The sequence below is a fragment of the Melanostigma gelatinosum genome, assembly GCF_949748355.1.
Source record: "Melanostigma gelatinosum genome assembly, chromosome: 12".
In the NCBI taxonomy this organism is placed as follows: Eukaryota; Metazoa; Chordata; class Actinopteri; order Perciformes; family Zoarcidae; genus Melanostigma; species Melanostigma gelatinosum.
The window spans coordinates 6,085,607-6,373,964 of NC_136645.1; the positions used below are offsets into that span (position 1 = coordinate 6,085,607).

The following is a 288,358-nucleotide window of genomic DNA, read 5'->3' on the forward strand; positions in this document are numbered from 1 at the left end:
ACATTTAATGGATTTCTGTTGGCCATATTTAAAATGACATGATCAAAACTATTGCATTGCAAATATTTGGGTGTATCCTGTGGTGACGATGAGTATTTATACCAAATTTCATTGCAATCTGGCCAGTACCAGTATTTACTGAGTGTTCTTGTCATGCAAAGATCGAGTTTGACACAATGTCCAGGGCGACCAAAATCATGATCATGCCCTTATGTATCATCATGCAATAATTTGAATGGTAATCTGATCAGTAGTTGTAGAGATATCTTGCTTCCAACCTCGCAATAATAACATATATTCATAGAAACAACACCTTTTACATAGACCATCAAACATTACTCCTGCCTTTCAAGATTGACGAAATAATTGAAAGGTCTGACCTCTATCTTGGCAGCAGCGGTCACTCTGACCGTCCTCTATGTCTCTGTTTGTCTCCATCCTGTAGTGCTGCTATATGGGAAATCAATGCCTGACTGTCAAATCTCCAGTTCAAAGGATTAAGACCCCCTGTGGCCGAGTCAACGCCTAATTCATTACAGGGCAACGAGGATGTGTGTGTCCCAATCCTCTGCATCCTCTAAATTCTGATGCACCCTTTAACTCAGAGAGAATAAATAAAGACATAGAAATACATGATAGAAATACATGATAGCAATGTAATTCTCCTTTCTCCCGACTCAAACACCAAGCTGTGCTTTCTCTAGATTGTTTAACCCGTCATGAGCCACAGCAGAGTCAGAGGTTCTCAGGATGAGCCTCAATGACAGCTCTGGATTCCAGGTTTGGGACCGAAAAGTAATCAGTCGAGTAATTGCAGTCGAGGCCTCGAAGCCTTGAATCTCTCCATCAGCCCTCTGGCCTGAGAGGCTTTTTAGATCAACAACGCTGCAAGGAGCCAATATTTAGGAAAGCAGGGGTCAGAGTTGCAATTAAACTAATTTTAGTCACACGTTGATTTTGTTTCCGGCACGGGCTGCTTCATTGATGCTGCAAAGGTTATTCCCCCTGCTGAAATCTTCTTTTTGTGTTTTAAACATATGAGTTGTACTCTTTAGTTTCTGCTAACTGAACCTTTTGACTGTTTAAATCACAGAATTTGGTTTTACCATAACCGTTGTTCTTCTTTTATGCCATGAAACACGACCCACAATAGTATTACAAAGACACTCAGTGGAAAAAAAAAGCCTTCAATGTGTCCTTATGTCAATGGATATATATTTGATGTTCTTGATGAATCATTGAATCTTACCTAAAGTTGATTGATAATGCTGTTCATTGTGCTTGTATCATACATTCTTAGACATATATCCACTCATCTATGAATCATCATTCTTATCCAGACACTGTGTCTACACACACACACAAACACACACTCAATGGGCGTTTTCTAATCTACATCCAATCATTAGACTGTTCCTGGAAGGTTAATTTATTATGGGAGCTTCATACAGACAAAGCTAATCTGCCTGTCTGTGTATGGAAAGCTGATGTTCTTTATATAGAGGATTCGCGGTGACATACTACCTGATGTACAATTACAGGAACATAATGGCCCCTGGGCAAATACATTTCAACCACAAGAGAAAGAAGTTCATGATAGTTCGAAGTTAGTTATGCAAGAGGAATTCTGCTCTACATTGTTCTGAGGGAGTGGAACCTAATATGATGTGGAACTTTGCCATGTGCAAAATGTAATTACCACGGTTGTGACAAAGGAAACCATGCGTTGCCAATTCAAGTCGCTAGCTGTCTAAACGGTGATTCCCTCAAGCTCATGCATGTCCATATCAGTGGATCCAATTACTGTCTTTTCAGTGACACACAGGATAAAGACAAGACTTACCACAACAGGAAAGGACGTATGCAGGCAATGTCCAACATCACTGTTCATGGAAATTTGGAAACAAATGCAATTCTGCAAGAAAATTTGGAAAAACAAAAACATGTGTCAGATGATGTTTACAATGATATAGTCTGCCTTTAAAGACGCAGCCACGTTGCCTTGCCTTGGCAAAGAAAATTACAACAAGGAACAAAAAAAATCACATGGTTCATCAGTTTGAAGACCAATTGCTGTGGTTTGCAAATTTTTCCAAAAATGTTATCACTGACATTCACAAACAATGGAAGATGGTCTAGTATGAACTTATTTAGTGTTCTTTAGTTTGTCAGGGTTGTTGATCAATCACCTCTGTACACAGCTTGGTCGAAATAAATTGAAAGATCACAGAGCGCTCTGTGAGATAATGATGGTTTAATAATGAATCGATATACAGACAATCCACAGATTGATTTCTATGTTGGTCGACTGACATTTACACGAGGAGATTCTCTGAAAAGCAAACCTTCTTCAAGACAAAGCAAACGCAGCATCCTCCACTAAGCCGTTTATGATCCTTGAAGCACAGACCGGTCCATTACGCACTAATAGCCCATGGCTCTGCTTGGTATTAATGAGATCTCAATGTGTCCCGGAGCCATGGGAACAAGAACATACCAGTAGAGGCCTTGGTAATAATGGGAACGTGTGCTTCTGTTTTTCAGTGGGAAAATAAACTCTGCAATAAACTCGAGTGTGTGCATGTGAGAAAGTAATCCAGAGTGTGTTAGAGATGCTGTTAACACTCATCTGTTGCCATATCAACTACATCATCCCCACTGTTAGTGAGCTGGCTCAGTGACTGACTGGAGGGCTGTCTGGCTGGTCAGCTGTAACTTCTGGACAAGAAGCAAGGTCACTGATGTACTGACAGTCAAACAAACTCACATGGAGTCCATTTTTTAGAAGCATTTGGAGAGTTGGAGGAGCTCTTTGACAATGTGAATACAATATAGACTCAAGCGGGCAGTGGTTGATCAAATCAATGAAAATAGAGCCACAAATTCTTGAAAATTGAACTCAAATGATCTAAATCTACACAATTTAAATTATGTTGTACAATTATGTATGTATTATGAATTATCATCATGGTTGATCAGTGTGTTTATAAATGCTCTTCCAAGCTGAAAGGTGATCTTTATGAGACAATCCTGACATCTAGTGGTAGGGATTACAATATTGATAAACAATATATGCTTATTTGAGGCTTACAAGCTGCTGCTACCTCTTCTCTTACACTAGTCTACTTCCAGAGATGTCTACATTAGATGGGTAATTGAGTTATATTGCCTTTAAGTGTACCAGTTACTGACATTACATCCCTGAAAAGGATGTTTAAGAAATTAAACACATGACACTGTAAGTTTTTGCATGTGTGACATTCTGAAGTCAAAGACTTGAATTGAAGCTGAAAAACGTCAAATTTAGCATCAAATCCAGTGTTCAAAGGGGTCAAGAACAAACAAACATGCTCATGTAACATTATTCAAAGTCATGACATTTTTCCACGACCGCTTCAATAATGTAACGGCGCTAGTCACGTGATTCATGACAACTTTGCTCGTTACTGTTCATGATAAAAAGACAATACTTAATCCATAATTTGTTCAACAAGCATGAAAATGTAAACAAAAGTGAAACCTGCTACTATGTTCACACAAGCACAGACATCATGAGTTTATACAGTGACATTGTTTTTGTAAACATTACTGTTGCTGCTCTAGAAACAACAAATAGTTATATCTAAATCATGAAGAACTTCTAATCCTGTTCTCCTGGTCGAAAATAGCAGTTCTGTCTCTCTGTTTGTACTGATTTCTACCAATATCTACGCATTCAAATGTCCCGCTAAGTACTTCCTGGAATTACCGGAAGTATATGTGAATCACGTGACGATCAACGTTTTGACCTTCCGTTGACGCGACTCCCTCTTCATACGGCTCTGCATTTTGACGTTACCCACGCACCTTGATCCGTCCAATCAGGAGATGCGTCTCTACAACGTACTTCCGCACACGTGACTTAACTAACATGGAAGCCCCCATGCGCGCATCAGAACTGTAAAGGCACTGACTGTCACCCCGATACCTTTCTTTGTTTTGTTTTCGTGTTTCTGCAGATATGAGGTATTTACTCCAACTCGGGCACTCGTTTGCACGTCTTCACGTCCGTTTATGTCATCAGAGTGTTTACAGCAACCACGCAAATCCACGAGGACTGGTAGTGGACCTTGGGGAGAAGTAAGTTGACTTTCCCGGCTTCCTGTCTCTTCCAGTAACCGTTAACAAATAGGGCGTGTTGTATTTTATTTGTATTTATTTACTTCTAGCTAATTGTCGCCCTCTGTCAAAGTGTATTCATTGCTTATGGATCCTCCCTTTCTCTCATGTAGCTCTTAACCAGACCTAGAACAGACTACTGGGATGTATTGGGAACCAGAACACAGGGTCACACGATGCCACCTTACTGTATGTAACAGTTAAGACATGGTTTTAGTCTGTACGACATTTTTGATGTGTTGTGGTCTTTTTTCCCGCAGGAAACTTGAGATCTCTTCAGGGAGGTTTGCTAGATTTGCTGATGGATCTGCTGTGGTACAGGTACAAAACAATGTCAACAGTTGCATCAAACAGGTGTCTGGATTGTCAGTTGCTTGACATCCTTTCTGATCCACATTCTTCATACTATGTTTCATTTTCCTTTACACCTCATTGTTGTGGTTTTACCATTTCTTCTACTGTCTAGTATTTATATTTACGCCATCAAGTGTCTGTCCGTCGTCTGGTGCTGTGTGTTTCACATTCATAAGACCAGTGTACAAATAACTCATAGATTAACCCCAAAAAACACGACTCACCTTTTGTTTGAGATAGTTTGGTTGAACACAAATGTATTTAGGAATATGCCCCCTGTACATGAGCGCCTATAGAAACCGGTCGACAAGTCAGTCACACATGCAGTCCTTCACTGCTTAATGTAGTGAAGAAGAACTCAGTGTGTTGTCGGGCTAAAACCGGCCAGTTCCAGATGTTTGGTGCTATATGTCATTTCTTTTTATATGTATTTTTTGGTAACCGCTTTCTCTTTTTGAAGCTGGGCGATACCTCTGTGATGGTGACCGCTGTGAGCAAAACCAAACCATCTCTGTCTCAGTTCATGCCTCTTGTGGTACGTTCTCTAACATTACAGTAAAATTCCCACCATGTCTTTGTTATTAGACCGTGATTGTGTCGTTTTTTTGTGCTTGTTACATCTGTATGTGTAATCTAAATGGGTTTGGTTGAAGAAGCATTAAGTAGTTAGAACGTGTTGTCCAGCCAGGCTCCCATCAGTTTCCTGTGACTCTGTTCACCAGAAGTAGAAACGTGAAAGATGATATTTGTGAATGAACGTCCACTCTGACTGACAGGTGGACTACAGACAGAAAGCAGCTGCTGCGGGTCGAATCCCCACAAACTATTTGAGGCGAGAGATGGGCACCACTGACAACGAGATCCTCACCAGCAGACTCATAGGTGAGTTGATACGAATGTGTCTTTTGATGTGTACTGTAAGCCTTTAATGTAGCAGGTCTGTGTGCCGATGTTGTAACTGTGACTCATACTTTCTTCATATTTCTGTTGCTCAGACCGGGCGATCAGACCGCTGTTCCCTCATGGCTACTTTTACGACACTCAGGTCAGTTCAGGGTTTTTTTCACCCTTATGTGGTAATAGTTTCACTCTCTTTTTGAAGTAAGGTGATATTAATGTGTATGTGTGTGTACGTTCATGTCTCCTGAAGGTCCTTTGTAACCTGCTGGCAGTTGATGGCGTCAATGATCCAGATGTGCTGGCCCTTAACGCAGGTGAGTTGAATCTCAGCCGTCCATGTTTTCCACAGAGCAATCGTGTTTTAGATCCTTAGCTTAAACAATATTTTCTTTTGTCAAAGCGTCTGCTGCTCTGTCCCTGTCTGACATCCCCTGGCATGGACCCATAGGTGAGGAACACACAACAGATTTAGCCCTTTTCACATATTTAGATTTATTGACCTCTTTAATGCCTGTTTTCACTCGTCTCTTCAACTTCAGTTCCTGGAATGTTGTTGTACATGATATTAAATCTAGCTTGTGCGTCTTTTGTTCAGGTGCTGTGCGTGTGGGCATGGTCGATGGAGAGCTGCTGATCAACCCCACCAGGAAAGAGATGACGTCCAGCACTCTTAACCTCATCGTGGCCGGAGCTCCCAGCAGTCAAGTGGGTAAGATTGGCGAACGCTGTAAAAGTCAAAGAGGAAGAAGTCCTCGTCTAGACCTCTATTTATAAGGTGGGAGGTACTACCATAAGTGTAGTGAACCACCGCTTGGTGCCTCTTGTGGAGAAGAGGGCAATAACCCTGCACTTTGTAACGCCGAGCATTCTGCTAAAAGGGAACTCAATGAAACAGCTGACGGTAGTTTAGGCTTCACAACCTCTTTATTTACTGCTCTGGGTCAATAGGATCCTGGTAGTTGGTCCCCTGCCTGCAATAATCCATTCTAACCTTTTAATGTCCAGAGACTAATATATATCCGTTTATATATTTAGTTCCCTGAGGTGTCGATCTCATCGCCACAGATATGCAGCTCTGTGTCACAGGTTATTAAACACCCTTTCAACTCTTTGTCTGATGCGACTCTCTGTCTGCCAGTGATGATCGAGGCGTCGGCTGAGAACGTGCTGCAGCAGGACTTTTGCCACGCGGTGAAGGTGGGAGTCAAACACACCCAGCAGATCATACTGGCCATCCAGCAGCTGGCGCGAGAACAGAAGATCACCAAGCGCACGTTCAAGGCCTTCTCAGCCCCGACTGACATGGTGGAATATGTTCGGCAGTAAGACCAGTGATGACACTCAATATCATTTACAAAATGAGACAAAACAAAATTCAGGAGTTTTTTCCTTTTCTTCCTCGCAGGTCATCTTCCAAGAAGATCTATGCTGTCTTCACTGATTACACTCATGATAAGGTGAAGTCTCACATCCAGATGTTGTGTCAGTTTTCTGTTTCTTTAACTGATTTAAAGCAGCTGATGTTTCTCTTCTCTGTGATGTGACAATGTTTGTGTACCTCTCGATTAGTAAGAGTAATAATCTCATCGTCATCTTGATTTAGATTTCAAGAGATGAAGCAATCAACAAAGTCCGACGAGAATCCGAAGAGGACCTAAAAGGTAGATCATCTTCAGTGTTTGTGTTGCATGGAAAGACTTTCAAGTAGGCTGTTTTTCAAGCATTGTTGCAACCCCCTTCACACAATAGCTTCATAACGTTTTCTGTGTACTTAACCTGTCTGCTGAAAAATGCCATTTTATGTCCTCCATGTGTAGAAAGGTTCCCTCAGGCTGACCCCTATGAAGTCATTGAATCCTTCAACACTGTGAGCAAAGACGTCTTCCGCAATTTAGTGCTGAATGAGTACAAGAGGTGAGCCCTGCCCGCTGTGACATTACTGTATAATCTCATGACGCAGGATGTGCCTTTGTAACTGTTTTCTTTCTTTGACGTGTTGTAGGTGTGATGGGAGGGAGCTGACTGCTTTAAGGGACATTTCCTGCGATGTGGACCTCTTTAAACCGCTGCATGGCTCAGCTCTGTTCCAGAGAGGACAAACACAGGTAGCTACGGAGCAAATGAAGCTCGATTTTAAGATGCATTTTGTTGGAAGAAGAATACCATTCTTAGAGGACTGTTATTTGTGTTTTCTACAACTGAAAGATGAAATGCTGTGTTTGATAATGAATGCAGTAGCTGGAGGAGGGGGACCAAAAGCCGCTCTAGTCTTTTAACAAAGAACGCTCAGTCCTCTTCCTTTTTTATAGGTGCTTAGCAGTGTCACGTTTGATTCCCTGGAATCCAGTGTCAAGGCAGATATTATCACCACAGCCTTGAGGTAAAGTTATGACTCGTGTAACCACACACATTCATACTGTTGACATTACCAGGACAGTTCAGATACAGTTGGCTCTTACTTCTTTTATTATCTGTCTGTACCTGAATGTCAGTGCACACAGGGCTTCATCAGTGTGGCAGACTAAACTACCTACACAGACTAACACACACCATTAAACCTATAAAGTCGACACAAGACAATGCAACCATTCATTTTCTTTCTGCAGCGGCATCAAATCCAAAAATTTCATGCTTCATTATGAGGTGAGTCATATCCTGTTTTCATTTTTAAAGTCACTATGATTATTAGATGTGTGATTCACACCCCTGATCATGTTTTGCATATTTAACAATATATGCAAATAAGAAATGTTCATATCAAAATGAAATCATCTTTTCTTCCTGTAAAAAAACTCAATATGAAGTGTGCTTACTTGAGCGAGCACCGCCCAATGACTGCGTAAAAGTAGAGGCGCTAAAGACGCTCTAACTTCCGTTTCATTGGGACTTTAAAATCATTGCCTTTTAATTTCAGTTCCCTCCATATGCAACCAATGAGACTGGGAAGATGGGAGGCATCAACAGGAGGGAGCTCGGACACGGTTTGTGTTAAAGTTTCTTCTACTTGTATTCAGGGTCTGCTGACCACTCACTCCCATCAAGAGTCATCTGGACATCGACGTGTTTTTGGATGTGTTTGTTTATGTGTATGTATTTGTTCATGGTCAGGGTCCCTGGCTGAGAAAGCGCTGAGACCAGTCATTCCTAAAGACTTCCCTTTCACTATCCGGGTCACTGCTGAGGTGCTGGAGTCAAACGGTGAGTTTGGTGACACAGTTTCTAAAGAGTAGAAGCACCACAGGAAATGTGTTCACTGTGTGGCAGGATGTCTGAGACAGGATCCTCTTCATCTTCTCTCAGGTTCTTCCTCGATGGCTTCAGCATGTGCAGGCAGCCTCGCTCTAATGGACGCGGGTACTGCATGGAAAAACCATAAAAGTCGACAAAACATATTAATATATTTTTTTAGAATAGACCGATTCTTATCATGCTCCTCCAAACACATTAAAGATGGATAACCAGGATAGGGTCGCTAGGTTAGGTTCTGGTTCAGTGTTTTTATTCACGTATAGTAAAGTGCTTCTTTGTGATAACATGTCGAGATCTGTGTCTCCCAGGTGTTCCCATCTCTTCTGCTGTGGCAGGTGTAGCCGTTGGCCTCATCTCCAAGGCCAACCCGGAGAAACCTGCTGAGATGCAAGACTACAGACTACTCACTGATATCCTGGTACGTACAACGTGTGATTAACCATTCATAAAAGGAAGAAAGAGTTTAGGACATATCCCTTAAAACTGAATTATATCGTAGATGGTGGATATGAGCTGATTGTTGTTTCCTCACCAGGGAATAGAGGACTACCTTGGAGACATGGACTTCAAATTGGCAGGAACAAACAAGGGCATCACTGCGTTACAGGTACTGTGTCTGATAACTCAAGATGCTGAAAACGAAATATATTCACCTGAAAAGATATCAGTTTTTCATAGAAATATTTCACCTGCTTCATTTTTAGTGCTGTGTAAATATAATATGATGCTGTGTGAAACATTAAATAAGAGAGCAATGAAGATTTAGAGCTTTAATTTAGGATTTGCACGTCTTAACTACATAAAGTTTATTATAACTAACATACTAGGGGGTTACTTGTCCTAATCGGGGGTCTAAGGACAGATTGTAAAGCCCCTTGAGGCACATTTTGTGAATTGTGATATTGGGCTGAATAAATATAACTGACTTGACTTGTTGAGCTCTTAATGCTACTTTAGCTTTTGTCCTCTGGTTCATATGTTACACTCGTTTATTTGACCTCCAGGCTGACGTGAAGATCCCAGGTTTGCCTCTGAAGGTGGTCATGGAGGCCATCCAGCAGGCCACGGGTGAGCGGTGAAACTGAACATTTAACAGAAAGAAATACGTGTGAACATGTTTTTTGGTGGCTTGATGGACTTTGTTTCAATATTATTATGTTCCAGTGGCCAAGAAGGAGATCTTGGGCATCATGAACAAATGTACAGCAAAGCCCAGAGAGACGAGGAAAGAGAATGGACCTGTTGTTGGTAAGCTTTGAGTTTAAATGTACGTTGAGTATGTACACGCATGGACTAGTAACTGTGTTAGACTCGTTGAGTTAGATAAGTAGGGATGACAGCTGGAGGTTAGACACAATGAAGACAGGAGGCCAAATCAAGCTGCCGAGTATCGGTTCATAATTTAACATGAATACTGGGCTTCTACAGGAATGCACATTTTACTGTGGAAAGGGAACTGATGTGTGTGAGTTTTATTCTGTCTTCAGAAAATGTCCGGGTGCCTGTTTCCAGACGAGCTCGCTTCGTCGGTCCAGGCGGCTACAATCTTCGCAGGTTACAAGCTCAAACGGGTAACGAGTCATTTAAAATTCACATATGACTGAATCAGAAAACCAACCAGGATCATGATATCTTTGTGAATGAAGTACAGACAATACAGACTGTACATACATTTTTTTTTTTTCTTCTTCTTGAGGTGTGACAATAAGTCAGCTGGACGAGGAGACTTTCTCTGTGTTCGCTCCAACACCAGGAGCCATGAATGAAGCCCAAGACTTCATCAGTGAGATCTGCAAAGATGATGTGAGTCTCCACGGCTTTTTGGAGCCTTTTACGCACTGCACATTGTAGAAAAACTTCAGTTAAACCCACAACAAAAAGCACTTTCATGTATCACCATATCACAGTGGTCTGAACATGAGGCTGTTTGCACGTGCGTGTAAATTCAGGGCTCCACACGCGTGTATGTGCATAAACAAACGTGTCTTTGTGTTGCAGCAAGAGCAGCAGCTGGAGTTTGGTGCTATCTACACTGCCACCATTATTGAGATAAGGTAAAGCAATATATTGTTGACTGTAAAACAGTATTTACATGTTTAAACATGTTTACCTAGTAGAATTGTATTTATTATCAATGGATATATCAAACCATCTGAAGCCTTTTCCTGCTCTGCTTCAGGGACATTGGTGTGATGGTGAAGCTTTATCCCAACATGAGTGCTGTCCTGCTGCACAACTCACAGCTGGACCACAAACGGGTCAGTGGGTTTGTTTGCCTGCGTGTCTGTGATTGAGAATGAAATCATCACTTAAAGGTAATTTCTTTGTAATTTCCCTCTTTTAGATCAAACATCCAAGTGCTTTGGGTTTAGATGTGGGACAGCAGATACAGGTACGTGTCTCTAACTACAGGCTGTGTTGTCAGAAGTAGCCTCCTGTGTTCACGTTCTGGGCTCATTGTCTCTTGACTGGACTTCACAGGTCAAGTACTTTGGACGGGACCCAACAGACGGCAGGATGAGAATTTCGCGGAAGGTGCTCCAGTCTCCTGCTGCGACCGTTGTCAAGACGCTGAGTGAGAAACAGAGCATCTCCATGGGTCAAAGCGACGGCCACGCGGCCAGCGGCGATTTGTGACACACCAACACAACGACTTCTGGCTTTGCCAACACAGTGGATTTAAACTGAGTAGATTTTTTGCGACAAGACGTTTCTGTTGAGAAATCGACCAAACCAAGAGCAACAGTACATAAAGAGGTGTCCCCTGCTGCCGTGGGTACGGATGTGATTAAACGGCACTGGAATAAACCGTCGCTCATCGAGTGCAGCGTCCTGCTGTCATCGGTGGATACGCACCGACTGAAAAGAACACTGCGCGGGAGACTCATTTTAAAGTTTTATTTTGAAGTGTACTCGTTTTACGGTGTCTTGTTTTCGGATCGGCCCCCTCAGTTATCATTGACAGCATCGAGCAGTAAGAGGCTTTTCTTTCAGCACTTCCTCCAATGTCATCTAGCAGCTTTCACCGTGCAATGTATCAATGGTTTCCTTATTCACACGTGCGATAATACTGCTCTTGTGGTATTGTGAGATTTCCATATTTGGTGTCCGCTGTGGCAGTGAGTCATCTAAGCTGCCAGGATCAGGACATGGACGAAGAACACGGTGTACAGTTATATTCTATTTTTTAAATATTCTCCTGAGTTTGCAGTATATGTGAGTCATCTGCAAACAATTACTGGTTGCTTTGTAATGTTAAAATTCACAACCATTCACAAGTATAGTATGCACACATAAAGGAACCAGACTTCTATGTCGCACAATATTCAGATGCCAACAAAGAAATAGACTTAAGTGCCACAAATTGTCAAAAATAATCTGATGTTTGCATTTCACACACCCACGTGATGTACCCTGAGTCTTAAGAGAATTATGAAATGCCCATTTTCCCAAATTCGCTCTTGCGCTAAGCATATGTTGTAAACTGAAAGAAGTATTCTGAATAATTCACAAAACAGTCACTATCAGTTGTATAATATATCTTTGGGTAGGGGAAGAACAGTACCTACTGCAGCACGGAGGATTCTTTTTTTCTTTTCTTTTTTTTTTTATAGGTTGGAGCACACTTGGGATGCTCAAAATAAACTGAGATTGTATTGAAATCATTTGTGTGTCTGTTTGGTTTACTAGTCTGGCTGAATGTTAAGCTTTCTGGTCCCAGATGTTTGGAAATGAATTAACTCGTAAATTCACTCTCAAAAATGTCTGTGAATAATTTTAGCCATTTAAAATAAGATAATCCTTTATTAGACCCGCAGTGGGCAAATGTACAGGATTACAGCAGCATAGTGGATAGTGCAAACAAGCGCCATAGTAAAAAAAACAAGATCAAAACAAGTATTATAAATAAGTAATAAAACCGTAAAGAATATTAAATAAGTAAAATAATCCACAATAACTAAAATTGTGTACATACAGACAGAATAATTGTGGTATTGCACGGTGTATTATTTGTAGCTTTCTGTGGCATCTGTCTACCTTACATAGTCATCTGCTGCTGCTATGACTTTTCTTGCCTGTAGGGGGCGCGTTAGACTCCTCGCGCTGCGGTTTCGCCATTGGATGACGTCGCTCGGAGGAGGAGACCCCGCGGCAGTTAGCGCTTGATTGACGTCGAAGAAGAAAAAGAACACAAGATCGGATTACAAGATGGCGGTCTGTGGACGTTAGCAAAGAAGGCCGTTAAGAGTTGTTGTGTTCTCTCTTGTGAATTTTACCGGTTGATAACAGGGCCCTCCTGTCGAGCTGTTTCACCTCGTGAACGTAATGTGTTTATGAATCGGCTACCGATACATTCCACGGCTATTGTTAAACTTTACTGTAGACGTGCATGTTTTTATATAACATGCGGGTGGAAACAAAGTTAACAGGTCGAGGCTAGGAAACCACCAGACGTGGTGTGAGGTGATTAGCTTGTTAGCTAGCCTGCTAGCTCCGGCTCGGTTAACCATGTCGGACACTCGGCGGCGGGTGAAAGTGTACACGCTGAATGAAGACCGGCAGTGGGACGATCGGGGCACCGGACACGTCTCGTCTACGTTTGTTGAACGTCTGAAGGGAATATCGTTATTAGTTCGAGCAGAATCAGACGGTGAGTTCACAGTTAGCACAGCCGCATTGATGCTACAGTTAGCTTAGCGTTAGCACGCGAACTTATGGTTGTTCGGACAGAATACAATTGGCCACTATGTGTACTTTGGTTATCTTATTGGGAATTGTTTCTTTGAGTTAGCTCTTTGAAGCCGGTGTTTCCTACCCGTCAGAACAACCAGTAGTATAATTGCCTTTAGATAAAATGCTAACATTTACTGAATAGCTGGTGCTAGCAAGCTCGTTGGTATAGCAGGCGATCTCAGTAGCATGGGGGGCCTTCAAAGTATTGTCTTAAATGTACAAACTTCTTATTACTCGGGTTAGTAAACCACTGTCCACGCAAAGATCATCCCAAAAAATGAACAGTGAAAAGGCTGATTTAGCGATATTAATCCCAGCTGTTAGTTGTAACGTAGTATTTGTGCAACATTGTTTTCTTCATCGTTTCACATTGTCTACTTACATGCTCTCTTTACGTTCTCTCTAACCTTTACGTTAGCTATGTGGCCACTTTGTTGTGAGCATTGCCTCTATAGCTCGGAGATGAAAAAGTTACCCAAGTCTTTGTGTTTTTAGGATCTCTACTATTGGAGTCGAAGATAAGCCCGAATACTGCATATCAGAAACAACAGGTAAGAATAGATAACCTGAGCCCGGATCCGCTACAGAAGACATGCCCGTGCAAACCTCCAGTATTTCCTAAATTAGAGTGGGAAAATGTAATCATTTCAACATTGAGGCCTATTGCTTGACAAGTGCTGCTACACAGATGCAGTGCAGACAATGGTAATGCAATGTCTGGTCCAAGTGTAAACCTCTTCACAATACCAGTGAACTTTGTTTTTCACCATTTTAACAATCGGCACAACAAGATACATTTGTAACACACATGCCACCTGGTTTGAGATAATAGATCTGACTGTAGGCAAAGTAACCACTATTCATTTTTAAAGGACATCAAAGGCTTGAAAGAGCTTGTGTGTGTTGGTAATATGTGACGTCGTACTCTTCTTGAGGCTTGTTTTGATAATGCTGTGTGTGTGTGTGTGTGTGTGTGTGTGTGTGTGTGTGTGTGTGTGTGTGTGTGTGTGTGTGTGTGTGTGTGTGTGTGTGTGTGTGTGTGTGTGTGTGTGTGTGTGTGTGTGTGTGTGTGAGAGAGAGAGCGCATGCAACTGTGTTTGAGTGTGTCCTGTAAATACGATAAGCATTTCTTTGTATACAGTTTGAAGTGTCTATTTCCTCCTACCAGGACACACTGATTGTCTGGTCGGAAGCAGATAATTATGACCTTGCCCTAAGTTTCCAGGAAAAGGCGGGCTGCGATGAGATATGGGAGAAGATTTGCCAGGTAAAGTAAATCCAGTTTTGTGAATTTTTTGTTTACTGGAGGGTACACAAACAGCAGTGGTGCTGGTTTGCTGAGTTCTATTGACACTACCGCAAGAGGCAGTACATTAATACTTCTAGTTTAATTCCTGACTTCATATCTACCAACTATTTATTTCCCAGGTTCAAGGCAAGGACCCGGCCCTGGACATCACCCAGGACCCCATCGATGAGTCGGAAGAGGAGCGCTTCGAGGAGATTCCGGAGACGAGCCACCTGGTGGAGCTCCCTCCTTGTGAGCTAAGCCGACTGGAGGAGATCGCTGATCTGGTTACCTCTGTCCTGTCTTCGCCCATCCGGAGGGAAAAACTGGCCCTGGCCCTTATGAGCGAGGGCTACATCAAGAAACTCCTGGGTCTCTTCAGAGTATGCGAGGACCTGGACAACAGGGAAGGCCTACATCACCTCTATGAGATTGTCCGTGGCGTCTTGTTCCTCAACAAAGCGGCCCTCTTTGAGGTGATGTTCTCTGATGACTATATCATGGATGTGGTGGGCTGCCTCGAGTATGACCCAGCGCTGGTTCAGCCTAAACGGCACCGGGAATTCTTGACCAAGACGGCTAAGTTTAAGGAGGTGATCCCTATCACGGACTCTGAGCTGCGGCAGAAGATCCACCAAACCTACCGGGTGCAGTACATCCAGGACATCATCCTGCCCACGCCATCTGTTTTTGAGGAGAACTTCCTGTCCACACTCACCTCCTTCATCTTCTTCAACAAGGTGGAGATTGTCAGTATGTTGCAGGTAAGGGTCCAAACCAGGTAACATGTATTTTTCTTGAAGGCACATTTATCAACAAGCCGTTGTCTTTTCTGTACCAGCTTTCCATTTGCTGTCGAACAGCTTACAGGTGAACATTTCTGGATCTGCAGTATTTTCCTAAATCTATAATCAGTTGCCAGTGACTGAAAATTGTGTAAGCGACAAAAGCTCATGCGTGTGTGCATCGAGTTTTGTCTTGTGACAGTTGAACTATTAAAATATACAATAATAAAAATATTTTTGAAAGGTGTTTGAAAGATCTATTGTACTGCTTGTAAGTGGATTTCTTTATGCGGGTCAGGTGATAATTGATGATAATTTGTACCACACAATCCTATTCATGATACAAACAGTAACGTACAGTCCAACCATTTCATATTCACGTTTTCTACATCCTATGATTGTATTTTAGGGCTCATGATGGCTGAAGCGGCTGTCTTTAAGAATCATGGGTTCCCTCAGTGTTTTTGATTCTAGTTGATGCTAAAGTTGAATAAAAAGTGTCCAGGATTAAGTTGTGTATTCCCCTTTCTGTTTATTTTTGGATTTTACGCCTTTTATTTCTTCAGTAGCTTGATTTCTTAACCCTTTTTTTTTTCCGTGTGCCAAAGGAGGACGAGAAGTTCCTAACGGAGGTCTTCGCACAGCTCACAGACGAAGCCACAGAAGACAGTAAAAGGAGAGAGCTTGTGAGTCAAACAGTTGTTACATCTCCAGGCTAGATGTTGTGATACTGTGTTTTTGTGTGGAAATGATTCATTCTGCGCTGCTAATTCTTTTGCACGGGTTAAATATTTACTGCCCGGTTTTCCGCACTGCTTTTGATGTCAATTACCTCTGTCCATTGGCTATAACCGCTTTGGCAACATTATTCATTCAACAGTGCAGACTGTCACTGAGAGGGAACTAGGAAATAATTGATTCTGTTCATGCAGTTGTCCTTTATTCTTTTGAAACGCTTTGTGTCTCTGTGTTTGAGACTAAAAATAAATTCTCTCACTGCTCTACACATGAAACAATGCTTGGGAAAAGTATTTTTGTCACTGACCTTTAACCGTTTGCTTTTAATCTGTCTGATCAAACGTTGCATCTTTTTTTTTCTGTAAATTTCAGGTGAACTTTGTCAAGGAATTCTGTGCTTTTTCACAAACGTTGCAGCCACAAAACAGGGACGCTTTTTTCAAAACTCTGGCAAATCTCGGCATTTTACCTGCACTTGAAATAGTCATGGTATGTTCTGCCCGTTACATGAATTTGTTGTTAATAAAACAGTTCCTCGGTTTATCACACACCATTTTTGTCTTTTGCTTACGAATAATCCAACTGGGGAAACATTTTATTGTGTAGAATTCTCTTTGTTCTGGTCTTCAACTCCTATTTTCCTCCTGTGCAGGGAATGGACGACCTGCAGGTGAGGGCAGCAGCTACGGACATCTTCTCTTACCTGGTGGAATTCAGCCCCTCCATGGTCAGAGAGTTCGTCATGCAGGAACCGCAGCAGACAGACGACGTAAGCCCAGTTTCATGTAGCACAGCGTTGATGTACTGTCCCCAAGTTGATTGATATTTGTATGAAATATTGTATTTAAATGATGTACAAATATACCGTTTACAGTATTTCTCTCATACATTATTTATAGCTCTGCTGCAGCAATTTTACATACAATTTATGTGCAAAAATACTTGCACATGGCAAAAAAAGCCCGACTGTGCACGTGAAGCCTTACAAGCCCTTAGAGCAGCAGACAAGAGGCAAAGAAAAAACTATGCTTTGTCTGCATTTGATCTACTAGTTCGATTAAACCCTCTTTTGTTTTTCTTCCACTTGTTCGCATAGAAGTGGAGCCTGTATAATTCACGGAATCCATAATCTTTCTTTATAATAAATTATCTTCTAGTAGTGTACGGGTTGCATACTGTATCGTGCTAAATCTTCGTTGAATTTCTCTTTTAATCCTTCGACGCCATCAGACCGACTGCATCATTTTAACTGTGTCTTCTACTGTGTGTTTTTCTTTTGTTTGCAGGATGTTCTGCTGATAAATGTTGTGATCAAGCAGATGATCTGTGACTCTGACCCAGAGTTAGGAGGAGCTGTGCAGCTGATGGGTCTGCTCAGGACGCTCATCGACCCCGAGAACATGTTAGCTTCCACCAATGTAAGCAGACCCAACACACACACACACAACGGTTTTAATGGTGGCGTGCAGTATAACCACGTATTGATGGCCAGGGTCATATTTTACATCATATTTCCCATAATCGCTTTGCCCCCAGACACACTGGTACATTTCAAACCCCTGTTGGTTTGGTCCAACATTAAAACATCAACAGCTTTCATGAAGTCTTGTTATTTTACAGAAAACCGAGAAGACAGAGTTTCTGAGTTTCTTCTACAAGTACTGCATGCATGTCCTGACTGCTCCTCTGCTGGCCAACACGGCACATGACAAAAACTCAAAAGGTGAGCTGGGGACAGAGACCTCACATAAACCAGAGTGTTTCAGACTGCAAGGTAAACGGAGAAGTTGACTGATTTATTCTGTGTCACGGCCTTTCAGATCTGCAGGAGGGATCAGCTAAGATCAACGCCGTCTGTCCAGGTGAGTGTTACTCAACGTCAACCATCAGCCCGTCAAAAACCTTGACTGGGGATTGTCGGTATTGGCACATAGTTACAGTAACATTTGAATTCTGTTTTAGTCTCTCTTTACTTCCACCTCCACCCACCACAAAGGGATACAATTACCATGTACTTCTTCATAATGGCTTAAATGATGAAGTCGCTGTAATGTTGAAGTACTTTCCCAATATAATTGCATCGTCTACAGCTTAATGTGAATTTGTGGAAATGTTGCGTTGCTCATTTGCTTTGTTTTTGTTTATTTTGTGTAGACAACTTCCAGACAGCTCAGCTGCTGGCACTGATCCTGGAGCTCCTGACCTTCTGTGTGGAGCATCACACGTATCACATCAAGACCTACATTATGAACAAAGACCTGCTCAGGAGAGTGTTGGTGCTCATGAACTCAAAGCACACCTTCCTGGCTCTCTGTAAGTTCACATGCCATTTCTTTCCTTCTCAGTTGTCCAACTTTATGAATCAACTTCTAAGTGTACAGTCGTGGGTTAACCGCATCTGAGCTGTGGGTCTGCTTTATACATCTCACACTATTGAACCTTGTCTGTTTTTGTCCAAGGTGCCCTGCGTTTCATGCGCAGGATCATTGGTCTGAAGGACGAGTACTACAACCGCTACATCATCAAAGGGAACTTGTTTGAGCCCGTCATTAACGCCCTGCTGGACAACGGCACCCGATACAACCTCCTCAACTCAGCCATCATAGAGCTCTTTGAGTTCATCAAAGTGGTGTGTAGACGCACAACACATGCACCTTAATGAGATGTGTTGGGTGCGTGAACGTAGCACTCAAAAGTGTGTTGGTTGTGATGTTCCACCATTTGTCTTCTCTCTCCAGGAGGACGTTAAGTCTCTCATAGCTCACATTGTGGATAACTTCTACAAAGCACTTGAATCCATCCAGTACGTCCAGACGTTCAAGGGCCTGAAAGGCCGGTACGAGCAGGAGAAAGACCGGCAGAGTCAGAGACTCAGCAGGTCAGAGGGCTGATGGGACATAAAGGTCAGCAGTGGTTGTCTTAGAGTTACGAAGACATGAAGGAAGCTAATTCTGATCACCTTTGTCTCTAGATATCGCAGAGATGCACGGTCGATGGACGAGGATGAGGAGTTGTGGTTCAATGACGACGACGACGACGATGACGACGGAGAGGCCGTGGAGAAGAGCCGAATGGAGGATGACTTCTCTGACAGCTACGGCAAGTACATGGAAGCCAAAAAAGGTGAGCTGCTCCGGTGTTGCTGCACGTACAGCTTCCCCTCCAGAATGCAAACAGTTTGCAGCACTTTTCAAGTTTGATATTTACAATCTGTGTCACTGCAGGAGCTGCCAACGGAGCGAATGGTGCCAACAATAACGGGAAAGCTGCCGTGATCCCACCTGCCTCACCAGCCCTCACTCCAAACAACAGTTCAACTTCCTCCGTCAAAACAGTTGCACTTCCTGCCACACCAGTAGTGAAGGTAATGATAAGCTGTTACACTCAGAAGGACATCATCTTTGCCTTGCTTGTTGCTTCCTATGTGGCCATTTTTCTCACTGCGTTGCGCCTCTTCCTGTTTCTCCTCCTAGACGGCTCTGGTCGGTTTGGTGGACTACCCCGATGATGAGGACGAAGAGGAAGAAGAAGAGGAGGAGGTAGAGCAATCTCCGAGGAAGCGGCCCCGCCTGAGCTCTTAAGGCTAATTATCCTCTGTTTGGTCGTAGTGGACGGACACTGAGTCCCTCCCATTCCTCCCTCCTCTGGTCGTCTCATTGGTCCGCGGCCTGCCTGTGCCACCTGTCAGTCTCGCTGAGGAGGCGGGAGAAGACAAGCTCCCACCTCACCCAGTCCCTCCCGATCTCTGCTGCTCTTTTCTCCCTCAGTGGAAGGAGACGGAGAAAGAGACAAATCAGTCTGTTCCTTCAGCCTGTTGATTTTACCTCCTTTTTTTATAACGGCCTCATCTAGAAGATCCCAAAATCCCCCTTTCTTCCTCCTGAGGGGGAAACACATGGAGTCTTTGCAAACTCACCCCTCGTCTTCCACTCTCCTGCTCTCCCGGCTCTGACCTCCCGAAACAACTTCCTCCTCCTACGTACCGACCAGAGAGGCTTCGGTGGACGTAGCGTTGCCAAGGCAGTTCCCCGACTGCTCTGATGCTATAGCAACAGCAGCAAGGAAGCTGCGGTACGACAGCCCCACCCCCCCCCCCCCCACAGGAACCCTCGCGTGTCCTCATTTGAACTCTCCCTCCCATCCTTCTCAACCCCAAACCAATGAGCTCCAGAGACAGAGGAAACCAGAACACAACCAGCCGCTCAGTCAGGCTAGCAGTGCAGCCATAGTTATAGGAAGCTTGACTGGCTGCAGCAGCGAGGGCCACCCTGTCACAGAACTGATCACGTTTGTCGGGGGGGGAGGTAGAGGGGATCTAGGCGACATAGAAGAATTAAATGAAATGTCGAAGAGACGAGGGAGATCACAAATGTACCAGGACGAAAAAAAACTCAGCAGAGGCTTAGATCCAGAGGAGCAGGACTCAAACCTACAGAAGCCATGGCGCCAATATGGCCAAGGCGCGCACACACACACGGCATCTCACACACAGGACTGCGTATGCCAGAAATCCTGTAGTTCATGACTTTGTTAAAAAGTACTGTACAGATGTTTTTTTTTTTTAATCATTTTTCCCTGATCTGATTTTCAAAGGGGAGAGAGGATACCTACCTACCTGTGTATTTTTGTTGTTGTTGCACAAAAGGTGGGGGTCCCTGTTCACCCTTTCAGTCCAGTTCATTTGAGTCAATGTAAAATGCTGGTTTTAAAAAATAACGTATTAAAACTGCAGTAAAGTCATTTTTGCAGCCAACATTTCGAGGATGTCTGGAGTTTTGTATTTTAGTGGCCTCCATATGATGCACACCCTTTTGTTTTAAGTAGATTTAGGGCACACTCTTGTTTTCAGAAGGTTTGAGACTCCGCCCCCTTCAGACTAGACTAGGTTCAGAGTTACCCCCACGTGTGAGCGCTGTAACGCTGCTAGTGGTGAAACACCAAGGCGCCAGAATGTTAAACGCCTGTTGAAGCATAAAAACAACTCTCCAGATCAAAAATACGTTGAAGGAATATCTTTCTTTTACATTTTTTCTCAAAGTTTAGTTCATATTCTATGATTGGATGAGCTGTTTATTCTCCCTAGTTATGAAAAGATGATTTAACCCCAGAGTTGATGCAGTTTTTCGAGTCAAATTGTTGCTTAAGTTGAGTATTTCTGACAACACACCGGTTTGATGATGGCAGAGGAGACGGTTTGTTGTTGGGTTGAAACATTTCTCATGTTGTAGCGTCGCACCACAAGCACAGAGGCCGAAGGGAATCGGAACTCACAGACGTCTGTCCAGAACCTCTGAGTCATGAGCCGCTGCGTAGGAGCACGTGTAAAAATATTATTGCCAATAATGTGCTTTTCAGGAGTTCAGTCGTACACGAGCAGCGGATTGTCTGTCGGCGTCACCCAACAATTTCACTGGTTTTGCCCTCGCTCTCTCCCCTTGATGAATTTGTACCAAGTGCATTTACTACCACTATCCATTCTTAACATTTGTATGAATTTATTTGATACGTTTTGAAATTAAATGTGACCCTGACATTGAACTTGTAAATCTGGCTTTTGTTTTCATAATTTACTGATTTGGCAACAAGAGCAACAAAATAATCTAATTGTTTCTGAATTATTCCTTTTGAGTCCAGATGGCTGTATTTGATCAAAACGCACCAAAAGCAAGTTTAGATATTACTGAGTGGAATACAATTTGTACACATTTTACAGCAAAGACTCGACATGTTTTTGTACCAGGAAAGTGATTCATGTTGAATGAAAATGTTCTAAATACAAACGAGAACACTTGGTGATGAATCCCTCTCTGCGTAACACCAAAGCACTCGATCCAGACTAAACCAGAGGATCGGTCTGAGACCAGGTACCTAAAAGATGGCTGTAGATTTTACACACACACACACACAGTCTGAGGTCGAGCTTGTTTCTATAAAATGATTTATTAAACAGCGTACGTGAAATACTGCGTTCCTTGTAGAAAGCTGCCGTGGCCCCTTCACGATCACACGTGTGTTCATCTTTGATGAGGATGAGCTGCTACAGTGTGATCAGCTTCATGGTGGACCAGCTGACGCTCACGACAAGACTCGCTAATGTTACCCTCACCTGAACGTAGAACTCTTCCACCAGCATTAATAACTGATATGTCGAGTTACTCTTTCACCACGTGTGACTTTTTCTGTTTTCTACAGAGAAACGAGCACAGATGTGTTCAAAATCACTCCTTTAGTCACTGGTTTACTGTGATGAGCAGAGGAACTAGTCATGAATCAGTGCAGTGTTGCATAATAAACATCGATACTATCAAAAGTGAAGCGCTGCATTATCAGATCTTTATCAAGTAGTGTACATGCAGCGAACACAGTTTTCATTCCAATGTGGGATTGTTTTTTTTGAGGCCACTATATAGTCCATACATTCTGCATTTAGAATTTGGACGCAGACTAAATGACGGTACAGTAAATGTAGTGCTAGCAGTGGCAAATACGGAGCGCTTTGGACACAGGTGTGTCTCGTGATGTGAAGTAAAAGCCATCTGGGTTCCCCACTCCACTCTAGTAACACTGGCTGCATATTGCCTGGCTGGTCTTTGTGTTTTCTGCACCTTCTCAGTCAGACATGCCCGAATACTTGTGTGTGTGTGCTCATACGAGTGGAGACTGTCACATACTGGTACATCCACAAAAATAAACGCAGATGTACCTTCTTCCCGTGAAGATGGCGATGAAAATAACTCTTTTACGATCTGTGTTACCCAAAGTGAATGATCTGGCTGAAGGAGGCAGTGTGAAGGAAGCCGTGCGTGATTAACGGAGTAAACGGGGGATATCATTTGGAATATTGCAGTTATTTCTTGATCACTTCCTCTTTCAGCTTGTCAGCCAGATGTTTTCTCTTCTGTAGCTTCTTCTTCTCCTCAACAGATATCTCCTGCAAGAAGAATCGGACAGAAATAATAATCACCGCCAGTGGCTTAAGACAAAGTGTTGAGGGAATGAAAAAGCAGTGGGGAATACCACCAGGTATACACGATTAGCTATAGAACTAAACAAAAGCAGCTGCTATTGGAAATATGGCAATGCGACACATTGTCAATGTTGTTTATAAAGCTTTATAGCTCTAAAGAGGATGTGCTGATGATTTAAAATGCTAGCTTTCAGTTCAAAACCATACAAGTAGCTGGTCAGTGGGTGTGATTTCCCGATCCAGCATGTAAATGAGACCTTCTCTTTAGTAAAAGACTGCGGTCTGTTCCTTTTCTGTTCTCGGGGGGGGGGGGGGGGTTGTGACAGAGCACGACAGAGACAGTTGATGGATCACCTTCTGTTTGGTGGAGTTAGCGGAGTGTTGTGCTGGAGGAGCAGGAGGAAGAGGAGGAGGAGGAGGGGTACAGGCCCCATTCCTCTGGGACCGCCCCACCGCCTCCTGACAAGCCAGGTCAGGTCAGAAACAGGCAGAAAGAAACGAAGATCAACAAGCCGACAAATGAGTCGACGGGATGGTTGTGAAGGAAAAGAAAGAAAAACCAGGAGGAAAAACGTGGGTTAAAGAAAAGCAGGTGAAATTAAGAATGTAGTTTTGGGTGTAAAAGATGAATTTTTTTTTACCAAACTGAAAAGAATGTAAAAAGTCTAAATGATAAAACCCTGTCACAACTTCTTACCGTGATTACCGAGAGACACAACGCACAGCCAGCGTTACCCTGAAATGATCTGTAGTCTGTATTTACAACTTCTCCAAATAACTCTAATAGGACAATATGAGGAAATAAATACTAAACATCATCAGCCATGTTGTGCTGTCAGACCTTTTTGTGAAGGGAGAGGTTTAAAGGGGGACACAGGAAGAGGCGGGACTTACTGGGACGGCGGTGATGGTCTCCTCCGGCGGGGTCACCTGCTTGGTTTTCTGCTGCTCTTTTTTCAGCGCGTACAGTTTGTCTCGCTGTTGACGCAGATATGCCGCCCTCTCCTGGAGCTGCTCCTGCTGAGACGCTGTTAACTCCTGCAGGGAAGAGGAGAAGGAGGTGAAACGGGAGGAGAACCGGTACAACACAAACACGATGAAGGTTTGTGCCCATTTAACTGTTTTCCAACTATTTTAAATTGCTAAAAATGAAGGAATTTGGGATATTGAGGCACTAAAGAGCAAAAGATAAACAACAAACAGGTATGTTTATCAAAGTTATAAGTTAAATCATTCTAGTGCCATTTTACATTGAGTTGTACTGGATACGTTTGTTATGCACTGAAGTGATCTCAGCTGTTAAAACTCCCAGATTCTTGTACTCTCCAGATTAAAGCTACTCAGAGGAACTTCCATTTTGTGCTGGGCGCTTCCTGTAGACCAAAGCAGTTCTCGACCTCTAATTTGACTGCAAAAGAACTGTGCTTACAGAAGCAAGAGGACAGACTCACAGTATATGGCTTGGAGAAGCCAGCCTCCCTGTGCGCCTCCTCCAGACACGCCTCGGCTGCAGCCTGGCTGACGGGGGCTTCACCAGACTTTACTGGAGCTCTCACTGCTGGAAGGACTCTGGACTCCACACCATTACTGCCACAATCTGCACACACACACACACACATGTTGAAATCAGTTTGATAACTCGCAGCGTTCTCAGGTTGGTTGTGAAAGGAAAAGAAAAGCAGTGAACCAGCTCAATGAGTTTTAATAAGACAAAGAGAAGAGCAGTTCAGAGTTGGTGGAGAAGAGTTTGAAGCTCTTCTGAAATACCTGGTGTGGGTTTAGACGTGGAGCTGCGCTTAGCTGCACTTTTCCTAGCTCCTCCCACTGGGGCATCCGTCTTGCTCTCTTCTTTGGTGACACATTTGCCGTTGACCTGGAGGAAAGGACACGCACGCATTAAAGGGAAAGTCATGTTTCCTCTTACCTGTAGTGAGTTGCAAAGCTTTGGAGATATCATCCGTGGGATGCTCTAAGCTCCAAAAAATACACTTGAAATAAACTCAACAGCAAAGTCTCTTTCCAGAAATCCTGACCCAGTTACTCGTGATAATCTGAAGACTTGATGTGAGCAGTTAACTTTTGTTAAATGTCGTTTTTTTCTCCAAAACTCGAAACCAAAACCATCTAGATCGATAAATAGCGCGACAGGTAAAAGGAAACATATGTATTTTTGATTTGGGGATGAACTGTCCCTTTAACATGTTGGACAGATGACACAAACGCTACATCAAAATCAGCCCACTATTGCGACGTGCTAATGCTGCTACAACCACATGTAGTCCTCAGATTGTAGACTTGTAGGCACTAGTGTGTGTTACTGTAAACATTGGTGGATTCTGGAAAAAAAAACACAAGCCACATTTTCCAATTGACCTGATTCTCTTTCTCTTATTTTGGTAGTACCTCATCAAACTGGTCAGGGAACGATCCCGACCGGTGAAAGACTCAGGATGTGCATTAACATGGGCTCTAAATATCTACAATGTTCAATGGTGTGTAAAGTGCAAGAAGCACTTCCCCAGTCTCCCTGCAGTCAGTAAATATTTGAATCTATTGATACTACGCAAGCGACCTCATTAAAACTACAAAGCTTCTACATGACCGAACTACTACGCATGCTGTGAAACAGAAGACTACTACCTGGCCTCGGGATGCACTGATACTTTTGAATATTATGCCAATACTTGTGTACCATGCAGTACATTTCGGTATCAGAATATTCAAAACCCAATTCACATACATTGAGTTTTACTTGTAAAATGGTATTAATGCATCCTTAGACGGGCCAGTAAACTGTGTTGTATTTATTATCAGGTCATTGATTAAAATGGTTCCGTTACCAGATGAAATTCAGTGGCAGTGTTTCCGTTCACGAGTGGGACGTGGTGACCATTAGTGCGGCTGCTGTCACCATTCCCCTCAGCTGTGGTCTGAGCAGGGAATGAATTGGAGACAGTGTCACGTTATATAAAAGGCGAGATCGGGCTTTAAGGGGGAAAAAAAAGTATGTTGGCAGTAACCATTAAGCATTGGTAGTATCAGGTACTGCACAACGTACAGTCCAACAACGGCAACACAGAGACGCTGCTGGTCTTACAGGTCTTGCCGGTCTTACTTGGCTCATGGTGCTCTTGATGCCTTACCTTGGCAGCGCTGCTTTGTTGGCTGGGAGCAGTGGAGGTATTCTGGGCTTCACTGTTTTCTGCTATTGGCTTATCAGAGCAGCTGCTGGAAGTGGAGCCAACCTCTTCGCCTAAAAGCAGCCTCCTGGACATTTCCTCATCATACTCCTCTTTTGACTGTCTGAGGGAAAAAAAAGAAATATTACATTTGAATTTGTCTGATTTTTCTCTGTGCATAAATTAGCCCAAGCAGAAGTAATTGCTTTTTGTCTGAACTGGTCCTGATACAGAGCATTCAAGAGCCCCCGTGGACTGTTTTAAGAGTCTGTTTAGCAGCCCAGGTGTGGTACGAGTGAGGCTAATCTACAGCTAAGCAGCTTCTATTGTACATTTAACCTTTGGCAGGTGGAACAAATGGACTAGAAGCTAGAATAAGTCAGCAACGTCACGTGATAACCACAATATGCCCTCCCTTGCTGCCAGGCATCACCAGCGTGCCACACAGATCCTTCAATTCGGTTTATTTAACAACTTCATTTGAATTAGAGGAGACTTCAGCAAAGCGTTTGCCACTACGTGTGCAGATAGAGAGAGATGTAACAGAGCAAGAAAAGGACAGTCGACAAAACCGTTCAAGATCAGCAAGATCTTTTTAAGATTGAAAACGATATTGCAGAATTTGTCTGAAATAGTTTGTTTAACAAAACTGAATGAATGACAGTGGAGTTGAAGTCATTCCAGCTGTGACTGTGTGTCGTCAGAAACCCTGTGAGGATTTTATAGCATCCAAAAAGGACTGATGGCTGAGATACTGACAGCACAGCAAAACAGTTGGAATGTCAATCAAGTCTAAAACTGCAACCGTCTTATTTAAATGGTGCTGTAAACCACAATATAGTGAGCATGAGTTCAAGTCAGTCCGCCAGCTGTGAGGCTGCTGTACAGCTGTGAGGCTGCTGTACAGCAGTGAGGCTGCTGTACAGCTGTGAGGCTGCTGTACAGCTGTGCTCTGACACAGTTTACAGCACCTGAGAAAAGCCTTTCTATAAACCATGTTGTGTATTTTGTGGAAATAGAGGAAAAAACTCAGATCGAATTACACGATGGCTGAATTAATTCATTGGTAAAAAACAATTAAATTAATACAGATCTACTGACCTCAACTGTTAGACGTTTTACAGAATAGGTTCATTTACATATTTCAGCCTAAAAATACAAAACCAAAATGTTCTATTGAGTTTGGTAGGTTGTTGCATGTGCACAGGGTTGTGTGTGTGTGTGTGTGTGTGTGTGTGTGTGTGTGTGTGTGTGTGTGTGTGTGTGTGTGTGTGTGTGAGGGAGAGAAAGATAGCAAGAGAGTGACACAGAGAGCAGAAGAGAGAGAGAGGTGACTTACTTGAGAACTTCCTGCAGGATTTTCATCTCTTGATCCTGCAGCTCTGTCATCACGTCCACACCATCAGTCAGACACTCTGGGAGGGCTCCTACACACAGAGCAGGCGTATCACTTGCAGCTATGTCAGAAGTGTTTTCCTGTTTGTTTGTGTGTGTGTGTGTTATGGTCCAGCCTACCGTTCCTTTCTTTAATGACTCTGAGGGCTTGAAGCTGCAGCTCCATGTTCTTCTGGACCATCAGGGAGCGAAATATCTGGAAGTCATCTGTAGCCAGAACTGTCTGGAACACCGACTGAACGACAAAAACAGCAACCACATATAAGACCATGAAAAGTCACTGTGCCCACAAGGTACCAGGTAGAGAGACGCAGCTGTGGCTGATATACTCAACACACTCAATCTGGAAGTAAAGATCAATTTAGTCAAATGTTCAAACTTGTCCAGAAGAACCTTGTTGCATAGCTACACTGTTTTGTCAACATTACCGAGGTCTAAGAATATTTCACAGAACAGAAACGAAGGTATTGATCGAGATATCAGGGTTCCTATGAGGATGTTCCTGCTCTGTTAGTCCTCGGTGGTTCAGGACAGGATGTACAGTACGTCCAGCGTGTACACTCAACTCCAAGTCCCGACACAAATGAAGCTGTTTGCAAACAGAGTGCTACTTATGCCTTATCTGTGACATTAGCTTCCTACCTGTATTCAAAGGTCTGCCCCCCCCCATCTCGGCTAATGCTTGGACAATCTTCCTGACCAACCAAGATCAGTGTTCTTCGCTCAAGTGGGTCATCAGGTTTTCAGTCCATGCTCAGCATCTCTCTGCAGTCTTTCCCGTCTTCCTTTGTCAGTCTCTCTTAGTGTTTCAGCCTGAAGCCCAGACCTACAGTACACCCTGTGTCTCTGAGTAACTTAATCACAGAGAAGATACAGTCCGCTACAGTAGGTAAGTCTAAAGAGGAAGGACACTGCAACACAATACAAAGTAACTGAGTTATGCTGCGAAACCGTCTCAGATAAAAGTAATCGAATAAAGGAACTTATTATCATCAGTCAGTGATTCTGAGTCTGGGCCTTGTTTTTACTTTTCTAGCATTTTCTATCAACTAATTAAGGTAAATTGTGTTCTGCTGATTTTACTATCCAGGACACAAAGGGGAAGCAAGCAATCTCTCATATAAAAGAGCCTAAAACAGCAAGAAAAACGCAACACTACACAAAATAAGGCCTTCGTACTACTGTTTGTGTGACTGCATGATCCTGTTTGAAGATACAACTCTACTGTTAATCTTTCTTCGAGGAGAGTTTGACCTGCTCTGTATTTATCTCAGTGGTAATTAATGAGATCCATGTCTGCTGAGGACTGCGAGGAAATCCGTATCCGTGTCCCTGCCAATCGGACACGTCCACTTTACACCTGATGATCAGTGCAAAGGAGAATCCAACGACAGGCTGGAACATTTGAAACTGTCACTAATATTATAGAGTTAACAGGCGCCGTGGGAGTAAACATTTGAACACATGTTAAAAGGGCACAAACAGGAGTGTGCCAAGTCAAGTTTTTGGTACAGTTATGAAAACATGAGAGATTCCTGATGGACCAGGATACAGGCAAAGAATTAATAAAAGAATTGCTTGGAACTGACAGATCTAAATATGTCACAAATAGGCCCGTCCACGTGCAAAGAAAATCGAATGCAACAAACACTCTTACTAATTGATTTCTTGTTCATTGATTTAATCAACTCATTAACTGAGTTTCTCCACAAACAATCACAATTTTGCTGATTCATCAACACATCTGCCTTGAAGGAGGAGACTAGCTCTGTTTGGCACCATCTACAAAAGCAGCATAACTGGGGTTATGTAAGCAAATCCTATCCGAGATCCTCCAATCCAGGTTAACTTGCAGGCCGGCAGTGGTGTGCCAGCAGGGAGCTCACAGTACCTGCAGTGTTCTGGACTTGGCAAACGGAGAGGTGCATGCTTCCAGAAACTGCTGCTCGTCCATGCCAACCTCCTGCATGTAATTCCCCAGCAGCTTCTCCACCTACCAAAAGCAAAGCAGCTTACATCAGTCCAGTTTGATGAGTCACGAATGTAAAAGACACTAATGAGTAATGTGTATGGGACAGTTGGACCAAATACTATACTCACCAACTTCTTATACTGCTGGTGGATCTCTGTGTATGACAACTTGTTTTCATCTTCGTCATCAAAAACTAAGAAAAGGCCAAAATAATACCACATGTAATTCAACATGGATACTGTGGCCCATAGGAGGCATGTGACAACACGTGTGTGTTTTGTAGCTTAAATTACACACATTAAGGTAATATACGTGACCCTTTTGGTAGCCGAGGTCTGTAAGTTACCTTTACTGACTTATGACTTGCTACATTGTGTCGACTTGCTAGCGTTATCTGTGTCCTTTGTGGCTTCACATCGAGGACAATGTTGTGATAAACTTGCAAAAAAGGACGCGTATTACGGTAAAAAAAAAAGCGAGCAAAAACAACGCAGTCGCAAGTTAGCGTTAGCTTAGCCACTGCGCTAACGGTGCACCGCTTCCAGAAGAAGCTTTACTGTGAATAGACATACAGATAAACGTGTTTTTACCTGTGCATTTGTTCTCCATGAAGTCCGTGACGGGAATGACCCATTCGGGACTCCCCAGGTAGCCAACGATGCTCTCTACGACCCACTCGCTGTCATCCTCAGCCATGTTGGCTGCTGCTGAGTAACAACAACACCAGCACCACCACCAGCAGCACCGCTACACCACGAATATAACGTTACACCACCCAAACCGATGGACAAAGACATCTAGTTGATTGTCTCCATTTCATCGTCACAGTGGCGGGTTTCTTTCCTCCTGTCTTGACGGGACGGGACGGTCTCCGGGGAGAGAAAAAAGCGCACTCATGAATTTGCAAGCCCAGGATGGTGACGCCTAATCGGTTGCTAAAGTAACCGTTACGTCATTCTGACGCTGTACGAGCTCATGCTCGAGCCCGGACGAGTAGCGGCCACGGTAAGTATTCAGAAAGTACTAACACCATACTGGACAAATACTAAATGTACTTCAACGTAATACTTAGAATTATGGATTTTGCATTGAAAATGTTAAAATATAAAAGTATGTCAGCATAATTAAGAAAATGCACCAAAATGTATTAAAAGTAAGTTCTCATGCAGAAAAATGGCCCTTGTGACTGTTATACTGTTATATACTGTATTATATAATTAGATTAGTAGGTTAGGACTCATGAATTACTGTGTTAGCTAGCTGTAGTAGATTTTACTATTTTGTATAGCACTAAAACTATACATTTTTCAATTTTTACGACAGAATTTTCATTAATTTTATTTAGTAATTGATTCATTGGTTTGTTAAAAAAAATCACAATTACCCAAAGCCCAAGAGAACTAATTCAAAACGTACTTGTTTCAATATTGGTCCTCAACTTGTTTTGTCCAATTTCAAAACCTCAATATGATAAATAATGATTCAAATTGTTAAAATAATCTAAATCAAAAGCAGCAAATAATCCAAAAGCAGCTGGAGTTGCATTTTTGCATGAAAAAAAACTATGCATCATATTTTATAAACTCTCCACATGTTTCATGCATTGTCTTGATTTGTAAAGTAACTAACAAATAAAGCTTTTGAATAATTGCACTAAAAAATTTAAAGTACAATATTTACCTCTGAACTGTAGTGGAGTAGAGGTATAAAATATAAAAAAATCTGTATGTTCCTGTAGTAGCCTGAGTGTGCTGAGCCAGACGCCTGTCCATTCAGGATACGTGAGGCATCTGTGCAGTGATGTACTAAGCATTTACTTCTGAGGTAAGCCATGCTGCTTTAATTAACAGCCTTTGTGTTAAGGAAACACAAGTCACTTATACTTATGCTGAAACACAAACACACACGCACACACACACTCACACACACACACCTACACACACACACACACACACACACACACACACACACACACAGAGACACTAAACAGCGAAGAGTATTTTTTTTTATTAAGAGTAAAAACATAGCGCTCATATAATTCAGTCGTGTGCATTAACAAGTTTATTCAATAAATATACATTCCTTCTGTGTTTTTTAAAGGTATATACGCTTTCATTAATATCTCTAGAAAGGCTCATAGCTACTGTGCACACTTCATAAAGGCAGGGCATGCAAGCAGCAGTCATGCCGAAACAATTCAATAGAATAAAGGTAGGCAACATTGAAACGTTTTACATTGAATGGTGCTTCAGTCTGTTCAACTTTGAGCTACAGCAAACCTGTCGACCCTTCTGACTTCAAGCAAACAGAATCTTTCACTGTGACAATTGCTCAATTCTCTTAAATCTCACTGGATGGACGGACAGACGGTAATTCAGAAACATTCCTATGTTGTTTTTGCTTGGATTTAATAATTTGCATGTAGCAGATTGTAAACCGTTGCTGATTAAAAGTGTAGTCCTGGTCCCTGCTAACTGGCAAACAGTAAACAAGTAATACACACAAAGACTTGGGTACAATCATAGACAATAACAGCAGCGTAAAGTACTGAGACTCCAGTACAGCTCACATTACAAGCAATACAGTGTGTCGACGTAGTGCTTCGCAAGAAAATATGTAGACTTTTGTGTTTGCTGCATATAAGTGTGTCATGAGATTTTTGGAGAGAAAGCAGCATTGGAAAGTTGTTTTTTGTTTGATGCATATTACAATGAGTCATAATTATTGATTTATATATGAACTATTCTATTCTGAGTACAATATGTGTTCTCCTAAAGAACGATCTTCTGATCACCCCATATCAAGAAATATTAGCTATCAACATCATTTCAGTTCAGACGTAAGCAGGAAAATCAGTTGCATTTCCATGTCGCTGCCTTTTATACATATTATACATTTTATAAGAATTGGCATACAAACAGCAGTTCCGAACAATGTATTTTAAAAATGCCTTTATATAATTGAGACGACATGTCCTCTCGCAAGACTCTAGAATCCTCTAGATGGCAGCATTCATCCGTCATGGCCAGATTACAATTGTCAAGTGGTGTGTTTTGTTTCATTTTCCACTGGCATCAGTGGGTCAGCTACATGCGTCCTGTCTGTGCACATGTTGTGATGCACGTGTGTGACCAACACTGGGTCTATGTGGTGGCTTTAACCTGTAGCAATAAAAGAGCAGGCACAAATACTGTATGCAGAATACTGGCGATATCCACCAAAAATGATGCGAAATAAACGATTATTTCTGGTTACAGCTAAACGTCCTGTGGATTCGGACTTCAGTTTCCTTGCAGAATTAAAACATGCAATTGTTCTTCCTGCTAAGTGAATTCAGACCAAACCCTCATTACACCTGTGCTCCTCCTACATTAAAGCACTGACCATAACACCTGCATATTGTCCATGGATACATGGCTTTGGAAGTAAAAACAATGTTCCTACGTTACAAACTCACAAGCATTGTTGCAAAAACGCTCACGGAAAAGAGTGTGTAAAGGTCTTAAACTGACATGAAATCATTCAGAAATGCAAATGAAAGTCGCCACAAGCTTTCAGTCAAAAGTGAATACGTTGTTCTATACTAACAATCATGTATTTGTATCTCCACCTCCACACGGTAAAGGTAATATATGTTCAGGAACAGGCAAGACATTACAGGCAACAACGTCCTTGAGGTTAAACTGCAGCAACTGAAACTGTCAAGCTCTGTTAAAAATGCATTGTATTGATTTGGCTGACAGCAGAGACCCTCTGGTCCCTGTTTGTTCAATAAGTCACAAGAGTGCATTTGAAAGACTACTGTAGATATCTATTGCATTCGTCTCATTTTCCTTGGGTTTGTATATTAGAACTGGATTTATTTTCTATAAGGGCCGTACCAGATCAATAGCCCCTCTTCCTCCAGGGAAACATACTTGTAGTTATTCAATGGCGGCTGCCGATTGAAAAACTCCATGCCACGGTGCATTTGGTGTCATGTAATAAAAACGTCATCTGTTGTAATAAACGCAACAGATGACGCAGAATAGGTGCGTCATCTAATTCAATTATGACCTCCATGAAACAGAACATCTTGATGTACACATGGCGCTGTGGGGCGATAAATGACGCATCATGTCCTGGATTTTGTAACCGCTGTCTGTGTCTGTGTCGTTCAGTGCTTCTGGTGTTGAGATTCAGACGTGGTGGACATGATTTAATCAATCCTTTTAGAGCCCCAGCTCCTCAACTGTGGGTCACCAGTCAAAATGAGTTATGGGGTTATATCCATTACAGGACCGATGGTTATGCTTGTCAGCTTTTAGTGTGACAACAATAAAAACCTAATGTGTACACATAAGGTTGTCTTGTTCTTTAATGCCATTTGACATTGGAATAAATGAACAGTTTATATAACTGATAGTTTTGGATTGATTTGGTCTACATGAGGCCAAAGTATCCACAACCAATCGGAGTGCAGTGAGTGTCGTGATTCTTCCAGGCATTTTCCCCCCTTTTAAAGGGTGATAAAAGATGACTGCCACACAACAGCTAAAGTGACATATCATAATTAGGCAGTCGATCCTTTTCTTAAGAGATCTCAACAATGAGCAAAAAGTTATTACATAAGTAGAATGCTTCTAAGTTATTATTACAGTGTATTAATCAGTGTTTCTTTAATTCTTTAAAAGAAATCCATCAAAAGTGCGAGACTGCAGGTGAGTTTACGTTCCTTCCTGAGTTCCTCCGTGAACACGATCAAGTCCTTCAAACCACATGCTACTTAACTCTTCAAAGTTTTTGTTGTCTTCAAAATGGCAACAATAGAATGCTACAAAGACCCAGTGTATTAAGTCCATTGTTACTGGAAGTTCTCATCATCATGCTTCATGGTCACAGGGACCCGTTGAAGATCTCTCTGCTGCCGCTGCTTTCAGCCGGCTGACTGGGTGGATCCATTCGATTTTCACGGTAATTACTTTTGACTTGTACCTGTCTGCTGTCAGGGTGACTCATTTTGACTTGTCCCCTCTCTTGGTAACTGTCTACACTTGGCCCCAGTCCACTGGCCTTTCCTTGGTGACCAATATTGCTTGTTCTGTCGTCATGGTGCTTAGTTTGAACTGGCGTCTGTCCATCATCTTTGTGGTTGTGTCTCATTGGTGCTGGTCCGTTATCGTGCTGGCCCGCTCTGATGGGCACTGGTCCACTGTTGATCTGGTGCTTGTTGCAGACGGGGATGTTATTGGCCTGCAGTAATTGGGTGTAAGGTGAAAACCAGTCCCTCTCGAATGTAGCTCTTAGCTGCTCCACCACCGTAGAGTTCCTCTCCTCGAAGCCCTCGGGCTGACTGATCACCAGGCCTGCTCCTGCATTAAAGGTAAACTCATGCCCCACCCAGTCCAGGTTACCTGTCAGGTCACAGAGAAAGAAACAAAGAAGTGACCACACCACTTAAGAAACCAAGCTGTGCCAACATGAGCGAATCATATTTTTGGATATCAGCGGATAAATACACTGAATCAAAGACTATTCCCTTTTGTAAAGCGCCGGGTTTTCAACTTCTTGAAAATATACATTTTTATAGAAATCTCTGACCATTTTGAGAAATACTTTGCTTTCTTTCTGAGAGTTAGACGTTGAGAAGATGATGAGAAGATAGATTCCTCTTTAGTGTCTGTGTGTTAAAGCAAAGAGCTGGAGCCAGAGGGTGATCAGCTTAGCTTAGCATAAAGACCAGCTAGCCTGGCTCGTTCCAAACTTCAAAAATAAGGATATCAGTAACAGTAAAGCTCACTATAATTAATGACAGTGTAAATCTACATGTGCACTAATGTAAAAGCAACACTTTGTAGTTGAGATCTGCATGAGGTGAGACATGTAGGACACAGTCATGAAGTCTAGTCGATGAGCTCACCTAAATAAATGGCTCGATCCGTCACCATGAACCTGTTGTGGTTTATTCCCTGGAGACTGCCGTCCCTCTGCACTCTGGGGTTGAAGAACTTCTACACACACACACAGACACACACACACACACAGACACAGACCCACACACACACGATCACAGTCAGTGGTGCATCGAGCATCGATAAAGCGTATCTGTAGATTTAAAAATAGTACGCAGTGGCTTTGTACTTACAGCTTCCAGTGAGCAGTTGGCCTGCTCCATGCACAGACTCCTCAGGGACCAGAGGAAGTTGAAAGTAAGTGGATGAGTCTTTTCCCAGCAACTTATCAGCAAACGGACCCGGACCTTCCTCAGGATCAGAGCCTCCCGGATAAGACCGTCGATACGGGACCAGTACCTTGGCATGGATACAAACACAGAGTTTAATCACTTGAACCAAAGCATCCAAGCTTTTGATTAAAAAGAAAAGCCTATCCAAAGATATTCGAAGGGAAACAACTCCAAAAGCGGCACAGTGGCTCTAACCTGTGAGCGCTGCGGTTGAAGAGGGGCAGGTAATCGATGATGGAGATATATATGAAATGGCGGGCCTCCTGGATGACCCTGGAAATGGCTTCAAGATCATTCGTACGATGTTTGGGGATCAAATCATCCGGGGAGGTCTGTCAGAGGAAAAGACAGTAAGCGCTTGTCGTGTACAAATTTTTTAAATTTCATCCTGACAGTCACACGTGAGGACGAAGGTTGCAAAGAAGTCAGCCTCGTTATGGGTTGGCATATCAACCTCATCCTTGACGTATCAATCAGGTCAAAACACAGGTCTTTCCTGAGCGAATCAACAAAACAAGCGAATGCTATAGCTGTCACTCACAGAGACGTAGGCCTGAGCCTTTGTGCTGTTGAGAGTGAGCTCCAGTGGCACGTCCCTGTTGAAGAGGGCAAAGACGCGCTTGGACCAGAAGGAGGGGATGAAGTCTCTGTACTGGAGCCCCCAGTAGAGGCTGAACACTTTGTGGAGGTCCAGAGCCAGACAGCTGCAGTCGGACACCAACACACCCAGCTCCTTCCTCTGGAGAACAAACACAACCTCTGTCAGAGCCCCACGAGCACACGGACAGCCCACGTTTACGTCAACACCTTTCTAATGACCCTGAACATTACAGTCATTCGATTTCCTTCTTTACGAGTAATCGTAACCTGTTTTTACTCCCTCAGCACTTTTATACATCCTTCCACCTAAACACACAAACACACTGCACCATCACCTTGTCAGGCCATATTCTCACCAAGTCGCCTCCCATTACAGGACTTCACTCATTGTCACAGCCAGCAGCAGGGTTTGAGAGGACACTACAGCGTTTCTTCTCTGTTCTTCTCAATTTTCAGTCTTTCTCAGCTAAATAAAGCTTCGATTCCAGATACTAAGGTCTTACCTTACAAGCTGTTCCATCTGCCTCAAAACAGACCGATGTCCTTTGTATCTGCAGGTGTCTAAAGATAGATAGCGCTGCCGAACAATTGGGTCCGCATTTTAATGAACTGTGCAAGAAACTCAGCTTTGAAGAAGAAGATAAAAGAATGGCCACTTTCTATTTGTGCATGCCGCCCCACCTTACATGCCCCCACTACTCACACCCATTCACTCCCCCATCTCTAGCACGTTTTGAGAAGAAGACACTGAATTATGCACAAATATAATCTTTCGTAACGTGTACAAACTCAAGTTTGCATGTGTAGTATGGTGTCAGTGAATAAATCATATGTTAAGCAATGTGTTTGTCGATATATTAAAGGATTCAGTCCTTTAATATATCGACAAAAAAGTGAAATACACAATCTAAAAAAATGCAACCTTTAGGAACCTGTAAACATCTATTTCAAATGATTATTCAAAGTAAAGGACTTATGTATTACATGTGTTAATAAAATCTGGATATATTTGCCTAATCAATTAATCAGCAATCATGACCTTATTATGAATTATTTCAGATGATGCCGTTTTCAAGAGGGACACCCATATGCACGAGAGGGCTGGGAACTTCAAATAAAACGCTGCACTGATGAGTCTGAGCCAGTAGGACGTCATCAAAGCACATTAGGGGATGCAGAACTTGTTATGGAATTAAATCTCATGTAAATCTATTCGATACAAAATTACAACAAAGGGTGTAAGTGCGTGTTACAATGCCGCTTCACAATTTACAAGACTGAGACTGCGATGTGGCATTTTGTCAAATGTCTCTGAGCATGCATATGTTTAAGTGAGTATGTGTGTGCTGGTGGGTCTTGGCTACTGTGGCAAGGGATCTCCAGTCCATGCTGGCGCTGCCGATGTAGAAATGTCTCCTGTCAACCACCCAGAAGGAGGATTGGAGGTGGCCGTTGATCAGCGCTGTCGTGTTCACATAGTGGACTTCAGCATCTAGAATTAGAGCGCGAGAGAGAAACAGAGGTCGTTAGGAAGTTAAAGACAAAGAGACGAAAACAAAGGAAGTGTGAGACAAGGACAGGGATAAAGGAGGATCTGGCCACAGACAAACAATGTTCAATAAGAAAATGACAGACAAAGGCAGATGAAGGGAAAGATGGAAAGAGACTGAGAGATTTACAGAGCTGAGGAGGAAGAATAGGGAGAGGAAGCAGTCATGTTTGAACACAGACACACAGAATGTATAATACAGTGAGAGGGGGAGCTGACTGTGTTTGGCGAGCATGCCGAGCTCAGTCGAGTCGATCATGCCGCTGGAGATCTTCAGCTGGATTCCTTTAGCTTTCAGGCCTTGCAGCCTGGACAGCAGAGCCCTGCCCTGGGGGAAACACATCACAGAACATCTGCTGTCACATGAAAGTCATGCTGCGTGTTCAAAACCAGATTCTTTTGTGTTGTTTACTGCAGATGTTCTTTGATATCGCGGCTCCATCAGCAGTCATTTATGTGCTATTTCTGTGCTACATCTCCCAGCAACTGTGATGTCTCGTTTCTTTTTTTGTTTTGATAAATAGTTGTCAAGCCATGGGTGGAGATACTCAGATGGGGAGCAGTATAATCAAATGAACCTGCATGTCACACGGTAAGGGCAGATAAATATGAATTGCTTGTTGAATCATACGTATATTTTCGGATCTAGGCAGCCCACAAAAAATACTCCTTGGGTTGTAATATTTCATACATTTTTGGTCGGCACTCCAGATACCCAAATGTATGTCCACAAGCACTGAAAAGGTGAGTTTTTTGTGATACATCCCCTTTAGGTTAAAGATCGTAGTACTTCTTATACCACTGATTATTATGTAAAGGAGGCAAAGACATGAAGAACAGACAGAGAAAAAGTAAAACAGACACAAAATCTAAATAAACACCACTTCTTCTGCAGAGTCAAGTCTGTAGGCTCGCTCTGGTTTTACCTGTCTGGCAGCAGGCTGGAAGCTGGATTCATAATCGGAGGAGTTGAGGAGCCACAGCGGGGAAACTATCTCCACGACCCGGATAGCTCGGTCCAGCAAGTCGTACAACCCCAGTAAGAGCGGGAGATTAGATGTGCCATTGTCTAAGAAGGAGATGTCTTCTGGGATGTTCTCCACAAGCACCACTCTGAGGAAAATAACAAAGAAATAACAAGTAAATTAGTTTTTAAATAAAGGACCTGCGTCACAAAAGAAAATTGCAAAAGTGCATCATTAGGCTGAGCCTTAGAGACCTGTTAATGGAAAAAATGCTGAGGAAATGAATGTGAGGTTTGTGTTCTTTCACAAAGCAATTATCTGTTTGCATTTGCAGCAGAATTATTATGAGCGTGGGTGCCACTAATATGAGGTTATTTTCCTTCTGTCATACGACTGACAAATTAGCCAACAGGACCCTTCCTCCGGATCGTTAGCTTAATGAGAGTTATTACGATTCCTTGGCCACACATGCCCTTTGATTCCACCAAGCATCATTAAATATTGTACAGATTGCCTCTGCAGGGGCTGAGCATAATGTAAGGTTGATGGGCAGAGTTGTCAGCGGTGCAGATTCAATTACACGTCAGGGAGAAGTGACATATCTTTGCCGTATTCTTGTTGGTTTCTCATGCACACTACTCCCTAAGCTATCACACAGTGCATTACTGTAATCATCAGGATGCAGTATGAGAGACTACAGCAGGCATAATTAATTCATATACGGAGGCTATATCAATCTGTTTGAAGGAATCAGTGACTGCATGGCGTACAGAATAAACATACATCCTTGAGATTGTCTCCTTAAGCTTCAGTGCAGTCATGTATTTTTCTCTATCATAAAACTGTCCCACCAAATTGAAAAGTGTATTGATGTGAAACAGTTGTTTTGCAGTATACGGTTTTGTATATATCCCTGTGAATATCCCGGCACTTTCTGCCAAGGTGTAAAGTCAAGTTATTTGGCCAACCATGACTCTGAGCTCAGCTAATGTACATCCAGTTCCCATTTCGCTCCTCCAGAATGCCTGAAAGCGACAGAGGCATTAGCGCTGGAGTCAACAGACTGAATTAGCCGTGGCAGCCCGAGATCTGCAGCCACGCAGAACCAGGCTATTGTCACGCTCCACATGCTCTCTGTATCTGGCTTAGACATCGATTTCTGCCTGCTAGATTTTGTAAGAGAAATAAAAATGTAAATAAAAACTACTTCTGCAAAAGACTTCACTCAATTCCTCGTGAGGTGATGCATTTTAGAATACATTTAGTTTGTTGGCTCCTCAGAGCATGGAGTTAGAGGGTGTCTATAGTGATACATATGTCTTAATAAACATGACTTTATTATTTTAATCGACCAACATCCATTGTATTGTTTTGCTAAATAGTTGTCAAGCAGTGGAGATACTCAGATGGGGAGCAGTATAATCAAATGAACCTGCATGTCACATGGTAAGATCATGTGCTGCACACCTAATATAACCGCTAAGAAGTGGTAAAATAAATAACTGATTTATTTCATCTCGTGATATGATGCATCAAAATAATGTCCCTGTTATTTTGTTTGCAATTTAAAAACAATACAATGTAAACTAGATTGAAAGGTGAGCTGTAAGCCTTCTTCAATTGTTTTCAGGTGATGAAATCTTATCCAGCTTTTGGGTTGTATTTAGCTCCATCCTCTTGTGCCACTTCTGGTTGCAAAAAAACCAAGATGGCGACGGCCAAAGTCCAAGATGGCAATGGCCAAAAATGACAAACTCAATGCTACAAACCGGCAGTCCACAAACGATTGTTGTCGTGTTTTTTTGTCATATTTCTGACAGTAGAACAAAGTGGAGTCTGTGCCGGCGGACTCCCTGGCGAGGACTCTATAATACCAAACGGATCTTAGCACTCGGACCAGTCAGCGCACAGGGTCAGCTGAACTGTGACCGCTCAGTGTCTTTCGAGTGCTTCACTCAAGGGCACAGTGGTGAGAGCATTTGCTGCAGGTGATAGTGTACGTGCATCCCATTGAGGGGCCGGTCGCCAGCTCCCAGCTTGAAAATGTATTCCTGGAACAAAGTAAAGCTAAGTCAGGTTTTGGAAAGTGGCCAAAGGTCAAACTGTAGGAGTCACACCCTCTGTGCTCATCACATGCTGATCTCGCCTCATTGAAATGACAGTCAACATCTTATGTGAAGCAGAGTTTTGGAGAATGTCGAGTAAAGCTGGCTCATGTGTTGCTGAGGTCGGACACGGACAAAACAAAAGAGGCAGAGAGAGGGGGAAGTAATTGGAGGTTGAATGGTAAACTGGGAGTCTAATGGAGGGGGAACACGTAAAGGAAGAAGAGAGCAAGTAATGCTGTATCAGAGAAAATGACTGCTGATCAGCCAGTTTCACTCTGGACCACCTAGACATACTGCAGTGGTTTTCAGGCTTTTTTTCCTTGGGATCCATATTCTTAAGACTTAAATAGGAGGAAAATTGCCGAATGTCTGGTATGAAGTAACTTTCAGAAGAGCCTGGTAATCATTTCAGCGTAGCGAGGGAGGCTACAGTATAGGATCAGGTTGAGGCAGCACAGATTTGTTTTGTGTTGGTGCTACTTGGCATGTACTATATCTTACTTTGAGACAACAGTATACTCTCTCTAAATGATTGCAAGCAATTGCTGTTGAGTTTGCAGCCGCTACGCTGCAGTTAATATCTTGTTACAGTGGGTTAGACCTGCCGGATTGCAACAGGGCACCGACTGAGATTGATTTATGGTTCGAAACTGGAGCTAAAAAACAATCAGAGTGTAAAGCATTGGAAGCTGTTGGAATGAGTTAACAGCTTGAAGTTCAAGGCCAAGGCGAGCCAAATGATTTCAAGGAAATGTGGGTTTAATTGATAGAAGCAACTGGCACCAATGGTCCCAAGTCACGTCAACCATGGTTTCAAAAGGTTTCTGTATTACAATATATTTGCTCTACTGCTTTGCTCTGCACATCGTAGCTGCTTTAAATATCCGCCATTAAGGCCACAAGTTAATTGTGACGAGGTGTCGAAAAGACAAACGTTCGGAACCACTGAAAATGAATCGTGTGTTTGTGGTTCTGCAGTTCTCACCTGCAGTTCCTGCTACAGTTCTCCTCTGTGATCCCGTCTTCATCTTCGCCCCAAATGTCCACTGCAGAGAAAATCAGCACCACCAGTACGGCGAAGCAGCACACCAAGGCAAAGATCGCAACGCACTTCTGCTGAGACTGCAAAAGAGACAGCGAGAGAGGGAGAAGGAGAACAGCATTGATTTGCAAGCTGTGTTTTCTTCTCTTCATCACTACTGTAAGAACAAGGCCAAAGTGCCCAGACCTTGGCTCCCATTAGCTGGCGGCTCTGGCTGACACAACCGCTGATTGACTGCACAGCTCAGCAGGTCATAACATGATGTAGAGGGGAATTTAACACAAAGATGAAGGTCTACGTATGAGCCTGCAAGTTCTGGCTTTCATATAAAGAAAATGAGGAGAAAGTAAAGAGGGAAGGAAGAGAGTAGAGAGCAAGGAGGGAGACAGAGAAAGACAGCGACTCACAAAGCAAAGCGATCGATACAGAAACAAACATTAACATTAGATATTTGGACAAAGACCAAAGTAAGGGTCAGCATGTTTTATAAGAGGAAAGAGGATGTGAAGATAAATGAAACTGGTAAACTATGTTCTGGTTATTTTACACAAAGCCATTGTTTCCTTTTACTTTGACACATTTCCACTTCTCTGGTGGTGATGAGACGGCTCTGGTAGCCAGATCTCATTTTCTGTATTACACAGACTGAGAATAGAACAGACCCTGTGTCCTGGAAATGACGTTGAAGCGCTGCTAATTGGTTTTGTCTAATACGTTTTGAAAGCAACGTAATGGCTGGCAGCAGATATGTTCACTGGCAATCAAGTCAGTTCGATATTCTTGTACCACACAAAAGTTGTGGGACACTTTGGCAAGATTGTGGTTTTAAATATGTAAAATGTGTATCTATCTATCATATAATTAGTGTCGTATTTATTTTGTGATATAACATTTACATTGTTATCAACCCTGGATTGAAAGCAACGCAGTGCTGTAGGTGTATCTATTGCAGCCTCACTCATGCTTTCAATATGCACAATAGATTTGCACAACAGAACAACTGTTTGTGAAACAATACCAAATGTATCCTGATCCCTTTGAAACCTGCCAGAAGAGCCACGACTAATTATCCTTGAACACAGCAGATCATTAGCACAGTCAGCCAGACTCATTATCCTCGGAGACAAATCTCATATGCCAGCGACCTCTGAGAGCACCGGCTATTTTTATCGTGTTTATTGGAGCTAAAGTCATTCATGACCATTGGTTCCCATGTGGGAATTCAATGAATCTACCAGCCAGTCAATGAAGTGTCCCCGGTGGACCAAAGAGACACTCGCAGGAACGTTTAGCTTCACACTCTCATCCTCACAACCATCTGCCTGAGCTGATGTCGGACATAGTGTTTTCTATTTCTTGGTGTGTATTAAACCTGATTCCTATGGGCAGCCACTGTCTGATCGACCAACTCGTTCGTTTGATAGAATCAAACTCCTGAGACGGCGGGTCATGGCTACTGGTGCTAAAAGCGTGAACTGCTGCTGCGGTGACAATGCACTAAATGTCGCGCATTGATCCTTTAACAAGGTATTTTTTGGGATAGCTGATGGTCAAACACTCTCCTTGCCATATTGCTTCCTCACTTTAAACTGAGCACTGAAGCATCCAGCTGGTATCATCAATCACTCTCTTTTTCTAAGATAACATGTACAAACGTTTGTGCTTTATTTTCATGTGCCGGTGCCTTTGAGAGGCGTTTTGGCTGTTTACAGTGGCAGTTACCGTAATTACAGCAGCATATGGTATGAAATTCCAGTCTTCTGGCAAAGATTGCCTCGAGAGAGTTACAAAAAAAAAGAGTCATGAATACCATGATTTAGTGAGACTGCTAGACGGCTGTTTTAAAATCTCAAAATGGCTGTGCAAGGTGGATGGCACCTGGCACCACAGCGAGGAGGAAACTCAAATTTTCCCATACAGCTTGAGTGCACAGCGGCCCAATTATCCTCTTATGAGCATTTCCTCTTTGCCAACGACATGGTGAGAACAAGGAGCCATGCTGCTCGGAGGGAAAGAGAAGTTTGCATCACACCAACAAACAATGAGCAACACATCCTGGTCTAATTTGTCGAGCACTCTGGGCGCTGCAGATGTTGTGTGGACGCTGGGAGGTCGGGCAGAGCAAGAGATCGCCTGGTGACAGGATGAGTTTATGGCTGGCGTTTGAAGAGACAGTTGCTTTTAGTGCAGCCAGTTTCCATCCGTGCACGAGAGAAGAGAAGAAAGAGAAAAAAAGAAAGGGAAAGAAGAAGAAAAAGCAGACGAGAAAGGGATTTTGTCGCTGAATCGGATGGAGATTGTAGCTAAAAACCAATAAAAACAACCAACCCCTGTATGTGGGTATCTTGTCTCTGTGCTATCTGGACTCTTGAGATGTTGAGTGTATATTGGCAAACCTCTTGGTGCTGCCACATTTTCCCTCATCTCTCCATCACCATTCCTCATTTTCAGCTCAGCTACATCCATCCAGCGTTTCATCAAATTCGTGACGAGCAACAGTGCTCACGCTGTCCTGTTTTTGGCTCATCCCGCAAGGAAAGGCAGTTTTCTTTCCTCACCTTGTTGATAGGTGTGGAAACAGTTCATAAACTGTTGATGAACTGTTGATGAACTGTTGATGAGTCTTGTGGTGTGAAGGTGATCAATGTGTTGCAGATACAGTGAATTGCTGTCGTGCTGTGACAGAGACACTCAGGCGAAGGTTATTCCGCATCACACAAATGGATGAAGAAATAAAATCTGTCAAAGTGAATGCCTAAAACTTACTGTTGAAGAGGCGGTGACTAGCATCTCATTGATATATATGGCTACGTGCGTGTGTGTTTTCAGTGAGGGCAGCAGCTACATGTACCTGAGCCTGAAGTGAATATACAGGATGTGAAAAAAACACCCTAAGAGACTAATCCTCTGGATAGTGAGCCAAACATGGATGATGTGATGTGACGCTGTGAGATATTTCTGGCACAAACACAATCGTCTTTTGTTGGAGGAAACCTTTCATCCGTCCAAAACATCAGCAGTAGATGTCAGAGAACAATAGCTTCTTCAGAGGCTGCGTGTTTTGCACCGTTCAGTAGGTGGTGGACATTTATCTTTTAAAAGCATCTCTACGAACAGAACAAAAGAAACAGAACTCAATGCTTTAAAGCGACAAGACAAATATAATGATTGAAAGGCTACTTAACATGTATGATGACACTTTAATTTTCCCGGAGCATTTATTGCTGTTTATCGACCGTCATCATTGGTTTCTGGAGAGACAAGGAGGCGTGAGGCTCTGCCAGTGGTCGCACAGACCATGAATGCACTTTGTTTTATTGCTTAGGTTGATCTATTGTAGCTTGTCCATCTTGAGCATCAGACCGGTACTTTCTAATTGACAGAGGCATGACAGGATGAATACATTTTCTTTCAGGTGATGTATAAAGTTCACACTGCTGCTGATCTTGACTAGCTGTACACTGTCTCTTCCACACACACACACACACACACACACACACACACACACACACACACACACCCACACACACACACACACACACACAAAACACACTTTTATGGTTCTTCATCTTAAGGTGTCATCATACTATTCAACATGTCTGTGCTTCGCAGCAGGGATCTGGAGGTTGCAGATGAAAAACATGATGAAACACACACACACACACACACACACACACACACACACGGTACACTTTCACGTCTCAAAGCATGCTCGGTGTAACTGCAGTCTTGGCTTCTGCACCAAGTTTTACCATCAACTAATTTATCACGATCAAGCAACACTCACATGAAGTTAAATGGGTGTAACACAACCGAGCCGGGTGAATGTGAACACCATAAGCTTTGCAGCAGAGTGGATTCACTCGAAGCTTTTTCAGCTCAAAATTATATTAATTCCTAAAATGGAAAAGTTGCAAAAGCAAAGGATAGATTCTTTATTATGCTCAAGTGTGATTGTCAGATGATCTGGCATTACGCTGCTGGCTCATGGACAATAAGAATTGCTTCATGATTTATTTATTTTTCAAATGTAAATGTTAGGACAGAAAACTTTGGACATGTTGAAGATGTAAAGGTGGACTGACTCTAAAGAGAGAGGAAGCAGTGACAGCAGTTGGCTGTCCACCAATAACATGATACTTCCTGGGTCTGGTCTGGACGATTATTTAATGTCCCGTCTTCTTTTCACAGAGTGTTACATTTGTAATACATATGAAATAATCACTAATTAAATGACACAGTGTTGTCCTAATGTGGCCGCTTCTAGCGTTTACATCTAAACTCACATGCAGGTGATCAGTACTGTGAGTGTTTGAGTGTTGTGTGTGTGTGTGGCTGGCTACTGCACTTTTTCCATCTCTGGTTCATTTTAAAAAGGAGTGATCATCTGAGCTTGACGCCACTGGTCAAATAAAAGAAAGAAATAGATGACCAGATTCTTGGCGCTCGGTCTGTAATGGCTGGCGGCCCAGACCGACATGTCTTTGAAAATGTTCCACTATCAGTCTGTTTGACAGCTCTGTCAAGTCTCGTGCATTTGGGGATCTGCTCACTGTTGTGTTGATAACTGTGGAACGGAAACTCTTGGTCGAAACCTTTGTAATCATAAATACCTTAACTTGTGTGTATATTACAATAACCCCAGTGTGATTCTCAAGAGTAGTGACAGCTGCTGCTCTTCCATACTAACTCTTTTCTAAAATAAGTCATTTGATTCGGCATTGTGTTGTTGGACAGGTTGACGTGGGGTTATTTAGTTTTGACTTGATGAATCAGTAGAAATGCCGTGTTCCATTCCAACAACATTAAATAATGAAATGTCTTTTATGGACCCACAGCCAGGAGACCCTTAGCTTAGCAGCTAGCTTGGTTTTTAAACCTCACAGTGACAACAAGATGCTCACAACTTGTCTTTACTTTTTTTCTTCCACTTATTCACTAAAATTGACTTTGATTAAACACTGTCATTGTATTTTGATGCTTTTTAAAAGCTGGCAAGCTCAGATGTGATTAAAGAAACATTGTTATTCACCCAAGGGTCCAGATGGCCTTCTGCTTACGAGGCATAAAAATAGATTTTTATTACGGACAAAAGCGTTTCTGTCTGAGGTTTTCTATGGATGCGCTGATGGTCAAAGGCTGATGGTGTCATTGTTCTTTTTAGGATTTGCTTATGGTAAATGTGAACACAAACATTCTTACAACATTATTCACTTCTCTCCGCTGTATCTGCCTCTACAAAGCTACATGTGATAAAAAGCTTTTTGCTCACAGAAACAAGACCTGGCTTCATTCCAATTTCTGTCTTTTTCCCTGTCCGTCTAAATCCACACAACATAATTGGAGCAAATCAATATAGCAGGAACACCATCCATCTTTAAGACAGGTGCAGCCACAGGAAGGAGGGTACAGCCTGGAAAACTGAAGAGAAGAGACAACATGTAAGTTGTTAAACTGCAAAACAGGGCGAGCATTTCACAAAATCCCTCGTCCCTGTAACGGCACAAATGGCACGAAAAATCTCACATTTTGAAGTGTGTCAGATATTCGATGAGATGAAACTTAATGCAACAAAAATTCCAACATTTTCACCAATTCTTAGACAAAACCACGGAAAAATGGTTTCCGTTCTCTCTGCCAATATTCTTGTTTCCAAGGTGGCTTATAATGATGCGAATGATCTCACTGCAGTTCTAAATCTTTGTGAATGCAATCACATCTCAGCAGTACCTTTCTCCTTTATACTGTTGTACAATCAGCCGCTGCTCTCGGCCAGCAGAGATGAACTCCGATACTGTGTATTTCTCGATGAAGTGAAATTCCTTGAAATTCCTCCATTTGTCAGCTCCGGCACTGTAAGGATATAAATCTATAGATATATAAATTCAGCACTGAGTGGGTTGAAAACGGTGGAAAGACTTATCTTTCCTTGAATGCTGTGTCAGCAATAAGAATGAGCAAAAGACATGTCAGGAGTTTGCTTCTTTTGTCCCTTTCAGAGTTTACGTACATCCCAGGAGAGTCCTCTCTATTTTGCCTGGTTCTCTGTATGTTACAGAGATGGAAACAAATCATCCCTGATTCAGTTTTGATTATAACATCATTTAACTGAAGTGAACTCATGCAGACTTCATTTTATAACTGCCTGATTCCTAAACAAGCTATATATTTAATTCAGCAAAAACTTCATTAAACCTGCAATAACTGTTCTTTTTTGACCACCTGGGAGCAGCAGAATTAGTTGTGAACACAACATCGTCATATCATCACCTTTAAGTTGGCAAACTTGTTGCTTATTTATATTTACACATGCAGCAGTTATGTAGCAACATTATCCTTCATTTCAGGCCTGGCGTATATCCGCTCTCTCTCTCTCTCTCTCTCTCTCTCTCTCTCTCTCTCTCTCTCTCTCTCTCTCTCTCTCTCTCTCTCTCTGTTTTTGGTCTCTACCGAGGGAAACGTCTGCCTCCTAAGCTGCTAAATGCTTCACTATGTTCATCAGCTAGTCACAAACTGCTGTGTCAGGTTGAGTACAGTGGGTTTGTAGGGCTTAAAACAGCTGGAAACGGCTGCTTTAAATAATAAATCTTATATATGACTTATTTTTCTTTAAGACGCTGATCTGGAGAATTATTTCTAATTTGGACTTGGACGGGTGTCTTGCATTCTAGGGATTTTCAGCTACTTGATTGATTCATTTAATGTACATATTTTTTACAGTTATTAAAGGTGCAATAGATGTCTGTGAATTCACTCTGTGTTTCATTGGCTGTTGCAGATTGTGAGTGGAGTGGAAGACGTATGCTTTTATTCTTCTGTGCACCTGTTATACTCTGTGTGTTGTATACTCGATTGTGCCAAATCTCCACTCAACCTCCATCGTGAGGTTTGAGCAAAGTGCAAAGCTTCAATTGGTTGTGTTGTGTTATATCTGATTGCACTGTGCTCCATCATACACACATTCCTTTACAATAAGAATGCCTTTGTGAATATGACATTTTATCTGGTTTTATATCACTTCTTCCATTTCATTTCCTTTTATCTTTTAACAGCTTTTCATTGTCCCTGTGTTTGACGATTCCACCAACATTTTCATTTATTCTGCTCTCTCTTCCTTGGAGAGCGGTTTGTAATTATGCTCAGAAGAGTTCTACAGATTACATTCATTGTTATCACTTCTCTGCCGATCCTATTCCCTCCACCACACACAACCCTCTGAGTCAGCATGTCAACTCTCCTCCTTTACAACTTCTATACTCTCGACACAGACCTGATACTCCCTCCTATCAATAATAAAATCATGATATCACACTGACAATATGCTCCTGCTGGTGTAGCGATATGTGAGATATGTGCTTTTTGCTGACGGAAGTACTCGCATCGTTCTCGTCTTACTAAAAAGCAGACGTTGTTGCAGACCCCTGCATTTTCCTCCACACTTCGATGGCGTTTCCTGCCACATCACTACCAGCTACACTTCAGTGCCTGTGCATGTGTGTGTGTGTGTGTGTGTGTGTGTGGGACTCCATGCGTTTGTGGTGGAATCAGCAGGATGTTCAATTACACTGGCTCAGCTGGTGTGTATAGACAGAGAGGGTGGTTTACAGCGTACACACACACACACACACACACACACACACACACACACACACACACACACACACACACACACACACACACACACACACACACACACACACACACACACACACACTGATAACCAGCCAAGCACACATATCAGTTGAGAGCCAAAAGTGTTTCATTAAAGCTCTGCCAGGAGAGCTGCTTGGAGTTGATCCCTTGACAAGCCACAGGCCTCGGCTAAATTACCGCGATGGCAGCGAACAAAGAAAGACAGAGAGAGGGAGAAGGAGGGAGGAGGAGGGAGGAGGAGGGAGGAGGAGGGAGACTGCCATGAATTGATTCACAACAAGTTCTCTTGTTTATTTCCACTGGATTTTTGATGGCCGAGTGAGAACATTATCAGCAGCTTTAAAATCAGGATCTAAGTCAACCAATCATCAAAACAGTGTGTCCTTTCATTGAATTTTTAAGGAACTGTTTAGATTGTAGAAGCTGATGAGAAAGATGTCTTCATAACATCAAACGATCCAAACGGGTGCATTAACAGATGCACATGAAAACAAGCACACACAGCACAACTCAATTTAACTTTAACTCGATCCAGGACCAGAACTCTTTTTGTCTGCGTCAAAGTCAGTTTTTCTTAAATTTTTGTAGCAAAATGAAGTGATCACCTTGGGCACAAAGAGAACTGCTCTCCAGAAGTTGCTTCGGCACAATATCTGCAGCGCAGCTAAAAATAAAGCTGCAGCAACAACTCTTCACCGTCACCTTTTTCAGAGTCTTGTTGCCAATACAACTTTTCACAATGCAGAACTCTGTGAATACAGTAGCTTGTAGCTTTTTTTTGTGTGTGTGTGTGTATGTGTGTCTTTCCTACTCAAATTGAAACCCTGCAGCAGCTCTTTGACAATGTATCAGTTGCATGGACTGTATATAAGAAGTGGACGTTTCAAGTGACTTGAAAACACACTGTGAAAGCGTTACCGGTAGTGTGTTTTGAAAAAAGTTGATGAAAACACAGACAACTCCCAGACCGGACAACAGCGTGGCAGCAACCTGTCTATCACAAGGTAGCCCCGCCCTAAACATCCCCTGTTTTATGGTCTGTTTGACTCTAAATGGGACCATCATTTACTAAATGAACATCATGCTGTATTGAAGAAGACTAGCAGGAGGAGGGAGTTGGCACTTTGTTATTGTCTGTTCTGTTAGATGTTCATAGTTGCTTTTGCTTGAGCGAAGTTGTGCCTTGAGTGGAGTGGAGTGTATGACTGGAATTCTATTGTGTGCATGGCCCTCTGTCAGCCTTCTTTCCCCTCACACAGGCACCAGGGATGCTGGTACTCACAGTAATGAGCTGACACTTTGAAGTTCACTGCAGAGTTGAGACCAGGACAGGGAGAGAACTTTAAAAGCACAAAGTCTCGAGTTTTCTGCACTGATAATAGATAATACTGCCACAAAAAAAAACGTTACCTCCTGCACATCATTCTGCCGAGTCTCATCCAGATTCAGCCAATAAAAAGTGAGTTGTGTAAAATGACTCTCCCACTGCACTATAAGGTCTTTTTTTTTCTTCTTGTTTTTAGAAATGACCTGTACAGGGAAGATGACTGGCTGTGGTGGAAAATCTAACTTGAGTGAAAGATGACTCATGTTGAACACTACTTCATTTAAAGGGTGAAGATTTGTCTTTTAATATATAATATATAAAGTTATTTTATCTCTCCTTTTTTTGTATTAATAATCTAAATCTGAAAAAGTAGTGACTTATGGTGACAAATAAAAAGGACAATTTTGGCTTCAGAAATGTCGTGTAGTAGAAGTATAAAGTAGCATAAAATGGATGCAACAGAGCCATTGTTGTTATGTGACAGGTCAAAATGTCCGCTGTGTAAAAGATCTAAATAGCTTAACCTCTAATGCCACAGTTTTCATGAACCATCTCTTTCAAGATAACAACACAAACGTATAATCTCTCTGCATGTTGCATCTCCCCTTTAATTCAAGTGAACTAAATGCAACTGTTACAGCAGCTCAAAGAGAATTGATGCAGAGTGAAGCTGTCGCAGTCATTAAAAAAGATGAGCTCTCGCACTTTAGTTGTACAAAACACTGAACTATCAGGGACATGGATGGGGCTGAAAGGCCTGCACTGAGAGCACAATGAATAAGGACAAACATGCACATCTCAGACTCTGAGTGGCTGAGAAAAATATATACCACTGGTTTCACAACAATGCCATCTGTCACATAGACAACAGCGATAAATGTGTACAATTATACTGATGTATTATCATCGTAGTGCAATTTAACTCACCCTCGTCTCAAATGTATCAAGTTAATCCATATTAACGTACACATTTAAGACATGTGCATGTATTATATTATGCTCTGAAGAAAGTGATTAATCAAGTGTTTAATCAAAGAAAACACAAAGATTGAATCCCTGACGAGCGCTGACTGAAAAACAGTCAACATCCTCTCCTCTCCCCCCACACGTCTGATGTAATAAAGGGTCATCCATAATTAATGCTTCGATAAATCAGACGTTGTGCGTTCTCTGCTAAGATCTGGTAATGTTCTGAGAGGTGTTATTTGTTTTGCCTTAAACCCTTGTTAGCACAGGATGACGGATAATGTGTCTGCCAGAGGGCACAATCGGTGGTTTCAGGAAGAGTGTGTGTGTGTGTGTGTGTGTGTGTGTGTGTGTGTGTGTGTGTGTGTGTGTCCAATAGTGAGCAGGGCGGAGCTGCTGGCTCCAGAAATATGTCAAGGCATTTGCTTTTTACCCACACGGGCATTTTCATATTTTACTCCCAGCAGAGCCTGTATGATAATGTGAGGCATTCTCCCACAGTGAAGCAACACTGAACCAGCCAAGTTTCTGACACACTCAGCATAGAATCAGTCTACAGGGCAGATTTGGAGAAATACAGTATATTTATATTTATGTCATGCACATGAACACACACTCCACGCAGACAGTATGCCACCATAGTGCATATGCATTAGAGACAACGTTAATGCAGCAATACAAGTAAGCACTCAGAGAGCACATTCTTCTGCATAAAGTATTTCCAAGTATATAACATAATAGTGTTTCAAGCTAATTATTTTGCAACCTTAAATCTATAACTCTAACCTGTAGCGGGATCGAAATGAACCAGCCCAATAAATGTAGAAGATAATAAAGGTAATTGTAGGAATAATCAGGATTTGCATAGATTTACAGTAATATTGGAAAAACGTCTATGTTGCCGCTGTAGCTGAATGTAAATTGTTAAATGGAGACATGGAGGCACCATCTGCACCGGGAATGAATCACGTGTTCCTCATACACAATTCAATGTGTCTGTTTATTTGTCTGTATAAGTATTCTCCATCATAACGGTGCAGTTGGGTCTTCCACTTGTTGTTTCTCATTGAGAGTTACAACAGATACTGTACTGCCAGAGAGGGAGAGCAGAAGGAAGTGCATCACAAGTGTCCCTGCAGACAACTCTCACAGAGCCAGCCTGCTCTGACCCGGAACCAATCCGGACTCCGACCTGCAGTGTAAACAAGCGTGTTCAAGAGGAGAGGCGTGGCCACACTGACCCGTCTCTCAAGAGGTATCGCAGTGACTCTGCATCTGTCCCACTGTGTGTTTCCGACAAACATGCAGGGAGCCAGTGGTTTTGGTTGCCATGGATACCATTTCAGGTGTTTTGGGCTCCACAGTGTGCTGGCGCTTTGCACCATGGTCTGATGGGTCTGTTTGTGTGTGTGTGTGTGTGTGTGTGTGTGTGTGTGTGTGTGTGTGTGTGTGTGTGTGTGTGTGTGTGTGTGTGCGTGCGTGCATGTGCACCGATGTGGGAGTGTGTAGCCAGAATATTGATGCTGTCTGAGCTCTTCTTTTTCTCTGCCACGCCACCTTTTCTGGAATCTTCTTTTCCCCATGCCCTCCTCTCCTCTCCTCTCCTAGTTTCTTCTCCTCTCTTTGTTTCCTCTCCTTTTCTCTTCTCCTCATTTCCTCTCCTCTCCTAGTCCTCCTTTCCTCTCCTCTTCTCCTCATTTCCTCTCCTCTCCTAGTCCTCCTTTCCTCTCCTCTACTCCTCCTTTCCTCTCCTCTTCCCCCCGTTTCCTCTCCTCCTCCCCTCATTTTCTCCCATCTTCTCTTCTCCTTGTTTCCTCTCTACTCCTCGTTTCCTCTCCTCCCCTCTACTCCTCGTTTTTCCTCTCCTCTTCCCCTTTGTTTCCTCTCCTCTCCCCTTCTCTGTGTTTCCTCGCCTCGCCTCTCCTCTCCTCTTCTCCACAGTGTCACAACAGCAGATTTTAATTTCCCTGCCCTTCCCATTCTCTATTTACTCTGCCTATTTGCATTTCTCTCTCTTCCCATGACAGCAATAGCCCAGCTCTTCTCTCTCCTCGCCTCACTGACAGCCTGAGTGTAGTGGGTCAGACTAGGCCAGTCCACTTGTAAAGGCAGAGCTCTGTGTGCATCCAGGCTGAAAACACTGATGGGACCAGGAGACAGAGAGAGACAGAGACAAAGAGGACGAATCAGAGAGGAAGACAGAGAGAAAGAAGGAGTTATGTTGAAGAGAGAACCTCGCTGTGAAACTCTGGGGATGATGTATAGCTGTCCAAGATGATTTTATGGCACACGCTGGATAAAATTACAGTGAAACACTATTACAGTAATACTCCTCAGATCACAGTGAGTGAGCTTTGTCTTCCTTCAGCCTTCTTTGTTTTGTGTTGTGATGAAGTGCACAATGAAAAGAGAACTCCTGTATTCAGTTAAAGGGATATCTCACTTTTTGGGGAATTGTGTTGTTGTGTTTCTACACTATACAACATATCAATTAGTCGATTTATTGTCCTAGCTCTAAATAGTTTTCATAAACTAAATACTAGATGCGTATGGGATCAAATCTTTCCATTCCCAAATGAAGCAGCACAAAGAAACACGAAAAGTCTTGCTTGCTCTGCCCAGCAACAGAGACGCACTTCACAGAGTCCAGTCTGTGACAGTAACAGTGTTGCTTCAAGGTTGGCGTGTAATTTCATCCGCATCTTTATCAGGTGTACAACACTGCAAACTATGATAGCCGCTGAATGAAATATTAACAAAACCATGTCAGGATCAGCACTTTCCTCATGCACACACACACACACACACACACACACACACACACACACACACACACACACACACACATGAAGATACGTCCCATCATGTAAACATCAGTGTATAACAGACAAAATCTGAATCTGATTATTGGAAACAAGAACGCCACCAACACAACTGTCCTCCAATCCTGCACTACATTCAAGAATCCCTCTCTGCACACACACACACACACACACACACACACACACACACACACACACACACACACACACACACACACACGTATTCACAGTATAAAAAGCCACTTGAGCGTAAAGCACTCTAAGCCAAAGAAGAGCACAACATCAATCTCCTTTCTCAGATAGATAGATAGATAGACAGACAGACAGACAGACAGACAGACAGACAGATAGATAGATAGATAGATAGATAGATAGATAGATAGATAGATAGATAGATAGATAGATAGATAGATAGATAGATAGATAGATAGATAGATAGACAGACAGACAGACAGACAGACAGACAGACAGACAGACAGATAGATAGATAGATAGATAGATAGATAGATAGATAGATAGATAGATAGATAGATAGATAGATAGATAGATAGACAGACAGACAGACAGACAGACAGACAGACAGACAGACAGATAGATAGATAGATAGATAGATAGATAGATAGATAGATAGATAGATAGATAGATAGATAGACAGACAGACAGACAGACAGACAGACAGACAGACAGACAGACAGACAGACAGATAGATAGATAGATAGACAGACAGACAGACAGACAGACAGACAGACAGACAGACAGACAGACAGACAGACAGACAGACAGACAGACAGACAGACAGACAGACAGACAGACAGACAGATAGATAGATAGATAGATAGATAGATAGATAGATAGATAGATAGATAGATAGATAGATAGATAGATAGATAGATAGACAGACAGACAGACAGACAGACAGACAGACAGACAGACAGATAGATAGATAGATAGATAGATAGATAGATAGATAGATAGATAGATAGATAGATAGACAGACAGACAGACAGACAGACAGACAAATGTATCGTAAGGAGACCTCACCTTCATGGCGCATCCATCTGTCGCTAGTCCACTCTACAACACATGTGCTCCTCTGGTGTGTGATGAGAGAAACAGAGATAGTGTGTGTGTGTGTGTGTGTGTGATCTGTAAAATCTGTCGCTTCCCCTAGAGTCCCAGGGGTGCCGGTCCCTCTCTCCGCAGCACAAATGTATGGGTCGTAAATGCACGTGTGTGTGTGTGAGATGAGTGAGTGTGTGTCTGCTCCTCCTGCCTGTTAAATGAATGAAAACTCTAACACAGGACACACCTAAATCCTCACACGATGCCTATCTGCCTCCATCCATCCATCCTCACTTTCACCATCATCTCCTCTCCTCTCTCTATGCTTCCTGTCCTCCCTCTTCTGTCTCACTTTCCTTCTCTCCTCTCGTCTCACCGTATCGTGTGTTTGTCCACCTCCTTCTGACTCTCCCTCCCTCCCTCCGTCTCCCCACCCTTTCCCTCTAACAGAAAGCTCACATTTCTCTGTTCTCCCATATAGACGCAGAGGGAGGGAAGGAAGAGAGAATGAATAAACGTTTGTTCCTTCCTCTCACCTAACTGCTTGATACTGAGCCGCCTTTGTGCTCACTTAATGAATCTCCACGTGACTAAAACACAATTATACACTGATTTATTTTTTATGATCAGTGACACTTGCATTCATACTTTTATAAACTGCTACAAAGTATCATCACTCTACATCCTCGTTCACTATTTAGTTTTGCTTTCAGCTTGATCACATATGATGCAGCAAGTATTGCACACACACACACGAATAATCCTATTTCCTGTTGCTGTTTGCGAATGAGACAGAGAGCTGTAAGAAAGAGATGCCTCGTGGTATTCAACAGTCATCGTGAAGTAACTCTTGGAGGTTAACTTCACATGTTTTTAAAGTATGCAATGCAGCACAGCTCCTTCTCAGAGCAGAGATAGTAAATCTCTGTTAAAGTCAGTCTCTGCCCTGCAGCTGTGTACTGACACGGACCGGCCAGCAGAGGGTGCTGTTGCACTTCACAGGTCAGAGCAGCACAATGGAGAAGGTATGGAGGAAATACTTCATTTCTGTCGGTCAGTGGTCAGCCAATGCCATTAAGACTTTAAGACTTTATTGTTCCCAAGGGGGCATTCTTCTCCACATCTCTGTGCATGTCAGACAACAATACAACAGCTCAATAGCAACAGCACACACTTACACACCAGTAAACAGTTAACCAACATTCACAAATCACTTGCAAAGGTTATGATCTTTGGTTAAAGCGAAAGATTGTTATGTTTGCCCATGAGTGGAGCTGCTCATCTGTATCATGGGATATTCTTCTTGTTTATTTCAACAGTCTGTGACAAGAAGATAGCGATTCAAATCATCCACTAATATTATCCTAACTCTCATATTAACCCCATATTCATCCTGAAATGTCAAGAGATGGATTCACAAGCATACATCTAAGAGGCTTTCAGTCCTTAAGTATTCATCTCATCCATGCTTGTTTAATCTATAGTACATATCTGCATGGCTCCTTTAGAACCTCTACAGGGATCTACAGAATATAAGATGCTATCAGATCAATAGCCAATCACGTATGGCTGATTTATTTCTCCCTGCTGGGACTGCCTCTGAGCGCTGAAGTTTCTCTCTGTGTGTGTCTTTGTGTTCCACATCAGAGGAGCATTCATCCCCGAGGGGATACTGGGTCATTAAAGAACTATAAATAAAAACCAATACAGTTAATAAACCGTCATGTACACGTCTAAGCAGGAGCTTTCACGACAGTGCCTCTTGCATGAACATAAATCTGGCACTAGTATGATGATACTCTGGTGTAGGATGTGTCAGTTTCTCAGGTGGTGTATGTGTTTGTCACAGGCGTCAGCGATGCAGCATCAGCACTCGTCTCCGCCGTCCATCTGTAGAAGATGGAGAGTATTCGTAATTGCGTCGCTCTGCAGAACTGTGACTTTCTTGCTGACTTGGCGATGCTCACAACACGGGACAGGGGACTCTTCGCTCAGCCCTGGCTTATAGTGACAGTTTGGTGTTGGTGTGTGTGTGTGTGTGTGTGTGTGTGTGCGCGCTAAAACAACTGGCTCAGGTCATTACTCAGTCTTCAGATAGCTCTCCTTGCCCTCAGGTAGGTGGTGGGGAGCTGGCAGATGCTGGGCTTCATGAAGGGGTCAGGCTGCGTGTGTGTGTCATCCCACATGCATTGAAGTTTCACAGCTTCTGTCGGGGGGTGAAAACCTTGAAAAGTGCTTCACCAACAAACATCAGCTGCTCGATGTTGTGATTTTGCCTCTTCATACAAGCGGAACATCTATCTGCACCAGATGGTGATTTGTTACAGGAAATACACTAGTAGCTATAAAATCTTGTTGCCGCAGGATCTCAGGGGTGTGAAGACAGGATACAGTCTCTAATTGCCGCGATGAGGGGACCAATGCACAAGTTGCAAAGTTGCCTAAGAATGTTACGCGCTCCTTCTCAACACATTTCCTAAAATGTCGACCTATTTCTGTAAGTCTACAACGGAGGTCTCTACGAAACCAAATGTAGCCTCATTTTAACCTGAACATCTGTATGATTTGGACATCTTCTTAAAGACTAATCAACATGAATTGGTCCAGTGTCACCAGCTGTCAGAGTTATTAAGCAAACCCCAGAGGTTTGATCCCCGGAGCCTCACTGAGCCGCCTCCATGTTCATCATAGATGGGTGTGAATGAAAAGATCAGATATATTGTGGGAAAGAAATCATAATCCCCGCGGACAGGAAGGGATCTTGCATCAGAAAAGCTGCTCAAAAAGCGACTAGTCTGTTTTCATGAATCATTTGCAACCCGACACACACAACCACACAGATGTTGAAGAGAGAGACTCTGCAATAAAGGCATTAAGTGATGCAATCTGGAGCTCATCCACTTCATTAAGGATGTCTGAGAGCTATACGCGATGAGTTGTTCGCTTGTGAAATTCAATACAACACATTCCAACAAATCAAGATACTGGAATAATTTAAAAAACATTTTAAGAAACTCCTATTTAACCTCTGCGCTGAGCTCAATGCTGCAAAGAGCCAGAGAGCTTCTTTATAAAACATGAGGAGATTGAGCCACACAGATGTTTACGCCACATTTAAATCTTTCTGACATTTCGGTGACATACAGTATGGGTTTCACAGATCAGTGAAACCCCCACAATCACACTCGTGTAACGCTTTTCAAACTAAAATAACTTTTCTTTGAGTCGAATGAATTTCAGCTAATTGCCTAATTAGTTCACCTCATGAAAAAGCATATGAAGGGCTTCCAGTGGATTCTCACCATTAATCTGCCTCGGCTAGTGTGTGTGTGTGTGTGTGCGTGTGTGTGTGTGTGTGTGTGTGTGTGTGTGTGTGAGAGACTGAAAGAGAGAGGTAAAAGGTGTGTGGAGTCTGAGACGCCACACAGTAAAGAAAAAAAATATAACAGCCAATTAAAGTAAATGAGATGAGAGAGATTTAAAGCTCCCATATGGTAAAACTGACAGCCAGCATACTTCAAACGCTTTTGTCCTGCAGAGAGACATTCAATTAGTTAGCGTTAAAACTGATGGTGTTCATTATCGTGGTGTGTAACACACACCTGCACACACACTCTCAGATGTGTTCACAGAGACGCACAGAAACTGTTTTTAACATTGGGCAATAGCTCCCTCTACCGCTCTAAATGATATCAACCAAATCAATGTATAAACATTCATAAAATAGCTTATGAAATCTAATGTGTTACCAGAGCTGCTCAACAGCTGATCTATACAAAATAGAAGAAGCGCTTCATTTTAACACCTCTGTCCAGCATTTATAAGCAGTATGAGCATTGACTAAACGCTTTATATCACACTATGATGTAGATGTAAACAGAACTGTTTAATGATATGTGTGTATACACATACATCTATACTTCCTCTTACTGTTTCCATAACTCAGTTGTAATAATACAAAATATGTTGTCAAAGTACTGTTGTATTCGTGACAAATACAGTACATTAACACTTACACATGTCCTGAGAGGTGCATTGCTACATTACAGCATATTATTAAATGTGTATACTGCTCATAAATAGGGGTTAAAGTAAAGTGTTAGTGAAATCAGTCAAAACTAGCTTCACCTCAACCAGACATTAAAACGCCGTTTACATATTAATACATTTGCAGTTATAATAATATATGTACAATAACATGCAGTGGCACTCTCAAGGAAGCGTTATGCCTGATGAGTACATATTGAGCTGATAATACTTTTATACTTTAATATGTTTCGTTCAAGTCATTCTGACAGCAGGACTCTCATTGCAGTGTTGCTACTTTTGCTTTTGTAGCAGTACGTCACTCTGCCATATTCTGTGACAGCACAAACACTTCTTCACTGCAGATGGATTTATGCTGTTTACAGCAAGAGAAACCAAAACACAGTGATTCATTATGTGCCACCAGCATTTAGACAGCCGCAAGACGACTGAAAGGCAGAATGAATGTTCGGAGTGTTGATCCACGTCATCGATTTCTGTGATTTTGGTTCAGCAGTGAATCGATGAGTGAATCGTCAACTTGATTTGTCGAACAGCTGCAGCATCAAACATTTTAGGCAGCAAACTGCAAAAAGGAAAACTTTAATTAAAATCTACAGAAGCCCGGGCACGACGTTAAATCGCTGCCCAAGTAAAGTGAAGCTGAACTTGAGCCAAGCTGCCAAACAGGGAGCCAAACACCCCGAGCATCAAGTTAATTGGTACCCTGGTCTCAAACGCTCTACATACATTGATTTATTTTGTCTGATACCAACATCTGAATCACAGCAGCAACATATCCCTCCAACAGAAATGTGTCTCTCTCATTGTCTCCAAAAGGACCCTTATAACTTGGGTGTATAAAAATCCTAATAAGCTGGGTTAACTTTAATCAGCCGCTGCAGGCAATGGAGAGTGTCCCCTCTCATTGTATTGGTTTCCCTTCCACTGGCTCTCTTCCATCTACCACACAGATAGAATATCCTGTCTAACGTGTATGAGAAAACACCCCTAATTAACCGATCACAGTGACACTGGTGGTTTTTGTTTTTTTTGTCAAAGGGCAAACGATGACTGGGACGTCTCAGTGAAAAACCAAAGCCATCCTAAGAGCGATGCGAGGAAGCTGCTTTACGCCTGAGCTGAAGTGTTGAGAGGCAGTTATGACACAAAAGCTGGAGGTGAGCGTCTCCTCCTGCTGGAAAACTGTCAGATAAAACTCAGCAATTAAAAATGAAAGGAGCACAGAACTGAAAACATGTCTGTCTTTGACTCAAACGTCGGCGCTGCAGAAGACATTATTGCTGCTCTGGTTTAGTTTTAAAGGACTATTTCTTCACTAGAGTTGAGTTCCACGTTGTGTGTGTTTTTATCCCAGATGTGAGGAAGTCCTGTGATTTGTCAGGTATTAAATTTCATGGTTTCGCCAAAAAACAGCCAACAACAGAAGTTTCTTATTTCATTATAGTTCCAGAATATTTGATAAATCGCTTTATATGATTTTACATGTAACCTCTGTTCTCCAAATCAAAACTTTATTATTTGTATCTGTGATTGCCCGCTTCCAAAATGGATTCCATAGATCCTTCTGTTGGCCATTTCTACTTGTATTTGACACTTAATGGTAGACAAGTGTCAGGAAGATGGATAAACCTGAGTCTACACACCAGCACTGGGCACCATGAAATTGAAAATGCGATCAGTGTGAGAAGCCAGCTCTACTTTGAGCTGCCAACCTTTAAAAGTCCCCTGAGAGATTTCCCCGTCTTTGATGCGGACTGTAAGCTGCTGCCTCGTCTACTTTGAGTCCATCTTCAGAGCATACAGAGAACACACTTTGGATCCAGCAATGGCCTCAATAGAAACCTGAAATGGTCATTTACCTCAAATGCAATGTGCATTAGAAACCAGGCATGTGAAATGAAAGCGAACATAAAATGTATGTATCCATACAGCCATAAACCAAAGACTCCTAACAGTATGACATCCACTTAGATGCACTAAGTGGATGACAGCAGAGCGCCAGCTGATAGCTATTAGCCACAAGCTTTCCTGTTACATGAACCTATGCTGACTGCAAATGTTCTTCTAAGATGTTAAAGGACTGTTACACTGTGAGATAACAACAATTTCACAAGTTCACACTGTAGACGTGTAGGATTGTCATATTCTGATCTGGTGAGTTGGTAAAACGTACGGTGTAGCGATAGTCACAGTGTGCCCGTGTTTTACACGTCTTTTGGGGACAAAAATCTGATTACCGTACACAGGCACTTTGTCGGGACTCACCTCCCTTCTGGGGACAAAATGGGGATAAGATGCACATCCCCATGATGTAAATCATTACATTTTAGTGTGAAGACGTGCAGATCAAGGTAAGTCTTCAGGAAATGAATGTCTCCCACAACATAACTTACACTCAACAATGAAAAAATGTGAATATAATGAGAATAAATTAAAATGTCTTGTTTTGTCCAACAAACACGCCAAAACCAAAGATATTCAATTGACAGTGATAGAAAACAGAGAAGCAGCAAACGCTCACATTAAGGTCACTGGAACCAACAAACATTCAACAAATAGTTTCTGATTCTATTCCTGTCAGTCATCATTGACCTAACTTGACAAAGTGAAAGTGGCCGAGAGCTTGAGCACCAAGTTGTACATTGGCAATAGCAGACATGATCTCTAACTTACTTTTATGGTCCTTACATAACATTTTAGCCACCACTCTTCTTGTCAGAAGGAGGCGGGATGTGTTAGAATTTGATTGGATAGAAATTTGAACAGGTTGATGAATTGACTTTGTGTTATCAAATGTTTGTGCATTTTTTAAACTTAAGCGAGCTCCTGGTGTCTGGTGAGCTACTTGCTGGTCTACGGTGTTCGTCAAATAGTGTTGGCTTCTTCAGTGCCTGTATACCCTTTAATCAAAGGGTTCATTATTTTGTCACAAACGATCATCTCGACCTCCTTCCATCTGTTCCTCAGACCACAGCTCCAGTGTTCAGAACTTACATGTTCCAGTTTGTCCTTCCTGCGAAGCCAGACAGCGGCTGAGTATTCCCGCTGCTGCACTGCCGACATTATGGAATTAGCTGGAATCCCGAGAGCTGGCGTGCCAAACGTTAATCCCTGACCCCTCAGGTCTACGGCCCCTCGTAGCTCCATATGGATAGATGGATGGTCTCTTCGTCTCGGTAAAAGGAATCAATCAACTTGTTGATCTCCCGTTCAAAGCTGAAGAAAACCTTTCCTTTTTGGGATGCTGCAAACATTCAGCTCCAGTGTGTTGTCTTCTGATAGGATGTTGAGGATATGGTTAAAACAACGCTCTCAGTATAACCCGCCTCACCTCTTCTTTTTTGTATGACCAAAAGATGACAAGATCTGGGTTTGTAGCATTATATTCCTTAAAATGCATCCCCTCACAGCTTTCACTGTCATCATATCTCTTCACCACTATTGGCAAATGTCCACAGGCTGTAGGACATCCTCTTCCAGTGTGGCTCCAGAAAGCAGGGCTTCACCTTCTCATGATAATGCAGAGATCTCTGTAGATCAATGCTGGACTGGGTTTAGTGGAGCACAGACCTGATAGGCTCAGCTCTCAGCACACCAGAGACGCCGACGTACTCTGATCAGGACTTCCACTAATCCAGGCATCCCCGGTGTGGGAGTGTGTATGTGTGAGGAAGAGGAGGAGAGAGGAGAAGGGAGGGGTTCTGGAAACACAGAGGAAGAGGTGGATGGAGAGAGTTGTGGTGATGCAAAGGCAGCGTCAGAGAGGAAGGAAGGAAGGAAGGAAAGAGCCCCGTGTAAAACAGTGGAACCAGCAGCCCTGATGAAAGTCCATGGACAAACCTCGACTTTCATCACTCCATAAACTCTTTCATTCTCACGATTTCTCTCATTCCAATTCCTCTCTTACCGCAACTCTTCTTTCTTTCAGATAATTCTGATCAGATCTTGTCATCCCTCTCTACATGTTGCCAACTCTCTCTCTCTCTCACAGTGTTTCGCTGCCCAACTGAAAATTGAGTTTTTCTTTTTCTTATTCTGGTGTGTTGCGTTTCTCTTTTGGCCCTGTTGACGGCGTGCTATCCCTGGATACACATATGCACCTCTGACCACAGACACACACACACAGACACACACACACACACACACACACACACACACACAGACACAAACCTTGGCACATCACAACAGAGTGGTGCAGTGAGGCTGCAGTACCTCTCTACCCTTAACTTGGCTTGCCAGAAAAGCAACAGAGCTTAAAATCTTGAAGTGGCTTTAATGGAATTTGGACAAAGCCATACATGCTTTACACACACACACACACACACACACACACACACACACACACACACACACACACAATATCTCATTCATGGCAAACAGCCAGCGCACCTTAACTCGAGCTTAAAATGGAAACCATTACAAGATTTGACTCTCAGCTTCTGCTGTTGAGATACTTAACAGCCAACGATAGAATATCAACCACACGTGGGAGGTTATATTTCTTATAGCTTTACTAATTTGTCTGTTCAATGGGACAAATAATCCATATTACTTTCTCATTTTTTTTCAAGTGGCAGATAATTCTTTTGGTGGCTCAGTATTCCTTCTCCTTCTCAACAATGCCGAGTCATGCACATCCATGAGGAAGCTCACAAACAATCACAGTCCTTCTACAAAGTCCCTCTCAGCCAGTCCAATCACACGTCTGTCTGCTGGCTGACTGCACTGTATCAGTAGGAAACGCTCGCTGAATACTGAGCAGTGAGGTTCATGAGAGAACTGAGCTGAACACGAGCCAACATAAACATTGAGCCGCGCTAAAAGGCTTTGAGATTTAAGACATAGAAATGCATCACAGCCGCTGGCAGGCTGTAAACCTGTCTCTAAATTGATGAAAAGCTTTCATTTCACTAGATTGAAGCAGAACTAAATATTTCCACGAATGATCGTTAACGGGCTCAACCGGCACTGAGACAATACAGTGCAGAAATACACTCACCACTTTCAATGTTGAAGCTGCAACACTCCTGAGGCAGGGCACAGGTTATGAAACCATAACTCAGGGCTTTTGAAGGGGACGCAGGGGGGGGGGGGGGCATTTGTTACACATTCAGCGATAAAAACTAGCGATAAAAGTTTCCTACCAACGTAAAAGTTTATTTTTACAGAATGCCTCATTTGCTTCTTCCATTTTCAGTAAATTCTCAGGTCAATGCATATCTTTTGACAACTGCTCTCCTGCTTTCCTGCCTGTAGATGAAATTAAAAGACATTAGATGTGCCCAGTGCACTGATTATGAAGTGTCATTTTATTCTTATTCCTCAAAATGTGCACCACTGCCGATATATCCTGAAACAGATGTGCAGAGGGCAGAGAGTATTAATATGAATCTCTTTCCTAATGTAAGAGTAAAAATGCAGATTTGCTTGTTTAATAATTGATGAAGCTTTAGTTACAAAGCTATAAAAGTCAGAATTATTCATTGTTTTGCCGTTCACTGAATATAAACAATTTCATGCTTATTTCACTGCTTGTTTCGAGCACCTTCTGTCTTTTGACATTGCAACAGATTCTTCCTCTTCCTCTCAGCTCAAACGTAAACGTCTGCCCCTGGTGTTTTTGCTATACATTTCCCGAAAGCACATCGCTGTGATGATTGCACCACAGGCTTCAATTACCTTTTATTTTACAACGGCTTCCAAAGATTAGTCAGCCAAATATGCCTCAGCCAAAATCAATAACTCCCCTCAACCATCAACAGCTTTGAAGATCAGAGACGCCTTCGCTCCATCGCTGCCTCCAGCTCTTGCAGCCTGCTGTGCGTGAGCGGTGCTCCATCGCTCGCAAAAAGCAAATGCAAAAGACTGTTTTATTCCACACTGAACACACCATTAAATCCTGTTGGTCCTGTGATAAATAATCCTGAATAAGGAAAAGTTAATGTACCGTCCGTCCTGCAGAATGTGAGGATTAAATACGTTCATGCCCTCTAGTAACAAAGTGAGAAACCACCAAGTGTCTAAAGAGTAGTCAATCATATTTGGGCAAAATGAACCTTTTGAAAATTAGTCTGAAGTTTATGTTTTTCTTGCAGTCATCACTCTCATGTTCTCTGTTAAATACTTCCTTTCTCCATCCTGCTCAGTCACGCTCTGCTATTTCCTCTCACTTTCACAGTCGCTCTGCGAATCACACTTGTGGCTCGTCATCTAGGATCTCCATACTGGTGACCTGTTCATTTTAACTTGATAAGGAAATGCTACTCAGTCCATCATTACAATTGTGTCATCTTATTTCTAGGGGGGAAATAGGCTTGATATTGTTGATGCATCTTATGACCTCTGCACTAACTGTAGGATAAAGTGCTTGACCTGAGACATTTAGAAATATGGAGGGGTGTGTGAAACCAATAATTATAATTATGCTTTATCACAAACTTGCGACTTGGAATTTAAGGGGCTTCAACATGAGAGGAGATGTCTGTTGGTAATATTTTAGAAGGCTCATCCAATTACTGTAACCACGAATCTGTCTCCACACATACAATCATTATAATTAGTTTATTATTTTGAAAGAGTCTTCTTCTGTATTTGGCCTCCCTGTAATATCCCTGTGTAGGTTTGTCGTTTATCCAGTAGGGGGCAGTAAGGTCGATTTTCAACAAAGCCACAAGAAGAAGAAGAAGAAGAAGAAGAGCGACTTTACCTCACTGGACACTGAAGCTATGGCAGGTGACAAGGTCGGAGTTTTAAACTTTCTTCGCTAACTTCACATTGTCGATACTGTTTGAGTTACTGTGTTAAAAACAACCCGCCTAACTGACCATGTCACTCAGCAGAGGTTATGAAGTAGAACAGTTAGCTATCGTAGCTTAGCAGTCTGTTGTTTGTTAGCTTAACTTAGTTAGCTTGAACCTAAATGCTATGTAACGTTAGTTTGCTGTTAACTAGCTAGCTAACGTTAAAATAATACGAAATTATGCTAACTGATGGATTTATTGAGGGTGGGTTAAACAGCTGGAAGGTGTCGTAAAAACACACCAAACATAAATAAGCTGTTAAAACAAAGCAATGAGCTGAGGACAAACTGCCAATCTATCGCACAATTACGTTAATGTAGCTGATTTAGCAACTAACGTTAGCCGTACTGTGGAAAAACACGGAGAGGGGAAGAGGAGAGCAAAGGAAACGAGGAGTAGAGGAGAGCAAAGGAAACGAGGAGTAGAGGAGAGCAAATGAAACGAGGAGTAGAGGGGAGGGGGAGAGGAGACAAAAGGAAACGAGGAGGAGAGGAGAGAAATGAGAGTATGCTAGCTGATGGAGGTGGTTTGATTACCTCTTATCTAACATTACATTATGTGAGGGTAGTGAATGAGTGATCAGGCAGTTTAGTTTGAACACTATTCAACAAGAAACTAGTGGACTAAGTTAGTGTTGATGAATTGTAGATCTGTGTTACATTCCTTATCAGTATACTCACACTAACCTGCTGTTTGTTTCTGTGTCATGCAGGGTCCTCTGGGCCAGCTCAAGGACCTGGTGGACCTCAAGGACCAGCTGGAAGACATTCAGAGACGGATGGAGGATGAGATACAGGCTGGAGTTCCTCCGGTAAAGATCACACATGCACTAATATCTACATGCACAGGTTAATCTGCCTTGAGTTATGCTCACAGATATGGCATCTATTAAACATCTGTAGATATAAAACCACGGGTCAGACTACCATGCACCAGGTTTAATGTCTTCTTTCCATGTGTCCTTAGGGAGGCAGTCTGCTGGGTTCTCCTTTCCTGAAGGGTTTTCTGGCCGGGTATGTTGTTGCAAGACTTCGCTCTCCAGCTTTGGTGGGTGTTGTCGTAGGCACGTGTACAGGTATCTATGCAGCACAAAACTATGCCGTCCCCAACATTGAAAACACCGTCAAAGACTACATACGCAACTTTAAAGGAGGTTCCAAATAAGAAGACTGGAAGAGCAGGAGAGACATCTACAAGCTTCGGGTGCCACCACAAATGGGAACGGATACACAAATCATTAAAAAACCTTTCTGTAGTTTTCATTTTCAGCTTCCACATGAATAGGGAAATTCTTAAGTAGCCAATTTATGGAGTAAGGAGACTCTTGCTTCGAATATGGGGGACTGACAGAAAGTGGAAAGTATTACAATTCAGGTGATCAGAACAAAGGAGACCCTGTATTTCTTTCCATTATGGTCAATGATTAGATTTTATGCGGTTCACTAGAGAGAAACGCACCATAACCCTTTATCTGTACAGATAGATAGTTCGTCTCTCCAAGAGGAAATGTGTCATTTATTGCCCTCTAGTGGTCAGAAATCAAATATCGCAGCTTTTACTAATGTGCACTTCTTTTGCTCAGGGTGATAACGCTTGTACAGATGTTCTCACCTCACACTCATGTTGCTCTTCAGGGTAAAACCTGGCAAAACCCTCCATTTTTGGAGGTGTTAGAGCAGAATATGGTGTGATGTGTCTTTGCAGTTCTCCATGCGATTATAGGTAAATTTTACATTTTGTAAAACATTTTAATTTTTAAATTATAGACTTTCATGAAAGAAATAACCCATGACTCTACAAATTACACACAATGATAAATACTTCTCTATATATTCCACCTCAAACTGCTTTAGAAAATGAAAACGTACACCAAAGTGAGCATTTTCTTGAAAGATGTAGATTTAATTGCACTTGTTTTATCAAGACATGAAAGTGTGTATTTGGAGTATTTTATGATATAAATATATATATATTATTAAGAGTGCCTACTCTGGTCTGAATGTGATTTCATCTCATGCCATGTGTGCAATAGCCTTTCCTGATGGGGTTCGGCTTCCTATTTCATATGCTGGAAACTAGTTGATCTTTTGCACTAGTGTGAGTTTTAGGGATTTAAAGTTGTTACTTTGTCTTTCAATAATCAAGGATTTTGTTTTTTGTGTCCAAGAAATATCAAAACCTGTCAAAGAAAGTCTGTGATACAGTGACATGTTTACTATAATGTGGTGGCAGCTTCATGTGTAAAATGGATAAATGTCAATATTACATCCATAAATAATGCTAAAGCTGCAGGTCCTTTATGATTAAACCCACCCATTGCTGCCGTTGGATTTAATGCACAATGCTTATGTACACAGTCAGGCCTGTAACTAGTATTAGACACAAAAAGCCATATTTGAGTTCAGATTGAGGTCGTGCTCCTTTTAGTTTGTACTCTGACTGGAACGTTTGATAACTGGAACACAAACAACTTGTGCCTATTGACAATCATTATGTTACTGTCTTTGTATTGCATGCTCTGTTTCTTAATGTCCCGTCTTTTATTTTTACTTCCTTGTTTTGAACACGTGACATGCTGTGGAAAGTAGAATATGGGTCAGTTGATGGTGCTTTATTTCACTGTCTTGTCATCATGTGGTTTCACTCGGTTTAAAATTCCTTTGTGACGTTGTAAAAGAAGTCCACCAGAGTTGTGATTAAGATTTTTATTTGGATTGTTCAAATAAATGGGGAGAATAGTTTACCATTGTCTCAAGAGTGGAGTGTCCCTGATTGTGCCCAAATGTGTTTAAATATGTTTCTCCTCCTTTAGCCAGACATTCAAGAGACAATGCTGTTTATCTGAATTACAAAAGTATATTTAGTAAAATAGTCACCGCTCTTTACAAACTTCCAAATATAAAGAAAGGTTGTTTTAGTCAAACTGACATGGGACAATATCTTATACAACATTTAAGTCAAAAAAACAGTAACCAATAAATCCTTAACTTTAACCAGACATTAAAAAGCAGCTGACAGATGGAGGAATGTAATCAATAGCAAAAGTCACCTCTGTCAATTTAGTATAGGTTGCAGATGAGTATAAGACGATGGCAAGCAGATAAATGTAATTATTTGTAAATGTATCGGCAGTATATGAAACCCGATGTGCTTCTCAAGTACTACACATACGAAGTGGATAAACAATGAGTTGGAGTTGAACTGTTGCTCGTGTCTGGAGGTGATGTCGTCAGCTTCAATTACCCAAAAGAGAAACAGAAAACATAACATAAAAAAGTAAGCAGTAGAAAGTTTGAAAAAAGCACTTATTGATGGGACATAATTCAACTGCATTGAAACTACAGCGGCATACAATAACTTCCTACGTACAGCGATGCTCACAGATACGGATACATACATGGAGAAGCAGAGGAACACCAGACGTGTACTCACCTCAGTATCAAGCATCATCAGACAGAGTCAACAGTTTGCTTATGCTGCCTACAAAGACAGAAACGTCACCGTCAGCAACATCGTAGCTCAAACAAGGGTTTGAGCTATTACATATACAAATATAAATGTGACTTCGTGACCAGTTATCTCGTCTCACCGGCACCGACGGATGCGCCGCAAGGGGCGTATCCTTTGGTCAGGGATCCAGAGAGCTGCTGCCCGTCGACCGGGTTCACACACCAGCAGTGCTGCGCGAAGCACTGCTGGGCCCGGTAGAGGCCGCGCTCGTCACAGACCGGGCGGAAACCCGGCACCTGCATAGGCTTCACACCAGCCGCCTCCAGCTGGCAGACGGTGGCCTGCTGAGGGACTGAGACGAGAGGAGAGGAGTTTAATCTGTGTGTATATATATATATGAATAGAGTAAATATATACAGAACATACCAGTTTTATCTGGGACTTCGGTCGAAGAATCCTGTAATAGAATCAGTGAAACAAAACAGAGAAAAAGATGAAGACCACATCCTCAACTGCACAAGAGAAACAAGGCAGATACATGTTACTTTATTAAAGATGGATTTTTATTTATTTATCGGATCTTTGCATCCAAAGAATAAACCCGGACCGCCATTGTCACTAGAGCCTGACTGATAAAATTGCTTGGCTTCTATATCAGATGATATCTTTAGCAGCATATATGCAACAAAAACACCAAAGACCTGTCGGAGATGAATGAAAAGTCGATTTGAAATGTCCTGCTTTACAAAACAAATGTAGAGAATCGATATCAAAAATGTGTTAAAAAAATCAAATCAAATCAACCAATCTGGTATTGGCATATTATTTCTTACGTCGTCCAAAGTGACAGCCATTAGTTCGGGCAAGGCGTTCATGGGCATCCGCATGGGCACAGCGACTACAGACACAAAGAGAAACAGTGTGCGTGAGAGGTAGGAGACAAAAAACAGATCCACTCAGGAAGGGAAAGTTAAAAAGGAATCTTGGATCCGGTCTCGTTTGAACTTTAACCAAAGATGGCTGCTATGCGATTTGTTTAGGAAACGCACATAAAACTTCTAGAAAATCCCATCAGACTTCAGATCAGGTTCAGCTGGCTTTATAAAAAAGAGGAAGTACACTAATTTATCATAAATCTAATGAGTAATATTGCAGGTCACTGGGGATTTGTCTGACATTTTGCTAAATGTCAACAGACTACAAGGATCTGAACTGAATTTGGCCTCCTCACCAGATCGTGACTTCGTCATCTCTGACCCCAGGTATTCGTTCTGCTCCCGCAGAGTTTTGATGTCGCTCTTCTGGCTGAAGACGAAGTAGACGGTCATCGCCTGGCCCACGATCAGGACACAGGCCAACAGGGTTAGACCCGCCACCTTATAGGCCCGGGAGGAGCGTCCACTGGAGAGCAAGAGGAGGAAGGAGGAGGTGAGGAGAGTAGAGTGGAGAAAGGCGCTTTAATTTGGAGGACTTGTTCGACATTCACTTATTGAAGTTCAAACAGAAACAGAGAATGACAAAATGAGGAGAGAAATTAAGAAAAAGCCTTTATGTTGACGGGACGTTGTTGAGCATCAGCTATTTGAACTGTTCAAGGATCAGTGCGTCTTTCTCAATTGATGATTTAAAAAAAGAGGAATAAAGACACTCACTGCTAATTGATTTCTACCACTAATAAGGCGGTCATATGGACTAAATATTAATGTGGGAGAAAGAGATGGATATGAAAGTGAGGGTGCAGAAAATGCAAATATGAGAAACAATCTAGACTGGAGGCTGAGATTCACGGCATTTCATTGAAACCGGAAGCTCAGGTATTTACCGTCAACAGCATACGTCACCACCAACTGAGAGATGAAGTCAGTTGTTGCCAAGCAGACCAGAGTGAAAGGTTTGGATTTTTCTGCCCTTTTCCTTTATTTTTTTGCTTACAAGGCCTCCTTTGGAAATTCCCATGACTTTAAATGCTTGTCCTCTCTGAGACAGCTTTTAAATCTCAGCTAAGTGATATGTCTATTCTGTACTGAATCGATGTTAAATAAAAATGAGACAATTCCACATGGACATCCACAGACTTTTGGTTGAATTACAACCCATTTGAAGGACTGTAGCCTTTATTTTGCTAAATTGATATCCTTATCTATAACTCCATGAGTGTATAAATGTATTCAGTTGGTCCATTTTTCAAGTCAAGTCAATTCTGTTTATCCTAATGTCAAAAAATGCCTAAAGTGGCTTTAAGCAGTTCCATTATTGTTGTTTGGTAATGTTTTAGTTAGTGCTGACAGACTCTGATGGATCACACAAATCAACACAGCTTCAAGAGTCTGTTGATTGTAGATAAATGGAAATTAATGGCTAATCGGCAGATGAAAAATATACATAAAAAAATCTGAAGAAGAGCAAATGATATACACTGTGGTTACCTTTTAATTAAAGTATACCTCGTTAGTTATACATGGGTTACAACATGCTTAATAATCAATGTTATGGTTTGGTCCCACCAATACAAACTTTAGTTTCATTCAACTTCAGACATATAAGACAAAATGACATCTCACAGGGAACTCTTTTTCTATTGTAAAAACACACCTCATTTGTTTTCTATTTTTATAACAATACCCAACATCATTTACGGTAAATGGTTGCTAACTTTGTGAGGACCAACTTTTTGGTCCTGTAGTGTTGGGACCCCACAGAGATAAACAAACATACAAAATCCTCACCCCTGTGCATTGGCTGCCTGGTTGGTAGCTGCCAGCAGAGGCTGGTATGAGGTCTCGGGGTCCGACATCTTCACACAAACCTGGAAAAGCGCACATACCGGTACATATCCACATGACGCATGTTGAATGTGATGCTGCTGACACAAAACACAAACATGCACTTACAGTAAGGACAGTCACATACCTTAATTCAGGTCAAGTTGCAAGTTGTTTCACAAATATCAATGGCAGAATGCAGCGAGTTTTTAGCTTTAAAGGCTGAGAAGAAACAAGGAACTGAAAGCAACAAGCTGGGGAAAACCCACACTGACATCCTGAACAACCAAATTCTAGTTCGCCTGGATTCTTTCCAAACTGAATTTCTGATTGGTTCCTCATGATGACTCATCATCTGTTACCAGGCAGACAAGATATAGCAACTATGAAACTGGTTGAAACGTTAAATTAGCTTTTTATATCCATGTTGTTTAAATTTGTAAAGAATGAAATGTTTGTTGACGGATTAATACATGGTAATGATACAGTAATGATTGGGAAACAGATTGAATTACTATATAAAGAATGGATATCTGTACCATGGGTAATAGATTGAATATAGTAAATTATATGTGATTACTGTGTTGATATTATTAGTATTAGTGATTTGGTATGAGCAGAATTTCTTTTCATTTCAAGTTTGCTCACAATCATAGCCCCTGAGCTAATTTTGAAGTCCCGAAATCTCCAGCAGCCCCCACATTGTCATTATCTTATATATATTATACTTCATTCATATCTTTCATACACATTTCAAATAAATATCAATACATTCTGATCAGAGATCTCCTGGGATCATGTCGTCTTGCCTCTCTGTATATCTATATGTCGGTACTACATGTAGGTACAATCTGTGTATACTTGCAGACTTGTTAGGTTCAACTGAAATAGTCCAATGATCTCTACACTTATCTACACAAAGCAGCTTTTGTATAGCTTCTCCTCAAAGGTGAAGTCAGTGAAGCAGTCAGTGAAGCTGACTGATTTTTGGAAATTTCACTCTGACTGGTTCAATCTATCTTTTGTTAATATTAGTATTATATTACAAGTATTTGGGTTTTTATTTTCATTTTCAAGGAACAAAAAAAGTAACATGAAATGGAAATACAATGAAAGTCTGACGTTTGAGAAGGAGTGGCTGATTTAAGGAAGTGAGAGCGCAGTGGGGGACATAGGGCTGGGGTGAGACCAGAGGGAGACTGGTAAATTTACAATAAGTCAAAATAAAACCAGGGTCAAATAACCTACATATGGTCTCAGTTATTCGTAGGGATTTCAATTTACCAAAGTTTCCCTGCCTTCTTGTATAAGTTTTATAATTTACAGACTGAACATATTGAGATGCTAATTTACAATCACTCTGGGGATGGTCTCAAAGCTTCTTGAATCATCAGCGTGAAACCAAAAGAACATTTGTATTTGCCAACCTACTGTAGTACACTCCAGTCCAGTAGGGGGCGGTAGAGGGAAATGTAAGCTCATTGGCCAACCGAAGAGGATGTAAATGTTTTGCCCTCTGTGATTGGTTGAACCCGTACTGTTGCCGGAAGTAGACATCGCTGCTGCACTAGCTACGATTTCTAACGGAATGCCCACACATTCGTTGAGCATTTTAACGGTATGAATGCACAGCTTGTTTTCTACGTTTTCTGCTCTGTTTAAAGATAGTGTCATACACGTCTCTGCCATGTTTTGTGCCATTTAGCAAGCTAACATTAGCTAGCGTCAGCGTGGAGCGCCAAATTTAAAATACCAGCTAATGTTAACATAAGCTTTAACGTTCGTTACCGTGATAGCTAGTAAACGTTTTCAAGTCCATATCTGCTTCTGTAAATGAAATGTTGCTGCTAAAGTTAACACATATATAGTGTACCTGCTTTCTATTTAACTGTCATTGCTTGCTGACGACATGATATAGAGTTAGCTAACATCTGTGGATAACTTAACGTTAACCTGCTGAATAATTAAGCCTGAACGATACTATGTTAGCTAGCTAGATTCAACGGTAACGTTAAAGCTTTATGTAACGCTAGCTAACTAACACCATGTTCTCACAGATGATGCGAAGACCTCGAACAACAACTGCCAAAGTTGTGGAGATCAGAGACTCAGACTCCGACTTGTAAGTGATTTTCATTCATGTTGTGCAACAACAGCATCTGGATTTTTCATATAGATACTTTCATATGCAAATAAGAATGTGTAATCCACTAGATACACTAGACAGTTTTTATAATGCTGAAGGAGTGCATGTTAACCCGGGGTAAACATACTAATGTAGCAGAAAGAGCAAACTCCTATTCTAGTTATTGGAATTTGATGATTTTCCACGTTTGTTATCTACTCTACCATCAGGTCATTTTGCCAGATAATCAGTAGTGATGAGGATATTGATGATTGGAGGCCAACAGAGCCAAAGCCAAAAGCCCCCAGCAGGGTGGCCAAAGCTCCTGCAGCAGCCGTGGAGAAGAAAGCAGCTGCCAAGAGAACCGCTAAACCAAAGGAGCCAAAAGCACCCAAACTACCTAAAGCTCCTAAAGTGCCAAAAGTTCCTAAACCAAGGGCACCACGCAAACCTGCAGCGGCGCGAAAGACACAGACCCCCAATGTTCTGAAGGATTGTGGTGCACCAGTGTTGGCTGGAGCAAAGAGGAAACATATTAATATAGGCAAAAAAGATGATAAGGCTGCAGAAAACAAAGGAGCTAAACAACCTGACCGTCCAGAGGGAGAGAAGGCCGAAGAGAGTGGGCCAAGTATCAGAATGAAGGAGGAGGTAAGACTCACGGATGTTTTAGTAGTAGGAGTATATCTGCATACAAACACACACGCACAACAAGAAGATGACTTTTATTTATATTTTTATTTATATCCCTGTATGTTTTTCTCTTCTTTTTGTCTGATGTTTTTTCTTGTAGAGGGTGTCATTTATCGTGTCAGATGGCCATCAGGCAGACAGATGGGCAGGCGAGGGGTCGTCACTAGCTGGGCTTACAGCAAAGAAGGAGGAAATGGAGGAGGAGGACTTCACCTTTGATGAGCCCTGTCAAAAGAAACAGAAGACCAGTGGCGCCTGCTTGGGACGACCGACTGCTTTAGCATCATCAGAAGCAAACGCTTTGAGGAATGAACTCAATATGAACTGGGATTTGATAGAGGTACTAATGGGGTTGTCGGTGTGTTTTGATGTGTGGAAAAGTGTTACTTGCCCCAAGATACTAATAGTGGACAAACAGTGTCTTTCCGCCTGCTTAACTATTTGTGTGTATAGTTGAACTGTTTGCATGTGCCCCTCCCCTCAGCTGCTGTCCACCCTGACATGTGTGGAGCGATGGGTGTGTGTAAATATCATTGGGCTGGTTCGTGAGGAGAACACGGTGCCATTCATGGTGCGCTACCGTAAAGCCATGATTAATCACATGGACGCCGATGCTGTCCGAGACGTCCAGCTGATATATGAGGAGTTATGGTAGGCAAATGAAACGTCTTAAATTTAACACAAATAAAATAATCGAATACACCTTATCATCTCCTCTTGCCAGCACTCATCCAATGCATTCATAAGCACATTTCGGTACAGAGTCTAATCTATACAGCTGTAACTGAAATGCTTTCTCATGTGCTGAGCAGGCATGTCGGACATTGGCCACTAGATGGTGCTAGTGGCCAAGCTTTGAGGCCTGAAACAGTATCACATGTTTGTGATTGTTTTACTTGTGTGCATGTGTGTCACTTAATTGTATATGTGTGTGTGTGTGTAATCATTTTGCGCTGTATATTTAATCAGTTTCTCTTTTTGTTTTTGTTTACTTGTGTGTGTGTTGCCTCAGCTCTCTAGCCAAGAAGACCCAGTCTGTGGTTCAGACCCTGAAGAAGGATGGGGTTCTGACAGCTGAGCTGGAACAAAATCTGAGGAGCTGCCGATCAGCTGATGAACTGGATCACGTGGTCAGAATCACATTTTTATGCGAAAGCAACATATGCCATTTAAATTGACATTTGGCAACGTAATATCATTTATCTACACAGAATGTGTCCCTTACACCTATCCTTACCAGTCATCTCAGTCCTGTGCGTCTGTCTTTGTGTGTAGTATTCTCCCTACAAGAAAGGCAGTAAGCTGACGAAGGCTCGCAGGGCCAAAGCACTCGGCCTTGAGGCGGCCGCCTCTGCACTCATGGACTCACCGCATACTCTGGACTTAAAGGCATGGGTAAAACCTGGTACTGAAGGTAAGACACATACATTATTTCAGACATTAAACACAGCCCTCAACATTGTTGAAATTCAATTTGCGCTGATATTTATAGAGCTCATTAAAGGTTTCACAAGTGGCCTGTTTTTAAGTATGGTGTGTGGGTGTGTTTTTGTGTGTCAGGTCTGTCATCGGTGGAAGAAGTGGTGACAGGTGTGGAGCACATCTTGGCTGATATGATATCCAAAGACCCTGAGACACTCACCTACGTGAAAACATTGTGAGAACACATGCAACGTTTTGATTTTAATTTCCACTGTGGTCTGTGTTACATTGACATTGGTACCGGAGTATCTTGTACCTGCTACATTGGTAATGATACAGTGCCCTCCTCCTTCACGCTCTCCCTCTGTGTTTCTCTCTTGCTGTGTCTCAGGTGTGAGAACAGCTTTGTGACCATCCAGTCTTCTGTGTCCAAGTCGGCACTAAAGGAAAAAGAGCAGGAGAAGTCTGTCGAAGGCCACAAGAAACCCAGGGCCCAGAAAAACAAAAACAAGGACATTGACAAGTTCCACCTCTACGGTGACTTCAGCTGCAACATCCAACGCATCCAGCCCCATCAGGTAGCAAGACAGACCAGTTTATGGTTCCTCCTTCCTCCCTTCCTTCTTTCCTGAAGTAGAGCTGTGGCCTGCAAATTAGGTTAAGGTTTATTGGTACCACTACAATGTTGTAGTAGCACTGGAGGGTCGAGATGAAGGGTTAACCCTGGTGTTCTTGTTATAAATGTCCCTCACAAACCTTTGGCTATTGCTACTTAAATAGAAAATACGAATTAAAAAACGCCAACAGGCCTTTATGGTGTACGGTAACTAAGGGGACAAATAATAACACAGCTTTAATAAAGGACATATTCAATTTATACACATGAAAAACTAATCAAGTATGCTGATTCATTCTGAAGGTAATTTACCTGTATTGTGTTTTTTGCCTTGACTGATCCACACACGCACAAACACACACGCACTCTCTCTCTCTCTCTCTATCGCTCTCTCTCTCTCTCAAACAAATGCACACCATCTGTTTGTGTTTGTGTCATTTCTGTCTGCTTCATCTGTGCCGCTCCTGAATGCTAGCCATGTCAGTCGCAGTTAGCCTTGCCTGTGCCTCCACATGTACCCCTCCTGTGCCCTGCTCTGCCTCCTCTGCTCCCCCTCAGTCCCTCTAGTGACTAGTGGGTTACTCAGAGTTGGTCCCGGGCCTCATGTGTCACCACAGCTTCCATCACCCGCTGCCTCTCTGCCACAACACACTCTCTGGCAACCGCACTCTGCCCTACAGTCATACAATCACATACACATACATTCATGCGCACACACAAGCACACCCTGCAAGTCCCCGCATTCTCCCCTCTTAACATATGTGACATGTCCCCTGCCGACATGCCATTGGATTAGGAGGCTTTGATTGACAGGCGTTCTCCTGTAGTGACAGCTACTGCTGCTGGGCCCACAGGCGGACGGAAGGATGGGGAGAGGGAGAGAGAGGGGGGTAAAGGGAGGGAGAGAATGAACAGATGAGCGACGCTGAGGAGCGTCCGTCACTCTCTCGCCTCGCTCTGCCCCACTCCCTCTTTTTCTGACTAAACCTCAGCCCTCCACTCCACACCTCCCCTTTTCCCTCCTCCTCTCCCATGTATGAGAGGCCTTTAATTCGATGACTCGCCTTTGTCATGGAGCGTTAATCCACAGGCTGCCGTGACCCTGCTAGCTGTCGGATTCCGGCTAAAATGAACCTTTTCTAGCCGTCAAGTTGTCGCAAAGGGGGAGTAGGTGGGAGATGTGTTTTGACAGGAGGCATGTGTGTGAGCACACACTCCCCCGTTTGCTTTAGCACATTTAATTAAGCCCCGGCTCTGGTGGTTTGATAAAGGAAAAGGACCATTTTATGAAGGGAGAGATAGAAAGGCTTCGGAGTTGATAAAAAAAGAATGTGGTGGCAGACAAAAGAAGCCAGTTAATTCATAAAGGGATACATTTTACATGTTTTAAATGATTAGACGATGACATACAAAGACCAATATGTAATATAAAGACAGTAGTAAGACTAAAGAAGGATGAAACGTGAACATTCAGTCCTCATGTCTGTATCAAATGCACTTTGAGATTAAAGGTATGGGGCTGCGACTAATGCTAATGTTCATTTTCAGTTAATCTGACTATTATTAACAGTTTTGTCTCTAACATACTTTAGGGGATGTCATCAAATTGCTCGTTTTATCCAACCAACCAAAACCCAAATACATTTAATTCCACAATCGCACGAGAAAAGCTGCAAATTCTAACAATTAGGAGCTGGAACCTGAGAACGTTTTGGTATTTTCTATTTGATTGTCAACATTTTCAAAGAATTGATTCATTTATTTCATCCCTCAAAAAAAATAGCATTTTCGATCATGCAGAGTTATGGGATATAAAAAGTCCCCTGTTTGATGATTTCCTTTATAGAATTATGTCACGGTTTCCTTCATTCTCTAAAGTTAGTGTGTACAGGGCTCTGGTCTTCAGTATGTCTTAAAGCCATTTGACATATCGAGTGGAGATGCTTAGCTCAGATTTAATTCCGTCGGATTTGATTTGAGGTCTTCTTCCTCGGCTTCACATTCACCTCATAGCTATTAGCAGCCGGTACGCTCCTCAGTCTGCCAGGGCGGGTTTGTTGAATGTGCAGCGGGCTATTTTTAATGCGATTTGTGCTGCGATCAAATGGTAGTTTAGCGCTTCGGCGTGGGGCTCGCCTGCAGAGCAGCTTGGGTAAATGGAACTGTTGAATCAATTGAACACTTCTTTTCTGATGGACAGGTGGAGAAAAACAAGTTTATTTGTATTGTCACTCACATAAACTAACACTTTAGTTTTAGTGTTTGTAAAGAAGATGATAACTACCGCTGGTTCAATATATGATAAAAACAAATGGCAGTCACATTTTTTACACATATTAACAATGATTTATATTTTAAGAAGAAAGCCCCCACCCGAAAATGTAAATATTTGTGGCGTAGTCATTTAACTATTTTAAATAGTGTTCTCTGGTCTGTTTAATCCCCTGCTAGTTTTCTTACCCCTGGTATTTGGTACTCATGGTAAATATTTACAACTGAGATAATGAAATAAAGACAAACACATTTGGTAAAGCCACATTTTAAACTATGAAGTACACTAAGTGCTAATTGAGATTCTTTCCCGCTCTCTTCTTCCTCGCCCTGAGCTGAAGTTTTGTTCTTCCATCAAAGACCTTCAGACGCCGCGCTGTGTCGTGTTTGTTTTTGGATAAAATACGAGAGAGTAAGCGGGACAGAAGGAGTGCGGAGGTCTCCCTCAGCGGCCCGTGTGTTTGTGTTAAAGGACCAGCGTGTGTCGTGCTGGGCCGCGGCCCCCTGTGGTGACTTATCCCCGTCGATGTTTAGAGAGTCTATATTTATCTGGAACCGTACGATCATAAGAAAAGTATTCACTAAATGGAGCTTACATTCCATATGCTTCAGCGGTTATCGTTGTTTATCAGGAACATCATACGCTCACTTCCATTTTATATTTAACCCTCTTGCACCTCGACAGCTAAGCCCTAACTTTTATTGAAGGCAATCTTTGGCTTCATAAAATAACATTTTAAACCATTTATTTACATCTTAAACGATCTATTTATGTCAAATATGGTCTGAAAAATCTACAGAGAGGTTTTGAAATGTGAGTCAGGAAGAGAAAATAATTTTGAAATGGAAAATGTTTATTCAGTTCAACTGTTATTGTACAGTGTGTCCCATGTGTGTCAGCCAGGTCAAAAAAGTGTGTGAATCTGTGTGTGTGGGTGTGTCGGTATGTGTGTGTATCTTTTTGTGTGTCCTTGATATGTCGGATGGATGGATGTGTTGATGGTATTCTTCTAAAGAAAGGGTGAGAGAGCGAAGCAGACAGACAGAGAGAGGACGGTCGTTGGCTGACCGCCCTCCCTCGGGGGCGGGTGGACGGATGAAGGACCGTCTAGGAAAGACGTTCTGTCGGGTCTCGTCAGGGTTTGGCCGGTGCTCGGCCACATGTCACTCCTGGCCCGTCTAACACACAAACACACACTCTGTCTCACATCACCCTTCCTCTGAGATCACCCTCCGTCTCCCACCAGTGACCTAACCCAGGCGGAAAGTGAGAGTCGTCACGTACATACAGACACTAGGTTGTTCATCGTCAGCGAGGACAGCGGCCAGCTACCAAGGAAAACAGAGCAAAGAGACTGTGGGAGACGGCCACATCTTTAGAATTTTTTTTTTGGGGGGGGGGGGGTGGCATAGTTGCATTCACCACAGTTAGGGTTTGGCAACTGGGCAACGAGAAGATTAATTTTGAGGTTTTGTTTCTGTGAGTTTCTGTGTTTATCACTTGGCGACATATGGCAAGATTGGCTTTGGCAACTTTCTGGTACATAGAACCCGCATACCATGCATCATAGCATCATAGCATTTGGACAGACAGTCACATTTTTCTGTATAAGTGATTGCCGAAGGTATTCTGACCCAAAATATATTGGTTTTCTTTGGTCCGAGACTTTTAACCAATGGCATTTATCTTGTTTTACTGAAAACATTTGCACATTTTACTTGTTCAACCGCGCATTTATTAAACCGGTGTAGGGCATGTAATGCATGTCAATCATGTCAAACGGCATTTTGTTTGTCATCCATACACAAAATAATCTAAGATTATTTTTGTTCAACATACAAGATTAAGATAATCTTAATCTTGTATTTTGAACCCTGAGAACACAGGGCCTTTTTGTATTTACTACTTAAATTTCACTATTGGGCTTACCCAGCTGTTCAGAGAATCCAGAAAGAAGTGTTTTTCTTCAACGGCATGCTAAACAGTGCTTTGATGAAGATTGTTTGAGAAATCTCATCACAGTCGGTGTGTCAGCCCAGGGCAGCAGAAGAGAAATCTAACTTTCATCATAATTCAAGCATGCTCGCTGCATTAAATCTCGCCTCTGCTGTGCCATTAGCTGTGTTTTCCATTTTTATTTTTGTGTGTGTGTGTGTGTTCAGCACATCCGAGGGTGCTGCTGAGCGGTAATGGTTGTGGCACCACGTGTGTGGGTGCGGGTGGGGGTAGGCCTCGCGGTCTCGGCGCTGATGGTGGCGTAGTGGTGGCATTTGTCAGATTGCCTCTTCCGCTTGGTTTCCAGATTGACGTTTTGTTTCTTGGCCCTGTTCCGCGGCGGGCTAAAGATTCCCCACTGAAAAGGTCAGACACTTACTACAGCTTGCTTAACAGCATGTAGCAGTTCCTCTGAGGGGGGAACCAGCACACAACACGACGGGCCTGGCCACAGGATACACTCCTAGGCTCATCGCTTTTACACGCTCGTCTGTGGAGAGTTAAAAGATTTCGTTTTTGTGTGGAGGTTTGGGTGTGTGTGTGTTTTTTACACATAGACATATACAGTAACCTTGTCTAACCCCAAAAAGCCCTGTGTGTACAAATCGCATGTCAATTGAAAGTATTTGCTTCCTTTTTCTCTGCGTTCATGAGCACTGAATACAGTTTGTTGTATTGCATTAAACAGGTAGTGTGTGTGTGTGTGTGTGTTTTTGTACAGACTCTGGCTATCAACCGAGGCGAGAATCTGAAGATTTTGACAGTGAAGGTGAACATTCCCGACAGGTTGAAGAATGACTTCACTTGTTGGTGCATCAACAACAGGTCAGCAACGCGACACACTTCTACGTTGAGAAATAACCGAGTTGAGCAGAAACTCAAAAGCTTTCCCCACAAATTACAGTTTAAATAAACGAGGATTAAAATAAGAGATTTTCTTGGTAGAACTCTTTGGTAGAATTATTTCGTTCTGCTGCATCATTTAGTTTTATTCACATATCCATTTAGGTTAGAGAAAATGTCATTAACATATTATAAACTTGTCATTTGTTATGTGGAATACACAAACAAATAAAGTGAAGTTGACATATGTCCTCAGTCAATTTATCTTGTATAAATAAAGGTTAAAGAATTAACATTAAATGAAATGTTTAATCATGAGGCTGTCGTGCTTGTTTTAAAGGAATGGCCTGTTAATATTGCACCATATGTGCAACACTCTGGTTGCTTGAAAATGCAATAACATTTATTTGTAACATTTATTTTTGTTGCGTGTGAGATGGGATGGGTGACATATTTTCTCCTGAGAGGGAGGGAGTTAGTTTGCAGAAGTCAGATTTAATTCTATACATTTTATTTATCAGTGAAAATGGGCCATAGAGAAAAAAACCAACAACCTTTGTCCTGCTGTTTTAATGCAGGTGGAGGCCGAAGACGTTTGCAAAAGAAGAGCTTCGTGCAATCATCAAGAATGCTGTAGAGGACTCGTATAAAAGGCTTATTCTGCCTTTCCTCACGAGGAGTTACAGGTATTTTGAGTGTGTATGTGCTCTCAGGGTCTTATTCATTTACGCTGTGTCCCTATTCCCTCTTCTTCCCCATACCGCACCTCTTTCTTTCCTCCTCCGTTTTCACATTTTTTCTTCCCCCCCCCCCCCCCCATCATCTCTGTCTCTCTCTTGCATCCCGTCTCTTTAGGACTAAGCTGACAAGTGCAGCAGAGAAGGAGTCGATCGCCATGTTTGTGCGAAACCTCCGGCAGTGGCTGTTGGTCTCTCCAGTGAGGGGCTGTGTCATCATGGGGGTGGACCCTGGCTTTAGACATGGCTGTAAGCTGGCAGTTCTCTCCCCCACTAGTAAGTGACCACATAGTGTACTGAACTCATGTGTACACCACCTACCTCTGCATCTAAAACAGTTTGGGCTCTGATCCTCGTAAGACCAGACCAATAGGCTTCAGATATTCAAATGATATATGCAAATGAGATATGCGCCAGGGTAGGTCCCACCCTCTGGGTGGCCACAAGTAACGCTGACACACTTAACGCAGACAGACACCGGTATGTTTTGGATGTCAGGCCCAGCAGGGTGTGCTCACAGGTTTGATGGTTTCCCAGCTGATGTGACTTCCGGTCAGAGCTGCATTCCTCCATCTGCGGAAGCGGCTAACTTTCAGCTGCTGGACTTCCTGCAGATGTTGAGTTCATAAATCATTTTATTTACGTAGGGCATACAGTGCAGAGACATTAGCTGGTTATATAGCGTAGTCTCTTGGTCCCCCGCTTGTCAACACAATACTTTATCAGCAATATTGTGTTTCCTCCCGCTTGTCTTCATCTCCCTGCTCTCAGGTCAGATTCTTCATACTGACGTGGTGTACCTGCATAATACAGGCCAACAAAGAGAATCGGAGAAACTGTGCCACCTCATGACCAAATACAGGTACTGCTGCCAGTGTCTAAAAAGTCTCTGTTTAAAGTGTACCGTTTAATTAGTTAAATAGTGTCAGAAAATGTCTGATTAACGGATGTTTGTTTTGTATTAATCAATGTTTTTAATGCTGTAACTTTCCTGTCGGTATGTATGTAGCAGCATTCATGACTCATCATGTCTGTTTTATCAATGAACGTAATATTTAAAACGCATTTCTATGGTTGCATTTTATAATCCTCTTTGTCCTTCTGCTCTCTCTCTTGTCCACACTAGCTGTGCCAAGGTTGTGATTGGTAACGGGACCGCGTGCCGTGAGACAGAGTCCGTCTTCGCAGACCTCATCTCCAGGCGCTGTTTTCACCCTCTGGACGTGTCCTACTGGTAAGACGTTTCACCCAGTGCATGCTAGAACAGGCCCCAGTGACCCTGGAAAGAAACAACTGGTTGTAGCACATTCACGGTATGAACCCTACTGTCCAGAGGGCCAAATTCCTGGAATGATGACGATGAATGAATGAAAGCTAGGTGTGTGGAGGGGAAAGGTCGGTTGAATAAAGGGAGTTAGCAATGTGAAAGAATAAAGTACGGAGGAGGAGAACGTGTGGGAGCGAGAGAGCTGCACGCAGATGGAGAGAGAGAGAGACTAATTGGAATGTGTCCCTCAAGCGAATACCGTCTATTAAAGCCATCTGGACTTGGTTTCACTTCGGTCCATTTAAAGAGACGTTTTTGCGGTGCACATTGTGTCTGTAACCAGGCCCAGTCCGCACTTCACAATACGACGGCACAGAACCTCGGTCCAAACATAATAACCACTGGCCTCTCCTCGCTGCCTTCCATGTGTGTTTGTTGACTTGAGGTTAGCATTGGGAGCACAGCCTAGAATGATTCTGAGCTGTGCGTGGAAGTGTGTGTCTGCATATGAGCGTTTTGACAGTATCTTTGAGTTCTCTCTCTCACACACACACACACACACACACACACACACACACTTCAGCGGTCATACCTTTGGTGTAATAGCCCACATTTCTTTTCACTTAAGTTCCATTTTTTGTCAATTTGCAAGAACAGAAACAGTCAAAGTGGGGCGTTTATTAAGTTAACTTCCCCTTGATTATTTTCATGATTTAACATCTTGACATGATGTCTCTCTTATTCATTCTTTCGCTGGAGCTAATGGCACTCGTGCTTTTCACAGCGCGTGAGAATGTTGTACTTGTGTTTGATGTGGTGCTGGCTGAATGTCCCATATCACCTGATATGATTAACTGTATTTTTGCAGCATGTAACACATGTGTAAATGGTCTGCCTTTGCCTTGGTAGGGTTCTGTAGAATAAAAGGCTTTTGCAAGTGCATGAACTCTGGAAGAGCTGAGAGATGTTATTTTGACGTTAGCCGTAAGTATGGTTGTTGTTATCCAGATGATATCGTCCTGGAGTCATCTGGTCTAAAGCCTCACTTTGGTTTCTTTGGACCGCGGCTGATGTAGGCTCAGGAACATAGATGTTAAATCTTAAATGTGTGTATTAAAATGTAGACGCTCGTCTCTGCCCTCGTCTCCTTTCTACCTTCACTCGCCCTCTCTGCTCTCGCCATTCTTCCTCACCACTGTCTTCGTTTCCATCATCTGGTAGATTAACCTCACATTTCTCAGCGGCAATTAAATTTCAGCTCCATTGCAAGGCCATAGATCTCATCAAAAATGTGTATAGAGTCACATGTTATTAATATCCTTTATAAAAGGGTCTTCAGTGGGATAATGCACGGATACTTGGATCTCTCAACAAGGCATTAAAGTTGCTAAAATACAACTACTGTCCTCATCAGAACGCGGTGAAAAGCAGATATTATTTTGACATGTAGGTGTTAACATTTTAAGTGTTTAATCGGTGATTGATGAAATGTTTAAAGATATTAAAATATGAAATGCCTGTTTTTCTTCAAAGCACGTTTTAAACAAGTGAAATGGCTTTTCGGGACAAATGTATTGCATAAATTATCAATAATTGAATCACCAAAATGATATTATTATTATGTCGTATACTAGACAAACAGAATGTCTGTGGTATGTAATGTGGGTCAATGGTCCTATCTAATGTTCTTATTTCCACACACGCCTCCCTTGATAGATGATGATGGGAGGGCAGTGACTCTGAGGGTCTTACTCCCCTGCTGACTGACCCACAGCTGACCCTGACCTGCCATAAACATCATTACGACGGCAGCACAGCTGATGGCAACGACGGAGACTGGCCACGTAGCATCAGAAGCAGCGAGGGGTCTTAGTGCTCGCTGTGAATGTCCCCAGTACAATTAATTGACCCAGTTTCTGATACACGTCGCGGTTCTTTGTGCTGCTGGATGTTCGAGCGCTTGCCGACTGACTTTATACCCAAGGAGGTTCAAACAGGCGTTGAAAGAATGGTGTAGGTTCAATGTATTTACAAAGTCACGTTTGGTCTATCCACTTTACCGTCCATGGCTTCCCTTATTTTTTTCTGCTCTCTCTGTCTCTCTGTCTGTCTTTATGTCTCTGTCTCTCTCTCCCTTTCTGTGTCTCTGTCTGTCTGTGTCTCTCGCTGTGTCTCTCTGTCTGTCTGTCTGTGTCTCTCTCTGTGTCTCTCTGTCTGTCTGTCTGTGTCTCTCTCTCTCTCTCGCTGTGTCTCTGTGTCTGTCTGTCTGTCTGCCTCTCTCTCTCTCGCTCTCGCTCTCGCTCTCGCTCTCTCTCTCTCTCTCTCTCTCTGTCGTCCTCAGCTACTTTTATTCTGGCTCAAAAAACAACTCACCTCAGGAATGTGTATGTGAAAATATAGTGATTTATATTTTGGCCACAGCGTTTTTAACGTCATTACCTTGTTTGGTGGAATCAGCCTTTAAAATAAGACATTGTCAGTGTTGACTTCTGGCAGAAGTTCTGTTAGAGCCCCTCTCCTCTCCGCCTCGACAGTGCAGCAGTTCATTAAAGACCCCGGCCTCATTTGCACCATCTGCTTCATGTCTCCCAGTGAGCCTTCATTGTGTCACCACCCCCCAACCTCCTCCACCCTTTCTTCCCCACCCGCCTGTCTCTCTCTGTCCGTCCGCCTCAGTGCTCAGCTGGAATGACAGCCAGAAATGGCCGCCTGCGGGACATCCTTACTTGTGTGTTTGTGTGTATGCAGTTTTCAGTGCTTTAGTCCTGTTAGAGTAGACTCACTGAGTCACCTCTCTTCCATCTTTGTTTTTGAGCAGTGTGGCCTTTGCTGAAGACAGCTGAATGAGGGCACAGGTTGGTGTGTCGAAGTTGTGTCATTTAGGTGGAGAAATAGGTTTGAATGTGTATGAAAGGCCGGCCAGTGTGTGTCCAATTATCTAAATCTCTGTCCATGCCATAAATACATCAGACATCCAATAACCTAATAATCCTACCGACAACTGTTCAACTTAGAAAAGCAACTTAAACGAGGACATACACTGCTTTGCAAAGTTATTCAACCCCCTTGGTGTTTTTCCTATTTTCTTGCATTGCAACCTGTTTGTTGCTGTGTTTTGCTTGGTGACGTCTCTGGTGTGTAAGAGGAGCTGATGAGTACACGCACACATGTCACTGTGAGTCCTGATCTGTCAACACTCATGTTGTAACTCCTGTGCTTTTGAGAAGCGCCAACATATTGTCATTGGATCCCATTTCTTCGCTGGAATCTAAACAAATCCGCCTACAGACAGTGATGGGTTGGGTTCACATTAATCCCCTTTCAAAGTTATGCAAACTGTATTCAAACTGACTTTCTCAACTACTTTACTAAGCCAACCAATGTCACAGGCAAAACTTTAACATTGATGTTTGTGGGTTAGTGGTTGAAGGTTGAGTTGTCAAATGAGGAAAATGATTGATTGAATTCAGAGAGTTTGACTTTCGTCATATTTTATTTGTCTGAGGCATGTGGTGGCTACTTTCAGCTTGTTCAACTAAACTTAACCTTTATTTGCTTTCACAACTTGTGTTTGAACTATAATACATTTGAATGTTAATTAATTAATGTGAGTGTTTGGGGCTGTATGCATGAAGAATGAGAAGTTGACAGTGTTTGGCTGCAGCAAGCGGATGTTAATGATATCAGAGGGCAAGAATATGTGGGCTAAGGTTAGGGGGATCTTTGGGCAATGGTGATAATACACACACACACACACACACACGAACGAACCACAGCTAAAGGCAAACACAAACCACATCCAATTTCTTGACCACTTGCTCCGTCAGGCCTGAAGGCAGAGAGATGACCGACCCGGTTACTCTTTTTCATGAACATCCTTGAGGGTCGGCATCTTTGCTTGCAGTGAATTAATTACTTAATTAATTACAATGTAACTTGTAACATGAAATCAATTCATTAATTTATTATTTAGACTTGTTTCGCTCTGACTTTGCCCGGTGTTGTACTCTGTAGCTGATGAGAGTAGAAGGCCGTCTCTCTTTCTAGTAGTAGTCATTGTTCTCTCCTTGACTGGTTCATACTTGGAGTTGTCCAGGAGCAACTTGAGCAGTCGCAGCAGGAAACATTACCAAACAGCCAGCAGTGTACGCCCGCCCTGACACACTAACATGCCTGACGATCCCGAGGGCAAGACCTTGACCGTCTTGCCCTCCGGCTCCGTCCTATTGGGGTGAGATCATTATTACTGGCGAGCTGATGGACCTGTAGGACAGTGGTGTAGACTGTATTTGTGTGTGTGTGTGTGTGTGTGTGTGTGTGTGTGTGTGTGTGTGTGTGTGTGTGTGTGTGTGTGTGTGTGTGTGTGTGTGTGTGTGTGTGTGTGTGTGTGTGTGTGTGTGTGTGTGTGTGTGTGTGTGTGTCCCCTGTCATGTCCTATGTGCAGGCATGCTCCCAGGGCCAGGCTGAGTGAGTGATGAACATACAGTGGCAGGACCAGCGATGACTGATCCAGGCTCTGAGGCCTAATCGAAAGTTTGACAGTAGGATAGAAGGGAGAGCAGGGGGGACGGGTGGGTTTGGAGGCATGGAAAGGCCTCAGCCTGGCTGTGGGGTGTGTCTTCAATTCAGAGGAGGATAATGAACCCATGGGTACAGGACGAAAAGGTTACGTCTTTGACTTAACACAGGATGGATAGAGGAGCTTCTGCTTTGAGTTGTTGCTCCCAGAAAACTGAAATACTTTCTTCTGCCCGTCTTTAGACTGTTCGTTGTCCGTTTGGTGGGTGAAAGTGATGAAGGAGAGGCACTGCTCTGGCTGTAACCTCTGTGTCCTCCCTCTATATTTTCCTGATTTATTTTTTTCTCTGTCTTTCCTTGCTTCCAACCCTCTGAGAGCCGTTTGAATTAAACTGAAAAGTTAAGTCTCATCAATTATGTATAAAGCACAAATCACAAAGTTTGCCTCTAGAAGCTTTACAATCTGTACAGCACATGACACCCTCTGACCCTCAATTCTTTTGTCTTGCGCACCTTTATTTTAAAGCAGATGGTACGACGGTTTCTTGAAAAGGTCTTGTGCTTGTGTGTGTGTGTGTATTTCGTCATTGGTAGAAAAGAGGTGTCGGGCTGTGGACCTTTGGCATTCGCAGGTGGCGGACAGTGAATATCTGCCAGCCTCCTCCATATCACCCACAGCCCCCTCTCGTCTCCCACCATGCCTCACTGGTGGTCAGCCTCTGTCCCTTCTCCCTTCCACCCGTCCGCCCCTAGGGTCCCAGTGTTCCCTGCGACGGTCCTGCGTGTGACAAACATGTGTGATGAGTCTGTGTGACACGCTGTGTGTGTATCCGCGATTTGGTGTGTGTGTGTGTGTGTTTGCATGCTGGTGTGCATGCATTTCTGCGTGACACAAGTGCAGGCCTTTGCTGCTACCAGATTGACGTGAGTGTCTGTGAGGCTTTGCTCTTTTCAGACGTGCCTCACACTGGCAGTTGGAGTTTATGTGTGTGTGCGTGTGCCTGCCTGCCTTCTAGCGCCATGCTGGAGACTGACGGCCCCTGACACCTGCCATTTGGACGCTTTTCTCTGTGAAAAATGTCATCGTCTTCAGACCCGACGTGTGTGTGTGTGTGTGTGTGTCTGAGTGTGTGTGTGTCTGTCTGAGTGAGAGAGATGGTGCGTCCCTCAATTTGTCCCCCTGAGGTCAAGCTTTGCAGCTGACTGAACAATGGACCCAAGCTGTTTGAGCAGCCGGGACAGAGAAACCAGAAAAATGTGTGTGTGTGCGTCTTTTTTTTGCATGAATTTATTTTGGGCTGGTAACATGTGACATCACAGCTCCTTCTACAGCAGTAAAATGAGTTCAATCCAAGCATCTTGAACACAGACTGAGTTGTGGACAAAGAAAGTGACCGATAGAGCCAGTGTAGTACGGCACTATATGGTGTGTGTGTGTGTGTGTGTGTGTGCAATCCCAAGTTCTCGCAAGTGTCTGATTTGAAAGCCATCGAGAATTTTGGACAATCTACCAGTTGAAACTGGTTGAAACTGGTAGACTGCTATGAATCAATTCCAATTGAGCCCCACGATGCCTTTTGCATCTGATGGCATCGGTTTGATTTGATAGATCAGGTAACTCCTAGTTAGTGACTTTGCATTGAGTTTGGCTCACTTACAGTTCTCACACTAAGAAGCCCACCTCACACTTCATTATGAAAGCCATTTAAAAAAACAAGAAACAGCACGACTGTTTTCTTCAGATATCAGAGGTATTATTATCAGATACATGAGGGAAGGTTACATATTGTTCTGTAATATAGATATATTTAAATAACGCATTACATAGCTTTTTTAAAATCAGAATTTGCCTGCCAATCAGCAACTTTCATGCAAACCATGAACTCAAGCTTTATTTGGGCAAAGATGATCGAAAGTAATTACTATTGAGTTAAATGAACTCCTGACAAACAAATGGCACTGAAGTTTTTTAAGATCTACAGTACAACGTCAGTCAGGTTTTGAGGTACTTCAGATCCATATTACAAGATTAAGGTTTTGGACCATTTGAAGAATCTTTTTGCGCCACATATATTCACATATTGTCTGTATCAATGTGCCTAGAATTCTTTGAAATACAGTAATTTATTCAAACTAAAATTCAATCTGCTTTCCCCCGACCCGCCAACTTTTTGTCCTGTGTATCAAATTAGTTGATGATATTATTGCCCCTCTTCTTTTCTGACTGATCTGATGAGCTGGAGCTGTTTTTAATTTACATTAGGGCTGTGTAAGCCAGAAGGCTGTAATGAGGTATCAAAGTGTGTATCCATCTCTTCCAATGTTGGCTTTCTTGAGGGGCAGCAGGGGGCCAGTCATGATGTGTGTGTGTGTGTGTGTGTGTGTGTCGTGCCCAAGGGTGTGTCTCAAATACGACCAGTAGGGGAACGGATAGGGGAGTCAGTTGATGACTTTGCCCCGGGACGGGACGGGGCTAAAGGCAGGCCTGTGTTTATGTGTGTGTATACAATAGAGGAAAGCAAAAGAGAGTGTGAATAAATGAAAACCCTACAGGGCCACCAAGTCATCGCTTTACACCAAGAGGCGATCTTTGACTTTGTGTCTCAGCGCGTGTATGTGTGTGTGTGTGTGTGTGTGTGTCCACGCTTCGACCATCCATCCACTTAGGCCAGAGAGCTGTGGAGCAGACAACCTTCTGCTGGCTGCCAGGATGATGCCCTCACGGTGGCGACAGCCGTGGACGCTGTGGCGATGAGGGCTCAGAGCTGTATCCATGACAGTGCTGTTACCCAGCTGCCCCAGCGGCAGCCTTAATTAAGTTAGACATGATAGGGGCTGGTGGCCTCCCTTTCTTTCCTCTCCCTGCTCTCCTGTCTTCTGTTTTTCTATATTCTTAATTATATCTTTTCACTTTACCTCCATTGTCCTACCGTCTCTGAATGAGGACAGACAGACAGGGTCGTGGTGCTTTCTGTGTTTTATTTCCATCTATTGTCGTGATAATTTAAACCCTCGTCTATCTTTATACTACGTTTAAAGAGAAAGAGATTTGAGTATATTGAATATTTTAGAATTATATTCATATCATGTCTTCCTCAGCATGTCTTTGTGTCTTTGTCTCACGCGCACACACAGAGAGTGTGTGTGTGTGTGTGTTGGGTTAATGACCAGCTCCGCTTGGACCTCATTGAAGGTCATGTGCCAGTGCTCGTTAGCCGTGTCACCATGGCGATATGTCAGCTGTCAGCTACGATGGATAAGGAGCTGACAAAAAGAACAGTGAGGCGGAGGAAGGGATGAATGGAGAGGGAGGGAGGACAAATGTGAGTCCCATCAGAAGGCCTCTGCCACTCCTCATTAACAAGATACTTATAATTGGCAAGGTTGTTGTGGCAAGGTCCAGGCCTCTGGGAGAGTGTGTGTGTCGTGGACATAGGGGAGGTGCTGACCCCTTCCTCATATTGGTCAGCCCTGAGGATGAAAGCCCCCCCCCCCCCCCCCCTCTCTCCATCCAGCCGGCAGAATAGAAGGACTAAACAACGTGACAGCTTCAGTTGTATGTCGGTAGAATCAACACGGGTATCGGTGGCTTTGTTGTACCAACCATTCTGTCTGTGTGGTGATGTATGATAAGCGGCCTACTTTAGACTGAATACATTAACATGGGAGATGGTAGCATTTGTTGCCATGTAAACCCCATGTTGCCCCGTAGAATCGGTTCATTTTCATTGTCAAGAACGTAGAAATGTCAATGATGCAGAAATTGGCACAAGAGCTTCAGCTCAATTCCAGCTGAATGTAGTGAATCGTTTGAAAAGGGGTGTTTTTGTTAAGTCGTCTTAAAGTCTTGTGCAGTAAGCCCTTCACATAATACCTAAAGAATGAATTGTATGACATGAAATGTACAAAAAAGTAAGCAATACAAAAAATTATATTTATTAGGACGGAACGATGTAACTGTCATTCTTGCAAACCCTAATTCATCATTTGACTTTATCAAATGAAGGCTTAAGTTCATTAAGGCTCACCCTGATTTTTTTTGTTGACAGAAACATTCCACTAAAATCTGTCCGTCTCTGAAAATATTTCTGGTAGAAGTAGGACATACAGGGCCTTAATTAAATTCCCATGTTCCTGCTAATGTCTACAGTTTTCTTTTTCTGGTTATGTTCAAGAGACACTGACAAATAGCAGTACACCCCAATGCCCTCTAGATGGCAGTAGTGTCACATAGATCGTGAGTGAGCTGTGCTGTAACACGCGTCTCGTACTCTGCTATTACAGTGTCAGTCATTTCAATGTGCAAAGGTGGTCGTGCTCTCTACATATTCACATAGAAAGAGCTTACTGGGAATCTATATTTACCCAAAGTTGGTTCCATACATTTAAGTGGGCATAATGACCCCACTCAAGTCCCCAGACTCACTAATTGACCTCTTCTCAATATGTTTAGAATTCATAGTTACTTCCAAAGCCAATGGACGGTACCTGCAATCGGGATGCATGTGGTTCTTCACTCCTGCTTTCAGTTGAATTCCTGCATTTGAAAGAATGTAATTGTGCAGTTATGATGTTAATGCAGGACTACTAGTGATGATGCTATTTTGGGCCGTAATGGTGTTCAAGCTTTGACTACAAAGGGCTGACCAGAGTCAGATGAGGAGCCGGTTTGAGAAGTTGTCAGCTGCATTATGTAAGGTGCAAGGCAGTGGTGATTTCCTTAAAAGCTTTGCCATTAGCTCCTCACTAAGTTGTATTCTTTCTCCCCTCACCCCCTAATTGGCTCCATAGGGGGTGAGGGGAGGGGAGACACATTAGCTAACTTGCCTCTTATTCCCTATTCATATATAAATATATATATACATATTTATATTTTCTTCCCCTTCTTTCACCAGTATAACCAGTGAGGCAGGAGCATCCATCTACAGTGTGAGTCCTGAGGCGATCAAGGAGATGCCAGACATGGACCCCAACCATAGGAGTGCAGGTAAGCAGCCACACTTGAGTGTCTTCATGTTATTAAATGTTTTGCATAATAAATGTGTGATATTCTTGACCGTTCTTTTAATTGGCCCTGGTCTACGGCAAAATGACTGGTGTTGTGGAAGACACTGTGTACAGGACGGCAACTAACAATTATTTCAAACACTGATGAAGCTGTCACTTATTTTCTTCATGCCTTGTGTCAATAAAATGTCAGAAAATAGTAAAAAAAAAAAAAATGCCCATAACAATTCCCCAATTCTCCCCTGTTTTACTTTGTGTCTCTCGCTCCTTCTGTATCTTGCCACCTCACACAGCAGAATAAAAAGGAATCTCACAGAGTTTTGGAGAACCAATGTTTCCAGCAGACTTCCTCTATAAAAGCCATAAATCAAGCGAGGCCGGCTTGTTCCTCACTAGTTTCCTGTGGTCAGCAGTACCGAGATCCGTGGAGATTCATATTTATCCCCCAATGAAAGCCATGAGAAATCGACAGCGTTTGACTTTGGATGGGGATGAAAATAAGGGGGCGTTGAGCCCAAGACACGATGGTTACAGCGTCGGATGTGGAGACAGTGTGTTTCTCTGCCTCTGTCTATATGAGTGGCCATGTAACGTAGTATACAGGGAATTGTGAGTGAAAGGCACCTTCCGTCTGTCATCCCTGTTGTTGGGCGATCTAGGGACATCTAGTGGTGATAGGCAACATTTCAGCCATCTGTTTTTGTGTTCAGCTTACATTCTGTGCTCCTCTCTGATCTGAGACGGAGTGAGAGATTAGCCGAGAGTCACAACAAAGTCAAATCAGTTGAGAGTAGATGAACCGTCGCTCTTTCATTGCTTGTTGCCGCATCTCAAAAGTTGGAACGATTTGACTTTTTTTCATCTAACGCTCTGCAGCAAAGACAGTGCGGCCATATCACCACTGTCCCCCTGCTGCACGTCACATTCTTCCAGCTCTCCTGAGCGATGTGTCCGAACGGAAAATTTGGCTCATACACTTTCAATACGTTATGCTGAACTCCGTTAACAAAGCGGTTTGTCTCAGAGAGAGAGAGACCTGGACACACACACACACACACACACACACACACACGTGTATAGGCTATACTGTGCATGTATAAATCTTAATGTTGTGTTAATGTTTATATTGCTGTTATTCTATACTGTCCAAATATTTGGACTAATTGTATGTTGATACTTTGGCAACATTGTTCTTGAAACGTCCATGCCATTAAATTGAATTGAATTGAGAGTCAGAAGCCGAATGGATGGAAAGCGTTTCGGAGTCTTTTGGTGGTGCACTGCACAAGGCCAGGATTGAAACTCCATCCCTGTCTAAATATTATCTCAGGCAGCAGCCTCACACCGCAGCCAGGGGAGAGAGGAGAGGAGAGCCATTGATTCCAGACGTCCTCCCTCTTTACCATCCCATCCCTCTCCTTCTCTTTGTCTGTCCGTTCCTCCTCAAAGATCTGACGTTCCTCATGCAGCGCTCTACATCGCTGACCACTGGAATTCAAACGTACACACAATGCACAGGAGGGACGGCAATGAGACAAACGGTTTCCTGTTATTTTGTTATTCACCATACAGTGTTTAAATTAGCTGAAATTATTGTCAATCTCTGTCCATTATTAGAGCTCTTTTATTGTTTTCTCAATTAAAGGACTGACAATTTTGAAAGTTTTAACAGAAATGACAAACCTAGAGCTGGCACTTGCTCTGTCTTTTACAGGGACATGAATGTGAACAGTTACTTGGTTGTGTTACTCTCTCCCTCGCTCTCTCTGCCTGTGTGAGTTCGGGGGTGAGGTCATGTGTTATGGTGTGTATGCGAGTAAGGTTGTTTGTAATTTTTCTCCTTGTCGCTGGTCTCTGCCAGCTTATTCATGGAAAGACATTTGGCTTCATGTGCAGCGGCGGGCTGAGGCCTTACAGATCTGTTAAAAGCAACCCAGACTGTGTGTGTGTGTGTGTGTGTGTGGGGGGGGGGGGGGGGGGGAGGGAAATTAGAGGTTTTAAAGGTTCGTGGCTCCAGCATCTATCAGGATGCTTAATGACAGGTGCAAAGACTCTATTTGAAAGCCAGCTGTAATTATTATTATGGGGTTGGAGGAATGACAATTAGGTCTGGCCTGCCCTCAGGCCAGCAGTGTAATATGCAGACAATTTGCATATTCAGTAATTATAATACAATATGGATTTGCATATTTAATAACTGATTCAGATAGCAAGCTCATGAAAAACGCAAACCATAGACTCTCATGAGACACAAAATCATGTTTGTCTTCTCTGTGTGTGTGTGTGTGTCTGTCTCGACAGTGTCCATTGGAAGACGTGTCCAAGATCCACTGGCTGAGCTTGTGAAGATTGACCCGAAACACATCGGCATTGGAACATACCAGGTAAGTGTTGAGAAGCTCCTCGTGGGTGAGAGCGTCCTGACCCCGAGCAGTAGAGCATCTGCTGTGAGTTAGACTGAAGCAAAGGGCCGTGTGTGTGTGTGTGTGTGTGTGTGTGTGTGTGTGTGCGTGTGCGCATGCGCGTGCGTGCGTGCGCATTCATGACTTCTGCTTCTTAGTAGTCATCAACTACTCCCAAAAATTTGTCGAATAGTTAACAAATTCGATTGATTAATCTCAGGAGAGATTTCGTATTTGTTTCACCCAATAACAATAATAACTCCTCGTCAAAAATATTTAAAATACTACCAGTAATGTCGGGGGTAGGTGAAATAGCAGAGTCCTTGATTGGCTCTGTGAGGCAGTTAACAAATGAGCTGCGATCTGATTGGACTAAGCCCCCATCAGGCTTGTTGTAGCTGGAGACGCTCAACGGCTTTCTTGCAGTAACAGCGTGCGCCGCTGCCGCTGCCATTGCTGTATCACTGCACCGGGATAAAACCACAGATGAAGCGATGTGCGTGTGAGGATCGTACACATGGTCTGCTGGAGTTTGTGGTAGCACAGCAAACATGCATAGATTGGGCGTGTGTATTCTTTATTTTTTATCTTTACAGTATAGTCTCTTTAAGAGCGTCCTGACCAAAATGGCAGCATAATTATTTAACTTGAACCAAAATTCACAGAAGGAATAAGAGAAAAGAAGAGAACAGAAAAGTAATTTAAACCCATTATAACTGCTCTCTACTAAAATTAAACAATTGGCTATTTTAATCCCTAAAACTTATTTGTGTTTAAAAATGTGCGAAGTGGCTTTTATTCTAAGCAGTATGTACAGTGTGTTAAGTTTTCATTAAGACCTCTTGAAGAGTTCAGGTGCGACTTTTGTATTTCAAGCTCAACATGTGGACTACAGGCACAAAGGGAATGTGAGAGAGGGGTTGAAGATGTGACGGAACAAATGAGTAAAACTTAAAGTTTGGGAGAAGAGAGGCGAGCAGGGAAGTAGATAAACTTGGCTGAGGACTGAGTCAACAGATGATGCTGAGGGTGACGGCTAATTCAATTAATGGAGATCAGGCATGACGTATGTTTGCTGCTCGTTGTCCATATGCTCTCAAGTGTGTGTGCAGAGGAACTACAGTTCGCTCAATGTTGATTTTCTTCCTCGCAAGTGTGTATACGTGTGTGTAATAGTGTGAGACATGGAAGACGAGCATTAGGTCAGTGTGCCTACTATTTACGCCAGCTATTACTAATGCAGTATTGTCCTCTATATATGGGAGGTTGTGTGGAAATGAAGAGTAGAATAAATAGAATACGTAGTACAACTAATAGTGACTAATACAGTGGTCACAGCATCCACATGCTAAGCATCGAACACATTTAAAATACTGGAGCATGATCAGGACACAGGGACAGTGTTTCTTTTGCAGAGTAATTTTACAGTTCCAGAATTAAATTAGAAGAATTCCTGTTTTGCTGACAGAGACGTAAAGCTCATTAAATAGTTGAACAACAAGGGGGAGGAGTTGATGTAGACGTGAATGATTAATCTGTTGATTGATGTTTTTCATTGTTAATTGAATTAGTAAAATGTCAAACTATAGTAAAAGGATCAGAGATCAGAGCCTGGAATCACTATGTTGTAGCAATGAACAATTAATTAACCATCAAAATTGTTGTCAATTGATTGTTTTATGGCTCAACTAACAGATTAATTGACTGTTAATTGATTGTTGTGAAATGTTCAATCAGTCTTCCTCGGAATTGACTGACAGGATGCTGCTGGACACTGAGCCAGTATAGCATGAACCGTAGCTACGAGATGCGCTGCTTACGATGTATCTATACTCGTCGATGTCAAATTGTCGCTCGCACTCTTTTGCTGGTCGCGTAAGCGTATCTTCATTGGTTGATGAGAAGGAAGGGGTTAAAAAAAGACAGAAGAGGGTGACAGAGGGTAAAGGAATAATGGGGGGATTTAAGGGAGAGGGGAAAAAGGTGATTTGAAAGAGAAAGGAGAAGCTTGTGCTGTGCGTATGTGGCTGAGTGTGTTGGGTCTCAGGCCCGTGTCTCTCGCCACGTCCTGACCGGCCTCCCAGGGGTGCCCGGGGTTCTGCACCTCCTGCTCTCAGATCATGTGACTAGGTCAACAAATGATAATATCGCCGGGTAAATAAACTCTGGGTGCTGACAGATATGAGATGGGACATCACTTTGACCTGCGTGGCAGCCGTCACACACATACACACACACACACGTACACACTATTCTCCCCATGCCCTTTTTCAAAGTTTGAAGGGTTAAGTGTGTGTATGTGCTTGCATGTGTGTGTGTGTGTGTCTACATTTGTAATCGTGTATGTATTTGTGGGGGACATGAGTGTGAGAAGAGTGCGCTCATGCGTGTTCCTGCGTGTTCTTTGTGTGATTCATGGCGTTTTGAGCTTTCTGAGAGTTTATTGCCATTAGACCCAAACAGCAGAAGGGCAGATGTAACTCTAGACAGCTGGCACAGCATGCTCCCTCTTTCTCTCTCCCTCTGCTGACCCAGTGAGTGACAGCTCTGAGAGAAAGGAGGAAATGAGCTGAGGGCGAAAAAAGTGAGGGCCATTAAAATCAGATTGGACATAACTATTGGTGTGGGAACACTGTTTTCACTGCAGTACCTCTGGCAGACGGGGTTTTCTGGATACGGAGTTTGCCAGATACACGTCTGCTTGAATGGGCAGTATCAGTAGTATTTTTTTTAAATGTATATATATATATATATATATTTGCGGTTATACAGTACATACTACATAAACAGCTTCTGATATATTTGATAGAGATTGTATTTGTAGCTCAGAACACTTTTTCCCGGAGTCTCGTGTTCTTTACAATTAGACACTTAGTGGGCGTGGCCTTTCGACGGCTCCTCCATCTGTCAATCAGCTCTTTACGTTGATGGTCTGTTGACAGCTGGGTGATCCCCAGGGCTGTGAAACTAACTGCTACTGGAAAATACACACACAGACACACACTGCTGTGTAAGAAAACATCGCCCGCCAGCCGGATATTAAAGAAACTGTCACTCTCCTCCTCACCTCTCTCACCCGCTCTCCTTCTCTGGCTCCATTTTTCATCTTTTTGGAAAAGTGTTCCTGCTTTCCCCACTGACTCCCTGTCCTCTGCCTTCCTTTCGTGCCACGTTCTTCTTCTCTCTCAAGTGGTAGAACATGTATTGTGGACATACATTGCAAGTGTTGCTCGAGTTTTGACCTCTTCAGCAATGTATCGGCTAAAAAGAACACGTCTTTTGGCATTCCGGTGCTGCGATTGTGCCAATGTTTGCTTGTGCTTTTGAGCACGCGATCTCTTTCCGTTGAATGTCGGAGTGCCTACAGGGAGACAGGAGCAGACAGAGCTGAGAGGCGGAAGGAGAGCCGTGGAGGGTTCACAGTGATTGATCGTTCCTGTCTCTGTGTTTTGAGGCATGGGGAAAAACAAAACTCCGAAGCTGCCAAACATTGTCTGCTACTTTATTTCATTATTTCCCTTGCAGTAGGTCTGTCACAGCACGGTGTGTGTTGAGTGAGGTTGTATGATGAGTCACACTGGTGTCTTTGAATACAGCCACTAGTATGTGATTGGTACTCAGTATGAGGCGATGCCGATAGCCCATGTATTGCTCTCGTTATCAGGACTGTAAAAGTCGGTGCATCCCTCGTTATCTCGTTCTTGATCTGGAAGGGAATTAAACCAGTGGTTGATGGGTAAAACACACAAACATCAGAAAACTGTAAAATAAAATCAGTCAGATTATAAGCTGGGGAAAGGAAGTCAAAATGTGTTTCTGGGTGTATAAACTGATGAGCTCAAATCAGCTGATCTCATCTACTGGGAAACTTAGTCCATGTGCCTGTCCGGAAACCTCTCCTGTTTCAATTTTCTCATGCTCTGTTGTGTGTGTGTGTGTGTGCGCGTGTGCGTGTGCGTGCGCGCGTGCGTGCATGTGTGTGTTTTGCAGGAAGTAGAGAAATAGGCATTCATGAAAGGTGTTGGAAAACCATGAAGCCATATCTTTGCTGTCATATCACCTTCAGCTGCTGATTTACGACTAACTATGCACGTATTCACACACACGACTCTCAGCCACGCCCTCGTGATGGGAATAGTATGCAGTGTGTTCAAGACGGAGTTCTCAGACGCCTCATGGGAGCTGTCAGTCAAGATGTGCATGAGCTTCATATAACCTCAGGCACCGTGTTAGTTTCTACATAGTCCCTTAATTATCCTGTTGTGATAGACGTGCAGTGGCAGTTTCACAGCATTGTCATGCACAAGGGAGAGAATATACTCCAAATTCTCTTTGCTAATCCTCATAATATGTCAACTCTTTGGTCCCTTAATAAAAAAAAAGACAACTTTTTATGATGTTTGAAGCGTAGATGCAATCAGAAGACGTAAAGAGTTAACTTTTTTTAAGACATTCATAATCAAATTCATAATCGGGGTATCTCCTGACTTGTACAGTGAAACAAAACATAAAAATATCTGAAGCTTGTTAAATTGTGGGTGAGGACTCTCTTTGACTGGCGACCCAGTTGATTTCCTCTCTCTATATTTGTGGATTTAGATTACGCCTCGTTTATGTATCTGAGAAAGATGACATTATATGCTGCTCAGTTTCTCAACGAAATAGCTCACAGAGGAGCTTGTTTTGGTTTTCTGTCCTGCTCTGTACTTTCTCACTATCTCTCTCTGATTGACGTGTGGTAACTCAGCAGCATTTAAGCACTCGAGGTGCAGACAGAAGCACTTTGTTCCGGTGTGTTGGTTGGCTGGTGTCAGCTGGTTTCCGGCCAATCCAAACATGACCTTCACACGTAGTGCAGGGATACTGTCTATTGGCTCTGGAGGATGTTGGGGGTTTCGGGTGTTGGGACCAAGGATTGGGAGAAATAGAATAAGAGTTGGTGAAGGTCTGCCCATAAGGTTGCAAGATGTGTGTGTGTCCGTGAGTAAAGATTGGGGACACAAACGTGTTTGAAGTCGACTGGTATTGTCTCATTGTGACCTCTTGTAAAAAACTTGTCTTGCTAATTTCCCTCAATCTATCTCTCCATCACTGTGCCCCCCACTCACCAAACGTCAGTCCTGATCTAGACACTAAGAATACAGTTTATAGTGAAATAGTCAGATACAACCACAGAGATAGAAATGGCAGTCGTGGAAAAGTAACGTAGAGTGTTGAGAAGGTGGAGTTGATGGTGATCTGAAAAGATAAACGCTCAACACTAGGACTGCACAGTCGTGGCTCAGATGATGCTAAAGTATGATTCCTCATGCCTTGTTTACCTCCAAGGGAGATTAATGAGAGATGCACCGATTGAGCGGGAGATAGAAAGATACACTGGACGACATGCTCCATTAGTGCAGTTAGTGCCTCTGTAAACTGAGTAGAGCACCATGAGGGCCTCTGCTGTCAGGACACACACACACTGGACTGTGTGTGTGTGTGTGTGTGTGAGTGTGTGTGTGTGTGTGTTTAATAGAGCAGAACTCGCTCATTTTCTGCAACAGCTGCTGTCTTCCATTCAAACTCCGGCACATTAAATCACTGCTGCTGGTGCCAGAGACACTCTCTAAACCTATGCCTGTGCGTTTGCCTGATTGTCTTGGTTTACTTTTAATGGTCATCTGAGTATTTCTGTTTAAACACTGGCCTTTATAAATACTTGTCTTTCTCTCTTCCTTGTTTGAATGTGTTTGCGCTGGCTTTTTATATTTGTTTTTATCATATGTTTGCATGCTAGAGAACACGTTTTGATCTGTAGGGTGAGACTAATTTGTGCCTTATTTTTTAGACCATACAGCTATTGGTACTGAGCCATGTCACAGTATACACATACAGAAATACTAGCAGTGTACTGTTCTTGACCAGGCCAGCCAATAACACTTTTAATGTCTAGCCTTGGCGTCAGTGGTTGGCTGAGGACACATTTAAAGTCAGATTTCTTGAAATATGAAAGGCCAGTTTCTTTCCCCAGACATGCCAATGTGGATTTATGATACATAGCTGAGGTTTGCATTGTTCATGTGAGAAATGAACTTGAGTTATTGCCCAGCTCACTGAGATGAGCTCTGCCAAACTCTACTTTTTCCATTCAATAAACAGTATTTAATAGTAAAAGAGCATTAGATTAAGTTTAGATTCAACAGTGCATTACTGCAGGTTTTGGTTTTGCAAAATGAAAATTGAATTGGGATGAAATGAATACTAATTAAAGTTCCATCTCTCTGCTCCCACCTCTATAAGGTTTCAATAGGAATGTGAGAACACGTTCATTGGGGTTTCATTGCAGGTTAAAACTCACACTGCCCTGCACGCCTCCACCTTTCTCATGTGAAGACATTCTTCTCAGGTGTGTCGTTACAGGTGATTTCCTCTTTCCATATCGTCTCACCGGACGGAATGCATAAAACCTTCAGTGGCAACTTTCTTATTGTTTGGAAAGTTATTTATATGGTCTCCAAAATGCCTCTGGCTGTATTGTCTCAGCATTCTCACTGAGACTCGGACTGCAGGTCACACGAGGAGTCACCACTAGGGGTGCTGTGCTGTCTCTACAGCTCTCCCTCAACTCTTCTCCTCTCTGCTGTTCACACGTTTACCGTCCTGCTCATTGTAGGGTGGGTTCAAACCGTTTTGTTGCTGGTATTGCAGGACACCACCAAATAGAACCTCAGCTCATCAAATCCAACAATTCAGATTAATTAAATCCAGTAATTAATTACTGAGATGTTATTTCTGAAGGAAACAGCATTCAGTCGTAATGAATTGTAAACAGTACTGGGAAAATCAAGTGCCACAATCTTAAAATATTAAAAACTCTTGTTTAAAATTAGAAGCTGCAGCGAAGTGATATAGAATGGAAGAAGTTCTTGCCAATATATCACAAAAAATATATTTGCTAAAACTCTGCTTTCTCGTAAAGGATTGCATTTGTTAAGTTCGGTTCATATTGAACCTGTGCAGTGATTTCGATATAAACTTTGTTCAAACTAGTCAACGTCTCTAAAAGGCCAAGCAAAACCTATGAGTCTGTCCCTGTCCCCCCCGTCTCCCCCCTCTGTCCTCATGTGTCCTGCTCTTGCTGACAGAAAAGGGTGCGTTTGCTAGCTGCTGCTGCTGTTATCTGTTTACAAGCCAGTGTTTGCTCAGAGCTTGATCATGTTACAGGACAACAACCCATGCTAGTCCCATTCACGGCCGTCCACACAAACAGTTGCACATACCCAGACGTAGCCCAACAGTAGTCTCGTTTAGACTGTCCGCCAATCCTCGAGCAGTTGCTGAGGCATCAGTCTGCAGCTGAACTGAATCACCGCTCAGGGATTCTTTTCATCTGGGGACGACCGCTAGGCCTCATAGAATTTCCTAAATATTATTTTGGTGTTTTCTTTTAAGATTGTTTTTTTTTCACCTCAATCTGCTCCACTCTCCTCTCCTCTCATTTACTTCATTTAATTATTGGCCATCTTCCCTGCTCCTTATTAGGGGGAAAAGAATCCATCCCTTTTGGAAAACATCTGCTGATTAATGAATGGGTGATTGGCTGGTGGTTGACAAGTGTGAAGAGTTCATTTGAAGGATGCTACAGTAACGAGAACTCTGTGTTAGTGAGAGAGAGAGAGATTGTTGACAAGCCAAACTAAACATTCCCCCTCTCCTTTCACATCTGTGCTCTCTCTCTCACTCACTCACTCACTCACTCACTCACTCACTCACTCACTCACTCACACACACATTTGCTGTTCTACTTGTCAATCAAACCTCTTTCGCTCAGTTTGACAGCATTTTATTGCTAACACTCTCTGCTTTTGTTTATCTCTTTGAGGATGACGTTGTGATAATCCTCTTGGGGAAGTTGTGCATGCACAGGACCAAATAGTAGTATGAAGCTAAAATGGAATATAATAGTGAGTAAATATACGATTGGGGGTTTACGTAAACAGAACATGGATATGTAAAGTCCATCAGAAGTCCGCAATACAACATATCCACATATATTTGGAGGAAAATATAAATATATATTTTACTTATTATGAAAATATTATGAAAGTCCTAAACCAGTCAAATGATTTGCACTTGCTCATATTTAATGTGTGTGTGTGTGTGTTTGCTAAATGTGTGTTTCTAGCATGATGTGTCGACGGGAGCTCTGAAGGCGGCATTGGACAGCGTGGTGCAGGAATGTGTGAGCTTCGTCGGGGTGGACATCAACATCTGCTCCGAGACGCTGATGAGGTAGACGACACATGAAGATACATATATACATGTGCCCACACGCATGTGCACTCTCTACTGCGCACACACACAGACACAGACACACACATGCAAATTGTGAAACCGAGTTGAAGTAGGAGTAGGGCTTAGACCTCTGACATACTTTCCCTTAGCAGTCACAACATGGCAAAGCTTCATCCACACTCATACACAGGCGCATGCTCGATGATTACACACACACACACACACACACACACCCTGCATGCCAGCTTTCTGTTCTGACTAAAGCTTCCCACCCTGGCCTCACTTATTGGGACGACTGGAATCAGCAGAGGGGATTAGGCGAGGTAGACATACACACATACACACACACACGGCTCTCAAATGCGTGTATGTACATTGTATGCACAATCGCAAATATCTTTGGTATTAAACTGTGCACTCATTCACTACAGCATGTGCAATACACAAACCTGCTTTAAAAGCACAAGAAGTGCACAAATGTGACGCGCACACACACTTGAAGTGGATACAAATGGTATGAAGCGAGCTGGCTTTAGCTGCAGGGCAGGCATCAGGTCATCTGTTTACCTGTCTGCTCTGCAAGTGAGCTTTTTCCATTCCTGCCAGGAGTTGTGCGACACACATTACACACACACACACTCACTGACTGAGGTATTATGTGGACTGTTGACATTGCCGTGTGTTTTAGTGTGAGTGAGTCACTGGAGGCATTAACAGAGCAGACCTAATTCAGTTTCAAATCGCCTCCCTGCGTTGCTCAGCCAAAACTGGACGAATATACTCACTAAACTAGTGTTTCCCCTGCTTGTTTAAATGCCAGGTCACAGTCTGCACAATCCGCTCTGCTTGTTTATATATTATAGAAATAAGGGGCCAGATGTAGAACCAATGTGTTTATTACCGGGACACCACAGACGGGTGTACTGGTAAGACATCACACTTTGAAACTTCTGTCATCCAGTAGAGTCCTCAGAAATAGACACACAGACCTCAACAAACTTATTTGAAATTTGATTACATTGTATGACATTTTCCCTTTTTATTTATTGTTTTTATCTCCTAGGCATGTAGCAGGCCTGAATGTTGGCAGAGCGCGAAATATTGCAGAGTGGAGGGAGCAGAACGGTCCCTTCAACAACAGGGAGCAACTGAAGCTGGTCAAAGGCATGGGGCCCAAGACCTACCAGCAGTGTGCCGGCTTCATTCGAATCAACCCGCAGACCCTACACAGGTGTGCAAACTAATATATAAGCTATATGTACAGTACATCATGTAGAGACTAGCTAGATAAGAGGAGTGTGGAAGGAGGAGCCTTCACAGTAACAGTTTTCAAGGCACTGTTTCAGTATAAAGTATTGAACTGAAATAATACTTAAACATATTGACAGTGTATGTGGATTATTAACAAATACACTTTTTTTTAGAAAGGCACTTTCAAGAGTGTGAGTGTGAGCAGACAGAATGAATTAGCCTCCAGTATATTGGAGAGGAAGCAGGAATCTCAGAGTCAAACACAATAAAACGTAAACCGCCCTCATGGCAGGATACCACGATATGTAATTGAATGAGTTGTTTTCTTTGTAATTTGGTGAATCAACCCTTTGATGCAAAGTTGTGTGTGACTCTGACTTCCTGATAAAATTATAACACCTTTCATTCTTGTCTAAACAGCGCCGAGTCGTCTCCTCCCCCTGTACCAGCGAAACCGGCGGCTAAGAAGGGCAAAGGAAAGACCAGCATACCGACCTCATTTAACCCCCTGGACCAGACCTGCATACATCCAGAGTCCTACCATGTGGCACAGAGGTACAGCACACACACACTAACGCACACACAGCCCACCCCCGCTGGCCAAAGCATGTTCGGGCTAAGATGGAGCTGATTTTGACACCGTCTCATATGGGGCTGGTTATAGTGGTGGAGGATTCTGATTTGATTTACACAGACACTGGATACCAGAGAGGAGGCGTTGGCTCTTGTGTGTGTCAGTGTGACTTTGTGTGTGTCCTCGTGTGAGAAATGATTGCTAGCGCTGCTGATGCTGATATCAAAAGCACATTGAACATCTGCCCAATACTAGTATTGTCCTGTGTGTGAGAGGGAGAGAGAGAGCCCGCTCTCTTACAGCTGTAGTCACTCAACTGTGTTTAGTCTACATACGTTCTGACACTAGTGGCTTTAAGCATCGCTCCCCTCATGTTGATGCACCTTTAATGGCCTCCGCGCAGTTGTGTGCGAGTGGATGCGTCTCTGTGTCCAACATGTGTGAAGATGGAGTGATGCTGCTTGTGACTGTTTTTGCTTATCTTAAGTGACTGTGTGTGTGTGTGTGTGTGTGTGTTCAGCAGTCGGCCGTATCGTACAGTGTATCAAAGAGCTGTTTAGGGGTCGGTGGTTTAAAGAGACACTGCTATTATAATACACCCTCTATTCCCTTTCTCTTTTTATTCATCCTCTTAGTCTCACACATGTGCATGTGCACACCTTCTCTTCTCCCCCAAATCCACACAGCTCATTTTTCTTAACATTTCTGTTTCATTCCTGCATTTTTGGCAGACACCTTTCTCTCTCTCTTTCTCATCCATCCATCCATCTCTCTCTCTGTCTCCCTCTCTGTCTCTCTATATGTCTCTGTCTCTCTCTCTCTAAATTACTTTTTGTTTTGCTTTGTTCTTTTGGCCCACAGCACATTTTGACTAATGTATTTGTACATTATCCTACATTTTGCTAAGTGGGCGGCAGTGTGTCCTTGTTTTTGTCTCGGCCCTCAGTCTGTTTTCTCTCCGTCATCTATTCTCTCGTTTCTCACCAGTCTACTTCTCATTCTCTGCTTTCCTGTTTCCTGCTCTTCAGAACTCCTAACCCTGCTTTGGCAAATGTTGTGTCCTTTGCTATGACTATCCTATAATCCATGTCTGGCAATTTACTCAATTCAAAGCAAATTCATTTCTCACCTGTTCACACATATATTTTGTGACGGCCTCGGTTTCACAAACCCTTGCAGAATTTGAGAACCCTTTGTTGGTTTTTTTTTTAGCGTGTCTTGTGGTTTCACAGTATGTCACATCCCTCTTTAAATGTTAACGGCGATGGGCTGTGGGGTTGATGTCTGATGACGGCGCAAGAAAAGAAACACATGTCAGCACTCGCTCTTCCTTGGAATTCAGATGGCCTCGTGTACTTTTGATGTAATGGAAAACAAATCATCTTCCTCTGAACTTTTAAATCAGAGAGTACGTCATGCCTCTGAACAACAGGCCGTCGTACTAAGACCTGATTCGGCTTCCTCCTCACACAAGCGCTCAACATTACAGGTGTAGTCTTACACTTTGATTCAGCCATTTAAATATTAATAATAGTAAATATTATTGTCACTCATAGAAAGTGATCATTTATTTAGAATTTAATATACATATATATATATGTATTTTTAGATCCAGCTTTACATTTTTAAAAGGCTCTCCTTTAGAGTGACGACTTAGCATATTGGGACACATTCAACCCTCTAAATGAAACTTCTCAAATTGTGTAGATTCCTCACTGCTCTTCTCACATCCTCGCCTCCAACCAGTGAAAGCAGGAGGTACTTGTGGAGGAATGCTGTGTGTGTGTGTGTGTGTGTGTGTGTGTGTCTTTATGGTGTATATAGAATATCATGTTCATCACATTAGTGAAACTGGATCCTCCATTACTGCTCACAGCCCCCACATCACCCACTTTTTGTAACCATATACAACACACACACACATACACACACACACATACACACACACAATTTGTCCACCTTTGTTTCAGTGAGATGTGTTTGCATTAAAGCAAATATTGATATGCAGCTTTTCTGTAAATGCCGTTATTAATAAGCTGTAGAGGATCTTCTTTGTTAGAATGTCTAGCATCAGAATGTCAATGAAAGCGTAGTGTTTTTAGGCAGTTGGCTGCACTCCATGAAATCTATAGTATTACGGTGATATGAGACAGAGGTCGTTCCACTATGATGAATACTCCTATATTTAACAGTCGGGGCCCAATAGTTCTATAATACAAGACAGAGTGGGTTCTTGCTGTGGGCCTGGATAAAATCTATATCCTAGCCCACCCAACCCCACATTCACACCACACACACACACACACACACACACACACACACACACACACACACACACAGCATTGGTAGTAATTATATGAGTATGAACTCAACACTGGTGGGGGCCTCTGGACTCCTGGTACCCCTTAAATACTAACATACACCCTTGGAAAAATGAGATGGGCAACGCACACACACACACACACACCTGAAAGTAGAACTCAACAGAATACAGGCTGCTCTTAGTGCTCTCTGCACTGCTGTCCTCTCCCTCTATCGTCTTTAATGTTTTTCCACTCAGAGGTGGGAGGGATGCTCCTAAATTTGGTCCGCAAACTGACCAAATTTAAATAAAATTAAAATGAATAAATAAAATGATTTTTCTAAATTGTCAGTCAACGATAGGTTAGATTTACGATATACTTTTGCTTGTTACACTTCATCAGGGAGAACATATTTCCTCTTGTACTACATTTGATACCCTAGTGAGTGCTGCAGATTTTTTGAGGGGGGGGGGGGGGGGGAGCATTTTTGAAAATGTCGACAATGAGAATGTGTCGAAATATTGTGAGGAAGAGGGATGACCTGCAGCAAAGGTCCCGAGCTGGATTCAAACCATGGGGGCTGTGGTATGCTTCTTAGACCACTAGGCCACCAAGAAGCAAGTATTTCTTTGCCTGTAAAGCGATATATATGGTTGGAAAGTTAAGAAGCCGCAGGAGACAAGATCCGAGTGTCAGACAGGCGTCCACTTCGGTCCAAAGGTGATGTTTCCTCACCACTAAGCCATTTCTGGCAAACACTCGGCTACTATTTTGCACCAATCTGGCTCGCGGGTGTTGAGGGATCGATTCCCCTTGTCGCCCCTTTTGGACGGTAGACGGTGACTGAGCTGGCGGGGGCCTCTCCGCTCCCAGCTGTCTCCTACATAGTTTGTACACAAGCCGTGTCCCGTTACATCCACACTGTCTCTGCCGCTGCCAAATGAGCATTTTGGAACAACATTGTGTATGAATCAACTTTGTGTGTGTGTGCATGTGTCCACCTGTTCTGTCCATCATGGGGGGGGGGGGACAGCTGCGGAGTCTGTTAGGCGTCAGGCGAGCGACATCCATCACGGACGCTACCCAGCTGGTCCACACATGAACACATGCGTGTAGAGGCAAATGCGTTCGTGTCTATCACTAGCTGTGAAAAGTGCAGACTGTAAATAGAATATACGGTACGCACAACACTCACAAAGACACACACGTGTTTGGTACTCTGACTCTCTCGTGCCAGCTTGTTACCAGGTCTGTTTTAGAATGTCGACGAGCTAATTAGTTTTGATTCAAATCTCAGGCTCAGTGAGTTTTAAATGGTGCAACCTGACTGACTGTCTAGACTTTTCGGAGGTGGGACATCCTGCTAGAATAACGTGATAGAGGGAGATTTTTCCAGGCGCTGAACAGATGGACAAACAGTCCAACCATAGCAAAGTGGAGGCAGTTTCATGAGACAAGGTGTCAGGGTGTTTACAGCCCACTGCGGATTTACCTGATTTAATAGGGGGTAAAATAAATGTGTATTTGTGCTTGTGGGTGCCCCGGCAGCTCGTGGCTTTGTGTGTAATTACTCCCACACCTCTCCCGCCCTCCCTCTGTTCCCCCACAAGCTCCCTCTCACTTTACCTGCATTACGTTAGCTTTCCGCTCCCTACTGCCTACGTCTCATCTTTTGTTTCTCTTCTTTCTGACAGTTATACTTTTCTTTTCCGAATCATTCTTCCCGGTCTGTCGTCACTCGCCCCTCCCTCCTCCCATCCCTTCCTCTTTTCCTGCTCAGTTACTCCATCCCTCGTAGGCCCAGGTCTCTGTGAGGGAGGGGCTGCATGTGCTTTAGCCCAACTAGGACCACTCATGTTTACAGACACTGTCATGAACCTGTGTGTGCATACCCAAACATACAAAAAATATAGTTTGTTTATTTGCTGTTAGTGTTTTGTAGTTTTCAAAGTTGAAGTTTCACACACTGCGCTATGTTTTTCATATATTTATTTTGACATATGTCACTCCAGGTTTCTGTCCCTGGTGGGTGGGAGTGCAGACCAGATTGGGAGTCCAGGCCTGCAACGGTGCGTGGCCCGCAAGGTTAGGACCAGCAGTGTGGAGGAACTGGCCGCGACGTTGGACACCACGCCTGAGACCCTCAAACTCACCATAGACGGCCTCACGCAGCCTCCTGGGTTTGACATAAGACAAAGTAAGACTCCTGCCATTCACACTCGCACTGGAATAAGACCGGGTAAACGGCGTTATTTACATTGTCAAAGGACACAAAGAACCAGCTGACAAAGTCTATTGGCAAACATTTCCTAGAGGAACAAATACACCATATTCATCCATGTGAACTCAACATTCATATACTGTTGTGGTTTTCACACTGCGAGAGGAATTCAGCAATGTTTACATGCACACACCACATTTATCAATCAATAGGAATCTAAACAGTTAAACTCTTATTTTGTAGTATTTCTCCTTGGTATCAAAATAAATGTATTATTAGAATACAACCTTTTTAGATGTACCATCTTGTTTTCGAAGGGGATCCCAACAGATTCCACAATCAATACAAAACAGTGACAGATTATATAAACAATAGAAATACAATTATCAGTAGAACAACATTCACACAGACAACAAAAAGACACCTCACTTTTTTTTTTTTTTTTCTCTCTTGATCTCTTTTTGCTATCCTCAGATTTTGGACAAGCGGACTTTAAGCGGGGCATTGTGTCGATGAGCGATCTGCGGGTGGGTGCGGTGGTGACGGGCCGGGTGGACAACACGGCTCTGTTCGGGGCTTTTGTGGACATCGGTGTCGGCTGCACGGGCCTCATCCACAAGAGTAACATCACCCTGGACAAACTGCCTTTGAGCCAGCGCCGCCGCAGCCTGGCGCTGGGACCTGGGGAGCGGGTGGAGGTCCGGGTCCTGTATCTGGACCCTCAGAGGGGACGGATCGGGCTGGACCTGATCAGGATCCTGCAATAAAGTTCAAACTTAGTGGAAGCTTGTAGGGGTTCTCTGCCTTTTATTTTGGCAGTCACAGTAACTTCTCGTAGTCGCTCATCTGTCCTTCTGAATGTCCTTTATTGGTCCCTGTACTGAACTGATAGAAAGTCCAACGTGTATTTGTCCAGTTCTTTGACTGAAAGTGTTTGTGTTGCCCATGTCCTGTTAATACATGAGTTTTAAATAAAACTTGCCTTCAAGGTATTGACTTGAACCATCATTTGAACGTGAACTGAGACAGTATTGATGTAGAAATCTTAATTCTATTCTGTCATTTGAAAAAAGTTATTGTAGGCCTGGGTAACTGTGATACAATGTGTCACTATTTTCAAAGAATAGTGTACCTTTTACTCCACTCCAATTATTGCACCATTACTAGTCACCTGAAAACAAGACTTTGCACAGAAAATGTATGTCTGGCTGTTAGAAAAATTCACTCGAGACTGGTGTAAAAATCATTAATCATCGGACATTTATTCTTGCAAGAAGGAACAGAGTTGAAACACAAACAGGTTATGCATCAAGGCTGCTCAGAGGTCCGCCTCTGAGCTCTAAGCATTTATACTTGTAAACGAAAGAAAGGAATGTCACAAAACAAAAGTTATGATAAGACATCTGTCACTAAGGAAAACACTCACACAAACACTGTGCTCAAATCACCAAGTAAGGTTGAACAGTTTGTTCCAACCTTAGGGTCACTCTCTCGTAATCAGGAAGTCTTGGTAGCAACTCGACAAGGCGTAAGTGTTGACGCCTTCACAGGTTGAGATGTTCTTTTGACCGACAACTGCTTCTTGATAGCTTTAAGATTTGCTATGTGACCCAGTGTCAGTGAAGGTTCCCACAAGCACAGAGTCTTAAAACTAGCAAAGGACATGAGCCTCTGTTTAAATGCACACATTCATTGAATACTTAATAATATTAAATATTTTACAACATTCCCACCTGTTTATATTTTATAAAAATCAACGAACAAAACAAAAAAAATAAAAATAGAATGAAAAGAAAAGAAAAGTAGAATGTGTAAGTGTATAAATGTATAAATCAAACTGCTGAATAAGTAATTGCATAAATACAAAATCAATCATCAATCAAAGTTGAATAAAATCAAGAACACACGTATGTTAAGGTTATATTGATTATATTGAGTATAAGGTGTTCTAAACGACCATGCTGTGTACTGTCTGTATTAGCTACAGGTAACACTGTAATCATCATTCTGTCTCTTCTCTCGATTTTCGACGTATGAATCATTGTTACTTTACAGTCCAGTTTCAGCATTTAGTTCGAACAGGTTTATGACATTTCCGTCATAGTCACCTGGAGAACTCAGTGAGTCCCCCAGTACGTCATCAATTCCCATCTCCTCATCCTCCTGCTGGGCAATCTGTTGGTACACTAGAGTTTGTTTAGTCATGGCAACGTCAATCAAACGCTGTATTAGGCTTCTCACACATGGAATGAGGCAGCAGCCACAAACACCAAGGAGAGAGAGTGCTGCGAAGATTGAGGTGAACAGTGATAATGCCAATTCTTTCCACTTGCCGAACCATGATTCCAGCATTTTGTTGAAGGGATTGTCGATTCCTGCATTTTTGGCCAGTTCCAAAGAGAGTGAGGTCAGTCCCTCCAACGCTCTAGTCACTGACCCGTCCGGTGCAGTGTTGTTAGGGATGTAAGTACAACAAGATGAGCCAAACATACTACAAACCCCTCCTTTGTTTGCCAGTATCATGTCTATGGCCATTCGGTTCTGGTGGGCCACCAGGCTGGTACTGCCCAACTGCCCCGCCATTCATTTCACCGCATCCCTCGTGATGTTGATGAATCTCTGTTGGTTGTAATACATGTAATTGATCCATTCAACATTCTTGTTTATTGTTGCCCACCAGAAAAACACAGACTCGAACCCCGCAGAAATCTGGTTTCTTGCTTTAAATTCGTCTGGTACTCCCCTGGGGACCCCGATGGCATCTATGTAAACAGACGGATTGAAACTACCCCCTGGTGTGGCTACAGATCTTTTGGCTCGCTGGTGGCCTGTTGTCAGGAGGGTTTGCAGGGAGGCACTGCCTTTGGGTAATACATAGAAAGGCATTACCAGTTGTACAAGAGCACACGTTCCGCTCCACTGCCTAGGAAGTGTGGGCAGTTTCATTGCACCACATCAGAGTCCCCACCTGGAGTCCCGCGTCTCTATATCTGGTGAAACGAGGAGAATTGGAAAGTAGGAGGATGGCATGAAGAGGGGAGAAAAGGAAGGTGGGAGAAATAGAGGAGCGGATGTGTTGAGTGATGGAGAGAGGAAAGACGCCAGTTTAAAAAACAAGTTTTTCTTCCAGAGAACAGGAAAATGTGAGAAGACAGAATGAGCGGGCTAGGGGGGGAAGGGGGGGGGGATGGGCAGGGAGGAGGAGGAGGGGAGTGTTTCTATCTCCCAGACTGCAGTAAAGCCTAAAGGCTTTTTAGGCTCGGTCCCAGACACAATTATCCCAGGACACACACACAAACACACACTAATCAGCTGCTTCAAAATTAATCCCAGACTCCCCATCCACATTATCTAATTTGTTTGTTTTTATGAAACTGGAATAATAAAAAAAAATGCATCAAATATGGTTCTGAGAAAGCCTGAGGTCCCTTGTGCTGAACTCTATACTGAATGCCGAATACCTAATCACAGTTAGTGCCGCTGCTTCACTGTCTCCCCTTTGGGGAACAAATAGAATATATTCTAGACACACAACCGCAAAGAGAAGTTCGATCAAGGTTAATCAGAAGTGGCAGTTTGCTCAGTGATGATCTGAGAGAACTACACACACAGACTAGTTTCACATTCTGCATTCGATTCTTTCTTTGCGCACTCGTTTTTCAAAAAGGATTCCATTTCCTAATCAAGGTGGCTTATTTAATTTGACGTTAACGCCATATGTCATTTTGTTGTCTTGTGTTTGTTCTGGTCCCATATACTGTAGCTTGGCACAGTCTTCAGTGTTTCAGTCTTTGGGAACACATGTATTCGTACAAGAAGACAGCTTTCCCTCAACATCCTTCCTGCCTTTCCCGCCTTTCATTTTCCTCCCTCTACTAAACGTGAGCACACAGATGGGACAGGCAATCTGGCAGCCAGCTACTGCTGCCCCTTGGTGTTTTCGTCAGACACTGGCCAGTAATGAGCCTGTGATAAGAAGAAAAGTGACTGCGGGAGTTGTTGTGTCGCTCCCTGTTATCCACAGCTGCACTGGTTCACAGCTGTTGCGTTATGGAGTGAGCTCAGGTGTGCCTTGACGTTCTGGTGAAATGTGAAGTAAATTGATGGCAAGCTATTTGTTGTTTCAAAGGTGCTAGGCATTTAAAAGTCAAGTTAACAGAGAAAAGTGTCCCAAGTGCATGCAGGGCTCTCTTTCCTCATCTTATGTCGGAGCTCCAGCCACAGAGACACAGGTGGATACAACATAGTTTAACTTTCTTGGCACAGTAGCAGAGAGACTGGTTCTCACAGCTAGTAAATGCATTGTGTGGAGAATATAGTCGTCTTTGTCGATCTCTGATTTCTCACACTTAAAGCACTGTGAACAATCCCTAAAGGCTGCAGCGCTTATTACTGCACAACCAATAGCACAAGTCAGTGCTGCACACGCAAACACCACAATGATTATCGCAGGTGTGCTCGGTATCATCTGCCTCTGAACATTTGAATCTTGTGCTTGTCTGCCAGCAGCAGGGTGACATTATATTCGTGATCTCCATCATGGACTCCCGTGTGCCGGAAAGCTCCGGCCAAATGGTTCTCCTCCCAGTAGTGGTGCCAGTTTCCGTACTGGTCTGCACCGAATCCAAACACGCTGACCTGGAGCAGACGAGGAACAAAAGCATGTCAGAAAAACATCAACCGCACGGGATTTTGTTTGGTTTCTCACATCACTTCAGATTCCTTATTTTTTCCAAACACATTGCGGTATTCTGAAAGGGCGATGTGCAAAGTTTACTGAGGAAATCCAAGCAGCTCTTGTTTGTCACGGTTGTGTTCGTAGTACAGTGGCTCAACTTACTTCATCACATATGTGGATGGCCAGCATTAAGCTGAGGAAGCCAGTGGAAGGATATCGTCCATGACCTTCAAGCCAAGACTCGTAGACGTATTTCAAAAACGTTGGACTGTAAATCAACACCTGCGAAAAAAGACGTAAAGCGGAGAAAAAGATTTCCCAGTTACATTTATAACTCTGTATTCTATCTTGTTTTAGCGGCAAATACCGATTGTAAGCGTTGTGTCACTGCTCTGCGGCTGTTCTAATGCCACTTAAAAACACTATACACTCCTGCTCACTGGCAGATATCACTTTTCGCCGGCATATACCAATGGTGTACCACTCTTGTTTTTTAGTATGAAAGTATGAAAGTGTTACCTGCAAATAAATGTACTTAAGTAGCAAAGTAAAAGTATTAATTTCAGAGTGTACTATTAATAATACATCGATTTATTGGATAATATTACTTAACTTTGTAATTTGCATGCTGTCGGTTAGTTGCACGGCATCATATTCTCAACGTTCTTCCCATGTTTTCGTGTATGATCTTAATCTGAAGTACAATACTTGAGTAAATGTACTTTCAGATGGAAATACCCACAAGACTGGCTAATTATTACACAGTAATTACACAGTAATTAGGAATGAGATTGTCAAAAATCACAGTCAGTGTAAGTGTTAAAAACCTCTGTATGACTCACCTTATCTTTGTTTGCCTTTATCCTGGACACAACAGCTGTATATGTGCTGTAACACAAGAAAAGAACAGGAACTTAAATTATGGGCGTTTTAATTGCCTTGAAAATCCCTCAAATGTTGTTTTTGCTAAACACTACTCTGCTTATTTGTCTGCAATCACTGTTATCAAATCCACAATCACAGTATGAGCGTCCGTGAGTTTGATTTAAAATGTCTCAAAATAAATGCCCGGTGTCATCACAGCAACACATGCGTATGCTCGCTGTCAAACGTTTGCCATTTTGCATCGTTCATCGCGTGAGGGCAGGCGGTGTTTGTCGATCCAGGGTGTTGAAGACGCTGCAGAGTTACAACAGGAAAACGGGGGAGGCTCTTTGTGTCCACATCTGGTTTGCATATGAACATTTTCAGACGCAAAACTGAAGGAAGAAGCTGTAAAAACAATCACACAAAGTCAATGTAAATTCTACACCGTGCCTGTGCCGCCTTTGTAGGAAATGCAAAGCGTTGGCATGCTAATGACTGAAGTGAAAAGTACTAATTACACTGAGATACAATCCAGACAAATGTTTCCAATTCAAGTATGTTTTTTTCTATCAAGGCTATTGCCATCGCAGCACTGTGTCTCATTAAAATTCAAAGATTATGCAGAGCTTTAATGCCGTTTGTAAATATGTGCTGTACAATATCGCAGTCAAACCAATTCCTCTACATTTCGTGGTGAGTGAATATGAAAATGGCCGAGCTTGTGTCTGTGGCATTGTGCTACACACAACATTATACACCCTGATGTTAAAAAGTGCACCGTCCAACACACACACACACACACACACACAGGTTTGGCATTTTTGCTCAGAGAAGTGTTTAAATTTCAGGATGTGGGTCGGTCCTGTGTGTCTCCACACGGCCCTGTCCTTTCATAGAGCCTCGTTCTATTTCACAAGAATAGAAAATGTAACAGAATGATTTCCGAACACTCAGCTAAGATCTGCTGGGCTAATGCTGACATTACTGCCAGGGAAGGGACATTTAATGATGCAGAATAATTTGCTTTGGCAGAGTTGGAAGACAACAGAAACATTTGTTTGGATCTACTCGTCCTTCTACTTTCCAACATGTTGGCTTGTTAGAGTTATTGGCAGCAGCTTCATTTTCAGGGCTGTCCAGTAATGAGACTAATGATTACGGGTCAGTGAGAATGAAGCAGCTGAAGGTGAAATTTACTGGAAGACTAACTTTGAGTGATTATCCATGTTATGGCAATCTGACAAATAGGAATACTGAGGGAGTGTTGTTGTGACAATCTGGTATTTGGAGAGAGCAAATGGATTAGGGAGCGCAACACATGATGCATCGTAATGCCTTCAAGCCTCCTCCTAAATTCCTGGGACAGTTATTGAACTCTGATTTAATGGAGAAATGGTGCGGTAAATGAAGCATGTATATTTTAATAATATTTATTTGGAAGTAATTATAGAAATTGAAATAAAAATTAGAGAGCATCTTGTGTGAGATCTGTGTCTGGTAAGTAAAAAAGAAAAATGAAAACCGTAGAATAACAGATGTTTAAATACATTCCTATGAATTTTGGACTTTAGGCATCAAACCATTGCCCCTTTAATAATGCACATTCAGCAGACACAGAGCAAAGTCCAATATTCACCAGCTAGTTGCTCACCTCTTTAGTGTGGTACTGGGAAGCTATAGCTTACTGTGGGTATATCAGTTTTTTTGTTGTTGCTGAAAACAGCTGTCTGTTGTGGCTTGAAATGAGGTTAATGAATTGCGGGCCATTAAACCAAAATAATGAGCAAAAAAATGCTAAAAAGCTCCGTAGGGCTGAGGGGAACTGCAGACTCGAGCGATAATTCGTTGTGGATTCATCCCCCTTTCACATTACACAGTCATTTGATCCATTTGTCATATAAAAATATTGATTAGTGCCGCTTTAACAACCGATAAGTACTCTTACTGTTTAATGGTGCCCGTGGTAAGAGCACTAATGATCCACTGCAGATCCAGAGTCTTGAAGGGGATCAGCACCAGGCGGGTGGTGTTGTCCAGGTCTATGGCACTTTCTGGATACATGACATGGTGTGTTGTTCTGGTGCCCACATCCTCTTCAAAACCAGAGGTGGGGCCCTGGTTCATTCTGCGGGGACAAAGAAACAGAGATTGTTATGTTTCCAAGCTTTTTAAAAAGAAAAAAATCTTCTCGATCTGTCTTTATCCTTTCCAGGACAGTTCAAATTGAGGTTTATTTCACCCACATGTTACAAAGATGGGAAACATCTGGCTTTTTGTTGTACGAATCCAAATGGCACCGAGACCATGCGAAACCAGCCATGATTACAATTCGGAGAAAAAAAAGTCAATACAAAAACATACAAAGACAAAAAGCGCAATGTGTCCTCCTTCAACATGCTTTTGGAAATACAAACAGCAATTCAGAACAATCCAGTGTCCATTTAGAGCTCAACAATCACCGCTTGGCAAGCTAGAGGCAAGGCGTCCCTATTATTATGTCCAACAATACACAGTGATTGGCTGCTATATACAGTGGCTTGACAGTGGCAGTTAGTCAGCAGTGGCGGTCAGCGGAAGGAAGTGACACAGAGCATCATCTGTTGAGCATCATCTGTTTGCGTGCTCCAGTCTGAGCAAAACCACACTCCTCATTACTGATTGAGATGACAGACATATAACAACTTGACATTTTCAGCCGGAGCCTGTCAAGACCCACAAACAACCTCCTGCAAGAAGCACTTTGCGTCTGCGCTGTCTCACAGCTGTTGAGATTTTTTGTTTTGTTGCTATTTCATGTTGCAACGTGTAAGATATAAAATGACGTATAAGATGTCGCCTCTTGGGTTAAGATGACCTTGCGCATTTGGACAGAAAACTGAAACTAAAAGACAAAATAAAATCTAAGTGAAATGAGATTTAAATGGATGTGGTTTTGGGGGAAATGGGGCAAGAAGTGTTGACTTTTGTGCTTCATGCTCAAACACTTGTTGCAGCTCTTGCGCCATGAGATGGACCATTGCGTTACATCGAATAATAATCAGGAATATATGGTTGTATTTCATCAATCAAGTCAAAAACACTACACTGATATATCAAGGTGATCACACAGAGATATGTGAAATGACCACGATATCCTAACAGTGCATTACGTGTTTGTGTCACATAACGTGTAAAATGACTCGCTGCCACCACAGAAACAGTCTAACGGTAGCTTTAGGCAACAAAACAAACAGTAGTTTCAGGATAAAACATAATGGTGATGCTTAAAATAAGTAATACATATAAATAAATATGTAAACACATCACAAACGTAATGACGTTTCGCGGCCTGCGCGTCGTGTACCTCCAAATTTTTGTAACTTGGCACGCCCATGACCAGAGCTGACTATCTGTCAACACTAAGCACCATTAACATGTCTGAGGATTTTACACAGCAGGCAAAATTCATTCTAAACCGGACGTCTTAAAAAAAAATCTTCATTTGAGTAAACATTTTGCAGCCAAACCAAATTGTTGGACATTCAATCTTTGTGTCTTTATACAGCTTTCGATACTTGACTTCTATATTCACAGTGCTCGTATAAAGGCAATACATAGTCCATGACTGTCAGATATGAGTTCACAGTTAATAACAATTTCTCTGTAAACTGTTCAGGAAAGAAGAACCAGGTTTTGCCAGTGCTGCATGTTGCTTTTGCAACATATGGAAGAAGAGAAGGATTGGCAAGAGGTTTTATGATGCAATATCTCAATAGAAAAGAACAGTTTTTGACAGGACTACGATGGTGGATTTCTCTCTAAATGGCAACTATAGCTTCTGGGAATTTAATAATTGCACACCAAATGGATGCCTGTCGTCCAGGGCGGATGAAAAAGGACAGCAGCGAGCGCAGAGGAACACCATGCCACATATCAAAGAGCATAATGTGCAGAATTCATCACTTCTGCAGCACATGCTTTATTTGGATCCCCGTTAGCTGCATCGAAGGTAGCAGCTACTTTTTCTGGTGCCTACACGTCACAAAACACAAGCTATAAAGCTAGACATGTAACACATAGCAATCTCTTTCAGGACATTTTCAAGACAAACAAAAGTCCGGTAAAATATTGCACATCACGACTCATCAAATTGCATTCCATCGTAGTTGATCAGTTCGGAGTCTTTTACTGCTGAGCGGTTCCCCAGAGCGCCACCGCTTGTTTACTAGAAATATCTTCATATTGAACGTGTCGCGTGTCCAAATTGCACCAACTTCTGTGTGATATCCAACTGTGTGATATCCAACTTTAACACCACATTACTTTGTTACTTGTCATAGATACCTTTGGTTTGTCTTGAGCTTTATGTAATCTTCTCAGCAAAACAACAATATACCATCATACCATATATCATCTTCTTCGACTGCGACTTGTGACTAAACTGTATCCCATTTGACGTCTTGCACAGCAACCTAAAAAATGTAAAAGCATGTAAATGTAAAATGTAAAAAGCATTTCTAATGCTCTGGTGAATGTTACAAGTATAATTAAAATCCTTACTGTTCACGACCACACACACCTCTGGTCAGCCACAAAACATGTAGAAGAGAAACACCTCTTCCACTAACAATGACTTCGTTTACGCGCTCATATTCCACTATTATTCTGAATATGACTCATGTAAAGATCATATTCAGTTTGGATATTTTAAAGTAGGGCTTATTCCGAATGGAGCATTTTCCAGTTAATGTGGGACGTGCCGATATTGTTCTGGTTTTAGGAGCATTCTTTGGACATGTATGCAGCGCATTCGTAATATGCGTCTCAACGGCGGTTTTTAATGGCACTTTGCAACACAAGGCCTCTTCCCTGTTTACAACCAGCTCTGTGCGTCGTACACAATCCAATAAGAAATAGTTTGCAACACTGAAGTAAAGATGAATGCCCAAAAATAAAGCCCACATTTCTGTTTGAAAGGAGAAACACACCTACTTTAAAGCATAATGAAGGACTTGGATATCAGCAGGTTTTTGTATATTTGAAAATATCGAAACGCCGACCTTCATAAGACGGTGGTTAAAGGAATGAAAAAGGGAGGCTGGGTTTGCTCAGTCCAACAAGTCCGCCAACGATGGAAAACTTTGAAAAAAAAACATATGTTGATGCAAAGAAGCAAAATGGCAACCTCTCTGGGAAAGACTCATCTTTTTTGTCTTCTTCTTGAAAAGTGAAAAATGTAAGACTGCGATGCTGATACTTGATTAACGGCACCTTTAATGTCAAGGCTGTTTGTCTGCCAGCAGGCAGTTGGACATTATTTGTCTAATTGTTATTCATTTGTCCTCAAAATGCTGAAAGCTGTACCGATGCTTCAAGGTGCAGCCGGCTCACGCGGCATGTAAAAGCCATCTAACACTTTAAAGGTCAGTGGCATTTCAGCACTGTCTCATTTCTTCACATTCTCACTAGTTCGCTGCTCTCCTGTGTAAGCACGAGTGTGTGTGTGTACATTTTCAAAATGCCTTTGCAGTTCCAGCTGACTAATAATCATGATGAGGAATGAACACTCTGTATATTTTATATTAGGTAGGTGAGGCTTTGTAATTATAAAAAGGCGAATACTAAACTTGCATTGTGGCACTCAAGGTTGTTTGGAGAACAGCGTGGTACTCTGCCTGTAAGCTTTACATGGCATGTAGCGAGTGCTCAGGCTCGTTATCCTCTGCATCACACTCGTTAAGCATTTACTTAACGAGGAGGTCGCTAACTGTGCACGCACACAGTTTGTGCTCTCCTCTTTGGTTTGATTTAAAAATATGAATGAAAACATTATTATTGCAAATTGGCTAAACTTTGCTTTTGGTCTCCCTTGCAGCTACATCTTTAAAGTTATGGGTAATATAAGTAAGTTATGGTAATATGTACTCTCCTGTTGGTCTTAGTGAATACTCGGGCAGCAGAATTTTAAATTCATTTTGGTTTGTTGTTTTCTTTGGTAGACGGGAAGGGAGGAATGAATGCCAAAGCTGAACAAAAGCTATTCGGCCCAGTTTGAGCACATTTCTCTTCAGCAAAAAGTTGACTTCTGAAATGTTGCGTCAGGCTTATCAAAGCAGCCAGAATTATTAATGCTAGCATGCCTTTCAACAACTTTCAAATGCTTTTGCAGATTGTGCACAGTAAAGACAACATGAAGCAGGTTGGGGAAAAGCTCAGCTATCTCGTCCTTTTCAGGATTACACGTCTAACGAAGCCATTTCTGCAAACCTTCTGCTTGCAGCGACTGTCACTCTCTACAATACACGTGTCTAGCGAACTACAAATCAAAACTCATGGCGTTGGTAAATATGACGGGACCCGAGTTAACCCTCAGAATCCAGCTTGTCACATTCGAAACAGTTGAAATAATCAAGGCGACTCTAATTTCCTGCAGGAGGAATCATTCACTGCCAATAACGTCAAGGTTTTATTCTTGTTGCACACAACATTTCACTCTGTTCCCCATCAACAATAAGAAGAAATAAAAATGATCTGTACTCGGGCATTCATACAAGGAGCCGAGTTACAGACGATAGACTCCACAAACAGCCTACGAATAAACATGGCAGTCATCCGAATTCAATTTCACAAAATAGGCATTTGATTGACGCTCTTAAGTCCCTTACGGCGCCCTGACTCTCGTTCGTAGCGTAGGGCCCAAGTGGCAATCAAGCCCCTGAACTCCATTTGTTATTTGTGTCACAATAACAAATGGAGTTCGCTGAACAAAGGACGGGATTGATTGCAGAGTGGATTGAACACACACGGCAATGAAGTCTTAATTGGAAATTTTAGTGATGATGGATCTTTGAAAGCACTATATTAAAACAACAAGCAGGAATAATGCAAAAACAAGCTTTCAATACGCAAGCTCTGCTTAAGCTTTAGGGCACTGATTACAAACACAAAGTGCAGCTTTTGTGTCCTCAGTCAGAGGTTGTCGATGGGTAAGAGGCACTTGTGAGGAGTGTTCTGGTCATCCGTGGGCCCTCAGGTGTGGTAATAACACACTCACAGAGAAACGGAAATAGAACACCACTACCAGTTACGAGGCAAATTAAAAAGACAGGGAAAGCTAGAAAGCTTGTGTATTCGTTGTGTGAAAATCTTGGCTTCAGAGCCAATTTCAAACAGGGATTTTTGAGTCACAAATATGATGTGCCTACCTATGACACCTGCTGGCTTTAAGATCCATCTTGACGAAGTCTTTCGCAAGGGCTTACATCATAGCACAGCAGATACGCTTGGCTGATCCTCAATTCACCAGAGTAAATATGAATGATGAGACAATCACACAACCAAGACAGCCTCCTCCTTCTCAAATAAAATATGCTGTTGTGCCACAGAGCAAACAAGAGGCACTGAGAGAATGTGATCATGTGAGTGATTATACCAGATTTTTCTGGATTTTGGAGGGACCAGCGTTTTTTTTTATAAAGATGTATTCTGGAGAGCTGGCCTTTTGTTTTGTGAAATATGCATTCACCGTAGTGTTCCACTGCTTGTCTCGGCGTAGCTAGAGTGACCTTTTGGCTCAGCACTACGGCTTCCAACCGAGCACGACTCCAAATGTGATGCTCAGGCTGGAATGAATAAAGAAGAATACTGCATATTTCCACCATGCTCCTGCAGGAAACTATTCTGCTAATGGCAAAGAATAACTCTTGTCTCCTGCCATCCTGTAATTGAATTGGTAGAGACAATGGCATGCTGCTGTCACAGCGAGGGGGGGGGGGGGGGGGGGGGGCTGGCGAGAAGATAAGTGCAGTAATGTGGCTTTGTACAGAGGCAACATGTCACAGCAGGCTGACAAAAGCCACGCTGTGATGAATTAAGAGCCATGCAAGAGTACTGCGTGGAATTTGCTTTCGGATATTTAAGTGGCGCTCAGGTTGCTCTCCTGATAAGATATTCGTGTCAGCCGCATCATCATGAAGCCCATTTGCCATCAATCTTAACAGGATCTTCTGTCACTCGGAAAAGCGGTTCGGCTATAGTGACAGTCTCAGCTCCCACACCGTTGCCCCTCAGACTCAGACTACGGTATCCAGTGTCAACTTAGCGCCTGATTTTGACCTTTTAACTCCTCCCTCCGCCAGTGTGTCCGACAGAGTGGGGAATCATTGTCTTAGAAGAACTAAAGCATCATTAAAATCTAATTCATGATGACTTTTGTTTATAAGTGCTTCAAACAACATTGACACATCATTATGAAAATTCAATCACGCTTATTTTGGTAACACTTTATAATAACTACACACTATGAAGCATTAGTTAAGTATGAGTAAACACTTCATTCATCATTTATAAAGCATTGTTCCTACATTAATAATTCATTAGTATGCAGTTCATAACAACAGTTATAAATGTTGTATTCTTGATGAATAAGCTTGTCTATTATGTGCTTCATCATTGTGTTTTCATACTTTATAAATGATGGATTCCCCATTTGTAAATTAAGTATTATATATTTTACAAACCAATTATTAAGGAGTTGTAGATGATTAATATGATCATTTATAAAGTGTTGATAAATGATGAATAACCGATTTAGATGTGCATTATTCATGCAGTTATAGATATAATGGTGAGGGACTATGTCAATATATGCTTTATAAACGCGTATTAATACTGAAATTCATGTTTAATTCATGATTTATTAAGGTAGTTACTACTCGTCAAAATAATTCATAAAATAATTCAAAAAATGCCATTGAGAAGAGAATGGAATGCTGGATGGAACATGCATGTTCTGGAATAGAACTAGAATGTTGACGTGTCACAAAGACCTCTAATCTGCCTGTGCCATAGTCTGCAAGATTCATTTCCCAGGCTTCTCAGATGGTGAAGGTGAGCATTTGAACTGTCGGGGAGAGACAGTGGCGTATCTTAACTCCTGCATGGTGACGTGTCGCTGTGTTGGGCTGCTGTTTCAATCGTGTCGATAGAGGGCGGTCTGTCTTTAAATCATGTGGCAACATGGGTTCGGGTACTTCGCATTAACTTAGAGAGCTTTGCTTATAGGAGGGAAATATTGAAATATAGTATTTACAATCATACAGTTGTAAAATAATTCACTAACTGTGTAAAATGTTGGGATTTACTCTAACCTCCCACATCTGGACAGAGTCATTATGGTACCATTCACGCACAGGTTTGTTTGGATCATATCTATTATCTGGCACCAGATGACTGGATCTGCCGCTGTTGTGGCACATGAATCACGAGATTCCATGGCTGCTTGTACCGATGCTGACGGGCAGCGTTTGAACTGAAGGGGAGAGACAGTTCTTACATCCTGCATGGTGGCATACCGCTGTGTTGGTCAACAGGCTGCTGTCAGTGTCAATGGTGGGCGGTCAGTCCTCTTCCTCGTCATGTGCTAGTCAGCGTGAGAGTTCGCCCCGTGTCCGATGTAGTGTGATGGGGTAACATACCCTCACCAAACTCCTGTCGTGTGAACCAGTAGCATGTCTGACCTGTCACTTTGATTCAGAATAGATTTTGTCCGTTAGCACTTTTCGTAATTTAGCTAAGTATGTTTGGCGCCACGATAATAATTGAATATCAAATTGTTAGCATTGATTCTTCACTGAGAGTTAAGTACAGTACAACGTAGAGAGCTTTGCTTATAGGAGGGATATTTTGAAATATAGTATTTATGATCATACAGTTGTAAAATAATTAACTAACTGTGTCAAATGTTGGGATTTACTCTAACCTCCTACATTAGGACAGTGTTTGTATGCTCTCAGTCTTTCACAGGTTTCTATGGATCATCGTTATATCTGGACACTGGTCTTGCCACTGCCGTAGTTGTGTCATATGCAAGATTCATTTCCCAGGCTTCTCAGATGGTGAAGTTGAGCATTTGAACTGTCGGGGAGAGACAGTGGCGTATCTTAACTCCTGCATGGTGACGTGTCGCTGTGTTGGGCTGCTGTTTCAATCGTGTCGATAGAGGGCGGTCTGTCTTTAAATCATGTGGCAACATGGGTTCGGGTACTTCGCATTAACTTAGAGAGCTTTGCTTATAGGAGGGAAATATTGAAATATAGTATTTACAATCATACAGTTGTAAAATAATTCACTAACTGTGTAAAATGTTGGGATTTACTCTAACCTCCCACATCTGGACAGAGTCATTATGGTACCATTCACACACAGGTTTGTTTGGATCATATCTATTATCTGGCACCGGATGACTGGATCTGCCGCTGTTGTGGCACATGAATCACGAGATTCCATGGCTGCTTGTACCGATGCTGACGGGCAGCGTTTGAACTGAAGGGGAGAGACAGTTCTTACATCCTGCATGGTGGCATACCGCTGTGTTGGTCAACAGGCTGCTGTCAGTGTCAATGGTGGGCGGTCAGTCCTCTTCCTCGTCATGTGCTAGTCAGCGTGAGAGTTCTCCCCGTGTCCGATGTAGTGTGATGGGGTAACATACCCTCACCAAACTCCTGTCGTGTGAACCAGTAGCATGTCTGACCTGTCACTTTGATTCAGAATAGATTTTGTCCGTCAGCACTTTCGTAATTTAGCTTAGTATGTTTGGTGCCACGATAATAATTGAATATCAAATTGTTAGCATTGATTCTTCACTGAGAGTTAAGTACAGTACAACGTAGAGAGCTTTGCTTATAGGAGGGATATTTTGAAATATAGTATTTATGATCATACAGTTGTAAAATAATTAACTAACTGTGTCAAATGTTGGGATTTACTCTAACCTCCTACATTAGGACAGTGTTTGTATGCTCTCAGTCTTTCACAGGTTTCTATGGATCATCGTTATATCTGGACACTGGTCTTGCCACTGCCGTAGTTGTGTCATATGCAAGATTCATTTCCCAGGCTTCTCAGATGGTGAAGTTGAGCATTTGAACTGTCGGGGAGAGACAGTGGCGTATCTTAACTCCTGCATGGTGACGTGTCGCTGTGTTGGGCTGCTGTTTCAATCGTGTCGATAGAGGGCGGTCTGTCTTTAAATCATGTGGCAACATGGGTTCGGGTACTTCGCATTAACTTAGAGAGCTTTGCTTATAGGAGGGAAATATTGAAATATAGTATTTACAATCATACAGTTGTAAAATAATTCACTAACTGTGTAAAATGTTGGGATTTACTCTAACCTCCCACATCTGGACAGAGTCATTATGGTACCATTCACACACAGGTTTGTTTGGATCATATCTATTATCTGGCACCGGATGACTGGATCTGCCGCTGTTGTGGCACATGAATCACGAGATTCCATGGCTGCTTGTACCGATGCTGACGGGCAGCGTTTGAACTGAAGGGGAGAGACAGTTCTTACATCCTGCATGGTGGCATACCGCTGTGTTGGTCAACAGGCTGCTGTCAGTGTCAATGGTGGGCGGTCAGTCCTCTTCCTCGTCATGTGCTAGTCAGCGTGAGAGTTCTCCCCGTGTCCGATGTAGTGTGATGGGGTAACATACCCTCACCAAACTCCTGTCGTGTGAACCAGTAGCATGTCTGACCTGTCACTTTGATTCAGAATAGATTTTGTCCGTCAGCACTTTCGTAATTTAGCTTAGTATGTTTGGTGCCACGATAATAATTGAATATCAAATTGTTAGCATTGATTCTTCACTGAGAGTTAAGTACAGTACAACGTAGAGAGCTTTGCTTATAGGAGGGATATTTTGAAATATAGTATTTATGATCATACAGTTGTAAAATAATTAACTAACTGTGTCAAATGTTGGGATTTACTCTAACCTCCTACATTAGGACAGTGTTTGTATGCTCTCAGTCTTTCACAGGTTTCTATGGATCATCGTTATATCTGGACACTGGTCTTGCCACTGCCGTAGTTGTGTCATATGCAAGATTCATTTCCCAGGCTTCTCAGATGGTGAAGTTGAGCATTTGAACTGTCGGGGAGAGACAGTGGCGTATCTTAACTCCTGCATGGTGACGTGTCGCTGTGTTGGGCTGCTGTTTCAATCGTGTCGATAGAGGGCGGTCTGTCTTTAAATCATGTGGCAACATGGGTTCGGGTACTTCGCATTAACTTAGAGAGCTTTGCATATAGGAGGGAAATATTGAAATATAGTATTTACAATCATACAGTTGTAAAATAATTCACTAACTGTGTAAAATGTTGGGATTTACTCTAACCTCCCACATCTGGACAGAGTCATTATGGTACCATTCACGCACAGGTTTGTTTGGATCATATCTATTATCTGGCACCGGATGACTGGATCTGCCGCTGTTGTGGCACATGAATCACGAGATTCCATGGCTGCTTGTACCGATGCTGACGGGCAGCGTTTGAACTGAAGGGGAGAGACAGTTCTTACATCCTGCATGGTGGCATACCGCTGTGTTGGTCAACAGGCTGCTGTCAGTGTCAATGGTGGGCGGTCAGTCTTCTTCCTCGTCATGTGCTAGTCAGCGTGAGAGTTCTCCCCGTGTCCGATGTAGTGTGATGGGGTAACATACCCTCACCAAACTCCTGTCGTGTGAACCAGTAGCATGTCTGACCTGTCACTTTGATTCAGAATAGATTTTGTCCGTCAGCACTTTCGTAATTTAGCTTAGTATGTTTGGTGCCACGATAATAATTGAACATCAAATTGTTAGCATTGATTCTTCACTGAGAGTTAAGTACAGTACAACGTAGAGAGCTTTGCTTATAGGAGGAATATTTTGAAATATAGTATTTATGATCATACAGTTGTAAAATAATTAACTGTGTCAAATGTTGGGATTTACTCTAACCTCCTACATTAGGACAGTGTTTGTATGCTCTCAGTCTTTCACAGGTTTCTATGGATCATCGTTATATCTGGACACTGGTCTTGCCACTGCCGTAGTTGTGTCATATGCAAGATTCATTTCCCAGGCTTCTCAGATGGTGAAGTTGAGCATTTGAACTGTCGGGGAGAGACAGTGGCGTATCTTAACTCCTGCATGGTGACGTGTCGCTGTGTTGGGCTGCTGTTTCAATCGTGTCGATAGAGGGCGGTCTGTCTTTAAATCATGTGGCAACATGGGTTCGGGTACTTCGCATTAACTTAGAGAGCTTTGCTTATAGGAGGGAAATATTGAAATATAGTATTTACAATCATACGGTTGTAAAATAATTCACTAACTGTGTAAAATGTTGGGATTTACTCTAACCTCCCACATCTGGACAGAGTCATTATGGTACCATTCACGCACAGGTTTGTTTGGATCATATCTATTATCTGGCACCGGATGACTGGATCTGCCGCTGTTGTGGCACATGAATCACGAGATTCCATGGCTGCTTGTACCGATGCTGACGGGCAGCGTTTGAACTGAAGGGGAGAGACAGTTCTTACATCCTGCATGGTGGCATACCGCTGTGTTGGTCAACAGGCTGCTGTCAGTGTCAATGGTGGGCGGTCAGTCCTCTTCCTCGTCATGTGCTAGTCAGCGTGAGAGTTCTCCCCGTGTCCGATGTAGTGTGATGGGGTAACATACCCTCACCAAACTCCTGTTGTGTGAAGCAGTAGCATGTCTGACCTGTCACTTTGATTCAGAATAGATTTTGTCCGTTAGCACTTTTCGTAATTTAGCTAAGTATGTTTGGCGCCACGATAATAATTGAACATCAAATTGTTAGCATTGATTCTTCACTGAGAGTTAAGTACAGTACAACGTAGAGAGCTTTGCTTATAGGAGGGATATTTTGAAATATAGTATTTATGATCATACAGTTGTAAAATAATTAACTAACTGTGTCAAATGTTGGGATTTACTCTAACCTCCTACATTAGGACAGTGTTTGTATGCTCTCAGTCTTTCACAGGTTTCTATGGATCATCGTTATATCTGGACACTGGTCTTGCCGCTGCCGTAGTTGTGTCATATGCAAGATTCATTTCCCAGGCTTCTCAGATGGTGAAGGTGAGCATTTGAACTGTCGGGGAGAGACAGTGGCGTATCTTAACTCCTGCATGGTGACGTGTCGCTGTGTTGGGCTGCTGTTTCAATCGTGTCGATAGAGGGCGGTCTGTCTTTAAATCATGTGGCAACATGGGTTCGGGTACTTCGCATTAACTTAGAGAGCTTTGCTTATAGGAGGGAAATATTGAAATATAGTATTTACAATCATACAGTTGTAAAATAATTCACTAACTGTGTAAAATGTTGGGATTTACTCTAACCTCCCACATCTGGACAGAGTCATTATGGTACCATTCACACACAGGTTTGTTTGGATCATATCTATTATCTGGCACCGGATGACTGGATCTGCCGCTGTTGTGGCACATGAATCACGAGATTCCATGGCTGCTTGTACCGATGCTGACGGGCAGCGTTTGAACTGAAGGGGAGAGACAGTTCTTACATCCTGCATGGTGGCATACCGCTGTGTTGGTCAACAGGCTGCTGTCAGTGTCAATGGTGGGCGGTCAGTCCTCTTCCTCGTCATGTGCTAGTCAGCGTGAGAGTTCGCCCCGTGTCCGATGTAGTGTGATGGGGTAACATACCCTCACCAAACTCCTGTCGTGTGAACCAGTAGCATGTCTGACCTGTCACTTTGATTCAGAATAGATTTTGTCCGTTAGCACTTTTCGTAATTTAGCTAAGTATGTTTGGCGCCACGATAATAATTGAATATCAAATTGTTAGCATTGATTCTTCACTGAGAGTTAAGTACAGTACAACGTAGAGAGCTTTGCTTATAGGAGGGATATTTTGAAATATAGTATTTATGATCATACAGTTGTAAAATAATTAACTAACTGTGTCAAATGTTGGGATTTACTCTAACCTCCTACATTAGGACAGTGTTTGTATGCTCTCAGTCTTTCACAGGTTTCTATGGATCATCGTTATATCTGGACACTGGTCTTGCCACTGCCGTAGTTGTGTCATATGCAAGATTCATTTCCCAGGCTTCTCAGATGGTGAAGGTGAGCATTTGAACTGTCGGGGAGAGACAGTGGCATCTCTTAACTCCTGCATGGTGACGTGTCGCTGTGTTGGGCTGCTGTTTCAATCGTGTCGATAGAGGGCGGTCTGTCTTTAAATCATGTGGCAACATGGGTTCGGGTACTTCGCATTAACTTAGAGAGCTTTGCTTATAGGAGGGATATATTGAAATATAGTATTTACAATCATACAGTTGTAAAATAATTCACTAACTGTGTAAAATGTTGGGATTTACTCTAACCTCCCACATCTGGACAGAGTCATTATGGTACCATTCACACACAGGTTTGTTTGGATCATATCTATTATCTGGCACCGGATGACTGGATCTGCCGCTGTTGTGGCACATGAATCACGAGATTCCATGGCTGCTTGTACCGATGCTGACGGGCAGCGTTTGAACTGAAGGGGAGAGACAGTTCTTACATCCTGCATGGTGGCATACCGCTGTGTTGGTCAACAGGCTGCTGTCAGTGTCAATGGTGGGCGGTCAGTCCTCTTCCTCGTCATGTGCTAGTCAGCATGAGAGTTCTCCCCGTGTCCGATGTAGTGTGATGGGGTAACATACCCTCACCAAACTCCTGTTGTGTGAACCAGTAGCATGTCTGACCTGTCACTTTGATTCAGAATAGATTTTGTCCGTCAGCACTTTTCGTAATTTAGCTTAGTATGTTTGGTGCCACGATAATAATTGAACATCAAATTGTTAGCATTGATTCTTCACTGAGAGTTAAGTACAGTACAACGTAGAGAGCTTTGCTTATAGGAGGAATATTTTGAAATATAGTATTTATGATCATACAGTTGTAAAATAATTAACTGTGTCAAATGTTGGGATTTACTCTAACCTCCTACATTAGGACAGTGTTTGTATGCTCTCAGTCTTTCACAGGTTTCTATGGATCATCGTTATATCTGGACACTGGTCTTGCCGCTGCCGTAGTTGTGTCATATGCAAGATTCATTTCCCAGGCTTCTCAGATGGTGAAGGTGAGCATTTGAACTGTCGGGGAGAGACAGTGGCGTATCTTAACTCCTGCATGGTGACGTGTCGCTGTGTTGGGCTGCTGTTTCAATCGTGTCGATAGAGGGCGGTCTGTCTTTAAATCATGTGGCAACATGGGTTCGGGTACTTCGCATTAACTTAGAGAGCTTTGCTTATAGGAGGGAAATATTGAAATATAGTATTTACAATCATACGGTTGTAAAATAATTCACTAACTGTGTAAAATGTTGGGATTTACTCTAACCTCCCACATCTGGACAGAGTCATTATGGTACCATTCACACACAGGTTTGTTTGGATCATATCTATTATCTGGCACCGGATGACTGGATCTGCCGCTGTTGTGGCACATGAATCACGAGATTCCATGGCTGCTTGTACCGATGCTGACGGGCAGCGTTTGAACTGAAGGGGAGAGACAGTTCTTACATCCTGCATGGTGGCATACCGCTGTGTTGGTCAACAGGCTGCTGTCAGTGTCAATGGTGGGCGGTCAGTCCTCTTCCTCGTCATGTGCTAGTCAGCATGAGAGTTCTCCCCGTGTCCGATGTAGTGTGATGGGGTAACATACCCTCACCAAACTCCTGTCGTGTGAACCAGTAGCATGTCTGACCTGTCACTTTGATTCAGAATAGATTTTGTCCGTCAGCACTTTTCGTAATTTAGCTTAGTATGTTTGGTGCCACGATAATAATTGAACATCAAATTGTTAGCATTGATTCTTCACTGAGAGTTAAGTACAGTACAACGTAGAGAGCTTTGCTTATAGGAGGAATATTTTGAAATATAGTATTTATGATCATACAGTTGTAAAATAATTAACTGTGTCAAATGTTGGGATTTACTCTAACCTCCTACATTAGGACAGTGTTTGTATGCTCTCAGTCTTTCACAGGTTTCTATGGATCATCGTTATATCTGGACACTGGTCTTGCCGCTGCCGTAGTTGTGTCATATGCAAGATTCATTTCCCAGGCTTCTCAGATGGTGAAGTTGAGCATTTGAACTGTCGGGGAGAGACAGTGGCGTATCTTAACTCCTGCATGGTGACGTATTGCTGTGTTGGGCTGCTGTTTCAATCGTGTCGATAGAGGGCGGTCTGTCTTTAAATCATGTGGCAACATGGGTTCGGGTACTTCGCATTAACTTAGAGAGCTTTGCTTATAGGAGGGAAATATTGAAATATAGTATTTACAATCATACAGTTGTAAAATAATTCACTAACTGTGTAAAATGTTGGGATTTACTCTAACCTCCCACATCTGGACAGAGTCATTATGGTACCATTCACGCACAGGTTTGTTTGGATCATATCTATTATCTGGCACCGGATGACTGGATCTGCCGCTGTTGTGGCACATGAATCACGAGATTCCATGGCTGCTTGTACCGATGCTGACGGGCAGCGTTTGAACTGAAGGGGAGAGACAGTTCTTACATCCTGCATGGTGGCATACCGCTGTGTTGGTCAACAGGCTGCTGTCAGTGTCAATGGTGGGCGGTCAGTCTTCTTCCTCGTCATGTGCTAGTCAGCGTGAGAGTTCTCACGCTGAAAAACTTGATAGTTTCAATAGTGCTTTGAATGATTTGGTTTATCGCCTGTATTAAACAGAAAAAAAGTTGTTTACTGAAAGAACTTCCTACACGAAAGTGTTTAGGACGAACATGAGTAATTATTTGTTGTGGAACATTTTATGTAATACAGATTATTTATTTGTTGGCAATAATATAAATAATTGTCAGGAAGTGGTAATAGTGGTATTAAGGGGACAATGATTTTAGACGTTATTAGACTCGGGGTGTAACGATACGCGTATTCGTATTGAACCATTCGGTATGAGGCTCACGTTTTTTATTTTTTTAAACCTTTATTTAACCAGGTAGTCCCATTGATATTAAAAATCTCTTTTGCAAGATGTAAGTAACAACACTACATACCATTAAGGAGCAGTTTTTGTTTTTTATGCTTGTGTTGCTAAGAAGACACCCCAGAATATGGGTCACTCAGGTATAGTTCCATCATTGTTCAAAGTCAAAGAATAACTTCATGATGTTAGTTGTAATGAATAAATATATTTTAAAATCAAGTACATTTCTCTGGCATTTATAGTTTTCTACTGTACCGAAACGTACCGAACCGTGGCTCCACTGTATCGTACCGAACCCAACCGTGGATTTTGTGAACCGTTACACCCCTATATTAGACAAATAGTTTTTTGGAGGTAACATAAGACTACCAGTATTATTGTAAATACACTAGTGTTCCCCAGTACAGGGTGTCAGGATTTCAGGTTGTCAGAAGTTATTCCTTGACAGTAGTTCATGTTTTCTTGATTAGAAGTGTTGAATATGAATACTGTGCATGGGCAGCATTACAGTACATGAGAGAATTGTCACTGGATAAAAAAGATGACTTTCTCACTCTCAGTAGATTTTCTGTACATGCCTCCACTTTTCCTTCTCAAGCTATCTTTCGCCCCCCCCCCCCCCCCCCCAAACAGACAAACACCACTCACCCCCAACATCCCCCCGCGTGCGAGGCTGGTGGCTCCATTGTGTGACCTGTTCTCACACTGTTCCATCTCCACATCACGCAGCCAGCCTTTCACAGCAGCAATTCAGCAGCAACAATCACACACTCACGCCTCAAAAAAAGACCTCTTGCTCCCTTTGCCAACCAATTAAGAGCCATCTGGGCTTGGATGCAGTAAGAAAGCTCTTACAAAATCACAAGTGTTTTCATATTTTCACGATAAGTTTTCAAGTGTTTGCAAGTCATTGCTTTTGAAGCTGCCATGCAAGTGTGTGATTCCCGATGAACTTGAGGTCATAGATTCCCAGTGGCTGCGTAGGGCAGGGAATGGAGAGCAGCAGGGTTCAAGCCTTGGGTCACTGGAGCTTCAGAAGTGGCCAGTCAGCTTTGTCCCAGGAGGGATGATGGTGACGGATTCACTGGTGTTTTCTCAAGGTCCACTGAACCCTACAGCAAAGACTCCAACTTAGAGCATGCAGAAAGAGGGAGCACTCCTCTCATCTCCAGTTCACAGAACTCCAAAAGAGGGGCCGTCTGGACGGGCTCCAGGATGCCTCGAGATACACGAAATCCAGCCGCAACCTCACGGTGGCACTGCCAAACCTCATTTCAATCTTTTCCTCCATGTATAATCTGCAGTACACATTAGGCCTCTGACATGCACCGTAATGGTTCATTTCCCCATTGTAAGGAAGTGTTCAACCACTGTGTTGTCAAGTAGGCTTTATAAGGCAAAAAGATATGAATAGAAACTCCACCCTGTCTTTTTTCTTTTCAATCGAACTAAGTTAAAAGGCTTACTTACCCCCAATCAAAATGGCAAGCCCACTGGCATGGTATGTCCCAGCTGTGGTCCTGGCGCAGCATTTCCCTTCTCCCCGTACATTGTTCTGGGCAGCACATCCAAGAGCTCTTGCTGTGTTATGTACTTAACTGAGGTCAGAGTTGTCATTATCTGGGTCTTGTTGGCACTAAGGCCTCCTCTGATGATGGGACTCCTTTCAGACCTTCAGCTTTTAGCACTCCCTACGAGCTAACCTCTGTGAAGACCAGGCAATCGACCACCTGCAAATCTAGCCCAAGGCTTGGACTGTGTTTAAATGAGTATGCTTTATGACATCCTGTCACATGTGTGCCGTTTGCCCTGACCTGGTGTAAGTTTAGCACAGATGCTCCAAGATTTACCTCTGATCTTTTTTTTTTGCGGGGGATTAGTAAAGTTTATATGTACAGACAGGAGACTTATGTTCAGTCGTTAATTAGGTGGCCCAAAATGACTGCAGGCCAGAGCCCCGTCATCCAAAAACGAATCAAAATCTAGTGCCTGGATTGAAGCTCCATGACAAACTCAGTATACATTGCAGGTGTATTGTCTTTCGTTTTGTCTTCTTCTATCGAATCAACATTTTAAAGCTTGCTCAACATACATATTGTGAAATTGATCTATAGAAGCATTTTGGCATGGATTGAGGGAAGAACACAACAGGAGATGAGTGTTTGAGGAGGCTTTGGTTTTATTTCCTGATCTAAGCACTGCCGTAGCCATTCCAGCAACACTTCCTCATTCATGTCAGCCCCATGGTGTTACTCTGTTAGGAATTATTTTTCAGAATGTGCTGCATTTTGAAAAGATTCATCTCCCCCATGCCTCTCTTGTTCTTTCATTATCTTGCTCTCCCTCTCTGTTTCTCTCTGTCTTACAAGCACACAGCAACATGCACACAACCAGACTACTCCTCTTAAAACCGGTTCTCATCCCAATAGCAATTTTGTCAGAAGTTGACAATGTCTTGATTTAGTTGTCTGGCTGTTCCGGCCAGTTTTCCCTGCTGCGCTAATGTGAACAGGACATCCTGCTGGGCACCAAAGAATACCACTTCACGGCAGCCGCGTAGCTGGCAGCTTTTACTTATGGTGCTACCGAAATGAATGGGTATGTGTGTCCAAACATTTCACCATGCTCCTGCAGCCACACACAAAAGCCACTGATTTCCAGCAAATCTGCACTTATTTTATTCAAGAAGACCAAAGCTAGGGGGAGAGAGAGAGAGAGAGAAAACATTTATAATGACTTAAAAGACCTCAAAAGAAGAATAGGAATTGCGTTTGAAAAGGATTTACCAGACAGAAATCGAAAGGAAGGAAATGGTCCCTCCATTTCACTGCATTTTTGTCAGAGTTGAAAATGGAAAATATCTATATCCCTAAAATGACTCAACTTTAAGTGCTTATATTCACAGAAACTGCACCTCCTTCACAAACACCCAGTTGCTCTGTTTTGTCTGTCAGTACAAAGCGTTGTATTTTATTGGACTGTACCAGGAAGGAAAAAAGTAATTTTATCATTGCTAAAATTGTTGATTTAAAGTGTCTTCAAAAAAAGTCACTCTTGCTGCCATTTTGCAATCCAGGCTGCCTACTGTCTTGTTAACCTATGAATTTTAAGTGGACTGTTCCCATTAGATAGCAGTAGTACTGCTGACTCCTCTTGGCTTTTCTGTAGGGAGCAGGCTGAGGCAGAGTACTCTCCTGGCCCGGCGCTGCACTTTGCCTGGTCTCTGTGTCCAGGACCTCATCAGCACAGAGTCCGCCTGTCCTCGTGTCCCTGCCACTCACCTCCCTGCTCTTCATCTGTCATTCCTGCCCTTCTGCAAACACACTCCACTGACATTTTGAAAAACTCTGGCATTCACCCTCAATATGGATCTTTGTTGATTATAGCTTTCTGTCTGTGAAGATCGCACGTATTGTTGACTTTGCAATCCCATGACTATTTGCACAGCTTTTTCCTCCTCTCTGCATCTCGATGAAGTCCAGCAATAATATTCCCCCTTGTTTCTCATAACCTCTTTTCATTATCCTTTCTTTTTTCATATTTTTCCTCCATATATTTGACTAATCCCCTCTGGCTGTGACCCTTTCTTTATGCCACCAGAGATCAGAGTTTCTGCAAAGCTTCGGTCACTGATGTCATTAAGATTGGGATCTGATACACTAGATGTCCATTGGTTAAATGCCCCTGGCCTGAACTCCCTATTGTCCCCTAATTCCAAGCGGCAGCTCTGTTTCACTTGCTGCATAATAGCCCATAGGTTAAAGTTCTGCTGCTTTTGCTTTGAATTTACATCTTTCACAGGCTCCAGTCTCTTGTTCTAAGCTGGCGTTTTCTTTTTTTTTGCCTTCTTTCATTTCTAGTGAGCCTCATTGCCTGCAGGCCGCTCGGCTGTTTGTGCTGTAGCTTTCCTGACAATCTCCCACATCCAGGCATCTTTGGGAGGGTCAGAGGAGAGCAACTTGACTTAACAGGTCAAAGTAAGTGGGCTCCGCCCTTCTCCAGAGGGGGAGCCATGGAGCCCTCCATTAGGAGCTGACCTCCACGTTGCTCTGGTCTGGCCCTAGCCATGGAATCACATGGCTCTGCCTGAGACAGGCTGCTCATTAAAGCCCGCTGCCCATAGCAGGATTAGGACTTTTCATGGTTTATCCTCTACTCTGACAACTGACAATGGGCGAGGATAGCTGCTTCAAATGGAGTGTGCATATGAATCATGGAATTATAATTGCTCTTTCATGATGAGAATATTGGAAAATCTATCCACATCCACAATGCAAAGAATTAATTGGGGTCTGTTTTCAAGGGCACATTGTTACACTATATGAGCCCAAGGGTGGTAATGAGGCATTCTCAATACAGCACAGCATCTTCTTCACAGTACCTGTAAAAAAGGCTGCTGTTTGCACACACACATACACACACACACTTGAATATCTTCTGACTGCAACCTTTACCCACCATGATACTTTTACTCCCAAGTTTCACTGCGCTTAATACACAACGGAGTGCCCTGTTTACTTGTGTTGTGATGTTTTCAAAGAGCAACCCCATTAACAGTGGTGGCCCGTTCCCCATGACCCAGTGGTAGCTACCTAAGGGCGTGCGGGTTACGGAGGGCCGTAGCTTGGGCTCCGAGTAGGAAACCAAGATGACACTACCTCTTGAGCTGTGTGGGAGGGAGAAAGCTGGTAATAGCCAGGCAACAGAGCCGCTATCTGCAGCACCAAGACCCAGTCATGCTTCCTATTTACACCACAACTCTGTCTGTTTTCATTATTCATATTTCATGTGGTATCATGGCATGAAAGGGAGTTATTTCCTCGATGGCAGAGGGCAGGTTACAGCTAGCTCTCAGGCCGCACGGCTCAGAACAAGTTGGGGCGGGAGGGTGGCTCTTCTGGGTTCAAAGCATCAAAACAGCCTGCAGAAATAGAAAAGAAACATTTCCCCTGAGACGGAATGCCCAATCCTCTTTAGTTATCCAGAACATGTGGCTTTACATATATCTGATGAGTGTAAACCTCAGTGTAAAAATCTGAAGGTAAAATTGTCACGTTGCTTATAACTGTGGATTGGAGTAAAAGAAATGAATTCCAATCATCACCTAATTAAAAGTGTGAACAACACCATCATCATTTACATATGTAATGAAGCTTTTTCACACTCATCTGTGATAAATACAATGTGATATGGTCCAGGTATATTTAAAAGGTGTTAATGAGCCGCTGCTTAATACTCTTTTATATTTCAAGTTATTCCGCTATCAATAACCACACGTCATTTTTAGAAAAATCATGCATGTTTAAGTTTTTGTTTAGTTTAAGTTTTTTTCTGGAATTTTGAAAAAAAAAAAAAGGTTTCTGACTCTAAGTGGCGGATGTGCTCTCACACCGTGTGCAAATAAATAAATCACATGAGTAGATTTCATTTTTACAGTATTTAACTGTTTTAAAATTGAAAGAAAAAACATATTTTACCTGTTTGGCCAAGACTCAATATTATTCATTTGAATTTTAATGACCACATAATAAACAGGAAAAAACTTGTAGAAAATGAATTTAGTTTTGTGAGCAACAGAGACATTTTTTTGGAGTGCTATCAAAAACAGAAAGAGTCCAGAGAAAAGAGGAACTGAAAGTCTGTTAGCAACGCAATTAAACTCTGGTAATGAGGTCCGATATCAGATCCAGTGCAAGTGATATCATTACGCAGGCTGAACGGAACGGGCCGGGCCGCTCCAGCTGCCACGGTCTTGCTGTGGGATTAGACTCACTGTCCTGAGTGCTGCACTTTTACTAGGCTGACCCCTGCCTGCCACTGGGGCACCAGCCACCCCCTGGGCTCCTGGGGGGCTTTGGACCCCAGTCCTGGTGGCACCAACAGGACTGCGGAGAAGTGAACTGTGCTGCCACGTGGGATGACAGGACTCGCCACTCCATTAGAAAGCACAGAGACAGACAGGCACCAGCACACAATCCACCCTGTGTTGCCAACTACAAATTACTGGGTTCCTCTACTTCAGTCAGCTCATTTGTAAAAAACCAACGAACAATGACTAGGTGATAAAAGGACATTGTATCAGTGATTAGAGTGCTGCGTTTGAACCTGTTGATGATTAAGATATGGCTCACAAACTTTATGCTGGTTTTTTTGGAGAAGGAATCCTCTTTGTTGAGTTAAATGTGTGGTACATACTTGCAAACGAGATTGAAATAATGAAACATACAGATTGTTAACAGTCTAATTTTCCTTCCCTATTGTTTCGAGCCTCGTTTGCAAAGTCCCTCGCAGGAGTCTGCTTAATTTGTCTTTTCTTATTTTGGTCTGCTTGTGTGTTTTGTGCTGTTCTCTTTTTGTCTCCCATGATTACTTTGAGGATATCGTTATGACATTCAGCAGCAACAATAATTCTTCTGTTCTAATTCATATCAATTAGTAGGGGATGGCAATTCAAACTGACGGCACAGTGCATCTTGAAAGGCTTGCGAGGATGTTGTGGCGGCAGCATCCCTGTGCAGCCAAAAGCCACCCTCCTTTCCCCTTTCTTCCCCCTTTCTGTCTTTCAGTCCACAACAAGGGCCTCCAAGCAAAGAGGACAATACAAGTCGGAGCCAGTACTTTGATAATTAGTTATTGATTGAGAACAATGGCACGGCGTACACTGTCGTATTAGCTAGACGCCAGTAGGTCGCGACACCGAGAGCAGCCATCAAGAAACGAGGGCCAAAACATGCCTGACTCCCCTAATAAGATATTCCTTCATGTTTTTCTCTTTCATTTCACTCCTCTTTTTCCTTCCTCAGGCATGTTAGTGTTCAGGCTACATGGGGTCAAAAGTATTAATGCTCGTGCACAAACGAGCCTCTGATGAAGGAGAATTTAATTAGAGAATGCCCACTCAGGCTTCTCTTACCACGTTGCCCTGCTTTTTTTTCTTTATTTTGTCTTTGTTTGTACGACAGTGTCCAGAAATATATATATATTTTTTGAAACATTGTGAATTTTCTGGCACTGCTAGCATTGTTTTTATAACATACAGGAATAGTGATTGCCAAATGAAACACGCATACAAATAATGTGAAGCAGTGTTATATATCAAAGACCACATATTCCTGTATGAATTATATTTCACGGCAAGAGTCTGTCGGATTGGTGTAAACTTGGCCAGCATTTAAATAGAAAAATTAAACACGATCTGGCTATTATTTTACACACGTGATTGACCCGAACTGTACGTATCACATTCTATCCGACAATATGGTTGTCTAGAGTAAAAACCACACATATTGATGTTTACGGTGGCTGATGCATGTCAGAGATGGTGTCATTCGGTGAAAGTTTGCCTTTCAACCAAGCTGTGTTTACATATAATAGAATATCCTGAAATAATTGGTAGGTCTCCTTGCTAAAGAGGGATGTGTCAGGTTCGGTGTTATTGTGAAAGAAGCTCCCTAACTCACTTCACCTGATCCGTGGCCTGTAAAGATGCACCTGGCATTAAACAGACAGGGCAGGAGCATCAACTGAACAATGGAGGACTGTCAGGACCGACAGCAGGGCAAGGCTCTGCCATCACTGCTCTGACAGGGAGGGCCTCAGAGGGTAAACTGCTTTGCTGGAACTAATTAAACGGATGAAGTTATGACATGAATATGCAGATGTTGTTTACATTTTACCATATGGTATTATTTCAGGTATTAAAGCACAGGAGAGCCTTCCCACTCATTAATGTGAAGGGATGGAGTGAAAACACTGTCTATCAAGAGACACTCTGAGCGTGTTTCGAGAGATATGATCAGACTGACACTCGGGTGTTGAAATCTATTTCAAGCCACCCAATTAACATACATGTTGATAGCTATTACATTTTGATGTAAATTATTGGTATACTGGATGCTGGATGAGTGATTCCTCATTGAAAGTAGAATTTATTCTTCAAATGTACCAAAATGTTTTAGATTTCCTCTAATTTAAAGTGTAAAATGAATTATCACAACATTTAGCAGTGTCTATGACATTATTTTACTCCACAGCCTCCTATTTGCATTTTCATTGGATCGAATTGTCCAGTTAAATCATTTTTCAGAGCTGCTATATGTCTTTAGGTTCCTGCTCAGAGATGCCTCAGTACAACTGCCACAAAGCCAGTTTAATTCTCAATACACAACCTGCATTTAACTCAACTTCTCAATTTTTTTTCTGTTTTTTGCAAAGTATTAAAAGAAGTCGAACTGTCTGAGTTCTTTCCCCCCCAGTTTTGTGTGCAGCCTTACCATTCCGCGGGAGCGGGTGCTGAGAGGTTAAGAGGAAAAGGGCCGATGGAGTCGCGTTTAGTAAGAAGTGTGGGATCACGGGGGCCAGCTGGTGGGGTGATGGGGAGCGTAATTGTGCCCGCTGTGTGGATAGGGTGGCGGGGGGGGTGAAAGGATGGGGTGAGAAGCCCTGGAAAAAAAGGGAGGGGAGGGGACACCTCAATTACCTGTGCTCCCTCTGACCCCTCTCTCTCTCTGTCTCTCCACGGACAGACGCACTGTCTGAGAGGCGGGGCGCGTTTCCACAGGCAGATGCACATCCCCCTCCTTTGTTCAATATAGCGCTCGCTTCTTTTTCCTCAACTGCAGGAACTTAATTGCAACAACCTCCCCTCTAATGCCTTTCTCCTTTATTTGTCACTGTCAAAAAAATGTGAATTTTCACTTTGAAAGGAAAAAAAAAAATCAAAACATTTTTTCTGTTGTGTATTCATGTTTGATCACGGAACTTGGTCAGGCGATATTTGATTAAAGATGTACAACAAAATAAGAAACACATTTACCTGAACTGAGCAGTTCGCTCAAACATATTCAGCAGGTTACATGCAGCTGTCATGGTTTATTTTGGAGCTCCTGCTTGGGCTGATACAGTAAGTGACAGAGACTGGTGTAAAATCAATACTTCACAGGAGTGTGATGTCTTAATAAACTCTCTGTGTTGTTCAGACAGGAAAGCTAGACATGTACGAGAAGGACTACAGCGCAGGCCATTGTGAAGCTGTCAAGTCTAGCCCTCAAAAGCAGATGAAGCTGTCAGATTATTAATATATTTATACTGACAGGCCACAAGTCCACCCCTAAAACCCTCCCCTCTTTCAATGTCTCTCAAAAAATATGCTCAGCTTCAAAGACAGAGGCCACAGGGTTGGATGCAAGGTCAAAGGCCAAATACATTTTGAAAGCAAATTCTCTTCCTTTTGCAACCTGTTTTTATTGCTGTCGCTCCCCTTCTCTGTGGCGACCATTCAGCTGAAACTTAGGCTGAATTGGCAGCAGCTTTCAAAGCGCTTGGCAGCCTGGTGATCCTCAGGAGCTCTCAGCTGACATCTCTCTGGGCTTGTCTATGCTCAGGGGTCAGCCCGAGCCCTGACTCCCAGGACCCACTCACTCAGGCGCTACCATGAGTCAGTCCCGCAGACTGAAATTAAAATGTGAAAAGCGGTGCGACTGAAGGCATTCCTCGCCCCCCATGGCATTCTCCTTTCTCTGTGACAGTTCCTCTGAGGCTGCTTTTTCTTTCATGTTTCTTTTTTCCCTTTAGATTATTTAACAACGTGCGAACAGAGCTGTCAAGGAGAGACATGCTTGATCGACAGAGCAAGGGAGTGTCTTAGTCAACACGGGGTTAAATTCGATTTTCTGCATGTTCAGTACGCTCGTCTCAAGCCAGTTATTGCCTAAGCTTGATGTTTTTTGATGGATCAATTATCCATTATAACATGTTGCGAAGCCAAACATAACGGCAACTATGACACCTGTCACAATCTTCTATTAGGGTACGGAAATTGAAATAATTTAATGACAGCTAATTTCGTCTTTGTTTTGAATCTCATTATGGCCGCAGTAATTGTGTTCTATAAAAAAAACGAAAGTGTGTGACTGCATACGCAAAGTAAAGTCCCCAGACTAGAGCTATTAATTTGATATCTCTCAATGAAAACAGAAGATAAATAATGAATACATTTTTGCTTTATCAGATTCAGACAAACACGAGTTTGAAAAGACTGAGATCTTGGAGATTTAATGCCCAGTTTAGATTAAGTTAAAGTCTGAGATAACGCTGCGGAAGACAGAGGCAAGAAAAACACAACAAAGCCTCAATATTAAACAGTTATACAAAGCAGTGCTGTTAGTGAACATATAGAATCATTTAGAAATCAACAAAAAATGTTGAAGGAATATTTTGTTGTCTTTAAAAAATACACATAAACGTTCTGGGTAACATAAATTACAATGGTACAGTATGTCTGATGCCGAAACGGTTTCGAAACCCGCCCAACGGTCTGAAATGCTGATGAGAATTTACAATTATCTCCCCATCATATTTAGCTCCTCACCCCGTAATAAGTAAATATTACTTCAGATAGGGACAAAAGCGCAGCTAGCTGAATAGATGTGATATGCTTGTCAATAACACGTATGTGAGAAAGCTGCGTGGGAGCGTCTTATCGGTACATGTGTGCATATACTTGAATTTGCAAGTAAAGAGCCTTATTGGGATTACCCACGGTACATTCTAGTTGGTATCATAAAGAGAATAAGGGACGAGATGTGTCTCCCTTTTTTTTCAGGGATTCGGTAAGCTCTCTGTCAATGGTTTGGAGTTGAATTGCCCCGGATAGCTCCCCTCATTCCATGGAATGATCTCAGACCTAATTTACTGGGCAGCTCAGGATCCAAAGCATACAAGGCTCTCCTCTGCATAGAATGTGTGAAATAGATAGAGCAGCCATCCCTCAGATGTGCTGAAGTAATCTTCAGCCAGAGCTGGTCCAGCAGGCCTCACCCCTAAAGGGATTGATGCAGTGTCAAAACCTTTGGCTCAGGGGTCATCCTCTCTTCTTGCCTCTCCAATCTCGACAAAAGCTGAATTTCTTTCCCTCACTATTCATTTCTCTTTTTTCTTCTATTGAATTCATCAGCGAGGGAGGCATGAGATGTGAGATGTGAATGAAACATTTTCATTAGAAGGGAGGAGAATCCCCGGTCAGAGACAAGGCCGGAGCTGATCTGAGCCAATGACATCCCCACCAATTCTTTCCCTTTTTTTTTTTGTCCTTCTTACTTTTACCCAGCTGTCATTCTCTGCGGTATGTGGCAAGCTGATTGAAATCAGCACTGTGTCAGGGCCATCATATCTCAGGGAGACATAAAACATGCAGAAACATCAATAAGCAACCGGCCGCTGACAGCTTTCAGGCCCCGATGGTGGCGAGGAGAGATGAGGGGAAGGTTAGGACTCTGGGGGGATGCTGTGCAGTTGAAGTGTCTTCTTCAGGCTTCACTGAGACCCAGGGAAGACAAGATAAAGTCTATCAGGTTATCGCCTAGTTCAAGTTGCTTCTCGGACAGCAAGGCCACTGGGACACTGGATGTCAGAAGATCTGTGCGTGTGTTTCCAAGCTTATGTGTGTGTTTCTGTGGGTCTGTGTGTGTGCTCATGCAGGTGTACGGTAATAGGGGGAAAGAACTGAGAGAGAGACGTTGCTTCTACCTATAAATCTAGTGCACTGCCATTTCATTTTTCACTGCATGATGAGCATTGTGTCGCACCCTAAATGTAATTCATGTGCTCAAGCTGTCAAATTAATATTTAGAATTATATTTATTGGTATTTGTATTTGCAAAATACCTCAAAAATATGTTCCACGACAAACATTGCAAATAGGCCATTTTTGTCATATGTGCTCCTGAAGATTGATAATGCGCTAGTTATACCTGGTAGTGAGGGCCAAGAGATGCTTTGGGATTTTCAGTGTGTATTTAATTCACTAATGGGAGGTAAAGGTGACAGTCTGTTAGATCGCAGCCTGACACTGCCTCTTACCACTGCTAATTAGGCAAGTTGTATGCCCAGCAGAAACTGCTGAATCTGTCGTTTCTCATGCCTGATAATGGTCATCACGGTGCACTAACCTACCTGTTTGGAATTATGATACGGGACAAATAATCAGCTTTACAGGATCCTGACTTTGACGGGGTATATTCACCAGTAATTAGGACGACATAGAAGTCTATGAAGGGAGCTGAGTTTTGGCTGAAGTGGAAGTTTCCCCAAAGTTGAAGCCTATTATTTTTGTGTTGATGGGTTAACGCTGTGGACAGGCGCCCATCTACATATCAAATGTGACTCCCATTATTTTATGTTTCTCTCTGCTAACGGCGCCTCCCGGCGCTCCTCCGTGTTCTCCTCCATCTGCCTCCTGTCCATTGATCAGCCTTCCGGGGCATCAGTCTGTTTAACATCTGCTACAAGTTCTAGCAGCTCAGGTAACTATCTAGCTGCTCTCCACTGCCTATTGATCTTCATGTCCACCTGCAGGAACATCTGTTTCAGCATGTCGTTTGTCAACGCAACCAGCTACCTTGTTTCGCTTCACGTCCACTTTCACTCACTCCCACAAAGAAAATGTCCTCCTAAATGCTTGTTAAATTGTTGTTTGCATTGTTTTAATAATTCATTTTAAATGAGTCACTCATAGTTATTGTATCTTGGCAAATAGTGGGAGGAGTACTTGCACTGGGAAAATTAATCATTGAAGAAAAATATTAACTTCCCAGTACAAGTAAATACAGCTCTACGTTTTATTCAACACAAATCTCAATAACGGTTTATTTTATTTACCAAGACTCAGTCTGTACATTTAGAGAAGCTGCTTAATCTACTGAACCTATAAAGTTTAGTTAGTGCACTTAAAATGTGTACTATTTCTGCTGACTGTTTATATTATATTTGTATTGATTAAATATAAATTATTATTGTTCTGCATTATAAATCAAAAATAATTGGAAATTATTAAATTTGCAGAAACCATTTAAAGAGGATGGCATGCACAAACTACATAAACTACATGACAAAACGATTTTCATAAAAAAGTTGTGCCGTTAAATATGCTGTAAATTAGATATTAAGAAACAGCAAAACAGTTTACAGTACACATTATTATAAGACAACAGACCACATTTTATTCATTGCTTTTAATATTATACTGGGCTGAAAGCGTGAGAGTCACGGGCTAGGGAGAGCTCGCATCGTTCTCTCCTTCACAGGCTTCCAGAGCTCGGAGGAGCTGCTGCTGCACGGTTTAATTTGCTCTTTTGTAATGATGGGGCGTAGGTTAGTTAATTTCAATTTTTGATTTCAAAAGCTATCAAATACAGCTCAGATGAGAAATCAATTTTCCCAGCTGCCCTGGCTTTGTGGTGAAAAGAGCTCCCGCCATTGGTGCACAGCCCGTCACATGACCGAGTCAGGGATTAGTTCAGTAGGCCCATGTTGCCACCAGCTCAATTACATGCTGCCTCTTGTCATTTACCTCTATAACATCTCACTCTCAGACACAACTCATATTTAATTCATGAAAGCCTGCACAAGAGTAATTGTAATATAGATTGTTGTCGAACATTTGACCAAATTTATACCGCAACTTTTAGTTTTGCATGCCAACGTCAGTGATTGTGTCATTTGCTGTAATTTGGGATAATCAAAGATGGAACAGTGAGTTTCCAGTGTTGGTCTGATAAAGTCCAAATATTATAACAAATGTACTAAAAAAGTATATAATTTAAAAACTGTGCAACTCCATCAAAAGCAAGATGTAGATATTTGTTTTCAACAAAATAATACATTAAAGAAAAGGACCATGATGCTTTTAATTTGAAAGGTATAGTGACGATCATCAACGGCATCATTAGAACTGTCATGTGATCAGCCGTGTGAAAAGGTCAGTTGGCAATGCCACTGACAATAACCACTCGCCTAAATAATAATGTTCTGTTTTGTGTAAAAGTCCCTTTGATCCACAGTTCCCTAGAACCTATCGTGTGTTAATAAATCAAATATAAAAACCTCTTTGTTGAAGCCATAGACTTCACAATATAAACAGATCTGTGTGCTGAATGAGCACAATAGAAAATATCTTCCCCCAAATAAACAACTACATTTTGACACTGTACAAAGCTCAAAGAATTTTGGCCATGTGTGCGAGCATATTTTACATTCTTATGAAGACTTTGGTTTGGAGATTTGAATCCATTCCAACATGTCCTCGTGTCAAACGAACCCTCTTTTCCTTTTGCACACCACGCATTGACAATTTGTTAAGGAATCAAAGAATCTCCTTTTTCTCATATGGATCAGTTCGTGAAACAAAAAAGTAGAGCAGAGGCAATGTCTGGACATATCGTGAGATTATATCCGCTTGACAGTTGTGTTATTCTTTGTGGTTTCCATGGAAACTGTTTGGGTGAGGCCTCCAATAAAACCAACCTCAGCTGTCATCTCTTCACCTAAAAGCTTTGTAATTGCTCTCATTTGCATACTACAATTAAGTGTGTTAGCTCACAGCAAGAACAATCAACCTCCACTAAAGACTGTGAATAATATAATTATTATATCAGTGGATTTGTATAAAATATCACTGAAGAGCCTTTGTTTGACGTCGGCGTTGCACTGGCTGGATTTACCACTTATTTTCATAAATATACATATTTCACAGACCGTGATCGGTAATGCATAGGCATGCTGGTTAAAATGTTGTGATTACCATTTTCAATCAGAATTTTAATATCACCTTATGATCACACAAAAATGGCAGCTTTATTCCAGAGATGATCATTTAGGTTCCTGTCTGTTGGTCAATACAGTAAAAGATATTTTCATCCATTTTTGATGGGAGGCTTTTTTTGACTCAATGGTGCACTTAACTAGCTAGAAACAGAATGATTTGCAGTAGTGGGAGACAGTTTGAACCGCGGATTGAATGGAAAGGTTATGTGCATTGAGCTCTAAGCATTGTTTCTCTTTCCCTCAGATGCGCAGAGGCTGTAATGAAGAGCTCTTGAACTCGCAGTCAGAGAAGCTGTGACAGGAGTTCAGAAGGATGCCTCTTTGGCTCAGCTGGACGTACGACACACACCAGAACACACTCAGGCGCACATACACCCAGAGACAGCAAGAGACAGCAACAAACAGCTAACACAGAAATCAAAATGAAGCTGTCACTCACACGTTGTTTCACAAATCAGTAGCTTTTCATTTATAGTGTCCAATGTCCAATCTTTATACTGATATTGGAAAAATATCAAAAATCTATCTCTGCGCCTCTGTTCTTTTATTTTCTGTTTTCCTCAATATTATTTACTTTTGGGAACCGCTTTGACATAGAGGTTACAAACTTAATATGATCATGGAGGCATAACTCGAGTTTGACTTATAAAAGCAGCCGTAGCCGAGCTATATTATCAAGCCTATGATACTGTAGCACATCTTTGGGCAGGTACATTTTATTTGGAGTTTTTGCCTTCAGGCCCTGAATTAAAATGGAAGACCAAATGGCAAGTGCACCATTCCCAGCTCTCTGCAGCTTCCCAACACAAACTGGTCAAGCAGAAATGAGACCTGCATCAATTTTAATTTGTATTTATCCTGCTGATGACCCGCTCCTTTCACTCTGCCGTTGGAGGCACAAATTACACCCATCATACCTCGGATTCCAACGGCCCACGGTGCGCTATCAGAAAATGAGCATGGTTATATACCACCGGCAGGTTCAAGGTGTCACAACACAATTATACAATCATGCAACCTGATGAGCTCTGACTGGTCGCCGTTGTATGACAACTAAGCTGGAGGGCCACGCTGTCTGTCACATCCAGGCGGGTAAGATAAGTTCACTGTGCCTCAGAGACTGCTTCGCTCTATCTAAATCAGTTAAATATCACACAGCTGCTGCAGTCTGGGGTGATTTCTTTTGGGGAGGAAGCATAAAGACTCAAATCTGAACTTATCTTTGACTTCTCCAATTTTTATTCAGCACAGCAAATTGAGCCTGCTGAATTTGTAAAAAAAAAAAAAGAAAAAACATAAATCAAAGTGATATAACGTCGGCAGGTAAAATTAAGTTGTCAATGAGGAAAGTTAAAAATCGTATACGTACTGCAGTGCTGTGCTGTGCAGCAGCTCACTGTGACTTTCAATCAACCCTAATCCCTGTGTCTCATAAAACTTAGACCAAAAAAATGAAGGGAAGCTCCCCTGCCTGGATCCCCAGTGTGATCTCAGTGTCAAGCCATTAGGCTGTGTGAAATGAGGTGCCACTCATGAGTTATAATGCTGCACATCTATAGATGCAATGGCAAAACATAGCCCTCCAATGCTCAGTCCTCTGTTGGAGTTGGGAAAATAATTCTGCTCTGATAGCGGTCCATCTCCCAATATCCCAATTCAAAGTCACACAGATATGAAGAGGGCTGTTGGATATATTCAAAATAATCCACTTCAGGATAGCTGTGAGATTAATGGGAAAATGTGTGTGTCTGCTGGTGTGTCTTTCTGCACGAGCAAACGTGCATGTGTGAGAATGCAGACTGATGAATACAATGCATCAACACAACTTTTACATACTGCAGGATGATATTCCTAATAAGATTATCAACCTCAGCCATGAAAGGAAATGACACACGTATGAGAAAAATGACAGCGATGTTTGCGCTCAGTAAGATGAAAATGCCCAAACTATTCCTTTAGAGCCAACAGACGTTTGATATGAGCTTTCAGAAAATCTATTTATGGGGTACAGTACTTCATTGTATTCAGTTTGAAAGCACATCAACAGAAGACACACATCTCTTTCACCAGTTGTTACAGAATTGCAATAAATTAAACTTATACTGACTACTTCTATACTTGAAGGCACGTAACAAAAGCATGCTAGCAGCAGTCTGATCCACTGAAATATTTACCCAGAGGTACTGTAGATGTAACAATGATAAGGAAATAAAGCTAATAAGTGTCACTTTGATTTGACAACAAATTATACATGGCTCTATCAGATCTCATTTCCATTCCACAACACAGAGACAGAGAATGCCCTGAAGCATGGCTGTTAATGGGAGCCTCTATCAGCCATCGTGGAAAGCCTGCCTCATTACTCACTCCAGCACAACTGTGCCCAGGGTGGTTGATTTCCCCAACGGACCCTGGTTCACAGACCAGAGAGGCACTGCGAGGCATGTGACTTGTTTTTCAATGCGCAGGGCACAGATGCCGTCATGCTGCAAGTGTGTGAAATTGTTTTATCAGGAAATTCATTTGAGCAAAAAACATTTCTGAATTCAAGAGAATCCAAAATAATAGTTAAATTGTATGCCTTATTTTGTTTCTAACTTGGAATTGTTGGGTCAATAAATTTATATTTCATTCTTTTCCGGGCTTCAGAAAATTGCCCTATGTAGCTATAACCAGCTACCACTCATCTTCGTTTTCATTATACGTCTGATGCTATGCAACCTGATTGTTATTCAGAGAGAGTTTTTCGAAAAGGATGATGAAACACACACACACACACACACACACACACGCGCTACACTTTCACGTCTCAAAGCATGCTCGGTGTAACTGCAGTCTTGGCTTCTGCACCCAGTTTTACCATCAACTAATTTATCACGATCAAGCAACACTCACATGAAGTTAAATGGGTGTAACACAACCGAGCCGGGTGAATGTGAACACCATAAGCTTTGCAGCAGAGTGGATTCACTCGAAGCTTTTTCAGCTCAAAATTATATTAATTCCTAAAATGGAAAAGTTGCAAAAGCAAAGGATAGATTCTTTATTATGCTCAAGTATGATTGTCAGATGATCTGGCATTACGCTGCTGGCTCATGGACAATAAGAATTGCTTCATGATTTATTTATTTTTCAAATGTAAATGTTAGGACAGAAAACTTTGGACATGTTGAAGATGTAAAGGTGGACTGACTCTAAAGAGAGCGGAAGCAGTGACAGCAGTTGGCTGTCCACCAATAACATGATACTTCCTGGGTCTGGTCTGGACGATTATTTAATGTCCCGTCTTCTTTTCACAGAGTGTTAAATTTGTAATACATATGAAATAATCACTAATTAAATGACACAGTGTTGTCCTAATGTGGCCGCTTCTAGCGTTTACATCTAAACTCACATGCAGGTGATCAGTACTGTGAGTGTTTGAGTGTTGTGTGTGTGTGTGTGGCTGGCTACTGCACTTTTTCCATCTCTGGTTCATTTTAAAAAGGAGTGATCATCTGAGCTTGACGCCACTGGTCAAATAAAAGAAAGAAATAGATGACCAGATTCTTGGCGCTCGGTCTGTAATGGCTGGCGGCCCAGACCGACATGTCTTTGAAAATGTTCCACTATCAGTCTGTTTGACAGCTCTGTCAAGTCTCGTGCATTTGGGGATCTGCTCACTGTTGTGTTGATAACTGTGGAACGGAAACTCTTGGTCGAAACCTTTGTAATCATAAATACCTTAACTTGTGTATATATTACAATAACCCCAGTGTAATTCAGTGTAGTGACAGCTGCTGCTCTTCCATACTAACTCTTTTCTAAAATAAGTCATTTGATTCGGCATTGTGTTGTTGGACAGGTTGACGTGGGGTTATTTAGTTTTGACTTGATGAATCAGTAGAAATGCCGTGTTCCATTCCAACAACATTAAATAATGAAATGTCTTTTATGGACCCACAGCCAGGAGACCCTTAGCTTAGCAGCTAGCTTGGTTTTTAAACCTCACAGTGACAACAAGATGCTCACAACTTGTCTTTACTTTTTTTCTTCCACTTATTCACTAAAATTGACTTTGATTAAACACTGTCATTGTATTTTGATGCTTTTTAAAAGCTGGCAAGCTCAGATGTGATTAAAGAAACATTGTTATTCACCCAAGGGTCCAGACGGCCTTCTGCTTACGAGGCATAAAAATAGATTTTTTTTTACGGACAAAAGCGTTTCTGTCTGAGGTTTTCTATGGATGCGCTGATGGTCAAAGGCTGATGGTGTCATTGTTCTTTTTAGGATTTGCTCATGGTAAATGTGAACACAAACATTCTTACAACATTATTCACTTCTCTCCGCTGTATCTGCCTCTACAAAGCTACATGTGATAAAAAGCTTTTTGCTCACAGAAACAAGACCTGGCTTCATTCCAATTTCTGTCTTTTTCCCTGTCCGTCTAAATCCACACAACATAATTGGAGCAAATCAATATAGCAGGAACACCATCCATCTTTAAGACAGGTGCAGCCACAGGAAGGAGGGTACAGCCTGGAAAGCTGAAGAGAAGAGACAACATGTAAGTTGTTAAACTGCAAAACAGGGCGAGCATTTCACAAAATCCCTCGTCCCTGTAACGGCACAAATGGCACGAAAAATCTCACATTTTGAAGTGTGTCAGATATGCGATGAGATGAAACTTAATGCAACAAAAATTCCAACATTTTCACCAATTCTTAGACAAAACCACGGCAAAATGGTTTCCGTTCTCTCTGCCAATATTCTTGTTTCCAAGGTGGCTTATAATGATGCGAATGATCTCACTGCAGTTCTAAATCTTTGTGAATGCAATCACATCTCAGCAGTACCTTTCTCCTTTATACTGTTGTACAATCAGCCGCTGCTCTCGGCCAGCAGAGATGAACTCCGATGCTGTGTATTTCTCGATGAAGGGAAATTCCTTGAAGGTTGACAATGTAATTTGTTTCTGCAGTGGGTACTACAAACAAGTAACTTCTGTAAATTCAATTTATAATGGCAAACCCTTATTCTTAAATGTGTATTTTACCAATGTGTAAGCAAATACAACAGAATCTCAGCGCCGATCATTGGATCCAACTACTGTCCCTCACTCCTTCTCTCTTCCCTCTTGCAAAGCAGCTGTTCCCATTAAACCCAGCTGGGCTCTCAAACTCAATAAGTCAATTCAAGTCCCATTAATGACACGAGAGCCCTGCTGACCATGATGAGACCTGAGCCCACCGTTAACTCACCCAACCAACCCTCTGTGCATTTAGTCAGCCCTACACAAGCCTTCCTCTCGGTCAAGTCTTTAAGCTTGGAGCGCTTGGTTACGTAAGACACACACACACACACACACACACACACACACACACAATAGCACTGCACGCATTGTCTAAGCTTAAGAATGTATTTGTCAGCTCCGGCACTGTCAGGATATAAATCTATAGATATATAAATTCAGCACTGAGTGGGTTGAAAACGGTGGAAAGACTTATCTTTCCTTGAATGCTGTGTCAGCAATAAGAATGAGCAAAAGACATGTCAGGAGTTTGCTTCTTTTGTCCCTTTCAGAGTTTACGTACATCCCAGGAGAGTCCTCTCTATTTTGCCTGGTTCTCTGTATGTTACAGAGATGGAAACAAATCATCCCTGATTCAGTTTTGATTATAACATCATTTAACTGAAGTGAACTCATGCAGACTTCATTTTATAACTGCCTGATTCCTAAACAAGCTATATATTTAATTCAGCAAAAACTTCATTAAACCTGCAATAACTGTTCTTTTTTGACCACCTGGGAGCAGCAGAATTAGTTGTGAACACAACATCGTCATATCATCACCTTTAAGTTGGCAAACTTGTTGCTTATTTATATTTACACATGCAGCAGTTATGTAGCAACATTATCCTTCATTTCAGGCCTGGCGTATATCCGCTCGCTCTCTCTCTCTCTCTCTCTCTCTCTCTCTCTCTCTCTCTCTCTCTCTCTCGCTCTCTCTCTCTCTCTCTCTCTCTCTCTCTCTCTCTCTCTCTCTCTCTCTCTCTCTCTCTTTTAGCTCTGTTTTTGGTCTCTACCGAGGGAAACGTCTGCCTCCTAAGCTGCTAAATGCTTCACTATGTTCATCAGCTAGTCACAAACTGCTGTGTCAGGTTGAGTACAGTGGGTTTGTAGGGCTTAAAACAGCTGGAAACGGCTGCTTTAAATAATAAATCTTATATATGACTTATTTTTCTTTAAGACGCTGATCTGGAGAATTATTTCTAATTTGGACTTGGACGGGTGTCTTGCATTCTAGGGATTTTCAGCTACTTGATTGATTCATTTAATGTACATATTTTTTACAGTTATTAAAGGTGCAATAGATGTCTGTGAATTCACTCTGTGTTTCATTGGCTGTTGCAGCCTGTGAGTGGAGTGGAAGACGTATGCTTTTATTCTTCTGTGCACCTGTTATACTCTGTGTGTTGTATACTCGATTGTGCCAAATCTCCACTCAACCTCCATCGTGAGGTTTGAGCAAAGTGCAAAGCTCCAATTGGTTGTGTTGTGTTATATCTGATTGCACTGTGCTCCATCATACACACATTCCTTTATAATAAGAATGCCTTCGTGAATATGACATTTTATCTGGTTTTATCTCTCCACTTCTTCCATTTCATTTCCTTTTATCTTTTAACAGCTTTTCATTGTCCCTGTGTTTGACGATTCCACCAACATTTTCATTTATTCTGCTCTCTCTTCCTTGGAGAGCGGTTTGTAATCATGCTCAGAAGAGTTCTACAGATTACATTCATTGTTATCACTTCTCTGCCGATCCTATTCCCTCCACCACACACAACCCTCTGAGTCAGCATGTCAACTCTCCTCCTTTACAACTTCTATACTCTCGACACAGACCTGATACTCCCTCCTATCAATAATAAAATCATGATATCACACTGACAATATGCTCCTGCTGGTGTAGCGATATGTGAGATATGTGCTTTTTGCTGACGGAAGTACTCGCATCGTTCTCGTCTTACTAAAAAGCAGACGTTGTTGCAGACCCCTGCATTTTCCTACACACTTCGATGGCGTTTCCTGCCACTGCTCTCCTCTGCATATAATAGCGAATGTATCCTATTGCCGTCGGCCACATCACTACCAGCTACACTTCAGTGCTTGTGCATGTGTGTGTGTGTGTGTGTGTGTGTGGGACTCCATGCGTTTGTGGTGGAATCAGCAGGATGTTCAATTACACTGGCTCAGCTGGTGTGTATAGACAGAGAGGGTGGTTTACAGCGTATACACACACACACACACACACACACACACACACACTCATACCCAGCCAAGCACACATATCAGTTGAGAGCCAAAAGTGTTTCATTAAAGCTCTGCCAGGAGAGCTGCTTGGAGTTGATCCCTTGACAAGCCACAGGCCTCGGCTAAATTGCCGCGATGGCAGCGAACAAAGAAAGACAGAGAGAGGGAGAAGGAGGGAGAAGGAGGGAGAAGGAGGGAGAAGGAGGGAGGAGGAGGGAGACTGCCATGAATTGATTCACAACAAGTTCTCTTGTTTATTTCCACTGGATTTTTGATGGCCGAGTGAGGACATTATCAGCAGCTTTAAAATCAGGATCTAAGTCAACCAATCATCAAAACAGTGTGTCCTTTCATTGAATTTTTAAGGAACTGTTTAGATTGTAGAAGCTGATGAGAAAGATGTCTTCATAACATCAAACGATCCAAACGGGTGCATTAACAGATGCACATGAAAACAAGCACACACAGCACAACTCAATTTAACTTTAACTTTAACTCGATCCAGGACCAGAACTCTTTTTGTCTGCGGCAAAGTCAGTTTTTCTTAAATTTTTGTAGCAGAATGCAGTGATCACCTTGGGCACAAAGAGAACTGCTCTCCAGAAGTTGCTTCGGCACAATATCTGCAGCGCAGCTAAAAATAAAGCTGCAGCAACAACTCTTCACCGTCACCTTTTTCAGAGTCTTGTTGCCAATACAACTTTTCACAATGCAGAACTCTGTGAATACAGTAGCTTGTAGCTTTTTTTTGTGTGTGCGTGTGTATGTGTGTGTGTGTGTGTGTGTGTCTTTCCTACTCAAATTGAAACCCTGCAGCAGCTCTTTGACAATGTATCAGTTGCATGGACTGTATATAAGAAGTGGACGTTTCAAGTGACTTGAAAACACACTGTGAAAGCGTTACCGGTAGTGTGTTTTGAAAAAAGTTGATGAAAACACAGACAACTCCCAGACCGGACAACAGCGTGGCAGCAACCTGTCTATCACAAGGTAGCCCCGCCCTAAACATACCCTGTTTTATGGTCTGTTTGACTCTAAATGGGACCATCATTTACTAAATGAACATCATGCTGTATTGAAGAAGACTAGCAGGAGGAGGTAGTTGGCACTTTGTTATTGTCTGTTCTGTTAGATGTTCATAGTTGCTTTTGCTTGAGCGAAGTTGTGCCTTGAGTGGAGTGGAGTGTATGACTGGAATTGTATTGTGTGCATGGCCCTCTGTCAGCCTTCTTTCCCCTCACACAGGCACCAGGGATGCTGGTACTCACACTAATGAGCTGACACTTTGAAGTTTACTGCAGAGTTGAGACCAGGACAGGGAGAGAACTTTAAAAGCACAACGTCTCGAGTTTTCTGCACTGATAATAGATAATACTGCCACAAAAAAAAAACTTTACCTCCTGCACATCATTCTGCTGAGTCTCATCCAGATTCAGCCAATCAAAAGTGAGTTGTGTAAAATGACTCTCCCACTGCACTATAAGGTCTTTTTTCTTCTTCTTGTTTTTAGAAATGACCTGTACAGGGAAGATGACTGGCTGTGGTGGAAAATCTAACTTGAGTGAAAGATGACTCATGTTGAACACTACTTCATTTAAAGGGTGAAGATTTGTCTTTTAATATATAATATATAAAGTTATTTTATCTCTCCTTTTTTTTGTATTAATAATCTAAATCTGAAAAAGTAGTGACTTATGGTGTCAAATAAAAAGGACAATTTTGGCTTCAGAAATGTCGTGTAGTAGAAGTATAAAGTAGCATAAAATGGATGCAACAGAGCCATTGTTGTTATGTGACAGGTCAAAATGTCCGCTGTGTAAAAGATCTAAATAGCTTAACCTCTAATGCCACAGTTTTCATGAACCATCTCTTTCAAGATAACAGCACAAACGTATAATCTCTCTGCATGTTGCATCTCCCCTTTAATTCAAGTGAACTAAATGCAGCTGTTACAGCAGCTTAAAGAGAATTGATGCAGAGTGAAGCTGTCGCAGTCATTAAAAAAGATGAGCTCTCGCACTTTAGTTGTACAAAACACTGAACTATCAGGGACATGGATGGGGCTGAAAGGCCTGCACTGAGAGCACAATGAATAAGGACAAACATGCACATCTCAGACTCTGAGTGGCTGAGAAAAATATATACCACTGGTTTCACAACAATGCCATCTGTCACATAGACAACAGCGATAAATGTGTACAATTATACTGATGTATTATCATCGTAGTGCAATTTAACTCACCCTCGTCTCAAATGTATCAAGTTAATCCATATTAACGTACACATTTAAGACATGTGCATGTATTATATTATGCTCTGAAGAAAGTGATTAATCAAGTGTTTAATCAAAGAAAACACAAAGATTGAATCCCTGACGAGCGCTGACTGAAAAACAGTCAACATCCTCTCCTCTCCCCCCACGCGTCTGATGTAATAAAGGGTCATCCATAATTAATGCTTCGATAAATCAGACGTTGTGCGTTCTCTGCTAAGATCTGGTAATGTTCTGAGAGGTGTTATTTGTTTTGCCTTAAACCCTTGTTAGCACAGGATGACGGATAATGTGTCTGCCAGAGGGCACAATCGGTGGTTTCAGGAAGAGTGTGTGTGTGTGTGTGTGTGTGTGTGTGTGTGTGTGTGTGTGTGTGTGTGTGTCCAATAGTGAGCAGGGCGGAGCTGCTGGCTCCAGAAATATGTCAAGGCATTTGCTTTTTACCCACACCGGCATTTTCATATTTTACTCCCAGCCGAGCCTGTCTGATAATGTGAGGCATTCTCCCACAGTGAAGCAACACCAGCCAAGTTTCTGACACACTCAGCATAGAATCAGTCTACAGGGCAGATTTAGAGAAATACAGTATATTTATATTTATGTCATGCACATGAACACACACTCCACGCAGACAGTATGCCACCATAGTGCATATGCATTAGAGACAACGTTAATGCAGCAATACAAGTAAGCACTCAGAGAGCACATTCTTCTGCATAAAGTATTTCCAAGTATATAACATAATAGTGTTTAAAGCTAATTATTTTGCAACCTTAAATCTATAACTCTAACCTGTAGCGGGATCGAAATGAACCAGCCCAGTAAATGTAGAAGATAATAAAGGTAATTGTAGGTGGATGATGCATTGATGGATACAACTGTTTCATGTACTCACTCTGAAGAGTGAGTAAAGGGGGAATTGTGAGGGTTTTAAGTTTTATTTCATGCATTCAGTGTCTGTGAGATGGGGTTTGAGGAATGTGCAGGAGTGGGGGTGGTGTGAAAGTGGCAGGGAGAGGTGTGAAGTTTAGGACAATGGGGCATAGGCCCAGGTGGGGCTTGTTGGACTTCAGCCAATCAGTGAGCTGATCGATGAGCTGAGGAATGCAACTTTGAGGGGACAAAGGGTTTGAAGCACGGGGGAATTTCAGATCTTCTGCTGGCCACCGAGGAGGCAGACCAGCCTTCTGGGTGGCTCGGATTGGATCTCACATTTGATTTTATATATATAGGTTTGTTTTGTTAATAATTGTGTGATTCGGTTTGTAACTGTTTGTATCTGTTTTTATGCTTCTTGGATAATAAATCCATTTGATTTTTACTTTAACCTGCTGTTGTGTTTTGGAGGCGACTGAGACAGCATGGCTGCAAGGGGGGGGGGCGATTTCTCCCTGTGTCCAGAAGTTGTGGCCTTAACAAATTTGGCACCCCAGATGGGACTTGACGAACTCTAAGACGGGGATGTGGGACCGCGGATACTTTCGGAGTGTACACGAATAAAAGGTGAGCAGAGCCATTTTAATAAAAATCTGTTTTGGTAATCTTAGCCGAAAGTGTTCACGGACCGCATAGACCCTTAGGGCCGCATCTGGGCACAGAGAGAGACCGCAGAGTAACCTGTAGCTGGAAAAGTGCATTCTCCTGACATTTGTGCTAAATAAGACCTCAGAGAGGCCGGGTTAGAGTCCCGCAATGTGCTAAATAAGACCTCAGAGAGGCCGGGTTGGAGTCCCGCAATGTGTTAAATAAGACCTCAGAGAGGCCGGGTTAGAGTCCCGCAATGTGCTAAATAAGACCTCAGAGAGGCCGGGTTGGAGTCCCGCAATGTGTTAAATAAGACCTCAGAGAGGCCGGGTTGGAGTCCCGCAATGTGTTAAATAAGACCTCAGAGAGGCCGGGTTAGAGTCCCGCAATGTGCTAAATAAGACCTCAGGGAGGCCGGGTTAGAGTCCCGCAATGTGATACGCTAAATAAGACCTCAGAGAGGCCGGGTTAGAGTCCCGCAATGTGATACGCTAAATAAGACCTCAGGGAGGCCGGGTTGGAGTCCCGCAATGTGATACGCTAAATAAGACCTCAGGGAGGCCGGGTTGGAGTCCCGCAATGTGATACGCTAAATAAGACCTCAGGGAGGCCGGGTTGGAGTCCCGCAATGTGATACGCTAAATAAGACCTCAGGGAGGCCGGGTTGGAGTCCCGCAATGTGATACGCTAAATAAGACCTCAGGGAGGCCGGGTTGGAGTCCCGCAATGTGATACGCTGAATAAGACCTCAGAGAGGCCGGGTTAGAGTCCCGCAATGTGATACGCTAAATAAGACCTCAGGGAGGCCGGGTTAGAGTCCCGCAATGTGATACGCTAAATAAGACCTCAGGGAGGCCGGGTTAGAGTCCCGCAATGTGATACGCTAAATAAGACCTCAGAGAGGCCGGGTTAGAGTCCCGCAATGTGATATGGAGAATACAGCGAAAAAATAGATGGCCTGTTAGACCAGAGGCAAATATAAGGGTGGACTAAATTGGGGTTCCTTGAAAAAGGTAGTTTTTGCCAATTAAAATGTGATCAACTTGGAGTGTGCTTAGAGAAGAGAGAGAAGTGAAATGTATAATGAGTTTGTTGGACAAAATATACTGCTGTCTCTGTTTCTCTGTCTCCCACACAATCTGAGTTGTAAAAGGTGGAGATTGCACATGTGTTCTGGTACGAGGACCAGGAATGGTGTGAAAGGACATGTCTGACTGGCAGCAAGTCAGACTCAATTCACTGACTTAAAAAACACCGATGATCCTGGCAGCAGAGCTGGTTACACCCACTGAGACAGCGGCTTCATTAACCCCCCTTCCCCCAAACCACTCCACAACCCCCAACCGGAAAGGACAAAGGCACTGGCAAGCTGAGCGGTGTCATGGACAGTTCTCTTCACCACCCACACGAGAACGAGCTACCTGAACAGTCACTGCACTCACAGACTCACCTGAACTTTTTGACAGTGATACACACTTACATGAGTGAAAAGCAAATTCCCCACCATTGGACGACGAAGAAACACCCAGAACTATGTGACCTTAGAGGCACAATGTGTTGTCTGCTGTTTTTAGCATGTAATTTGTAACACCTATTCTGCTTACACATCATGATGACACCTATGTGTAAAGAATAATCCTTTTCCCTCAACAGCTTGTACTTACTTTAGCAATGCCACACGAGAACTGTTATAAATGCTTTTAATATACAGGGCAACCAGTTATGAGTGGATGATGCATTGATGGATACAACTGTTTCATGTACTCACTCTGAAGAGTGAGTAAAGGGGGAATTGTGAGGGTTTTAAGTTTTATTTCATGCATTCAGTGTCTGTGAGATGGGGTTTGAGGAATGTGCAGGAGTGGGGGTGGTGTGAAAGTGGCAGGGAGAGGTGTGAAGTTTAGGACAATGGGGCATAGGCCCAGGTGGGGCTTGTTGGACTTCAGCCAATCAGTGAGCTGATCGATGAGCTGAGGAATGCAACTTTGAGGGGACAAAGGGTTTGAAGCACGGGGGAATTTCAGATCTTCTGCTGGCCACCGAGGAGGCAGACCAGCCTTCTGGGTGGCTCGGATTGGATCTCACATTTGATTTTATATATATAGGTTTGTTTTGTTAATAATTGTGTGATTCGGTTTGTAACTGTTTGTATCTGTTTTTATGCTTCTTGGATAATAAATCCATTTGATTTTTACTTTAACCTGCTGTTGTGTTTTGGAGGCGACTGAGACAGCATGGCTGCAAGGGGGGGGGGCGATTTCTCCCTGTGTCCAGAAGTTGTGGCCTTAACAGTAGGAATAAATCCTGCAGAATATCAGGATTTGTATAGATTTACAGTAATATTGGAAAAACGTCTATGTTGCCGCTGTAGCTGAATGTAAATTGTTAAATGGAGACATGGAGGCACCATCTGCACCGGGAATGAATCACTTGTTCCTCATACACAATTCAATGTGTCTGTTTATTTGTCTGTATAAGTATTTTGCATCATAAAGGTGCAGTTGGGTCTTCCACTTGTGAAGGAAGTGCATCACAAGTGTCTCTGCAGACAACTCTCACAGAGCCAGCCTGCTCTGACCCGGAACCAATCCGGACTCCGACCTGCAGTGTAAACAAGCGTGTTCAAGAGGAGAGGCGTGGCCACACTGACCCGTCTCTCAAGAGGTATCGCAGTGACTCTGCATCTGTCCCACTGTGTGTTTCCGACAAACATGCAGGGAGCCAGTGGTTTTGGTTGCCATGGATACCATTTCAGGTGTTTTGGGCTCCACAGTGTGCTGGCGCTTTGCACCATGGTCTGATGGGTCTGTTTGTGTGTGTGTGTGTGTGTGTGTGTGTGTGTGTGTGTGTGTGCGTGCGTGCATGTGCACCGATGTGGGAGTGTGTAGCCAGAATATTGATGCTGTCTGAGCTCTTCTTTTTCTCTGCCACGCCACCTTTTCTGGAATCTTCTTTTCCCCATGCCCTTCTCTCCTCTCCTCTCCTCTCCTAGTTTCTTCTCCTCTCTTTGTTTCCTCTCCTTTTCTCTTCTCCTCATTTCCTCTCCTCTCCTAGTCCTCCTTTCCTCTCCTCTTCTCCTCATTTCCTCTCTTCTCCTAGTCCTCCTTTCCTCTCCTCTCCTCCTAGTTTCTTCTCCTCTCTTTGTTTCCTCTCCTTTTCTCTTCTCCTCATTTCCTCTCCTCTCCTAGTCCTCCTTTCCTCTCCTCTTCTCCTCATTTCCTCTCCTCTCCTAGTCCTCCTTTCCTCTCCTCTACTCCTCCTTTCCTCTCCTCTTCCCCCCGTTTCCTCTCCTCCTCCCCTCATTTTCTCCCATCTTCTCTTCTCCTTGTTTCCTCTCCTCTCTACTCCTCGTTTCCTCTCCTCCCCTCTACTCCTCGTTTTTCCTCTCCTCTTCCCCTTTGTTTCCTCTCCTCTCCCCTTCTCTGTGTTTCCTCGCCTCGCCTCTCCTCTCCTCTTCTCCACAGTGTCACAACAGCAGATTTTAATTTCCCTGCCCTTCCCATTCTCTATTTACTCTGCCTATTTGCATTTCTCTCTCTTCCCATGACAGCAATAGCCCAGCTCTTCTCTCTCCTCGCCTCACTGACAGCCTGAGTGTCGTGGGTCAGACTAGGCCAGCCCTTCTTGCCCCAGCAGTCCACTTGTAAAGGCAGAGCTCTGTGTGCATCCAGGCTGAAAACACTGATGGGACCAGGAGACAGAGAGAGACAGAGACAAAGAGGACGAATCAGAGAGGAAGACAGAGAGAAAGAAGGAGTCATGTTGAAGAGAGAACCTCGCTGTGAAACTCTGGGGATGATGTATAGCTGTCCAAGATGATTTTATGGCACACGCTGGATAAAATTACAGTGAAACACTATTACAGTAATACTCCTCAGATCACATTGAGTGAGCTTTGTCTTCCTTCAGCCTTCTTTGTTTTGTGTTGTGATGAAGTGCGCAATGAAAAGAGAACTCCTGTATTCAGTTAAAGGGATATCTCACTTTTTGGGGAATTGTGTTGTTGTGTTTCTACACTATACAACATATCAATTAGTCGATTTATTGTCCTAGCTCTAAATAGTTTTCATAAACTAAATACTAGATGCGTATGGGATCAAATCTTTCCATTCCCAAATGAAGCAGCACAAAGAAACACGAAAAGTCTTGCTTGCTCTGCCCAGCAACAGAGACGCACTTCACAGAGTCCAGTCTGTGACAGTAACAGTGTTGCTTCAAGGTTGGCGTGTAATTTCATCCGCATCTTTATCAGGTGTACAACACTGCAAACTATGATAGCCGCTGAATGAAATATTAACAAAACCATGTCAGGATCAGCACTTTCCTCATGCACACACACACACACACACACACACACACACATGAAGATACGTCCCATCATGTAAACATCAGTGTATAACAGACAAAATCTGAATCTGATTATTGGAAACAAGAACGCCACCAACACAACTGTCCTCCAATCCTGCACTACATTCAAGAATCCCTCTCTGCACACACACACACACACACACACACATATTGACAGTAAAAGCCACTTGAGCGTAAAGCACTCTAAGCCAAAGAAGAGCACAGATAGATAGATAGATAGATAGATAGATAGATAGATAGATAGATAGATAGATAGATAGATAGATAGATAGATAGATAGATAGATAGATAGATAGATAGATAGATAGATAGATAGACAGACAGACAGACAGACAGACAGACAGACAAATGTATAGTAAGGAGACCTCACCTTCATGGCGCATCCATCTGTCGCTAGTCCACTCTACAACACATGTGCTCCTCTGGTGTGTGATGAGAGAAACAGAGATAGTGTGTGTGTGTGTGTGTGTGTGTGTGTGTGTGTGTGTGTGTGTGTGTGTGTGTGTGTGTGTGAGCTGTAAAATCTGTCGCTTCCCCTAGAGTCCCAGGGGAGCCGGTCCCTCTCTCCGCAGCACAAATGTATGGGTCGTAAATGCACGTGTGTGTGTGTGAGATGAGTGAGTGTGTGTGTGTCTGCTCCTCCTGCCTGTTAAATGAATGAAAACTCTAACACAGGACACACCTAAATCCTCACGCGATGCCTATCTGCCTCCATCCATCCGTCCTCACTTTCACCATCATCTCCTCTCCTCTCTCTATGCTTCCTGTCCTCCCTCTTCTCTGTCTCACTTTCCTTCTCTCCTCTCGTCTCACCGTATCGTGTGTTTATCCACATCCTTCTGACTCTCCCTCCCTCCCTCCGTCTCCCCACCCTTTCCCTCTAACAGAAAGCTCACATTTCTCTGTTCTCCCACATAGACGCAGAGGGAGGGAAGGAAGAGAGAATAAATAAACGTTTGTTCCTTCCTCTCAGCTAACTGTGCTTGATACTGAGCCGCCTTTGTGCTCACTTAATGAATCTCCACGTGACTAAAACACAATTATACACTGATTTATTTTTTATGATCAGTGACACTTGCATTCATACTTTTATAAACTGCTACAAAGTATCATCACTCTACAGCCTCGTTCACTATTTAGTTTTGCTTTCAGCTTGATCACATATGATGCAGCAAGTATTGCACACACACACACGAATAATCCTATTTCCTGTTGCTGTTTGCGAATGAGACAGAGAGCTGTAAGAAAGAGATGCCTCGTGGTATTCAACAGTCATCGTGAAGTAACTCTTGGAGGTTAGCTTCACATGTTTTTAAAGTATGCAATGCAGCACAGCTCCTTCTCAGAGCAGAGATAGTAAATCTTATTAAAAATTAAAGTCAGTCTCTGCCCTGCAGCTGTGTACTGACACGGACCGGCCAGCAGAGGGTGCTGTTCACACTTCACAGGTCAGAGCAGCACAATGGAGAAGGTATGGAGGAAATACTTCATTTCTGTCGGTCAGTGGTCAGCCAATGCCATTAAGACTTTAAGGCTTTATTGTTCCCAAGGGGGCATTCTTCTCCACATCTCTGTGCATGTCAGACAACAATACAACAGCTCAATAGCAACAGCACACACTTACACACCAGTAAACAGTTAACCAACATTCACAAATCACTTGCAAAGGTTATGATCTTTGGTTAAAGCGAAAGATAGTTATGTTTGCCCACGAGTGGAGCTGCTCATCTGTATCATGGGATATTCTTCTTGTTTATTTCAACAGTCTGTGACAAGAAGATAGCGATTCAAATCATCCACTAATATTATCCTAACTCTCATATTAACCCCATGTAATTCATCCTGAAATGTCAAGAGATGGATTCACAAGCATACATCTAAGAGGCTTTCAGTCCTTAAATATTCATCTCATCCATGCTTGTTTAATCTATAGTACATATCTGCATGGCTCCTTTAGAACCTCTACAGGGATCTACAGAACATAAGATGCTATCAGATCAATAGCCAATCACGTATGGCTGATTTATTTCTCCCTGCTGGGACTGCCTCTGAGTTTCTCTCTGTGTGTGTCTTTGTGCTCCACATCAGAGGAGCATTCATCCCAGAGGGGATACTGGGTCATTAAAGAACTATAAATAAAAACAAATACAGTTAATAAACCGTCATGTACACGTCTAAGCAGGAGCTTTCACTACAGTCCCTCTTGCATGAACATAAATCTGACACTAGTATGATGATACTCTGGTGTAGGATGTGTCAGTTTCTCAGGTGGTGTATGTGTTTGTCACAGGCGTCAGTGATGCAGCATCAGCACTCGTCTCCGCCGTGCATCTGTAGAAGATGGAGAGTATTCGTAATTGCGTCGCTCTGCAGAACTGTGACTTTCTTGCTGACTTGGCGATGCTCACAACACGGGACAGGGGACTCTTCGCTCAGCCCTGGCTTATAGTGACAGTTTGGTGTTGGTGTGTGTGTGTGTGTGTGTGTGTGTGTGTGTGTGTGTGTGTGTGTGTGTGTGTGCGTGCTAAAACAACTGGCTCAGGTCATTACTCAGTCTTCAGATAGCTCTCCTTGCCCTCAGGTAGGTGGTGGGGAGCTGGCAGATGCTGGGCTTCATGAAGGGGTCAGGCTGCTGCCTCCCTCTGGTCAGTCAGGCAGCACACACAGATATGTGTTTTTTTTAACCCTTCAACTTCCTGCTGTACTCTATTTGGATGTTTTTCGAGCAGTATATTTTCTAAATCTACATTTTAAAATTGTTTAGACTTAAACTGAAGCTGTGAAGCTCCAGAACTTCTTGCAATAAATGTTAGATATCTAAATGTAGAATATGGTTTATCTATTATAAATATACATGTACAGTATACAGCATACATATTCATGTTCATCTGATTGTCACAATTGATGTGGCCATGAACAAATCTGTGTGTGTGTGTGTGTGTGTGTGTGTGTGTGTGTGTGTGTGTGTGTGTGTGTGTGTGTCATCCCACGTGCATTGAAGTTTCACAGCTTCTGTCGGGGGGTGAAAACCTTGAAAAGTGCTTCACCAACAAACATCAGCTGCTCGATGTTGTGATTTTGCCTCTTCATACAAGCGGAACATCTATCTGCACCAGATGGTGATTTGTTACAGGAAATACACTAGTAGCTATAAAATCTTGTTGCCGCAGGATCTCAGGGGTGTGAAGACAGGATACAGTCTCTAATTGCCGCGATGAGGGGACCAATGCACAAGTTGCAAAGTTGCCTAAGAATGTTACACGCTCCTTCTCAACAAATTTCCTAAAATGTCGACCTATTTCTGTAAGTCTACAACAGAGGTCTCTACGAAACCAAATGTAGCCTCATTTTAACCTGAACATCTGTATGATTTGGACATCTTCTTAAAGACTAATCAACATGAATTGGTCCAGTGTCACCAGCTGTCAGAGTTATTAAGCAAACCCCAGAGGTTTGATCCCCGGAGCCTCACTGAGCCGCCTCCATGTTCATCATAGATGGGTGTGAATGAAAATATCAGATATATTGTGGGAAAGAAATCATAATCCCCACCGACAGGAAGGGATCTTGCATCAGAAAAGCTGCTCAAAAAGCGACTAGTCTGTTTTCATGAATCATTTGCAACCCGACACACACAACCACACAGATGTTGAAGAGAGAGACTCTGCAATAAAGGCATTAAGTGATGCAATCTGGAGCTCATCCACTTCATTAAGGATGTCTGAGAGCTATACGCGATGAGTTGTTGGCTTGTGAAATTCAATACAACACATTCCAACAAATCAAGATACTGGAATAATTAAAAAAACATTTTAAAAAACTCCTATTTAACCTCTGCGCTGAGCTCAATGCTGCAAAGAGCCAGAGAGCTTCTTTATAAAACATGAGGAGATTGAGCCACACAGATGTTTACGCCACATTTAAATCCTTCTGACATTTCGGTGACATACAGTATGGGTTTCACAGATCAGTGAACCCCCCACAATCACACTCGTGTAACGCTTTTCAAACTAAAATAACTTTTCTTTGAGTCGAATGAATTTCAGCTAATTGCCTAATTAGTTCACTTCATGAAAAAGCATATGAAGGGCTTCCAGTGGATTCTCACCATTAATCTGTCTCGGCTAGTGTGTGTGTGTGTGTGTGTGTGTGTGTGTGTGTGTGTGTGTGTGTGTGTGTGTGTGTGTGTGTGTGTGTGTGTGTGTGTGTGTGTGTGTGAGAGAGAGAGAGACTGAAAGAGAGAGGTAAAAGGTGTGTGGAGTCTGAGACGCCACACAGTAAAGAAAAAAAATATAACAGCCAATTAAAGTAAATGAGATGAGAGAGATTTAAAGCTCCCATATGGTAAAACTGACAGCCAGCATACTTCAAACGCTTTTGTCCTGCAGAGAGACATTCAATTAGTTAGCGTTAAAACTGATGGTGTTCATTATCGTGGCACTGTATGTGTAACACACACCTGCACACACACTCTCAGATGTGTTCACAGAGACGCACAGAAACTGTTTTTAACATTGGGCAATAGCTCCCTCTACTGCTCTAAATGATATCAACCAAATCAATGTATAAACATTCATAAAATAGCTTATGAAATCGAATGTGTTACCAGAGCTGCTCAACAGCTGATCTATACAAAATAGAAGAAGCGCTTCATTTTAACACCTCTGTCCAGCATTTATAAGCAGTATGAGCATTGACTAAACGCTTTATATCGCACTATGATGTAGATGTAAACAGATATAACTGTTTAATGATATGTGTGTATACACATACATCTATAATTCCTCTTACTGTTTCCATAACTCAGTTGTAATAATACAAAATATGTTGTCAAAGTACATGTTACTGTTGTATTCGTGACAAATACAGTACATTAACACTTACACATGTCCTGAGAGGTGCATTGCTACATCACAGCATGTTATTAAATGTGTACACTGCTCATAAATAGGGGTTAAAGTAAAGTGTTAGTGAAATCAGTCAAAACTATCTTCACCTCAACCAGACATTAAAACGCCATTTACATATTAATACATTTACAGTTATAATAATATATGTATAATAACATGCAGTGGCACTCTCAAGGAAGCGTTATGCCTGATGAGTACATATTGAGCTGATAATACTTTTATACTTTAATATGTTTCATTCAAGTCATTCTGACAGCAGGACTCTCATTGCAGTGTTGCTACTTTTGCTTTTGTAGCAGTACGGCACTCTGCCATATTCTGTGACAGCACAAACACTTCTTCACTGCAGATGGATTTATGCTGTTTACAGCAAGAGAAACCAAAACACAGTGATTCATTATGTGCCACCAGCATTTAGACAGCCGCAAGACGACTGAAAGGCAGAATGAATGCTCGGAGTGTTGATCCACGTCATCGATTTCTGTGACTTTGGTTCAGCAGTGAATCGATGAGTGAATCGTCAACTTGATTTGTCGAACAGCTGCAGCATCAAACATTTTAGGCAGCAAACTGCAAAAGGAAAACTTTAATTAAAATCTACAGAAGCCCGGGCACGACGTTAGATCGCTGCCCAAGTAAAGTGAAGCTGAACTTGAGCCAAGCTGCCAAACAGGGAGCCAAACACCCCGAGCATCAAGTTAATTGGTACCCTGGTCTCAAACGCTCTACATACATTGATTTCTTTTGTCTGATACCAACATCTGAATCACAGCAGCAACATATCCCTCCAACAGAAATGTGTCTCTCTTGTCCAAAAGGACCCTTATAACTTGGGTGTATAAAAATCCTAATAAGCTGGGTTAACTTTAATCAGCCGCTGCAGGCAATGGAGAGTGTCCTCTCTCATTGTATTGGTTTCCCTTCCACTGGCTCTCTTCCATCTACCACACAGATAGAATATCCTGTCTAACGTGTATGAGAAAACACCCCTAATTAACCGATCACAGTGACACTGGTGTTTTTTGTTTTTTTTGTCAAAGGGCAAACGATGACTGGGACGTCTCAGTGAAAAACCAAAGCCATCCTAAGAGCGATGTGAGGAAGCTGCTTTACGCCTGAGCTGAAGTGTTGAGAGGCAGTTATGACACAAAAGCTGGAGGTGAGCGTCTCCTCCTGCTGGAAAACTGTCAGATAAAACTCAGCAATTAAAAATGAAAGGAGCACAGAACTGAAAACATGTCTGTCTTTGACTCAAACGTCGGAGCTGCAGAAGACATTATTGCTGCTCTGGTTTAGTTTTAAAGGACTATTTCTTCACTAGAGTTGAGTTCCACGTTGTGTGTGTTTTTATCCCAGATGTGAGGAAGTCCTGTGATTTGTCAGGTATTAAATTTCATGGTTTCGCCAAAAAACAGCCAACAACAGAAGTTCCTTATTTCATTATAGTTCCAGAATATTTGATAAATCGCTTTCTATGATTTTACATGTAACCTCTATTCTCCAAATAAAAACTTTATTATTTGTATCTGTGATTGCCCGCTTCCAAAATGGATCCTTCTGTTGGCCATTTCTACTTGTATTTGACACTTAATGGTAGACAAGTGTCAGGAAGATGGATAAACCTGAGTCTACACACCAGCACTGGGCACCATGAAATTGAAAATGCGATCAGTGTGAGAAGCCAGCTCTACTTTGAGCTGCCAACCTTTAAAAGTCCCCTGAGAGATTTCCCCGTCTTTGATGCGGACTGTAAGCTGCTGCCTCGTCTACTTTGAGTCCATCTTCAGAGCATACAGAGAACACACTTTGGATCCAGCAATGGCCTCAATAGAAACCTGAAATGGTCATTTACCTCAAATGCAATGTGCATTAGAAACCAAGCATGTGAAATGAAAGCTAACATAAAATGTATGTATCCATACAGACATAAACCAAAGACTCCTAACAGTATGACATCCACTTAGATGCACTAAGTGGATGACAGCAGAGCGCCAGCTGATAGCTATTAGCCACAAGCTTTCCTGTTACATGAACCTATGCTGGCTGCAAATGTTCTTCTAAGATGTTAAAGGACTGTTACACTGTGAGATAACAACAATTTCACAAGTTCACACTGTAGACGTGTAGGATTGTCATATTCTGATCTGGTGAGTTGGTAAAACGTACGGTGTAGCGATAGTCACAGTGTGTCCCTGTGTTTCACCCATCTTGTGGGGACAAAAATCTGATTACCGTACACAGGCACTTTGTCGGGACTCACCTCCCTTCTGGGGACAAAATGGGGATAAGATGCACATCCCCATGATGTAAATCATTACATTTTAGTGTGAAGACGTGGTTTAAGATCAAGGTCAGTCTTCAGGAAATTAATGTAAATCAATGTAACGTCCCCAAAAGTCATGAAAACACGACTCTCTGTGTGTGTGTGTGTGTGTGTGTGTGTGTGTGTGTGTGAGTGTGTGTGTGTGTGTAGGTTTGCAGAAAAGGGACAGGCTGATTCATCATCCTAGTTATGCAGACAGGCTTTGAAAGCAGCTCTCTGGACAACATCAAATATTCAACACACACCTTTTCCATCTTTTCCCCGGTGCTAAATGTCTACACACACGGAAGCCCTGTGCAGAATGCTGATATTGGTTACCTGCAAGCAGCGAGTCTCCGAAGGATCTAACAACTGCTTTGTAACAGGAAAACCAAAGTGATCTGTGATGTTGAAAATCACAGAGACATAAAAGACGGAGGCGGAGTGTAAAGTGAAAAAAACCAGCTTGTTAACAGAAGGTCTCCCACAACATAACTTACACTCAACAATGAAAAAATGTGAATATAATGAGAATAAATTAAAATGTCTTGTTTTGTCCAACAAACACGCCAAAACCAAAGATATTCAATTGACAGTGATAGAAAACAGAGAAGCAGCAAACGCTCACATTAAGGTCACTGGAACCAACAAACATTCAACAAATAGTTTCTGATTCTATTCCTGTCAGTCATCATTGACCTAACTTGACAAAGTGAAAGTGGCCGAGAGCTCGAGCACCAACTTGTACATTGGCAATAGCAGACATAATCTCTAACTTACTTTTATGGTCCTTACATAACATTTTAGCCACCACTCTTCTTGTCAGAAGGAGGCGGGATGTCTTAGAATTTGATTGGATAGAAATTTGAACAGGTTGATGAATTGACTTTGTGTTATCAAATGTTTGTGCATTTTTTAAACTTAAGCGAGCTCCTGGTGTCTGGTGAGCTACTTGCTGCTCTACGGTGTTAGTCAAATAGTGTTGGCTTCTTCAGTGCCTGTATACCTTTTAATCAAAGGGTTCATTATTTTGTCACAAACGATCATCTCGACCTCCTTCCATCTGTTCCTCAGACCGCAGCTCCAGTGTTCAGAACTTACATGTTCCAGTTTGTCCTTCCTGCGAAGCCAGACAGCGGCTGAGTATTCCCGCTGCTGCACTGCCGTCATTATGGAATTAGCTGGAATCCCGAGAGCTGGCGTGCCAAACGCTAATCCCTGACCCCTCAGGTCTACGGCCCCTCGTAGCTCCATATGGATAGATGGATGGTCTCTTCGTCTCGGTAAAAGGAATCAATCAACTTGTTGATCTCCCGTTCAAAGCTGAAGAAAACTTTTCCTTTTTGGGATGCTGCAAACATTCAGCTCCAGTGTGTTGTCTTCTGATAGGATGTTGAGGATATGGTTAAAACAACGCTCTCAGTATAACCCGCCTCACCTCTTCTTTTTTGTATGACCAAAAGATGACAAGATCTGGGTTTGTAGCATTATATTCCTTAAAATGCATCCCCTCACAGCTTTCACTGTCATCATATCTCTGTCTTCACCACTATTGGCAAAGTTCCACAGGCTGTAGGAAATCCTCTTCCAGTGTGGCTCCAGAAAGCAGGGCTTCACCTTCTCATGATAATGCAGAGATCTCTGTAGATCAATGCTGGACTGGGTTTAGTAGAGCACAGACCTGATAGGCTCAGCTCTCAGCACACCAGAGACGCCGACGTACTCTGATCAGGACTTCCACTAATCCAGGCATCCCCGGTGTGGGAGTGTGTATGTGTGAGGAAGAGGAGGAGAGAGGAGAAGGGAGGGGTTCTGGAAACACAGAGGAAGAGGTGGATGGAGAGAGTTGTGGTGATGCAAAGGCAGCGTCAGAGAGGAAGGAAGGAAGGAAGGAAAGAGCCCCGTGTAAAACAGTGGAACCGCCCTGATGGACAAACCTCGACTTTCATCACTCCATAAACTCTTTCATTCTCACGATTTCTCTCATTCCAATTCCTCTCTTACCGCAACTCTTCTTTCTTTCAGATAATTCTGATCAGATCTTGTCATCCCTCTCTACATGTTGCCAACTCTCTCTCTCTCTCACAGTGTTTCGCTGCCCAACTGAAAATTGAGTTTTTCTTTTTCTTATTCTGGTGTGTTGCGTTTCTCTTTTGGCCCTGTTGACGGCGTGCTATCCCTGGATACACATATGCACCTCTGACCACAGACACACACACACAGACACACACACACACACACACACAGACACAAACCTTGGCACATCACAACAGAGTGGTGCAGTGAGGCTGCAGTACCTCTCTACCCTTAACTTGGCTTGCCAGAAAAGCAACAGAGCTTAAAATCTTGAAGTGGCTTTAATGGAATTTGGACAAAGCCATACATGCTTTACACACACACACACACACACACACACACACACACACACACACACACACACACACACACACACACACACACACACACACACAATATCTCATTCATGGCAAACAGCCAGCGCACCTTAACTCGAGCTTAAAATGGAAACCATTACAAGATTTGACTCTCAGCTTCTGCTGTTGAGATACTTAACAGCCAACGATAGAATATCAACCACACGTGGGAGGTTATATTTCTTATAGCTTTACTAATTTGTCTGTTCAATGGGACAAATAATCCATATCACGATTAATATAATGGCCTTTCTCATTTTTTTTCAAGTGGCAGATAATTCTTTTGGTGGCTCAGTATTCCTTCTCCTTCTCAACAATGCCGAGTCATGCACATCCATGAGGAAGCTCACAAACAATCACAGTCCTTCTACAAAGTCCCTCTCAGCCAGTCCCATCACACGTCTGTCTGCTGGCTGACTGCACTGTATCAGTAGGAAACGCTCGCTGAATACTGAGCAGTGAGGTTCATGAGAGAACTGAGCTGAACACGAGCCAACATAAACATTGAGCCGCGCTAAAAGGCTTTGAGATTTAAGACATAGAAATGCATCACAGCCGCTGGCAGGCTGTAAACCTGTCTCTAAATTGATGAAAAGCTTTCATTTCACTAGATTGAAGCAGAACTAAATATTTCCACAAATGATCGTTAACGGGCTCAACCGGCACTGAGACAATACAGTGCAGAAATACACTCACCACTTTCAATGTTGAAGCTGCAACACTCCTGAGGCAGGGCACAGGTTATGAAACCATAACTCAGGGCTTTTGAAGGGGACGCAGGGGGGGGGGGGCATTTGTTACACATTCAGCGATAAAAACTAGCGATAAAAGTTTCCTACCAACGTAAAAGTTTATTTTTACAGGATGCCTCATTTCCTCTAAGAAAGAGGTGAGGTTCAACCATTTGCTTCTTCCATTTTCAGTCAATTCTCAGGTCAATGCATATCTTTTGACAACTGCTCTCCTGCTTTCCTGCCTGTAGATGAAATTAAAAGACATTAGATGTGCCCAGTGCACTGATTATGAAGTGTCATTTTATTATTATTCCTCAAAATGTGCACCACTGCGATATATCCTGAAACAGATGTGCAGAGGGCAGAGAGTATTAATATGAATCTCTTTCCTAATGTAAGAGTAAGAATGCAGATGGGCTTGTTTAATAATTGATGAAGATTTAGTTACAAAGCTATAAAAGTCAGAATTATTCATTGTTTTGCTGTTCACTGAATATAAACAATTTCATGTTTATTTCACTGCTTGTTTCGAGCACCTTCTGTCTTTTGACATTGCAACAGATTCTTCCTCTTCCTCTCAGCTCAAACGTAAACGTCTGCCCCTGGTGTTTTTGCTATACATTTCCCGAAAGCACATCGCTGTGATGATTGCACCACAGGCTTCAATTACCTTTTTTTTACAACGGCTTCCAAAGATTAGTCAGCCAAATATGCCTCAGCCAAAATCAATAACTCCCCTCAACCATCAACAGCTTTGAAGATCAGAGACGCCTTCGCTCCATCGCTGCCTCCAGCTCTTGCAGCCTGCTGTGCGTGAGCGGTGCTCCATCGCTCGCAAAAAGCAAATGCAAAATACTGTTTTATTCCACACTGAACACACCATTAAATCCTGTTGGTCCTGTGATAAATAATCCTGAATAAGGAAAAGTTAATGGACCGTCCGTCCTGCAGAATGTGAGGATTAAATACGTTCATGCCCTCTAGTAACAAAGTGAGAAACCACCAAGTGTCTAAAGAGTAGTCAATCATATTTGGGCAAAATTAACCTTTTGAAAATTAGTCTGAAGTTTATGTTTTTCTTGCAGTCATCACTCTCATGTTCTCTGTTAAATACTTCCTTTCTCCATCCTGCTCAGTCACGCTCTGCTATTTCCTCTCACTTTCACAGTCGCTCTGCGAATCACACTTGTGGCTCGTCATCTAGGATCTCCATACTGGTGACCTGTTCATTTTAACTTGATAAGGAAATGCTACTCAGTCCATCATTACAATTGTGTCATCTTATTTCTAGGGGGGAAATAGGCTTGATATTGTTGATGCATCTTATGACCTCTGCACTAACTGTAGGATAAAGTGCTTGACCTGAGACATTTAGAAATATGGAGGGGTGTGTGAAACCAATAATTATAATTATGCTTTATCACAAACTTGCGACTTGGAATTTAAGGGGCTTCAACATGAGAGGAGATGTCTGTTGGTAACATTTTAGAAGGCTCATCCAATTACTGTAACCACGAATCTGTCTCCACACATACAATCATTATAATTAGTTTATTATTTTGAAAGAGTCTTCTTCTGTATTTGGCCTCCCTGTAATATCCCTGTGTAGGTTTGTCGTTTATCCAGTAGGGGGCAGTAAGGTCGATTTTCAACAAAGCCACAAGAAGAAGAAGAAGAAGAAGAGCGACTTTACCTCACTGGACACTGAAGCTATGGCAGGTGACAAGGTCGGAGTTTTAAACTTTCTTCGCTAACTTCACATTGTCGATACTGTTTGAGTTACTGTGTTAAAAACAACCCGCCTAACTGACCATGTCACTCAGCAGAGGTTATGAAGTAGAACAGTAAGCTATCGTAGCTTAGCAGTCTGTTGTTTGTTAGCTTAACTTAGTTAGCTTGAACCTAAATGCTATGTAACGCTAGTTTGCTGTTAACTAGCTAGCTAACGTTAAAATAATATGAAATTATGCTAACTGATGGATTTATTGAGGGTGGGTTAAACAGCTGGAAGGTGTCGTAAAACACACCAAACATAAATAAGCTGTTAAAACAAAGCAATGAGCTGAGGACAAACTGCTAATCTATCGCAAAATTACGTTAATTTAGCTGATTTAGCAACTAACGTTAGCCGTACTGTGGAAAAACACGGAGAGGGGAAGAGGAGAGCAAAGGAAACGAGGAGTAGAGGAGAGCAAAGGAAACGAGGAGTAGAGGAGAGCAAAGGAAACGAGGAGTAGAGGGGAGGGGGAGAGGAAACGAGGAGGAGAGGAGAGAAATGAGAGTATGCTAGCTGATGGAGGTGGTTTGATTACCTCTTATCTAACATTACATTATGTGAGGGTAGTGAATGAGTGATCAGGCAGTTTAGTTTGAACACTATTCAACAAGAAACTAGTGGACTAAGTTAGTGTTGATGAATTGTAGATCTGTGTTACATTCCTTATCAGTACACTAACGCTAACCTGCTGTTTGTTTCTGTGTCATGCAGGGTCCTCTGGGCCAGCTCAAGGACCTGGTGGACCTCAAGGACCAGCTGGAAGACATTCAGAGACGGATGGAGGATGAGATACAGGCTGGAGTTCCTCCGGTAAAGATCACACATGCACTAATATCTACATGCACAGGTTAATCTGCCTTGAGTTATGCTCACAGATATGGCATCTATTAAACATCTGTAGATATAAAACCACGGGTCAGACTACCATGCACCAGGTTTAATGTCTTCTTTCCATGTGTCCTTAGGGAGGCAGTCTGCTGGGTTCTCCTTTCCTGAAGGGTTTTCTGGCCGGGTATGTTGTTGCAAGACTTCGCTCTCCAGCTTTGGTGGGTGTTGTCGTAGGCACGTGTACAGGTATCTATGCAGCACAAAACTATGCCGTCCCCAACATTGAAAACACCGTCAAAGACTACATACGCAACTTTAAAGGAGGTTCCAAATAAGAAGACTGGAAGAGCAGGAGAGACATCTACAAGCTTCGGGTGCCACCACAAACGGGAACGGATACACATTTCATTAAAAAACGTTTCTGTAGTTTTCATTTTCAGCTTCCACATGAATAGGGAAATTCTTAAGTAGCCAATATAAAGAAAGGTTGTTTTAGTCAAACTGACATGGGACAATATCTTATACAACATTTAAGTCAAAAAAACAGTAACCAATAAATCCTTAACTTTAACCAGACATTAAAAAGCAGCTGACAGATGGAGGAATGTAATCAATAGCAAAAGTCACCTCTGTCAATTTAGTATAGGTTGCAGATGAGTATAAGACGATGGCAAGCAGATAAATGTAATTATTTGTAAATGTATCGGCAGTATATGAAACCCGATGTGCTTCTCAAGTACTACACATATGAAGTGGATAAACAATGAGTTGGAGTTGAACTGTTGCTCGTGTCTGGAGGTGATATCGTCAGCTTCAATTACCCAAAAGAGAAACAGAAAACATAACATAAAAAAGTAAGCAGTAGAAAGTTTGAAAAAAGCACTTATTGATGGGACATAATTCAACTGCATTGAAACTACAGCGGCATACAATAACTTCCTACGTACAGCGATGCTCACAGATACGGATACATACATGGAGAAGCAGAGGAACACCAGACGTGTACTCACCTCAGTATCAAGCATCATCAGACAGAGTCAACAGTTTGCTTATGCTGCCTACAAAGACAGAAACGTCACCGTCAGCAACATCGTAGCTCAAACAAGGGTTTGAGCTATTACATATACAAATATAAATGTGACTTCGTGACCAGTTATCTCGTCTCACCGCCACCGACGGATGCGCCGCAAGGGGCGTATCCTTTGGTCAGGGATCCAGAGAGCTGCTGCCCGTCGACCGGGTTCACACACCAGCAGTGCTGCGCGAAGCACTGCTGGGCCCGGTAGAGGCCGCGCTCGTCACAGACCGGGCGGAAACCCGGCACCTGCATAGGCTTCACACCAGCCGCCTCCAGCTGGCAGACGGTGGCCTGCTGAGGGACTGAGACGAGAGGAGAGGAGTTTAATCTGTGTGTATATATATATATGAATAGAGTAAATATATACAGAACATACCAGTTTTATCTGGGACTTCGGTCGAAGAATCCTGTAATAGAATCAGTGAAACAAAACAGAGAAAAAGATGAAGACCACATCCTCAACTGCACAAGAGAAACAAGGCAGATACATGTTACTTTATTAAAGATGGATTTTTATTTATTTATCGGATCTTTGCATCCAAAGAATAAACCCGGACCGCCATTGTCACTAGAGCCTGACTGATAAAATTGCTTGGCTTCTATATCAGATGATATCTTTAGCAGCATATATGCAACAAAAACACCAAAGACCTGTCGGAGATGAATGAAAAGTCGATTTGAAATGTCCTGCTTTACAAAACAAATGTAGGGAATCGATATCAAAAATGTGTTAAAAAAATCAAATCAACCAATCTGGTATTGGCATATTATTTCTTACGTCGTCCAAAGTGACAGCCATTAGTTCGGGCAAGGCGTTCATGGGCATCCGCATGGGCACAGCGACTACAGACACAAAGAGAAACAGTGTGCGTGAGAGGTAGGAGACAAAAAACAGATCCACTCAGGAAGGGAAAGTTAAAAAGGAATCTTGGATCCGGTCTCGTTTGAACTTTAACCAAAGATGGCTGCTATGCGATTTCTTTAGGAAACGCACATTAAACTTCTAGAAAGTCCCATCAGACTTCAGATCAGGTTCAGCTGGCTTTAGAAAAAAAGAGGAAGTACACTAATGTATCATAAATCGAATGAGTAATATTGCAGGTCACTGGGGATTTGTCTGACATTTTGCTAAATGTCAACAGACTACAAGGATCTGAACTGAATTTGGCCTCCTCACCAGATCGTGACTTCGTCATCTCTGACCCCAGGTATTCGTTCTGCTCCCGCAGAGTTTTGATGTCGCTCTTCTGGCTGAAGACGAAGTAGACGGTCATCGCCTGGCCCACGATCAGGACACAGGCCAACAGGGTTAGACCCGCCACCTTATAGGCCCGGGAGGAGCGTCCACTGGAGAGCGAGAGGAGGAAGGAGGAGGTGAGGAGAGTAGAGTGGAGAAAGGCGCTTTAATTTGGAGGACTTGTTCGACATTCACTTATTGAAGTTCAAACAGAAACAGAGAATGACAAAATGAGGAGAGAAATTAAGAAAAAGCCTTTATGTTGACGGGACGTTGTTGAGCATCAGCTATTTGAACTGTTCAAGGATCAGTGCGTCTTTCTCAATTGATGATTTAAAAAAAAGAGGAATAAAGACACTCACTGCTAATTGATTTCTACCACTAATAAGGCGGTCATATGGACTAAATATTAATGTGGGAGAAAGAGATGGATATGAAAGTGAGGGTGCAGAAAATGCAAATATGAGAAACAATCTAGACTGGAGGCTGAGATTCACGGCATTTCATTGAAACCGGAAGCTCAGGTATTTGAGCTTCTCCTCAAAGGTGAAGTCAGTGAAGCAGTTCACATTTTTGGAAATTTCACTCTGACTGGTTCAATCTATCTTTTGTTAATACTAGTATTATATTACAAGTATTTGGGTTTTTATTTACATTTTCGAGGAACAAAAAAAGTAACATGAAATGGAAATACAATGAAAGTCTGACGTTTGAGAAGGAGTGGCTGATTTAAGGAAGTGAGAGCGCAGTGGGGGACATAGGGCTGGGGTGAGACCAGAGTGAGACTGGTAAATTTACAATAAGTCAAAATAAAACCAGGGTCAAATAACCTACATATGGTCTCAGTTATTCGTAGGGATTTCAATTTACCAAAGTTTCCCTGCCTTGTATAAGTTTTATAATTTACAGACTGAACATATTGAGATGCTAATTTACAATCACTCTGGGGATGGTCTCAAAGCTTCTTGAATCATCAGCGTGAAACCAAAAGAACATTTGTATTTGCCAACCTACTGTAGTACACTCCAGTCCAGTAGGGGGCGGTAGAGGGAAATGTAAGCTCATTGGCCAACCGAAGAGGATGTAAATGTTTTGCCCTCTGTGATTGTTTGAACCCGTACTGTTGCCAGAAGTAGACATCGCTGCTACACTAGCTACGATTTCTAACGGAATGCCCACACATTCGTTGAGCATTTTAACGGTATGAATGCACAGCTTGTTTTCTACGTTTTCTGCTCTGTTTAAAGATAGTGTCATACACGTCTCTGCCATGTTTTGTGCCATTTAGCAAGCTAACATTAGCTAGCGTCAGCGTGGAGCGCCAAATTTAAAATACTAGCTAATGTTAACATAAGCTTTAACGTTCGTTACCGTTAGTAAACGTTTTCAAGTCCATATCTGCTTCTGTAAATGAAATGTTGCTGCTAAAGTTAACACATATATAGTGTACCTGCTTTCTATTTAACTGTCATTGCTTGCTGACGACATGATATAGAGTTAGCTAACATCTGTGGATAACTTAACGTTAACCTGCTGAATAATTAAGCCTTAACGATACTATGTTAGCTAGCTAGATTCAACGGTAACGTTAAAGATTTATGTAACGCTAGCTAACTAGCACCATGTTCTCACAGATGATGCGAAGACCTCGAACAGCAACTGCCGAAGTTGTGGAGATCAGAGACTCGGACTCCGACTTGTAAGTGATTTTCATTCATGTTGTGCAACAACAGCATCTGGATTTTTCATATAGATACTTTAATATGCAAATAAGAATGTGTAATCCACTAGATACACTAGACAGTTTTTATAATGCTGAAGGAGTGCATGTTAACCCGGGGTAAACATACTAATGTAGCAGAAAGAGCAAACTCCTATTCTAGTTATTGGAATTTGATGATTTTCCACGTTTGTTATCTACTCTACCATCAGGTCATTTTGCCAGACAATCAGTAGTGATGAGGATATTGATGATTGGAGGCCAACAGAGCCAAAGCCAAAAGCCCCCAGCAGGGTGGCCAAAGCTCCTGCAGCAGCCGTGGAGAAGAAAGCAGCTGCCAAGAGAACCGCTAAACCAAAGGAGCCAAAAGCACCCAAACTACCTAAAGCTCCTAAAGTGCCAAAAGTTCCTAAACCAAGGGCACCACGCAAACCTGCAGCGGCGCGAAAGACACAGACCCCCAATGTTCTGAAGGATTGTGGTGCACCAGTGTTGGCTGGAGCAAAGAGGAAACATATTAATACAGGCAAAAAAGATGATAAGGCTGCAGAAAACAAAGGAGCTAAACAACCTGACCGTCCAGAGGGAGAGAAGGCCGAAGAGAGTGGGCCAAGTATCAGAATGAAGGAGGAGGTAAGACTCACGAATGTTTTAGTAGTAGGAGTATATCTGCATACAAACACACACGCACAACAAGAAGATGACTTTTATTTATATTTTTATTTATATCCCTGTATGTTTTTCTCTTCTTTTTGTCTGATGTTTTTTCTTGTAGAGGGTGTCATTTATCGTGTCAGATGGCCATCAGGCAGACAGATGGGCAGGCGAGGGGTCGTCACTAGCTGGGCTTACAGCAAAGAAGGAGGAAATGGAGGAGGAGGACTTCACCTTTGATGAGCCCTGTCAAAAGAAACAGAAGACCAGTGGCGCCTGCTTGGGACGACCGACTGCTTTAGCATCATCAGAAGCAAACACTTTGAGGAATGAACTCAATATGAACTGGGATTTGATAGAGGTACTAATGGGGTTGTCGGTGTGTTTTGATGTGTGGAAAAGTGTTACTTGCCCCAAGATACTAATAGTGGACAAACGTTGTCTTTCCGCCTGCTTAACTATTTGTGTGTATAGTTGAACTGTTTGCATGTGCCCCTCCCCTCAGCTGCTGTCCACCCTGACATGTGTGGAGCGATGGGTGTGTGTAAATATCATTGGGCTGGTTCGTGAGGAGAACACGGTGCCATTCATGGTGCGCTACCGTAAAGACATGATTAACCACATGGACGCCGATGCTGTCCGAGACGTCCAGCTGATATATGAGGAGTTATGGTAGGCAAATGAAACGTCTTAAATTTAACACAAATAAAATAATCGAATACACCTTATCATCTCCTCTTGCCAGCACTCATCCAATGCATTCATAAGCACATTTCGGTACAGAGTCTAATCTATACAGCTGTAACTGAAATGCTTTCTCATGTGCTGAGCAGGCATGTCGGACATTGGCCACTAGATGGTGCTAGTGGCCAAGCTTTGAGGCCTGAAACAGTATCACATGTTTGTGATTGTTTTACTTGTGTGCATGTGTGTCACTTAATTGTATATGTGTGTGTGTGTGTGTGTGTGTAATCATTTTGCTCTGTATATTTAATCAGTTTCTCTTTTTGTTTTTGTTTACTTGTGTGTGTTGCCTCAGCTCTCTAGCCAAGAAGACCCAGTCTGTGGTTCAGACCCTGAAGAAGGATGGGGTTCTGACAGCTGAGCTGGAACAAAATCTGAGGAGCTGCCGATCAGCTGATGAACTGGATCACGTGGTCAGAATCACATTTTTATGCGAAAGCAATATATGCCATTTAAATTGACATTTGGCAACGTAATATCATTTATCTACACAGAATGTGTCCCTTACACCTATCCTTACCAGTCATCTCAGTCCTGTGCGTCTGTCTTTGTGTGTAGTATTCTCCCTACAAGAAAGGCAGTAAGCTGACGAAGGCTCGCAGGGCCAAAGCACTCGGCCTTGAGGCGGCCGCCTCTGCACTCATGGACTCACCGCATACTCTGGACTTAAAGGCATGGGTAAAACCTGGTACTGAAGGTAAGACACATACATTAAACACAGCCCTCAACATTGTTGAAATTCAATTTGCGCTGATATTTATAGAGCTCATTAAAGGTTTCACAAGTGGCCTGTTTTTAAGTATGGTGTGTGGGTGTGTTTTTGTGTGTCAGGTCTGTCATCGGTGGAAGAAGTGGTGACAGGTGTGGAGCACATCTTGGCTGATATGATATCCAAAGACCCTGAGACACTCACCTACGTGAAAACATTGTGAGAACACATGCAACGTTTTGATTTTAATTTCCACTGTGGTCTGTGTTACATTGACATTGGTACCGGAGTATCTTGTACCTGCTACATTGGTAATGATACAGTGCCCTCCTCCTTCACGCTCTCCCTCTGTGTTTCTCTCTTGCTGTGTCTCAGGTGTGAGAACAGCTTTGTGACCATCCAGTCTTCTGTGTCCAAGTCGGCACTAAAGGAAAAAGAGCAGGAGAAGTCTGTCGAAGGCCACAAGAAACCCAGGGCCCAGAAAAACAAAAACAAGGACATTGACAAGTTCCACCTCTACGGTGACTTCAGCTGCAACATCCAACGCATCCAGCCCCATCAGGTAGCAAGACAGACCAGTTTATGGTTCCTCCTTCCTCCCTTCCTTCTTTCCTGAAGTAGAGCTGTGGCCTGCAAATTAGGTTAAGGTTTATTGGTACCACTACAATGTTGTAGTAGCACTGGAGGGTCGAGATGAAGGGTTAACCCTGGTGTTCTTGTTATAAATGTCCCTCACAAACCTTTGGCTATTGCTACTTAAATAGAAAATACTAATTAAAAAACGCCAACAGGCCTTTATGGTGTACGGTAACTAAGGGGACAAATAATAACACAGCTTTAATAAAGGACATATTCAATTTATACACATGAAAAACTAATCAAGTATGCTGATTCATTCTGAAGGTAATTTACCTGTATTGTGTTTTTTGCCTTGACTGATCCACACACGCACAAACACACACGCACTCTCTCTCTCTCTCTCTATCGCTCTCTCTCTCTCTCAAACAAATGCACACCATCTGTTTGTGTTTGTGTCATTTCTGTCTGCTTCATCTGTGCCGCTCCTGAATGCTAGCCATGTCAGTCGCAGTTAGCCTTGCCTGTGCCTCCACATGTACCCCTCCTGTGCCCTGCTCTGCCTCCTCTGCTCCCCCTCAGTCCCTCTAGTGACTAGTGGGTTACTCAGAGTTGGTCCCGGGCCTCATGTGTCACCACAGCTTCCATCACCCGCTGCCTCTCTGCCACAACACACTCTCTGGCAACCGCGCTCTGCCCTACAGTCATACAATCACATACACATACATTCATGCGCACACACAAGCACACCCCGCAAGTCCCCGCATTCTCCCCTCTTAACATATGTGACATGTCCCCTGCCGACATGCCATTGGATTAGGAGGCTTTGATTGACAGGCGTTCTCCTGTAGTGACAGCTACTGCTGCTGGGCCCACAGGCGGACGGAAGGATGGGGAGAGGGAGAGAGAGGGGGGTAAAGGGAGGGAGAGAATGAACAGATGAGCGACGCTGAGGAGCGTCCGTCACTCTCTCGCCTCGCTCTGCCCCACTCCATCTTTTTCTGACTAAACCTCAGCCCTCCACTCCACACCTCCCCTTTTCCCTCCTCCTCTCCCATGTATGAGAGGCCTTTAATTCGATGACTCGCCTTTGTCATGGAGCGTTAATCCACAGGCTGCTGTGACCCTGCTAGCTGTCGGATTCCGGCTAAAATGAACCTTTTCTAGCCGTCAAGTTGTCGCAAAGGGGGAGTAGGTGGGAGATGTGTTTTGACAGGAGGCATGTGTGTGAGCACACACTCCCCCGTTTGCTTTAGCACATTTAATTAAGCCCCGGCTCTGGTGGTTTGATAAAGGAAAAGGACCATTTTATGAAGGGAGAGATAGAAAGGCTTCGGAGTTGATAAAAAAATAATGTGGTGGCAGACAAAAGAAGCCAGTTAATTCATAAAGGGATACATTTTACATGTTTTAAATGATTAGACGATGACATACAAAGACCAATATGTAATATAAAGACAGTAGTAAGACTAAAGAAGGATGAAACGTGAACATTCAGTCCTCATGTCTGTATCAAATGCACTTTGAGATTAAAGGTATGGGGCTGCGACTAATGCTAATGTTCATTTTCAGTTAATCTGACTATTATTAACAGTTTTGTCTCTAACATACTTTAGGGGATGTCATAAAATTGCTCGTTTTATCCATCCAACCAAAACCCAAATACATTTAATTACACAATCGCACAAGAAAAGCTGCAAATTCTAACAATTAGGAGCTGGAACCTGAGAACGTTTTGGTATTTTCTATTTGATTTGGTGATCAACATTTTCAAAGAATTGATTCATTTATTTCATCCCTCAAAAAAAATAGCATTTTCGATCATGCAGAGTTATGGGATATAAAAAGTCCCCTGTGTGATGATTTCCTTTATAGAATTATGTCACGGTTTCCTTCATTCTCTAAAGTTAGTGTGTACAGGGCTCTGGTCTTCAGTATGTCTTAAAGCCATTTGACATATCGAGTGGAGATGCTTAGCTCAGATTTAATTCCGTCGGATTTGATTTGAGATCTTCTTCCACGGCTTCACATTCACCTCATAGCTATTAGCAGCCGGTACGCTCCTCAGTCTGCCAGGGCGGGTTTGTTGAATGTGCAGCGGGCTATTTTTAATGCGATTTGTGCTGCGATCAAATGGTAGGTTAGCGCTTCGGCGTGGGGCTCGCCTGCAGAGCAGCTTGGGTAAATGGAACTGTTGAATCAATTGAACACTTCTTTTCTGATGGACAGGTGGAGAAAAACAAGTTTATTTGTATTGTCACTCACATAAACTAACACTGTAGTTTTAGTGTTTGTAAAGAAGATAACTACCGCTGATAAAAACAAATAGCAGTCACATTTTTTACACATCATATTAACAATGATTTATATTTTAAGAAGAAAGCCCCCACCCGAAAATGTAAATATTTGTGGCATAGTCATTTAACTATTTTAAATAGTGTTCTCTGGTCTGTTTAATCCCCTGCTAGTTTTCTTACCCCTGGTATTTGGTACTCATGGTAAATATTTACAACTGAGATAATGAAATAAAGACGAACACATTTGGTAAAGCCACATTTTAAACTTTGAAGTACACTAAGTGCTAATTGAGATTCTTTCCCTCTCTCTTCTTCCTCGCCCTGAGCTGAAGTTTTGTTCTTCCATCAAAGACCTTCAGACTCGGCGCTGTGTCGTGTTTGTTTTTGGATAAAATACGAGAGAGTAAGCGGGACAGAAGGAGTGCGGAGGTCTCCCTGAGCGGCCCGTGTGTTTGTGTTAAAGGACCAGCGTGTGTCGTGCTGGGCCGCGGCCCCCTGTGGTGACTTATCCCCGTCGATGTTTAGAGAGTCAATATTTATCTGGAACCGTACGATCATAAGAAAAGTATTCACTAAATGGAGCTTACATTCCATATGCTTCAGCGGTTATCGTTGTTTATCAGGAACATAATACGCTCACTTCCATTTTATATTTAACCCTCTTGCACCTCGACAGTTAAGCCCTAACTTTTATTGAAGGCAATCTTTGGCTTCATAAAATAACATTTTAAACCATTTATTTACATCTTAAACGATCTATTTATGTCAAATATGGTCTGAAAAATCTACAGAGAGGTTTTGAAATGTGAGTCAGGAAGAGAAAATAATTTTGAAATGGAAAATGTTTATTCAGTTCAACTGTTATTGTACAGTGTGTCCCATGTGTGTCAGCCAGGTCAAAAAAGTGTGTGAATCTGTGTGTGTGGGTGTGTCGGTATGTGTGTGTATCTTTTTGTGTGTCCTTGATATGTCGGATGGATGGATGTGTTGATGGTATTCTTCTAAAGAAAGGGTGAGAGAGCGAAGCAGACAGACAGAGAGAGGACGGTAGTTGGCTGACCGCCCTCCCTCGGGGGCGGGTGGACGGATGAAGGACCGTCTAGGAAAGACGTTCTGTCGGGTCTCGTCAGGGTTTGGCCGGTGCTCGGCCACATGTCACTCCTGGCCCGTCTAACACACAAACACACACTCTGTCTCACATCACCCTTCCTCTGAGATCACCCTCCGTCTCCCACCGTGACCTAACCCAGGCGGAAAGTGAGAGCCGTCACGTACATACAGACACTAGGTTGTTCATCGTCAGCGAGGACAGCGGCCAGCTACCAAGGAAAACAGAGCAAAGAGACTGTGGGAGACGGCCACATCTTTAGAATTTTTTTTGGGGGGGGGGGGGTGGCATAGTTCACTAACTGCATTCACCACAGTTAGGGTTTGGCAACTGGGCAACGAGAAGATTAATTTTGAGGTTTTGTTTCTGTGTTCTGTGTTTATCACTTGGCGACATATGGCAAGATTGGCTTTGGCAACTTTCTGGTACATAGAACCCGCATACCATGCATCATAGCATCATAGCATTTGGATAGACGGTCACATTTTTCTGTATAAGTGATTGCCGAAGGTATTCTGACCCAAAATATATTGGTTTTCTTTGGTCCGAGACTTTTAACCAATGCCATTTATCTTGTTTCACTGAAAACATTTGCACATTTTACTTGTTCAACCGCGCATTTATTAAACCGGTGTAGGGCATGTAATGCATGTCAATCATGTAACGGCATTTTGTTTGTCATCCATACACAAAATAATCTAAGATTATTTTTGTTCAACATACAAGATTAAGATAATCTTAATCTTGTATTTTGAACCCTGAGAACACAGGGCCTTTTTGTATTTACTACTTAAATTTCACTATTGGGCTTACCCAGCTGTTCAGAGAATCCAGAAAGAAGTGTTTTTCTTCAACGGCATGCTAAACAGTGCTTTGATGAAGATTGTTTGAGAAATCTCATCACAGTCGGTGTGTCAGCCCAGGGCAGCAGAAGAGAAATCTAACTTTCATCATAATTCAAGCATGCTCGCTGCATTAAATCTCGCCTCTGCTGTGCCATTAGCTGTGTTTTCCATTTTTATTTTTGTGTGTGTGTGTGTGTTCAGCACATCCGAGGGTGCTGCTGAGCGGTAATGGTTGTGGCACCACGTGTGTGGGTGCGGGTGGGGGTAGGCCTCGCGGTCTCGGCGCTGATGGTGGCGTAGTGGTGGCATTTGTCAGATTGCCTCTTCCGCTTGGTTTCCAGATTGACGTTTTGTTTCTTGGCCCTGTTCCGCGGCGGGCTAAAGATTCCCCACTGAAAAGGTCAGACACTTACTACAGCTTGCTTAACAGCATGTAGCAGTTCCTCTGAGGGGGGAACCAGCACACAACACGACGGGCCTGGCCACAGGATACACTCCTAGGCTCATCGCTTTTACACGCTCGTCTGTGGAGAGTTAAAAGATTTCGTTTTTGTGTGGAGGTTTGGGTGTGTGTGTGTTTTTTACACATAGACATATACAGTAACCTTGTCTAACCCCAAAAAGCCCTGTGTGTACAAATCGCATGTCAATTGAAAGTATTTGCTTCCTTTTTCTCTGCGTTCATGAGCACTGAATACAGTTTGTTGTATTGCATTAAACAGGTAGTGTGTGTGTGTGTGTGTGTGTGTGTGTGTGTGTGTGTGTGTGTGTGTGTGTGTGTGTGTGTGTGTGTGTGTGTGTGTGTGTGTGTGTGTGTGTGTGTGTGTGTGTGTGTGTGTGTGTGTGTGTGTGTGTGTGTTTTTGTACAGACTCTGGCTATTAACCGAGGCGAGAATCTGAAGATTTTGACAGTGAAGGTGAACATTCCCGACAGGTTGAAGAATGACTTCACTTGTTGGTGCATCAACAACAGGTCAGCAACGCGACACACTTCTACGTTGAGAAATAACCGAGTTGAGCAGAAACTCAAAAGCTTTCCCCACAAATTACAGTTTAAAGAAACGAGGATTAAAATAAGAGATTTTCTTGGTAGAACTCTTTGGTAGAATTATTTCGTTCTGCTGCATCATTTAGTTTTATTCACATATCCATTTAGGTTAGAGAAAATGTCATTAACATGTTATAAACTTGTCATTTGTTATGTGGAATACACGAACAAATAAAGTGAAGTTGACATATGTCCTCAGTCAATTTATCTTGTATAAATAAAGGTTAAAGAATTAACATTAAATGAAATGTTTAATCATGAGGCTGTCGTGCTTGTTTTAAAGGAATGGCCTGTTAATATTGCACCATATGTGCAACACTCTGGTTGCTTGAAAATGCAATAACATTTATTTGTAACATTTATTTTTGTTGCGTGTGAGATGGGATGGGTGACATATTTTCTCCTGAGAGGGAGGGAGTTAGTTTGCAGAAGTCAGATTTAATTCTATACATTTTATTTATCAGTGAAAATGGGCCATAGAGAAAAAAACCAACAACCTTTGTCCTGCTGTTTTAATGCAGGTGGAGGCCGAAGACGTTGGCAAAAGAAGAGCTTCGTGCAATCATCAAGAATGCTGTAGAGGACTCGTATAAAAGGCTTATTTTGCCTTTCCTCACGAGGAGTTACAGGTATTTTGAGTGTGTATGTGCTCTCAGGGTCTTATTCATTTACGCTGTGTCCCTATTCCCTCTTCTTCCCCATACCGCACCTCTTTCTTTCCTCCTCCGTTTTCACATTTTTTCTTCCCCCCCCCCATCATCTCTGTCTCTCTCTTGCATCCCGTCTCTTTAGGACTAAGCTGACAAGTGCAGCAGAGAAGGAGTCGATCGCCATGTTTGTGCGAAACCTCCGGCAGCGGCTGTTGGTCTCTCCAGTGAGGGGCTGTGTCATCATGGGGGTGGACCCTGGCTTTAGACATGGCTGTAAGCTGGCAGTTCTCTCCCCCACTAGTAAGTGACCACATAGTGTACTGAACTCATGTGTACACCACCTACCTCTGCATCTAAAACAGTTTGGGCTCTGATCCTCGTAAGACCAGACCAATAGGCTTCAGATATTCAAATGATATATGCAAATGAGATATGCGCCAGGGTAGGTCCCACCCTCTGGGTGGCCACAAGTAACGCTGACACACTTAACGCAGAAAAGACACCGGTATGTTTTGGATGTCAGGCCCAGCAGGGTGTGCTCACAGGTTTGATGGTTTCCCAGCTGATGTGACTTCCGGTCAGAGCTGCATTCCGCCATCTGCGGAAGCGGCTAACTTTCAGCTGCTGGACTTCCTGCAGATGTTGAGTTCATAAATCATTTTATTTACGTAGGGCATACAGTGCAGAGACATTAGCTGGTTATATAGCGTAGTCTCTTGGTCCCCCGCTTGTCAACACAATACTTTATCAGCAATATTGTGTTTCCTCCCGCTTGTCTTCATCTCCCTGCTCTCAGGTCAGATTCTTCATACTGACGTGGTGTACCTGCATAATACAGGCCAACAAAGAGAATCGGAGAAACTGTGCCACCTCATGACCAAATACAGGTACTGCTGCCAGTGTCTAAAAAGTCTCTGTTTAAAGTGTACCGTTTAATTAGTTAAATAGTGTCAGAAAATGTCTGATTAACGGATGTTTGTTTTGTATTAATCAATGTTTTTAATGCTGTAACTTTCCTGTCGGTATGTATGTAGCAGCATTCATGACTCATCATGTCTGTTTTATCAATGAACGTAATATTTAAAACGCATTTCTATGGTTGCATTTTATAATCCTCTTTGTCCTTCTGCTCTCTCTCTTGTCCACACTAGCTGTGCCAAGGTTGTGATTGGTAACGGGACCGCGTGCCGTGAGACAGAGTCCGTCTTCGCAGACCTCATCTCCAGGCGCTGTTTTCACCCTCTGGACGTGTCCTACTGGTAAGACGTTTCACCCAGTGCATGCTAGAACAGGCCCCAGTGACCCTGGAAAGAAACAACTGGTTGTAGCACATTCACGGTATGAACCCTACTGTCCAGAGGGCCAAATTCCTGGAATGATGACGATGAATGAATGAAAGCTAGGTGTGTGGAGGGGAAAGGTCGGTTGAATAAAGGGAGTTAGCAATGTGAAAGAATAAAGTACGGAGGAGGAGAACGTGTGGGAGCGAGAGAGCTGCACGCAGATGGAGAGAGAGAGAGAGAGACTAATTGGAATGTGTCCCTCAAGCGAATACCATCTATTAAAGCCATCTGGACTTGGTTTCACTTCGGTCCATTTAAAGAGACGTTTTTGCGGTGCACATTGTGTCTGTAACCAGGCCCAGTCCGCACTTCACAATACGACGGCACAGAACCTCGGTCCAAACATAATAACCACTGGCCTCTCCTCGCTGCCTTCCATGTGTGTTTGTTGACTTGAGGTTAGCATTGGGAGCACAGCCTAGAATGATTCTGAGCTGTGCGTGGAAGTGTGTGTCTGCATATGAGCGTTTTGACAGTATCTTTGAGTTCTCTCTCTCACACACACACACACACACACACTTCAGCGGTCATACCTTTGGTGTAATAGCCCACATTTCTTTTCACTTAAGTTCCATTTTTTGTCAATTTGCAAGAACAGAAACAGTCAAAGTGGGGCGTTTATTAAGTTAACTTCCCCTTGATTATTTTCATGATTTAACATCTTGACATAATGTCTCTCTTATTCATTCTTTCACTGGAGCTAATGGCACTCGTGCTTTTCACAGCGCGTGAGAATGTTGTACTTGTGTTTGATGTGGTGCTGGCTGAATGTCCCATATCACCTGATATGATTAACTGTATTTTTGCAGCATGTAACACATGTGTAAATGGTCTGCATTTGCCTTGGTAGGGTTCTGTAGAATAAAAGGCTTTTGCAAGTGCATGAACTCTGGAAGAGCTGAGAGATGTTATTTTGACGTTAGCCGTAAGTATGGTTGTTGTTATCCAGATGATATCGCCCTGGAGTCATCTGGTCTAAAGCCTCACTTTGGTTTCTTTGGACCGCGGCTGATGTAGGCTCAGGAACATAGATGTTAAATCTTAAATGTGTGTATTAAAATGTAGACGCTCGTCTCTGCCCTCGTCTCCTTTCTACCTTCACTCGCCCTCTCTGCTCTCGCCATTCTTCCTCACCACTGTCTTCGTTTCCATCATCATCTGGTAGATTAACCTCACATTTCTCAGCGGCAATTAAATTTCAGCTCCATTGCAAGGCCATAGATCTCATCAAAAATGTGTATAGAGTCACATGTTATTAATATCCTTTATAAAAGGGTCTTCAGTGGGATAATGCACGGATACTTGGATCTCTCAACAAGGCATTAAAGTTGCTAAAATACAACTACTGTCCTCATCAGAACGCGGTGAAAAGCAGATATTATTTTGACATGTAGGTGTTAACATTTTAAGTGTTTAATCGGTGATTGATGAAATGTTTAAAGATATTAAAATATGAAATGCCTGTTTTTCTTCAAAGCACGTTTTAAACAAGTGAAATGGCTTTTCGGGACAAATGTATTGCATAAATTATCAATAATTGAATCACCAAAATGATATTATTATTATGTCGTATACTAGACAAACAGAATGTCTGTGGTATGTAATGTGGGTCAATGTTCCTATCTAATGTTCTTATTTCCACACACGCCTCCCTTGATAGATGATGATGGGAGGGCAGTGACTCTGAGGGTCTTACTCCCCTGCTGACTGACCCACAGCTGACCCTGACCTGCCATAAACATCATTACGACGGCAGCACAGCTGATGGCAACGACGGAGACTGGCCACGTAGCATCAGAAGCAGCGAGGGGTCTTAGTGCTCGCTGTGAATGTCCCCAGTACAATTAATTGACCCAGTTTCTGATACACGTCGCGGTTCTTTGTGCTGTTGGATGTTCGAGCGCTTGCCGACTGACTTTATACCCAAGGAGGTTCAAACAGGCGTTGAAAGAATGGTGTAGGTTCAATGGATTTACAAAGTCACGTTTGGTCTATCCACTTTACCGTCCATGGCTTCCCTTATTTTTTTCTGCTCTCTCTGTCTCTGTCTCTCTGTCTGTCTTTATGTCTCTGTCTCTCTCTCCCTTTCTGTGTCTCTGTCTGTCTGTGTCTCTCTCTGTGTCTCTCTGTCTGTCTGTCTGTGTCTCTCTCTGTGTCTCTCTGTCTGTCTGTCTGTGTCTCTCTCTCTCTCTCGCTGTGTCTCTGTGTCTGTCTGCCTCTCTCTCTCTCGCTCTCTCTCTCGCTCTCGCTCTCGCTCTCGCTCTCTCTCTCTCTCTCTCTCTCTCTGTCGTCCTCAGCTACTTTTATTCTGGCTCAAAAAACAACTCACCTCAGGAATGTGTATGTGAAAATATAGTGATTTATATTTTGGCCACAGCGTTTTTAACGTCATTACCTTGTTTGGTGGAATCAGCCTTTAAAATAAGACATTGTCAGTGTTGACTTCTGGCAGAAGTTCTGTTAGAGCCCCTCTCCTGTCCGCCTCGACAGTGCAGCAGTTCATTAAAGACCCCGGCCTCATTTGCACCATCTGCTTCATGTCTCCCAGTGAGCCTTCATTGTGTCACCACCCCCCAACCTCCTCCACCCTTTCTTCCCCACCCGCCTGTCTCTCTCTGTCCGTCCGCCTCAGTGCTCAGCTGGAATGACAGCCAGAAATGGCCGCCTGCGGGACATCCTTACTTGTGTGTTTGTGTGTATGCAGTTTTCAGTGCTTTAGTCCTGTTAGAGTAGACTCACTGAGGCACCTCTCTTCCATCTTTGTTTTTGAGCAGTGTGGCCTTTGCTGAAGACAGCTGAATGAGGGCACAGGTTGGTGTGTCGAAGTTGTGTCATTTAGGTGGAGAAATAGGTTTGAATGTGTATGAAAGGCCGGCCAGTGTGTGTCCAATTATCTAAATCTCTGTCCATGCCATAAATACATCAGACATCCAATAACCTAATAATCCTACCGACAACTGTTCAACTTAGAAAAGCAACTTAAACGAGGACATACACTGCTTTGCAAAGTTATTCAACCCACTTGGTGTTTTTCCTATTTTCTTGCATTGCAACCTGTTTGTTGCTGTGTTTTGCTTGGTGACGTCTCTGGTGTGTAAGAGGAGCTGATGAGTACACGCACACATGTCACTGTGAGTCCTGATCTGTCAACACTCATGTTGTAACTCCTGTGCTTTTGAGAAGCTCCAACATATTGTCATTGGATCCCATTTCTTCGCTGGAATCTAAACAAATCCGCCTACAGACAGCGATGGGTTGGGTTCACATTAATCCCCTTTCAAAGTTATGCAAACTGTATTCAAACTGACTTTCTCAACTGCTTTACTAAGCCAACCAATGTCACAGGCAAAACTTTAACATTGATGTTTGTGGGTTAGTGGTTGAAGGTTGAGTTGTCAAATGAGGAAAATGATTGATTGAATTCAGAGAGTTTGACTTTCGTCATATTTTATTTGTCTTAGGCATGTGGTGGCTACTTTCAGCTTGTTCAACTAAACTTAACCTTTATTTGCTTTCACAACTTGTGTTTGAACTATAATACATTTGAATGTTAATTAATTAATGTGAGTGTTTGGGGCTGTATGCATGAAGAATGAGAAGTTGACAGTGTTTGGCTGCAGCAAGCGGATGTTAATGATATCAGAGGGCAAGAATATGTGGGCTAAGGTTAGGGGGGTCTTTGGGCAATGGTGATAATACACACACACACACACACACACGAACGAACCACAGCTAAAGGCAAACACAAACCACATCCAATTTCTTGACCACTTGCTCCGTCAGGCCTGAAGGCAGAGAGATGACCGACCCGGTTACTCTTTTTCATGAACATCCTTGAGGGTCGGCATCTTTGCTTGCAGTGAATTAATTACTTAATTAATTACAATGTAACTTGTAACATGAAATCAATTCATTAATTTATTATTTAGACTTGTTTCGCTCTGACTTTGCCCGGTGTTGTACTCTGTAGCTGATGAGAGTAGAAGGCCGTCTCTCTTTCTAGTAGTAGTCATTGTTCTCTCCTTGACTGGTTCATACTTGGAGTTGTCCAGGAGCAGCTTGAGCAGTCGCAGCAGGAAACATTACCAAACAGCCAGCAGTGTACGCCCGCCCTGACACACTAACATGCCTGACGATCCCGAGGGCAAGACCTTGACCGTCTTGCCCTCCGGCTCCGTCCTATTGGGGTGAGATCATTATTACTGGCGAGCTGATGGACCTGTAGGACAGTGGTGTAGACTGTATTTATGACTCTGTGTGTGTGTATCCCCTGTCATGTCCTATGTGCAGGCATGCTCCCAGGGCCAGGCTGAGTGAGTGATGAACATACAGTGGCAGGACCAGCGATGACTGATCCAGGCTCTGAGGCCTAATCGAAAGTTTGACAGTAGGATAGAAGGGAGAGCAGGGGGGACGGGTGGGTTTGGAGGCATGGAAAGGCCTCAGCCTGGCTGTGGGGTGTGTCTTAATTTCAGAGGAGGATAATGAACCCATGGGTACAGGACGAAAAGGTTACGTCTTTGACTTAACACAGGATGGATAGAGGAGCTTCTGCTTTGAGTTGTTGCTCCCAGAAAACTGAAATACTTTCTTCTGCCCGTCTTTAGACTGTTCGTTGTCCGTTTGGTGGGTAAAAGTGATGAAGGAGAGGCACTGCTCTGGCTGTAACCTCTGTGTCCTCCCTCTATATTTTCCTGATTTATTTTTTTCTCTGTCTTTCCTTGCTTCCAACCCTCTGAGAGCCATTTGAATTAAACTGAAAAGTTAAGTCTCATCAATTGTGTATAAAGCCCAATAGCACAAATCACAAAGTTTGCCTCTAGAAGCTTTACAATCTGTACAGCACATGACACCCTCTGACCCTCAATTATTTTGTCTTGCGCACCTTTATTTTAAAGCAGATGGTACAACGGTTTCTTGAAAAGGTCTTGTGCTTGTGTGTGTGTATTTCGTCATTGGTAGAAAAGAGGTGTCGGGCTGTGGACCTTTGGCATTCGCAGGTGGCGGACAGTGAATATCTGCCAGCCTCCTCCATATCACCCACAGCCCCCTCTCGTCTCCCACCATGCCTCACTGGTGGTCAGCCTCTGTCCCTTCTCCCTTCCACCCGTCCGCCCCTAGGGTCCCAGTGTTCCCTGAGACGGTCCTGCGTGTGACAAACATGTGTGATGAGTCTGTGTGACATGCTGTGTGTGTATCCGCGATTTGGTGTGTGTGTGTGTGTGTTTGCATGCTGGTGTGCATGCATTTCTGCGTGACACAAGTGCAGGCCTTTGCTGCTACCAGATTGACGTGAGTGTCTGTGAGGCTTTGCTCTTTTCAGACGTGCCTCACACTGGCAGTTGGAGTTTATGTGTGTGTGCGTGTGCCTGCCTGCCTTCTAGCGCCATGCTGGAGACTGACGGCCCCTGACACCTGCCATTTGGACGCTTTTCTCTGTGAAAAATGTCATCGTCTTCAGACCCGACGTGTGTGTGTGTGTGTGTGTGTCTGAGTGTGTGTGTGTGTGTCTGTCTGAGTGAGAGAGATGGTGCGTCCCTCAATTTGTCCCCCTGAGGTCAAGCTTTGCAGCTGACTGAACAATGGACCCAAGCTGTTTGAGCAGCCGGGACAGAGAAACCAGAAAAATGTGTGTGTGTGCGTCTTTTTTTTGCATGAATTTATTTTGGGCTGGTAACATGTGACATCACAGCTCCTTCTACAGCAGTAAAATGAGTTCAATCCAAGCATCTTGAACACAGACTGAGTTGTGGACAAAGAAAGTGACCGATAGAGCCAGTGTAGTACGGCACTATATGGTGTGTGTGTGTGTGTGTGTGTGTGTGTGTGTGTGCAATCCCAAGTTCTCGCAAGTGTCTGATTTGAAAGCCATCGAGAATTTTGGACAATCTACCAGTTGAAACTGGTAGACTGCTATGAATCAATTCCAATTGAGCCCCACGATGCCTTTTGCATCTGATGGCATCGGTTTGATTTGATAGATCAGGTAACTCCTAGTTAGTGACTTTGCATTGAGTTTGGCTCACTTACAGTTCTCACACTAAGAAGCCCACCTCACACTTCATTATGAAAGCCATTTAAAAAAAACAAGAAACAGCACGACTGTTTTCTTCAGATATCAGAGGTATTATTATCAGATACATGAGGGAAGGTTACATATTGTTCTGTAATATAGATATATTTAAATAACGCATTACATAGCTTTTTTAAAATCAGAATTTGCCTGCCAATCAGCAACTTTCATGCAAACCATGAACTCAAGCTTTATTTGGGCAAAGATGATCGAAAGTAATTACTATTGAGTTAAATGAACTGACAAACAAATGGCACTGAAGTTTTTTAAGATCTACAGTACAACGTCAGTCAGGTTTTGAGGTACTTCAGATCCATATTACAAGATTAAGGTTTTGGACCATTTGAAGAATCTCTTTGCGCCACATATATTCACATATTGTCTGTATCAATGTGCCTAGAATTCTTTGAAATACAGTAATTTATTCAAACTAAAATTCAATCTGCTTTCCCCCGACCCGCCAACTTTTTGTCCTGTGTATCAAATTAGTTGATGATATTATTGCCCCTCTTCTTTTCTGACTGATCTGATGAGCTGGAGCTGTTTTTAATTTACATTAGGGCTGTGTAAGCCAGAAGGCTGTAATGAGGTATCAAAGTGTGTATCCATCTCTTCCAATGTTGGCTTTCTTGAGGGGCAGCAGGGGGCCAGTCATGATGTGTGTGTGTGTGTGTGTGTGTGTGTCGTGCCCAAGGGTGTGTCTCAAGTACGACCAGTAGGGGAACGGATAGGGGAGCCAGTTGATGACTTTGCCCCGGGACGGGGCTAAAGGCAGGCCTGTGTTTATGTGTGTGTATACAATAGAGGAAAGCAAAAGAGAGTGTGAATAAATGAAAACCCTACAGGGCCACCAAGTCATCGCTTTACACCAAGAGGCGATCTTTGACTTTGTGTCTCAGCGCGTGTATGTGTGTGTGTGTGTGTGTGTCCACGCTTCGACCATCCATCCACTTAGGCCAGAGAGCTGTGGAGCAGACAACCTTCTGCTGGCTGCCAGGATGATGCCCTCACGGTGGCGACAGCCGTGGACGCTGTGGCGATGAGGGCTCAGAGCTGTATCCATGACAGTGCTGTTACCCAGCTGCCCCAGCGGCAGCCTTAATTAAGTTAGACATGATAGGGGCTGGTGGCCTCCCTTTCTTTCCTCTCCCTGCTCTCCTGTCTTCTGTTTTTCTATATTCTTAATTATATCTTTTCACTTTACCTCCATTGTCCTACCGTCTCTGAATGAGGACAGACAGACAGGGTGGTGGTGCTTTCTGTGTTTTATTTCCATCTATTGTCGTGATAATTTAAACCCTCGTCTATCTTTATACTACGTTTAAAGAGAAAGAGATTTGAGTATATTGAATATTTTAGAATTATATTCATATCATGTCTTCCTCAGCATGTCTTTGTGTCTTTGTCTCACGCGCACACACAGATAGTGTGTGTGTGTGTGTGTGTTGGGTTAATGACCAGCTCCGCTTGGACCTCATTGAAGGTCATGTGCCAGTGCTCGTTAGCCGTGTCACCATGGCGATATGTCAGCTGTCAGCTACGATGGATAAGGAGCTGACAAAAAGAACAGTGAGGCGGAGGAAGGGATGAATGGAGAGGGAGGGAGGACAAATGTGAGTCCCATCAGAAGGCCTCTGCCACTCCTCATTAACAAGATACTTATAATTGGCAAGGTTGTTGTGGCAAGGTCCAGGCCTCTGGGAGAGTGTGTGTGTCGTGGACATAGGGGAGGTGCTGACCCCTTCCTCATATTGGTCAGCCCTGAGGAGGAAAGCCCCCCCCCCCCTCTCTCCATCCAGCCGGCAGAACAGAAGGACTAAACAACGTGACAGCTTCAGTTGTATGTCGGTAGAATCAACACGGGTATCGGTGGCTTTGTTGTACCAACCATTCTGTCTGTGTGGTGATGTATGATAAGCGGCCTACTTTAGACTGAATACATTAACATGGGAGATGGTAGCATTTGTTGCCATGTAAACCCCATGTTGCCCCGTAGAATCGGTTCATTTTCATTGTCAAGAATGTAGAAATGTCAATGATGCAGAAATTGGCACAAGAGCTTCAGCTCAATTCCAGCTGAATGTAGTGAATCGTTTGAAAAGGGGTGTTTTTGTTAAGTCGTCTTAAAGTCTTGTGCAGTAAGCCCTTCACATAATACCTAAAGAATGAATTGTATGACATGAAATGTACAAAAAAGTAAGCAATACAAAAAATTATATTTATTAGGACGGAACGATGTAACTGTCATTCTTGCAAACCCTAATTCATCATTTGACTTTATCAAATGAAGGCTTAAGTTCATTAAGGCTCACCCTGATTTTTTTTGTTGAATAGCAGTACACCCCAATGCCCTCTAGATGGCAGTAGTGTCACATAGATCGTGAGTGAGCTGTGCTGTAACACGCGTCTCGTACTCTGCTATTACAGTGTCAGTCATTTCAATGTGCAAAGGTGGTCGTGCTCTCTACATATTCACATAGAAAGAGCTTACTGGGAATCTATATTTACCCAAAGTTGGTTCCATACATTTAAGTGGGCATAATGACCCCACTCAAGTCCCCGGACTCACTAATTGACCTCTTCTCAATATGTTTAGAATTCATAGTTACTTCCAAAGCCAATGGACGGTACCTGCAATCGGGATGCATGTGGTTCTTCACTCCTGCTTTCAGTTGAATTCCTGCATTTGAAAGAATGTAATTGTGCAGTTATGATGTTAATGCAGGACTACTAGTGATCCTATTCTGGGCATAATGTCCGTAATGGTGTTCAAGCTTTGACTACAAAGGGCTGACCAGAGTCAGATGAGGAGCCGGTTAGAGAAGTTGTCAGCTGCATTATGTAAGGTGCAAGGCAGTGGTGATTTCCTTAAAAGCTTTGCCATTAGCTCCTCACTAAGTTGTATTCTTTCTCCCCTCACCCCCTAATTGGCTCCATAGGGGGTGAGGGGAGGGGAGACACATTAGCTAACTTGCCTCTTATTCCCTATTCATATATAAATATATATATATATACATATTTATATTTTCTTCCCCTTCTTTCACCAGTATAACCAGTGAGGCAGGAGCATCCATCTACAGTGTGAGTCCTGAGGCGATCAAGGAGATGCCAGACATGGACCCCAACCATAGGAGTGCAGGTAAGCAGCCACACTTGAGTGTCTTCATGTTATTAAATGTTTTGCATAATAAATGTGTGATATTCTTGACCGTTCTTTTAATTGGCCCTGGTCTACGGCAAAATGACTGGTGTTGTGGAAGACACTGTGTACAGGACGGCAACTAACAATTATTTCAAACACTGATGTGTCAATAAAATGTCAGAAAATAGTAAAAACAAAAAAAAACAAAATGCCCATAACAATTCCCCAATTCTCCCCTGTTTTACTTTGTGTCTCTCGCTCCTTCTGTATCTTGCCACCTCACACAGCAGAATAAAAAGGAATCTCACAGAGTTTTGGAGAACCAATGTTTCCAGCAGACTTCCTCTATAAAAGCCATAAATCAAGCGAGGCCGGCTTGTTCCTCACTAGTTTCCTGTGGTCAGCAGTACCGAGATCCGTGGAGATTCATATTTATCCCCCAATGAAAGCCATGAGAAATCGACAGCGTTTGACTTTGGATGGGGATGAAAATAAGGGGGCGTTGAGCCCAAGACACGATGGTTACAGCGTCGGATGTGGAGACAGTGTGTTTCTCTGCCTCTGTCTATATGAGTGGCCATGTAACGTAGTATACAGGGAATTGTGAGTGAAAGGCACCTTCCGTCTGTCATCCCTGTTGTTGGGCGATCTAGGGACATCTAGTGGTGATAGGCAACATTTCAGCCATCTGTTTTTGTGTTCAGCTTACATTCTGTGCTCCTCTCTGATCTGAGACGGAGTGAGAGATTAGCCGAGAGTCACAACAAAGTCAAATCAGTTGAGAGTAGATGAACCGTCACTCTTTCATTGCTTGTTGCCGCATCTCAAAAGTTGGAACGATTTGACTTTTTTTCATCTAACGCTCTGCAGCAAAGACAGTGCGGCCACATCACCACTGTCCCCCTGCTGCACGTCACATTCTTCCAGCTCTCCTGAGCGATGTGTCCGAACGGAAAATTTGGCTCATACACTTTCAATACGTTATGCTGAACTCCGTTAACAAAGCGGTTTGTCTCAGAGAGAGAGAGACCTGGACACACACACACACACACACACACACACACACACACGTGTATAGGCTATACTGTGCATGTATAAATCTTAATGTTGTGTTAATGTTTATATTGCTGTTATTCTATACTGTCCAAATATTTGGACTAATTGTATGTTGATACTTTGGCAACATTGTTCTTGAAACGTCCATGCCATTAAATTGAATTGAATTGAGACTCAGAAGCAGAATGGATGGAAAGCGTTTCGGAGTCTTTTGGTGGTGCACTGCACAAGGCCAGGATTGAAACTCCATCCCTGTCTAAATATTATCTCAGGCAGCAGCCTCACACCGCAGCCAGGGGAGAGAGGAGAGGAGAGCCATTGATTCCAGACGTCCTCCCTCTTTACCATCCCATCCCTCTCCTTCTCTTTGTCTGTCCGTTCCTCCTCAAAGATCTGACGTTCCTCATGCAGCGCTCTACATCGCTGACCACTGGAATTCAAACGTACACACAATGCACAGGAGGGACGGCAATGAGACAAACGGTTTCCTGTTATTTTGTTATTCACCATACAGTGTTTAAATTAGCTGAAATTATTGTCAATCTCTGTCCATTATTAGAGCTCTTTTATTGTTTTCTCAATTAAAGGACTGACAATTTTGAAAGTTTTAACAGAAATGACAAACCTAGAGCTGGCACTTCCTCTGTCATTTACAGGGACATGAATGTGAACAGTTACTTGGTTGTGTTACTCGCTCCCTCGCTCTCTCTGCCTGTGTGAGTTCGGGGGTGAGGTCATGTGTTATGGTGTGTATGCGAGTAAGGTTGTTTGTAATTTTTCTCCTTGTCGCTGGTCTCTGCCAGCTTATTCATGGCAAGACATTTGGCTTCATGTGCAGCGGCGGGCTGAGGCCTTACAGATCTGTTAAAAGCAACCCAGACTGTGTGTGTGTGTGTGTGTGTGTGGGGGGGGGGGCGGGTAAATTAGAGGTTTTAAAGGTTCGTGGCTCCAGCATCTATCAGGATGCTTAATGACAGGTGCAAAGACTCTATTTGAAAGCCAGCTGTAATTATTATTATGGGGTTGGAGGAATGACAATTAGGTCTGGCCTGCCCTCAGGCCAGCAGTGTAATATGCAGACAATTTGCATATTCAGTAATTATAATACAATATGGATTTGCATATTTAATAACTGATTCAGATAGCAAGCTCATGAAAAACGCAAACCATAGACTCTCATGAGACACAAAATCATGTTTGTCTTCTCTGTGTGTGTGTGTGTGTGTGTGTGTGTGTCTGTCTCGACAGTGTCCATTGGAAGACGTGTCCAAGATCCACTGGCTGAGCTTGTGAAGATTGACCCGAAACACATCGGCATTGGAACATACCAGGTAAGTGTTGAGAAGCTCCTCGTGGGTGAGAGCGTCCTGACCCCGAGCAGTAGAGCATCTGCTGTGAGTTAGACTGAAGCAAAGGGCCGTGTGTGTGTGTGTGTGTGTGTGTGTGTGTGTGTGTGTGTGTGTGTGTGTGTTAGGGCATTCATGACTTCTGCTTCTTAGTAGTCATCAACTACTCCCAAAAATTTGTCGAATAGTTAACAAATTCGATTGATTAATCTCAGGAGAGATTTCGTATTTGTTTCACCCAATAACAATAATAACTCCTCGTCAAAAATATTTAAAATACTACCAGTAATGTCGGGGGTAGGTGAAATAGCAGAGTCCTTGATTGGCTCTGTGAGGCAGTTAACAAATGAGCTGCGATCTGATTGGACTAAGCCCCCATCAGGCTTGTTGTAGCTGGAGACGCTCAACGGCTTTCTTGCAGTAACAGCGTGCGGCACTGCCGCTGCCACTGCTGCATCACTGCACCGGGATAAAACCACAGATGAAGCGATGTGCGTGTGAGGATCGTACACATGGTCTGCTGGAGTTTGTGGTAGCACAGCAAACATGCATAGATTGCGCGTGTGTATTTTTTATTTTTTATCTTTACAGTATAGTCTCTTTAAGAGCGTCCTGACCAAAATGGCAGCATAATTATTTAACTTGAACCAAAATTCACAGAAGGAATAGGAGAAAAGAAGAGAACAGAAAAGTAATTTAAACCCATTATAACTGCTCTCTACTAAAATACTCAAAAAATTAAACAATTGGGTATTTTAATCCCTAAAACTTATTTGTGTTTAAAAATGTGCAAAGTGGCTTTTATTCTAAGCAGTATGTACAGTGTGTTAAGTTTTCATTAAGACCTCTTGAAGAGTTCAGGTGCGACTTTTGTATTTCAAGCTCAACATGTGGACTACAGGCACAAAGGGAATGTGAGAGAGGGGTTGAAGATGTGACGGAAAAAATGAGTAAAACTTAAAGTTTGGGAGAAGAGAGGCGAGCAGGGAAGTAGATAAACTTGGCTGAGGACTGAGTCAACAGATGATGCTGAGGGTGACGGCTAATTCAATTAATGGAGATCAGGCATGACGTATGTTTGCTGCTCGTTGTCCATATGCTCTCAAGTGTGTGTGCAGAGGAACTACAGTTCGCTCAATGTTGATTTTCTTCCTCGCAAGTGTGTATACGTGTGTGTAATAGTGTGAGACATGGAAGACGAGCATTAGGTCAGTGTGCCTACTATTTACGCCAGCTATTACTACTGCAGTATTGTCCTCTATATATGGGAGGTTGTGTGGAAATAAAGAGTAGAATAAATAGAATACGTAGTACAACTAATAGTGACTAATACAGTGGTCACAGCATCCACATGCTAAGCATCGAACACATTTAAAACACTGGAGCATGATCAGGACACAAGGACAGTGTTTCTTTTGCAGAGTAATTTTACAGTTCCAGAATTAAATTAGAAGAATTCCTGTTTTGCTGACAGAGACGTAAAGCTCATTAAATAGTTGAACAACAAGGGGGAGGAGTTGATGTAGACGTGAATGATTAATCTGTTGATTGATGTTTTTCATTGTTAATTGAATTAGTAAAATGTCAAACTATAGTAAAAGGATCAGAGATCAGAGCCTGGAATCACTATGTTGTAGCAATGAACAATTAATTAACCATCAAAATTGTTGTCAATTGATTGTTTTATGGCTGAACTAACAGATTAATTGACTGTTAATTGATTGTTGTGAAATGTTCAATCAGTCTTCCTCGGAATTGACTGACAGGATGCTGCTGGACACTGAGCCAGTATAGCATGAACCGCAGCTACGAGATGCGCTGCTTACGATGTATCTATACTCGTCGATGTCAAATTGTCGCTCGCACTCTTTTGCTGGTCGCGTAAGCGTATCTTCATTGGTTGATGAGAAGGAAGGGGTTAAAAAAAGACAGAAGAGGGTGACAGAGGGTAAAGGAATAATGGGGGGATTTAAGGGAGAGGGGAAAAAGGCGATTTGAAAGAGAAAGGAGAAGCTTGTGCTGTGCGTATGTCGCTGAGTGTGTTGGGTCTCAGGCCCGTGTCTCTCGCCACGTCCTGACCGGGCTCCCAGGGGTGCCCGGGGTTCTGCACCTCCTGCTCTCAGATCATGTGACTAGGTCAACAAATGATAATATCGCCGGGTAAATAAACTCTGGGTGCTGACAGATATGAGATGGGACATCACTTTGACCTGCGTGGCAGCCGTCACACACATACACACACACACACACACACGTACACACTATTCTCCCCATGCCCTTTTTCAAAGTTTGAAGGGTTAAGTGTGTGTATGTGCTTGCATGTGTGTGTGTGTGTGTCTACATTTGTAATCGTGTATGTATTTGTGGGGGACATGAGTGTGAGAAGAGTGCACTCATGCGTGTTCCTGCGTGTTCTTTGTGTGATTCATGGCGTTTTGAGCTTTCTGAGAGTTTATTGCCATTAGACCCAAACAGCAGAAGGGCAGATGTAACTCTAGACAGCTGGCACAGCATGCTCCCTCTTTCTCTCTCCCTCTGCTGACCCAGTGAGTGACAGCTCTGAGAGAAAGGAGGAAATGAGCTGAGGGCGAAAAAAGTGAGGGCCATTAAAATCAGATTGGACGTAACTATTGGTGTGGGAACACTGTTTTCACTGCAGTACCTCTGGCAGACGGGGTTTTCTGGATACGGAGTTTGCCAGATACACGTCTGCTTGAATGGGCAGCATCAGTAGTATTTTTTTTAAATGTATATATATATATATATTTGCGGTTATACAGTACATAATACATAAACAGCTTCTGATATATTTGAGAGAGATTGTATTTGTAGCTCAGAACACTTTTTCCCGGAGTCTCGTGTTCTTTACAATTAGACACTTAGTGGGCGTGGCCTTTCGACGGCTCCTCCATCTGTCAATCAGCTCTTTACGTTGATGGTCTGTTGACAGCTGGGTGATCCCCAGGGCTGTGAAACTAACTGCTACTGGAAAATACACACACAGACACACACTGCTGTGTAAGAAAACATCGCCCGCCAGCCGGATATTAAAGAAACTGTCACTCTCCTCCTCACCTCTCTCACCCGCTCTCCTTCTCTGGCTCCCTTTTTCATCTTTTTGGAAAAGTGTTCCTGCTTTCCCCACTGACTCCCTGTCCTCTGCCTTCCTTTCGTGCCACGTTCTTCTTCTCTCTCAAGTGGTAGAACATGTATTGTGGACATACATTGCAAGTGTTGCTCGAGTTTTGACCTCTTCAGCAATGTATCGGCTAAAAAGAACACGTCTTTTGGCATTCCGGTGCTGCGATTGTGCCAATGTTTGCTTGTGCATTTGAGCACGCGATCTCTTTCCGTTGAATGTCGGAGTGCCTACAGGGAGACAGGAGCAGACAGAGCTGAGAGGCGGAAGGAGAGCCGTGGAGGGTTCACAGTGATTGATCGTTCCTGTCTCTGTGTTTTGAGGCATGGGGAAAAACAAAACTCCGAAGCTGCCAAACATTGTCTGCTACTTTATTTCATTATTTCCCTTGCAGTAGGTCTGTCACAGCACGGTGTGTGTTGAGTGAGGTTGTATGATGAGTCACACTGGTGTCTTTGAATACAGCCACTAGTATGTGATTGGTACTCAGTATGAGGCGATGCCGATAGCCCATGTATTGCTCTCGTTATCAGGACTGTAAAAGTCGGTGCATCCCTCGTTATCTCGTTCTTTATCTGGAAGGGAATTAAACCAGTGGTTGATGGGTAAAACACACAAACATCAGAAAACTGTAAAATAAAATCAGTCAGATTATAAGCTGGGGAAAGGAAGTCAAAATGTGTTTCTGGGTGTATAAACTGATGAGCTCAAATCAGCTGATCTCATCTACTGGGAAACTTAGTCCATGTGCCTGTCCGGAAACCTCTCCTGTTTCAATTATCTCATGCTCTGTTTTGCATCCCTCAGTGTGTGTGTGCGTGTGCGTGTGTGTGTGTGTGTGTGGGGGTGTGTGTGTGTGTGTGTGTGTTTTGCAGGAAGTAGAGAAATAGGCATTCATGAAAGGTGTTGGAAAACCATGAAGCCATATCTTTGCTGTCATATCACCTTCAGCTGCTGATTTACGACTAACTATGCACGTATTCACACACACGACTCTCAGCCACGCCCTCGTGATGGGAATAGTATGCAGTGTGTTCAAGACGGAGTTCTCAGACGCCTCATGGGAGCTGTCAGTCAAGATGTGCATGAGCTTCATATAACCTCAGGCACCGTGTTAGTTTCTACATAGTCCCTTAATTATCCTGTTGTGATAGACGTGCAGTGGCAGTTTCACAGCATTGTCATGCACAAGGGAGAGAATATACTCCAAATTCTCTTTGCTAATCCTCATAATATGTCAACTCTTTGGTCCCTTAATAAAAAAAAAAGACAACTTTTTATGATGTTTGAAGCGTAGATGCAATCAGAAGACGTAAAGAGTTAACTTGTTTTAAGACATTCATAATCAAATTCATAATCGGGGTATCTCCTGACTTGTACAGTGAAACAAAACATAAAAATATCTGAAGCTTGTTAAATTGTGGGTGAGGACTCTTTTTGACTGGCGCACACACACACACACACACACACACACACACACACACACACACACACACATGCTTCTCAGTTTCTCAACGAAATAGCTCACAGAGGAGCTTGTTTTGGTTTTCTGTCCTGCTCTGTACTTTCTCACTATCTCTCTCTGATTGACGTGTGGTAACTCAGCGGCATTTAAGCACTCGAGGTGCAGACAGAAGCACTTTGTTCCGGTGTGTTGGTTGGCTGGTGTCAGCTGGTTTCCGGCCAATCCAAACATGACCTTCACACGTAGTGCAGGGATACTGTCTATTGGCTCTGGAGGATTTTGGGGGTTTCGGGTGTTGGGACCAAGGATTGGGAGAAATGGAATAAGAGTTGGTGAAGGTCTGCCCATAAGGTTGCAAGATGTGTGTGTGTCCGTGAGTAAAGATTGGGGACACAAACGTGTTTGAAGTCGACTGGTATTGTCTCATTGTGACCTCTTGTAAAAAACTTGTCTTGCTAATTTCCCTCAATCTATCTCTCCATCACTGTGCCCCCCACTCACCAAACGTCAGTCCTGATCTAGACACTAAGAATACAGTTTATAGTGAAATAGTCAGATACAACCACAGAGATAGAAATGGCAGTCGTGGAAAAGTAACGTAGAGTGTTGAGAAGGTGGAGTTGATGGTGATCTGAAAAGATAAACGCTCAACACTAGGACTGCACAGTCGTGGCTCAGATGATGCTAAAGTATGATTCCTCATGCCTTGTTTACCTCTAAGGGAGATTAATGAGAGATGCACCGATTGAGCGGGAGATAGAAAGATACACTGGACGACATGCTCCATTAGTGCAGTTAGTGCCTCTGTAAACTGAGTAGAGCACCATGAGGGCCTCTGCTGTCAGGACACACACACACTGGACTGTGTGTGTGTGTGTGTGTGTGTGTGTGTGTGTTTAATAGAGCAGAACTCGCTCATTTTCTGCAACAGCTGCTGTCTTCCATTCAAACTCCGGCACATTAAATCACTGCTGCTGGTGCCAGAGACACTCTCTAAACCTATGCCTGTGCGTTTGCCTGATTGTCCTGGTTTACTTTTAATGGTCATCTGAGTATTTCTGTTTAAACACTGGCCTTTAGAAATACTTGTCTTTCTCTCTTCCTTGTTTGAATGTGTTTGCGCTGGCTTTTTATATTTGTTTTTATCATATGTTTGCATGCTAGAGAACACGTTTTGATCTGTAGGGTGAGACTAATTTGTGCCTTATTTTTTAGACCATACAGCTATTGGTACTGAGCCATGTCACAGTATACACATACAGAAATACTAGCAGTGTACTGTTCTTGACCAGGCCAGCCAATAACACTTTTAATGTCTAGCCTTGGCGTCAGTGGTTGGCTGAGGACACATTTAAAGTCAGATTTCTTGAAATATGAAAGGCCAGTTTCTTTCCCCAGACATGCCAATGTGGATTTATGATACATAGCTGAGGTTTGCATTGTTCATGTGAGAAATTAACTTGAGTTATTGCCCAGCTCACTGAGATGAGCTCTGCCAAACTCTACTTTTTCCATTCAATAAACAGTATTTAATAGTAAAAGAGCATTAGATTAAGTTTAGATTCAACAGTGCATTACTGCAGGTTTTGGTTTTGCAAAATGAAAATTGAATTGGGATGAAATGAATACTAATTAAAGTTCCATCTCTCTGCTCCCACCTCTATAAGGTTTCAATAGGAATGTGAGAACATGTTCATTGGGGTTTCATTGCAGGTTAAAACTCACACTGCCCTGCACGCCTCCACCTTTCTCATGTGAAGACATTCTTCTCAGGTGTGTCGTTACAGGTGATTTCCTCTTTCCATATCGTCTCACCGGACGGAATGCATAAAACCTTCAGTGGCAACTTTCTTATTGTTTGGAAAGTTATTTATATGGTCTCCAAAATGCCTCTGGCTGTATTGTCTCAGCATTCTCACTGAGACTCGGACTGCAGGTCACACGAGGAGTCACCACTAGGGGTGCTGTGCTGTCTCTACAGCTCTCCCTCAACTCTTCTCCTCTCTGCTGTTCACACGTTTACCGTCCTGCTCATTGTAGGGTGGGTTCAAACCGTTTTGTTGCTGGTATTGCAGGACACCACCAAATAGAACCTCAGCTCATCAAATCCAACAATTCAGATTAATTAAATCCAGTAATTAATTACTGAGATGTTATTTCTGAAGGAAACAGCATTCAGTCGTAATGAATTGTAAACAGTACTGGGAAAATCAAGTGCCACAATCTTAAAATATTAAAAACTCTTGTTTAAAATTAGAAGCTGCAGCGAAGTGATATAGAATGGAAGAAGTTCTTGCCAATATATCACAAAAAATATATTTGCTAAAACTCTGCTTTCTCGTAAAGGATTGCATTTGTTAAGTTCGGTTCATATTGAACCTGTGCAGTGATTTCGATATAAACTTTGTTCAAACTAGTCAACGTCTCTAAAAGGCCAAGCAAAACCTATGAGTCTGTCCCTGTCTCCCCCCTCTGTCCTCATGTGTCCTGCTCTTGCTGACAGAAAAGGGTGCGTTTGCTAGCTGCTGCTGCTGTTATCTGTTTACAAGCCAGTGTTTGCTCAGAGCTTGATCATGTTACAGGACAACAACCCATGCTAGTCCCATTCACGGCCGTCCACACAAACAGTTGCACATACCCAGACGTAGCCCAACAGTAGTCTCGTTTAGACTGTCCGCCAATCCTCGAGCAGTTGCTGAGGCATCAGTCTGCAGCTGAACTGAATCACCGCTCAGGGATTCTTTTCATCTGGGGACGACCGCTAGGCCTCATAGAATTTCCTAAATATTATTTTGGTGTTTTCTTTTAAGGTTGTTTTTTTTTCACCTCAATCTGCTCCACTCTCCTCTCCTCTCATTTACTTCATTTAATTATTGGCCATCTTCCCTGCTCCTTATTAGGGGGAAAAGAATCCATCCCTTTTGGAAAACATCTGCTGATTAATGAATGGGTGATTGGCTGGTGGTTGAGAAGTGTGAAGAGTTCATTTGAAGGATGCTACAGTAACGAGAACTCTGTGTTAGTGAGAGAGAGAGAGATTGTTGACAAGCCAAACTAAACATTCCCCCTCTCCTTTCACATCTGTGCTCTCACTCACTCACTCACTCACTCACTCACTCACTCACACACACACTTGCTGTTCTACTTGTCAATCAAACCTCTTTCGCTCAGTTTGACAGCATTTTATTGCTAACACTCTCTGCTTTTGTTTATCTCTTTGAGGATGACATTGTGATAATCCTCTTGGGGAAGTTGTGCATGCACAGGACAAAATAGTAGTATGAAGCTAAAATGGAATATAATAGTGAGTAAATATACGATTGGGGGTTTACGTAAACAGAACATGGATATGTAAAGTCCATCAGAAGTCCGCAATACAACATATCCACATATATTTGGAGGAAAATATAAATATATATTTTACTTATTATGAAAATATTATGAAAGTCCTAAACCAGTAAAATGATTTGCACTTGCTCATATTTAATGTGTGTGTGTGTGTGTGTGTTTGCTAAATGTGTGTTTCTAGCATGATGTGTCGACGGGAGCTCTGAAGGCGGCATTGGACAGCGTGGTGCAGGAATGTGTGAGCTTCGTCGGGGTGGACATCAACATCTGCTCCGAGACGCTGATGAGGTAGACGACACATGAAGATACATATATACATGTGCCCACACGCATGTGCACTCTCTACTGCGCACACACACACACACACACACACAGACAGACACAGACACACACATGCAAATTGTGAAACCGAGTTGAAGTAGGAGTAGGGCTTAGACCTCTGACATACTTTCCCTTAGCAGTCACAACATGGCAAAGCTTCATCCACACTCATACACAGGCGCATGCTCGATGATTACACACACACACACACACACACACACACACCCTGCATGCCAGCTTTCTGTTCTGACTAAAGCTTCCCACCCTGGCCTCACTTATTGGGACGACTGGAATCAGCAGAGGGGATTAGGCGAGGTAGATATACACACATACACACACACATGGCTCTCAAATGCGTGTATGTACATTGTATGCACAATCGCAAATATCTTTGGTATTAAACTGTGCACTCATTCACTACAGCATGTGCAATACACAAACCTGCTTTAAAAGCACAAGAAGTGCACAAATGTGACGCGCACACACACTTGAAGTGGATACAAATGGTATGAAGCGAGCTGGCATTAGCTGCAGGGCAGGCATCAGGTCATCTGTTTACCTGTCTGCTCTGCAAGTGAGCTTTTTCCATTCCTGCCAGGAGTTGTGCGACACACATTACACACACACACACTCACACCAACGTGTTGATGACTGAGGTATTATGTGGACTGTTGACATTGCCGTGTGTTTTAGTGTGAGTGAGTCACTGGAGGCATTAACAGAGCAGACCTAATTCAGTTTCAAATCGCCTCCCTGCGTTGCTCAGCCAAAACTGGACGAATATACTCACTAAACTAGTGTTTCCCCTGCTTGTTTAAATGCCAGGTCACAGTCTGCACAATCCGCTCTGCTTGTTTATATATTATAGAAATAAGGGGCCAGATGTAGAACCAATGTGTTTATTACCGGGACACCACAGACGGGTGTACTGGTAAGACATCACACTTTGAAACTTCTGTCATCCAGTAGAGTCCTCAGAAATAGACACACAGACCTCAACAAACTTATTTGAAATTTGATTACATTGTATGACATTTTCCCTTTTTATTTATTGTTTTTATCTCCTAGGCATGTAGCAGGCCTGAATGTTGGCAGAGCGCGAAATATTGCAGAGTGGAGGGAGCAGAACGGCCCCTTCAACAACAGGGAGCAACTGAAGCTGGTCAAAGGCATGGGGCCCAAGACCTACCAGCAGTGTGCCGGCTTCATTCGAATCAACCCCCAGACCCTACACAGGTGTGCAAACTAATATATAAGCTATATGTACAGTACATCATGTAGAGACTAGCTAGATAAGAGGAGTGTGGAAGGAGGAGCCTTCACAGTAACAGTTTTCAAGGCACTGTTTCAGTATAAAGTATTGAACTGAAATAATACTTAAACATATTGACAGTGTATGTGGATTATTAACAAATACACTTTTTTTTAGAAAGGCACTTTCAAGAGTGTGAGTGTGAGCAGACAGAATGAATTAGCCTCCAGTATATTGGAGAGGAAGCAGGAATCTCAGAGTCAAACACAATAAAACGTAAACCGCCCTCATGGCAGGATACCACGATATGTAATTGAATGAGTTGTTTTCTTTGTAATTTGGTGAATCAACCCTTTGATGCAAAGTTGTGTGTGACTCTGACTTCCTGATAAAATTATAACACCTTTCATTCTTGTCTAAACAGCACCGAGTCGTCTCCTCCCCCTGTACCAGCGAAACCGGCGGCTAAGAAGGGCAAAGGAAAGACCAGCATACCGACCTCATTTAACCCCCTGGACCAGACCTGCATACATCCAGAGTCCTACCATGTGGCACAGAGGTACAGCACACACACACTAACGCACACACAGCCCACCCCCGCTGGCCAAAGCATGTTCGGGCTAAGATGGAGCTGATTTTGACACCGTCTCATATGGGGCTGGTTATAGTGGTGGAGGATTCTGATTTGATTTACACAGACACTGGATACCAGAGAGGAGGCGTTGGCTCTTGTGTGTGTCAGTGTGACTTTGTGTGTGTCCTCGTGTGAGAAATGATTGCTAGCGCTGCTGATGCTGATATCAAAAGCACATTGAACATCTGCCCAATACTAGTATTGTCCTGTGTGTGAGAGGGAGAGGGAGAGAGAGAGCCCGCTCTCTTACAGCTGTAGTCACTCAACTGTGTTTAGTCTACATACGTTCTGACACTAGTGGCTTTAAGCATCGCTCCCCTCATGTTGATGCACCTTTAATGGCCTCCGCGCAGTTGTGTGCGAGTGGATGCGTCTCTGTGTCCAACATGTGTGAAGATGGAGTGATGCTGCTTGTGACTGTTTTTGCTTATCTTAAGTGACTGTGTGTGTGTGTGTGTGTGTGTGTGTTCAGCAGTCGGCCGTATCGTACAGTGTATCAAAGAGCTGTTTAGGGGTCGGTGGTTTAAAGAGACACTGCTATTATAATACACCCTCTATTCCCTTTCTCTTTTTATTCATCCTCTTAGTCTCACACATGTGCATGTGCACACCTTTTCTTCTCCCCCAAATCCACACAGCTCATTTTTCTTAACATTTCTGTTTCATTCCTGCATTTTTGGCAGACACCTTTCTCTCTCTCTTTTTCATCCATCCATCCATCTCTCTCTCTGTCTCCCTCTCTGTCTCTCTATATGTCTCTGTCTCTCTCTCTCTAAATTACTTTTTGTTTTGCTTTGTTCTTTTGGCCCACAGCACATTTTGACTAATGTATTTGTACATTATCCTACATTTTGCTAAGTGGGCGGCAGTGTGTCCTTGTTTTTGTCTCGGCCCTCAGTCTGTTTTCTCTCCGTCATCTATTCTCTCGTTTCTCACCAGTCTACTTCTCATTCTCTGCTTTCCTGTTTCCTGCTCTTCAGAACTCCTAACCCTGCTTTGGCAAATGTTGTGTCCTTTGCTATGACTATCCTATAATCCATGTCTGGCAATTTACTCAATTCAAAGCAAATTAATTTCTCACCTGTTCACACATATATTTTGTGACGGCCTCGGTTTCACAAACCCTTGCAGAATTTGAGAACCCTTTGTTGGTTTTTTTTTTAGCGTGTCTTGTGGTTTCACAGTATGTCACATCCCTCTTTAAATGTTAACGGCGATGGGCTGTGGGGTTGATGTCTGATGACGGCGCAAGAAAAGAAACACATGTCAGCACTCGCTCTTCCTTGGAATTCAGATGGCCTCGTGTACTTTTGATGTAATGGAAAACAAATCATCTTCCTCTGAACTTTTAAATCAGAGAGTACGTCATGCCTCTGAACAACAGGCCGTCGTACTAAGACCTGATTCGGCTTCCTCCTCACACAAGCGCTCAACATTACAGGTGTAGTCTTACACTTTGATTCAGCCATTTAAATATTAATAATAGTAAATATTATTGTCACTCATAGAAAGTGATCATTTATTTAGAATTTAATATACATATATATATATATATATATATATATTTATTTTTTTTTAGATCCAGCTTTACATTTTTAAAAGGCTCTCCTTTAGAGTGACGACTGAGCATATTGGGACACATTCAACCCTCTAAATGAAACTTCTCAAATTGTGTAGATTCCTCACTGCTCTTCTCACATCCTCGCCTCCAACCAGTGAAAGCAGGAGGTACTTGTGGAGGAATGCTGTGTGTGTGTGTGTGTGTGTGTGTGTGTGTGTGTCTTTATGGTGTATATGGAATATCATGTTCATCACATTAGTGAAACTGGATCCTCCATTACTGCTCACAGCCCCCACATCACCCACTTTTTGTAACCATATACAACACACACACACACATACACACACACATACACACAGACACAATTTGTCCACCTTTGTTTCAGTGAGATATGTTTGCATTAAAGCAAATATTGATATGCAGCTTTTCTGTAAATGCCGTTATTAATAAGCTGTAGAGGATCTTCTTTGTTAGAATGTCTAGCATCAGAATGTCAATGAAAGCGTAGTGTTTTTAGGCAGTTGGCTGCACTCCATGAAATCTATAGTATTACGGTGATATGAGACAGAGGTCGTTCCACTATGATGAATACTCCTATATTTAACAGTCGGGGCCCAATAGTTCTATAATACAAGACAGAGTGGGTTCTTGCTGTGGGCCTGGATAAAATCTATATCCTAGCCCACCCAACCCCACATTCACACCACACACACACACACACACACACACACACACACACACACACACACAGCATTGGTAGTAATTATATGAGTATGAACTCAACACTGGTGGGGGCCTCTGGACTCCTGGTACCCCTTAAATACTAACATACACCCTTGGAAAAATGAGATGGGCAACGCACACACACACACACACCTGAAAGTAGAACTCAACAGAATACAGGCTGCTCTTAGTGCTCTCTGCACTGCTGTCCTCTCCCTCTATCGTCTTTAATGTTTTTCCACTCAGAGGTGGGAGGGATGCTCCTAAATTTGGTCCGCAAACTGACCAAATTTAAATAAAATTAAAATGAATAAATAAAATGATTTTTCTAAATTGTCAGTCAACGATAGGTTAGATTTACGATATACTTTTGCTTGTTACACTTCATCAGGGAGAACATATTTCCTCTTGTACTACATTTGATACCCTAGTGAGTGCCGCAGATTTTTTGAGGGGGGGGGAGCATTTTTGAAAATGTCGACAATGAGAATGTGTCGAAATATTGTGAGGAAGAGGGATGACCTGCAGCAAAGGTCCCGAGCTGGATTCAAACCATGGGGGCTGTGGTATGCTTCTTAGACCACTAGGCCACCAAGAAGCAAGTATTTCTTTGCCTGTAAAGCGATATATGGTTGGAAAGTTAAGAAGCCGCAGGAGACAAGATCCGAGTGTCAGACAGGCGTCCACTTCGGTCCAAAGGTGATGTTTCCTCACCACTAAGCCATTTCTGGCAAACACTCGGCTACTATTTTGCACCAATCTGGCTCGCGGGTGTTGAGGGATCGATTCCCCTTGTCGCCCCTTTTGGACGGTAGACGGTGACTGAGCTGGCGGGGGCCTCTCCGCTCCCAGCTGTCTCCTACATAGTTTGTACACAAGCCGTGTCCCGTTACATCCGCACTGTCTCTGCCGCTGCCAAATGAGCATTTTGGAACAACATTGTGTATGAATCAACTTTGTGTGTGTGTGCATGTGTCCACCTGTTCTGTCCATCATGGGGGGGGGGTTGGGAGACAGCTGCGGAGTCTGTTAGGCGTCAGGCTGCCATTGAGCGACATCCATCACGGACGCTACCCAGCTGGTCCACACATGAACACATGCGTGTAGAGGCAAATGCGTTCATGTCTATCACTAGCTGTGAAAAGTGCAGACTGTAAATAGAATATACGGTACGCACAACACTCACAAAGACACACACGTGTTTGGTACTAGACACACACGTGTTTGGTACTCTGGCTCTCTCGTGCCAGCTTGTTACCAGGTCTGTTTTAGAATGTCGACGAGCTAATTAGTTTTGATTCAAATCTCAGGCTCAGTGAGTTTTAAATGGTGCAACCTGACTGACTGTCTAGACTTTTCGGAGGTGGGACATCCTGCTAGAATAACGTGATAGAGGGAGATTTTTCCAGGCGCTGAACAGATGGACAAAAAGTCCAACCATAGCAAAGTGGAGGCAGTTTCATGAGACAAGGTGTCAGGGTGTTTACAGCCCACTGCGGATTTACCTGATTTAATAGGGGGTAAAATAAATGTGTATTTGTGCTTGTGGGTGCCCCGGCAGCTCGTGGCTTTGTGTGTAATTACTCCCACACCTCTCCCGCCCTCCCTCTGTTCCCCCACAAGCTCCCTCTCACTTTACCTGCATTACGTTAGCTTTCCGCTCCCTACTGCCTACGTCTCATCTTTTGTTTCTCTTCTTTCTGACAGTTATACTTTTCTTTTCCGAATCATTCTTCCCGGTCTGTCGTCACTCGCCCCTCCCTCCTCCCATCCCTTCCTCTTTTCCTGCTCAGTTACTCCATCCCTCGTAGGCCCAGGTCTCTGTGAGGGAGGGGCTGCATGTGCTTTAGCCCAACTAGGACCACTCATGTTTACAGACACTGTCATGAACCTGTGTGTGCATACCCAAACATACAAAAAATATAGTTTGTTTATTTGCTGTTAGTGTTTTGTAGTTTTCAAAGTTGAAGTTTCACACACTGCGCTATGTTTTTCATATATTTATTTTGACATATGTCACTCCAGGTTTCTGTCCCTGGTGGGTGGGAGTGCAGACCAGATTGGGAGTCCAGGCCTGCAACGGTGCGTGGCCCGCAAGGTTAGGACCAGCAGTGTGGAGGAACTGGCCGCGACGTTGGACACCACGCCTGAGACCCTCAAACTCACCATAGACGGCCTCACGCAGCCTCCTGGGTTTGACATAAGACAAAGTAAGACTCCTGCCATTCACACTCGCACTGGAATAAGACCGGGTAAACAGCGTTATTTACATTGTCAAAGGACACAAAGAACCAGCTGACAAAGTCTATTGGCAAACATTTCCTAGAGGAACAAATACACCATATTCATCCATGTGAACTCAACATTCATATACTGTTGTGGTTTTCACACTGCGAGAGGAATTCAGCAATGTTTACATGCACACACCACATTTATCAATCAATAGGAATCTAAACAGTTAAACTCTTATTTTGTAGTATTTCTCCTTGGTATCAAAATAAATGTATTATTAGAATACAACCTTTTTAGATGTACCATCTTGTTTTCGAAGGGGATCCCAACAGATTCCACAATCAATACAAAACAGTGACAGATTATATAAACAATAGAAATACAATTATCAGTAGAACAACATTCACACAGACAACAAAAAGACACCTCACTTTTTTTTTTTTTTTTCTCTCTTGATCTCTTTTTGCTATCCTCAGATTTTGGACAAGCGGACTTTAAGCGGGGCATTGTGTCGATGAGCGATCTGCGGGTGGGTGCGGTGGTGACGGGCCGGGTGGACAACACGGCTCTGTTCGGGGCTTTTGTAGACATCGGTGTCGGCTGCACGGGCCTCATCCACAAGAGTAACATCACCCTGGACAAACTGCCTTTGAGCCAGCGCCGCCGCAGCCTGGCGCTGGGACCTGGGGAGCGGGTGGAGGTCCGGGTCCTGTATCTGGACCCTCAGAGGGGACGGATCGGGCTGGACCTGATCAGGATCCTGCAATAAAGTTCAAACTTAGTGGAAGCTTGTAGGGGTTCTCTGCCTTTTATTTTGGCAGTCACAGTAACTTCTCGTAGTCGCTCATCTTTCCTTCTGAATGTCCTTTATTGGTCCCTGTACTGAACTGATAGAAAGTCCAACGTGTATTTGTCCAGTTCTTTGACTGAAAGTGTTTGTGTTGCCCATGTCCTGTTAATACATGACTTTTAAATAAAACTTGCCTTCAAGGTATTGACTTGAACCATCATTTGAACGTGAACTGAGACAGTATTGATGTAGAAATCTTAATTCTATTCTGTCATTTGAAAAAAGTTATTGTAGGCCTGGGTAACTGTGATATAATGTGTCACTATTTTCAAAGAATAGTGTACCTTTTACTCCACTCCAATTATTGCACCATTACTAGTCACCTGAAAACAAGACTTTGCACAGAAAATGTATGTCTGGCTGTTAGAAAAATTCACTCGAGACTGGTGTAAAAATCATTAATCATTGGACATTTATTCTTGCAAGAAGGAACAGAGTTGAAACACAAACAGGTTATGCATCAAGGCTGCTCAGAGGTCCGCCTCTGAGCTCTACGCATTTATACTTGTAAACGAAAGAAAGGAATGTCACAAAACAAAAGTTATGATAAGACATCTGTCACTAAGGAAAACACTCACACAAACACTGTGCTCAAATCACCAATTAAGGTTGAACAGTTTGTTCCAACCTTAGGGTCACTCTCTCGTAATCAGGAAGTCTTGGTAGCAACTCGACAAGGCGTAAGTGTTGACGCCTTCACAGGTTGAGATGTTCTTTTGACCGACAACTGCTTCTTGATAGCTTTAAGATTTGCTATGTGACCCAGTGTCAGTGAAGGTTCCCACAAGCACAGAGTCTTAAAACTAGCAAAGGACATGAGCCTCTGTTTAAATGCACACATTCATTGAATACTTAATAATATTAAATATTTTACAACATTCCCACCTGTTTATATTTTATAAAAATCAACGAACAAAACAAAAAAAAAAAAAATAGAATGAAAAGAAAAGAAAAGTAGAATGTGTAAGTGTATAAATGTATAAATCAAACTGCTGAATAAGTAATTGCATAAATACAAAATCAATCATCAATCAAAGTTGAATAAAATCAAGAACACACGTATGTTAAGGTTATATTGATTATATTGAGTATAAGGTGTTCTAAACGACCATGCTGTGTACTGTCTGTATTAGCTACAGGTAACACTGTAATCATCATTCTGTCTCTTCTCTCGATTTTCGACGTATGAATCATTGTTACTTTACAGTCCAGTTTCAGCATTTAGTTCGAACAGGTTTATGACATTTCCATCATAGTCAGCTGGAGAACTCAGTGAGTCCCCCAGTACGTCATCAATTCCCATCTCCTCATCCTCCTGCTGGGCAATCTGTTGGTACACTAGAGTTTGTTTAGTCATGGCAATGCCAATCAAACGCTGTATTAGGCTTCTCACACATGGAATGAGGCAGCAGCCACAAACACCAAGGAGAGAGAGTGCTGCGAAGATTGAGGTGAACAGTGATAATGCCAATTCTTTCCACTTGCCGAACCATGATTCCAGCATTTTGTTGAAGGGATTGTCGATTCCTGCATTTTTGGCCAGTTCCAAAGAGAGTGAGGTCAGTCCCTCCAACGCTCTAGTCACTGACCCGTCCGGTGCAGTGTTGTTAGGGATGTAAGTACAACAAGATGAGCCAAACATACTACAAACCCCTCCTTTGTTTGCCAGTATCATGTCTATGGCCATTCGGTTCTGGTGGGCCACCAGGCTGGTACTGCCCAACTGCCCCGCCATTCCTTTCACCGCATCCCTCGTGATGTTGATGAATCTCTGTTGGTTGTAATACATGTAATTGATCCATTCAACATTCTTGTTTATTGTTGCCCACCAGAAAAACACAGACTCGAACCCCGCAGAAATCTGGTTTCTTGCTTTAAATTCGTCTGGTACTCCCCTGGGGACCCCGATGGCATCTATGTAAACAGACGGATTGAAACTACCCCCTGGTGTGGCTACAGATCTTTTGGCTCGCTGGTGGCCTGTTGTCAGGAGGGTTTGCAGGGAGGCACTGCCTTTGGGTAATACATAGAAAGGCATTACCAGTTGTACAAGAGCACACGTTCCGCTCCACTGCCTAGGAAGTGTGGGCAGTTTCATTGCACCACATCAGAGTCCCCACCTGGAGTCCCGCGTCTCTATATCTGGTGAAACGAGGAGAATTGGAAAGTAGGAGGATGGCATGAAGCGGGGAGAAAAGGAAGGTGGGAGAAATAGAGCGGATGTGTTGAGTGATGGAGAGAGGAAAGACGCCAGTTTAAAAAACAAGTTTTTCTTCCAGAGAACAGGAAAATGTGAGAAGACAGAATGAGCGGGATAGGGGGAGAAGGGGGGGGGGATGGGCAGGGAGGAGGAGGAGGGGAGTGTTTCTATCTCCCAGACTGCAGTAAAGCCTAAAGGCTTTTTAGGCTCGGTCCCAGACACAATTATCCCAGGACACACACACAAACACACACTAATCAGCTGCTTCAAAATTAATCCCAGACTCCCCATCCACATTATCTAATTTGTTTGTTTTTATGAAACTGGAATAAATACAAAAAAATGCATCAAATATGGTTCTGAGAAAGCCTGAGGTCCCTTGTGCTGAACTCTATACTGAATGCCGAATACCTAATCACAGTTAGTGCCGCTGCTTCACTGTCTCCCCTTTGGGGAACAAATAGAATATATTCTAGACACACGACCGCAAAGAGAAGTTCGATCAAGGTTAATCAGAAGTGGCAGTTTGCTCAGTGATGATCTGAGAGAACTACACACACAGACTAGTTTCACATTCTGCATTCGATTCTTTCTTTGCGCACTCGTTTTTCAAAAAGGATTCCATTTCCTAATCAAGGTGGCTTATTTAATTTGACGTTAACGCCATATGTCATTTTGTTGTCTTGTGTTTGTTCTGGTCCCATATACTGTAGCTTGGCACAGTCTTCAGTGTTTCAGTCTTGGGGAACACATGTATTCGTACAAGAAGACACAGCTTTCCCTCAACATCCTTCCTGCCTTTCCCGCCTTTAATTTTCCTCCCTCTACTAAACGTGAGCACACAGATGGGACAGGCAATCTGGCAGCCAGCTACTGCTGCCCCTTGGTGTTTTCGTCAGACACTGGCCAGTAATGAGCCTGTGATAAGAAGAAGAGTGACTGCGGGAGTTGTTGTGTCGCTCCCTGTTATCCACAGCTGCACTGGTTCACAGCTGTTGCGTTATGGAGTGAGCTCAGGTGTGCCTTGACGTTCTGGTGAAATGTGAAGTAAATTGATGGCAAGCTATTTGTTGTTTCAAAGGTGCTAGGCATTTAAAAGTCAAGTTAACAGAGAAAAGTGTCCCAAGTGCATGCAGGGCTCTCTTTCCTCATCTTATGTCGGAGCTCCAGCCACAGAGACACAGGTGGATACAACATAATTTAACTTTCTTGGCACAGTAGCAGAGAGACTGGTTCTCACAGCTAGTAAATGCATTGTGTGGAGAATATAGTCGTCTTTGTCGATCTCTGATTTCTCACACTTAAAGCACTGTGAACAATCCCTAAAGGCTGCAGCGCTTATTACTGCACAACCAATAGCACAAGTCAGTGCTGCACACGCAAACACCACAATGATTATTTTGCTATCTGCTGTAAAAAGTAAAAACAGTTTTTCCTGAAATTGGTGGAACAGAAAATAAACAATAACAAATTAGAGAGAGCAGTGGTAATCTGTTTTATTAGTTCTGTTTACCACAGCTACGCTTTTACACATCCAAGGAGAACCCGGATTTCAACATTGATTTCTGGTTGAAAAAGCGTTGATTTGGGGTCTGAACGTCTTTTAACCGTCTTTTGAACCGTCTTTTGAACCGGCTAAATTACGGTTACAATATCAACATGTCACAAAACACCAATTTGTTTTAAAATATTAATGGTTTGTTAAGTTGTAGGTTGAAAGAGACGCGATTTTGGTTACTTTAAACGTATTTCGCCAAAATCATATTACGCTGGCCGTTATGTGGTCTAAACGAAGACGTTATTTCAACGCATTTAATGTTTCATACAAAACTTCGTAAATATGTAACTATCGATTTGTGCTGTCAACTAGAAGCTCCCAGGAAATCGTAATGAGAGCAGAGCACATTATGTCTGTTCACGTAAAATACAACTCTGTGTTTACTGCTGGAACACGCATGCGCACGGACTCAGTGCATTTTTGTAACCCGGTGAGCACTAACCCGGATTTCAACGTTGATTTCTGGTTGAAAAAGCGTTGATTTGGGGTCTGAACATCTTTGACGTATTTTAACCGTCTTTTGAACCGGCTAAATTACGGTTACAATATCAACGTGTCACAATACACCAATTTGTTTTAAAATATTGATGGTTTGTTAAGTTGTAGGTTGAAAGAGACGCGATTTTGGTTACTTTAAACGTATTTCTCCAAAATCATATTCCGCTGGCCGTTATGTGGTCTAAACGAAGACGTTATTTCAACGCATTTCAGACTCAATTCTTTTGTTATTTCTCTTTCCTTTTATTTTGAAAAAAGGGTCTACGAAATCAAGATAGTTACATAACTGACGCCCATGCATTGTAAATAAATCGAATATATGCCCTTATGAAGAAACATAGGGCTACTTGGTCTGTTCTTATGTAGAATAAGGACGAAGGTACAAACTTAAATGAACCTGGGTTTATAAAATATGTTTACAATTGTTGTCTGATTTCCAGACTGGTGAGTTAAATACAAAATAACTTGATTTGCCTTATCACCAGGCTCTCCTTTTCATAGATCTTTATGCGGAGAGATAAAGAAAAAGTCAAACCTGGGTACCCAGTTACTGCTGGCTAACTTCTTAAAAAGAAGGAACGCAGCTTCAAGGTTGATTCTCAGGTTGGCCCTATTCGGTTGCAGCACACTACGCTTGGCCTCCTAGCTGGTGCTCAGCTGAGTAAACAGATGGGCCGAGGCTACCACATGAAATCAGTGCTGTGGGGAGGATAATTGGACCGGACTATTTCCTGGGGCGCGAGCCTTCCTTGTTTGTGTTAATGATACAGAAAAGGAAAAAGATCTCTCATGGACAGGCCAAGTGGAAAGTGGGGTAGCGTAGAATGCTGATAAATGTGGAAGTATGCAGACACGCGTATCGGGTTGCTGCTCAAAATGTGATATCTGTTTGTCATTTCTGCCCCGCCCCTCGCTTTCCTGCTTCCCCTTTTCCCGTCTCTTCCTCCCAAGCATCTGTGCTAGCTTCCTCCCATACCTGACTTTGTAATACCGTACTTTCCGGACTATAGAGTGCACCGGCATATAGGCCGCACCAGCTGATTTTTAAAAGAAAAAAAGAATTTGTACATAGATAAGCCGCACTGGTCTATAAGCCGCAGGTGTCCCCGTTGAACAGCAAGATGCTTTTAACAGTACTAAAGTTGTCTTCTTCTATGAACATCATAACATGTCGCTAGCTTCTAAGCTAATTTTAACAATACGGCCAATGGGGAAATGCTAACCGCGATTAGCATTTGCGAATATATAATATATCTTTGTACAAGATCATCACTGAGCAACCGGAAGTTGCGGTTGTTGTTGTGGCGGAGAAAAGCTACAGAAAAATCTGTATATAAATCGCACCGGACTATAAGCCGACGCCTCAAAGCGTGGGGTAAAAAGTAGCGGCTTATAGTCCGAAAAGTACGGTAGATCCCTCTTCCATCTCACCACCTCACTTTTTTTTTTTTTTTCTCTCTTGATCTCTTTTTGCTATCCTCAGATTTTGGACAAGCGGACTTTAAGCGGGGCATTGTGTCGATGAGCGATCTGCGGGTGGGTGCGGTGGTGACGGGCCGGGTGGACAACACGGCTCTGTTCGGGGCTTTTGTAGACATCGGTGTCGGCTGCACGGGCCTCATCCACAAGAGTAACATCACCCTGGACAAACTGCCTTTGAGCCAGCGCCGCCGCAGCCTGGCGCTGGGACCTGGGGAGCGGGTGGAGGTCCGGGTCCTGTATCTGGACCCTCAGAGGGGACGGATCGGGCTGGACCTGATCAGGATCCTGCAATAGAGTTCAAACTTAGTGGAAGCTTGTAGGGGTTCTCTGCCTTTTATTTTGGCAGTCACAGTAACTTCTCGTAGTCGCTCATCTTTCCTTCTGAATGTCCTTTATTGGTCCCTATACTGAACTGATAGAAAGTCCAACGTGTATTTGTCCAGTTCTTTGACTGAAAGTGTTTGTGTTGCCCATGTCCTGTTAATACATGAGTTTTAAATAAAACTTGCCTTCAAGGTATTGACTTGAACCATCATTTGAACGTGAACTGAGACAGTATTGATGTAGAAATCTTAATTCTATTCTGTCATTTGAAAAAAGTTATTGTAGGCCTGGGTAACTATTGTGTCACTATTTTCAAAGAATAGTGTACCTTTTACTCCACTCCAATTATTGCACCATTACTAGTCACCTGAAAACAAGACTTTGCACAGAAAATGTATGTCTGGCTGTTAGAAAAATTCACTCGAGACTGGTGTAAAAATCATTAATCATCGGACATTTATTCTTGCAAGAAGGAACAGAGTTGAAACACAAACAGGTTATGCATCAAGGCTGCTCAGAGGTCCGCCTCTGAGCTCTAAGCATTTATACTTGTAAACGAAAGAAAGGAATGTCACAAAACAAAAGTTATGATAAGACATCTGTCACTAAGGAAAACACTCACACAAACACTGTGCTCAAATCACCAAGTAAGGTTGAACAGTTTGTTCCAACCTTAGGGTCACTCTCTCGTAATCAGGAAGTCTTGGTAGCAACTCGACAAGGCGTAAGTGTTGGCGCCTTCACAGGTTGAGATGTTCTTTTGACCGACAACTGCTTCTTGATAGCTTTAAGATTTGCTATGTGACCCAGTGTCAGTGAAGGTTCCCACAAGCACAGAGTCTTAAAACTAGCAAAGGACATGAGCCTCTGTTTAAATGCACACATTCATTGAATACTTAATAATATTAAATATTTTCCAACATTCCCACCTGTTTATAATATTTTATAAAAATCAACGAACAAAACAAAAAAAAAAAAAATAGAATGAAAAGAAAAGTAGAATGTGTAAGTGTATAAATGTATAAATCAAACTGCTGAATAAGTAATTGCATGAATACACAATCAATCATCAATCAAAGTTGAATAAAATCAAGAACACACGTATGTTAAGGTTATATTGATTATATTGAGTATAAGGTGTTCTAAACGACCATGCTGTGTACAGTCTTTATTAGCTACAGGTAACACTGTAATCATCATTCTGTCTCTTCTCTCGATTTTCGACGTATGAATCATTGTTACTTTACAGTCCAGTTTCAGCATTTAGTTTGAACAGGTTTATGACATTTCCATCATAGTCAGCTGGAGAACTCAGTGAGTCCCCCAGTACGTCATCAATTCCCATCTCCTCATCCTCCTGCTGGGCAATCTGTTGGTACACTAGAGTTTGTTTAGTCATGGCAACGTCAATCAAACGCTGTATTAGGCTTCTCACACATGGAATGAGGCAGCAGCCACAAACACCAAGGAGAGAGAGTGCTGCGAAGATTGAGGTGAACAGTGATAATGCCAATTCTTTCCACTTGCCGAACCATGATTCCAGCATTTTGTTGAAGGGATTGTCGATCTCTGATTTCTCACACTTAAAGCACTGTGAACAATTCCTAAAGGCTGCAGCGCTTATTACTGCACAACCAATAGCACAAGTCAGTGCTGCACACGCAAACACCACAATGATTATTTTGCTATCTGCTGTAAAAAGTAAAAACAGTTTTTCCTGAAATTGGTGGAACAGAAAATAAACAATAACAAATTAGAGAGAGCAGTGGTAATCTGTTTTATTAGTTCTGTTTACCACAGCTACGCTTTTACACATCCAAGGAGAACCCGGATTTCAACATTGATTTCTGGTTGAAAAAGCGTTGATTTGGGGTCTGAACGTCTTTTAACCGTCTTTTGAACCGTCTTTTGAACCGGCTAAATTACGGTTACAATATCAACATGTCACAAAACACCAATTTGTTTTAAAATATTAATGGTTTGTTAAGTTGTAGGTTGAAAGAGACGCGATTTTGGTTACTTTAAACGTATTTCGCCAAAATCATATTACGCTGGCCGTTATGTGGTCTAAACGAAGACGTTATTTCAACGCATTTAATGTTTCATACAAAACTTCGTAAATATGTAACTATCGATTTGTGCTGTCAACTAGAAGCTCCCAGGAAATCGTAATGAGAGCAGAGCACATTATGTCTGTTCACGTAAAATACAACTCTGTGTTTACTGCTGGAACACGCATGCGCACGGACTCAGTGCATTTTTGTAACCCGGTGAGCACTAACCCGGATTTCAACGTTGATTTCTGGTTGAAAAAGCGTTGATTTGGGGTCTGAACATCTTTGACGTATTTTAACCGTCTTTTGAACCGGCTAAATTACGGTTACAATATCAACGTGTCACAAAACACCAATTTGTTTTAAAATATTGATGGTTTGTTAAGTTGTAGGTTGAAAGAGACGCGATTTTGGTTACTTTAAACGTATTTCTCCAAAATCATATTCCGCTGGCCGTTATGTGGTCTAAACGAAGACGTTATTTCAACGCATTTCAGACTCAATTCTTTTGTTATTTCTCTTTCCTTTTATTTTGAAAAAAGGGTCTACGAAATCAAGATAGTTACATAACTGACGCCCATGCATTGTAAATAAATCGAATATATGCCCTTATGAAGAAACATAGGGCTACTTGGTCTGTTCTTATGTAGAATAAGGACGAAGGTACAAACTTAAATGAACCTGGGTTTATAAAATATGTTTACAATTGTTGTCTGATTTCCAGACTGGTGAGTTAAATACAAAATAACTTGATTTGCCTTATCACCAGGCTCTCCTTTTCATAGATCTTTATGCGGAGAGATAAAGAAAAAGTCAAACCTGGGTACCCAGTTACTGCTGGCTAACTTCTTAAAAAGAAGGAACGCAGCTTCAAGGTTGATTCTCAGGTTGGCCCTATTCGGTTGCAGCACACTACGCTTGGCCTCCTAGCTGGTGCTCAGCTGAGTAAACAGATGGGCCGAGGCTACCACATGAAATCAGTGCTGTGGGGAGGATAATTGGACCGGACTATTTCCTGGGGCGCGAGCCTTCCTTGTTTGTGTTAATGATACAGAAAAGGAAAAAGATCTCTCATGGACAGGCCAAGTGGAAAGTGGGGTAGCGTAGAATGCTGATAAATGTGGAAGTATGCAGACACGCGTATCGGGTTGCTGCTCAAAATGTGATATCTGTTTGTCATTTCTGCCCCGCCCCTCGCTTTCCTGCTTCCCCTTTTCCCGTCTCTTCCTCCCAAGCATCTGTGCTAGCTTCCTCCCATACCTGACTTTGTAATACCGTACTTTCCGGACTATAGAGTGCACCGGCATATAGGCCGCACCAGCTGATTTTTAAAAGAAAAAAAGAATTTGTACATAGATAAGCCGCACTGGTCTATAAGCCGCAGGTGTCCCCGTTGAACAGCAAGATGCTTTTAACAGTACTAAAGTTGTCTTCTTCTATGAACATCATAACATGTCGCTAGCTTCTAAGCTAATTTTAACAATACGGCCAATGGGGAAATGCTAACCGCGATTAGCATTTGCGAATATATAATATATCTTTGTACAAGATCATCACTGAGCAACCGGAAGTTGCGGTTGTTGTTGTGGCGGAGAAAAGCTACAGAAAAATCTGTATATAAATCGCACCGGACTATAAGCCGACGCCTCAAAGCGTGGGGTAAAAAGTAGCGGCTTATAGTCCGAAAAGTACGGTAGATCCCTCTTCCATCTCACCACCTCACTTTTTTTTTTTTTTTTCTCTCTTGATCTCTTTTTGCTATCCTCAGATTTTGGACAAGCGGACTTTAAGCGGGGCATTGTGTCGATGAGCGATCTGCGGGTGGGTGCGGTGGTGACGGGCCGGGTGGACAACACGGCTCTGTTCGGGGCTTTTGTAGACATCGGTGTCGGCTGCACGGGCCTCATCCACAAGAGTAACATCACCCTGGACAAACTGCCTTTGAGCCAGCGCCGCCGCAGCCTGGCGCTGGGACCTGGGGAGCGGGTGGAGGTCCGGGTCCTGTATCTGGACCCTCAGAGGGGACGGATCGGGCTGGACCTGATCAGGATCCTGCAATAGAGTTCAAACTTAGTGGAAGCTTGTAGGGGTTCTCTGCCTTTTATTTTGGCAGTCACAGTAACTTCTCGTAGTCGCTCATCTTTCCTTCTGAATGTCCTTTATTGGTCCCTATACTGAACTGATAGAAAGTCCAACGTGTATTTGTCCAGTTCTTTGACTGAAAGTGTTTGTGTTGCCCATGTCCTGTTAATACATGAGTTTTAAATAAAACTTGCCTTCAAGGTATTGACTTGAACCATCATTTGAACGTGAACTGAGACAGTATTGATGTAGAAATCTTAATTCTATTCTGTCATTTGAAAAACGTTATTGTAGGCCTGGGTAACTGTGATACAATGTGTCACTATTTTCAAAGAATAGTGTACCTTTTACTCCACTCCAATTATTGCACCATTACTAGTCACCTGAAAACAAGACTTTGCACAGAAAATGTATGTCTGGCTGTTAGAAAAATTCACTCGAGACTGGTGTAAAAATCATTAATCATCGGACATTTATTCTTGCAAGAAGGAACAGAGTTGAAACACAAACAGGTTATGCATCAAGGCTGCTCAGAGGTCCGCCTCTGAGCTCTAAGCATTTATACTTGTAAACGAAAGAAAGGAATGTCACAAAACAAAAGTTATGATAAGACATCTGTCACTAAGGAAAACACTCACACAAACACTGTGCTCAAATCACCAAGTAAGGTTGAACAGTTTGTTCCAACCTTAGGGTCACTCTCTCATAATCAGGAAGTCTTGGTAGCAACTCGACAAGGCGTAAGTGTTGACGCCTTCACAGGTTGAGATGTTCTTTTGACCGACAACTGCTTCTTGATAGCTTTAAGATTTGCTATGTGACCCAGTGTCAGTGAAGGTTCCCACAAGCACAGAGTCTTAAAACTAGCAAAGGACATGAGCCTCTGTTTAAATGCACACATTCATTGAATACTTAATAATATTAAATATTTTCCAACATTCCCACCTGTTTATAATATTTTATAAAAATCAACGAACAAAACAAAAAAAATAAAAATAGAATGAAAAGAAAAGTAGAATGTGTAAGTGTATAAATGTATAAATCAAACTGCTGAATAAGTAATTGCATGAATACACAATCAATCATCAATCAAAGTTGAATAAAATCAAGAACACACGTATGTTAAGGTTATATTGATTATATTGAGTATAAGGTGTTCTAAACGACCATGCTGTGTACAGTCTTTATTAGCTACAGGTAACACTGTAATCATCATTCTGTCTCTTCTCTCGATTTTCGACGTATGAATCATTGTTACTTTACAGTCCAGTTTCAGCATTTAGTTTGAACAGATTTATGACATTTCCATCATAGTCAGCTGGAGAACTCAGTGAGTCCCCCAGTACGTCATCAATTCCCATCTCCTCATCCTCCTGCTGGGCAATCTGTTGGTACACTAGAGTTTGTTTAGTCATGGCAACGTCAATCAAACGCTGTATTAGGCTTCTCACACATGGAATGAGGCAGCAGCCACAAACACCAAGGAGAGAGAGTGCTGCGAAGATTGAGGTGAACAGTGATAATGCCAATTCTTTCCACTTGCCGAACCATGATTCCAGCATTTTGTTGAAGGGATTGTCGATCTCTGATTTCTCACACTTAAAGCACTGTGAACAATTCCTAAAGGCTGCAGCGCTTATTACTGCACAACCAATAGCACAAGTCAGTGCTGCACACGCAAACACCACAATGATTATTTTGCTATCTGCTGTAAAAAGTAAAAACAGTTTTTCCTGAAATTGGTGGAACAGAAAATAAACAATAACAAATTAGAGAGAGCAGTGGTAATCTGTTTTATTAGTTCTGTTTACCACAGCTACGCTTTTACACATCCAAGGAGAACCCGGATTTCAACATTGATTTCTGGTTGAAAAAGCGTTGATTTGGGGTCTGAACGTCTTTTAACCGTCTTTTGAACCGTCTTTTGAACCGGCTAAATTACGGTTACAATATCAACATGTCACAAAACACCAATTTGTTTTAAAATATTAATGGTTTGTTAAGTTGTAGGTTGAAAGAGACGCGATTTTGGTTACTTTAAACGTATTTCGCCAAAATCATATTACGCTGGCCGTTATGTGGTCTAAACGAAGACGTTATTTCAACGCATTTAATGTTTCATACAAAACTTCGTAAATATGTAACTATCGATTTGTGCTGTCAACTAGAAGCTCCCAGGAAATCGTAATGAGAGCAGAGCACATTATGTCTGTTCACGTAAAATACAACTCTGTGTTTACTGCTGGAACACGCATGCGCACGGACTCAGTGCATTTTTGTAACCCGGTGAGCACTAACCCGGATTTCAACGTTGATTTCTGGTTGAAAAAGCGTTGATTTGGGGTCTGAACATCTTTGACGTATTTTAACCGTCTTTTGAACCGGCTAAATTACGGTTACAATATCAACGTGTCACAAAACACCAATTTGTTTTAAAATATTGATGGTTTGTTAAGTTGTAGGTTGAAAGAGACGCGATTTTGGTTACTTTAAACGTATTTCTCCAAAATCATATTCCGCTGGCCGTTATGTGGTCTAAACGAAGACGTTATTTCAACGCATTTCAGACTCAATTCTTTTGTTATTTCTCTTTCCTTTTATTTTGAAAAAAGGGTCTACGAAATCAAGATAGTTACATAACTGACGCCCATGCATTGTAAATAAATCGAATATATGCCCTTATGAAGAAACATAGGGCTACTTGGTCTGTTCTTATGTAGAATAAGGACGAAGGTACAAACTTAAATGAACCTGGGTTTATAAAATATGTTTACAATTGTTGTCTGATTTCCAGACTGGTGAGTTAAATACAAAATAACTATTTGCCTTATCACCAGGCTCTCCTTTTCATAGATCTTTATGAATGAATGAATTTTATTTATATAGCGCTTTTCACAGACAGTAGTATCACAACGTGCTTAACAGAGCAGACATTTAAAAGCATAAAAAACACAATGTGACCCTAGGGTCAATAAATTATCTACACAGAGAAAATACAATTAAAAAAAAATAAAATAAAATAAAAATGGAAAACATATTTTAAGAGCAGGTCTAGGACATGGGTTTACTTTTACACAAACTCCAGCCTAAACAGGTGGGTTTTGAGCTGGCTTTTAAAAGTATCCACAGTATCTGCGAGCCGCAGAGTTGCAGGCAGAGCATTCCAGAGCCTCGGGGCCACTGCCCCTCAAAGGCTTTATGCGGAGAGATAAAGAAAAAGTCAAACCTGGGTACCCAGTTACTGCTGGCTAACTTCTTAAAAAGAAGGAACGCAGCTTCAAGGTTCATTCTCAGGTTGGCCCTATTCGGTTGCAGCACACTAGCTTGGCCTCCTAGCTGGTGCTCAGCTGAGTAAACAGATGGGCCGAGGCTACCACATGAAATCAGTGCTGTGGGGAGGATAATTGGACCGGACTATTTCCTGGGGCGCGAGCCTTCCTTGTTTGTGTTAATGACACAGAAAAGGAAAAAGATCTCTCATGGACAGGCCAAGTGGAAAGTGGGGTAGCGTAGAATGCTGATAAATGTGGAAGTATGCAGACACGCGTATCGGGTTGCTGCTCAAAATGTGATATCTGTTTGTCATTTCTGCCCCGCCCCTCGCTTTCCTGCTTCCCCTTTTCCCGCCTCTTCCTCCCAAGCATCTGTGCTAGCTTCCTCCCATACCTGACTTTGTAATACCGTACTTTCCGGACTATAGAGTGCACCGGCATATAGGCCGCGCCAGCTGATTTTTAAAAGAAAAAAGAAGTTGTACATAGATAAGCCGCACTGGTCTATAAGCCGCAGGTGTCCCCGTTGAACAGCAAGATGCTTTTAACAGTACTAAAGTTGTCTTCTTCTATGAACGTCATAACATGTCACTAGCTTCTAAGCTAATTTTAACAATATGGCCAATGGGGAAATGCTAACCGCGATTAGCATTTGCGAATATATAATATATCTTTGTACAAGATCATCACTGAGCAACCAGAAGTTGCGGTTGTTGTTGTGGCGGAGAAAAGCTACAGAAAAATCTGTATATAAATCGCACCGGACTATAAGCCGACGCCTCAAAGCGTGGGGTAAAAAGTAGCGGCTTATAGTCCGAAAAGTACGGTAGATCCCTCTTCCATCTCACCACCTCACTTTTTTTTTTTTTTTTTCTCTCTTGATCTCTTTTTGCTATCCTCAGATTTTGGACAAGCGGACTTTAAGCGGGGCATTGTGTCGATGAGCGATCTGCGGGTGGGTGCGGTGGTGACGGGCCGGGTGGACAACACGGCTCTGTTCGGGGCTTTTGTAGACATCGGTGTCGGCTGCACGGGCCTCATCCACAAGAGTAACATCACCCTGGACAAACTGCCTTTGAGCCAGCGCCGCCGCAGCCTGGCGCTGGGACCTGGGGAGCGGGTGGAGGTCCGGGTCCTGTATCTGGACCCTCAGAGGGGACGGATCGGGCTGGACCTGATCAGGATCCTGCAATAGAGTTCAAACTTAGTGGAAGCTTGTAGGGGTTCTCTGCCTTTTATTTTGGCAGTCACAGTAACTTCTCGTAGTCGCTCATCTTTCCTTCTGAATGTCCTTTATTGGTCCCTATACTGAACTGATAGAAAGTCCAACGTGTATTTGTCCAGTTCTTTGACTGAAAGTGTTTGTGTTGCCCATGTCCTGTTAATACATGAGTTTTAAATAAAACTTGCCTTCAAGGTATTGACTTGAACCATCATTTGAACGTGAACTGAGACAGTATTGATGTAGAAATCTTAATTCTATTCTGTCATTTGAAAAAAGTTATTGTAGGCCTGGGTAACTGTGATATAATGTGTCACTATTTTCAAAGAATAGTGTACCTTTTACTCCACTCCAATTATTGCACCATTACTAGTCACCTGAAAACAAGACTTTGCACAGAAAATGTATGTCTGGCTGTTAGAAAAATTCACTCGAGACTGGTGTAAAAATCATTAATCATTGGACATTTATTCTTGCAAGAAGGAACAGAGTTGAAACACAAACAGGTTATGCATCAAGGCTGCTCAGAGGTCCGCCTCTGAGCTCTACGCATTTATACTTGTAAACGAAAGAAAGGAATGTCACAAAACAAAAGTTATGATAAGACATCTGTCACTAAGGAAAACACTCACACAAACACTGTGCTCAAATCACCAAGTAAGGTTGAACAGTTTGTTCCAACCTTAGGGTCACTCTCTCGTAATCAGGAAGTCTTGGTAGCAACTCGACAAGGCGTAACTGTTGACGCCTTCACAGGTTGAGATGTTCTTTCGACCGACAACTGCTTCTTGATAGCAGAAACCAGAGAGACTGGTTCTCACAGCTAGTAAATGCATTGTGTGGAGAATATAGTCGTCTTTGTCGATCTCTGATTTCTCACACTTAAAGCACTGTGAACAATCCCTAAAGGCTGCAGCGCTTATTACTGCACAACCAATAGCACAAGTCAGTGCTGCACACGCAAACACCACAATGATTATTTTGCTATCTGCTGTAAAAAGTAAAAACAGTTTTTCCTGAAATTGGTGGCACAGAAAATAAACAGTAACAATTTAGAGAGAGCAGTGGTAATCTGTTTTATTAGTTCTGTTTACCACAGCTACGCTTTTACACATCCAAGGAGGTATGTGAGCACTGGAGCACACCCCAGTGAGCACTAACCCGGATTTCAACATTGATTTCTGGTTGAAAAAGCGTTGATTTGGGGTCTGAACGTCTTTTAACCGTCTTTCGAACCGGCTAAATTACGGTTACAATATCAACATGTCACAAAACACCAATTTGTTTTAAAATATTAATGGTTTGTTAAGTTGTAGGTTGAAAGAGACGCGATTTTGGTTACTTTAAACGTATTTCGCCAAAATCATATTACGCTGGCCGTTATGTGGTCTAAACGAAGACGTTATTTCAACGCATTTAATGTTTCATACGAAACTTCGTAAATATGTAACTATCGATTTGTGCTGTCAACTAGAAGCTCCCAGGACATCGTAATGAGAGCAGAGCACATTATGTCTGTATGTTCACGTAAAATACAACTCTGTGTTTACTGCTGGAACACGCATGCGCACGGACTCAGTGCATTTTTGTAACCCGGTGAGCACTAACCCGGATTTCAACGTTGATTTCTAGTTGAAAAAGCGTTGATTTGGGGTCTGAACGTCTTTTGAACCGGCTAAATTACGGTTACAATATCAACGTGTCACAATACACCAATTTGTTTTAAAATATTGATGGTTTGTTAAGTTGTAGGTTGAAAGAGACGCGATTTTGGTTACTTTAAACGTATTTCTCCAAAATCATATTCCGCTGGCCGTTATGTGGTCTAAACGAAGACGTTATTTCAACGCATTTCAGACTCAATTCTTTTGTTATTTCTCTTTCCTTTTATTTTGAAAAAAGGGTCTATGAAATCAAGATAGTTACATAACTGACGCCCATGCATTGTAAATAAATCGAATATATGCCCTTATGAAGAAACATAGGGCTACTTGGTCTGTTCTTATGTAGAATAAGGACGAAGGTACAAACTTAAATGAACCTGTGTTTATAAAATATGTTTACAATTGTTGTCTGATTTCCAGACTGGTGAGTTAAATACAAAATAACTATTTGCCTTATCACCAGGCTCTCCTTTTCATAGATCTTTATGAATGAATGAATTTTATTTATATAGCGCTTTTCACAGACAGTAGTATCACAAAGTGCTTAACAGAGCAGACATTTAAAAGCATAAAAAACACAATGTGACCGTAGGGTTAATAATTTATCTACACAGAGAAAATTAAAAAAAAATAAAATAAAATAAAAATGTAAAACATATTTTAAGAGCAGGTCGAGGACATGGGTTTACTTTTACACAAACTCCAGCCTAAACAGGTGGGTTTTGAGCTGGCTTTTAAAAGTATCCACAGTATCTGCGAGCCGCAGAGTTGCAGGCAGAGCATTCCAGAGCCTCGGGGCCACTGCCCCTCAAAGGCTTTATGCGGAGAGATAAAGAAAAAGTCAAACCTGGGTACCCAGTTACTGCTGGCTAACTTCTTAAAAAGAAGGAACGCAGCTTCAAGGTTCATTCTCAGGTTGGCCCTATTCGGTTGCAGCACACTACGCTTGGCCTCCTAGCTGGTGCTCAGCTGAGTAAACAGATGGGCCGAGGCTACCACATGAAATCAGTGCTGTGGGGAGGATAATTGGACCGGACTATTTCCTGGGGCGCGAGCCTTCCTTGTTTGTGTTAATGACACAGAAAAGGAAAAAGATCTCTCATGGACAGGCCAAGTGGAAAGTGGGGTAGCGTAGAATGCTGATAAATGTGGAAGTATGCAGACACGCGTATCGGGTTGCTGCTCAAAATGTGATATCTGTTTGTCATTTCTGCCCCGCCCCTCGCTTTCCTGCTTCCCCTTTTCCCGCCTCTTCCTCCCAAGCATCTGTGCTAGCTTCCTCCCATACCTGACTTTGTAATACCGTACTTTCCGGACTATAGAGTGCACCGGCATATAGGCCGCGCCAGCTGATTTTTAAAAGAAAAAAGAATTTGTACATAGATAAGCCGCACTGGTCTATAAGCCGCAGGTGTCCCCGTTGAACAGCAAGATGCTTTTAACAGTACTAAAGTTGTCTTCTTCTATGAACGTCATAACATGTCACTAGCTTCTAAGCTAATTTTAACAATATGGCCAATGGGGAAATGCTAACCGCGATTAGCATTTGCGAATATATAATATATCTTTGTACAAGATCATCACTGAGCAACCGGAAGTTGCGGTTGTTGTTGTGGCGGAGAAAAGCTACAGAAAAATCTGTATATAAATCGCACCGGACTATAAGCCGACGCCTCAAAGCGTGGGGTAAAAAGTAGCGGCTTATAGTCCGAAAAGTACGGTAGATCCCTCTTCCATCTCACCACCTCACTTTTTTTTTTTTTTTTCTCTCTTGATCTCTTTTTGCTATCCTCAGATTTTGGACAAGCGGACTTTAAGCGGGGCATTGTGTCGATGAGCGATCTGCGGGTGGGTGCGGTGGTGACGGGCCGGGTGGACAACACGGCTCTGTTCGGGGCTTTTGTAGACATCGGTGTCGGCTGCACGGGCCTCATCCACAAGAGTAACATCACCCTGGACAAACTGCCTTTGAGCCAGCGCCGCCGCAGCCTGGCGCTGGGACCTGGGGAGCGGGTGGAGGTCCGGGTCCTGTATCTGGACCCTCAGAGGGGACGGATCGGGCTGGACCTGATCAGGATCCTGCAATAGAGTTCAAACTTAGTGGAAGCTTGTAGGGGTTCTCTGCCTTTTATTTTGGCAGTCACAGTAACTTCTCGTAGTCGCTCATCTGTCCTTCTGAATGTCCTTTATTGGTCCCTATACTGAACTGATAGAAAGTCCAACGTGTATTTGTCCAGTTCTTTGACTGAAAGTGTTTGTGTTGCCCATGTCCTGTTAATACATGAGTTTTAAATAAAACTTGCCTTCAAGGTATTGACTTGAACCATCATTTGAACGTGAACTGAGACAGTATTGATGTAGAAATCTTAATTCTATTCTGTCATTTGAAAAAAGTTATTGTAGGCCTGGGTAACTGTGATATAATGTGTCACTATTTTCAAAGAATAGTGTACCTTTTACTCCACTCCAATTATTGCACCATTACTAGTCACCTGAAAACAAGACTTTGCACAGAAAATGTATGTCTGGCTGTTAGAAAAATTCACTCGAGACTGGTGTAAAAATCATTAATCATTGGACATTTATTCTTGCAAGAAGGAACAGAGTTGAAACACAAACAGGTTATGCATCAAGGCTGCTCAGAGGTCCGCCTCTGAGCTCTACGCATTTATACTTGTAAACGAAAGAAAGGAATGTCACAAAACAAAAGTTATGATAAGACATCTGTCACTAAGGAAAACACTCACACAAACACTGTGCTCAAATCACCAAGTAAGGTTGAACAGTTTGTTCCAACCTTAGGGTCACTCTCTCGTAATCAGGAAGTCTTGGTAGCAACTCGACAAGGCGTAACTGTTGACGCCTTCACAGGTTGAGATGTTCTTTCGACCGACAACTGCTTCTTGATAGCAGAAACCAGAGAGACTGGTTCTCACAGCTAGTAAATGCATTGTGTGGAGAATATAGTCGTCTTTGTCGATCTCTGATTTCTCACACTTAAAGCACTGTGAACAATCCCTAAAGGCTGCAGCGCTTATTACTGCACAACCAATAGCACAAGTCAGTGCTGCACACGCAAACACCACAATGATTATTTTGCTATCTGCTGTAAAAAGTAAAAACAGTTTTTCCTGAAATTGGTGGCACAGAAAATAAACAGTAACAATTTAGAGAGAGCAGTGGTAATCTGTTTTATTAGTTCTGTTTACCACAGCTACGCTTTTACACATCCAAGGAGGTATGTGAGCACTGGAGCACACCCCAGTGAGCACTAACCCGGATTTCAACATTGATTTCTGGTTGAAAAAGCGTTGATTTGGGGTCTGAACGTCTTTTAACCGTCTTTCGAACCGGCTAAATTACGGTTACAATATCAACATGTCACAAAACACCAATTTGTTTTAAAATATTAATGGTTTGTTAAGTTGTAGGTTGAAAGAGACGCGATTTTGGTTACTTTAAACGTATTTCGCCAAAATCATATTACGCTGGCCGTTATGTGGTCTAAACGAAGACGTTATTTCAACGCATTTAATGTTTCATACGAAACTTCGTAAATATGTAACTATCGATTTGTGCTGTCAACTAGAAGCTCCCAGGACATCGTAATGAGAGCAGAGCACATTATGTCTGTATGTTCACGTAAAATACAACTCTGTGTTTACTGCTGGAACACGCATGCGCACGGACTCAGTGCATTTTTGTAACCCGGTGAGCACTAACCCGGATTTCAACGTTGATTTCTAGTTGAAAAAGAGTTGATTTGGGGTCTGAACGTCTTTTGAACCGGCTAAATTACGGTTACAATATCAACGTGTCACAATACACCAATTTGTTTTAAAATATTGATGGTTTGTTAAGTTGTAGGTTGAAAGAGACGCGATTTTGGTTACTTTAAACGTATTTCTCCAAAATCATATTCCGCTGGCCGTTATGTGGTCTAAACGAAGACGTTATTTCAACGCATTTCAGACTCAATTCTTTTGTTATTTCTCTTTCCTTTTATTTTGAAAAAAGGGTCTATGAAATCAAGATAGTTACATAACTGACGCCCATGCATTGTAAATAAATCGAATATATGCCCTTATGAAGAAACATAGGGCTACTTGGTCTGTTCTTATGTAGAATAAGGACGAAGGTACAAACTTAAATGAACCTGTGTTTATAAAATATGTTTACAATTGTTGTCTGATTTCCAGACTGGTGAGTTAAATACAAAATAACTATTTGCCTTATCACCAGGCTCTCCTTTTCATAGATCTTTATGAATGAATGAATTTTATTTATATAGCGCTTTTCACAGACAGTAGTATCACAAAGTGCTTAACAGAGCAGACATTTAAAAGCATAAAAAACACAATGTGACCGTAGGGTTAATAATTTATCTACACAGAGAAAATTAAAAAAAAATAAAATAAAATAAAAATGTAAAACATATTTTAAGAGCAGGTCGAGGACATGGGTTTACTTTTACACAAACTCCAGCCTAAACAGGTGGGTTTTGAGCTGGCTTTTAAAAGTATCCACAGTATCTGCGAGCCGCAGAGTTGCAGGCAGAGCATTCCAGAGCCTCGGGGCCACTGCCCCTCAAAGGCTTTATGCGGAGAGATAAAGAAAAAGTCAAACCTGGGTACCCAGTTACTGCTGGCTAACTTCTTAAAAAGAAGGAACGCAGCTTCAAGGTTCATTCTCAGGTTGGCCCTATTCGGTTGCAGCACACTAGCTTGGCCTCCTAGCTGGTGCTCAGCTGAGTAAACAGATGGGCCGAGGCTACCACATGAAATCAGTGCTGTGGGGAGGATAATTGGACCGGACTATTTCCTGGGGCGCGAGCCTTCCTTGTTTGTGTTAATGACACAGAAAAGGAAAAAGATCTCTCATGGACAGGCCAAGTGGAAAGTGGGGTAGCGTAGAATGCTGATAAATGTGGAAGTATGCAGACACGCGTATCGGGTTGCTGCTCAAAATGTGATATCTGTTTGTCATTTCTGCCCCGCCCCTCGCTTTCCTGCTTCCCCTTTTCCCGTCTCTTCCTCCCAAGCATCTGTGCTAGCTTCCTCCCATACCTGACTTTGTAATAGATCCCTCTTCCTCACTTCCATCTCACCACTTAACTTCTTTTTTTTTTTTTTTTTTCTCTCTGGAGGAATGAAATGAAGGAATTAAAAGCCCCCGTATCCCTCAGTATCTTTACCGGTACCTTCACATCACTCCCCGGCAATGAGACATGTCCAGTAGACACAAAACCTGCGAAAGCTGACTGTTCCAGGGCACAATCCACTCCAGGTTCCACCTGCTCACATGAAGGAATTACACAGGGAGAAGTAACACGACTGACATGTCGGACAGGAGCAGCCAGTGCCAGAGGCCTAGCATGCGCACCACTGAACCCACAAAGTCGAAGTCACAAATTCCCGCCACTTCTGCGAAATAATCACGCCACGCGATTATTTCGCAGAAGTTGAAAAATTTGAACTCGCGCGCTGGCGATTTTTGCGGCGTCCAACGCAAAAACGCGTCCAACGCAAAAACGCGGCGCGCCATCGCAAAATCGCGGCGCGCCAGTCTCATCGCGTCTGTGCATAGACTTTGTATGTAATCTCGACGCGCGTCAAAAAATCAACGCGACCGGTGTGAACGCAGCATTACAGTATATGAGCAATTGTCATCTAATGGCAATAATAAGACTATTAGGCAGTAGTCTAGATTCAAAGTGTTTTCTTCGATTTTTTGAACAAAAAACAAACATAAATCAGACAATCATATTCAATTTTATTCTTATTTCTTTGTGGTTATTTATTGTTATTATATTTTTTATTAGTTTATAAAAATCTATTTTTTAATTGTTACTATTAACAATTATTAAGTCAACGATGCCTTGATTACATCAGTCATTGGATGGAATTATTGAGAAAAATATTTTTGTAGCACCTCAAATATTTAAAAAATGTGCCATTTGAAGGTACAAATTCAGTCCAGAGATTTTGCTTCGTAAAATATCTTCATTGACTGTCAGTCAGGTATTACTCATTTCCAACCCTCAAATCAAAGAATAAAGACACTGTATGCACAATTTAGGTGTATTTTCCCTTTAACTCACGAGATGCAGGTAGCATGTTTTATACTTAATGTGAATATAATTAATTTAATATAATTTCCATTATGCAAGATGTATACTTTGTTGACATCTTATTCTGAAAACCGGATGTTTGTTTGAAGAAACCGGATGTTGTCTCACATTAATCTTTTCCGCTAACTTCCGATCTGTGCCGTTTGAATGCGTTTACCGTGAATTTCAGCATATAGGTGCAATAACATTTAAGTGTCTGCTGAGTTGACCGCAGTCTCGCAGTCACATGTCTGATTAAGAAGCGCTCCATTCGACTCTTCACGCACACGCAACACGAGTCAAGGCGAAACTCAAAACCATTCTACTGGACCGGGCCATATAGGCTACAATGTTTTTGACAAGTTTAATGACGGACGGACGGTCCGCTTAAAGTCCTCTTGGCCAAAATTTGTCTGATATCAAACCCAGAAGGCTGCGTGAGGCCATCTCTGATGAGTTTGAGGGTCTCAGGCGTGGTGTCCAACGTCTTGGCCAGTTCCTCCACACTGCTGGTCCTAACCTTGCTGTCCACTCACCGTTGCAGGCCTGGACTCCCGATCTGGTCTGCACTCCCACCCACGAGGGACAGAAACCTCTGTGCCACATGGTAGGACTCTGGGTGTATGCATGTCTGGTCCAGGGGGTTAAATGAGGTCGGTATGTTGGTAGTCTTTCCTTTGCCCTTCTTAGCCGCCGGTTTCTCTGCGTAACGACGCACCGCCGTTACGTAGACCACGGATAGTGTGTGAGATGGAGTCAAGGAGAACACAAGTTATTGAATGTATTTAATGGTGGATGGTGGATGCTGGGAGCCATGTGCACAGAGCTGGTCCTAAATATAATGCAACAACATACCTCTGCCTGTTTCCTCTTCCCAGGGTGTTCGGGCAAAATACTTCCCCGGGGGCTCGAGCACCCATTTATAGTTCCGGGAAATACCAACTACAGGAAGCGGGTAGGGGGAAGTGAAAATATGTGTTGCTGTGTTTAGTTAGATAAATGATGGTGTTTCTAATTGACTTTATTTATAGGCATTATAATTAGCTGTGAATTATTATAGATACTTGTGGGTAAAATCGGGTAAATATTTATTATACAGATATGGTTAGAAATATATTTACCTGTAGATGGTAGGGCTAGTCCAATGAGATGGACCAGGTGTCATTTTGTTTGTGTGAAAAGGGTTAGTGGAAGCAACTAGACACTGGTGTCAACGTTGGTGCGATGGTCGACTTTTAAAAATAAAAGACGCTTCTTCTGAAACCTCTCTGGACTCCTGAACTGTTCATTTAACTCCATGGCCACTCGGGCATCTTTACTAGTGATGGTGAGATGAAGCATTGAAGCTTTCCATCCAATTGGTTCACACATGGGTCAAAGCTTCATGGTGCTTCATTTGCTCTACTGCGCCATCAAGTGGACAATAAATGTAAAACAGGCAGCGTGATTAAAATGACACCATGGCTTTGGTGTGTGAAGCGTTGAATTGAATAAATGAATGAATGATGTTTGTGATGCCAATACATAACTTATGAACTTATTAATATGGTGTCTGTCTTTATGATACAATGGTGGGGTCAAAAGGGAAAGTGGAAACAAATTGGGGAGAGGGTTGTGATGTGAGAAGTAAAAACAAATATTAGCTTTGTGATTCTGTTTAGGCCAGCAGAGAAGGTCTTGCAGGCCCTGACGGCCCGCCACTGGTTAAAATATGTCTTAAGACGTTCAGACCCCAAATCAACGCTTTTTCAACCAGAAATCAACGTTGAAATCCGGGTTAGTGCTCACTGGGTAGTTCTCACTTGATTTATTACCTCAGTAAACATGGATTCATGGTCTCAATTGCTAGTTTCAAGTCTTCTTCAATACAGCATGATGTTCATTTCGGAAATGATGATCACATTTAGAGTAACATAGACCATGAAGCAGCGTATACTTTAGGGCGGGTTATTTGGTTGATTGACAGCTGCTACTACAAGAGCCGCATACGGCGTCTCTACATCACTCCTCCGCATTCCAAATATGGTCACTGGTTGCAAAAAACAAGTTGCAATACAACAAATAGGCTTGTTCAATGTCGAGTATATTACTGTACATCTCTAGCCACAGTGTCCATTCCTCAGGTGCTTGTGCTGTTCACACCTTCCTCCGTGTTGTTCCATGACGATGATCGCCTCACTGTGACTGCAAAGGTTTGTGCTGGTTTCTCCTTCCAACAGAAAATAACTGCAGGTTAGTGGTGGAACCGCCGACGTCAATACAGTCTCTCCCTTTTGTTAGAAAAACTATTCTCTGTGGTCAACACACGTTTGTACTGACAGTAAAATCAAAAATTGTACTCGCATGTTGACTCACAACAGCTGGTGACGGACTCAAATCGACATTTCACTTTCCTCCCTGTAGCTTCCCTGCAGAACAGTGATCTGCAACTAGCTCTCTGTTTCAAAACACATTTCCAGAGTTTGTCAATGCAGATTAACCTAAAAATACATTCAGTTCATTCTTTAATAATCCTAGTTTTATCTTTCAATCGCTGAAAGGTTTGCAGGCGGCTGCATTGTCATAATAAAATGAACAATTCTTAAATAATGTATTCGTTAAACTTGGAGTCTTTCATTTCAAACACCTGTTTACATTCTATACAATCATTTTTGGGGAGTATCTTTTGATCGAGGCCTGAAGGGACGGGCTGTCAAGTGTTGCCGACTTGGCAACTTTCTCGCTAGATTTGGTGACTTGTGGAGCTAGTGCTGCTCTTGATGGTTTCTTAAAATGACCAACACTAGCTTTAACTGAAGAAGAAAACAAAGAAGGAGAAGTAGCTGCAACAACTAGTAGATTCATTCATCAACAGCATAATAATCTGCAGCTATTTGATTGTATTCGTGTAGTTGTATTCGTTTTACATTACCTGGTTCAAACTAATCATTTGTGAGGATTGTCTGCTTTTCTGTGTCTTTTATGATTGCAAGCTGACTATCTTTAGGTATCGGACTGTTTGATTGAGACATTTGAAGATGTCACTAAGGGTTCTTGGAGAACTGCGATGAGTATTTTAGAATATTTTCTGACATTTTATAGGCAAAGATAGATATAATAAATCACGAAAATAAGTGGAGAGTTAATAAATGTTCTAGTTTGTTGACATGTTAAAGAATGACAGTATGACAGACACATTATGACACTAACACTACATGTGTGAGCACATTAGTGGTAAAAATAAGAGCATAAGAGAATAATGTGAGGACCAAGAATGTGTGTTGAGCTGAACGCAATCATCAGTCACTTTAAAATAAAAACACTCTCATATTCTTATTTTCCAGTGTTGGGTGACACTGAAAAATTCCAGATAAGCAGAGAGTGAGAAAGGCTTTTGGCCTTTGGCACCGGTGGTGAAAAACAGAAGTGAAGTATAGGCAGAAAGAGTGGAGGAGGGATGGATGGATGGAGGTAGAGGAGAGAGAGGGATGGAATGAGACAGGAAATGAAAGGCTTTCTCCGGTTTCACTCCCCGTGACCTCATCAGTGTGATCATGGGTTTTATGAGCTTTCCCTCTCGACGCCCACACACCACCTCACACGTGCCAGGACACACACACACACACACACACACACACACACTCTCTCTCTCTTCAGCCCGTATATTTCATTCACTGGCTCAGAGACAAACGCACAGTACAGTATGTGTTTTTGTCTCTCCGCCTGTTCCTTTTCTCACACTCCCTCCGTCAACCTTTCACATAATTCATCACACACCGGGACACTCAAAGAAGCCGACGCTCACTTAGAAGCCACTGACACAAATGCTGACAGAAGAGAAATGATCGTTGTTACTCGTTGAATTAGCCTTTTGCAGGAAAAAGTAGGATGCTCTGTGTAATTATATAAAAATGAAGCAAAACTGCTAAAATACATGAACGCCATAATATTTACATATCCCACGACATAAGCTCTCCAAGCACACAACACACATTGTAACAATACAGGTATCCCGAGGGAAGAGGATGTAGCATCACACCTCACCAGTAGAGCTTATGAAGGCTCCGTCAGTGAGGGGAAAGATGAATGGCAGTGAATGAGCGAGCATCTGATTCGTAGCTTTCAAAATGTATACTTGTAGGAAGACGTAGCTCCTTTTCTTTGAAGCATCCCCACTGCATGTGTCCTTTCCTCTTGTCTCTCTTTCCTGCAGGTTTTTCTGGAACAACTACTACGTCACTCACAAATCCCCAGTCTCCAGCGGCTTTGCCACTTATCTCCACAAAGTGGGTAATGCATTAAGACGGTGTGTTTGTATTAATCAGTATTAAGTCGTCTTGGATGTGGAGTGGAAAAGCAAGGGAAAGGGAACCAGAGGACGGGGTATGTCAAGAGAAATGTCCCCTTAGCAGTGATTGCTGCCTGGGTAAATATTGTCATAGGTGCCAGGTGTCCACCAGCCTTCCTCCACACTCTCCTACATAGGAACTAATATTTTGATTAACTTTGTCTTTGCGTTATCGACCCTTTTACACACAGTAGACACAGACGGCAAAGAAAAAAAGAGAACAAAATAATGGATAAATCCAGAGTGAGACTGCAACAGGAAACAAAGATTAGCGCAACGTTCCAGTTGCCAGGTATGCCAGTGTCAACATGGTGGAGAGTGAGAGAGGGGGACAGTTCTGTAGATTTTGCTGACCTACTTCAGTGGCAACATCCAACACCATTTATTTTACACACACTCACTGAAGCCATCCTTCATGTGTAAAAGCTGATTTCATTCTCCTTGTTTTTTTATGGTCCATGTATTCTCTCATATTTTTGAGCATTGCTTTAAGTTTCATGAATGCATGAAAGAAATTGAGGACAAAACAATATACCCCCCCCCTCCCCCCCATATGTATCAAGATGAGCTTGTGTGGATGTACTCTTGAATCCTTATACGTGGGACGTACCAATCAAACTTTTTTTTTCTCTCCAGACACCTTTAGTCACTGTTTCTGTCGATGCTGACTCTCCTTCCGATTCCAGTGCTGTTTTTCCAACATTTTAAATCTTTATACTTTGAAAATCATGGAACTAGTTTTCACCTCCGACCAGCAGCTCTATAGCTTGCTCTGACGGTTGGTCGGTTGACAAAAATTTCCCGTCCTTTTGGCGATCACAGTCTTCGCCCTACAAGGTTTTGAGGTTGTGTGTATGTGTGTGTGTGTGTGTGTGAATGCATGAATAAACGTGTGTTTATTTTTGAATGAATTGAATAGAACTGATGGTGGAAACGCTGAACTCTATATAACAACACTGAAAAAAGGAGCTATGTAATGCGGGTCACTTACATCACGGCCGATACCCGATCTGCATGATAAGGTCAGTGTCGGGGCCGAATACTGACTCCGCTTATCGGATGAATTCTTATTTAACAGAAGATCAAAGAATACCAGCAGGAATATTTACTTCTCTCTGATCTTGCGTTGTGTAAAAATGACAGGCGTGGCTGATTCAGATGCCGTTTCAATAAGTGTAGTATTCCACCAATAATATCAAGTAAAGTGGGAGAGTTTTGAGCACATTCTACTGAAACAGTTATGCATCACATTCATCCCTTTAAACAGTGGGTTGAAGGTTGTCATAGAAGTCGGATGCACCACTTATGTTGACCTGCCACAACTTTCCTGAATGGTAAGTTAAACACACAGATACATCTCTATACACACGGCTCCCTCCAGAGTAGCACAATAAGATCCGTTGAGGGACAACAGGGCCTCTTCCTGTTCCCGGGTCATGACCGTGCTTGGTGGCTTACGGTGATTGACAGCTGAATGTTTGGGTTAGTCCACCTCTGGGGATCTACTATAGGCAAAGTCTTTATTCTCATCCAATATGGAACACTGGTGGGAATCTCTCTCACACACACACACACACACACACGGACTAATAGCATACACAGTCACACAAACACATAGTGGCCAGGCACACGCCCTCCATCCCCCCGCTGACACACACATACACAGAGAGTGTATGAGCATATCTCATCAGCATATCTCATGTTCATCCCACAGGGAACCCAAGGGACCAACCTTGTGTCAGGGGGAGGAAGGAAGCTGGAGCTTCGGGGGAATTCACTTAAACAACATGTTAAGTTTTGGAATATTCTTCTGTTTTTGCATGCTGCCTCTGGTTTATGAGTATGTTTTTCCTCTTGTCTGGGAAGCCGGATTGAAAGATGATTATTTTCATGACAGCCAATGTTTTGGATCTCACTGTTGTGTTTTCAGTATTACAATTACTGATGATCTCGTCGTGAGGATAATGTGATATTGTGCACTGCATTCATTTTAGACTCCTCTGAGGGTGTCCAGCAACATTCTCTCAAAACAAGCTTATGGTCTCTAGTTATGTAACTCAACAGCTGGTGACAGAGCTGATTCCCCAGAAAATGTTCAAATCCACTGAACTTGATATCCACCAAAATAGATGGAGATCTAGAGGAGAGTGATGTCTCACTAGCTCCTCTTTGACAGTGGACAGCTGAAGTAACACAAACAGACTGCAGTGGGGCGGCCCTCTTAATGGTTGGCCTTGTGTATCCATCATATAGAGCAATCTGTACATCTGTAGTATTAATTCATCCTTTATATAAATGGAATAGCTACAGGTTGTTCGATTTTCAGCTAATTACATAGAATGTACCTTCAGTCACTCAAATGTTTATTTGATATATTTGATGTCTTTATGATACATCCATTTATCTGGCATCAAATGAACATTGACCACCCTTAACCAGTGCCGGTGAACGATGTTATTCCTGTTCAACTTCAGTTGGTCTTAGATCACAGTGTCTTCAGTATTCTGATGTTATCAATTTAAGAGGCCGTGTCACAAACCATTAGATTAAGATTTACAGTTTATTTTACTTGTGGATCTTACACATTTGTTTTTATTTTTAACCTTATTAGCAGTATTTTTATTAGTTCTATATTCGAGGCCAACACTGTGTCGACCCCTCAGGGCAAAGACAGGGTAAGCTCGCTGTGGCAGTTGTTTGTTTAGCTGTGTGTTTCAGCAAGCCATTAATACTGAGGCCTAATAGTTCTGTCAGTATAACACACACGGGACCAATTTCCTCGACACAGATTACACATGGATTTGGCTACCAAAGTAGTGCTTCCTGAACATGGATTTAACCTGGAGTCAAAATCGTAAGGGTGTGTGGCGCACCTTTTAGGGAGCACAGATAATAAACGCGCGGAAAGAGATTTTGTAAATTCCCAGTAGCTATATTTTTAATGCACCTTTAAGAGGAACTAAACACTTTAGGAAGGCTCTGAAGTCTAATTGATGGCAAATCATGGGCCTTTTTCACACCTTCTGTAATTAGTTTATTTAAACCCTGCAGTGCAGTTTTTTTTAAATGCACATTACCATTACATTTGAGTTGAAAGGAAAACAATAATTTGTTGGTATGTTTCCCCATTAGAATAAAAGTACACTTCCATTTCCATGTTTCCATTCACAAGGTCCACAACAGGCACCACTCATACAACATTTACACAGCAAATGCAGTGCAGCTTGTATTGACGTTTATTAAAATCACCCCTTGATGATCATAATGCTGCCCATCTGGTCCTACTCTCCAAAACTAGTCACTTACATACAGTAAGGCGTCATTGGTGTTCCTCAAAGGATGCTTAAAAGCCCTTCTCTTTCACACATGCAGTACAGCAAAGCATAGTCACCTTGCTGGAGAAACTCCAGGTAATCTTGTCAATATTTTTCTCTTATCTTACATTTTAAAACAAATCATTGTGCATGTTGGCAAGAGGGTTGAAGAGGGTGTTGAGTCAAACTGCTGCTGCCTGAAGAAACAATTGGACAAATTCTCTTCTATCATTATTTTCCCAATCTATCATTGATTTCTGTGTTTTTTTTTACCTGCCCAGGTGCCATGAAATGAGCTGTTTTCATCCAGTTTAATCACCCCCTCCATGTTGCAGAACGACACACTGTAAGTGCACCAACAGCGCAGATGCGTATTGTTGTCTGGTGAGCGGTATTTGGAGCGCCCGCAGCAGCAGAGCATTTCGAAGGACATTTTGTAAACCTCCACAGGTCTCTGTGGCAAAGCAGAATTCAACACCGTGGGCAGCACACACACAAATATTGGTACAGGAGGGGTACATTTTGGCACCAAAATGCACATTACTTAGTGCTATTGCTAACAGCTAACAGGCTTTCTTGTGATTAGATGTTCCTTCACCATGCAGGAAGAAAGTAGTAGTTTAGTGTAGTAGGTTCACTCTGAACCAAAGGTACGTGACCAATCGTCCAGCATACATTATCTATGCTGGTAGATTAACTATTGTATTGTATTGGACTATTTCACAATGTGTCACATTTTAGAAATCTGATCGAGGAAGAGGAGGAGTTCTTTTTTTAAAGTTTGTAGCTGGTATCTGACTGAATGAACCTCCCAGAGGTGCAGTGGATAAAGCCACCGCCACCTCAGACATTAGGGTTCAGCCCCTTACAGTGGTGCTAAAGGTTTGACGCCCTATTGCACATCTGTGGCAGTGTTTGTGAATGAGAAGGTGATGAGAGGTTATGTTTGTTGCTCTATCAGTGACTGGGCAATTTTGTGCTGGTACATTATGGCATCCAAGTAAAGCTGGTCTGTAGCAGGTGAAATGAAGCAGCTGGTCTGCATGTTGGTATTTTGGAGAAGTGTCAAGCAATGCGGTAAAATACACTGTTGTGTTGTAAGTAATTGTAAATTTAAAGGTAAAATGGTAGTATTCCAAAAATCTTGCAGGAAAGAATATTATATTGCACTTATATGAAGTACCCAAGAAGTGACAGGCTTCCCAAAAAGGACCAATTCAGTTACCTATTTTTTGAGAGTGGCTGAGCCGACCTCCCACCAGTCAGAACTAGAGAGGCACCGGCAAAAAGAATACTCCACAAAGAGTTGGTTTAGCCGTTTGCCCCTGAGGCTATTTCCAGCTGCTTTTGTTTATTTGTTTCCCCATTTGGGTTCCCGTGTACTAGTGGAGAAACATTGAACAATTTATTTTCCTCCAGGATAAATAGTGTTGTTGAATGAACCCAGAGAGAGGAGTGCCATGCAGATGGATTTTCTTTTAAAGCTTTTTTTTTTTCCTTCAAGTAAATATTGAAATGTATACTATAGAGTAGTTCACCAAGTAAATAAAATCAGTGTCCTGCCATCTTCTTGAGCAATTCTTCTTCCTCCCGCAGTGTATTCAAAGCAGGCGTGTCCTGGAATATGACACATTTGTGCACAGGGCAAATACTGTCTAGCCATTTGGCTTGTGTAATGTACGATGAACTAAAACTCTATTGTTCGTCAAGTGAGTTCTCAGAACTCAGTGTTCAAAATCTCTTTACTGGAAAGAAATCACTTGATGTTCACAGTAGGCAGAGGAAACAACATTTTTTTGTTCAGTTGAAATATGATTTTCCTTTCTCTTAAATGCCTTTAAAAGACAGGAGTTGATTTGTTAACGTCAGTAGTATCAGGTGATCCATCCATTTGTAATTTCCAAATACTAATCCTGTAAGTCCTTGAACCTACTTGTCTTTTGTCACACAACATCTCATGATTGCCCATGCGTTTTCAACCAGTAACCAATTTGCCGAACACTTTTGTTCTTTTTCAGTCATTGTGCAGTCAACGTACTTTCAATCATTCATACTGGAAGTCTCCTTGCCACTGGGGTTGATCAATTGACCAAAAAATACATGCTGTCTTTGATGTTCTGCAATTTGTAGCACGCTTAGTCGGTCCAGATAGCGACTGGCCTTCAAACACACACGCGTTTATGTCTTGCCTCATGTTTTTTTTACGAGGAGGCAGCACGGAGAGTACATGCATTATTTTGACACTGTCAGCATGCATGTCTGTTGACGGTATCAAATTCCTCGAGACAATTATCCATCTCAACTTTTTCTCGTTTAAGTGTTTTTGAATCAGAGGGAGTCATTCAAATCCGAACTGAATAACCACAAGCAAACATACATCTTTGGAAACATCTGGAATCCAGTTGGAATCAGTTTAAACTTATATTTCCCTTTAAAAGTAACTTTTGGTACTTTTTTGCAAAATAAGTTGTGAGGCAAACACGTTTGACCGAAATAGCAGGTGTTAAGCTCATTTATTTTAGAAAATCAGTCTCCTGGTTAGATTCACAACTTTACAGCTACATGGATGTGTATCCTTGCTTATACATATGAAAGTTACATTTTCTTTAAGTATTTTTTGCTTTCTCCTGAACACATTTCTCGTTCTTTGAAACCTGGTGGTCAGCCAGTAACAACATCAATCTTGTGTAACTTACAGTCAGATTTTTCAGTTTACTTCCAATATACATCTTGCAATGGAAAAGTATGTCGGTTCTGCTTTTTGTCTTTTATTGATTTATTGCACCTCTTAGGCAGATAAAAATGGCTTTAGAATCAGGAAAGGAAAAGAACGCCCCCCCCCCCCCCCCAAAGTAACTCACATGTGCATTCATTCCAGTGAAACATGAGAAGATAATTAAACATAATGAAGATCTATGCCGAGCCAAATAGCCTGTGAGGGCTGGAGAGTGAGCCAGAGAGAGAGAGAGAGAGGTGTAGGTTCAGGAATTGTCTTGTTAGAGTGTATGTGTGTGTGTGTGTGTGTGTGTGTGTGTGTGTGTGTGTGTGTGTGTGTGTCCACCTCACCTGCCTGTGGAAAAACCCAACGGTTTGGTGTGGTTTCCTGGGGATACACTTCCTCTCTCTTCCATCTGTTCCACCACACGTCACCCAATCAATCGCTAACCCGATACTCTTGCCGTTCTGCCAGCCAGCCAATCGCAGTAGGCAACGGTGGTCATGTGGTACTCCAGAGACAGTTGGCAGCCCATTTGTAATGTACAGTTAACGGTATAATGATATTTCTACTCCGCTGGAAAACCGCTGGAGTTACTGTGTGTGTGTGCGCGTGCGTGTCTAATGATCAGTCCACTCTTGCATTCTTCAGGTTTGCTCTGATGTTCTCTGACAGTATTTCACAGTAAGTGCGTTATGTATACGTGTATGTGTTTGCACACACGCTATATCAAATTGCATTTCGGTGTGCGTACTGTAGATGCACCACAAGTCAGAGTTTCCTATAGTTCTAACACAGTAGATGTGAGTGTTTGCATCCCTGTAGCTGGAATCTGGTTTTGCATCCAGCTTTAGCCATCAGCCAGTGGCACAAATGCAGATTTCTGCTGGACCTTCAAAAACAACCTGAATCAGGTTCCAGATCTATTTGCATAAACAGTGCCTGAATCTCACATCTGAGCCTTTTCCATCAAGTCTTGGACCATGTTCCCCTTTTCCAACTGACTGTTGTTTCACAAACCCTTTCCAAAGCTAACAGGCTGCGATTACAGTAGAAGACGGTGAGCCATTGTTCATGGTTTTCTCACTGTCTCCGTGACGGTTCTCAGGCAGCTACTGTGGACGGCTGGGTGTAGTTCAAAGAGCAACACTGCATAACAATGTGGAGGTAAAGAGAGTGATGATACAGTAGAATGAAAATAAGCAAGAGCGGGCTCTAAAAGAGGGGAAATGGGAAGTGAAAAGGAGAAAATGGGAATCAATGATGAGACAAGAGGAGAGGGAACACTCATAGGCCATCACTTGACGAGTCAAAAAGCAGGTTTCAAAATACAGTGAAGTGTATGGCACTTCTTTAATGTCAACGTGAAAAGAAAAAACATTTTTTAAATTGTTTTAACTGCCAACACGACTTGCAGACCTCTGACCTCAAACATAACTTTGGACATTAACACGGTTCTGCAAAAGTGCTTTGAATTTGAATTCAGTTGGCCTCACTAAAAGCAATCACTACCTGTCGTTACATAATGTTTGACAACGTACAGTGTTTTAAAATCCTGTTAATCTCTTATACTTTAAAATAATTATGATCGCATGTGAATTTAGATATGATAGTAAAGGGTGTGGCCTTAAAGCCCCCGTGATGTGAAACTGTAGTCAAAGCCTTTTGCACTTGTCTGGGTTAGCTGTGGTTTTTAAAAGCTTCACAAGTCTGTTGCTAGTGGAAGCACGTTGTCAGTGTGCTTCAAACCATCCAGCGACTACCAGATAAACACCTCTTTGTGTACTTTTTCAACACCGGCACCTCAGCTCAGAAGCCGCTGGCTGGCAGGGCATGTTGAGTATCAACCGACTCGCCTCAGACATGAAAATGATTGTTTAGACAGGCATTGAAATGACAATTTTAGTGTGCATGCGTGAGGACATGGGGGAAATAGATTTTCTCCTACCAGTGGTATTCATGATGGGTGAGTAGAGAGAGAGAGAGAGAGAGGGAGGGGTGAAAAGAGTGATGAATGAGAAGCAGTTTTAGTCATCACGCTCTATCTCCTGAGCCTCTTTGTGTTGCGGTCAGTTCATCAGGAGCCAAGTGGGAATGATGATGATGATGATGAGGAGGTGATGTGTGTCTGTGTGTCTGTGTGCATGCATGCATGTGTGTTGGTCTTTGCAAGTGCCTCTTTGTGTGTGCCTGCACATGTGCTTGTGTGGTATTGCTGACGGAGAACAGCTTAGAGAGGGCAAGCCAGACATGTAAAGGCTGCCAGAATCCTGCACACACACACACACACACGCACACACACACACACACACGCACACACACACACACGCACACACACACACACACACACACACACACACACACACACGCACACACTCAAACAGGAACCATCATTATTAATACTTTAGTGAGAGGCCAGCCTGATGTGGGGCCAATTTAGACCCACTATTACACATACATCTATCCCAGAAGTCTCTGCTTCTGTCTGGCCAGCTGGCAGGTAGCGCTGGAGGCGTTGGAACGACGAGAGAAATCCACTCAGTTACCTCTCCTCGTCTATCACTGTGCTGGCCTGCAGAGAGAGAGAGACGGTACACACGTTTTCTCTTATTTATGACAGTTGTTGTCCTTATTTAGTAACAGTAACAGTAACATGTGTCTCTTTGTTGTTGCATGGAATCAAACCTTTAGTCAGTTGAAGGTTTCTTTAGGCAGGTGTGTGTCAGCTCGCCATTGACACAAATACACTTTCATTTTCCATCCTAACTTTCATAGCTTTGGCCTTCGTTTCTAACAGTTATGATAACACCGTGCTCACCGAGATAATAGCTGAAATGTGGGAACACAGACAGATAACTGCAGTCAAATGGATCAAGAAACATGACTGACTCCCTCTGACAGGCTGCAAACGATGGCTGCCATGTTTACAGATCCCATAAATTGACTTGGTGAGTACAATGTTATTATCATCAAACGGAATGACGTATAAGTAATGTGTAACAAACCGTAATCATCCTGTAATAGAAGGTAATTAAAGAACACCTCTCCCACACTTAGGTTTAGGTTTGTTTCACATTTTTGATACATTTCCAGGACATAACCTTAAATCTGTATACCTCAGGCACAGTGGAATAGAAGACAGAAAGCTGAGCTTTGTGTGAATAGACAAAATAAAGACACTGCAAGAGGTTGTAACTCAATGTTCCAAACGGACTGACACGTTTCATGTACGAACACGCACACAGTGAGTGGCAACATCAGACAATGAAGCTGGCAGCAACGTGAAGGGAGACAAAACTGAGGCAACTCATGGCGTACATTGGCATTGCACAACAAAAAAACATGGGCAATTATTATATCTGTGTTCCAATGCACAGGACATCCACAACATGTTTACAGAATAAACACATTAGAAACGACACACAAAACTATCACCGCCTTTATACCCACAGGTGCATCAGGAAAAGAATATACATGTAAATGAATCATTTCTGTCCAGACAAACTAGTTAGGCTGGTTAGTAAAAAAGATAATGTGACAAACAGGGGATAGAGGAACAATTATTATTCAACACACACTGAGCTTCACTAACATGTGTTTGTGTGGCTCAGTGTCTGGATTGAGGCAATACTATGTTTCTCTTCCTGAGAACTCACCAGGGCTGAAATGGCATCACCAGACACTGGAACACACACACACTCGCACGCACGCACACACACACGCACACTAACACACAGTCAATTGTATATCGACTATAATTCTCCAAGTAATTATGTTGGTAGTGAAGTAAAGGTGAGCTCAAGTTTAGCTTGTGTGAGTCATGATGGATAGTGTGCTCAGTATTCTGTAGTAGAGTTCATAATATTTACCCAGATACCGCAGGAAATGAATGGCTTGAAGTGCAGCCGTTTCAATTTACACATTTTTCAGACCTAATTTTTTGGCACTTTCATTGAAATGGCTGAGAACATTATCCCTGTCTCCTTTTGTTTTATTTTCTCATAGCTCATTCTATTCGTCCCTCCGGCCTCCGTGCTGTACATTTACCAGAGTGCCAAGACTCTTTAATTGGCTGAAAGAAAGGGACACACCCCCACACAGTCACCCCCCCCCCAACCCCAGCCTCCCTACACAAAAAGCCCCTCCGCACACTCTTGTCCACATTTACACCCAATCCAACTTCTCTCGCTTTTCTATTTCTCTCACACACACAAACAGTAATACAACCAGTACTGTATCATTCCAGATAGATAGACTGATGTAAACACCCAGATTAAGAGGTTCGTACGGTAGCTGGCCTCGTCCATGCTTTGACTTTAAACAGCCTGGCAGCCGGACCAATCAATTAACTTTGGGGGTTGCAAATCAGAAGCGAACACCAAGTGGGTGGTGTGTAGGTTCAGAGAGTTGTGGGATAGAGTCTGCAATGAGATTTCCCATTTAAAAAAGGTTTGTAGTGCAAGAATCTGTTGAAGAGGCTACCAAGCATAAAATACCTGTCCTAATAAAATAGTTAAAGGCTTCCTGCAGGCTTCCAAGTAACCGGATTTCCACCAATAACTCACGTTTTCATAATTAGTTGTTTAATACCCGCAATCTAATGTGTGGTAACTATTTGGTAGTGCAAGACCGACAACTCATTCAGTGCTCTTAATCAAACAAAGCTGCATTTTATCCTCAATACAAATAAACATAAACCCATTTAAGGTGGCAACATGACAGATACTTACAGTCCTACCTTATTCTTGTGATTTATTGGCAGGTGGGGGCGTGCTAGTGGAGGCAGGAGGAAGTACGACTGGTTTTGTTGCTACCCGAGGCTGTGAGATTTTACACTGCCTCTCTCTGCTTGGCTTTTTCACCTGGGAAAGGAAGCTTCCCTGCAATAGAAACCCCCATTACCTCAGGCTCTGTGAACGCGCACACACACACACACACACACACACAAGACGCACACAAGATCATGCCCTCTCAACTTTGTGCCTGGCTATGTCACTGTGTGTGTGTGTGTGTGTGTGCATGATTGTGTGGCTGTGTGAACCATTTTAATACACAAAAAATGCGCATTTATCTCTGTGTGTGACTGTGCTTGAGTCACTGTTCTGTGTATTTATGCCATTCTGTGTTTTTGCAGGTGTTTGCGTATCAATTATGCACACTTGTGTCTTTGTGCAAAGCTTTGCATTGATGAACATGTGCAGTGTTGTGAGTTGGGCCTTCAGGTGCATTGCAAGAAAGAGAGCGAGAGATGAGGCGAAGGCAGGAGATGAATAAGGGTGTGTATGTGGGGAGGGGAGATGGAAACTTGAGACGCTCAGATCTCACCTGGAGGTGGAGCCGGCTGCCTCGGGGCCATGAGCTGTCACTCACCGCCGGAGTAAGCGTGTTGTTCCCAGGACCTTCAGCTCAGGTGAGACAGAGAAGACGAGTGCGAGAGGGAAATACTAAGAGAGGCACAGTAATGTTTTTTCACATACACTACTGATTCTCGATGTCACATCCGCTATCATGTTTAGATTCCTACTCAGCTGCCTAATGTCATTTCTCTCTAACTGGCAGGTTTCTTTTTCTTTCTTTTTTTTGGTACGAGACGCATTTCTGCGACTTCTTTTTAACCCGAGAGTAGGGAGTCAGTGTACAAAGTCGACGAGTAAACTTAGTAAACCTAAGTGCGTACATTGTAGAGAACGAGCACACTTTACCACTTACTGGTAGGTCGTGTAAATTTAAGAATGTTGTAGGTTCGGGGGTACTTGTTGTGCAGGGGATTCCCAGAACTGTGTTGACAGTGTACGTGGTTATCACCATAAGGTGTCAAATTACCCTGGCCTGTGCTGATTCTTTGTGTATTTGTCCCATTCATATGTTCATGCATTTTTGCTTATGCATTTATTGTTTCTGATTGTTTGTGTGTTGTCCTCTGCACCACAACACACATTGAGAAGGACTCAAAGTTTTAAAAGGATGTGTGTGTGTGTGTGCGTGTGTGTGTGTGTGTGTGTGTGTGTGTGTGTGTGTGTGTGTGTGTGTGTGTGTGTGTGTGTGTGTGTGTGTGTGTGTGTGTGATTATTTCCCGAGCCATCCCTTTACAGCACACGTGTCAAACTCAAGGCCCGCCACGTCATTTTATGTGGCCCGCGAATCCGCCAGCAAAAACAAAAAAAAACAATTTCTTTTTTTTTTGGAAAAATAATTAAAAGTTAGACTTGAAAATAAAAGTATCCCCATGGTTGAAATTATGAGATATAAAGTTGAAATTATGAGATAGCATGTTGTCTGTGTACCGACATTAAAACTATCACAACAGGTGGACAGGAGAGGCAACAGCCCGAAAAGCGGTTTTCCAACGATTGAAAAAGATCGACAAATAATCTCAAAATGTCCACGAAGAGAAAAATTGATGCAGAGGGAAGAAAATGTAATGAAAGATGGGAAAGCGAATACATGTTTGTGCTTCAAGGAGAACAACGGGTCTGTCTTCTGTGTTATGAGGCGTGTCGGTGATGAAGGATACAATTCACGTTGGCATTTTGACACCAAACACGGAGCTAAATTTAGCCTCCAAGAAAAACATCAAATTGTCCAAGAATTAAAAGGCAGACTGCAATCACAGCAGAATATATTTACACAGCTACAGCCCAGTGCATGCTAAAGGTATGTGAGCAGAGCTCCGACCAGATACAGACTTTTACAAATGTCAGTTTGTGAAGAAACACCATCGCAGACCGAGTTCATGAACTAGCAGCAATCTAACAACACAGCTAGCTAAGAGACGAGCAAGTACTTGTGTTTTTAATGAACTGTTGATGAAAGCACAGACAACACGGATACATCATCTATCCGTGTTCATCAGACCTGACTCTCAGTGAGCAGCTCTTGGATGAAGCTGCCATGCACAGGACGACGACAGGGAGGAACATTAGTGATGCAGAGAGGTGACACAAACAGCTTTGAACAAAGTTAATGTCATAACTTGTGTTTGATATTTGTCTTTCTTATTTTCTTTAATAGTTTGATCTTTGATAGTCATGTGGGTTTCTTAACCCTAAATTAAAATGATTTATGTTATAATAACAGAAATGTGCTTCAATATCATTTTTCATTTATATAACTGCATGTACAATATGTTTACACTTGAATAAACAATAATCAAATGCAGAGAGTTTTTTAACAATATGTTAGGGAGAAGTTAGTTATACAGTCTTACAGTTACAACCGGCCCTTTGAGGGCGACCGTGATGCTGATGTGGCCCAGAGTGGAAATGAGTTTGACACCCCTGCTTTACAGTATTTTATTCAGGCTCCAGTTACGATGGCCCTCTGCCTCATGCTCATTGTCGTCACAGCAGCGAAACCCGACCGCCGCACACTGTGTGTTTGTTTCACATGTTTATTTTCACAGGAGAGTCGCATCCTCCTCTCCATCCTTCCACCTCCTTCCGTCTTTTATTGTCTGCAGCATAGAGCTGCATGGATGAGTGGGGTGAGATGGGGATCAAGATATAAAAAATGCACTTGTGGACAATGAGATTAGGAGTTACTCTGAGGCCCAGACAAAGTCTGTAACCACAGTCTGTTTAAATGTTATCCTGTGTGTACTGTATGAATGTAGATTAGCATTTAGAGAAAAATATTATGGAAGCGAATGAGCTTTGCAATTCTGTCATAAGTAGTAGTGACAGAACATAGTTTATGGCAAGTGACAGTGAATTTTAATATTTTTCGGGTAATCTTCCATCTATTCAGAGAGAGTGACACGTCACATACATTGTCACAAACCCAAATGAGCTTCCGGGAATAACTTGGATTGAATAACTTGGCTTGAATAACTTTGATTGAATGACTTGGCTTGAATAACTTGGATTGAATGACTTGGCTTGAATAACTTGGATTGAATAACTTGGATTGAATGACTTGGATTGAATAACTTGGCTTGAATAACTTGGCTTGAATAACTTGGCTTGAATAACTTGGCTTGAATAACTTTGATTGAATGACTTGGCTTGAATAACTTGGTTTGAATAACTTGGATTGAATGACTTGGATTGAATAACTTGGATTGAATAACTTGGATTGAATAACTTGGCTTGAATAACTTTGATTGAATAACTTGGATTGAATGACTTGGATTGAATGACTTGGCTTGAATAACTTGGATTGAATAACTTGGATTGAATAACTTGGTTTGAATAACTTGGATTGAATAACTTGGATTGCACTATTTTATGTTATTTAATGTCATGTAGCCGTGGTGGGTGGTTGCTTTTACCAAAGTGCACAAGCACCAGGCAGCTGGTCACATCAGTGGCCTTATGATGCAGCTCACTGTCTGCGTCGACCAGTCGCTCCATTGTAACAAGTGCCTTGCTTTAGGACAGTGGTTCCCAATGTAGGGGTTAGGAACCAGCAAAAGGTCCCACAATAAATCTTGGGGGTCGGGAGATGATAACAAATGATGGGAGACAATAAGTAACACAGCAGTGCTTCACAAATGTGTATATCATTTTTCTTAACTTGCTAATATTTGTTTTTTTTCCCATTGATAATACTGGATATTTGTATTTCTTCGGGCCGTGATCAGTTATTAAAATCAATTAGTCAGTCTTTCCCATAAATGAATAATATCTTACTAAAATCTTAGTAATACTGGAAGTGTATCATTCATACAGGCTGGCTTAGAGCCATGTGTCTTTACCATATCGCCTGTTTGTTTTAAAGCACAAACTGTGCTTTGAGTGCTGGGTAGTCCCAGTGGGAATTCAACCTTTAACACCTGACTGTATCAGTGACATGCTTTACATATTAATGTGTGAAGGGCCGAGTGTCCGTTGCACGTACATGTTATGATTGTGCCGGGTTCACTGTGTGTTTGTGTGCATGCATGCAGGTGTGAGTACACAGATGACAGCTGACTGCTGAGTATAATGAATGAAGTGCTGAATGTATTTCTCTCCAGAGTCTCCCTAATGAGGGCGCTGTGGGTAAATAAAGTCTCCACACACACACACACACACACACACACACACACACACATACTCATGCTCATCTCCCCAACATCTACAAATAACACTCTTACACACATATCATTCTTACTGTAAATAGGCCCCGTCTCCCCTCCTCTCCCCCACCAGACATTCCTCTTCTCCCCAGCCAGAGAATATTAGTCGGCCTGCTTCGTCTACTCACTCCCTGGGCTCTCGCTTAACCCCCTGCTCACTCAGCACCTCCCCGCTCCAGGCCCTTCTCTCCAGGCCACCACACCGCCTGGTTCTGGGAGGCCCAGAAATTGGACTCTTTTTTGCCCCAAACAGAAGGCCTTTGATGGGGCTGGGCCAGGGTAATGAAGCCCTGACCAGAGTAAGAGACCCAGCCCTTCTCAGCTTTCACTGGGGAATTTACACAAAACTCCAGGGACATGGGTAAGATGCAGGAAATACGTTCATGCTTTGTCCAAATATGTGACCCTGGACCCTCTCTCTTTCGGTTAATACTTAAGATGGTTTAAACACATTTTTTGTACAGATCAGGTTAAATGTTGGCAGAATGGGATGGAAATATTATAAGGAAAGAAAAAATGTGGTTTACAGACATATTTATACACACTCGGAAGTGTGTTTTTTTTCACACAACAGCTACCTCCCACTGCTAACCTCTTCTTCTTTCCTGCTCCCACTATCCATTCATTGAAGGCTGAAAATCTCTCCTATTTGAGTGTGAAGTACAGAACACAAAGAGCATTGTCTCAATTTTTTGTGGGGGTGTGTGTGTGTGTGTGTCAGTGTCAGCTTTTCTGTAAAGTTGTTGGGACATGACAGTCCTGGCACATTTTCTTGTTCTTGTTGGATGAACTCTCTGTGACTCTCTGCTGAGTATGTCACGACTCATTCTGTGTATGTGCTCATATTAGTCACACACACACACACACACACACACACACACAGTCGAGATCCACCTGGCTAGAAACGGGTAACAACCAGGAAATAGATTCTTGGCTTGACAGACAAACCGCATAAGTACGAAAGTGAGACAGAGTGTCTGCGTGCGGACAACGTGTTTGTTAGAGGGCACGACATGAATGACATGTCTGCAGTTGGTCTGAATGGGAAGATGAAGGAAGTGTTGTGTGCCACTGAAATTGACAGATGTAGTCACACAGGTTTGTCTATCTGCAGTAATTAACTGACTGAACTGCACAATTGTTACTGACAGTGTGTCAGCTAAAGTGCAAAGAAAGGGATGTTTGTGTGAGTGTAAGTGTTAGGTGCACAAACAGCACCTACAGGTTGGACATACAGTCCATACAGTTGTCACTCTGCAATGGTTGCAAGTAAAGTGTGTGCGTTCCCATGTGTGAGGAAGCGTTTGTACTAGTTTGTGTGAGAGTATGAATGCTTAAAGATCACGATAGTGAGGAGATGTGGTGAAATCTTCGGTCTTCAATCAGAAGCTGTGGTCCGAGATCACACTGTAAATAATCGCCTCCAGTTGAGAGCTTTGGCAACTGAAGACGCTCTGTTTCAAACTCTGACAGCGTCGGACAATGAGGACCAAAGTCCCACAATGTGACTGCTGTATACGTTCACACGTAAACCAACCAACTGGAATATGACATGAAAATTGTATGATCATACAGCTGAATATACATATATATATATGTATATATATATATATATATATGTAGGTAAAATTGTTGTTACTGTACTGTCTAGACGTGCACTTTACAGTTTGTGTGCCAAACATGTGCAAGTTCAATTTATTGCCTTTCCCATTTTGCCACCTTGTGCTCAGCTGTTCACACATCTAATCTCCGCTGGCTTAAACCACTTCATCATGCTAAATCCACCACTTTACACACACAGACAAACACACACACACACAGTTGGCCGTGACAGGTTCACTTAGAACGAAAGGTTGTTGAAGAGCACACACACACACACACACACACACACACACACACACACACACACATTCACAGAAACAGAGAGATTGACCTGCCCTGTAGTGTTAGAGAGCAGCTTATTATGAAAGAGCATTTTCCACATTCCACATGTCACCTAAAACCTGATGTTTACCATTTAGTGCTGTGGGAGCTGTCCATCCAACCACTCACTGTGTGATGTGTGTGTGTTTGTGTGTGTGTGTGTGTATGAACTGTCGATAGGCCCATCTAATCTTACTCTTAAGGCTTTGAGTGAACGTGTCAAGACCTTACTCAAATGTGCACATGTGTGTGTATTTCTGTGTAAGTGTGTGTTAGGAGGTTTAGGCACAGAGCGACAGCTTGTCAGGTCATCCAGGTGCTTCTGCTGAGCTGTTGACGTCATCAGCAGGAGACACGTGGGCGTTTTGGAGGATAAGGGAAAATGGGAATGAGAAAAGAAAACCGTCTATGTTGTCGTTACGTATTGGTGTTTTTTAGTTATGTCCGCAATTAGTTCCAGCATACATGTATACTGATGATTTTTCGTCCTTTAAACTTGTCATTTTCTTATATTTATATATATTTTTTTCAGTTGATTCAAACATTTTACTCGCCCTTTTCATTCCAGATATTTTACACACACCGACCCCACTAGAGAGGCATTTACAAACTGATTTAGTTCAGTTTGATGTCTACATGTCACAGATGAAGATCTAAATTTAAATACAATAGTTTGCACTTGTTCATGTTGTAACTAGGTAAATTCAAACCAGGAAGTAGCTCTGCAAGGAAACGGACCAACAGGAACTTATAAATGAAACAGTATTTTCAGTCCTTTTTGTGCATGTGACTTGCCTGTTAAAAGGCGAACAGAGACAGTTGGAGTAAGCTCAACTTGAAAGTGACAGTCAAAAGGAAGCAGGTGAGCGGAGTTTGTATCACAGAAGTAAGGAAATATAAGGTTTCAGAGTCAAATTCACACATCCGTGCCATGACAATGCATTCCAGTTCACAACCTTTGAACCTGGCCTTGAGGATGTGAGTCACACCTGTTCCAGAGTAGAGAAGAGGTGCCCTAAATCTCCTGACGTTTGTAACCCAAAGTGAGCTCACCTGCGCTGTCTTCACTGTCACTTGCAGTTTTATCCTCTTACATCTGCCTGCCTGGCTGTTCTCCCTTACCGCGTACAAATCAACCCGACGCAGTGCTGCACAGTGAAACACTACAATATCACAGAGGCAGTAACACAAGAGTGACATCTGCCCACTGTTTAGCGGCATGTTGCAAAGCCGTTAATCCTGTTTCACATTTTTGTGTTGGCTATGAATCATATGTTCATATGTTTATTGTTTTGATTAATTGGAGTCAAAAGAGCAAATGCAGGCTTGAGGGAGGTGTGTGGGAAACCTCAAATTAACTCGTGTAGAATAGTTTCTACTCTAGAGTTTGCTGTAATTAAATATTTAATAACTGTGTCAGGGTGGATAACCACTAAAGGAAGTGTCTTGTATTGTATTTTTCTATTCTTCTTTGTTTTGCTCTGTGTGTTTATTTATCGCTGCAAAATGAACTATATCTTGAGACTCGATACTGTGCGTTGCACACTCTTTATGAGCAATTCATTCTCACACTCGTGTGTGTGTGAGAGTCGCTGCCGAGCTGCTCAACGTGAACAGGTGTGAAAAGGTGTGAAAAGGTCATAGTGTCAGCTGAGAGGTGAGAGAGAGGTGAAAGGCAGCAACAGGGTGAGAAACGGAGGCTGGAAGTTGAGGTTCCTGTGCCCCAGGGCAGAGTGTGTGTGTGTGTGTGTGTGTGTGCGTGTGTGTGTGTAGGCGTGCATGCCCAGGCCAAAGTATCAGTAACAGGATATGGCTGCAGTAGAAAGCTGGAAACTTGTACCTCCTTATCTAGAGGGCAAGTGAGTCTATGTGTGTCATTTTTCTCATACATACCTGATCACGATGATAACATCCAACCTCTCTCTCTCTCGGTCTCTCTCTCTCTCTCTCTCTGTCTCTCTGTCTCTCTCTCTCTGTCTATTTGTCTCTCTGTCTCTCTCTCTGTCTATTTGTCTCTCTGTCTCTCTCTCTCTGTCTATTTGTCTCTCTGTCTCTCTCTGTCTATTTGTCTCTCTGTCTCTCTCTGTCTATTTGTCTCTCTCTGTCTCTCTGTCTCTCTCTCTGTCTCTGTCTCTCTCTGTCTGTCTCTGTCTCTCTCTGTCTCTCTCTGTCTCTCTCTGTCTCTGTCTCTGTCTCTCTCTGTCTCTGTCTCTCTCTGTCTCTGTCTCTGTCTCTCTGTCTCTGTCTCTCTCTGTCTCTCCCTCTCTCTGTCTCTCTGTCTCTGCCTCTCTCTGTCTCTGTCTCTCTCTGTCTATTTGTCTCTCTGTCTCTCTCTGTCGCTCTCTGTCTATTTGTCTCTCTCTGTCTCTCTCTGTCTATTTGTCTCTCTCTGTCTCTCTCTCTGTCTATTTGTCTCTCTGTCTCTCTGTCTCTGTCTCTGTGTGTGTGTGTGAGTGAGAGAAGTCTCAACTTTCTGTAAAGTCCCCCTGATATAGCTCATGGCTCACAGGCAGGGCTAGACAGGGATTGAACTGTTCCAGATGAAATTCTCAGTCTCAAGATGAGAAACCAATATAGCTTGGTTTCTCTTATAGCGCTGCACTTTAACGGAGCTACATTTGATAGTCAGAGCAATACTTTAGCACCAAACAACTATTTGCTATGCAAAGATAGGGAGGAGTAATGTCTACCTGAGCAGAACATGAAGTTACTCACACTCTTTGTCCTGACGCCGTCGGGCCCATTCTAAGCTCAGGTGAACAAAGTTGCTAACCAGGGCACAAACGTCAGTTGTTGTTTTTGTGCTCATAAATCTTTCTGCTGTTTATAGTCAAGAGGTTCCATTTTTCATAGGGCATGTTTGCCTGTATTTGAAACTCTTTTCATAGCAGTGGTGCTCACTAGTTTACCTGTGGAGTCACTTCCAAAGCAGTGCGACAAGATTTTGTGAGAACATGATGTGATTTGAAAATGTTCATTACCTGTGGTGCACACAAAGGTCAGAGATATTCCTGTGTGAGTGACTGACAGGAACAGTGTTTAGTATCAACTATCGTAATTAATGTCATGAGTCATGCTGCTGTCATGGTGCGAGAGAATGAGGTTGCATGAGGCAACATGTGTGTGTGTGGGTGTGTAATAGATATGTGTGTTTGTGCCCATTTCATCCCAGCTGTGAAAGGTTAAAACAATTAGTTTGTATACTTACATGGTTTTATCTATGTATCTGCATGCAGTATGATTAGTTGGCAATGGTTTCTTATCAGAGGATTATGATCAATGTCAAAGCGACTCCTCCAACCTCCCTTTACCCGCCACACCTTCCACTCCGAGTCCTCACCCATCTCCCCCCTCCCTCCTCATGCCACGGCCATCAAGTCCCCCCTTTCTCCCCTGTGTTTTTAGGGAGTTTTGGGTTCTGGCTGTTTTTTTTTTTCTTCTTTCCTGTAAAGGTAAGACGATCCATCTTCTTGTTTTCTTTCTGAGAACAACGCTGGGGGACAGTTGGAGCTGGCGCAGGGGAAGTTAGGACAGCGTGAGACAGAGAGAGACAAATATGGAGGGCAGTAGAGGTGTGAAATGTTCAAGCTAATCATGGCTCAGGCCAGACCACGTAGACTATGAGGTTCACGAAGCTACACAAGTCCTCTTTAGCTTTTCCCACTTTGATCTCTCCTGCTTTGGTCCATTTTTGGGCTCCCTACTCTGTACACATTTACTTCTGCCTATTTGTTTCATTCTGTTTTTATGCTTTCTTCTTGATTTTAATCTGCCCTCATTAATTTCCTTGTTCCATATAATCACTTTGATCAGCTCGCCGGTCGCTCCCTTTACCTTGTTCTTTGTGATCCACCTTTTACTGTTCACTGACCTTTGAAGTTCACTGACCGCTGAAGTTTACTGACCTTTAACCCAAAATATGAACTATATTCTTGTTAACAGATGTTATAACATCCACATACAGTATAATGCATGTATCACCAAGCATGGTAATGTTCCCCTCAAGCTAGCCAGTTTCACTTCTCCTTGATATGCAGTCTTTCCTGTTAGGGATCTGCCATTTGAATAGCATTTAGTATTTTCTTCTCTTCGTCAGCTCAGCGTTCACCAAATACCCCGCCCTTGTGCAGTGCAACTGCAACTAGGTATGGCAGGCTCATCAGCTAGTGACAGCCATTATTACCCAACAAAAGACTGGTTCAGCTACCAATGAGTTGTTACAAACATAACATGTCTGTGCGTGTTTGTGTTCGCGTGTTTGAGAGACATGTACATTTAATTACGCTGGACAAATGTACAGACAATGCCTTTTGTGCTTTGATTGCCAACAGCCGTCTGCTCTGAGCACATCCACCCGCAGTCACTCTCTCTGTTGCTTAACCACACTCTCGCTATGTACACATTACGCTACTCTTATACCAACGTAATAGGTAGACATGTGGATTCTAATCAGTGTTAAAAAGTAACGTTACTGCCATCAAAAAGTAGCTTGTTACACAACAGCGGCACTAGTCTGGCGACATGTCAACGCCCCAATATGGAGGGCCACCCGAAAGACTTGTGTTGGTTCTGCTATGCAGGCTTTAACCCAACTTCACAGTTTTAGCAACAAAACCAATGACCCCTCTGATGTTCATGGCCAATCAGGGCGGGAAAGACTAAATGTCCTTTATTTCATCACCAGACTTTCAGAGGACAGCCTTTACAGTCAAGTTTCAAGTTTGAGATCAAAGGTTCACATTTATTTATTCAACTCAGTTTCTTATTTCATCATGTTTGATTTGTATAAACTTTAACACCACACTTTGTCTTAAAAACAACACATTTTATTGGAGAGCCACTCAAATGACCACCTGTGGGTGCGGGGGGGCTCTCACTGCATTGAGAACCTATCAACGTAACCAAATGTAATCTCCCTTCTTAGCCATTGCCCTGCGTATATATCCAGATGCCGTTCAGCAGATATGATTTCATTTCCGTCGCTCTTTTCGCAAACTCCCAGTCACCATCGGACATGCTGCTTTTTTATTGAGGGCTCAACTCGAATCCCTTTCATGAGTTAGAAAGGCTTCTCAGTCTCCTTTCATGCAGCGAGGGTAGGGACAGAGAAGAAGAGAAGGACCGAAAGGTAGATGGGGAGGCGTGAAGTTAACTCGTACAAAAAGAAAGAGTAGAAGACGTTGTCCCTCTGCGGGAATCAGAAGTCTTTTTTTCTGAAGGACAGTCTGACTCTCTGTCTTATGTCACTTTCTGTCTGCAGCCATCTGTTTGTCTGATCACACTAAAACAGAACGAGAAATACAATGAAAAGTTGTGTTTGTGTGTGTTTGTCAAGGTCAGTTGTAGTCAAACGGGTGGGAGACCTTCATCCTCATGTGCAATGTAATCTGATTTTTCAGGTCATGGGTGGAGAAACACATTCTACTGGCATACATCCCTCATGTCTCTTCTCATTCTCTCTCTTTGTGCGTCTTAATTTACTTCTTTCATCACTCTTCAGGTTAAAATGTCATCCGGTCTTGATGGTCTATCGATCATCACAATCCCTCCTCTCATTCCCTCCCCATGTTTCTCTCCTTCTCCCCCTCTCTCCCCCTCTCTCTCCCTCTCTCTCTCCCCTGCTACCTGATATGGGTGTCAGGTCAACGACGGTTGTGTCAGACTGAGTCATGAGTCACGCTTCTATTCTGATGGCTTGCCTTATAAACCGACTGACGTATCGAGTTTCTGAGCAAACAAACTTTGGCCCGGCAGAAAATCCATTAGCTCTATCGATAAACACAGACGCACGCATGAATGCGCGCATGCACACACAATGAAATGCAGACGGGGGCAGACACGTTCTTACGCACACAAATACAAACGTGCACGAAGCAGGTAGCAGACACTCAACGGGCACGTTTAAAAAGTAAAACAAGCAAACATTCACAGACAGGATTCCATTAGCTCTGTCAATAAATGTGAATCAGACTGCAAAGAAACTATCCTTTCTTAAATCCCTTACACCAGGACCAGAATGCATATTGTGTGTCTTTGTGTGTGTTGCCATTCATCCTAACTAAGTTAAGTGTGCCAACAGAGCAGGGACATGCTTAAACACACAAACACACCTAACCCTGTGATATGAGCGAGAGCGAGAGAGGAAAATAGTGTCAAAACATCAGCGGTTAGCAGAAAGAGGACACGAGGACAAAGGGTGTGGTTATGATGAGGGTTTGCGTTCACCATGAAGAAATTACCAATTTCTGTTTTTCTTTTCCTCCTCCACTCCATTTCCCCCTCCGTTTCTCTCCCCGGAGTTCAAAAAGTCCTGCCTGGAAACAGTGAGCTTGAACATCAAAAGGAAATGACTGCTGAATACGAGAACCTTTACATAAATTCCACTCTTTATACTCTGGTTCGGTCTGCATGCTGACTGGCCATTCACACACAGACACATGCAAATGCACACAGACATGCTGTACACACACATGTTTCCATGCGGTTAACACAGTGGGGCCAGTTTGCTATGAAGGTTTTTCCTCAATTACAGCACTGTGAGGAGCCTTTCAGAGTGTGTGAACCCATCAGTGAGATCAGTAAGAGTGGATTCATATATACCGCACATAAAAGAGATATAAAGTTATTTTATTTTGACTGATGCATTTTGCAAACCCATAGATTCACTATATAATTATGTGAAGGGCGTCATAAAGTATATTTCCCGAATCATGTGAATCTCAGGCTGTCCAAACGTTTGAACCAATTTTTCCAACAAGAAATATATCGAGGCAGCTGGAGCCATGCAACGTGACAGAGGAGACTCGGGACTGTTGCATCACTCCAATTTGACAAATGTCCTGAACATGAAGCATGATGGGACCTTTCCACAGCCACCCTAAGACTGGAGCGTTCTCTCGCTCTCCCTGTGTGTGCATCACCAGCAGTTGCAATCACTTCGAGTTAGCAGCTCGTCATAAGCATTCTTAGGACATATCAGCGCAGGCTTCTCTGACCTATCTAGTTTCAAACCACACACACAAACATACGCACACATGCATACACTGCAACCCAATATTTTCCCACTCCCACCCCAACACAATTTTTACAGAAGGCCCATCAACAACAAGTGCTCGGTATAAAAATATTCTTTAGGCTTTGGGATCTGATTGGTTGAGAGTGAGGACATGTGACGGGTGTCAGCCAATGCAGAGAATGGAGGACAATGAGGATTAAGTTACCTGCATCGTTGCCGCCGTGTGTGTGTGAGTTTGTGTGTGTATTTATATCAGCAGTGAAAGTATCGGTGCAAGAAGGTCAGGACTTTGGGTAAACACATGTGCCTGGATCAGTAGAACGCCTTGTTAAACGTGTGGTCAGTGGCGCGTGGGTGTGACTCGGCACGCACACATAAACGCAGTCACGATTCAAATGCTTCAGCTGGGATGAACAGAATTCAATTTCTAGTTAACCGACCCCACACTCTTCTCCCCGTCTCTCATCCCGCTCCAGCCAGCTGCCTGGCCGCCTGGAGTAGAACTCAAGACTACCATATTGCACAATTTATGTCAATCTAAATGGAGCAGAAAGGGAATTCAAAGACTTGAGTAGGCGATAAAGTGCATATTTGCCCGGTGCTGTAACACGGTCTGTTACACTGTGAAACGCTCGCTGAGTGATGTGAAGTCATGCCGGTTGTCCAATGGGAGTCTGCTCTTTCGACTTTCGCCGGGTGGATTCCTGGTGTCACAAAAAACACATGTCATTTATTGGCACCGTCATGTGTTTAATATCCTTGATTGGTTGTCAACCTCTTTGTTCAATTGTTTCCTCGACCCTTCATTGCATTTTATAAAACCAGCAGTCTTATGTGTACTCACATTCAGACACACGGGACAATTTGGCATCGCTTTCAGTGTCAAAACACTTACGGTTAATCATTACTCATTCAGCAGGAGAACTGCCTTTTGTACAGCAGGGGATGTACAACGTGTTTGACCTTGTTAATCAGCGCGGTCACATTGTTGGACAGCTACACAGCACAGGATTGACACTTTGGATGTGTGGCAAAACAGAAGTTGTTGCTATTTAGAGCATTTACGAGTGGCTCACAGATCATACTCCATAGAAGCCGAAGAGCCACATGCTGGTTTGGGATCGGGGTTAAGCTGGAAAATGAGAAATGGTCAAACATGTGGAGTAGCGTCGTGTCAATGTTCTTTCAAAATTAGATGAGATACATGTGAAGAAGAGAACTGGCAGGGCCGCAGCTCTCCTCCCAGACCCTTTCCATATCTTTCCTCTTCTTCTATTTGTTAAAAGCCTTTTCGAAGAAGAGTGACTTACTCTATTGTGTCACTTGTTGGTCTTAAAAATAGCTCAAAACACAAGACAGTCTCATAGCTGTTGTGGTTAAAATTTGCTGTTGCGCCACAGTTGAAAATGAGGCCAGTGACGGAGCCAGTCAAAGGATGAGAGAGAGCGAGAGAGAGAAAGTAAAAACAGACAGAAGGGGTGGGAGGATTTGACATGGGGAGACGGAACAGACAACCAGACTGAGAGGCGAAGAGTGGGTGGACGATAGGGTCCCAGAGGAGACTCTCCATCCAGAACTCAGACACTGATCCTAAACTCAGCGTGACCATTTACAAACTCTCAGACGATCCCTGAAGACACTCACACACCCACACAAACGCTGACCCCAGGGCTGCAGGTTCAGAGGTTCGCCTTATGGTTTCCCCTCAGCGTCCTTTTAAAATCTTCAGATGACAATTACGGCGAATTTGATTAACAGAGGGAGCGGCATGGCTATCATGGCTTTTTTATTTTTATGGAGAGCCAGTGTATCACGTTTCACGAGCTGTCATTTATACTGCCACAGGAAGGGCGGGGGGGGGGGGGGGTCCCTTTACTGGCCTTAAGCAGACTTCAAACAAAGCCCAATGAAGAGAGAGAGCGAGAGAGAGAGCCAAGAGTAAAAGAAAAAAAAGACAGAAAGAGAAAAAGAGAAAGAAAAAAACAATTGCACAAAATGAATGAGCAGACAGAGACAATTTAACAAGAGATGTGGGAACATTCTCCCAGTCATCTAGAGTCGGGTTTCGTTTTGGCAGCGCCGCGTGAATAGCTATTACTTCTCCAAGGCCATCACATTGTACAATTGCTACTATGTCAGGAAGATAAAACCCCAATCCGCCCGCGCCTGCGTATGGATACTGTCATGAAATCACTGCGACCGTGAAACAGCCAGACAAAAAGTCTGGAAATTGGGCTCAAGTTTTTGAACAGAGGGTGGAAGAATTTGTAGCTCTGGGGTGAAACGCTGAATGGAGAAACAGTCCGGTGAATTGAAAGCGCACACAGCCTTACGTGCACCCGCACACCAAAGGATACAACGCTAGCAAACAAGCAGAAACAGTCAGTGGGACACGATCTGCCCTGTTAGCTCTCTCCCTCCTGGTCGTTTTGATTGGGCCCACTTGCTTTTACGAGAGCTCTGAGCAAATCCAACTGCTTTATGGTTAAGACCAGTTCCCTTCCCTCCCTTTCTTTCTTACTTGCTCCCCTCCACAGACATACTTCACAGTGAAGAATAAGCCCTCTTCATTAAATGTCTTCTTCTCCTAAGAAGTCAAATAAAGTATGACTTTATGTTGCAGTCGGCTGGTTAACATTCATAAAAGGGCCCTTGTATGGCTCCGGAGAAAGACAGAAAGAAAGCAAGCAAAGGAAGACCGAAGGAAGGTTCCAGTCACATCGGTGTTTGAGTGGCTGGTGGGCCGTGAGTGTTATCAACCTAAACAAATCACCGAACCGCAGCCCTAATGCAGTCGGAGGCAACGTTGGATTTATTTTTCTTTCCGGAATACAAATGGTTTTGTAATAAAATTTCGGCACAGGCTTTTGGGCTTAATGGCTACCTCTTGACAAGTGTAAAAGAATGGCCAGTAAGGGAGCGCGAAGGAGGGAGAGAAAAGGGGGAAAGAGAGAGAGAGAGAGAGAGAGAGCAGTAGTCGTAGCAGCGTTGAGAAACGAGGTTTGAGATGAAACATGCTGTTCTCAACTGTGACAGACACACACACACACACAGACAGTCTGCAAGCAATTTCACACTGCAAGGAGGTATTCTCTTCCTTGTTCAACAAGACATTTTCATTAGTGTGTGTGTGTGTGTGTGTGTGTTGAAGTGAGCTGTTGTTGGAGTGTGTTGTGGTCTGGCAGAGATGGTTGATGGAAATGTGCTGAGTCGGAGCTCTGAGCAAGCGCAGCTGTTGAACACAACGGGCTCAGCACTGACTGTGTGTGTGTGTGTGTGTGTGTTTCTACAGTAGTTGTGTATTCGTTGGAGTATTTTCTGTCTTTCTTTACCCTCTACAACTCCCTGTGGAAATAATCGCTACACTATAATTCTCAGCTTTTACAGGTGTTTGTGTGTTTGTATATCACTGGTAAAGTGTGTTAAAGTGGTTGTGTGTGTTAAGTGTATCTGTCCCTGGTGAATTTGATGGAAATCAAATCCATTCTATCATACAGCGTTTACGTGGCCTTGGCTCAGATGAACTACTTCAAATCCATCCAATTCATCCTTGTGACGGACTAATCCTGCTGGGCCAAACGAGCTGTCCCGAAAACGTGTACACCGCCACATCTTATCGTGCAAGCAGATACAAATCTAACACAGTACAAAAGAATACGCTTTGAAAGCACGTTGACATAACCTTAACAAGGTAATGTGATAACGTTCTGGCTTCTTTCAATGATCTCATCTCAGTGATGTATTTGAATTAAAATAATTCGATAAATAGGTTTATTTTTTAAGTCTGCAAAATGTATTTATAATGTATTTTATATCTACTTTAAAAAAAAAAACCCGGTCAAGGGAACAGTTTTTCAACTAAAGAGGAGTTTTAATCAGCACATGTTCCTTACACAGTTTCCTTTAATTTGGACTCAACTTTGGCAAATTTAGGGCCATGATGTAAAGGTTAAGAAGGTGTGTGTGTGTGTGTGTGTGTGTGTGCGTGTGTGTGCGTGCGTGTGTGTGTGTGTGTGTGTGTGTGTGTGCCCGCACAACAGAAAACAATTAACCCAATCAGCTACCAGCATGTACCTCTCAGGTTTTTAACGTGAACACACATGTTAAGGGCGTCACCTTTAATGGCAGGCTGATTATCAACAAGTCAGTCATTTAGCACTGAACATCTGTACTCTGTCCACCCAGAAACCTGCAGGTCTGACCGCCTCACACACACATACACATGCTAATAAACAGGCCTACGTATGTCTACACTCATTTTGATTTCATGTTCACATTTCATAGTCGGTTTGTGTACGCTAAACAACACCAAAATGAAGGACTAATGTCTTGCTGCTTCACAATAAAGCCATATTTGATTGAGATCTGATTACACAAAGACGTGGTACAGTCTTTGCTCCTCATCTTTCCATTGTCCTCTTCTCTCCTTACCTTACCCTTTCCCTTCCTCCCTCCTCCTCCTCACTCTCTTGAACGAATTTCCTCTCATGTAGCGAGTATTTTTCAGTGACTTCTCAGATGTTCACAAGCTAAACTTTCCTTATGAACAGCCGCAGGTCAGAACCATTTAAAAAAAACAACCTTGTAAACACAACTCTCCGGAGAGGACAGATGGGGCTGGAGGACAACTTTTCACTTGCTCTGAAAACTTCACTTCTTCCGTCGAGCAGTAGGCCATTTTAAAATATGGACATGTTACCTGCAAAAGTAAATTGACTGTGGCGAAGTAAATTCAGTGCTGCCCCTCAATAACTTCTCATTAGAGAGATTCGTAAGCATGGCGGCAGACGCAGTCACACACTCGTACAAACACAAACAAACACACACGTCAGCGGCAGCAAAGTGAGCATGGCCCGTGATTCTGGAGAAACACAAATACACACACTCACACACACACACACACATCTAAATGGCTAATGTCAATGTCAGCATGAAGTGTAAAGAAAAATATGTCAGAAACATATACACACAAGTACACACACAGAGGAAAAATAGACTCCTTGCTGTCATGTCTTTTAATTTCCAGCCAAAAGACACATAGCTAGAAACTGAGGCTGATATTTCCAGTATGTTATGGAGAGAGAGAGCAAAATAAACATAATAAATAGCGGGATTGACATCATGTGTCTGTTTTGGAGCGCCAAAATAAAAAAGGAAGGCAAGAGAAGGAAAAGGTTTATTTTCACTTTTAGATTTTTAGCTGCTGTGTGTGTGTGTGTGTGTGTGTGTTTGGTTGAGTTCGAGTGAGAGTAAGAGACGGAGTCTGATGCTGTAAAATACATTTTATTATCTGCCTCCTACATCTTAATTGATCCTCCACTAGATAGTTATGGACATTCTGCTTTCTGTCTTCATTTTAATGGATGTCCTTTAAAAATATCACAGTGTGCGTTTGTGTGTGTGTGTGTGTGTGTGTGTTTTTGTCTTGTTGCAGAGCCATGTTTTGCTCTAGCTGTGATAGAAAGAGGTTAGGTACAAACTCTCAGCTTTTTTAGAACTGGAAAACTGGAAGGAAGGAAAGATAATGTGTTTGTGTGTGAGGCAAAACAAGAGAAGGAAGAGGAGGGAGTAGAGAGGGGGGGCGGGGTGCACAAGGAGGGTGTTGAAAGATTCATAACAGCCAACCAAAGCCCTGAATGTTTATTTTTCCTAATTATGCATATGAGCCGTAACACGATCGGCTGTGCTGTGGGAATGCCACAAAACTAATTATGGTGTAACTCAAATCCTAATTAGCCCATAAACACACGTACACACACTTTCACACACACTCATACACATGCAGTAAAAACGGATTCTCTATTAGAAACGGCTAAAAGCTACTGTATTAGCTTAGTTCTCACTGTTGCACACACACACACACACACACCCTGAGTGGCCTCATTTACAGTTTACAGCTTAAACGCAGGCTGCGGTATTTGGTGTTGTCGTTAATGTGAGACTGTAAAGCTCTCGGCTGCTGTTTAGGTGCATTAAGAAGACTTGGAGCTCCTATAAGCCACGTTATGTGGACATCTGATACTTAAGTGTCTAGACGATCTTGTACAGATTTTTTTTTTTTACTTTGAGAATCCTCAATTAACGGCCCATTATCAACGTGCAGCATGGGAAGCCAAAACATATGTAAGTCAGAATAAAACATTAAAAAAGTGTATTTATGGAACTGTCCTGCAGCTCATATTTACCACCATCACCATCACTTACAGAGCACTTCACGGTCAGGCTCCGGCTTATGTAGCTGATCTACTTCGCCCCGATTCACCCGCCCGCACTCTCAGGTCAAACGCTCTACGCTGACGTTCTGTCGGTCCCACGCACACGATTTAAGAGCCGTGGTGACCGAGCCTTTGAGGCAGTGGCCCCGAGGCTCTGGAATGCTCTGCCTGCAACTCTGCGCCTCGCAGATACTGTGAATACTTTTAAGAACCAGCTCAAAACCCACCTTTTTAGGCTGGCGTTTGAGTAAAAACCCATGTCCTAGACCTGCTCTTAAAATATGTTTTACATTTTTATTTTAGTTTTTATTCTTTTTTATTTTATTTTTTAATTTTCTCTGTGTAGATAATTTATTGACCCTAGGGTCACATTGTGTTTTTTATGCTTTTAAATGTCTGCTCTGTTCAGCACTTTGTCATACTACTGTCTGTGAAAAGCGCTCTATAAATAAAATTCATTCATTCATTCATTAATTTCCACCGGTTATGACATTGTGTTCATCGCGCAGTGACGCCTATCACCTCAAAGACAGAGAAGTGCCTCAAAGCCAAAGCTCATGACTTTTCCCTTTCAGAGTTTCAAAGTGGAAAATGACCAAACATCAGATCTGTGTCAGATGTATTCGGTGGCATTTCTTTGTGTAATTCCCCTTCCAGCACTGTGCGAGTTATTCTCCACTTGAGAGTTTCAGTCCTCGGTGTGTCACAGTATCCTCACTTCTCCTGTTCCAGACATGGGTCCACTGTAAACCAGGCGGGACGGACACCCTATACTCTTGTCTAGGGTTGCTGACTTGGCCTCAGCTACACTCTAATGTTCAAATCACTGGTGAACCACAGACAAAGTGGACTGGGCCTTGATTTCCGACAACAAATACCGTAATTCTGTTGTTACTTGTTTACATATTTTCAGTTGTGTCATTGGGAGAAACTCAAGAACCGGGCGATATGGCCTGAAAATAATACCTCCGATTTTTTCACATCACACACACACACACACACTTCTAATAGAGAGGCATTTCTTATTACAGCGAATGTGTGTGAGCATGTTTGATCTGCGGAAATTCACAGACACAGACACTTTCATTTGCGCTCACATTCCTGTCATATGTGATCCTGTGAGAAAAAATGGTTACGCTTATGTTGCATGCTTTTTAGCAGGTGTTCTAAGGCTGACGCTGTCTTTTGCAGCACAGTTCTCCAGTCGGGCTGCTGCTATTGGTTGCCACAGACTTCAGAGAAACTTTACAGCGGAAAGGGTTTTGCTTGAGGAACAAACTCCTCACTTTTATTATTATACATCTCGGTGTTCTACCTGTGCCTGAAGAGAACGTGCGAGTTCACTGTGAACTACGGGAGCTCAGGGAAGCAGTGGGAGTTCATTGGCCTATAAGTTAAAGTGAAAATCTACTTTTATTTTTGAAACATTGTCCTAATCCATTGCCCAGCGGTGGTTTTGAGAAATTGATTGACTGTTGAATTATGATTGTTTTGTATGTGCAAAGCAACATAATGTGGTAGAAATGCCTTGTTGCACGTGCTTATCCCAGCAAAGGTCCTGTGTTATGAGAGTGCGCATTTGTTTGTGCTTTTAAATCAAGACAGACTGAAATTTCTGGACATAATCCACTGTAAACGCTTATTAAATGTACACAGGAGGTTGTGGATTCGCATTAGCTAAAAGCAGCTTTTTAACAAATCGAATTGATTTAAGTGGATTATTTTCATCAGTTGTTATGCTATCTTAAGACCCAACGCATGTAAAGAAATATAGCACCATAAGGTTTGCAGAAAGCCAGATTGGGTTAGATTAGAGGCAAGTCATTCAGAAAGGGGCACAAGGTATGTAATTCTATCCAACCCCCGGCTCTCAGCTTCAATTTAACTGAAAACGCTGCAAGCAAAAGACCCTCCGTGCACAACCCGAACTCTGTAAGGGAATAACTCAAGCGAAAAAAACTTAAGCCTCTTTCAAACAAATTAGCCCAAATCAAAGTGGCACTTATGAATAATTACACCGGGTGTTTTTAGGTTGGAATAAGAAGGAAAACAACAATTAACAGTGAAAGTTTTTCTCTTCCCCCCCCCCCTCCACCTCCTCCTTGTGGGCAGTTTTGTCGGCGTGTGTGCCCTGATAGCTTGGGGAAGTATCTATTTACTTAGTGATTAGGACAATTTGACTGTCGTGGGCTAGTAAATTCAAACCATTCACTCCGGCAGATTGGCCCAGACAACATCATCAAGCCACAATGTGAAATACAGACACACATGCATGCACACGCACACACACACACACACGCATACAGGACCCTCATATGGCTTTCTGTCCGTCTGTCTTTTTTTTCTCTCCACGTTACCCTCAAACTTAAATAAACCTTCACATGTAATTACAGCCAATTCTGTATATTTTCATGTCCATTTTCGTGAAACCCTCAAAACGATAGGGCTCTAAGAGCAGAGCAAGTGCACGCTTCTTGATGAGTGAACAACACACACACACACACACACACACAGGCTTCTCAACTCAGGGAGAAATGAAAGTGCGTCTTTTATTGATTCAGAGGTAAAAAGGTAAGAGCAACATAAGTCGCTCTGTCCTTCACTCACGCAGAAGCTGCCGTGTGTTTGGTCTGCAGAATGCTGTTCATCTGATCTGGTGTTGCCACGTAGTGATGAAAACATTATCAGAGTCAATATTATGAGTGAGGAAAAGGTCCTTTTACGCAGAATGTGGTATTGTGGTCACGACTTGATGTCTCACTTGCAGTAAGTGCCAGAGCTGAAGAGAGACAGTGGAAAGTCACGTTAAACACTCAATCCGGAATCAAGTTTGGCGCCATCTGTGACCTTCTCACCCAAAACACACAGACGCACGAACACGCACGCACGCTCACTCACACACACACACACACACACACACACACACACACACACACACACACACACACACACACACACACACACACACACACACACACACACACACACACACTATAAATCGCTTTGCTGCTTGAGTTTGTTTTGCTGAATTAAAGACATTCTTTCACTCTCAGTTGATTGTCTGAGGTCATTATATTGTTTTTTTTTGGGAGAAATTAATCCGAAGAATCGCCAAACAGACGTTGTCCTTATATTTGAAAATGTAAAGCCTAAAATCTGAGCGAACAGAACTTTCTTTCACTTTTTTTGACACAACACCCCTTTAAAGCTATGTAACATTGTGAAGTTATTTGATGAACCATCATTAATTGTAGTTTGTAATCAATAATTCATTCATTAATACACAATCTTTAACTTCATCAGAATCTGTTCACACCCACAAGTGCTATATTTCTTTCCTTCAATCAGGACAGATGGATTAACTTTGCTGTGCCACTTTCTGGTGTGATCAGGGCCTAAAGGCATTATTGTTGCATATTGTGTGACAATTGTATTTGATATAGAATTTCCTTTTGACTTCTTGATGCATTTTGTTCTGCATTATTTCGTAATTTCTTGTGCAAAATGGTAGAGCCATCAAATCAATGCATCGCGAAACCACCACAGTCTTTACGCGTCTCTGGTTTTCAGTTGGCTTGCTGTTGATGAGGAATAGGATCGATATTCATACAGTAGCTAAATCAGAGGTGGATTTAAATATTTTGTGAACTCTGGAGCTGTATAAAATACGAGACAAAGGGCAAAGCAGACTTTCTACTGACTTGTTTGAAAGTAATGTAATGTATCTACACTTCTCCTCTTGAATGATCAGAAATGTATTCAAAGGTTTTTCTCATATGACAAGATATTAGACTGTAAGTTGTCACTAAATAATACTTTTTGATGATATTTCCTCTTGCTGCAGTTGTTGATATTGAGGTGGGAGGAGTTCCCGGCAGGGAGGAACCACAGAGCCATGTAACATAGGAAACATGTCAGTCACACAAATAGGTGTCCTTTTGCCTTGAAACGGTCTTTCTAAGCCTGTGTCCTCTGTCTACTTCTCATACTGGCTCCTGTTGACGATTGTTGACTGGCAGTGTGGCTCACCGGCACTGACTGTGTATTTGTGTGTTGAGTGTTTGACTGGGTTTCATATCATGTTTTGTGTTTGTGTGTGCGTAAGTGTATGTGTGTGGTGGAGGGGGTGAGATCTGGACAGTGTCCCTATGACCAGAGAGGGATGCAAGTAATTACCAATTCTCCAAACACTACTTTGCCCTATTTAAACATATTACATGGCTCTCACAGCCACCGCAGGCCACTCCCTTTGCACTGCAACCTGTGAACAACACACACACACACACACACACACAGAATAAGAACTGCACTGCACTTGCAAGCTGCCTGCAATTAACCAATCATCATCACCGTCATCATGGTCATCATCATCATCATACGAGTGAGCGCTGCACACACACACACACACACACACACACACACACACACACACACACACACACACACACATACGCATGCCACAGACCCAGATCCTCATTGAGAGTTAATTTACACCAGTGCTGCTTTTGTTTAGCTTTCACTTCATTCTCTGGAGGGTAATCTGTTTTCTAAACTCAGTAAGCCGCTGGCCAAATCCATACAGCCCTGACCTGTCCTCAACTGTTTACTTTGTATTGGAATATTGATCACTGCCAGGAAGTGCAATGCCACATTTGTGGATTTTATTACTGGTGTATAATTTGTACGTTGATATATTTTCATGTTTATGTGTTCATGTCTTTGAGTGTTCACATGTCATTTTGCATTTGTGTGCGTGTAAGATCAGGCACATGGCCCATGTGTGAAATGTAATGTGTCCATTATGTACCACACAAGGTCGCTGCAGCAACTTGCTTCTGGAGGTCAGTGGTTGGACAGTGTCCATGGTGTGTGTGTGTGTGTGTGTGTGTGTGTTAATCAGTTGACAAATGCAAGAAAGAGCAAAGCTTCAGATTATTCTTGAAAAGAGAGCAACAATATGGTTAAATATGGTTGAATATCTTCTGTGAATATGCAACCTCCCATTGATTAATATCGGAATGATTATCAGATCAAAGCCATTGTAAGAAAAGTTCATCCTCTAAAAAAAGATTTTTATTCAACTTTATATTTTCTCAATTCACATCATGAAAAACTGAGTCCAGTGTTTACATCTATTTTAACTGTGATTCATGGACTTATTTTGTGCAGAAGAGGGTTGGGTATACATGGAAGACAATGGGCTTTGATACTCACAAGCTACTCATTTGGTAAGTAGTGATGATAAAATTACATGAATAAAAACGTGGTTGGCTGCATCACTTCCAAACCTTTTGTGTCAAAACAATCCTGACATATTTAGCTGGCCTGTGTCACATGACAGAGTGACACAGCGGTGCACAGTTTTGCATCAAACATGTGAGGTAACGGCAGAAAGATAGCGTGGTGTGGTGCTACTTTTCTCCTCTCCATAACAACACAGCAAGATGCACTATTTGTGACAAAGTGCCACACGGCAACCTTTTTGAACATTTTAAAACAACTTAAAAGTTGTTGGAAGGCTTATTCATAATATGTATGTCAAATTCTGGACGATTTTCTTTACACTTTTTTATCCACTCATATTTGCCTTTGAAATGTGTTATTAATGTCTGGTACAGTATCTTCATGTGATTTGCTTTTGAGTTTAATGATCTTTTTTTTTTCTCTGACGATTATTACAAAAAAATAAATCCCATTTAAGAAATGATTAGTGTCGGTATCGTTGAAATTGTAACAAAAAGTATCGGTATCAAATTTAAAAAAAGTTACACATAAATAAATTCAGATTTTTTTTATTTATTCGTGCCAATAATGGCATTTTTAAATATGATATTTTATTAACTTTACTGAATAAGGTGACAAAACTCATTAGGATGTTGACTAATACATTTCAAGTAGCAACCTTTACTCAAACTAGCATGTAACATTTGTAACACCTTTTAAATCTCATTAGCATAATTGTCACCGATACAGAGCGACAACAAGCAACAGCTGGAGCTTAAAATGGGAGCGCAGACGGGCAGATTGATCGACAGGCTGCATGCTGACGTGTTAGGCAGGAATGGCATTGAATGTGTGTCACACAAGGTGAAGGCTAAAAGGCAGACGCCGTGCTTCACTGCACTGTCCTGCCACCGGCCCTGATAGCTGATCTTAAGTGAGAGAGAGGCTGATTAGTTTAGGAGGGCCTGGGGGCTTCATCACAACATCACAACAAACAACTGTCATGTCTCTGGAGGGATGGAAAACACATGTGCATACACACGCACGTCCTCGCGCGTAAACATCAAATGGCAGATATTGTTTCACACTCCTGACTACAGCATGGGAAAATTAAAAGTCATACTATCCATGTCTCACTACTTTCAGTATCAGTGTTTCACCCTGTGACAACTTGTGTATAATTATAAATCGTATATGTTTGTTATTTCCCCCCCCCACATCCAACAGGTGGTTTATAAATTGCAAACTAAGAAAGCTAAATGTCAGAGCAGAATAAAACAGGTGAGAGGTGTTCTGTTCTTAACCTTTGCGTCCTGTTGTTTCTTTGTCTCTGGGGAAAACCTGTGAACTCCATAGAGCTCATTAAACCTGTGAATTTTATTGTTAGTGATGAAATACATTTAATATCGTAAGCTCTGCTTCACATTAACTCTGTTCATTTTTGGAACTACTTATATTATAATTTCTGAAAAAGATAAACAAAATATAAATAAACCAACCTTTCAGCGTTGTGTCTCGAAGAAATACAAATATAAAGTTAAAGCTTCTGAATGTTGCAAGAAAATTAATTGGAATTTGTTTAATTATCAGTAATATGTCATTTTAAGCTCATGCAATTTTAGCACGTTCATTTGAAATGAAAATGATATCCATACAAAAGAATTACATTTGGAAAAGATTGGCTCTGGTTGGCGGTCTGGTGAGCTGCTGCTCAGACAAAGAGCTGGTATTGGGTTGCATCGCAGTGGCCTTTGCTCAATACACACGCAAACACACACACACCTCTCTCTCACACACACACACACACTTCAGTAACCTTTTGCTCAGTCTCCGAGCAAAGGTTATGTCCCACACACCACTTAACTCTCATTTGTTGGAACCAGACGAGAACAGCTCATTCATAAATGCATGTAGCCGATACAAACCTTCATAACTAACATGTTGTGTTGCTGGACGCAAAATCGAAGTTTAAGAAAGAAATACATTTACTTGTGAATAGTTGTTTGACAACATTTATTTATATATTTTTATTCAAATTTTGGAGAATATCTACTTACAAGTTCACTTTATTATCTTTTTTTATATCATATGTTTCTGGCTGATCTCGGCTCTGAACATTTGGGAGCAGATTAAAACTGTAAAAATGAAACAAAACTCCTGCCTTTTATCGAGTAATGTCACAAAATCAACAGAATTGATGGCACGCAGAGTTTCATCATCAGTGTACTAATTATCCACCTGACTAACAGCAGCCCGAATGTATTGAAGGTTAGGAACACGCTCATTACTCGTCAACTATGTCCAGAGCTCTTGTCAGCCTGATGATTAATGACCCTCTCACTTCGACAATATTGCCTTAACATGATTTCTAATAGAGCAGCTTGAACTGCCAACAACACACAGAACACATTGGAGAGTCATCTTTGGATGAAACGCAGAACATTGACACTTGTGCCACATAAACTAAACTGCAGAGGAGAAAGCACAGACGCAGACAAACCAGCTTAGTGTGGGTCGAATTATTGGCTAATATATCAGAGGGACTCCCATTTTTTATGCGTATAGGTAATTGAATATTACCACTGGTCCTTTTAGTATGTTTTCTGTATCCAGCATCAGTTAGACAGTCAGACTTTTTGCTTTTATTCTCTGATATGTAGTTTTTGTGAATGAGTGTTTCATATAACAGCATTGACAAATATCAATATAATATAACAATAAAATTATAATTTATACAAAATACAGCAGCATGACAGATCCACATTTAACAAGAATATTCCAACATATGAAATAAAACAGCTTTTTTTTCTGAGACGTATGAATTCTAGCTGACCTGACATTCTCCACCTCCACATATTTTCTAAACTCTTTAAACAGGACACTGAAAATCTTTAGACTGTAGTTGGCAAAAAGTCTTGCTCGCATTATAGACACTGAAAAGGTATCTTTGTCTGTTTCAGCTGCAGCGAATTAACAGCGACAGAGTTTCAAGGCTGAGCTGGCCTCATCCAACTTAAAATATCCTCTGGTAGTACCCTGCGTGTGTGTGTGTGTATGTGCGTGTGTGTGTTCTCTCCGTGTTCTAGCTGATTTTAAAAACCATGGTGTATTTCATTGGTTGTCATTCATTTAGTCATATGTGTAGATTTTGAGTTGATGTTAGTGTTGATGTCTGTGCATCTTCGCTACATACGGTAGGTACTTGCATGAAAAAGGTCTGGGAATACACTGTGTGTGTGTGTGTGTGTGTGTGTGTGTGTGTGTGTGTGTGTGTGTGTGTGTGTGTGTGTGTGTGTGTCTTCCAGAGCAGTGTAGGGTGTTAAAGGCGTTGGTTGGGGGGCTCAGCAGGGACTGCAGCATGGAGTCTTAATTCAATTTAAAGCTCCCTGTTTTGACAGGAGTTAGGAGTTAGCTGGGGTGGCAAGAAAGCCCAGCAGTCTGCACCAAAAAGATCAGAAACACACACTTATACATGCATGTACCCATGCACACACACACATACAGTACAAGGACACACCGAATGCATCATGGTCAAATTTGCAGCTGTGAGTGTCAACATATCTGTTGAAATATATTTTCAAATAAGTGATTTACACACGACGCAGTGAGATCATGTTCAGCGCCGTCTTTTAATGTAATGAAGTCCCTGCCTTTTCCTATTGTATTATCAGTTTGTACCATAACTCTGCCAGGATCTAATACTGCATCATTTGATCCTGAGGAATAGACTTAAATAACTGGCAGGCACCCGTCCTGCTGATAAGTGCCTGGAGGAATAAGTAGCGGTGTTGTCCAGAATCAAATGCTGCGCTAAACGGTAATAAAAATACCACAAATGAATAAACTGAAATGAGACAGCTACTCTCTCTGTCTGGCCTAATTACACATATCGTGGATGAGGCGTGTGTGTGTGTGTGTGTGTGTGTGTGTGTGTAAAACATACCAAGTGTATTTACGTGTGGGAATGTGTGGCCCCCTGGAGACAGAAAGCAATATGTTTGAGATTAGCATAGAGCTGGGAGAAAATATATTTCTAATTTTGTATATTATTCGCCTGTGTCCCAAAAGGAGCAGGTAGGTAGATATGCATTCAGCCTAAAGGGAAAGCCATAGACGCTCTGTTGAGCGTGTGTTTGTGTGTTGGCGTATCAGAGACTGGAGCTGAGCTTTGTGCTGCATGTTTGCGGTCAGATGCGTGTTTGTATGTATGGTGTCTGCACTGTGTTTCAACAGAGTCGACTCTGGGTGTGTGTGTGTGTGTGTGTGTGTGTGTGTGTGTGTGTGTGTGTGTGTGTGTGTGTGTGTGTGTGTGTGTGTGTGTGTGAGCGAGAAATAGATGGAGAGAGAAGGAGAAGTGATTGCGGTATCCTGGTTGGTAGGTAGGTTATGGGGCCTATCTGTTTCACGTCTTCCCTTCCCATCGTCTGGTTTCCTGCCATTGATCAGAACAACCCTCCTCCTCCTCCCCCTTCCTCTCCTCTCCCTCTCCACTGATGGACGGAGAGAAACCTGATCGTCGAGCGAGGAGTGGAGGTGGCAGGGGAGGGGGGGGGGAGAAGGAGCAGGGAAGGAGAAGAGAAGGGTAAAGGCATCAGTGCCGTCTGCAGCCTCCTATGTCAACCGTGCAGAGAACCCTGCAAAGAGCCACATCACAAATGGAGTATCTTATTCTACCCAAATCTAATTTCTCCATTCCTCTCGGCTTTACTGTAAAATGAAAAGATCATCTAACTGTGCGTGCGTGTGTGTGTGTGTGCGTGCGTGTGTGTGTGTGGGGGGAGACCGAGGCAGAGACCGAGGCAGGGGCATCGTTAGTGGAGAAGTGAGAGGGTTTTCCGTGGAACAGATGTTGGAGGAGGTGTCAGTCACTCGTATCACGTGGACCCTGTTTGCCGTAGCACCCTCAGAGCCATAACACGACCCCCCCCCCCCCCCGTCGTCCTCCGACACACAAAATCTGCACTCGCACACATCCACATGCTGGGATTTTGAGTGGTAGTTGCGCTGCTCCTCTCGCCTGCCGGGGGGGGGGGGGGGGGGGGGTCATCACCCCGTCCATCTGTTCCTGATCGGCCCCCGACGTGGAAGGCAGTCGCCTCACAAAGCCCTGTCCCTTAAACACAGAAGAAAAATGAGTACAAAATAAAGTAGAAACCAGTGTTTTATTTTTTCTCTTTTCAGACAGTTTCAGTGCTCCATGTAAATGTAAAACGTTAGAAGAAGAAAACTCAACAGTGGATTGGGGTCAAACGAGCAGCGCGGCACCGCGGGGAGGACTGCTGTGCAGAACAGCAAGTTTTAAATCTGGCTCAACAGGTCTCTGAGCCGTCAGGGAAAGCTTTCCGCGCGCCGCTTCTACAACAGAGATGCAACTTAAGTGTCACCAAATGGTGGGAAGGAAGAGATAAATAGTCCTCTGTTGGTGATAAATAGTCCTCTGTTGGTGATAAATAGTCCTCTGTTGGTGATAAATAGTCCTCTGTTGGTGATAAATAGTCCTCTGTTGGTGTAGCATGCATCTTGTTACTGTTACTGGAAGTACCGGCGACCACAATAATAGTTTCTGTGAGTTTGATCAGAATCAACATTCTATCAGGTTGAGGTGTTTCATGATAAAATCTCTTTTTCAGTAGCCTTATTAATATGTCGGAATGCATCCACAGATATAGAGGACACACTCCTACACATGTAAAGTGTAAAGTTGTCAGAATAGTGGGTCCAAATCAAAGTGCTGTTTGCAGCCAAATAGGATATAATTCACTCCAAGCCAATGTTAAATGTTCATTTCAACAATTATAATGTGTTTACATTTAACTCCACTTACGTTCTGAGCAGCATTTATTTTTCATGATTGTCGTATGTCATCGTCAGCAAACAACTCAAATTGTATTTACTTCAGCCTTGTTGTATCACGGTGAACTTGTGAATGGGACCAATGGCTTCTCAGCTTACCTGCCGAATATTCATGCTCAACCGTCTCATTGACTTGCAGCTTCCCTTTATTAAAGGGACATTTTCACAAATTGAAAGACAAACAAAGATCCATTTCACATTGCAGAAGTATATTTGATGATTTGTACCCAGTAATAAGAAACCATTGTCAAAGAGTCGTCGGGTGTTTATTTCTGCTTTCAGCCAGTGCAACAGACTCAGGTTACGTCACTGTTTTGTTATGAATATGTTGATTTCTGCATTTATTCATTACAGTACAATGACAAACCGTTCTTTTTTTAAATTCTAAACATCAAAATGCTTTCCTCGTGCTCTGATCACTGAAATATAAAGAATTTTCAAATATTTTCCACATTTTTTTCTCTCGCTCTGCTCATCATGTCCTATCTCTCCTCACAGACACACACACACACAGATCGACTTTTTCATGGATTTCATTCAGAGCTCTCCCTTACAAGTCAAGCCAGACCTGGGGTCAATCCTGCAACCTGATAGGCCCACACAGTCTGCAGGCTCCTGCCTCCACAGCCACCTCCAGTCCAAGAAGAAGTAGCACAGAGGAGACATGTTGGTGATGTTAAATTAAGCATGGCGATGCCTCGTTCCTGTATCGGGGCTGCAGCTGGCACGAGTGTTAGAGATAACGATTGCACTGCCCTGTCCGTGTTATGAAATGATTGGGTGAGTCGTGCTCGATGCCGTGACAAAACACAGTCACCCTGAAGTGTTCTGTTCAAGGCGTATCTTTCTGTTTACCTTTACTGTAGATTGTTCGCATATCCTGTGAACTTGACTGTAACGGCAATGTGCACGTGTCAGTTCCTAGATCAGTGTTATTACAAGCTGCAGATTATGAGCCTAAATGTCAGCACCCTTAACACAGTTTCAGAGAAATTATGTGACGAAAGATTGAGACCGTGACCTGAACTTCTGACATCAGTATTAGCTTTTTT

General features: G+C 42.6%; 11 protein-coding genes across 13 annotated transcripts; 6 read left to right on the forward strand and 5 right to left on the reverse strand.

The window, feature by feature from the left end:
- The first annotated feature begins 3,939 nt into the window (after positions 1–3,939).
- On the forward strand, positions 3,940–12,326 carry pnpt1 (polyribonucleotide nucleotidyltransferase 1). Its single transcript, XM_079280684.1, has 28 exons — positions 3,940–4,119; positions 4,419–4,479; positions 4,973–5,047; positions 5,289–5,394; positions 5,508–5,557; positions 5,663–5,726; positions 5,813–5,860; positions 6,008–6,121; positions 6,551–6,734; positions 6,818–6,869; positions 7,016–7,073; positions 7,230–7,326; positions 7,415–7,517; positions 7,722–7,792; positions 8,019–8,055; positions 8,327–8,393; positions 8,521–8,610; positions 8,713–8,766; positions 8,970–9,079; positions 9,197–9,268; positions 9,666–9,729; positions 9,826–9,909; positions 10,149–10,232; positions 10,358–10,464; positions 10,660–10,715; positions 10,841–10,919; positions 11,006–11,053; positions 11,143–12,326. Exons 1-28 carry the CDS (start codon positions 4,001–4,003, stop codon positions 11,296–11,298), a joined length of 2,310 nt encoding a protein of 769 aa, XP_079136810.1. The 5' UTR covers positions 3,940–4,000; the 3' UTR covers positions 11,299–12,326.
- A 560-nt stretch (positions 12,327–12,886) lies between these two features.
- ppp4r3b (protein phosphatase 4, regulatory subunit 3B) lies at positions 12,887–21,744 on the forward strand. The gene is made up of 16 exons (XM_079280875.1): positions 12,887–13,312; positions 13,891–13,946; positions 14,564–14,662; positions 14,824–15,447; positions 16,077–16,154; positions 16,579–16,695; positions 16,859–16,975; positions 17,493–17,624; positions 17,827–17,929; positions 18,027–18,068; positions 18,361–18,519; positions 18,666–18,835; positions 18,945–19,084; positions 19,178–19,329; positions 19,431–19,570; positions 19,680–21,744. The coding sequence occupies exons 1-16, from the start codon at positions 13,171–13,173 to the stop codon at positions 19,785–19,787; spliced, it is 2,379 nt and encodes a 792-aa protein (XP_079137001.1). The 5' UTR covers positions 12,887–13,170; the 3' UTR covers positions 19,788–21,744.
- A 422-nt stretch (positions 21,745–22,166) lies between these two features.
- Positions 22,167–30,627, reverse strand: cfap36 (cilia and flagella associated protein 36). Of its 2 annotated transcripts, XM_079279628.1 has the most exons (11): positions 30,310–30,627; positions 29,848–29,912; positions 29,639–29,740; positions 27,868–27,982; positions 27,692–27,779; positions 26,317–26,476; positions 26,014–26,103; positions 24,941–25,046; positions 24,625–24,770; positions 24,068–24,211; positions 22,167–23,137 (listed from the first exon to the last, which is right to left on the reverse strand). In XM_079279628.1, exons 1-11 carry the CDS (start codon positions 30,413–30,415, stop codon positions 23,054–23,056), a joined length of 1,206 nt encoding a protein of 401 aa, XP_079135754.1. In that variant the 5' UTR covers positions 30,416–30,627; the 3' UTR covers positions 22,167–23,053. The 2 variants fall into 2 exon arrangements, with proteins under 2 accessions (XP_079135754.1, XP_079135755.1); XM_079279629.1 differs by lacking the exon at positions 26,014–26,103.
- A 3,740-nt stretch (positions 30,628–34,367) lies between these two features.
- Positions 34,368–63,167, reverse strand: LOC306785526 (inactive phospholipase D5). Its single transcript, XM_079279944.1, has 10 exons — positions 63,081–63,167; positions 42,150–42,286; positions 39,018–39,204; positions 38,311–38,419; positions 37,907–38,034; positions 36,484–36,681; positions 36,138–36,274; positions 35,844–36,009; positions 35,619–35,709; positions 34,368–35,112 (listed from the first exon to the last, which is right to left on the reverse strand). The coding sequence occupies exons 1-10, from the start codon at positions 63,147–63,149 to the stop codon at positions 34,595–34,597; spliced, it is 1,740 nt and encodes a 579-aa protein (XP_079136070.1). The 5' UTR covers positions 63,150–63,167; the 3' UTR covers positions 34,368–34,594.
- Positions 63,168–66,764: 3,597 nt separating this feature from the next.
- On the forward strand, positions 66,765–69,428 carry LOC306786151 (SLC35A4 upstream microprotein-like). The gene is made up of 3 exons (XM_079280826.1): positions 66,765–66,826; positions 67,599–67,697; positions 67,853–69,428. Exons 1-3 carry the CDS (start codon positions 66,812–66,814, stop codon positions 68,048–68,050), a joined length of 312 nt encoding a protein of 103 aa, XP_079136952.1. The 5' UTR covers positions 66,765–66,811; the 3' UTR covers positions 68,051–69,428.
- A 148-nt stretch (positions 69,429–69,576) lies between these two features.
- Positions 69,577–73,367, reverse strand: LOC306786150 (HLA class II histocompatibility antigen gamma chain-like). Its single transcript, XM_079280825.1, has 8 exons — positions 73,247–73,367; positions 73,063–73,142; positions 71,568–71,737; positions 71,170–71,234; positions 70,763–70,793; positions 70,476–70,688; positions 70,319–70,366; positions 69,577–70,119 (listed from the first exon to the last, which is right to left on the reverse strand). Exons 2-7 carry the CDS (start codon positions 73,128–73,130, stop codon positions 70,326–70,328), a joined length of 588 nt encoding a protein of 195 aa, XP_079136951.1. The 5' UTR covers positions 73,131–73,142; positions 73,247–73,367; the 3' UTR covers positions 69,577–70,119; positions 70,319–70,325.
- A 1,289-nt stretch (positions 73,368–74,656) lies between these two features.
- On the forward strand, positions 74,657–112,560 carry LOC306785382 (S1 RNA-binding domain-containing protein 1-like). Its single transcript, XM_079279741.1, has 21 exons — positions 74,657–74,716; positions 75,156–75,220; positions 75,454–75,874; positions 76,017–76,256; positions 76,401–76,567; positions 76,929–77,046; positions 77,192–77,330; positions 77,477–77,573; positions 77,730–77,916; positions 82,943–83,046; positions 83,643–83,750; positions 83,920–84,077; positions 84,573–84,663; positions 84,928–85,035; positions 94,482–94,573; positions 96,895–96,977; positions 105,163–105,269; positions 106,336–106,503; positions 106,944–107,078; positions 111,413–111,597; positions 112,096–112,560. Exons 1-21 carry the CDS (start codon positions 74,687–74,689, stop codon positions 112,386–112,388), a joined length of 3,096 nt encoding a protein of 1,031 aa, XP_079135867.1. The 5' UTR covers positions 74,657–74,686; the 3' UTR covers positions 112,389–112,560.
- Positions 112,561–115,794: 3,234 nt separating this feature from the next.
- On the reverse strand, positions 115,795–165,568 carry LOC306786116 (CMP-N-acetylneuraminate-beta-galactosamide-alpha-2,3-sialyltransferase 1-like). Its single transcript, XM_079280768.1, has 5 exons — positions 165,434–165,568; positions 119,112–119,291; positions 117,142–117,187; positions 116,462–116,581; positions 115,795–116,259 (listed from the first exon to the last, which is right to left on the reverse strand). Exons 2-5 carry the CDS (start codon positions 119,288–119,290, stop codon positions 116,086–116,088), a joined length of 519 nt encoding a protein of 172 aa, XP_079136894.1. The 5' UTR covers position 119,291; positions 165,434–165,568; the 3' UTR covers positions 115,795–116,085.
- An 11,545-nt stretch (positions 165,569–177,113) lies between these two features.
- On the forward strand, positions 177,114–179,138 carry LOC306785633 (SLC35A4 upstream microprotein-like). Its single transcript, XM_079280086.1, has 3 exons — positions 177,114–177,168; positions 177,930–178,028; positions 178,184–179,138. Exons 1-3 carry the CDS (start codon positions 177,154–177,156, stop codon positions 178,379–178,381), a joined length of 312 nt encoding a protein of 103 aa, XP_079136212.1. The 5' UTR covers positions 177,114–177,153; the 3' UTR covers positions 178,382–179,138.
- LOC306785632 (HLA class II histocompatibility antigen gamma chain-like) lies at positions 179,038–180,489 on the reverse strand. The gene is made up of 5 exons (XM_079280085.1): positions 180,302–180,489; positions 179,903–179,967; positions 179,501–179,531; positions 179,214–179,426; positions 179,038–179,104 (listed from the first exon to the last, which is right to left on the reverse strand). Exons 1-5 carry the CDS (start codon positions 180,396–180,398, stop codon positions 179,064–179,066), a joined length of 447 nt encoding a protein of 148 aa, XP_079136211.1. The 5' UTR covers positions 180,399–180,489; the 3' UTR covers positions 179,038–179,063.
- Positions 180,383–219,288, forward strand: LOC306785631 (S1 RNA-binding domain-containing protein 1-like). Of its 2 annotated transcripts, none has more exons than XM_079280084.1 (21): positions 180,383–180,498; positions 181,996–182,060; positions 182,294–182,714; positions 182,857–183,096; positions 183,241–183,407; positions 183,775–183,892; positions 184,038–184,176; positions 184,311–184,407; positions 184,564–184,750; positions 189,884–189,987; positions 190,584–190,691; positions 190,855–191,012; positions 191,509–191,599; positions 191,864–191,971; positions 201,176–201,267; positions 203,575–203,657; positions 211,806–211,912; positions 213,014–213,181; positions 213,622–213,756; positions 218,141–218,325; positions 218,824–219,288. In XM_079280084.1, the coding sequence occupies exons 2-21, from the start codon at positions 181,996–181,998 to the stop codon at positions 219,114–219,116; spliced, it is 3,066 nt and encodes a 1,021-aa protein (XP_079136210.1). In that variant the 5' UTR covers positions 180,383–180,498; the 3' UTR covers positions 219,117–219,288. The 2 variants fall into 2 exon arrangements, with proteins under 2 accessions (XP_079136210.1, XP_079136209.1); XM_079280083.1 differs by lacking the exon at positions 180,383–180,498 and adding an exon at positions 181,475–181,562.
- Positions 219,289–288,358: the final 69,070 nt, after the last annotated feature.

Coding starts and splice junctions, on each gene's coding strand:
- LOC306786150 (XM_079280825.1), bottom strand. CDS start 73,130: ATGTCGGACCCCGAGACCTCATACCAGCCTCTGCTGGCAGCTACCAAC. Junction 71,738..73,062: donor CAGGCAGCCAATGCACAGGG/GTGAGGATTTTG, acceptor CTTGCTCTCCAG/TGGACGCTCCTCCCGGGCCT. Junction 70,794..71,169: donor TGGCTGTCACTTTGGACGAC/GTAAGAAATAAT, acceptor ATTCTATTACAG/GATTCTTCGACCGAAGTCCC.
- LOC306785633 (XM_079280086.1), top strand. Junction 178,029..178,183: donor TACAGGCTGGAGTTCCTCCG/GTAAAGATCACA, acceptor ATGTGTCCTTAG/GGAGGCAGTCTGCTGGGTTC.
- LOC306786116 (XM_079280768.1), bottom strand. CDS start 119,290: ATGAACCAGGGCCCCACCTCTGGTTTTGAAGAGGATGTGGGCACCAGA. Junction 116,582..117,141: donor TAAAGGCAAACAAAGATAAG/GTGAGTCATACA, acceptor CTTTTTTCGCAG/GTGTTGATTTACAGTCCAAC. Junction 116,260..116,461: donor CCATCCACATATGTGATGAA/GTAAGTTGAGCC, acceptor CGTCTGCTCCAG/GTCAGCGTGTTTGGATTCGG.
- LOC306785382 (XM_079279741.1), top strand. CDS start 74,687: ATGCCCACACATTCGTTGAGCATTTTAACG. Junction 77,331..77,476: donor GGTAAAACCTGGTACTGAAG/GTAAGACACATA, acceptor TTTGTGTGTCAG/GTCTGTCATCGGTGGAAGAA. Junction 77,574..77,729: donor CTCACCTACGTGAAAACATT/GTGAGAACACAT, acceptor GCTGTGTCTCAG/GTGTGAGAACAGCTTTGTGA.
- cfap36 (XM_079279628.1), bottom strand. CDS start 30,415: ATGGCTGAGGATGACAGCGAGTGGGTCGTAGAGAGCATCGTTGGCTAC. Junction 29,913..30,309: donor CATGGAGAACAAATGCACAG/GTAAAAACACGT, acceptor GCCTTTTCTTAG/TTTTTGATGACGAAGATGAA. Junction 26,477..27,691: donor ATCCTGCAGGAAGTTCTCAA/GTAAGTCACCTC, acceptor TTTTTCCCTCAG/ACAGTCAAAAGAGGAGTATG.
- ppp4r3b (XM_079280875.1), top strand. CDS start 13,171: ATGTCGGACACTCGGCGGCGGGTGAAAGTGTACACGCTGAATGAAGAC. Junction 15,448..16,076: donor AGATTGTCAGTATGTTGCAG/GTAAGGGTCCAA, acceptor CGTGTGCCAAAG/GAGGACGAGAAGTTCCTAAC. Junction 16,155..16,578: donor ACAGTAAAAGGAGAGAGCTT/GTGAGTCAAACA, acceptor TGTAAATTTCAG/GTGAACTTTGTCAAGGAATT.
- pnpt1 (XM_079280684.1), top strand. CDS start 4,001: ATGAGGTATTTACTCCAACTCGGGCACTCGTTTGCACGTCTTCACGTC. Junction 4,120..4,418: donor GTAGTGGACCTTGGGGAGAA/GTAAGTTGACTT, acceptor TTTTTCCCGCAG/GAAACTTGAGATCTCTTCAG. Junction 8,394..8,520: donor CAGGAGGGAGCTCGGACACG/GTTTGTGTTAAA, acceptor GTTCATGGTCAG/GGTCCCTGGCTGAGAAAGCG.
- LOC306786151 (XM_079280826.1), top strand. Junction 67,698..67,852: donor TACAGGCTGGAGTTCCTCCG/GTAAAGATCACA, acceptor ATGTGTCCTTAG/GGAGGCAGTCTGCTGGGTTC.
- LOC306785631 (XM_079280083.1), top strand. CDS start 181,533: ATGCCCACACATTCGTTGAGCATTTTAACG. Junction 184,751..189,883: donor AACGCATCCAGCCCCATCAG/GTAGCAAGACAG, acceptor GTTTTTGTACAG/ACTCTGGCTATTAACCGAGG. Junction 189,988..190,583: donor TGTTGGTGCATCAACAACAG/GTCAGCAACGCG, acceptor GTTTTAATGCAG/GTGGAGGCCGAAGACGTTGG.
- LOC306785526 (XM_079279944.1), bottom strand. CDS start 63,149: ATGTCGGCAGTGCAGCAGCGGGAATACTCAGCCGCTGTCTGGCTTCGC. Junction 38,420..39,017: donor TCCAGCCTGCTGCCAGACAG/GTAAAACCAGAG, acceptor TGTTTCCCCCAG/GGCAGGGCTCTGCTGTCCAG. Junction 35,710..35,843: donor CCAACTGCTCACTGGAAGCT/GTAAGTACAAAG, acceptor GTGTGTGTGTAG/AAGTTCTTCAACCCCAGAGT.
- LOC306785632 (XM_079280085.1), bottom strand. CDS start 180,398: ATGACCGTCTACTTCGTCTTCAGCCAGAAGAGCGACATCAAAACTCTG. Junction 179,427..179,500: donor CGAAGTCCCAGATAAAACTG/GTATGTTCTGTA, acceptor CTCTCGTCTCAG/TCCCTCAGCAGGCCACCGTC. Junction 179,105..179,213: donor CGGCGCATCCGTCGGTGGCG/GTGAGACGAGAT, acceptor CTGTCTTTGTAG/GCAGCATAAGCAAACTGTTG.